Source organism: Archocentrus centrarchus, chromosome 5 (genome assembly GCF_007364275.1).
Source record: "Archocentrus centrarchus isolate MPI-CPG fArcCen1 chromosome 5, fArcCen1, whole genome shotgun sequence".
NCBI lineage: Eukaryota > Metazoa > Chordata > Actinopteri > Cichliformes > Cichlidae > Archocentrus > Archocentrus centrarchus.
In genome coordinates, this window is record NC_044350.1 from 16,315,211 (window position 1) to 16,602,523 (window position 287,313).

At 40.4% G+C, this 287,313-nt stretch overlaps 14 protein-coding genes and 1 long non-coding RNA gene across 37 annotated transcripts; 4 read left to right on the forward strand and 11 right to left on the reverse strand.

Annotated features, from left to right (window-relative positions):
• Window positions 1-7,001: 7,001 nt before the first annotated feature.
• On the reverse strand, window positions 7,002-50,497 carry scn8ab (sodium channel, voltage gated, type VIII, alpha subunit b). Of its 11 annotated transcripts, none has more exons than XM_030728546.1 (27): window positions 50,207-50,497; window positions 40,888-41,006; window positions 40,558-40,647; window positions 40,339-40,467; window positions 38,182-38,273; window positions 32,518-32,745; window positions 32,250-32,313; window positions 31,254-31,395; window positions 30,377-30,583; window positions 30,011-30,292; window positions 26,569-26,892; window positions 25,170-25,302; window positions 24,476-24,714; window positions 23,365-23,538; window positions 22,793-23,149; window positions 20,739-20,912; window positions 20,302-20,598; window positions 18,826-18,943; window positions 18,526-18,680; window positions 17,697-17,870; window positions 12,697-12,819; window positions 10,571-10,855; window positions 10,433-10,486; window positions 10,204-10,341; window positions 9,764-9,868; window positions 9,402-9,675; window positions 7,002-8,247 (listed from the first exon to the last, which is right to left on the reverse strand). In XM_030728546.1, the coding sequence occupies exons 1-27, from the start codon at window positions 50,486-50,488 to the stop codon at window positions 7,082-7,084; spliced, it is 5,925 nt and encodes a 1,974-aa protein (XP_030584406.1). In that variant the 5' UTR covers window positions 50,489-50,497; the 3' UTR covers window positions 7,002-7,081. The 11 variants fall into 11 exon arrangements, with proteins under 11 accessions (XP_030584406.1, XP_030584405.1, XP_030584402.1 ...); XM_030728545.1 differs by having other exon boundaries at window positions 25,170-25,307; window positions 26,538-26,892; XM_030728542.1 differs by lacking the exon at window positions 38,182-38,273 and adding an exon at window positions 37,815-37,906 and having other exon boundaries at window positions 25,170-25,307; window positions 26,601-26,892; window positions 32,524-32,745; window positions 50,207-50,488.
• Window positions 50,498-63,861: 13,364 nt separating this feature from the next.
• On the forward strand, window positions 63,862-67,164 carry LOC115780403 (methyltransferase-like protein 7A). Its single transcript, XM_030729573.1, has 2 exons — window positions 63,862-64,413; window positions 66,542-67,164. The coding sequence occupies exons 1-2, from the start codon at window positions 63,919-63,921 to the stop codon at window positions 66,773-66,775; spliced, it is 729 nt and encodes a 242-aa protein (XP_030585433.1). The 5' UTR covers window positions 63,862-63,918; the 3' UTR covers window positions 66,776-67,164.
• Window positions 67,165-67,412: 248 nt separating this feature from the next.
• Window positions 67,413-69,507, forward strand: LOC115780571 (methyltransferase-like protein 7A). Its single transcript, XM_030729837.1, has 2 exons — window positions 67,413-67,938; window positions 68,870-69,507. The coding sequence occupies exons 1-2, from the start codon at window positions 67,441-67,443 to the stop codon at window positions 69,104-69,106; spliced, it is 735 nt and encodes a 244-aa protein (XP_030585697.1). The 5' UTR covers window positions 67,413-67,440; the 3' UTR covers window positions 69,107-69,507.
• A 375-nt stretch (window positions 69,508-69,882) lies between these two features.
• Window positions 69,883-79,310, reverse strand: atf1 (activating transcription factor 1). Of its 2 annotated transcripts, XM_030729835.1 has the most exons (8): window positions 79,133-79,310; window positions 77,077-77,180; window positions 72,526-72,648; window positions 72,326-72,423; window positions 72,107-72,240; window positions 71,663-71,845; window positions 70,714-70,867; window positions 69,883-70,260 (listed from the first exon to the last, which is right to left on the reverse strand). In XM_030729835.1, exons 2-8 carry the CDS (start codon window positions 77,173-77,175, stop codon window positions 70,116-70,118), a joined length of 936 nt encoding a protein of 311 aa, XP_030585695.1. In that variant the 5' UTR covers window positions 77,176-77,180; window positions 79,133-79,310; the 3' UTR covers window positions 69,883-70,115. The 2 variants fall into 2 exon arrangements, with proteins under 2 accessions (XP_030585695.1, XP_030585696.1); XM_030729836.1 differs by lacking the exon at window positions 77,077-77,180.
• A 3,672-nt stretch (window positions 79,311-82,982) lies between these two features.
• dip2bb (disco-interacting protein 2 homolog Bb) lies at window positions 82,983-129,529 on the reverse strand. 3 transcript variants are annotated; one of them, XM_030728823.1, is made up of 40 exons: window positions 129,235-129,529; window positions 110,876-110,947; window positions 109,168-109,320; window positions 104,737-104,862; window positions 104,331-104,657; window positions 103,661-103,810; window positions 103,469-103,474; window positions 102,902-103,021; window positions 101,780-101,977; window positions 101,464-101,555; window positions 100,670-100,780; window positions 100,450-100,573; window positions 99,438-99,547; window positions 99,211-99,313; window positions 99,015-99,079; window positions 98,608-98,701; window positions 98,403-98,522; window positions 98,191-98,305; window positions 97,734-97,873; window positions 96,208-96,344; window positions 96,007-96,087; window positions 95,776-95,903; window positions 95,417-95,531; window positions 95,041-95,242; window positions 93,457-93,569; window positions 92,989-93,012; window positions 90,893-90,973; window positions 90,670-90,793; window positions 90,457-90,578; window positions 89,984-90,095; window positions 88,982-89,091; window positions 88,458-88,588; window positions 88,174-88,342; window positions 87,904-88,074; window positions 87,714-87,775; window positions 86,317-86,374; window positions 86,143-86,217; window positions 85,883-86,057; window positions 85,531-85,654; window positions 82,983-85,284 (listed from the first exon to the last, which is right to left on the reverse strand). In XM_030728823.1, exons 1-40 carry the CDS (start codon window positions 129,317-129,319, stop codon window positions 85,032-85,034), a joined length of 4,878 nt encoding a protein of 1,625 aa, XP_030584683.1. In that variant the 5' UTR covers window positions 129,320-129,529; the 3' UTR covers window positions 82,983-85,031. The 3 variants fall into 3 exon arrangements, with proteins under 3 accessions (XP_030584683.1, XP_030584682.1, XP_030584684.1); XM_030728822.1 differs by having other exon boundaries at window positions 103,457-103,474; XM_030728824.1 differs by lacking the exons at window positions 92,989-93,012; window positions 103,469-103,474.
• A 2,600-nt stretch (window positions 129,530-132,129) lies between these two features.
• Window positions 132,130-138,655, reverse strand: atf7b (activating transcription factor 7b). 3 transcript variants are annotated; one of them, XM_030730014.1, is made up of 12 exons: window positions 138,524-138,655; window positions 137,351-137,412; window positions 137,014-137,110; window positions 136,735-136,862; window positions 136,504-136,641; window positions 136,254-136,411; window positions 135,072-135,168; window positions 134,830-134,949; window positions 134,520-134,669; window positions 133,965-134,138; window positions 133,689-133,794; window positions 132,130-133,542 (listed from the first exon to the last, which is right to left on the reverse strand). In XM_030730014.1, the coding sequence occupies exons 2-12, from the start codon at window positions 137,396-137,398 to the stop codon at window positions 133,313-133,315; spliced, it is 1,446 nt and encodes a 481-aa protein (XP_030585874.1). In that variant the 5' UTR covers window positions 137,399-137,412; window positions 138,524-138,655; the 3' UTR covers window positions 132,130-133,312. The 3 variants fall into 3 exon arrangements, with proteins under 3 accessions (XP_030585874.1, XP_030585872.1, XP_030585873.1); XM_030730012.1 differs by having other exon boundaries at window positions 133,965-134,153; window positions 138,524-138,651; XM_030730013.1 differs by having other exon boundaries at window positions 133,965-134,153; window positions 136,516-136,641; window positions 138,524-138,647.
• Window positions 138,656-138,929: 274 nt separating this feature from the next.
• Window positions 138,930-151,553, reverse strand: larp4ab (La ribonucleoprotein 4Ab). Of its 5 annotated transcripts, none has more exons than XM_030729599.1 (15): window positions 151,413-151,553; window positions 148,849-148,987; window positions 146,708-146,948; window positions 146,028-146,164; window positions 145,361-145,464; window positions 145,157-145,267; window positions 144,759-144,812; window positions 144,069-144,284; window positions 143,742-143,845; window positions 142,997-143,191; window positions 142,834-142,885; window positions 142,493-142,654; window positions 142,281-142,399; window positions 141,990-142,179; window positions 138,930-141,458 (listed from the first exon to the last, which is right to left on the reverse strand). In XM_030729599.1, exons 2-15 carry the CDS (start codon window positions 148,901-148,903, stop codon window positions 141,087-141,089), a joined length of 2,112 nt encoding a protein of 703 aa, XP_030585459.1. In that variant the 5' UTR covers window positions 148,904-148,987; window positions 151,413-151,553; the 3' UTR covers window positions 138,930-141,086. The 5 variants fall into 5 exon arrangements, with proteins under 5 accessions (XP_030585459.1, XP_030585456.1, XP_030585457.1 ...); XM_030729596.1 differs by lacking the exon at window positions 151,413-151,553 and adding an exon at window positions 150,727-151,223; XM_030729597.1 differs by lacking the exon at window positions 151,413-151,553 and having other exon boundaries at window positions 142,997-143,188; window positions 148,849-148,993.
• Window positions 151,554-152,600: 1,047 nt separating this feature from the next.
• pfdn5 (prefoldin 5) lies at window positions 152,601-156,400 on the reverse strand. The gene is made up of 7 exons (XM_030729731.1): window positions 156,385-156,400; window positions 156,114-156,265; window positions 155,800-155,902; window positions 154,568-154,599; window positions 154,383-154,457; window positions 154,177-154,282; window positions 152,601-152,876 (listed from the first exon to the last, which is right to left on the reverse strand). The coding sequence occupies exons 2-7, from the start codon at window positions 156,243-156,245 to the stop codon at window positions 152,794-152,796; spliced, it is 531 nt and encodes a 176-aa protein (XP_030585591.1). The 5' UTR covers window positions 156,246-156,265; window positions 156,385-156,400; the 3' UTR covers window positions 152,601-152,793.
• Window positions 156,401-159,162: 2,762 nt separating this feature from the next.
• espl1 (extra spindle pole bodies like 1, separase) lies at window positions 159,163-174,228 on the reverse strand. The gene is made up of 32 exons (XM_030729514.1): window positions 174,048-174,228; window positions 173,817-173,905; window positions 173,415-173,717; window positions 172,561-173,307; window positions 172,378-172,479; window positions 171,886-171,997; window positions 171,597-171,724; window positions 171,145-171,338; window positions 170,768-171,010; window positions 170,392-170,536; window positions 170,026-170,185; window positions 169,722-169,861; window positions 169,092-169,226; window positions 168,870-168,983; window positions 168,594-168,768; window positions 168,361-168,492; window positions 168,119-168,275; window positions 167,723-167,832; window positions 165,004-166,148; window positions 164,493-164,895; window positions 164,034-164,165; window positions 163,474-163,687; window positions 163,185-163,378; window positions 162,851-162,978; window positions 162,399-162,521; window positions 162,072-162,221; window positions 161,801-161,968; window positions 161,540-161,644; window positions 161,209-161,324; window positions 161,041-161,124; window positions 159,974-160,138; window positions 159,163-159,509 (listed from the first exon to the last, which is right to left on the reverse strand). Exons 2-32 carry the CDS (start codon window positions 173,895-173,897, stop codon window positions 159,308-159,310), a joined length of 6,507 nt encoding a protein of 2,168 aa, XP_030585374.1. The 5' UTR covers window positions 173,898-173,905; window positions 174,048-174,228; the 3' UTR covers window positions 159,163-159,307.
• A 788-nt stretch (window positions 174,229-175,016) lies between these two features.
• Window positions 175,017-182,677, reverse strand: pfkmb (phosphofructokinase, muscle b). Its single transcript, XM_030729008.1, has 22 exons — window positions 182,486-182,677; window positions 180,775-180,848; window positions 180,359-180,436; window positions 179,902-180,091; window positions 179,472-179,637; window positions 179,339-179,383; window positions 178,930-179,038; window positions 178,717-178,812; window positions 178,541-178,633; window positions 178,327-178,452; window positions 178,083-178,147; window positions 177,923-177,986; window positions 177,675-177,821; window positions 177,483-177,553; window positions 177,255-177,342; window positions 176,492-176,644; window positions 176,230-176,394; window positions 176,083-176,144; window positions 175,882-175,993; window positions 175,684-175,783; window positions 175,475-175,580; window positions 175,017-175,333 (listed from the first exon to the last, which is right to left on the reverse strand). The coding sequence occupies exons 1-22, from the start codon at window positions 182,568-182,570 to the stop codon at window positions 175,192-175,194; spliced, it is 2,337 nt and encodes a 778-aa protein (XP_030584868.1). The 5' UTR covers window positions 182,571-182,677; the 3' UTR covers window positions 175,017-175,191.
• An 11,494-nt stretch (window positions 182,678-194,171) lies between these two features.
• LOC115780992 (uncharacterized) lies at window positions 194,172-204,215 on the reverse strand. The gene is made up of 3 exons (XR_004020007.1): window positions 204,142-204,215; window positions 203,855-203,952; window positions 194,172-194,419 (listed from the first exon to the last, which is right to left on the reverse strand). It is a non-coding gene; the product is annotated as an uncharacterized LOC115780992 (long non-coding RNA).
• Window positions 204,216-229,406: 25,191 nt separating this feature from the next.
• c1ql4b (complement component 1, q subcomponent-like 4b) lies at window positions 229,407-249,605 on the forward strand. The gene is made up of 3 exons (XM_030729854.1): window positions 229,407-229,444; window positions 230,244-231,382; window positions 249,355-249,605. The coding sequence occupies exons 2-3, from the start codon at window positions 230,843-230,845 to the stop codon at window positions 249,532-249,534; spliced, it is 720 nt and encodes a 239-aa protein (XP_030585714.1). The 5' UTR covers window positions 229,407-229,444; window positions 230,244-230,842; the 3' UTR covers window positions 249,535-249,605.
• An 8,516-nt stretch (window positions 249,606-258,121) lies between these two features.
• Window positions 258,122-268,241, forward strand: smarcc2 (SWI/SNF related BAF chromatin remodeling complex subunit C2). Of its 4 annotated transcripts, XM_030729186.1 has the most exons (27): window positions 258,198-258,308; window positions 258,918-259,037; window positions 259,139-259,224; window positions 259,346-259,427; window positions 259,939-260,031; window positions 260,178-260,247; window positions 260,334-260,403; window positions 260,566-260,641; window positions 260,813-261,057; window positions 261,187-261,311; window positions 261,426-261,479; window positions 261,684-261,721; window positions 261,812-261,942; window positions 262,106-262,177; window positions 262,290-262,403; window positions 262,492-262,645; window positions 262,735-262,851; window positions 262,968-263,030; window positions 263,173-263,431; window positions 263,883-264,044; window positions 264,171-264,232; window positions 264,338-264,458; window positions 264,544-264,707; window positions 264,813-264,947; window positions 265,069-265,077; window positions 265,156-265,437; window positions 266,185-268,241. In XM_030729186.1, exons 1-27 carry the CDS (start codon window positions 258,198-258,200, stop codon window positions 266,266-266,268), a joined length of 3,099 nt encoding a protein of 1,032 aa, XP_030585046.1. In that variant the 3' UTR covers window positions 266,269-268,241. The 4 variants fall into 4 exon arrangements, with proteins under 4 accessions (XP_030585044.1, XP_030585047.1, XP_030585046.1 ...); XM_030729184.1 differs by having other exon boundaries at window positions 258,122-258,308; window positions 259,352-259,427; window positions 265,069-265,437; XM_030729187.1 differs by having other exon boundaries at window positions 258,160-258,308; window positions 265,069-265,437.
• Window positions 268,242-277,267: 9,026 nt separating this feature from the next.
• On the reverse strand, window positions 277,268-281,917 carry myl6 (myosin, light chain 6, alkali, smooth muscle and non-muscle). Its single transcript, XM_030729183.1, has 6 exons — window positions 281,815-281,917; window positions 281,505-281,532; window positions 280,262-280,405; window positions 279,405-279,578; window positions 279,175-279,252; window positions 277,268-278,188 (listed from the first exon to the last, which is right to left on the reverse strand). Exons 1-6 carry the CDS (start codon window positions 281,815-281,817, stop codon window positions 278,160-278,162), a joined length of 456 nt encoding a protein of 151 aa, XP_030585043.1. The 5' UTR covers window positions 281,818-281,917; the 3' UTR covers window positions 277,268-278,159.
• Window positions 281,918-282,557: 640 nt separating this feature from the next.
• Window positions 282,558-285,728, reverse strand: tsfm (Ts translation elongation factor, mitochondrial). Its single transcript, XM_030729182.1, has 6 exons — window positions 285,598-285,728; window positions 285,168-285,320; window positions 284,930-285,058; window positions 284,698-284,820; window positions 283,721-283,802; window positions 282,558-283,136 (listed from the first exon to the last, which is right to left on the reverse strand). The coding sequence occupies exons 1-6, from the start codon at window positions 285,643-285,645 to the stop codon at window positions 282,745-282,747; spliced, it is 927 nt and encodes a 308-aa protein (XP_030585042.1). The 5' UTR covers window positions 285,646-285,728; the 3' UTR covers window positions 282,558-282,744.
• Between the last annotated feature and the right edge of the window lie 1,585 nt (window positions 285,729-287,313).

The following is a 287,313-nucleotide window of genomic DNA, read 5'->3' on the forward strand; positions in this document are numbered from 1 at the left end:
TCAACTCCAGGCCTCGAGAGCCCCTGTCCTGAAGGTTTTAGATGTGTCTCTGCTTCAACACATCTGAGTCAAATATAGAAGTCATTAGCAGGACTCTGGAGAACTTGACTGCATACTGAGGAGGTAATTCAGCCATTTGATTCAGGCGTGTTGGATCAGGGACAAATCTAAAACCTGAAGGACAGGGGCTCTCGAGGCCTGGAGTTGAAGAGCCCTGCTTTAAAAGAATAAACTCAACATAAAAATAGGAAAGTTATCAGTCCTGCAAGTTCAGTTTTTTTTTCTTCTTTTGAGTTACTGTCAAAGTATTTTCATTATCCAAAATTCTGGTTCTCTAATGGTAGGTGCAGACTGAAATGAAAAATTTAGCACAAAAAAAAAAAAAAGAAAAGAAGAGAAAAATATATAATTGTGAATATACTGTGTCCACCCACTTCATTGCCGCTTCTATTCACTCCCCTGGGCCACCCTGGTTGTGCAAAGGAAAGTGTTCCTTTCCAATCACATGTGGACAAAGTTATTGTGAAATTCAGACACTGGGTTGAATATGTTAGTGGTGAATTAATGAAATAAGTAGTTCTCCTATTAAGTAGAAGGAATACTAACATTTCTCCATAAAGCAACTGAACAGTAAATCGCTAATGTTTGTAAAGCCCCAATAAAAGCAAAAGAGACAAAAAACTCAAAAACAAGTTTCAACTGAGACTTTTTTTATTTGACTGTTACAAAAACAAACGAACAAACATGTCTCAGCGGCTGCCATACTTTAAGAATTAATTCAACTATAGAAGTGAATCCTGACAGGTGTTTTCAAGAAGGCTTTTCCTGCCAGGACTGACAAACCTTTCACCTGTGACCATTCTGAGACACTGGTAGCGTGATGTAGTGTTAATTATATTCCTGATCTCATACTCCTTCCTAGTGAGTCTACAGGAACAAGGCAGAGAGTTTCTCTGCTTGAAAAATAACCTAATGTTCCACCTTAAAATAAAAAAATAATTTGTCTGTGAAGCCATTGCTGTCAGATCTCCCTTTACTCTTTTTTTGTCTGGCAAGGTCCTGTCCTGATGGGGAACTGTTGAACACAGGATTAACAGACTGAGAACAAACGTCTTGCCATAAACCATAAGTGTGCTAGAAAGTAACTTATAGTACCTTTTATTAAATATTAATATTTTTGACCCATCCCTTTAATCTGTGGAAGTGCTATTTCTTCAAAGACCACTAGAGGGTGTTAGATATCTGTAAGAAGTCATTTAAGGAACACCAAAGTCAAAACTAGAGATTTTACAGACATAAATACAGTAGTTAACGCCTTTGATATTTGCAGAAAGGGGTACGGACGGAAAACAAAACCCATCTATTAATAAATCAGAGAGTTGAGAGTAAAGATGGCCAAACCAAGATTTTTAATATCAGTCAGTCGTTCTTCAGTGAGTTATAACATCAGAAGGGCAAAGAAAGTTTAAAGTTGACATAAATGAACAAACACAAACAGATCTCCTGTTTGAAAAATACTCTTGTCCCCATTTGGTGATGGCAATATTGCAGATTACAGCTGATTCTTTTTCTTTGTAACCCCTTACAGACACTCACAGTCTCCCTCTCCCCTTCACAAACCTGTCCCCACAACCTGACAGATCAGACCAACGTCCTACTTAATCCACATCCTACCTCTGCAGCTATGTACTTCTATCCAGAAGGACGCAAGGAGGACAGAAGGCTAAAAAGAAGAAATGAAACAAAGCTTCTGTGCTGTACAGTACAATAAAGCACTGGGGCAATTTTACATCTATAGAGGAAATCAACACATTTAGAGAAATTGTGCGGAAATTATCTATTCTTACACATACTGTTATTAAAATTAGAGTAGCAGGTGTCTGTAAGATACACTATTAAACAATTCAAACAGCTGCAGCACGTGTGGTAGAAGGTGAAGGTTACATCCTTGGTAACCGACTTGCTTTTCGTTTTGTGTGTCTTTGTTCTCATGTGCTTCTCATCTTCTTCAAGTAGATCCCTCTGCTCTGCTTGCTGTGGGTAAGGAGGTGCTATGCAGTGCACTGTACAGTCTGAGCCCATTGGGAACATGCTGCTGACTCAGCCCAGGCCACTGCATTCATCTATCTGCACTGCAGTGCTGTCTCTCTCCTCCCCACCCCGCCACCCGCCTGCCTCACTCAGTGCACCACCTTACGCACACATGGAGGAAGGGGGTGGGGGGAGGTGGTCACATGCAAGCACACACTTCCATCTTACTACTGTTTCACCATGACACACCCAAACACATCAAATCAAAGAGTCACATTAAGGTTACACAAATAGATAGAATGTCACATGCAGGCTGTGTTCTCCTTTCCAAACCTATACAAACTACAGAAACGTCATTTCTGTCTGTCTACAGCCCCTTGCAGGCATTTCCTTCTTGCAACTTCTTAACATTTTTGTGATCATCAGCAACAAATAAAATTGCCTTCTTTAAAGTGTCAGTGTGTTACTTCTCCCTTGAAAGTGCTAATCATTTAATTTATTTTATAGATACCACAGAGAATGATGCAGCTAAGCATTGCCAGACTTTGCATGATGAAGACACAACCATGCACTGTGTAGCCAAAAAAAGACACCAGCCAGAGGAATAACTGGAAGGCTGCTTTATTGTTTGGAAATAGATTCGTGCTCAAATGAAGACATTCTTTCACTGATTCTCATTTAACTCCCAACGTGGTTGTGCGACACGTGTTATCGTTCTGACTGTATTAGTGGCAAGAGATAATGACAGTCAAAAGGGTTTTTCAGTTAAACTATTTTCAAAGAAAAGAAATGTATCTCAGTCATGCTACAAAAGAATGGCCTCATATACCATTTGGTAAACCAACATTAGGAAATGAACAGTAGTGTAAAACAAAAGGCAAGCTGTTCTTTTTGCCAGCCCAAGAGCCAGTAAACAGAACACACAGAGAGCACTTCTACTACGTGACTCTACAAGATGTTAGTCCAGACAGTCTAATCTAGGTGGTGAGTTTCCAGTTCAGGTTATTTTCAAACTCAATACATTGCTTCTATCGTGCTCCATTTTGATTCACTTCGACGGGTGTTGAGATTCTTGTTGCTGATTTATTGACAGACTAAATAGAAAGCTAAAAGGCACGTGCCGTTAAGAGATATTGCACCATAAACAAACACACAGACAGTTAAGACAACTAACCCTTAAATCATTATTATTATATCATATTGAAAGTGACAGTGAAAATTAAAGGTGAACTCCAAAACTACAGCAGTTTGTTAACGGGAAACGTGGAGGGTTAGAGCTGCAACAAGCAAAAGAATAAAATAAAATTGTCACACAAAATGAGCTGTGGCTCATAGTTGGGGCACACGAGTTAACCAGCAGTTGCCTGCAAAAAAGGCTGTGTATGTGTATGTGTGTGTGTGTGTGTGTGTGTGCACACGTGCGCGCTCGCATCAATTTAACTTTGTGTGTACAGTATAGGAAAGTAGGGGCAAGACATCTTCACACATGTACAAAAGGGTATGCTGGTAGTGCAATCCTCTAACCAAGGCAGGCTCCACATTTCTCAGCAAGCAGCCAGTACAACACCATGCATTGTACGCTGGTACCCAGTATGCACAAGCCCTGGGCAGGCCAGAGTTTTGGTTATTCTCTGAACATACCACACAAAGAAAGAAGCATGATCAGTTACACTCTGGGGCTCTGGTTTCACCTCAATGCAAGGAGTGGACAGGAGAGTTGAGTTACAGACACTGTTCTAATGTATATATACTATATATATATAATGGTTGAATATATATATAATATATATGTAATATAGCTCTGTATATGCACATATTTATACAGTTTTTAATACTTTTTTTTAAATATAGATTAGCTTACTCCCCTCTTTTTTTTGTGAAATGTGACTCAAAAACAAAATAAAGTAAATAAAATCTATTCCATCTAACAAGTGCGTCACAGCCTAACAAGTGTGACAAGGGGTGTCTGCTGGAAGCCATTCTATTTACGGTTATTAATATTTAGTGTTAGATTAATAGCTGTAGTTTTTTTTTAAGTAATCCTGTATTTACAAAAAAACTACACATGCTGTTAAAATAATATAATACATTATTTATAGTCTCTTAAAAAGTCCAGTCTTAGCTCTTGCAGTTTGTGCCCTATAGAACATAGCCTGAATTGTATTTCTTTTTCCCCCAAATGGATCTATGTGTATCAATTTAAAATTTTTTTTTTTTTAATGCTTACTTTCTGTCAATCTCATATTCATGAAGATCTCGGAGAAAATGGACGGCAGTAGCTTTTGTGTTTATCATTCAGCATTTTATTTGGTTCAAGGTAACACCCACACTGATTTTGGAAATCTCATGCAGCAACTGGACCACGGAACTTGAAAACGGATGAAGGCGCGATTCATAAACGGGAAGTGACATCACTGGACAACAGGAAGTGCAAAAGCTCTGGTGTGGTGCCTAGGCTCACAGTACCATAAGGATGCATCCAGTGCTCTGTCTGATTATTTGGTATTTGTTATGCAGTAGAGCAGTATGAAGAAAAATGGCAAATGAGATGCTTAGAGCACTTGTTGTCGGTGAATACTGAAATCTGGGCCGATCCACTGAGCAATCAACTTCTGCTTCAGAAAGAATTAAGAGTGCTGCTCAAACAAAATATGTCCCAATTCACTTTCATGACATCTCCTCACAGCGTTTCCCAAATCTGGTTGCTATCGGCGTGAACATTAGTTTGTTTACTGAAATTAACCGAGACCAGACTACAGTCCATAACAACTTAGATGTAATCTGCTACTGATATAAACGTCACCATTAAAAGCGAGCGCAATGATGCTGTTTCATTGAGATGCTTCTAGCCCTATAGTTCTAAGCGTCATAAGCAGGAAGCACTAAACTGGGCCCTGACCAGGCAGCTGTCAGTACCACGACAACCAGCTCAGATCACTCTTCATCAACATGGCATAAAACAAAAGGCTAAAACATGATTTCATAAATACTCCCATCACATTCACTTGCATTTTGTTGCAGAGCTCATATTAATACATTTATAATATCTCCTGAGAAAAAGGGATGAATTTTTCAAGCATTGCATACATTTCTAGGGTCTCTGTCTAATAACGACAGCAAAAGAAACAGACTGGGCAGGGCATACTTCACCCAATCCCACTCCATGGACAAAGGGCAACAAGGGATAACAAGGCAGGTCTCTTTGGCTTCTCCACACACAATGTTCTCATCACCCATTCATAATTTCCCATTTCTCAATAAAATAGGATACTACTAACGTGTCCCATCACAAGACCTTTTCTCTAAACATAAATGAATAAAATAAAGACCCCCCCCCCAAAAAAAAGACATGGAAATGACATCCAGAAAGAAAACAAGAACAAGAAAAGTAAAATATTTACATTTACACAAGTGTAAATAAGCTAGATTAAATCAAATTATGTAAAATTAACAAGGATCAAAACTCTTGTCAGCCCTTTCAGAAAGGTCCAACCACCCACAGAGAAACATTAGAAACAGAAAGGAGTTTGCCATACCTGTAAAATCCCCACACACCACTGACAGCAGGACACCCACAATGCCCGAAAAATAAAGGCAGATGGCATGGATCATTACATAGGTGCATACAAATTATAAATATAAGCTTTTTTTTACATTTCAAAGTGCTGTGCCCTTGAACATATTTCTGTCCAAATCTACAAACCTTTCAGTCCCATGATATACACAGACATCCCTCTCTAAATATTACACATTCAAAATCTTCAGAGCAGCAACTTTATTTATTTATTTTTTTTTTTTTTTTTTTGGGGGGGGGGGGGGTGTCACTCATTGACCCCGCTGATGGTGCTATTATTATATACCAACGTGTTTCATTCTTCTGTCTATAGAGGCAACAGTTTAAACACAGTAATTTGAAATGCGTTGAGTAATGAGATCAAAATTTGGATCCATTTTAAGATGATCAACCCCCGATTTCACTTATCTTTGTGGAACAAATGACTCCAAACTTTCAAATTTTGAACATGTCTTGATCGTACAGTCGAGCCACCCTTGTGGTCTGAGTATTAGTGTCTTGTGGACTATGATAATTCATGCAAAGATTTCTGATCAAAACATGCCATCATGCAAGTCATTTCTATGCATTGAACAAGCACACGTATTATTTGTTTGGAAATCTTTCTGAGTAAATGTAAGCCCTTGGCCCAAGTTGACCCCATAATAAACAGACACTTATTCAATTTGGTGTGAAAGCCCATGTAAAAAAAAAACAAGGATTTGATGTCAGTTATAACAAAGATAAAATGAGTAGAAGAGTTGATTGACATGGGCAAACTGTTGGATTTTTTTTTTTTTTTTCTGTTTGCATTTTTGCTGCTCAAAAAAAATTCTAGCTCAATAAAACAAAAAAGAAAAGTAGTTCACACTATTATTTGTGTCTTTCACTCAACTTCTGTTTGCTCAAAGAGTGAGTGCATCATTTGTTCCTTTATACATTTCTGTATTAACACAGAAACACTCAGGGGCTGCTGCGAGAAGGCAATTCTTCAGCAGAAAGCAGCATCCTCGTTTTCTTTCAGAGTACTGTCTTCCGTAAGAAAACCATTCCTTGCATCCAGGCGCATGATTCCTGTTTTTTGTTTTGTTTTTTTGAGGGGGGGGGGGGGTGTTGTTGTTGTTGTTTTTTTTCATTTAACCTCTTGGTGTAGAGTTTACCCCACTCATCCGTAGACCTGTAGATCTGTAAATGAGCAGTGAGGGACCGAGTCCGTTCTCATTTCGTTTTTGTTAAGTAGTCCAGGTACGTCACACAGTATGCTGATTATGTTTGGTTTGACTAAAGTTCAAGTCTTCAAGCTGTAACAGACCGAGATGCTTCTTTCTGCATCAATATAAGAATGAAGTCTGTAAACAAAATTATTGAAGACTTTTTTTTTTCTGACTTGCAAATGAAAGAATCTGTACATCTGTGTTGGTGAGTTTCCTCTCGCTTTGCTTGAAGTTACATTATTATCACCTCTATTGTTATTACTGTGAATATACATCCAGCGCCCTAACATTTGGATTCCCTGATGTCTTTTTGGTTTCTTCCCTTCTCTTTCCTTCCTCCCTTGCCCTCATTGTTGTCTTCCTGTTTCTCCTTGTCAGGTTTGGTTACACTGTCATAAGAAGGCAGGGAGGCGGTTGAGGGAGTGCCCTCCTTCCTTTCTTGTTCCTGATTGTTATCATCATTCTCCTCTTTGTTATTGGCTGGTTTACGCTTATAAACAAAACCCCGCCTGGCCAAATAGGAGCGGTAGGCCCTTTGAATGATTCTGGCCGACACATCCTCCTGCTTGCGCCTCAGTGTGGTGGTGATAGGCTCGTAAGAGACCTTGGAGGGATTGGCTGCCACAAAACGCTCCTCCATTTGTTGCCTCAACATGTCCAACTCACCACTGTCACCCAGCACACGCTTGGTGAAGGCAAACAGGATGTCCAGACAGTGTATGCGGTCTCCACTCACCATAGGCATGTCCATTGCAATCAGTTCAATGGTGTTAGGCTTGGGCACGCGGAGTGGGTGTTCAAGTGCATCAGCAAAGTCAGAAAGCTTGGCATAGGTGATGAACTGGGAGGCATCTGGGTCAAACTTCTCCCAAATTTCATAAAAGGTCTCAAAGTCATCTTCACTGAGTGGATCTGCACTCTCCTCCGTGGCCACGCTGAAATTCTCCAGGATGATGGCAATGTACATGTTGACTACAATCAGGAAAGAAATGATGATGTACATAACAAAGAAGAAGATGCCCACCGATGGGTTGCCACAGTCTCCTGTAACAGGAGTCCCCGGGTTCTCCAAAAGAGGGTCACAGTCGGGAGGGTAGTTAAGAATAGGCAGCAGAAGGCCGTCCCAGCCAGCAGATGTGGTGATCATAAACAGGATGATCATGCTGTTGCCAAAGGTCTCAAAATTGTACAGGTCATCGATTCCAGCCCCGTATTTAACATAGCCAAAGTTGGACATTCCAAAGATAGAGAAAATGAACATAACCAGGAAAAGCAGTAGGCCAATATTAAACAAGGCAGGAAGTGACATCATAAGGGCAAACAGAAGAGTTCTGATTCCTTTGGCCCCCTTGATGAGACGCAGGATCCTGCCAATACGAGCCAGACGGATCACCCTGAAGAGCGTTGGTGACACAAAGTATTTCTCGATCAGGTCAGCCAGAAACATTCCTGAAGTTCAAGGGAAGCAAGAACAGACACAACATATGTTCAGTTAACGTTGAGATAAAAACCCACTCAATGCTTCAAACCAGTAGGATAAAACATTCATTCTTCAGGATCTGCTGGTTTTATTATCGAGTTAATAATTTATCTGTTTTTATACAGACTGAGGAACCCAACAGAAAGTCAGAATCAACAATTAAAACTGGCTTCATTTGAACTGAAGAAACTATGTTTGGTTTTATGCAGTTAGGTTTTTGTCTTTGGGAATCACTTTGTTGGTGGAAAAATCCTATTTTATGCCTGTCAAACTGTGTTATCATTGTCATTTTTCATAGATTCAACTAAAGAAATGGGAGCAAATTATGTTTGTTTTTTTTACAGGTTACTAGAAACAAAGTGTGCAAAGATATAATTTAAAATGGGTTCTTTGCTAGGTTGTCTTTTAAGTGTAGACACAACACTGGTTCATCCCTTGAGTTAGGTGCCTTTTTTATGCTTGAATGATTCATAGGTTAAGAGGCTTAACAAACAAAAAAACCTTCTGAAAATGGTCAGGGAGAATGACTGGATTGAAAATGAGAGTAAAAGCTGTCCAGTGTACAAAGTAAACCTGTAGAAGTCCTTCAGAAAGCCTGGAGAACTATTACTCAAGACCACTGAAAAAAATTACAAGTCAGTCTGGCTCCTTGGAAGCAAAATATAAAGAAATGATGGGTAGCTCAAGACTACACACTACTGAACCTCTTTACCATGTCAGTGTTCTGTGTTCCTCAAGCTTGTCTTCATGGACATATACATGTTTTCACACAAGAACTTCAGACAAGGTCAGGAGAATCTGGTCACATAGTCTTAAGCCTCACTTTCTAACATGTTGCATGTGTTCATTAGAGCCATAGATATTCTAATTCATATGTGTTATCACTGCTAGAAACACTAAATCTGGTCCAGACAATGGAGGCGCTAGTAGGGATCTGGAAGGGTAAAGACTGTTTTATATTTAATCCATCTGCATCAGTCATTTACCATCAGACATGCATCTCCATCAGATAATGTCTAAAAAAGGTTAGGGTTGCGGCGCACGTGTGAAATTGGCTAATTTGAGCTATTTCCAATTAATCTGCTCCAGGCTTTCCCCCCATAGATAAACACATTTTAAATACTTGCCCACAATTGAAGGATGACCACAACCACATCGAAAATGTTCCAGCCATTGGTGAAGTAATAGTGACGCAGTGCGAAGAGCTTCAGTAAAAACTCGCCAGTGAAGACAACAATGAAGACAAAGTTGACCCAGTAAAGCACATTCTCCGTCTCCGCTGACTGATCATCCGTCTCCACCATCATAGTGACCATGTTGAGGCAGATGAGCATCATGATGGAGATGTCAAACACCTGCTGCGTCACAAAATCAAACACCATGCCCTGGATTTTGTTCTGAGGAGAAAGCAAGAGAGGAGGGATGTTGTAGTTATTTTCTTAATTGATTTTAGAAATTTAAATTGTCTGGGGGTTGAATATTTACCTGAGGCCTTGGTATTGGCTTCTGTGGTTTCTTTGACCCTAGTTTCTTCATGGCATTGTAATACTTCTTCTGCTCTTCTGTCATGAAGATATCCTGACCTCCAAAGTAAAGGGACAAAAACAATTTGGTTACAATCTGCAGGAACTTAGACAACATATTCCAGTGCCAGATATACTTTTAAAAAAGTGACTTAGAAACAAAGCACCCTGTATTTAACATTCTTCAAAGGAATAATTTTATATTTGGTAAATATACTTGTTTTCATGTTTGTAGTAGACCACTAACACATCCCCCTTGTTTCCACTGCTTAAAGTGAAGCTAACCCACTGCTGGCTTTTATCATAAACTGTATCATGGATCATTTCATCTAACTCTGGGTAAGAAAGTGAATCTGTGTATGTGTTTTTTGAGAGGGTGAAAGTGAGGAAAAGCAATCTTATCTTTTTCTTTTGTTGATTGAAGTTATCAATGATGACACCAATGAAGAGGTTTAGGGTGAAGAACGAGCCGAAGATGATGAATATGACAAAATAGATGTACATGTACAAGTTGTCCTCATAGAGGGGCTGATCCTCCACCTGTAAAGTGTCATAAACAAAAAAAAAAATTAAAGAACTGTAGGCACCATTGATCTGGAAGTTAAACTATCTGTCAAAAGAAAGAGCGTACCTTTCTAGAGTCTATTGCTGCATACATAATGTCCATCCAGCCTTTGAATGTTGCCTGCAATGTTGGCAGTCACAGCGTGTGAGAAAACAGGCTCAACACAAATGACACAAATAAGAAGTAGCAATTAAAGTTCCTTACCACTTGCAGGAGAGCCAGGTATCCTGCGCCCACATTGTCAAAATTGATCTTGACATTTTTCCACCTGACTTCAGTGTAATTTGCATTGATGAGCGCAAAGCACTCTGTTTTGTTGTTCACCTCATGCGGTTCAAAGTACTCCTCAGATGTCTCGTTGAAACAATAGTAATACTTTCCAGCAAACAGATTGACACCCATGATGCTGAAGATGAGCCAGAAGATGAGACACACCAGCAACACGTTCATGATCGAGGGAATTGCGCCCACCAAGGCGTTCACTACAACCTAAAAAGAACAGGGTGGGGGGAGGGAAACAGACAAAAGGGTAAATTAGCAATCAAACACCACCTGCTTTCAGATGTTCAAACATTTGGACAGCCGCACACACTTACACAGAAATGCACATTCTCTTCCCCCCCCTTAGAGACTTGTGTTATCTGATTTCTTGGCAAAAATTGATGCCGGTGACACTAAATTACAAACGAGTGTAACAATAGGACACAATACAATACACAGCAGAAGTTGTATGTGTGACTCAGATTCTTTCATTTCTCACAGGAATATAATAGTTTGTCTTATTGGTTTGGTAATAAAGGGCATATAACAAATTATAAAGCATGTTAATTTGATTTCTGGCAGGTCACTGTTAATAAAGTTATATTTAACTGCACCCTCTGGCAATTAGTTATAATGTAATCCATTTTTAGCACCTCATCCACATTGTCAGATTTTTCTGTTGAAATGTATTGTGCCCCCCAACGTATTGTTACTTCCTTAAAAAGTAATTGTTGCTAACCAGTAAGATTTTTACAAACATATTCATACACCCTCATATAGTTTGTGTCCCATCATGACAGTAGAAAATTTGTGTTAGATATGCCAAGTCAATGCAAAAAATTAATGCAGTTTTCATAAACTGTTAACGGAAAATATAATAAACTACAGTATACTACCCTGAATGACGTAAAATCTCAGCCTTAGGAGGACAACATATGAATGTGCATTTCCAAACACCAAGCCATGGAAACAGAAAGCCAAATAAACCAAAACTATAGGCAAACATCAAATGTTAAAATTCTCTGTGCTTCTTTTCCACTCTAGTGTTCTGTCTAACATCACAATATAGAGACAATGCATCTATGTGATAACTTAATATAATTGCAAAACAGTGATCATGAAAATCATGGTGATGAAATTCACTGAGTGATGAGCAAGGATGTCAGGGGAGGGGGGTTATGCAACCAGAAGTTTGTTGATCTTCCAGTGTGACAATGCCAAAGCCAAACTGTGATAAGATCAAATAACAGGACACTTGAGGCAGAGCAAAAGTCAGAAGATGCTGAGCCTAGCCACGAAGGCTTTTTTTTTTTTTTTTTTTTGCCCAGCAACAACCAGAGGCTGATCCAATCCATCACATGAAACAACCAGATGAAAATCATTTCTCAGGATTTTAGGAAAAACGCAGGAGTTACATCACAACTACTGATGCAGAAACTGTACACACATTTAAGGACAGACTTCACTGTGTGCACCCTGTAAATCAAGTATTCACAAAGATTTGAACTGACCACGTGCACAGATTTTGATTTCAGTTCATTTGCGCTGGGATGGGGGCGGGGCGCTGTAACTTAACAGCAGGTACTGATTTTCTTATACAGATTACATTTTGGGTCTGCATCACTACCCTGTCCTGTGGTTCAGGTTGAATTTATTTTGTGTGACAGTTCATACCAACCTCTAGTTGTTCCCGCAGCTGGTACTAAACAGAGCTTTTATTGTAATGCGCTGCATCATTCAAGCAAAAATTGGCGTATAGTCTATTTTTTTTTTATAAAGCATTGGACAGAGTTTAGTTTGGTTAATATTTGGAATCACTGTTAAATGCCTTAAAATAATGCTAAATTTATTATATATGAAATGAAATATGATAAATCAAATCAGATGTATGATGACCATCTGAGATGATCTGCGTCCATGCAAAAAGCTTCTCACTAATCAAAGGGGTCAGCTTAAAAAAATTCCTCTCAGAGACACTTTAAAATCTATTTTGCCATCTCTAGCATGCGCTGATACTTTTATATATTCGGCATGCAAAAGGACCAGCTGCCTGGTATCTTGGGTCTTACCCTCATCCCTTCAAAACGTGACAGGGCCCTGAGGGGTCTCAAGGCCCTCAGTGTCCTGAGTGATTTAATCGGGCCTAGATCGGAGTAGCCCAACGCATTAGCTATAAGGGTGACTATAGACACCTACACAGATAGGGACAGAAGAAGAGGGAAAGACAGAGGCAAAGGAAGAGAGGACCCACACAGTTAGAGGGGATATAGAGAGAAAGGTGGACGCTACATAAAGTGTAAGGATGGCTGAATGGTTATATACAGATATATATAAGTACATATATAGGTTATATATGTGTAAGTATATGTATCTATATAACATAACGGTTAAACAAGAGTTATTACAATATACAAAGGTCAATAAAGTGCAGCCGGACTTCTTTTTTTTTTCTTTTTTTTTTTAGAAGTGTTTGCTTATGTTTGAGTTTGGTTTAGTTTGGCAAGCCAGTCTAGCGTGATAACCAGCTTAACAGCACAGTGAGCACACCTGGAAAGAAACTTGTGGTTGACACAGTGAGAGGAAGAGAAGAGAGTCAAACAAAGGGAAAAATTAGAGGAGAGATGAGTTCACAAACACTAAATCAATGTGACACAATAATATACACACAGTACACGGTACAACAACAGTACAGTTTCCACACCAGAGGGCATTGTAATTAAAGAAGGGAGAGAAAACGCAGAAGGCTGATGACAACTTTCAGGGTTAGAAGAGAGGAAAACCTGTGAAAGTAGGAGTCCCACAACAACACATCAACCTTACCCTGGACCCCCAAACACCGACCCCTCAGTCCCTCTCGACAGCTGCACAATGTCTCTCTTAACTTAAAGGGAGACACAGTTATAGGAACCTGCTGTGAGAGAGAGGACAGGTCAGTATTAGGGTAGAGGGTTGCATAAAAAAAGTCATGATTTAGTCATCTTCACAATATGTTGAGATTCCTTCATATTTTAGGATTTAGCAAAAAAGGGAAAAAAAGACACAATATAACTTGAAGAAGTTAACCCTTTTGTCTTCCATCATGATCTGTAGGACAGACTCTTTACCATGAACGTTTGGGAAGAGAGAATCCAAATCATAAATTTAGAAAATCTCAACTTAACATTACTAAAAAGGGAACGTGTCAAATGTTTAAACTGAGAAACATTGTGAGAATTATTCAATTCAATTCAATTTTATTTATAAAGTGCCAATTCGCAACAACAGTTGCCTCAAGGCTCTTTATATTGTAAGGTATTACAATACCCTACAGTGTTCAAAAGTATACATAGCTATCCAGCAGGATAACCTATATATTATATACAGGTTTCAGAAGAACATATGCCGCATCCAGATATCTTATACTTACTTAGAAAGACAATACCAAACCACAGTCTGCACATATTGCTCTATAGAAAGAGAGACTGAGTGTTCAACTGGCCTGCTTGAAGTTCAGATCTGACACACACACTCACACTATTTGAAGCACTATAAACCACAAAATTCAACAAAGAGGTTCTAACTGTGGAGCATCTAAAATCTCAGATCAAGTTTTGATTCTGAAACTACAGCAGTTGGTCATCTCAGTTCTTAAATGCATACAGAGAAAAAAAGAGAGATGGTACACACTACCTCTCTGAACCTTTTTAAAAGGATATGCTGACAGATCATTTAAAGCGACCAGATCATTTCTCAGTTTTAACATTTGACATGTGGATGTTCTGTTTTCAATTAAAACGCGGTTTGTATGCATCCAAAGTAACTGCATTCAGTTTTTATTTACATTTAAAGGAGCGTTTCAACTGTTTTGGAAATGAACATGTATAGCTGTCCAGTAACAATGTTACTTCTACCTACAATACAATATAATACACAAATATTGTTATATTAGCATCTTGTATACAACAAAGCATTAAAAGACTTAAAAATGTATTATATACACTCACTAGCCACTTCATTAAGTTCACCTGTTCAAATGTTTGTTAACGGAAATATCTAATCAGCCAATCACATGGCAGAAACTCAGTGTATTTAGTCGTAGCAGACAGTAGACACACCGAGGTTCAAAACTAACATCAGACTGGGGAAAAAAGGTGATTAAACTGACTTTGAATGTGGCATGATCCTTGATGTCAGATGGTCTGGTCTGAATATTTCAGAACCTGCTGCTCTACTGGGATTTTCCCACACACAGTCATCTCTAGGGTTTACAGAGAATGGTCCAAAAATGAGAGAATATCCAGCAAGCAGCATTTCTCTGGGTGACGCGAGAGGTCAGAGGAGAACGGCCACACTGCTTCAAGCAGTCGATGCAACTAACCACTCATTAAAAGCAAGAAGAAAAAGTGAAGAAGAACTAATTTATTGATCCCAGAGGGAAATCCATATGTCATATGACATAACTCATCTGCTATTAGTATGAGAACTGAAAAGCCTGATGGCTGTGGGTGTGCAGATGAGCATTTCTGAATGTACAACATGTCAAACATGGGCTCCAGCAGAACATGTCAAACATGGGCTCCAGCAGCAGAAGATCACACCAGGTGCCACACCTGTCAGCTCAGAACAGGGCAGGACAATAGAAGATTGAAAAAATTTTGCCTAGTCTGATGTGTCTCGATTTCTGCTGCAACGTTTGGATGGTAGGGTCAAATATTGGTATCAAAACATGAGTCCATCCTCCTTTGTATCAATGGTTCAGGCTGCTGCTGGTGGTGCTGTAATGGTGTGGGAGACATTTTCTTGGCACCCTTTGGGCCCATGCTGACCATGTTTATCCATTTATGAACACAGTGTACCCATCTTCTGATGGCTCCTCACAGCCGGATAATGCGCCATTGTCACAAAGCTCAAATCATCTCAAATCTTCTCAAACTGGTTTCTTGAACTGGTTGCTTGTGTTTTGACAGTGAGTTCACTACACTCAAATGGCCTCCACAGTCACCAGATCTCAATCCAATACAGCACCTTTGGGATGTGGTGGAACAGGAGATTCACATCATGGATGTGCAGTCAATCAATGTGCAGCAACTGTGTGACGCTATCATGTCAATATGGACCAAAATCTCTGAGGAAGGTTTCCAGCACCTTGTTGAATCCGTGCCATGAAGAATTAAAGCAGTTTTGAAGGCAAAAGGGGGTCCAATAGGGTGCTAGCAAGGTGTAACTAATGAAGTGACTGGTAAGTGTATTTTATGTCTATTTCACTGAACTCCAGAACTTTTCATGTTCAGCCCAAACCTTATATATCACCAACATGCATTTCTTTCTGTTATTATTTTTTCTGTGAAGACTCATATATTTTATTGTCCTTCATAAGGTAGTGGCAGCAATATTTTGTCAGGTCCTCCACACCATAACAACTTCTACTGTTAAAACTGGTCAAAAAATTAGTATGTAATAATATTCAGTCTTCACAGAAAAAAAAAAAAAAAAATCAAATTCTTTTTGATCACCTGATTTTTTTGTGCACCACCACTGAAAATAATGGCCAGATTTCTATCTGAATAATTGAGGTTATCTGAGGATATTTGTTAAAAACAAAGACAGATGTTTGTGAAGCAATCTAACTGGTCCTCTGTTTTTTTTTTTTTTGTTCTCAACAAACTATGTGTCCCAGCTGATGACACTCTGGAAGTAAGTGAAAATATACAATCCAAATAAATAATCATATAAATAAATGCATACACATAGCATGTGCTGGGGCAAACACACAATTTCTGACACCCATCAGGAATACAAAATATATTATTGCATTGCTATTACACATAACTGAATGGTATGTTCATATGATTAACTTGGACTCAGACTGACCGGCACCTCACAATTAAGAGTGACAATAAATTGGTGGAAAAAGGATAATTAAGGGATGACATAACAATATATGAATAATTTGAAGCACAACATAGAACATATAATAAGAGACAAATATATGAAGAACGTAAAGAATAAATATTATGACAAAATAAAAAAAATTAAGAATTTACTGTTAAATATTTAAAATTTAATCAAATTACAAACTGAGGGAAAAATTATTTGGATTTGGAAAGATCAGGGGCAGGGACTGAAACTGTCAATTAATCAAGTTAACTTTCAAAAAAGGCAAAAAAAAAAAAAAAAATCAGACCATGTTCAGGCCATTAATTAGAGGTCGTGACTTATCCAGAGATATTAAAAAAAATTGTACTTTAGGTACAATTTTTTTTTTCACTTTCACAATTCAGTCATTACTATAAAATAACAGACACAAAATAGTATGTATGCCTTTATATTCTGTAATCACTTTAATGTTCAATTAAAAAAAAAACTTGCAAGTCACCATAAAGTAAAATAAAAAGTGCCATAAAAAGTGAGACTTCCTGAAAACCACTGGATATTTCACTGTGACCTTATATTTCACTAATGTGTCGCCATAACATCCCTTTTAAAATACAAGTGCAGGAAGGAATTCAAGTGAGAAACCTATCCTTCATAAATGGCACAAAAGAACAAACCACAGCTGAACCACAATAACTGTCAAATGGGGAAAACACTGAATGCTTCAGCAGGCCCAATTTAGCATTCAGGATTTATTTACTGTGACCGAGAGGCCACTGTGCTACTGTCACAGACAGCAAAATCTCTAGGCTTCATGACAGTGACACAGACATAGCCGTTGTATCAATTTACCTGTAATTTCACATAATATGTACACTCTCACTGTGATCCCTGGTATAAAATTTCTGTGATCCCTGGTGTTTCTACATTATGGTGAATAGATAAATAAAAATCTTTCAGGCTGTGACCCAGCAGTGCAGGAACTGTTCATATCTCTAGTTTTTGCTAAAGGAATAAACCATGTCTTTGAGACATTTGCCATAAAAAAGCATTTGTTTCCCCAGTAAAGCATCTTTTCTATAGTCTTGTGTGACAAATGTCTCAATGACTCAGACTCAGTCTCTCAAATCCATGGATGCCAAACTATCATCATGTGGAGTTACACAAGATCCTTACACAGCTACTATATAACCAAGCAGTATGCAAGTGTACTTACATCGACAATGAAGAAGTCCAACCAGCACCAGGCGTTAGTAAAGTACTTGACAAAGCCATAAGCCACCCATTTCAGCAACATCTCCAGGATGAAGATGTAGGTGAAAACCCGATCAGCATACTCCAGAATGATGCGGACTGTCTTCCTCTGTTCTATGTAAACATCCTCAAAGGCCTAAAGAGCAGCAGAGAAACATCCCACAGCTCAGTATTTCAGCATTTATCACCGAGTATGCTGTGAGTTTCCTTACATCTTATCTAATACGCATGGCACGAAATGACCAAGATTATTATCCATGATTTTTTTTTTTAATGTTACTGATGAACGGCACACACTTGAAGGGCTTTTCACTCTTTTAACTCACCCTTACCTGGGTTATATTTTTTAAGGCAAATAATATGCTTTGTTTACTTGTTTGTTGTTGACAACGAGGTGTTTACACAACACAAAAGAAAGCTGATAGATATAAAAGTAACCATATCAAACTAAAGTGATGACTCCCTCCATTGCCTGTATTCGTTCTTCAGCATATCAGTGTTCGTGCCCCCCCCCCAGAAAGCTGCAAACCTGAGCTAGATTCTCCTGGCTGAAAAGTTGGTGCATTTCAGCACTTTGCTGTCCATTATCAACAATAATATTACGTGCAGTTGCAGAAGAAAAGCAGAAGATGATGCTTGCTCATACCCTCAGTAGTAAATGTATGCTGATTTTGTTCAGCATTTTATTCTTGTTTTTCTTTTTCTAATTTATTGGTTGCATCTTTTACTTTGGTATGTGCTTTATTACAGTGTGTGTGTGTGTGTGTGTGTGTGTGTGTCTGCACTCTTACCAACGCTCCACTGCTGAGCAGGATCATGAAGATGATCAGGGTTTCAAACCAGTTGTGTTCCACTATCAAGTAGCAGGTCTTCCTCAGGAACCACCAGTATTTCCCCCAGCCGTGAGTGATGGGAACATCACAGCACTTGTATTTGGCCACACATTCTGTATGCCAAATGAAAACATAACTGTTGATTTACATCAGAGAATGAAGTGTAAATGAATGATCATTAACACAGTACATTGATAACAATTCATGATTACTCACTGTTATTACTAACCACAGGGTCAGATACTAAATATCACCTACCATCTGTCCAGCAGGGCTCTGGGTCAAGATATTCCTCCACAACCTCCACCACTGCTACCTCCTCCACATCAAGCTTGATGTCTATGGTGCTGCCTTCAGATGAGCTAGTGTCATCCAGCTAGGACAAAGAGATCAGTTCAACTTGTCAATTTCTCTGGATGTTATAGATTCAGCAGTAAGATGCTGAAAGAATATAATATGTATAAGGCACAGTGCCAATGAAGACATTACATTAATGCACTCTTTGGGTTTATATGCATGACATGATTCATTACTGGAGGCATATATGTTACAGACATGTAGCGTATCCAATTTTCCCATTGCCACAGTTATTAAGAGTCATGTTAAAGATAACCACCGATTTATTGCACTGCTAATAATGGTCATTGTATGCTTGTATCATAAAGACTCCTAATTGATGAAGGCATATTTATTTGTAATAAAGAATTAAGAAATATACATTGTATTATGCATGTGCATTCAAACAAGTCAGTTCAATGCAGCCAAAAATGCAAACAGATACTGTAAATGTCTGGATCAGTTTCATACAATGTTACAGTAAAACATTCAAAACAGGAATTACAGATTGGTAAAATATTATTGAAGAAAATCTCCTATTCGCACAAATTAAAACTGTAGCTTGGTGAAGATCACCTCCATCAACAAATCTTGTCATTTCTTAATTAAAGGTTATGTAGAGCAAACTGGTGAAACACCAACATAACAGCACCTATATTTTAATAAAGTAAGCACACTCTTATGAACATGCAGGCACTAACAGACTTTCACCCTTTCTTCTCCTCTTCTCTCACTCTTTTTTTTTTTTCTTTGATTCTCTTTACTAAAAACCCAGATCCTTTTCTGATTGGCTGTTAGCAGCTTCTGTCCTGCAGTGTTGCCTCTGGCTGGCTGCAGTGCTGGGTAGATTTTTGTGGTTGAGGCAGCCCAGTGGAATATAAACCTGGTGCAAGTACAGTAGTGATACAGCTGCATTATCTCCTTTTTTCCCTACAACAAACTAGGTCAAGGTGACCCATCAGGCTTCTCCACACACTCTGGGTCTGGCTTATCCTTCTCCTACATTTCTACTATACAGCAGACTGCGACTCTGCTGCTCTGTCATCTCACCAGGCCAGTCTGTTGTCTGCTGTTCCTGGCTGTCTGCAGGGTCAGCACTTAAGCTCAGCGTTACAGTGCTCCTGTCTGAACGGATGTTCTTTAATGTCAGTTAAACTTAGTCTCTTCAGTGTGGCAACTCGGATGAGTTCTACTTACCAAATATTGCATGATAAACTCAACTTTATTCTGTTTACAAGCACTACTGCATTGCTTCCTACCACGTTGAGTTGAGCAAGCAACCTCATTACCTCTGATATCAAATAATAATTCACCTTAACAATCGGCAAGGACTTAAATAAGGGCAATATCTCTGTCATCTCTTCTCCATTCTCACCACCATACTCCCTTGATACTCACATCTTTGCTATTTTCCACGTCTGATTCACTGCTGAAATCTTCCGTATTAAGGTTTTCAAAGTCAGACTCGCCAACAGCGATTGGAACACAGACAGTGAGGTTTGGGTTGTGGATGAAGGACATGTAGTCTTCATCAATCATGTACTTTCCCACACTGCTCCCAATGCCACTGGTGGTGCCATTGCCATTTTTTGCATAGTCCAGTCCTCGATTAATGTCCACTGTGTGGTTTGCAATGCAGTTGAGTTTCTTCTCATACATCTCATCCAGAGGCTTCTGTTCATCTTCAATAGGCTGCTTGTCATAGTGATAAAAAAAAAACAAATGCAAAAATGCTATTAGAAAACAAGATTGCCATCAAATAGGTGTCTGACAAAAACAATTCATTTAAACAAGGAAGAATTGCTGAGGTATATAAATGTTTAATTATGTGGTACCTTCTTTAGCATTGTGGCTACAAAAATCCTCATGTTTGCCTTGAACCAGGCAATCCCTGTCTTAATGCGGGCAACCGCAAGCTGGAGGTTGTTGGGCTCACCATCGTCATCGGTGGCAGCAAGGTTGTCTGCACTGAATGAGCTCAGCAGCAGGGCCAGAAACAGGTTCAGGACCTCAAGAAAAAAAAGATAAAAACTTAAACTTTTGAACTCACAGTATACAGTGCAGTGAAAAAGTATTTTTTATTGTAAATACTGCATCATACTACCTCTGTTCACTGTAAATACCAGATCCTTATTCATTTAATTTTAATAGTTCTTATTTCTATCTTGTATTATTAATTATTTCAGCACCTGGAGGATGGCTCCAACAAAATTTCATTATATTGTGCAATGGCAATAAAAATATTTTTATTTTATCTTAGCTTATGTCTTACTGATTTTTTTTTTTGCATATTTGTCACACTGTTTCACATCATCAAACAAATTTTAATATTAGACAAAGATAAACTGAGCAAATACAAAATGATAATTTGAGTGATTAAGGAAAAAAAAAAGCTATCCGAGCCTAACTGGCCCTTTGTGAAAAAGTAATTGCACCCTAAACCTAATAACAGTGTAGTTTCTCAGTCATCCAGGTCATGTTAGTCTCTGGAGCTTGAAAAAAGGCGATTGGATTTCAAGTTTTTTGAAGACGTTTCACCTCTCATCCAAAAGGCTTCTTCAGTTCTCAAACCAGAAGGTGGAGACCCAGGTATTAAACCCCAGTGGGGGTTTCCAGCATGAATGGTCTGTTTATGGTCATACCAAAACATCTCAATCTGAGTTACATCCAGACTTTGACAAGGCCACTCTTAAACCTTTCATATTTTAACCATTCAAAGTTAGTCTTTCTTTTGTGTTTGGATCATTGTCCAGCTGCATAACCCAAGTGCTCTTGAGCTTCAGGGCATGAACTGATGGCCAGATGTTGTCCTTCGGGATTTTCTAGTAGAGAAAATGTTTCATCAATTACAGCAAATCATCCAGGTCCTGAAGCAGCAAAGCAACCCCAGACCACCACACTACCACCATGTTTGGCATGATTCTTTTTTATGAAATGCTGTGTTATTTTTACGCCATATTAACGGGACTCAAACCTTCCAAAAAGTTCTGCTTTTGTCTCATGAGTCCACAGAATATTTTCCCAAAAGATTTGGGGATTATCAAGGCAAATATGAGACAAGACTTTGTGTTCTTTTTGGTTAGCAGTGGTTTTGACCTTGGAACTCTTCCATGGATGCCATTTTTGCCCAGTTGCTTTCTTATTGTTGAATCATAAACTCTGACCTTAACTGAGGCAAGTGAGTCCTGCAGTTCTGTGCTGTTGTTCTGGGTTCCTTTTTGACCTCCTGGAAGAGTTGTAAATAACCTCTTGGAGTAATTTTGGTAGGCCAGCAATCCTGGGAAGGTTCACTGCTGTTCCAAGTTTTCTCCAGTTCTCGCTGCAGTTCGCTGGAGTCCCAAAGCCTTAGAAATGGCTATGTAACCCTTTCCAGACTGATAGAGGTCAAGGACTTTCTTTCCCATCTGTTCTTCAGTTTCTTTAGATTGTGGCATGATGTGTTACTTTCTTTTAGCCTGCTTCACTTTGTCAGACAGGTTCTATTTAAGTGATTTCTTGACTTAACAGATCTGGCAGTAATCAGGCCTGAGTGTGGCTAGTCCACAAGAGCGGCGAAAACGCCTGACACTCCCCGTACACGTGCTAAACAGAAAGGTCGGCCAATTTAATCAGACAGGAAACACCTCAATGCTAGTGAAACTGAACTGAGGTTTCCAAAAAAATTTGGTTAACCACAGTCAATTTATGATTTAACAAAAGGAGTTAATTACTTTTTCACACAGGGCCAGGTAGTCCCTAAATAAATGAAACGGGGAAGCATGGCAAATATGCAAAAAATAAGAAATCAGGCAGAGGGCAAATACTTTTTCACAGCACTATATCCGTTAAACTGCATTGCATTATTATCATTCAGGAGCATACACACTGTATAATCTCTGTCTTTTCTTACCACCAGGTTACCAATCACCATGACCATCATGAAGACAGTTAGGCACATGGTCTGTCCGGCCACCTCCATACAGTCCCACATGGTCTCGATCCACTCCCCACACAACACTCTGAACACAATTAGGAAGGAGTGGAAGAAGTCGTGCATGTGCCATCGCGGCAACTCGCAGTCCTGTGCAATCTTGCACACACAGTCCTTGTAGCTTTTACCAAACAGCTGCATTCCCACAACAGCAAAGATAAAGACAATGATGGCCAACACCAGGGTCAGATTACCCAGGGCTCCCACTGAGTTGCCGATGATCTTGATCAGCATGTTGAGTGTTGGCCATGATTTGGCCAGCTTAAACACTCTTAACTAGAAGAGAAATGCAAAACAGGATTATTTCATAAGTTTTAAAATTTGTAAAACACAGTCTTTTACAGAATTTACATTTGCAAAAGTCACAATTAACTTCAGCTTTGATTTGCTGATTATTAAAGAAGAGATATGCACAAAATATGACTGAAATTGTGACAGGATTTTTACGTGGCAGTAAATGCTGACTCGCATGTCTCTTTTTTTACACTTACCAATCGGAAAGACCTGAGCACTGACAGACCTTCCACATCAGCCAGTCCCAGTTCAACTAAACTTAGAGTCACAATAAAGCCATCAAAGCAGTTCCAGCCTTCCTGGAAGTAGTAGTAGGGATCCATGGCAATTAGCTTGGCAAACATCTCCCCAGCAAAGATACCGGTAAAAACCTGAAGACCCACACAGTGAAATACATTACGTTCAAACTGGTTACAGAATATGTTATTCTGTCTTTTTTTTTTTTTAAATCTAAAATATTTTAAATACATTTAATATATTTCCTTGTGAAAGAGGATAATGAGGCATGTTTAGATTGCATCTGAAGTACTTCTGATTAAAAATGAACTAGGATATGTTAAGAGCGAGAACACCAGCGATAGGTCAAGGTCAAAGAGCAATGGCGCTGTGTTTCAGCAGAATTTGTATTCAAATGTAGTGCTATTAGACTTTCCCATATTGTCCTTCCACTAATCATGTGTCCAGTTAATGCCGCAGAGAACACCCAGTGATTCACACTGCACCATCCATCATACTGCGCAGATTTCTCTGAGTTCAGTTCCAATTTCAGTGCCAATGCCTATGACCTCATTTCCTGTCTTAATTCTGACACTGCGCCAGTATTAGACAGCTGTGCTACAGTGATATTTCATAGCATGGGTAGAGCAAAGACAAATCAAAATGTCTGCTACAGGTATGTACACTGTCAAATCAGTGTTGAAGAGCCTCACATCTGTATGCAAGGAGCCAAGAGCAAATTTAGAGTTCAGCAGACTTGAAGGAATCAAGATGCAATGTATGAAGAGTGAGTGGATGTGATAAGAGCTTGGCAGGGAAGGCTAGCTGGTTACATTAAAATAGTACTAAATCTTTAATGAGACCCCATCAGATTCCTGTACACGCTATGTGTATATATTCTTAAGTGCACATATCAAATGAAGCTTTGATGAGTTGGTTTGAGGTAATTGAGGCAGCACAAACTACATCTGCAATGTTTCTGTACCTCCTCAAAGAGATAATGAGCTTCATGCAGTCATAAAAAAAAACTACAAAAACAAATGGAAATTGTAAAAAAAAAAACAGGACTAAATAAGAACTGTAGTTTCTCACCAGGTTGCCAACAGCCAGTACTTCCTCAAAATGTTGCGTCATGGGGTAGTGCTCCATGGCCATGAAAAGGGTGTTGAGAACAATACAAATGGTGATGGCCAGGTCAACAAATGGGTCCATGACAATCAAGTAGACTATGTGCTTGAGTTTTAGCCAGAAAGGACAGCATTCCCAGATGAGAAAGATGTTAGAAAACTTGTACCAGCAGGGAGGACACTTTCTTTGCGACTCCTCTAACTCTGCAGGAAGAGACAAAGTAAAAAAAAAGGACAAGAAACATTTAATATTAAGTCCTTTTAAGTCACACAAACAAAATAACACTTCCAGTTAATGTCTACCACAAACGTCCTGGTGATTAACCACCATTAAACAGTGCACCTGATTTTCTTAATCTCCATATATAAAATATCAGTATGATGTTTAATTGCAAACATTATGTATTTCAACATCTAGACTCCTGAACTGTGGTCACATCTCACTCGAGGAAAATTATACTCAACTTATGGGCCTCTACCCACAAGTTGCAACAACAGCTGTCATTTGGTTGATATCGAACAACAACAAAAATGTTGTTTCTACCAGTGCATTTTTATATCCAGCTCAAATGCTCAAAGTATTTTAGCGCCAAGATAAAATCTGATGATTACTGGCACGGCATTAGAGAGAAAAAGAGAAATGTGTAAAATCTCTGTACCCTCTATCAGAGTGTTGGTGACTACACTCATCTGACTGTTGGCACGGTCCTTCCCTTTGAAAGAGGAGTTGAGCTGATCCACAGACACCATGAGAGACCCAGAGTGCTTCTTCTTAATTTCAACGTCTGTAGTCTGTGCTCAGAGAAAGACATGATGTCACAGTGATTACATGAATACAAACACACACTGAAACTCATGCTTCACAGATATCTAAACTGTGAATGAGGCCAGCAGTCTGCTCACAAGACAAAAGAAGTGGCTCATTGCATAAAATATATACTTCCCAAAAATTAACTCATTTGCTGACTTTGAGAATTTTCTGGAAAATATCATCTAATACATTTTAAGTTTATACTGTAAATTCTCAAATAGGTACCTTAACTTAGCACAGCCAGGTAGAAAACCAGGCCTTTATTTAAAACCTTTTTGAAAGAGGCCTTAATTTTCTAATTCCTCTGTTTTCCCCAACATGATAGATTTTAACGAGAAGCCATTATAGCCCCTTTTATTTGAGAATTTAAGGTACACTTACTAATCCCTTCATCATGTACTGGCATGAGAAAAATACAATCCCTAAACAACATTAAAATGCATTCAGTGGCATGCATGTCAACAACAGAGAGGAATTCAAGACATCATTTGGTGATATGTCATGCTAAATTTTAAGAGAAGGTAAAAAGCAGGTAGATTGGTTGACAGTAAAAGGGGGGTCTACCATGCTAGCTCGAATGGGGAGAGCCATTGTTATAGGAAAAAAAAAAAGTTTCATATATTGTGTTGCACCATCCAGTGGTTCAGGAGCAGAGAATAAATGAGAGCAAGGAAGAAAGAGACAGCAGCAGCAGCAGAGAGAGTGAAACTGACAGGAAGAGAAAGAAAAAGAAATCTAGATAAAAAACAGAGAGGCAAAGCCCTCAGAAATAAAGAAACAGAAGTAAGAAGAGAGAAAATTTTATATGATAAAGTTTTTTATAAATGACAGTAAGCTCAGTTATAGAACTGTTAGGGAGACTAAAACAGGCTGATCTTACTATGCATTACTGTTAGATATTATTTCAGTGAGGCAATGGTGATGATGCTGGCAAGGCAGTGAGTTTGTGCATGTTGTTTCAACTGGTTAGTGACTTTTAGTGCTGTTAAATAAAGAGGTGAAAAGGCATCAGGTTAGGCTGGAAGTCTAAGTGTCAGTGTATGGTGAAATAATAAAACAGACTGGATACTCAGGGAGTGGGAAAAAAGTAGATACTGAGTTTAGGGAAAAGAGGAACAAGAAGCAAGGGTAGAGGTTGTGAAGGAGAAGCTGCAGAGACCCGGGCCACCACCATCATGCCTAGACTGTATTTAGTGTCACATGGACGTCCTTACACTGTCATCAGTGGCTGCCTTATCTATTTTCACCTCAGGCAGAAGCCGTCTGCCAGGCCCAGGGCCGATGAGAGACACCACGCCATTGCAGTCCACTGTGCTGTTTCTCTTCCCTCCAGAGTGGGGTGCCAGCGGATGGATGCGCGATGAGCCTTGGCTGTAGCCACTGTAGCTGTTGCGACGGTAAGGTATAAACAGGGAGCCTCGACGGTCTTCGCTCTCCTCTACTGTACTGTGCTCATCGTCTGCAAATTCATTCTCTGAGCCCATGTCCTTGGAACGGCCTTTAAAGCTGAAGATGCTGCTGCGGCTGTTGTGGCGTGACATGAAGGGTGAGCCTGGGATGCTGAGTAGTGACTGAAGGAGGAGAAATAAATGAGGAGAGGGAGAATTAAGGAGTTGTTTAAAACAGCAGAAGTTAGTTGATGTGTAGGCGTGGGGTATATAAACCAAGAATAAATCAGAGGAAAGGGATTAAAAAGAAATAGAGCAATTTAAAAGCAAACAAGAAAGTAGTTTATATGTAGGCACAAAATATAGCCATAAACTATTTGATCCATGTAATATTGCCTTTCTAGAACACATTGCTCAGAAAAAATTAAAGATACAGTATGTAAATGCTAGATGTCAGTAGATTGCACATTGCAGTCAAATGAATTTTCTTACCCTTCTAAACTGCATTAAATAATCCTATCTGTGGTGGGGGCAAACACATTTTAGTCAGCCAAGAGAGATCAAAAACATTAAATTTAGACTGCACCCCATAATGGCTGTAGCTATGGCGTGTATCCACTACTGTTACTGTTAAGAAATTTTTGTAGCTACTGTATTTTAACATGAGTAGTTTCAACCCTTACTAAATCAGTAATAAAAAAACTCTGGCCACCATTCATCTGTAGTGAGTTTACCCAAATGGTAAAGTGACTCTGGATTGGATGGGCCCTGGAGCCTCGTACTATCTGGGTAGGGAGTCAGTCCACTATTTACCTCTGGAGGAGGTTGTAAAACTTTGTGCAAGGAGTCAGATGAGTCAGTGAAGCTCACTGATGAAAGCAATACTGAGGTGAGTTGATGAGGATATCCTGAACTTTTCTGTCAGTAGGCACTGCCGTTTTTGCCACTGTTAGCCTGCATTAGTGAAATTGTCTTTGAAGGAGATCTAACATTTTTGGACTCTCCCACTTAGTGAATAAAGTCTCATACAATGGACTCAAACCTAACATTAGCTGGAATGTTAGCTTATAACCAGCTGTTGTTCAGCTAACTCGTTGTAAGCTGTCTGGCAACAATATCGGGACTAAATAAGCATGTTCATGCACGTTTTTGTGTGTTAGAGCCTTGACTTCAGTTCAGGAGATGAGACTTGACGTGAGGAGGAAGAGAATGAGGTAGAAATGAGGGAGGAGAGAGAACAGTGGTTGAGGAGGAGAAAGACAATGAGAAAAAGATGATGAAAATATACATTTACAAATGTTAAATGGTCAAATATAGTTTGAACGAGCTATTTGTGATCTTTAAATTAAAAGTAACTTAATAAGTCATACTATGTATGTGGCCAGTCTCTAGCCACATACATAAAATGCAATTAAGTAAAATGGCAATGACCATCTCTGTCACTGTAGTCAAGATAGTGGGACCTGCTCCTATGTATTTTTAATGAATAAATTGTAAGTTTATAAGAACACATCAATTTGTTGGAAGATGTAATTATAGACTTTTTTCTATAAAATTAATTCAATAAACAACTTACTGTACCTTTAAGGATATGTCACACATTGGATCTTGATGAATGAAATATTCAAACTGAAAAATCTTTAGTGTTACACACTGTGTAGTTCATTGAGGGAAAAATTATCTAACAACAGTCAATGGAAGAACATTACAATTACAGTGCATTTTACATACAAATCACCTTGCTGGAGCTCAAAGTCATCAGGGCTAAAGCCTTTTGAGAGGAAATAAACTACAAAGGACTGGCCAATGAATGCAAACAAGGTAGTTAGGAAGTAAAGTATCAAAAGGTCTCGCAAGGAAAAAGTAAAGGAAAAAGTAGGAAAATTGTCTATATGACAACTAAAGTGGCAGAAAGAGTCCCAAGAGGGATGTGGCTCAAGAGAGGCTGATACAGCTGATACCGTGACCAGATCACTGCCTAAACCACCGAGTACAGGAACAGACTGGAAAAAAAGCTGCCCTCTTCCACGCATATCCGCACATCCACCAGAGCTTTGGAACAACCCACATCTGCTCAGAAAAATTCCCATAGAAATCCCGGCCTTTGCAATTCCTCAAATGACCACTGGAGGCTGGCTGCAAAAGGAACTCAATCCTCGTATATCTCCATGTTAAAATGTCCAATTTTAACATCATTATGGGAATAGCCACTTTGAATGACAGGTAGATGCTGCTTGCTGTCTGAGAACTGGACTTTAAGGTGCTCTGTTTGTGCCTTTTGCATCTGGGCAACTGTGGTTCAGGAGGTAGAGCAGGTAGAGAAAGTCATACACCCATCTAAAGATTGGTGATCCTGTCTCTTCCAGTCTTCATGTCAAAGTGTCCTTAGGCATGATACTGTACCCCTAACTGCCCCTGATGCATCCATTGGAGTGTGAGTGTGTGAATGACAGTTAAAAAACACTTAAAGGCACAGAATAAAGCTCTATATGAAAGTGTGTGAATGGATGAATGTTAAGTAAAAAGTGCATTGAGTGCTCAGCTAGAGTAGAAAATTGCTGTACCAGTCCATTTGTCCCTTTAAATTAAATTAACTGTGAAATAATATGGCCTTCTGTATTAATTCTACTAAAATTATTTCTTTGTGCGCAGTTTTTTTCACAGAGTGAAAGTATAAGTATCTATGCTAGCACAATACATCCAAACAGTCTATAGATGCAGCTTTGATTCAGTTAGCTAGCTTTAGGTGATACCTTAGTAATCTGTCCTCTCATCCATATATGGTCACTTCTGGCTCTAAGAAATAAGATGGTGATGGCCAATGTGCTCAGCTTGAGGCTTCAGTCCACTAAACAACTGGTGACATCACAATATCTACAGCCATACATTCTTCCATTTTCTTCCGCTTTTCTGGGGCAGGGTCTGCCTGAGCAGAGAAACCCAGACCTCCCTTCGCCAGCCAAGAGATATAATCTCTCTAGCATGTCCTGGGTCTTGCCCCTGCGGGCTCCTCCCAGTAGGACATGCCCGAACCACCTCAACTGGCTCATTTCAATGTGGAGGAGTAGCAGCTCTACTCTGAGCTTCTCTTGACTGACTGAACTCTTCACCCTACTTCTAATAGAGAGGCCAGCCACCCTTTAGAGGAAGGTCATTGTATCTGCGATCTCGTTCTTTCGGCCACTACCCAAAGTTTGTGACCATAGGTGAGGGTAGGATAATATCTACAGTAATCTTTTATATACAGTCTATGGGCTATTGCTGAAGCTCCCAAGTTTACAACCTTTCTTGCTAACTTTACCTGGTTCATGATGGATGTCTTCCTCCCCAGTCGACTTCCTGGAAACCGAATGGTGCTTTTCTTGCTGCCATCATCTGACTCGGACTTAACCACCTTTTCAGTGTCTCCCTTCTCTTTCTCCTGCTCTTTCTGTCGCCATTTCTTCTTGCGATTGCGACGCTCTTTTGCACTCTTGGAGCTCAGCTTAGAGACCTCGGAGGAACTGCGGGACAAGTGCCCCCCTCCTTCATCTTCTAACGCAGCCTCTGATACAGTACCAGCAGATGTCGCCATGGCAGCAGCCTTAGAGAAAAAAAAAATATATGATAACTAAAAGCTATAAACAGTGGGTAAAGGTATATGTGTGTGAGAGAGCGTATGACTTACCTGAGTCTCTTCCTGCTGCTTTTTGAGCTGTTCCAGCATGGCCTTGAATTCCGCCTCTTTCTGCTGTGCCTCCTCAATTGTGGCTTGGTTCTGCTCCTCATAAGCCATGGCCACCACAGCCAAGATCAGATTTACCAGGTAGAATGAGCCCACAAAGATGACCAGCACAAAGAAGATCATGTAGGTCTTCCCCGCAGCTCGTAGAGTCTCACAGGAAACACAGAAATACCATAAATGAGAAGGAATCAGCAATTTACCATGCAAGATAAAGAATAAAATGAAATACCTAATGACAAAAATACAACTGAAATGCACCTTGGTGCACAGTTATTTAAAGTTTATGGATTTTTTTTTTTCTGTAGTGCTTTATTCTTTCAAAGGTATAGTATGTACTGGATATTGTGTGCTGGTGCTTCTACAATCAGCCGAAGACCTTCTCCAGGAAAACCTCCAAAGTGAAACAATGTCTTAGTCTGTACTCACATACACACGTGTGCGCGTGCACGCACGCACGCACGCACACACACACACACACACACACACACACACTACAGCACCATCTGGCCTATTTTGCCAAATAAGGTGAATCTGTCATGGCTGTAGCGGTGAAGGCCTACAGAGGCCTACAGAATACCAGTGCACAGTCATGGTAGTGTAATTTACCCTAACTGATCTTGGTGCACATACTGAATTTGCACATGCATTTGTGTCCCTAAAAGCATTAAAAAAAAAAATGCTGATTCATTCAGGCAGCCTGCTAATCTGATGACTAATATTTTTTTTATGATGGAGGAAAATTCCTCAGTGCTGCTTGTGGGAGAGGTAGTTACTGAGGACTGAAAGGCTTTAATAAATATAAGTCTGTTTAAGTCTTTACCAGCATGTAGAGATTTTCCCAGAAGTCTTGGGTCATGAGACGAAAGAGGGTGAGGAAAGCCCATCCGAAGCTGTCAAAGCTGGTGTAACCATAGTTGGGGTTCCTTCCAGCTTTCATACATGTAAAGCCCTCTGGACATCGTCTGAAAGAGGAACACACAGCGATACAAAAAAACATAATCTACAAAGTGAATGAAATGTGCCTCTCTGGCATCAACACAGGTGGGATAATATGCATCACTGGGATCCTGATTAACATCCTTATCTAAGATGCGACAGGATGAAAATAACCTTGAAAAACATCTTGTGTGCTTTTGTTGGTCTTGCTTTCATTTACGGTGTTAGAAGTATGACACTTTAATATTTTATGTGTTTCATATTCTAAGCATAGAATATGCATGCATATTAAACATATATATTCTAAGATTTTTTTTGAATGAGTCCACATGGCCTAAAGATCTATCAGATCAGAATAAGATGAGGGCTCATATGAAAATCACCTGGTGGTATCAAACTTCCAAATACCACATTAAGCCATATCTAAGCATCAAAGGTTCAATTGGCTGGAGCCTGACAAAAAGCTGATTTCACTGAGAATATGGGCATGAAACCACAGCCCAGTATATGTCAGTCAGCAGTATTCAGGAAGAGGTTCATCACCCTCCACAGTGTAGAGCACTACCGCAAAGAGAGAGCAAGAAAGCAACAGTCAAAATATACTGCAGAATTGTTGCCCAATGGAGCACCTATTGAAAAACACAAGGATACACCAACTTCTCAAAGAGGCATTTTTGAAGAGGTATACACAAAACTGACTGGGTCATCCAGGCAACAGGATCTGATGCTGAAATACCCTCAAACACCCACTGACCCCTTTTTAAATCTCTAATAATGCATTAAGATGTGTGAAGAAACAACAGCGATACGCGAGCTAGCTGCTGAAAACATAGCATAAATATAATATGGCATGGATATAGTAAGTGAAGTACTGGCTTACCCTGAGTCAGAACTATTTCCACATAGCAGAGCATCAAGCTGGCCAGGCAGGAAGTAGAAATTAGCTATTAAAAAAAGAGAGAGAGGAGTCACTTGCATTGGCCACTGGGGGGGCAAAATGTCTGTGTTACCCGATTAAGTCAGCGTTTCTGTTAATATTTCATCCCTTAGACATCACGACTAAGTCATAGAGTTTCTAATGCTGCAGACACATTCTCTAATATCCCAAACTATTCTAGCCATGCTCCAAAGTTTAATCAAATGTAAACACTCACAGGTATTCATGGAGTATTCAGTCCAGTCAAAAACCCTGCTGCCATTTGGCGGGTAAAGATCCGTCAGGTTGACCGGCCAGATCACACATTTATTCCGCAGGTTCCCCATGAACAGCTGCAGTCCAATCAGAGCGAAGACGCTGAGACAGAAGACGGTCAGAATCATCACATCCGACAGCTTCTTCACAGACTGGATCAGAGCACCCACAATGGTCTTCAGGCCTGTCAATTAACACACACACACACACACACACACACACACACACACACACACACACACACACACACACACACACACACGCACACACACATGCACAAATTCACATACATAAAGACAGGCAAACAAATGCACACCAGCATACACATTCAAATGCACACATACACACATATACAAAATAATACACCAATAAAAGGTCTGGCTTGTAGCACTTTTAAAGCACATAAGTTGGGTTTGGTGTTATAGCTGCAATTCTGAGCTTACTCAAATCATGCATAAAAAAAGTTAAATTCAGTAATGTATGAGCTAATTCTCTATTTAACCCTATGCTGTTCTTACATAAATCTAAACTTGGCAGCCATCAGAATGATTTCTTAAGTGTCTATAGCCAGCTCTGCCAAGCCTCAATACCAGAAATTGAAATTCAGTGTGTTGTGCCGTCCTTTACAGAAAAAAAACACAGTGCACAAGCATTGCTTCTTGTTGTCATTTCTGCATCAATGAAAGTGTAAGCCCAAACTCTGATTAATTATCCAGATAAATGCTAACCATGCAGTACGTTTCATTTAGTAACTGACCTATCACTTAATTTTGTATTAACAAATTTTAATTACATTTTATTATAGAGTGGAATAACAGTGACACAATTTAAAATTCAATTCAATTCAATTTCATTTATATAAAAAAAAAACATGCACAATAAATTCACATTTATTTTACTTTACTGAGCTTTTAAATGTTTGTTGTTTTTTTGTTTTTGTTTTTTTCAGGTATGTCTGAAAGGTTTTGCACATTGAAGCAAAAATACCAGAAAAATTTAAATTCCATAAAAATGTAATAACTTTTTGCAGCATTATCAAATTCCTAACTGATCCTGAACAGAACTCCAGATGTGATATATTTAGTGTAGAAACTGGAATTCTCTATTATCCAAAAATAAATAATGTAAGACCAATGCAATAATGGTACATGTAGTCCCATAAGGTAATAAAGAAGTGTAGACAGTGTGTCATGTAGGAATGTGTGGGCTTAATATCTCCAGTCACTGTCTGCAGGTACGGCTCTGCAGCTCAGGTGCAGAAGAACACATTGTCCTGCTTCTCCACTTCTCCTGTGAGGAGAAACCTTTTCTGTGTGCTAATTTTCCACCTCTTGACTTCCTCCTCTTCCTTTTTACATTTATTTTGATTATGCTATAGGCTACTGATACTTGATTTAAAATAATAAATGCTTTAATAAGAGGAAAAAATATAACATTAATGCAGGTTTTTGCATTTAAAATATTTAATAATTGATGAAATATGATTTAAAACACATGGCTGTGAAGGTATGGCCAAATTGACAGTATTATCTCACCACGGGTTAATTAAAGTTTACTGTATTAAAGTGGACCTTTTAAGATTGAAAACTGCATAAAAAAAGTCCCCAAAAACCTATTTTCTCAATCAGCTATTTTCTATGACTGATGACGTTTACATAAACACATTACATGTTGCAAATTTTTTTTCATTTGTCTGTATTAATCTCACTGGTGAAGCTCAGTTGCATCCATTAGGATTATCAACATTTGAATCTTGTTACAATTAGCAGGTAGTTTGCTCACGTTGCCAGACCAACCAAGTCTGACAAAACATCAACCACACAGGCCAGAGGAACCAGAGATGAAGTTCAGCAGAGCTTTGACTGCTAATGAATAATAACTAATGATGTTATTATTTATTATTCAGTGACATTAGTCAGTTATACCTAAAAAAGCAGAGCTCAATAAATGCTCAAGCTGCTTGATATCACCTAGCAGAAATAGAGTCAATCTTTTACTCAAAGTCTGTAATATTTGTATTGATATATCTGATGTTTTTTTTTAAATATAAAAACAGATATACCTAGAAACAGGCAACACAATAAAAGACATGATTCTGTACTTAATATAGTGAATAGTAACACCACACTTATTTTTCTGTAATAGACCATTAAAAGTAAACAGATAAAGACACGTTCAATTTTTACAGGCAAACACTACCCTCATATGGGATGTTTCCATTCGAAAGACACGTTTCTGTTTTTATAGATTCACATTACTTAAAGTCATGGTAAAAAGAAAGTACACCATCTTTCAATTCTAACATTTTAAGCATCAGGACATAAAAATAATCTGGTCCTTAGCAGGTCTTAATATAAACCTCAGATCACCGACAGCACATGACATATTACCCTGTGTCATTATTTATTTAACAAAAATTAAGCTAGGACGCAGAAGCAGTCTGTCAAAAACTAAGTACACCCTTAATGCTTCCACAGTAATTAAGCAGCAGCCAGGTGCTGCTCATCAAATGTACTTGTTTAATTGATCACTAGCAATTGTGAGCACCTCTATAAAAGTAGGAGTTTTGGCAGTTTTCAGGTCTGGAGCATTGCGGTGTCACACACAGCACAGTGCAAAGGAGACAAGATATCAACAATGATCTTTTGAGGACCAGCAATTGTTGCTGCCCATCAATCGGGGAAGGGTTACAAGGTCATTTCCAAGCAATGGGAAGTCCATAATTCTACAGTGCGAAAGATTATCCACAAGTGGAAAACATTCAAGACAACTACCAGTCTTCCCAGGGGTGGACATCCCAGTAAATTCACCTCAAGGTCAGACTGTGCAATGCTCAGGCCTCAGTTAGCATGTTAAATGTTAAAGTTAATGACTGTACAGTTAGAAAAAGTACAGATTGTTTGGAAGGGTTGCCTGGAGAAAGCTTATTCTCTCTAAAAAGAACATGGCAGCACAGCTTGGTTTGGCAAAGTTGTATCTGAACAACTCACAAGACTTGTGGAACAATGTCCTTCCGGCATGTGAGACCAAAGTGGAGATGTCTAGCCCTAATGCACAGGGCCACATTTGGCAAAAACCAAATACAGCATATCAGCACAAACACCTTATTCCAATTATGAAGCACGGTGGTGGATGGGTGATGATTTCACCTTGTTTTACAGCCACAGGACCTGGGCACTGTATACCAAAGTATTCTAGAGTCAAGCACATTTGTAAAGAAAAGCAGGCCAAAAATCCTCCACAACGAGGAAAGGATTACTTCAAGTTATCGTTGCTAAAAGTGGTTCAACAAGCTAATGAATCATAGGGTGTATTTTTGACACACTGCTTCTGCACTTTGGCTCAGTTTTTGTTAAATAAATAATGAACAAAAGTGAAATATGTCATGTGTTGTTGTTGATCTGATCTTGTATTTAAATAATTTTAAGACCTCTGAGGACCAGATTATTTTTTATTATGTCCTGATGTGTAAAACCTTAGAATTGAAAGACAGTCTACTTTCTAATAATAACTGTATACAATGTACATAATCAGAGCTAAAGAAATAAAAAGCTGATTCATTTGAACTATTTACTACTGTGGCACTAAAATGTAAATTATGATCAATCTGACAAAGGCAAACTGCCCCATGGAATTACTATTTCCTTTAACTTCATGTGCTCATCTATGGGAACATCCCTGAGTAACTTCCATTTATAATTAAACTGCATCCGACAAATCAAGTGAACACAGCAGCACAACAGATAACAGCACACATAATCAGGCTCAATCAAGGAAGCAGGAAGTGAAAAGGAGAAAGATAGGACAGGCGAGGAAGAGTACGTGCCTGTGAGGGGTGAAGTATGGTTGGAGGGGGTGGCAATGAGAGGTGTCATGCAGGTCATTTAAACGCCAAGGCTGAAGGAACTGACTATGTCAGCATCACTTGTCTAAAACGTGATGATGACCTTGCATTAGTTGAAGAACCTTTCCCATCCTGGGCATCTGTTTGCATCTCTCTCACAGTACTGAACCTTCAAGCTGGTTTAGCACAGCTAAGCGCTCATTTGAGGTTAAAATTATTGTAGTGTGTCTGTATATATGTGTGTTAAACACATATGCGCTTCGATGGAACCTATATAGTTGTCATAGAAGGAGTGCATGTAATGTACATGAAAATACAGAAATGTCATCTATTATTTGTTGCCAAGAAAAAAATTGTATGTGAAATATCCAGAATACAGTGCAAAAGTTTTAGGCACTACATAGAGCGCTCATGGAAAGTTTCTCGAGGTACTTGGAAGCTTGTTCTGAGTACCTTGGAGAACTTGTCACAGTTCTGTGGATTTAAGCTGTCTCACTAGCTTATGTCTGTTTATGCTTTTGAAATCAGGACTCCGTGCTGACCACACCATCTGCTGCAGGACTCTTTTGCCTTATTATCACAAAGGTTATTTGTAATGATTGGTTTTATATTTGGCATGACATTTCTTTGTCATGCCAAAGAATGGAAATGAAACCGAATGATATTGTGCTCCCTGATGGTGTTAGAATCAAAATATCTAAAGTGCCAGAAAATGTTTACGCATTATAACATTTACTGATATTTTCTCTTTCACTCCCAGGATGGATGAAGATCTTCAAATAAGAAAAAAAAAAAAAAAAACATATCCAGATCCTGAATAAAGTAACTGCGTTAATTTTTTAAAAAATTAAATTACATAAGAATTAAACTAAATTTAAAAAAAGAATAGCCCTTTAAAACCAAACTTGTAATAGCATGTGTTTCAAAGCTTCATGCAGTTATCAAATTAGGCTTGGCAGTCTTAGAGAGCGAAATAGTTAAAAAATAAATAAATAACAGGGCGGCAACATCACTGACAGAGAGAATTTAGATCAAAGAATGAAATAAAACTGAACCTCATTGATATGACAGTTGATGATGAGCAAATTATCAATATTTAGTTTGTTAATTTAACCACTTACAGCAACATACAGATTTCATTTGGAAGTAATATTAAACACAAAGTTTGGGACATTCATTTCTGCTTGCACATGTTAATGCACTGATGCACGTGGGAGTGCGGGTAGACTGCTAAGCCTATCAAAAATGTATTGCTACCATTTTTGATTATAATAAAATAAAAGTTAAACAAGGAAAGGAAATAATTCAGTATCATTATCTTATTTAAAAGTAAAGAAAATGACTCAAGTTAAAGAAACAAAGAGAGCTAAGTGATAAGCTCAGCCTTAGTGTTTAAATGGGAGTCTCACCTGGAATGACAGAAATTGTTTTCAGTGCTCGGAGAACCCTGAACGTTCTCAGCGCCGAGACATTCCCAAGGTCCACAAACTCTGTTATATATCTGTAACAAGGTAGGATGACACACAGAACAGAACCCCATGACACACAACACACACGATAACTACACGCACGCACGTATGCGCAAGAACACGACACCAGCACCACCACCGAAGACCAGGAGGGACACCAAGGTGAGAGCAAGAACACCTGTTCAACCAGGGGGAAGAGAACGAAGAAGGAAGAGGAGAGGAGAGGAGAGGGACTGAAACAAAACCACACCTAACATCAACCCCGTGGCTCGCCCACCCGCAGACACAAACACCTGGACTCTCTTACCTGGGATAACTGAAATTGTTTTCAAAGCCCTCAAAACCCTGAAGGTACGGAGAGCTGACACATTGCCTAGGTTTACAAACTCTGTTATATACCTGCAAGGTGGATCAGATACAGTTACTCAGCAGCCATGCCGACCAGGGGAAAGAAAGAAGAGGTTAATACAAAATATGTGAATAAGCATTATCAACACGGTGTGATAGACTGATGTGTACTGGCAGAGTGTTTCATTAAAAAAAAAAAAATCAACATAAATTCCACCACAAATCATTAAAATCAAGTTCCTATGAATAAACTGATAAACAGCTTTCATCCTCTCAAAATAACTAACCCCTGCTGCCCTTAAATCGCACATGCACGAGTCAGCGTACTCTTAATCCAGCAAACAAGGAAAAGGGAAACAAATCCACAATCTATATCCACAGCAGAGATTCCATGAAACAAAATACTGGCACTGGAATACGTTTTGATGAGAAACATGGCAGTGTGTAAAATGTGACTAAAAATACAGTGCAATGAAGCTCAAATCATTCCAAGTTTTTAAGTGTATTTAACTGAAAGTACTACAAAGAAAACATATCATACAGTGAATAAACGGTTAGTGTGAAACGATGCCAGACATACATATCCAAAAAAGTTGGGACAGGAGCAAGAAAGAAAAAAGTTTTCTAATGGTTACAAAAATACTACATCTATTTAGATTAACTGATGACATGACTGGATCTTTAAAAAACATTTTTATCTAAAGCAAAACATATAAACACTATCAGAATTTAGGAAATTTAGCACTGATGCCTTGTCTTCCAGGCTCAAGAACAGAGAGGACATCCAGTTTGTTGTCAAAAGCCAGCATTTGTGATGGTATGGGGGATTAATGTGCTTGGCCTAGATGAATTCTGATGCTGGTCTGTGATGCTATCATTAATGCTGAACCATGCATACAAGCTTTAGAGCAACATATGGTGCCATACAGACAATACTAAACTATGTTCTAAACATACTGTATTACAACAGCATAACTCCATAGTAAAAAAAAAAATGCAAAATTTGCTTCACTTAATAAAATAAATAGAATATCACATAAAGAAGGATCTTAGTTAAATAGAAAATGCAAACAAGTTCAATAAATGAAAATCTAAATATGATAAAATACGGAGCTTATTTCTAAACTGAATGCAGGTGTTGTGATATGAGGTATGAGAAGCACAACATGCTCAGTTCCAAGAAACTTACATACTGTAAAAAAATAAAAAATGATTCAACACACTAGTAAACATGCTAATGTCCCAACTTTTTAGAAGTGTGTTGCTGGCATCAACAGGGTGTCAACACTGTAAGCAAGTTTAATTTAAGACGTTTTAGGTCCTTTACAATCCTGCTTTAAATTCCATTTTGAGACCAAACTTGTGATGGAAATACAAATCAAAAGAGAAAAAAAACTCTTTACAAGTAAATGCATTAATGTTAGTTGAAAATGAAAAGTAAGGTAAAAATTAAGGTAACTGGTTGGCTTAAAGAAAAGACCACTGCCCTACTATGCTGATTAATATCTCATCAATAACAGATTGTCCCAGGTTTCAAACACATTCAAACACTGCCCAGGTTATTTTATAAGTATTTCAAGTCTCCAATGTTAACCAAAATGAGTGGTTGTTATTAACCAAAGGGTTAGTTGAACTATTAAACATAGCCACTGTTTTATTTAGAACCCATCCCAACTGAATTTAAGACAACTGAATCTTTTAAAAGGCCTTATAATAGATAATGTGCTTTTAAGAACTTTCAGTTCGATATGAGTCACAGTTGTTGACCTGCATAAACATGGAGAGAACATGCAAACTACACACAGAAGTGCTCTTACCGGGTTTTAACCCAGGACCCTCTTGCTGTGAGAACACTGTGTTTACCACTGATCCACCGTGCTGCCTTGTTGTTGTCTTACAATTACTATCTCGAGATGAATGAACCTCTTCTGAAAGCTTCTTTCTCTTTAATTACTATGATGGTATGTTTGCTGATCATGTTGAAATCTTTATGGTTTCTTGCTTTACAGTAAGTGTGGCGTATTTGAACACAGTCATTCCGAGTGCAAGTGATCCATTTATTATCCATTTATATTCATTTCTTTTATTACAAACAGCAAATAATTTATGTACTTACGCCATTGAAATGACCATGAAGTCCAGCCAGTTCCAAGGGTCTCTGAGAAAGGTGAACCCATCAATAACAAAACCTCGGGCAACAATTTTTGTGAGTGACTCAAATGTATAGATACCGGTGAAGGTATACCTTTCAAAAAAAGAGGAGAGGACAAAAAAAGGTGAGAAGAATATCAAATAAGAATATGATTGCTGAGGAGAAGTGTGGAGGTGGACTTACTCTACTTGTTTGGACCACTCCGGGGGATCACTGAATGTCATGAATATGCAGTTGGTCAAAATCGTACACATGATGATCATGCTGAATAGCGTGAGAACAGAGAAGTTAAGGAAAGATTCTTTATATATTTAGTCTACAGCACCTCAGACACTGAAATACTGAAATACAACTTTAATATTAAAGACAAATTTAAAGAAGAGGAAACACTAGGAAGATTTAGTGCTTATAGCTTAGTAGATTAACTTACATTTAACTGGCCACTTCAGCAATAGGCAGAAACAATTTTTCATTCACTATAAGATAAACAAATAAAATCACTTGAAAGGATATGAATGTATCAAAATTTTTATAGCTATTCGCCTAAGTAGATTAAAAGGGCTTAAGATGTACAAGGAGGGCGTGGCACTGAAGCGGAAGAGTGTTTTCCCCTTGTTTAGGACTATAAACGTCTGGAAAAGAGAGAGACAGAGATAGCAGACAGACAAAAGGTACAATTACCTGTATGTCACATATCATTCAGTAAACAGTCTGAAAACCTTCATGTAATTAGAACATGAATACACCTACTGAGCTAACCTCTGACCACATTGGTTTCTTCTGTACCTACCAGGCTGAGTGTAACAATCGAGTTTATACTGTACTTTTTACAGGGTATTTTGATCAGACTGAGATCAGACTGTTCACTGGGTTGTAACTTTACCCATTTTGAAATAATTACCCTGCAGTGAGTTAAGCAGAAAGGATAAATACTGTGTAGTAAAAAGAGAAAGACAGTGATAGTGAGCAGCAGCAAGAGTCTCAACTGACATTGGTGACCAGTCACCCAAGACTCAGCGTTACAGTTCTGTCCTTCTTGCATCAGACTGGGACTTTGTCCTGGCCAGCTTCTCCCCATGATAAAAGCTGTAAGCTGCCTCAGAATCAGCAGACAGGCGCATGGGAAACTCTCCCCTTTTCGTGGCCAAATGACTGTCTTCGTCCCAAGTTTAAAGCTCTTACTGGAAGGGAACCGCAAATGCTGTCATCGATCAGGGTATATCTGCTGACTCTAGGCTCTCAACAACCACTCTGATCCCCACCCATAAGCAGCACTGGGCCAAGTGGGGCTGGGCACTGGGGTGAGACAGCATTGTGTGTTTGTTTGTGGAGGTTTGTGGACAATTGAGCCCAATACTGGGCAAAACTATGTGGGGTCAGAGTGAGAAGAATGATTTACAAACACTGGGATACTGTGCATTCATAACCACTGCTGCTGCCAGCACGGTATCTACACGCAGTGCAGTTTAGAGATGGTTCACTGACAATTTACAAATGTGTTGTTTGGATGTGAGGGAGTTATGAATGTGTGCAGTGCTTGGATATTTTTCCTTGTTCACGACAACCCCTTCTGTGTATTTGTGACACCGCTAACAATATCAGCTGCCACTACATCGAGAAAACAGATCATGTTCTTTGTTAAACCCTCACTGAAGAACAGTGATGGCATTTGCTTATATCAAAAACTAATCATTTCTATCACAGTGAGCTTGCATCCATAAAATGATATGGATGCATAGGAAGAAGAAGAAGGAGGAGAATCACTGCGCTTGTATAGCGAAAACATTAATGATAGATGCATTTGATCTCATATGACAAATACACATGCCATGCGTCTGTGATTTACACCATGGGAATAGAAACGAGTAGGCGACCCAAAGCCTCCTGAGTCAAGTGGTGTCCAGAAATCTAATTAAATCAAAAATAGCTTCCTTAGTCTGGCTAAAGACAAAATGTATCCTCTGGATCAGACAACTCCTTTCTCTCCCCCTCCCTTCCCCTTTCCTGCTCCTTTTTGCCCATAAATCATACCCACAACTTAAAATATCCTCTCACAGTTTTTTTTTCTGGAGAAACAAAGAATTATCTACTTAATGAGCACAATAAAAACAGGAAAACAAAGGCTCCAAAGTCTTGTCCAAAGGGTAAATCTCTCCCAGAGGTCAAGTGAAGGTTTTTGCTGACCAGGCAGATACAGCATTGAGATGGAAGGACAGGAATATCTTGTTAGCAGTTTACATATGCCCAGTGTGCATAACTATGATAGGTTAATCAATGCGAAGGATATTGGCATAGATAAGTCATGTGGCTTTTAAAAAACCTCTGAGTCATAGATTGTATATTATAGAGAACACTTCTTCTTTGTCCTTAGTGAGTTTGAGTTCAGTGTACAGTACACTGTGCAAAAGTCTTCAGCCATCCTTTTTGCTAGGAAAATGGTAAATAGGTGCAGCAGTTTACTGAAACATGTGCAAACATGAATGGAAACACAGGATACAAGGCAGAGTTTGCACAATTAGCCAAGCTTTCTTGTCATTTCTTTAAGTGGTCTTCAGGAATAGTTCTCCAGGCTTCTTGAAGAACATTCAAAGCTCTTCTTTGGATGTTGGCTGCCTTTTGTTCTGTTCTCTGTCAAAATGATGCCACACTGCATCAATAATGGTGAGATCCAGGCTCTGGGGTGGCCAATCCATGACTGATAGTGTTTCACTGTGGTTTTTTTACTATCCAGGTATGCTTTTACTGCATGCGCAACGTGTTTGGGATCATTTTCATGCAGTTAAATGTAGCATGAATGAGTAAAACCAAAAAAATCTTTTCTGTGTTTATCACTCCATCAGTTTTGATAAGATGCCCCAAACCACTGGCTGAAATGCAGCCCAAATCATGACAGAGCCTTCACTATGATTTACAGATGGCTGTAGGCACTCACTGTTGTACCCCTCTCCTGACCTCCTCTGTACATATTGACGATTTGAACGAAAACTGTCTAATAATTTGGAATACCTCAGCCTTTTCTCCCTGTTTCCCTCGATTAAGAACAACCTCTTGACAAGTCACCTTTCCACTGAGGCCATTTCTGATGAGGCTTCGTGAACTGATTAACAGATGAATCCACTGAAGGGTCAGACACATCTCTCAGGTCCTGTGTTAGGTTTTTGCAGGATTTTTTTTTCCCCCTCTTTCTTAAGGATATGACTTTCAGACACTGTTAAATTGTAAACGGACTGGTTGTATAGCGCTTTTCTACTCCACATGAGAACTCAAAGCAGTTTATACTGCATGTCTCATTCACACACACATTCATAGAAGAAATTCCTACATCTAAGTGCTTTCTATCTAACATTCACACGTCGATGAATGCAATGGGAGCAACTGGGGGTTCAGTATCGTGCCCAAGGATGCTTTGGCATGCAGACTGGAGCAGCCAGGGATCGACACATCAACCTTCCATTTAGTAGATGACCTGCTCTCCTGAGCCACAACCACCCCAAATCTCTTCATCTGCTGTGGATAGTTTTTAGGCCTGATACGTCTTCTTCTGCCCAGTTTCCTCAAAAATAATTTTTTTTTTCCTCAAAAGTTTTTAAGGATATGCTGCACATCAGGCTGAGATATGCAAAGTTTTTGGCTAATACCTCTTTGGGAATCAACTTGGTGGTGCAAAAAAGAAACTATTTTCTCTCTGTCAAATTGTGTTATCTTTGGCATTTTTCAAATTTTGCATTCAACTGAAGAAATGGGAACAAATTATGTGGGGTTTTTTGGCAGCCTGCTAGTAGCAAAGTGCCTAAAGATACAATTTAAAATTCATCCTTTAAGTGGCTTAACAGACAAAAAATATTCCTCTGTAAATGGTCAGGTACAAGGACTGGACAGAAAATGAGTGAAAAACTTTGACAGACATTCAGAAAGCTGGAGAACTATTGCTCAAGACCACTTTAAAGAAATTAAAAGAAGGTCGGGCTCCTTGGAAGCAACATATGAAGAAATGAGGGATGACTTAAGACTTTTGTACAGTACTCTAGGTCATCCTACATCTGGAAATGCAGAAATTTTCATATAGACTCAGTTGTAAAGAGTTTTCAATTACTTGATGAACTGCTGATCAGCCTGGAGACAGAAAAATCTGTTGACACAAACTTGGCATGATTACTACAAGGTATGCAAATGTCAGGCAATTTCCTTAATTGATCATATAATCAATGGATCACTGAACCTTAAAAATACTGAATGAATATATTTTATTTACTGAAAATGTCATTGTTATGGGCTATTTTTGCACATCCTAACTCATAATCTAAATATAGAAATAAATGTCTTGAATTTTAACTTTAAAAAGATGAAACAGAATATTTATCATTTAGAATATCTACAGCTTTACTAGACGACACATGATGAGAAACAATGAGCACAAAAACAAGACCGAACAACTTTTGTGTCAAAAAAAGGCCGTTCTTGATAGTGTGCTTAATCTAATTCCATTCGAGAATGCAAGCAAACGTTTGTGGTCAGACATAAATTATAGGAATATTTTGTTAACTAGAATTCACTGTAGATAAAACAAGTCAGTTTTTAAAGGAATTACACTAAATGGAAGGGACAGCATGAGAGAAAGGAACTGCAGTAAACTAGACAAGAGACGTACATGTAAAGCATGTCATTTCTGTAAGCAGTAATTATCCTAAATTCAACTAATGAAATCACCAGCTCACTGCCCGATGTAAACAGCATACCTTTGACTGTTTAAATTCTTCAAAGTGCTTAACTCACATATTAATTTTCCCTGGTTTAATTAATTTCCTGAGCAAACTCTGTAAAGTAGGACCACAGCCGGTGAACCAGTTCATCATTATGAAATTAATGTTTCGGACTTCACAAGACATTCCAGGGGGATGAAAATATTTAACATGTAGTGAATGAGTGGTTGAACTGCATCTCTTCAAATGGATAAACATACAATCAAATAGAGTGGCTACAGTAGATAAGCACCAAACAAATGACTGTGCGGCACATAATGAATACTGCAGTCATTCACACAAAGTGCACGAAGGTATAGTACATACACTTATCACAATAGCACTGATCTATATTGCTAACAACAAATGAATATTCACATGTTTAAATGCACGACTCCGCAGATCAGGGTTCATTCTACAAAGCTGTGGAAATGATCATAACAATCATATGATGATGTATGAAATGATCATAACAATAAAGCACATGCAGGGATCAAGAGACAGAATGCAGCTACAAGGACAGTCTATGTGCAGATGTGTTTGCGTCTGCGTGGAGCAGAGACATGGTGGGGACTTGCAGAGGTACAGGACAGAAGCAAAGGGAGCCAAAGAGAGACAGATAAGAGGACGGAGGTGGAGTGATGCAGAACAGAAAGCCAAAGAGCTGCAGAGATGAGAGAGCCAAACCTGAGATGGATGGGTAGATGGAGGGAGGAGGAGGAGGTGGAGGAGGAATGGGTAGGCATGCAGCAGAGAGACAAAACTTAGAGATGAGAAGAGGAGGACAGAGAAAAAGAGAAAGCTCAATGAAATCTAAACAGGGAAATAATAGTAAGTCACAGGAAAGAGGTGGTGTATTTCTCTTAATTATCCCAGGGCTCCACTCTGACACAGACTAGTCTACTTATTCTTGAAAGTGACAGTAATTAAGCCTTTGTAATCAGCACACATATTTTATATTTTTGAGTATCTTAACTGTACTGTAAAGTGCTATGAGATTATTTATGTTATGATTTGGTCCAGCTTCCCAGCTGAGAACAGTCAAAAGTAATATCTGTCATAATAAAGGCACGCCCTCACTTGAACTTGAGTCCAATCTGTGGAGAGTACGTGGTGTGGGCTGAGTCTATCTTAAAAAGTGAAAATATTTTTTTATTTTGTGAGACGTTGATGCTTTATAGTAAAACAGCGCTGATCTCATGAGAAATTTCAATTAATTACTAAGTGTCAGCAAATATAGCTTATTTGCGTCTGTTTAAACTCAGTGACTAAATATAAATATGAATAAATCTGAATGACTCAAAGCTTATTTACCTGCACATAATAGCGTATCAAAAAACTGCGTCATCACACTTCCTTACCCGTATGCTGTGCTGCAAAAAAACAAACACTTTCCACCCCTTACCCTACCTTCCTGCTTAATACCAACCTGGCTAGCAGTGAAAGCACACACACACACACACACACACACACACACACACACACACACACACACACACACACACACACACACACACACACACACACCCCACTCCATCCTTTCCTCACTCAGCTCAGAACAGGAGGATGCTGTGTCATCAGAGACTGAGGACTCAGACAGAGCACTAAAGCCTGGGCTTCGTTCTAATTTACTACACCCTGAAAGAAAAAAAAGAAGAAAAAAAAACGCCAGAGAGAGGAGGCAGTGGAAGGGAGAGGAGAACAGAGAGTAACAGAGATAGACAAACACACTGACAGAAAGGATGGGATAGGGATATAATGTAATGGTGTGTACAGTGCTACATGCTGAGTTTCAGAAGCCACTGCTGGTTTAGCTGTGAGCTCCCCTTGTGCACACACTAGCAGTTGCTGCCCTGCACAAGCCTGTGCAGAAGTGACTAGTCAAGTGGATGCTGCTAGAAAAAGACAGTCACAAAAATGTAACATTCAAGAAGCACATCAAGCTTTTGAACAAAACTAGCACTTCTTTTTGTCCATGCAGTACTGTCTAAAAGCTCATCTAATCAACTGTATATCCATTTGTGATGAAATTCGCCAACTATAAGTAAAAACACATGCGTGCATGTGCACAGGACCAGCTAAAGCACTCGCATGCCCGCCATCCATCCCATCCTGCTTTTCCTGTGTGACTCCAGCAGCTTTAACATAACCTAATCTCATCAGACATTTGAAAAGCCCAGGCAGTCCTTCCCTCATCACAGGGGAAAATAAGAACTGCAACACTGCATTTCTCTTCCTCGCCACTGCCGCCCTCTTCCTCTCTTTTATGCATGAGTGCTGTGATCAGGTTTCCTGCAGCTGATGGTAACACACACAAACACACACAAACACACATATATGCGCTCAGACACACTCATTGACATACAGTGCGATTGGATGACTGTGGGTCGAGTAGAGGAGACGAGCGGCCTACAGTAGGTGAGGACACAAACAGAGGGAGAGGAGGAATGGATGTTAACTAACTAGAGTAACTTCCTTGGTTATGACTAAAGATAAATACATGAGTGGGTTATGAAAATCGTTGATACGAAAGCTAGAAAGATGGTGTGGGGTTGCTGATTTGCCACATAAATAGCTGCGGTGAGGGAAGCACATCATGACTGAGCAAAACAAAGAGAAATCAGAACCTCTATTGATATGTTCAAAAACACACATGGTATTAGTGAACACAAAGATGGATGGTAGTGTAAAAGCTCAGCGCTCACACCTTTTTCTTTTGTAATTTAATGTAAATGCGTTCTTCAGCCATGCAGCATAGTCACAGCTGCACCAACAGAGCTGCTCAGAGGACAGCAAACTAAGGACTGTGGCTGTAAGTTTCCAGTGAAGCATTTTTAAATTTCTAAGAGATCTAACTTAGCATAAGCATGCTGACACAACATGAAAGTGCATGTGCAGCCAGTATATATTATTATTATGTTGGCTTTTGTACCAACTGAAGAAGCATTAGACTATAAAACTGTGACCTCTGGCATGAAATTCTGATCAAAAACCATGTGGAAATGCCGTGCGTTTTGTGAATGGATATATAACCCTGTATACAGATAACGTAGATGTTATCATATTTCACACCTTTTGCCAGTAAAAAGAATCCTTTCAATATACACTGTCAAGATTCTGACTAGGGTTGATCATTATTAAACTAAACTGTTTAAAGAAAAATCTGCAGTAAGATTGTTTCATTATTTAGAAAGCTGAATATTCCAACTGATTTTTTGTTTTGTTTTGTTTTGTTTTTAGCAAACAGCAGACTGAACTTATAAGTCAACACAAGCTTATAAATTGTAGGGCCACGGAAATAATGTGTGTACCAAAATTTTAATCATATGCTTAAGAAAACAAATAGCATCATTTCTTTTCCCTGTACTGCAAATTCAGCAAAATCTGGGGAATCTACTCACTATGTCATGTCCACAACAACATCTTTAGTAAAAAAAAAAAACCCACTTAAATTGCCAAATCCCCACGCTTTAATTGAACCCTAACTCCTCGTTTTATATATATATAAAACTTAAAAAACATGAAAATATGTATATAAATTACCCTAAATGTTGTTTTATTGTTATACCATGTCTTTTTTATGTATCATTTTGTCATAGACGTAGGCAGCCCCTGTACACACACCATCACATGACAGTAGACCTGATAATGAAAATTTTACTTTCCAGAAGAAAGTGAGGGGGTGTAAAGAAGAATGCAATGGACAATAAGCAAAATTGGGAAGGATAATAAGACAAGAGTGGAAACCCCTCCTGTGGCCACCACTGAACCAGAGCTTTGGATCAATAGATCACAAAAGGCACATGTACTTGATAGTTCCATCCACCCTACGAGGCAGTGCTGCTCGCTGAGATTGCAAGTCTTGCTGACTGGGCTTCTGGCTTCTACAGAGGCCACAGATTCTCTTACACATTATCCCTGCTACCACACTGGAGACTGGCTACTCCACACCTATACACAGCTGAAAGTACTACAGCACACTCCTGCCTATTTCACTCCACTTCCTGTCCTCTTCTGCCATCTTCTGCCTTCCACTACTCATTCCTCATTTGGTAGTGCGGAGCTACAGGGATTGCAGAGACTTGACTCTAATTGATAAGAAATACATCATTTGGAGTGGAAATATTAGCTTGTTTTTTTCTGTCACCTGCACTTACATCACAATAATTCTGTCCTTGGGTATGGAAATTATTTGATTATGTGGTTTTGAGGGGGGAAATTACCATAACAGTGCTTTTGAAGGAACACTGATACAACTTTCGACTTTTTTTGGCTTATCTGTTTTTAATTCCATAAATGTCCAGTCAAAAACAAAATTCATAAATGGAGAGAAAGGAATTCACATGTTGCTAGAAACCGCACACATAGGGTGCAATTATAGCAAAATGTGTGCGCAGCTGCACTGATAAACGCTATCCAGTTAGACAATTTGTTCTCCTCTGCCATCTCAACAGAGCACTTGTTATATAGGAGTTTGCGTTGCCGTAAGAGAATTCACAGTAGCACTGAAACATGAAGGCAAATTTGTCATCCCCTCCAGCTGTTACATCATCTTTATTATGCATTAACACACATTATTAATCAATGCTGCAGAAACCTTAGATTAACCACTGCCCAAGAACTGCATTCCACAGCAGCCCTGCAGTGTTGCACGAGTTGAGCTGGTCCTCAGCTATGCTTTCATTGTACAAGTGTAATAATAATTTTAAAGAAAAACTCATAGGCTTTTTATAATCTCAATATGCACCCAAATAATGCTGAAACTGCCTCTAAGCCACAGTACCATGACTAAAAGTACTCAAAAAAGCTTTTGATTGCCTCAAGGTCATTTTTTCCTATCATGTTATCACTACATGTTAAGTTCATTTCTGCTTGAACTGATATGAAAAATTACCTAGTTGTATCATGTGTTACGTTTACAGTAACAGCAGTTTGACTTGAGAGAATGCCAATCAGGGCAGGAAAACAGTTAAATACTATTCAGGGAATTCAAGGAAATCTGAATCTTTAAACTAGATTTATCAAATGTAGTGTTTACCTGGTAAGTAAGGGACATTTGTTTAGTGGAGTAAGACAACTGTGTAACAACTCACTTTCTTATTCATATAGAATGGGTCCAAATCCTCCAGTGGTGTGGCCGCCATTCCATCAGGAATGTCGCCATAGATGAAGGGCAGGCTCTTCCCAGCCTCCAGGTCACTGTTGGGCTTGGGTTCATTGTCGTCAGATGTGTCGCGGTGACTGCTGTCTGATCTTGGCTTGGGTGGCTTCTTGTTCTTCTCTTCTTTGATGCGTTTCTCAATATTTTCGAGTGTCTCCGGGGTGAATTTCTTGAAGCTGTCAGGTCCTGGGGGTGCAAGAAGGGGTGCAGCCATGTTTTCATCCTGCAGCTATTTCCTCTTTATTTGTTTTCCATCCCAGACATCCAGCTCTGATAGGGAGAGAGCAACAGAGAGCGATAAAGGGTGGAACAGTGAGGATAGATACTCAACAAAGAGAGAAAGAGGGTTAAAAGAAATAAAAGTGAAATAAAAAAGTGCAAGCATCTAACCATCAGCTGTAATGACTGAAGCACACAGCCTCTGTACCCAGCACAGAGACAGCATTGAATTCCCTTTTGCTCTCACCTCTGTGACCCCAGCTTCACATAACAAGGAGATGTGTCAAGTTTTCTCTTCTTGTGTTAGCCTCTCTCTTCAAAATATCCAACATGAAATTTTGCATTTATTTTATGTTTTATTTGTATCTATATGCCATGCAGCATTTAGAGTGACAGTTTCCCATGAAGTCCCACAGTGTTTAAAGTGGCAAAGAATAAAATGACACCCCATAAAGTGAATGTGGGAGCTCTCACTAGAACAGACATCCAAGTCTGCAGCACTGTATAATGCAGCTTTCAGCTATGGAAATTATATGGCTAGATATGGAAACACTGAGCTGTAGTGGAGTTCAAATAGCTCCTGCTGCTGATAGAAATGGTAAGTGCACTCAGGCTAATACAACCCTATTCAGTACAAAACAGACAAGCCAGAGAGCCCCAGACATTTCTCATTTGAGTAAAGTCCGGTAAGAGAACACGCTAACCAAGGGAACTTAATAAACTTAATGTGACTGAGATCTGTTGGGATGGGTGGGGTTTATCACATGCTAATAATTCAAATGTTTACTGTGAGTAAACAGCATACTGAGTTGGCTTTAAAATATGTTTGCTTTGGCCATAAATGATTGTTTTGCTGTTTTTGTTTTTCTGTGTGATAAATCCACCTTCCCCTTATAGCACTTAAGAAAAAAGCTTTACAAATGGCACACTGCCTGGTATCTGACATCCTACAATACTGATTACAATAATGACTCTATACAGGATAATTTATTAATAAACTCCTGAACTGTTTCACACAATAATTTATAAATTATTATAGGACTTGGTCAAAATTATTCAGCCTCTGAGGTAAGATTGTAATACCATTATCAACTGTCTTCATGCTCCTTGAATAGATTTCAGTCCCCAGATGGCTGTGCATGCTGTTTGACACACCATATTAAACAATCAAGTCAAAGTTCAGGTGACCAAAAATTTAGACAGTGTGCAAAACATTCAATGAAACAACGGCAAGGTTACAGACCTGGATATAAAAAAAAACACACACACACACTCAAAAACAATCCACAGGCAAAAAGAGATCCAGCAGCCCAGTATCTCAGAATCTTGGAGAAAAAATGAGGGGAAAGTCCGATTCAAGTAACCCAGCCACGGTACAACCTCCAAGTCTCCTTCCGCCAATGCTACATCAATTGATCAGTCAAGGTGATTGAAACCAGGATGCAATAGCATGACCAGCAGTCCACGTGTACTTTGCAGGTAACGCTGGGACAATTTAAAAAAGAAAAAAAGAAAATCAGGCAGTAAAACTGCTCGAAATTTTTTACAGATGTCGTTTTATGCTTTCCACAAATAACTGAGTCATATAAAAAGAAAAAAAAATGTTTAAGTGCGAAAATGTGGCCCTTTTTTTTTTTCTTTAATTAAAAGCACCGCTCAGGTCACTGTTACATGATTTACAGTGAATGCTGCCGCATACAGCCGGCACGAAAGCCTGCAGCGCCAACCTGCTCTCGGTTTGGTTAAAATCCGCTGAAACTGAAAATAAGACAGAGAAGACTAAAAACTCCGGCAGCCTCAATTGCCTCTCAATGTAAAGTGCTGTGACGCTGCGCCCTCTGCGCAGTGGAAAGGCACCCAGAAGCACCGCGGCCGCACTCCCGAAAAATACAAGGAAAGAAAAGCAAAAACTTTGATTGCTCACTCTGATGATAACCATCCGATGAAGCTACCAGGACACCGCGGAGACAAGTGTGCTCGCGAGCTGGAGGTGTACAGGGAGCTTGCATCAGAGTCACGTGGGTCGGACAGAACTTCATCCTTCATTACCTGCGGTGATGTCTCTAAATGCCATCTCAGTTCAAATCCACAGCGTCAGTGAGAATAGGTGGGCAAAGGGAAACATTGCTGAGAAAATATATGGGCTGGCAAATATTAAAGGGGCCTCAACCCCCCCCCACCCCCAAACATATACGGGGAGGTGCCACATTCTACATAACAGAGCTGAGTCTATTTCAGGTAGGCCCAAAGTTATGACTTCCTGAGTGGAAATTTGATGAGTTGATAATTCATTTTAACCCGTTTTTCCTCGGGGAACAGACAAGAAATGAGAAACAGAAATTCTAGAGCTCTTCCCTTTAGGCTGTTGTGCGGTAAAGCTGAACACTGATCAACCACACATCTTCCTATTTCTTTATTTCTTCTTATTTTCCCAATTATATCGTATCCCTTATCATATGTCACTTGCTGACACTCATATGTAGGCTGTGCGGTCCAGAGTAAAGTCCACTGTTGTATACTGAGGCGCGCCGTTGTTCTATAGGGCCATAGCCTAAAATACTGCAGTGTGGTTTACTGCTGCTATATGGGCTCTAACTCCTAGTAGGTCAGTTAAATGCACAAGCTATATCCTGACGACTCATCCCTGGCATACGAAGTCAGCACAACCCAGTTTCACCCCACAGAAAGTGAAATTGGGCTATTTACAGATAATAAGAGAAACTAAACTGGCCTTGATGTTACAGCTTGGCTACCGCACCCGTATGCCCAGACCACAGAGATCTATAGACTCCTTATGATGCAGGTTTACAGAGTAACAACACCATGGGAAATACTGCACGAAAAGACCAGAAAAGGGTGCCGCGGTCCCTTTAGAGGACTGCCAAACTAAAGACGCACCTACCTCTTCGTGCAATACAGTCTCCAAAGAGATTGCAAGGGAGGGAGGTGGGGAGTGCACAGAGGTGGAGTGTGGGGGCGGCGGGGGGGTAAAACTATCAGTTAGCCTACAAAATAATGGTAGAAAGCCAGAAATACCGGGGGAAACGATTTTGCCAGGGGCTCATTATTCGTGTAGCCATTGGGAGCGTACACGATAGTTACTGTCGCCACTGACAGAAGTTTTACATGATCTCACTTACATGCGTACACTATGTTTCACATCCCGACACATTGAAATGTCATAGCCTATCATCCAGCGGCGAGCCAACTCCCTTAATAACGTCCCGGTTTCCCCTTTTTCCATCACGTCGTATTTCCAATGGCTGTTTTTTCTTTTTAGAAATCACATCTTTCCTACTTCTGACTGCCGCTTCGCATACATATTAGTCCATGTACTGGCAAGGAGCCCTCCACAGACGCTGGGAAAAGATGCTGAGAGAGGGACCGCTCTGCGGCACTGGGATGCAGTCAGTCGACAAAGTAAGACTGTGATCCATCCCATGACGTGAAATACCAGACAAAGCAGAAAACATATTGTCTACTTACTTTTTCTCGCATTAACAGGAATCCAGACAGCTGTCACTGAACTGCAGATGTAGGAAAGAGCCGGGAGTAAATGCGGCTGTCGCCATATTGTTGCTGCTATCTTCCTTCCCAGTGCGTGCGGCTACCCTGCATAATTGATGACTCTCAGCAAATTGTTGGGGAGTGTCGGTAAATGCCTTTAGTTTCAATAACGGACAAGAGACCGCAGCATTGTAAGGATTTATAAAAAAAAAAAAAAAAACTGTACACTGTTTATGTAACAGCAGTCATTCATGTTCTGGTTGGGAATGATAAGCAGTTGGGAATATTTATGTTCATTTTTAATTCTTACAAAAAACAAATCAGATCAATGACAAATAATTTGTTTTATATTATTTTTAAAATTAGACCTGGAAGTGTACAATATACATTTAACACAATTGGTCTAGAGAAATAAGTTTAACATAAAATTTGTGACACCTTCTGTCATAACTATCCAGATAACAAACCAGAAAAGCAATTTTGTATGTTCATTTCTGGAAAAAGGACAGTGTTGCTGTAAATGCAGTCCTGTGAAAAAGAGCATTTTCACAGGACTTGATGCAATCTGTGGAAAACCGAGCACATCTCATGGTTCAGTAGCTCATAGAACCACCGTTAGCAGCAATAACTTGAAGTAATTCTTTTCTGTGTGTGTCTCTCACATCTTTTCGGTCAAGTTGACGTTTGGACTTTGAGCAACTGCAACACTTTGTTTCTTTTCTTTTTCAGCCATTCTGTTGTAGATTTGCTGCTGTGCTTGGGATCACTGACCTGTTGCATGACTCAATTTGTGCCAAGCTTTAGCTGTTGAACTGATGGCCTCACATTAGACTTTAGAACACTTTGGTATGGATGTCCTAGGATGTCCTCTCGACTCAGTGCAGGTGGTGGGAGACAGAAGGACTCTGACCAAAATAACATCACTGATGGACAAGGTCTCCCATCCCATGCATGAAACTGTTGCTGAGCTGGAGAGCTCCTTCAGTGACAGACTGCTGCATCCTAAATGCACAAAGGAGCGTTACCGCAGATCCTTCCTCCCAGCAGCTGTAAGACTTTATAACCATCACTGCTCCCAACAAAAACCACAATAGCCTACACAATGTAGGATAATATATAATATACTGTAAATAGTCCGGCACATCATGCACATTGTATATAGTGTTATTATTATTAGTAGTATTAAGGTTAATATTGTTTGTTGATTTTATATATATTCTTTTCTTAATAGTGTGAATTATTATATCTTTATTTATATTTATAATAACTGCGGCTGCTGTTACACCCAAATTTCCCCTCTGTGGGACAATAAAGGCTGTTTCTTCTTCTTCTTCTTCTATACCAAGGAGTTTGTGGTCAAATCTATGACAGCAAAGGGCCAAGGTCCTATGGCTGCAGAACAAATCCAAATCTTCACATCTCCACCACTGTGCTGGACAGTTGCTCTGAGGTGTTTTTGTTGGTATACTGTGTTTGTTTTTTGCCAAATATGGCACTGTGCTTTAGGGCCAAACATCTAAACTGTGTCTCATCTGTCCAAAGGGCATCGTTCCAGAAGTCTTGTACTTTGTTCAGATGTAACTTTGCAAACCTAAGCTGTGCTGTCATATTCTCTTTAGAGAGAAGAGGCTTTCACTTATCAACCTTCCAAACAAGCCATACTTTGACTGGCATGAACCTTAACATTTAACATGCTAACTGAGGCCTGGAGAGTCTGAGATGTAATTACTGTTTTGTTTTGTTTTTTTGGGGGGGGTGGGGGTGGCAGTTTCTCTGCGAGCATTGCACAGTCTGACCTTGAAGTGAATTTGCTGGGTTGTTCACTCCTGGGAAGTCTGTGGCATTGTGTTAACACACACCTGACTGCTCCATTCAAGCGTGTGTTAAACTCCCGAAAACTTCTGCTTTCATAGAAAGTGAAAACTTTCTTTTTCACGTGACTGCAACAGCTATCTTTTATTAATATTTCATGAAAGTTTACTATATTTCACAAAACACTACCCTTAGACCAAAGCAGCAGAATAAAATCTAGCCATCATTATTTATAATGTAGGCACCTCTGCTTTTCATACCAGAAAAATGGTGTAATACTTTAAGTGCAATCTATGTTCCATACACCCAGCAGCCAAAGTTTTAATTTTGAGATGTGAAAAAAATATATATAAATAAATAAAATTTAAAAAATGTAAAAAATAAATAAATCAATAAAAATAAATCAATAAAGTTCTCATGGAACTTGTCAGCTAAAACCCTATAATAATAAAGGGAAAACATCAACAATCCAATGATCCTCTGTGAGGAAGCACTTATTGACACAATGTTCACAATACAAGAAAACATATCAAATATTTAAACTGAAACATTTTACTATTTCATGAAAAATATTAGCTTATTTTGAATTTAATGGCAATAACACATCTCAAAAAAGTTAGGATGGGGTAACAAAAGGTTGGAAAAGTAAGCGTTACTAAAAAGAAACATGTGGAGGAACATTTTGTAAGGTATTAGTTTAAATGGCAACAGGTCAGGTTATGACTGGATATAAACAGAGCATCTTAGAGAGGCAGAGTTTCACTAATCTGCAAAAAAAAAAAAAAAATTAGAACAACTTCAGAATAAAATTCCTTGATATAAAATTGTGACAACTTTGTATATTTCATCATTTACAGCAGGAAATAAATGATTCAGAGAATGTGGAGGAATCTCTGTGCGTAAGGGACAAGGCTGAAAATCAGGTAAAAACAGGCATGATTGGAAATCACTGCACAGGCTCAGGAACACTTCCAGAAATCACTGTCTGTGAATACAGTTCACTGTACCATCCACAAATGCAGGTTAAAGCTCTATCATGCAAAGAAGAAGCCATAAGTGAATATGATGCACAAATGCCACCAAGGCTCATTTAAAATGGACTGATGCAAAGTTGAACACTGTTCTGTGGTTGGATAATTCAAAATTTGTCTTGTTTTCCACCTTTTTGGAAAACATTGGCACCACATCCTCTGGACTAAAGAGGAAAGGGACCACCCAGCTTGTTGTCAGTGCTCACTTCAAAAGCCTGCATCTCTGATTGTATGGAGTTCCTTTGGAACTGGCAGCTTGCACATGTGGAATGGTACCAGCAATGCTGAAAAGTATATACAGGTTTTAGAGCAACATATGCTCCCATCCAGATGACATCTTTTTCAGAGAAGGCCTTGCATATTTCAGCAAGATATGCTAAACCACATATTGCAGCTATTACAACAGTATGGCTTTGTGGTACTGAACTGACCTGCCTGTAGTCCTGACCTTTCACAAAATGAAAGGTATGGAGCATCATGAAATGAAAAATACAACAAAGAAGACCCAGGACTTTTGAGTAGCCAAAATCCTATATCACACATTTCTCTCTCAAAAGTCAAGTAGCTGGTCTCCTCAGTTCCCCATATCATTGTCCTGTTTCTTGGACACAGAGTTTCTGGAATTCCTCTTTATTTAGTATTCTCTGCTTGGTTCTTGGTTTGTTTTTTGATTACATGACAGACTGTTAATAAAAGAAGAGAAAATCCAACACAGTGGTAGTCATGGCCCTGTCCCAACTTTTTTGTGATGTGTTACCGTCATCAAATTCAAAATGAGCTAATACTTTTTTTTAAATGGAAGATTTTCTGAGTTTACGTTCTTTATGTTCTATTGTGAATAAAATAGATTTATGAGATTTTCAAATCATTGCATTCTGTTTTTATTGACATTTTTTGGTTTTGGAATTGGGGTTGTAAATGTATTGGGAGTGAAATGAAAGGAGTGAAGAAGAAGTCCCTCCCTAAACTGGGAGCTGATGCCACAGGAGACAGGCCTGATAGCCAGAGGCTCTGGAACCAAAAGTAAGCCCGCAGTCTGAGAGCAAATATCTGGGGTGATATGGTACTATGAGGTCTTTAAGATAAGATGGGACCTGATTATTCAAATATCTTGTAAGTGAGAAGAAGGATTTGAAATTTAATTTTGGATTTAACAGGGAGCCAATAAAGACAAGCTAATATGGGATGAATATTGTCTCTCTTTCAAGTCCCTGTTAGCACTCTTGCTCCAGCATTTTGGATCAACTGGAAGCTTTTCAGGGGTCTTTTACAACAGCCTGATAATAAGCAATTACAATAGTCCAGTTTGTGACTAGTTGTTCAGCATCACCCTGAGACAGACTGTTTTTAATTTTGTACAGATGAGAAAAAGCAGCCCTACGTGTTTAATGTGCATGTTAAAGGACATATCCTGGTGAAAAATGACTCTGTTTGTCAGAGACCTTACCACCAGTACCAGATATACTGAAGATTTTCTTATAAGACACTTAATCCAATAAAGCATGAGCATAAGATCTTCTATGTGTGCAAGAAATAGTGCATATAAACATTGTGAGACATGTTTAATTATGTCCTGCACCAATCAAAGACTTGGATAATACAATATAATAATATTCTAATTAGAACTCGATCGATATATTGGCCAATATTAGATATTTGCCAATACATTGGCATCGGCTTTTCTAATGGCCGTTAAATTAAATTTTCCAAAATTAAAGAAAATATGGTAAAAACACTCTTCAACCATGAAATGATGCTAATGATGCAGAGGGCAGTCTGCAGATTCCCTGTTGGCAGCACATGTTTTGGAACACCACAAAAACAACAACCAGCTGATCCTAAAAGAGTCTAGCAGAGTGTTAAAAAAAAAAGTTTATTTTAAAACCATATTGTCACATTATCTTAGTAAGGACTCATAAATAACTACACATAACAAATGTTAGGGAAATCTGTTTATGTATTGTGCGTCTGAAAGAAAAAAAAAATCGGCCGATATACTGGATTTTAAAATCACCAAATGTTAATAGCACTAAAGATTCTATGTGCATGTTTCACTGGGAAGCAAATGAATCTCAGTCACAAATGATTTGCAGTACTTCACTCTTCAAATTACAAGGTTAGAGGATTTTATAAAACAAGTGTGATGATCTAACAATGTCTCTATCTGGTGGAGTATGGATGAACTGCAGCTTAATGTCTCCTGGAAATACCTGAGCCATTTTTATGTTTAAAAGATTTAAAAGTTGTAAGCATGGGAAATAGGCTTGGTGATTAAATTCTTTGTATATTGTGCTGGAGAAGAGACAGAAACACCAGCCAGACTGCCTTAGAGGATCTACTCAAGTAAGGTGTCTCATTTGACCAGCAGTACATTCTGCTACTGGCCACATGCATGTCTTCATTGCTGAAAAGTTGATGAATTATATGTATAAAAACATGTTCACCAAAATAAGCACACTATTAATAATAAATTAAAATATAGTCGCATGATAGGCCCTTGCCGGCTTCCGCCCCATGCTGGTGCTGGACCCTGCTGGACAATCTTCTGGCCAAGATTCCAGTTGTTGCCCTTTACAGTCTTGCCAAATGAGAAATACTGCAGTTTTTCTATTGCCTGCATTGTAAGGAATCCCCATAGTAATAAAATTGTAGAGTTTGGTCATCGCCACAGCAACAGTGTGTGAAATATTACGTGGGTATGATTGACTTTTTTGATCAGGGTGATGTACTGAATGTTGGTTTTAAAAATTTGTACATTTCTGAAAAAGCTAGAGAGGAATATTTGGTACATAGAGTGTGCAGGTTGGGAGCAAAATTCCTGGAGGAGTTCTAAGGTTTTACACATCAGGACATAATTAAAAAAAAAAAAACATTTGGTCCTTAGGAGGTTCTAAAATTGTTTAAATACGACCTTGGATGAACAACAACAACACATGATGTATTTTACAGTGTCATTCTCAGAAGCACTGTGTGAAAAACTACACTTCATGATTCAATAGCTTGTAGAACCACCTTTAGCAGCAATAACTTGAAGTAACTGTTTTCTGTGTGACTTTATCTGTCACTCACATCGTGGTGGAGGAATTTTGGCCCACTTTTCTTTATAATGTTATTTTAGAGGTTTGTGGGTGTTCATTTATGCATAGCTCTCTCAAGGTCCTGCTACAGCATTTCAAGGTCATTTCTGGACTTTGACATGGCCACTGCAACACCTTGATTCTTTTCTTTTTCTGCTATTCTGGCCTCACATTTGACTCTGGTACACACAGGAGTTCGTGGTTGTTTCAGCGACTGCAAGGTGCCCAAGACATGTGGCTGCTAAACAAGCCCAAATCATCACCCCTCCACCACCGTGGAGTATGGTATGGACTGCGTTGTAGAAAACGGAAATAAATTGAGGTGCACACAGCCAAATTGTTTTTATGAGTTGCAAAGGGGTCAAACAACAGTGCTAAGAGCATGCCAGCAGTCTGCATGCTTTTTGACAAGGAAGAATTACAAGCATAGAATCACTTATAGAGACAAATTGTCATCATGGGCATGAATCTCATGGTACCTTTATGATTTCTTTGAACTGATCTTTTCCCAGGGTGGAATGATTGAGCCAGTATGTATCCTGTTGTCCCTGGATTACAGAAAATTTGAAATAGTTTCAAACTTCTGCGTCCAATTCTCGTTTTTTTAATTCATTAAAGCTGTATGTTCCATGGGCCTATACAGTCTGACATGTAGCTCTTGTTTGTTTTTGTTTTTCTCAGTTTCTGAGCATTGCACAGTCTGACAGTGGACATTCATTCTTGGGAAGATTTTTTTTAGTTCCTAAAATTAATATCAACATATATCCCTCAAAGTCTAGTGTGGTCGGGCATATTAACATATGTTAATTTCTTGTATTCTTGCAGCAGCTGTTTGATAACCTGTTAGCTGTCAAAGCTGTGGTTTTATTCATGTGTTATTTTACTACTAAAGGTCAGGCCTCACCTTAGGCATAAACTTTTATTTTGAAAATTTGCATCACACTTCTCATCTGACCTCGTATGCCATAATAGTGGTGTGTGATACTGGGAAATTTGGTATCAAGCTGATATCAAGTAAATTATAGTATAGTATAGTGAATTATATTCAAACATTTTCATACTTCATGTTTGAGAGATATTCTTTTTAGTTCCAATAAAATAATTACTTTAACAAGTTTCACTGAGCTGAATACATAATTTGAATGTCTGAATACAGTCTATGGGTAATCAGCCTGCTAAAGTAAGAACAATGAACATTAACTAATGCTGAAGATTTAACATGAGTCATGACTAAACATCACATTCACCACTACATGAGCTAACAGTGGCTAATCTGCCAGTTTCACATGGTTGTCCACAGAGACTCCTGCCTGACCTCATCTGTCAACCTGTCCATCACCACTGCAAACAAGAAGGCACTTAGGACGATCCCTGATGTAATTAATGAAACAGTCCATAGCTGTGAGGATATAGAGGTTTCCCCTTATAGTGTTGGGGAAAGGACCAAGGATGTCAGTGCCCACTCTCTCCAAGGGGTACCCAGCAGAAAACTGTTGAAGCTGGCTCACTGTTCCAATACTCCTGTAGCCTGTGGCTGGCTCTGTCCATCCTCTTTGCAGGACTCGATTGCACTGACATAAAGAATCAAACACAGGCTGGAGTCTCTCTGGAGTTTGAGACAACATGTCAGTCTCCTCCCACTGGGTCCAACGTTGCTCCGCCATTCACATAAGCACCTGTTCGCATTTGAATGGGCCGTGCATCTCCAGTGTCAAGATCATGAATGAAGTCAGTTCTTAAAATCCAGCAGAAGCCACTTGTTAACTAGCAGTCAGTCCATCACAGTTCTTCCAAACCTCCCTCACAGCCGACAGCCTCGCTTCCTGGTCAGGTGGCTTGGTGTGTTCCCGGTCTGCAGTGGTCCCACAGTATCTATAAAAAGAGGTCCATGTTTTCTTTTACATCACGTGGATGGCCAGGTATGTGTGAGTCACTTACCTGGGGAGCACCTGGCACCAGGAGGCACTATGAGAAGAAGGGAAGACGGCAGAGGCAGTGTAATGTTTTGAGAAATGTTCTGCTGGGAAACCCTGGGTCCTGCCGTCCATGTGGCTGTTACTTTGACACCACCTACCTAAGCATTGTCGCAGACCATGCACACCCTTTCACAGAAACAGTATTCCCTGATGGCTGTGGCCTCTTTCAGCAGGATAATGGCCTCCATATTCCCCAGATCTCAATCCAATCAAGCATCTGTGGGATGTGCTGGACAAACAAGTCTGATCCATGGAGGTCTCACCTCAGAACCTACAGGACTCAAAGGATTTATTGCTAACATCTTGGTACCAGATACCACAGCACACCTTCAGGGTTCTAGTGGAGTCCATGCCTCGATGGGTCAGAACTGTTTTGGCAGCAAAAGTAGGCCCAACAGTTATGTACTGTTGTTCATCTGAGGCTACACTCCTCTCCAAAAGTATTGAAACAGTGAGGCCAATCCCATTATTTTTGCTGAAGATGCCGGCGCCCACATACATATCCCACGTAGCGGTGCGGTCCCAGCCCGTCTTCCCCTGTATCTTTCCCTCATTTCCTGTCTCTCTCCACTGCCAATAAAAGCCGCTGTGGCCAAAAATGCTTTAAAAAAAAAAAAAAGATGAATATGAGACAAAAGATCAACTTCCAGGCATTTGCATCTGGATCTGATACACAGTTCAGAACATAGCACCTTTTGTCTGAAGCCGCCCATTTTTTTCCTGACAAACCCAAGGAACATTAATTTGTAGTTAATTGTATTCCTAGTGGATCAATTGAATTAATGAAAGGATACAATAAACAGCATGAGACCTCAATATGCACTTTATATAAATGGAACTCATGCGTGGCTTGTCCCCTTTAAATTCCTATTATCTAACAAAATTAGAGAACTACATCTTATATTGTTGCACATCTATCCAACAAATATATACATGTCTACATTCTCAGATGCTGATGACAAATACACTTTTTGTAAAACAAAAACCAAAGGTATCATCCGTTTGTTTTGTAGATGTTCATTTTGTGTTATGAAAGAGCTGGGGAAATTTTTGTTTAACAAAACTACAGTTAATTTTTGATTTGAGGAGAAAAATTTTTTTTTTTTCCTTTTTTTTTGTGTTCTCTCAAAATAACAAATATAATATTGTCAGCCGTTTTGTCTTATTGGGTAAATTTCACATTCATAAAGCAAAGATGTCAAACATGACCCATCGTTCATGTTACTTTTTAATTGAAACTTTACTTTGACTCTCCAAAATATGCAGAAAATAACAAGAAATGTTTATCAGCCCTTCAGTTTTACCCGAATACCTTGAATGAGATCGTCTGCCTCTTTATGTTTATGTTTTCTTTCTATTTCTTTTTGTTTTTTCATTATTTATTTATTTACTTATACATTATCATCATTATCTCACTTTTTTTTTTCCATACTTAATTTATCCATCAGTTGTCAGTAGGCAATGTCTGAATGTTTATTATGTTCCTGTTGGTCTTGTCATATTGTTGCAAAATAAATAATAAATAAATAAACGGATGCAACCCCTGAATTTGGACACAAAGCCATAAAATCAGGGGCTGGATCTGTTTATTTATTTATTATTTTGCAACAATATCACAAGAACAACAGGAACTTAATATATAACAGTGTTGTTATATAAGTTGGCAACACTGGAAGCGCCGTGAAGGTACGTCATTTCCTTGTTACCTTGAAACGGAAGACGGAAGGCAGCAGCTGTTCAACTAATATGACTTTATTAACTAACTAACTAATTTTGTTTATCGATCTGTACAAACAACAAGAGATTTGAAATATTAACTTCAACGTGTAAGCATGAATTTGAAGGCACTGGAGCAGTAAACAAATAAAATCACAAGCATCATAACTAAAATTAACAGTAAAATAAAATAGGGGCATAAACTTTTATTTTGAAAATTTGCACCTAACTTCCTATCTGACCCCGGATCGCGCAGTCGCTGACAGTTGTCACACCTGAGCTGCACGACGATCAGGCTCTGCAAAAATGACTTTTCTAATGAGATTTTGGAGCTCAGTGGTGAATATATTATGCATTCCACTTCACTTGATCCACGCCGTCGGCCTGTTCGGAGTATACAAGCGTGTCTTCCCGATTTGTCTATATCGGATTTCAAAAAAGTACAATGAGAAAATGCGCGAGAAAAAGAAGGATCTGTTTCGCAGTTTGCCGGAGTTTAAGAAACCTGGCGGGCTACTCACAATTTTAGAGATTGGCTGCGGCACAGGTGCGAATTTTGAGTTTTATCCGCCTGGTAGCAAAGTGATCTGCACCGACCCGAACCCTCACTTTCAGAAATATCTGACCAAATGTATGGGCGAGAACGACCACCTCACCTATGACAGATTCGTGGTGGCGTCGGGGGAGGACCTGAGGGCAGTGGAGGATGAATCGGTGGACGCTGTCGTCTGCACCCTGGTGCTCTGCTCGGTCGACGACGTTTCCCAAACCCTGCGAGAGGCACACCGCATACTGCGACGAGTAAGTGGTCGTGACGGCCATTACTTCACACTGAATTTAGTCCATATTAAACACTGATTGGCAGCCATGCCCTACATACTGTTGGTGGTACTGTTGTAATATATTGAGAGTATCCCCCACCAAAAAAATAAAATAAAAAATTACTTGATATCCTTAGAATCTCACATTTTCTAGAGTGTATCCCTTTATAGGGCAAGTGACTTTTTTGTGGTAATTTCTGCACACTTTATGACGCCTCAGTGAGGTTACAAGCATGTGATCTTGAAGCATGCGGTCATGCAGAAAGAAAGCAAGTCATAATGTGTATGTTGTAATGTTCTGAAAAGTGATGTTGCAATGAATCTGTTTTGCTCTAAAATACATGTTCCTTTCACCATATATGTGTTTTATTGGGATATTTTTTTAACCACTTCCAGCCAAGGAACCAACTGTGATAATTTCATTTACCTTAATTTTTCTACATGAAAATGAAACATTTTGAAAAATGTTACAAAAGTAACTGAAGAAGAAGAAACAGCCTTTATTGTCCCGCAAAGGGGAAATTCAGGTGTAGCAGCAGCCACAGATATAAAATTCAAATTGAGTCTTGTTGCAGCCGCTGCTAACACTCCAAGTTAGAAATTTTGATTTCAATGAGTGCGCTATGAAGGGTTATGTATTTTCATGTATGTCATAATGGTCCAAGTGTTATCTAGCACTGAAACAAATGTTAGCTTTAGGACACGTGATAGTGACAAGTGGCTAATCTGCCAGTTTCAAATGGTGGACTTTACTGTCTTGCAGCTGTGGTTCTGTATTAACCATGAGAAATTGATAAGTCACTAAGAAAACATAAAAAAAAAAAACTAGTGTTATTTGTAAGCTTTTGATCATTTTGTATTTGATTCATTAGAAGTTCTTAAATGATAGGCCAAAACTCCTCTTCATTAAAAGCCTGCATAAGCATTTCAGAAGGCTCAGTACCAGTGTTGTGCCAAAAAGTGATCGCCTGCCAAAAAGTGATTTCTGGTATTTGCCAAAAAAAAAATGACTGGCTGTATTTAAACTGTTGTAAATGACCTTTTGACCTTTAAACATGTCAAACATATCTGTCATGAATGATATCAAGTCATTTTGAGCAAGAAACCACGTTCATGTCACAAGGTAGAAGCTGCAATAACTCTTTGGCAAACTGACTTTTATGTTGTTTATTTATCAGGGTAAAAATGGTCATTGACAATAAAAATATCTTTTTTCAGAGAGATCCGGCCAAAAGGGGAACAGAAATTGCCACACACATCACAGTTCTATAAAGATATTTTAAGTGGCAAAAACAGGGGCATGGGGGTGTACAAGATTTGTTTCCTGGCTGTAGAAACATTAGTTTGCTAATTTAAATTCATATAAATAAAACATACTAATTTATGTAAATTGTATTAATATTTAAAAAAACAAAAATGAAAGCTTTTTTTCACAGGCCAGGGCTGTGACGTTGGACACTGAATTATAACATTATTTATTAACAATTACACAATCAGAACATCTGTTTTCTGCAGCAGGAACCTCAAAGCAAAGGACAAACCCCAGCTCTGAGAATGCTGATATCCTCACTTTGCTTTATTGCAGCCACCAAATGCTCCTTTAAAGACTTACAACCACACAATTATTCACTAGCACACTTAAACACGCAGACACACACACATGCACACATTGAAGCTAAACCAAACAAACATATTGGCCTAAACCAATTTAGTATGATAAGCTAGAATACAAGTGATTATGGTTATTGGATGACCACTGTGTGTTTTTTCCTGTTTGATTAACTTGTCAGCTTTTTATTAGACCTTAAACAATCAGTGCTAAATCATGAGATTCAATCTGAATCTGGAATTTCAAAATGAAGAGGAAAGATCCACACACACACACACAACACACACACACACACACACACACACGCTCCAGTTACATTATGAATGATTTTAGAATTGAAATGACCACTCGTGAACCATTATTAATCAGCACTGTGAGTAGTAGTAAATGTGTAATGAAAATACATACATTATAAAATATGAAAGCTTTCACAGAGAAAACTAACCAATTTGGAATTGATACATTTTTGTAGTTGAAATGGTAAATCTTTGTCTCGCAGGGTGGAGCCTTCTTCTTCTTAGAGCACGTCGCTGCTGACCCCACGACTTGGGCGCACTTCTTTCAGCACGTTATCCAGCCTCTCTGGTACTACTTCGGTGATGGATGCAAAGTCATCCGGGAAACATGGAAATATGTGGAGGCAGCCGGATTCTCTGATCTCAAACTAAGACACATTGAGGCGCCACTCAACTTCATAATCAAACCGCACATCGTAGGCTATGCTGTAAAATAAATTCACTGGCTTTGTAGGAAGCTCCCACCACCCCCAGCAAACCGTTATGTGAACACGTGGAGCATTAACTGCCTTTTTTCTCTCTCTCTCTCTCTCTCTCGTAATGTGACCATCAGTGATAGAAAGCACCAGTTACCTTAATACTATTTTTATTTTTGTATTAGAGTGAGCCTTTAAGTGTTTTGTAAATACATGGTAAACACTGAAAGACAACCTTACATAGATGGCACACAATACTAATTTTGTATCCAGCTAAAGAGAAAAACATATTTCGGTGTTTGTTCCTCAATTCCTCATCTTCAACCTGGATGTTGAACAAAACAACTTGTCTGAGTGTTTGTGACTTTAAAAAAAAAATTACTTTTTTTTTTTTTTTTAATGATTTAGGTAATTGTGTCAAAATGGCTGTGATTAAAGATCTTTATTACACTGTGTTTGTGTGTGTGTGTGTGTGTGTGTGTGTTTTCCCTTTTACGATGAAAGTCACAAAATATGGGGAACTTGGTCCCTTTATCCCCCTCATGTAGGCTGCACTGTATTTCTGCCACCTTGTGGTGACAGTGAGGCATCATTGGTCAGGTGTTAAAAGAGAATAATCTCTTTGATCTTCTTAAGTCGTTCATTTTGAGGTGCCCCAGCAAGGTTTCAGGTAAGCTCAGTGAGAAATGAAGTTTTGTCTAATGAAATTATGCAGACTACTCTGTTTGGCGCTGAGTTTGCCCTTGCATATTATGCAGCTCATAGGGTTGTGTGGTGTGTACAAACGCCTGTTTCCCTTGCTCGCCTACAAAATAACATTTTCATACAACGACAAAATGCACAAAGTGAAGAGAGAGCTCTTCCGCAACGTGGCCAAATTTGCAGACACCGATGGCACGCTTCGCCTGTTGGAGATCGGCTGCGGCAGCGGAGCAAACTTCAGGTTTTACCCCTACGGATGCACGGTGATCTCCACTGACCCCAACCCGCACTTTCAGAAGTACCTGCGGATGAGCATGGCCGCAAACCAGCATCTGACTTACGACAAGTTTATATGCGTCTCCGGGGAGGACATGCGGGGAGTGCGGGACGAGTCTGTGGACGTCGTTGTCTGCACCTTGGTTCTGTGCTCTGTCAGTGATGTGCAGCAGGTCCTGCAGGAGACCCGGCGCATCCTCAAAACAGTAAGTCTCAACGTACTGCCTTCAGGCACAGTAGGATTTTTTATTCGCTACTAACGCGCATGGATGGCACTAGTTGGTTACATGAGGACGGCTGGATTAATCTATTAGGGGGCATTAAGTAGTTAATGAGTTATTACCACCATTTTCCGGCTTCTTGTGGAGCAGTCACAATTACAAAATACTACGAATGTGATGTTAATTTTCACCAACCAGTGCTCCGCATTGTCTACGTAATAAATTTGATTACGTTTTTTTTTTTTTTTTAAGGAAAACTTACCTTGTGAGAACATCACCAGTTAATTAATGTAACACCACACACACACACACACACGTAATATTACAAGTCAGGGCTACAATGAGCAAAAATGTAGGATCTATTTTTGTTCTTTTGGACTTAAGTAGCTCAAACCTCTTAACCAATTTCCAAAACCACTAAACATGTAGTAAATCCGGGGCATTTGGTGTTTTCTAATGAGGTGGCATGTCAAGTTACATTTAAGGTTATTCCTTAACCCACTCAGTTATTCCTACTGCGTGGGTTGTCTGAAAAACGGGCCATTCTCCTAAACTAGTTCTGCAACAAGGTGTTTACTTATGTAAATTCTGCATAATATCTGTGGTCGATCCACTGAAGGTGATATTTTACCTGAACCTCACACTTGTTGCCACAGCTTGTAGTGCATTTGTACAAAGTTGGTAAACTATGCAAAAGGCCACTGGTCAAAAAGGGTTTACTGTTAACAAATTCGTAGCTATCAGAACCTAAATGATCACCTCAGGCTTCAGTGCAGGAGTCCAGTGGTTATATGGGGATCACCACACCCTTCCTCTGCCACAGTTCATGTAGTCCCAACCAGTATCATCCAGGAAGCCAACCTCTATGAGCAGCAATACACATGAACATGATGTGTTTTTGCTGGTTGTGTTTCAGGGCGGAGCCTTCTACTTTTTGGAGCATGTTGTCTCTGACTCCTCATCCTGGACATACTTTTTGCAGTATGTGTTTGAGCCTCTGTGGTGCTATCTCGGGGATGGATGCATGGTTACAAGAGCAACGTGGAAAGACATAGAGGAAGCTGGTTTTTCTGAGGTTAACTTAAGACATGTTGAGGCTCCATGCCTCCATTTGATGATCAGGCCACACATCATGGGATACTGCATTAAATGACTGCATGGTGGAATGTAGAGTTTAAATTAAAATATTCAGGTTATACAATTACAGACATCCTGGTGCAACAATTTATAATAGCCTACTAATAGTTTACACATGAATTTCAAACCACTGGGTTAGAGGATGGAGGTTTATTATCAAAGGAAGCACATCTGTGTGCACAAACGTCTGAAATTCACTGTATTTTTAAGAATTTTTCATTCTCCCTCTGTAATTGTTACAGATCTTCTTACATTTTTATTACAATACATTAGCCACACTACATAGAGTGAGTGAAAATATATTTATTTACACAATCAGCAACATTTCATTTATTGTTTGTTCTTCTTTCCCACCCCTCCCAAGATGTACATAATAAATATTACCTGGACACTGTGCTTTTTTTCCCTGATTGTCTAAGGAACGGTCACAAAACACCCAAACAAACCACATTTAATGTCACTTTTGCTTTCTTTCTTACCCTTTATATTGCATTGCACAAATATAAGGAATGACAATTGTAACATCTCCTTATAGGGAAATGAGGGAAATTGCTGGCTTATAATATAAACAGAAAATGTCTGCTTAGTAATTATATTGTCAAATTTCTGAAAATGCTGTTTTAAAAAAAAAAAAAATCCAACAGCAAAGTTTTTAAAAACAAAAGAAAAAAAAGGAAGGGGATACATTTAGAAACTCAGACTCAACGTTAAAGCTCACGATTTCAAATTTCCCAGTATTAAAAATGTACACAACTATAAATGTTATAGCGTTAGCATTTTTTTTAAAAAACAGCAGGTGGAAAAATGGCCAATTTATTTGTAATTTTTGAGTAAATATCACTGCTATAAGTCACTTTATCAAACAGAGTAAAAAAACAAACAAAAAAAAAACAAAAACAAAAAACAAACCCTGTAGAATCTCAGCCTGAAAAAATGAAGTGTTCCCAGAAACCCCATCATGTCCAAATGGCTGAGCTGTGCCACTGTCACACTACGTCCCAATCCATGAACATTATTCACACAGGTTACCCTGTTTTAACACAATAAAGATCCTTTAATGTTTTGAGTTCTTCAATCAGAGTCTTGTTTTGGTTCTCAAGAACAGCTACACGATTTTCCAGGCATTTAACATATTCCTTTTTCTTCCGTCGACATTCACGTGCTGCCTCTCTGAGAGAAAAAAAAAAGGGGGGGGGGGGGTACAGTTAGCTCAACAGAAAGATTTTGGATTGAACACACCCAAACTATTTCACAACATGTAGTATGTGCAATATAAGCTTACTGATACTGTCATAGAGGATTTTGTCCAACCCCTTCCCTGCCCAGGGCTACAACAATATTAGTAAAGTTAAATACATACAAGTAATAAAAACACTTTTTTTAACTTTTAATTAATGTCTGGTTTATTTCTCCTGTAAAGCTGTGCTGTGCATCCTTTAGCAATACAGGGAGGAAGGAAGTCTTTAAAATCCAATAAAGTAATAAATGACGTGTCAGCTAAAAATGCTAAAAGCAACGCCTAGTGTGCTACTTGCTGCCATTTACATGACTCGAGAAAGTGTCACCATCCAGACTGAGTACGGCACCTTGCTTTTACTCACAAATACTACATTGTACATTTACCTGTTTTTTGCAAGCCTGATTTCTCTCTTCAGTGTTGGATCATCAGTCTTAGTCTGGGATAGTCCCACAGGAGAGGCCATAACTACAGTCTGAGGCAGGGAGGTGGATGTGGGTGCTGTGCGGATCTGGTACGTTTGCACTTCTCCTCCTGCACCTGCATTAAACAATAGTCAAAGAATGACAACCAGAACCACATGAGCTTTGCATGCATGCATTAGCTGTTTAGTCTGTAATTACTTATTCACTGACTGTAACTATGTAAAGTGGTTAAACCCACCAAAACAAATGTTATTTAACTTGGCAAACAAGGAATTCTTCAGTGCATCAGAAACTTTGTATTATTACTGGATTTTTTTTGTTAATGCCTTATTTCTACCCTGCTTTTCTCAAATAGAGGGATGTTTTCACACCTTTGTGAATTAACTAGCAATCAATCGGGATTTGTTTCTCAAATAAATATCCTTAATATTAATTAGACCGTAATTCAGTCATGTCATTGGAATTAAGGAAACTAGCATTGTGGAAAATTCAGCAAGCTATGTTTCGCAAGTTACTACACACGTGTCACCGAACAGGTAAAGTCCAAGATGCAGTGTAAAGTTTTTCAGGCACAAGGGCACTACACAGTAGTCCTTGCTCAGGAAAGTAGACAATATGTTGCATGGTAGGAAGTGTTCAGTGTAGTATGTACATTTTCCCATATTCTACTCCTCAGTGGTATATATTACAGGATGGTGGATTTGATTGCCAATCCTGTATTTTTTTTTTTTAAGTCAGAACCCTTTAAAAAAGGCAGCCTCCTCTGACTGGAAACCATTATGAGAGAGCATAATTTAGCTGAACACATTTTAATATGGCTCCAATTAATCTACTGTCCACATAACCTTACAAAAGAGCACTTTATTATCAGATAAAACTGGTTCAAAACTGGTAAATTTTACTGACTCACCTTGTACAACAACCTGATTGCTAGGCACCAGTATCTGCTGTCCATCAGGTGTCTGGGCATACTGAAGAATGGTGGTGCTTGGCTGGGCTCCACCAGAGTTGGCCATGGTAACAGTCTGCAGTCCCTGAATGGCTTCGGACCCTGGAGTTGCCAGCTGGATCGTGCCATTTGCACTTATAGTAACTAAAAAAATAAATAAATGAATCACAGATAGCATTAGCAGAAGATAAGGCACAAGTAAAAGTTACATTTAATGTGAGTACTTCAACAATACTGGCTTTCAGTATAGAGCATAATCACATTTCCCTTTGCAGAAACTCCAAACAGCGTACCTTAAAAGTAATACATTACATTTAAAGGAATTACTCATTTCAAAAGTCAGTGGACCACATTTTGGTGGCTGCTCCTTTCTATTAAAGTACAACTGAAGGGAGGAGTTCTTACTGTACTGGCCGCTGCTGGTCTGGTAGATCGGTGTAGTTGGTACCGTAACACCTGTCACTCCCGTGGATGTCGGACTGCTATCCTTTCCCTCAATGTGTGCCACTTCCTCAGATGAAAGGTCATTTAGAATCTTTCTACAATGTGAGAAAAGAACAGTTCCTGAATTGCTGTTCATCAAACAATAACTGGGTTTTCAGCTTTTTTATGCATTTGTTTTACCGATACGATGGCCGTCTTGCCAGTATTTCCCTGGTTTTTTGAGTTGCTGCTCCACTGTCTGATGAGTCCTGTGAGTCTTCACTATCTGTACCCTGGGCCTTGAAAGTGGACAGCCAATTAGGATATAAAAGACAAGAATTAACACAAGAGTTTTATTTGGAATAACTAAATATAGAGCCAAGAAAACCAGCTAGTCTCACCTGAGTAGTCTGCCCCTGAGGGGACTGAATGACTGACGACTGTGCAGACTGGATCACTCCCTGAACTTGAAACTGACCCCCAGGCAGCTGAACAACAGCTACAGAAGAACCACCCAGTGACATCTGGAAAAATCCCCCCCCCAAAAAAGTTCAAATTGTCAAAAAAACTGTATGTTTGATATAGCAGTTTGGTGTTAGTGTATGTGTACACAAAGGTGCACTCAGCGCCACATAGAAACTTAAATATGATTAAAGGAAATTTTCACCCAACGCACAACATACTTTTTATTTTCAAGATATTTACCACTGAAGCTTCTTGTGCAACTCTGGTGCAGGCAAAATTAATTAAATTTTTTTGTAGAAAAAGCTTTTTTCCCCCACTTTTCTTTGGAGACACTCATTTTCCACTAGATCTGTACCTTCTACTGCAGCATTATAGTAACTGAGTGACTGGATATTACTTCTGCAAAAACAGGTTTGTTCTTAATTTAATGTAGTTTTTAATATTTCAAGAACCACAAACACACACTACTTGTCCATTTTTCTAGTGCTGTGAACTACTGGCTGTAATCTTTAAGGGCAATATCCAATATCCATATGTATGACTAAAAGTAAAAAAACAATAAGTGGAAATCTTAAATGTGATGACCTTACAATTTTTTTTTAAAACATGACCCTGAAAAGGATAAGTGGAAGAGAATGGATGGATGGATGACAACTATATAATTTCATATAGCTGGCTCTGTCACACTCCTCCGTGAATCGCCACCTTATCGTGGTGGAGGGGTTTGTGTGCCCCAGTGATCCCAGGAGCTATGTTGTCCGGGGGCTTGTCCCCCTGGTAGGATCTCCCATGGCAAACTGGTCCTGGGTGAGGGTCCAGACAAAGAGCGGTTCAGAAGACCCTTATGAGTGAAAAAACAAGGGAACAGTTTACCCTGCCCGGGATAGGGTTACCGGGGCCCCACCCTGGAGCCAGGCCTGGGGAGGGAGCTCGAGGGAGAGCGTCTGGTGGCCAGGCATTAGCCCGTGGTGCTTGGCCGGGCGCAGCCCGAAGAGGTTACATGGGCCCGCCCTCCTGCAGGCCCACCACCCGCAGGAGGTGTCGTAGGGGTCGGGTGCAGTGTGTGTCGGGCGGTGGCCGAGGGCGGAGGCCCTGGCGGACCGATCCCCGGCTATCGAAACTGGCTATTGGGACATGGAATGTCACCTCTCTGGTGGGGAAGGAGCCTGAGCTAGTGCGTGAGGTTGAGAGATACCAGCTAGATATAGTTGGGCTCACCTCAACGCATGGCCTGGGCTCTGGAACCAGTCTCCTGGAGAAGGGCTGGACTCTGTTCCAGTCTGGAGTTGCCCTCGGTGAGAGGCGGCGAGCTGGGGTGGGTATTCTTGTATCCCCCCGGCTTGCTGCCTGTACGTCGGAGTTTTCACCGGTGGACGAGAGGGTAGTTTCCCTGCGCCTTCGGGCTGGGGAACGGGTCCTGACTGTTGTTTGCGCTTATGCGCCGAATGACAGTTCAGGGTACCCACCGTTTTTGGAGTTGCTGGGTGGGGTGCTGGAGAGTGCTCCATCTGGTGACTCCATAGTCTTGCTGGGAGACTTCAACGCTCACGTGGGCAATGACAGTGAGACCTGGAGGGGCGTGATTGGGAGGAACGGCCTACCCGATCTGAACTCGAATGGTGTTTTGTTATTGGACTTCTGTGCAAACCACAGTTTATCCATAACAAACACCGTGTTCGAACACAAGGATGTCCATAAGTGCACATGGCACCAGGACACCCTAGGTCGCAGGTCGATGATCGATTTTGTAATCGTATCATCAGATCTGCGGCCATATGTTCTGGACACTCGGGTGAAGAGAGGAGCTGAGCTGTCAACTGATCACCACCTGGTGGTGAGTTGGATCAGGTGGCGGGGGAAGATGCTGGACAGACCTGGCACACCTAAACGTATTGTGAGGGTGCGCTGGGAACGCCTGGCAGAAGCCCCAGTCCGGGAGATCTTCAACTCCCACCTCCGGCAGAACTTCGACAGCATTCCGAGGGAGGCTGAGGACATTGAGTCCGAATGGACCATGTTCCGCACCTCCATTGTTGAGGCTGCTGCTCAGAGCTGTGGCTGCAAGGTGGTTGGTGCCTGTCGGGGTGGTAACCCCCGAACCAGATGGTGGTCACCGGAGGTGAAGGGAGCCATCAAGCTGAAGAAAGAGTCTTATCGGGCTTGGTTAGCCTGTGGGACTCCGGAGGCAGCTGACAGGTATCGACAGGCCAAGCAGAATGCAGCTCGGGTAGTGGCCAAAGCAAAAACTCGAGTGTGGGAGGAGTTCGGTGAGGCTATGGAAATAGACTTTCGGACGGCATCGCAGCGATTCTGGCAAACCGTCAGGCGACTCAGGAGGGGAAAGCAGTGCTTCACTCACACTGTTTATAGTGCGGGGGGGGTGCTGCTGACTTCAACTGAGGCTATAGTCGGACGGTGGAAGGAATACTTCGAGGACCTTCTGAATCCCACTGACACGCCTTCTGTAGTGGAAGCAGAGTCTGGGGATGAGGGGGATGACTTGACCATCACTGGGGGTGAGGTCACTGAGGTAGTTAAACAACTCCTTGGTGGCAGAGCCCCTGGGGTGGACGAGATTCGCCCTGAGTTCCTGAAGGCTCTGGATGTTGTAGGACTGTCTTGGTTGACACGCCTCTGCAACATCGCGTGGAGATCTGGGGCAGTGCCATTGGATTGGCAGACCGGGGTGGTGGTCCCCATCTTTAAGAAGGGAGACCGGAGGGTGTGCTCCAACTTTCGGGGTATCACACTACTCAGCCTCCCCGGTAAGGTCTATGCCAGGGTGCTGGAAAGGAGGGTGCGTCCGTTAGTCGAACCTCGGATTCAGGAGGAACAATGCGGTTTTCGTCCTGGTCGTGGAACGCTGGACCAGCTCTTTATCCTCTCAAGGATATTCGAGTGTGCGTGGGAGTTTGCCCAACCAGTCTACATGTGCTTTGTGGACTTGGAGAAGGCATTCGACCGTGTTCCTCGGGGTGTTCTTTGGGAGGTTCTGCGGGAGTATGGGGTGTCTGGCCCATTGTTGCGGGCCATTCAGTCCTTGTACAACCACAGTGAGAGCTTGGTCCGTATAGCCGGTAATAAGTCGGATTTGTTTCCTGTGGGTGTTGGACTCCGTCAGGGCTGCCCTTTGTCACCGATTCTGTTCATAATTTTTATGGACAGAATTTCTAGGCGTAGCCAGGTGGCGGAAGGCTTCTTCCTTGGTGGCCTCAGAGTCTCATCTCTGCTTTTTGCAGATGATGCGGTTCTGTTGGCTTCATCGGGGGGGGGCCTCCAGCTCGCAGTGGAACGGTTCGCAGCCGAGTGTGAAGCGGCTGGCATGAGAATCAGCCCCTCTAAGTCTGAGGCCATGGTCCTCAGCCGGAAAAGGGTGGAGTGCCATCTCCGGCTCAGGAACGAGTTCTTGCCTCAAGTGGAGGAGTTTAAGTATCTCGGGGTCTTGTTCACGAGTGATGGGAGAAGGGAACGGGAGATCGACAGGCGGATCGGGGCTGCTTCTGCAGTGATGCGGACGCTGCACCGGTCCGTCGTGGTGAAGAGGGAGCTTAGCGTAAAAGCGAAGCTCTCGATTTACCGGTCGATCTACGTTCCTACCCTCACCTATGGTCACGAGCTTTGGGTAGTGACCGAAAGAATAAGATCGCGAATACAAGCGGCAGAAATGAGTTTCCTTCGAAGGGTGGCTGGCCTTTCCCTTAGAGATAAGGTGAGGAGTGCGGCCATCCGGGAGGGGCTCAGAGTAGAGCCGCTGCTCCTCCACATCGAAAGGAGCCAGTTGAGGTGGCTTGGGCATCTGATTAGGATGCCTCCTGGCCGCCTCCTGGGTGAGGTGTTCCGGGCATGTCCCACCGGGAAGAGGCCCCGTGGTAGACCCAGGACACGCTGGAGAGATTATGTATCTCGGCTGGCCTGGGAACGCCTTGGGGTCCCTCCGGATGAGCTGGAGGAGGTGGCTGGGGAGAGGGAAGCCTGGGCTTCTCTGCTTAGGCTTCTGCCCCCACGACCCGGCCCCGGATAAGCGGAAGAAAATGGATGGATGGATGGATGGGCTCTGTCACATTCACTTCTTCATTTATCCTCATTTAAGTACATAGTTCGCAGATGCACTTGCTGTTTTCTACTGTTCAGATATGACTTTAAACAGCTTCTGCTCTACTACTTCATCAAAGTTACAAAGTTAAGATACTAAAAGAGCAGCAAGACTATACCAAGCAGAGTTATCACACTACACCCCAGAACGTGTTTGGTTGAAAATTGCCTTTCATTTTTTCTTTAATCCATCAAACATCATAAAATTAATTTTGAGTTTCAAAAAAAAAAAACTACTTGATAAATTAACCTAAACATGACGCTGTAATAAAATGTCAGATTTGTGCTTTAAGCATGGCATTTCGTAGGCGGACTTGTATTATTAGCAGCGTAAGAGAACCTATAGTATGGCAGTAATACTTCTTAATGCATACTGAAAGGGATCTATTAGTTACCTGTTGGCCTATCTGTGAGAACTGAGAGGTTGTGATGGTAGTAGGAATGGTTGCAGCCTGTGATTCTGTGCCATTGCTGACCTGCTGTACTTCTTCCATAGTAACTGGGAAGAAATAAGTCAGTATTACCGTTTTAGAGTTTTAGCGTCAACAACAACTCTGTGTAGCGGTGTTGTGCCAAAAAGTGATCGACTGCCAAAAAAACATTTTCCGGTACTTGGCAAAAAATGATTGCCTGTATTTAAACTGTTATAAATTATGTGTTGGCCTATAATCTGTCAAACATGTCTCTCATGAATGATATCAAGTCATTTTGAGCCAGAAAGGACATTCCTGTCACAAGAACCTGTGATCAGTTTTTGTCAAAGTGACTTTTAGAAATTCTTTATTTGGTTAAAAAGTGCCATTGACATTAAAAATGTCAAGAAAGATCTGGCCAAGAGGGCAGCAGAAATTGCAACAAATATAAAATCAGTTCTATAAAGATATTTTAAGTGGCCAAAAAGGACTGGATTGATTATAATATAGGTAACACAAATACATAAAGATACTTGCAAAATAGGTACAGTGTATCACAAAAGTGAGTACACCCCTCACATTTCTGCAGATATTTAAGTATATCTTTTCATGGGACAACACTGACAAAATGACACTTTGACACAATGAAAAGTCGTCCGTGTGCAGCTTATATAACAGTGTAAATTTATTCTTCCCTCAAAATAACTCAATATACAGCCATTAATGTCTAAACCAGCGGCAACAAAAGTGAGTATACCCCTAAGAGACTACACCCGTAAATGTCCAAATTGAGCACTGCTTGTCATTTCCCCTCCAAAATGTCATGTGACTTGTTAGTGTTACTAGGTCTCAGGTGTGCATAGGGAGCAGGTGTGTTCAAATCTGTAGTACAGCTCTCACACTCTCATACTGGTCATTGAAAGTTCTAACATGGCACCTAATGGCAAAGAACTCTCTGAGGATCTTAAAAGTCGAATTGTTGTGCTACATGAAGACTGTTATATAAGCTGCACACAGACTATTTTTCATTGTGTCAAAGTGTCATTTTGTCAGTGTTGTCCCATGAAAAGATATACTTAAATATATGCAGACATGTGAGGGGTGGACTCACTTTTTTGATACACTGTAATTTCTTAATTTTATATATAACCCCTTCATAAATCCTGATGACTACAGTCTATTTACCAATATAAGCAAAGACATTACACATAAAAGCACACACAAACACACACATGCAAACATCGGAAATCACTTTTGGGCAATCTATCACTTTTTGGCACAACACTGGGAGTGTACGCCTGTGACATGCTGTAACCACTCCGCTGTGGCCTTCTCGCTACTTCTCTTCTAGTACTTAACACCATTTAAAAAAAAATAAATAAATTAAAAAAAAAATCAGCGTGGCAACATTTACAAGCGGTCAAATCAGTTTAATTCGTCTGCAGTTTAGAAAGCGCGAATCAAAACCCAGTAAAACCCGACTTCCTCTTTGGTTAGATAGCGTTAGCCAAATGCAACTAACGTTACAAAGGAGTTACGAAACATACCCAGGCCCGACAGTTAACACTGTTAACTTTTTTCTTTATTAATTAATTGATTATTAATTTTACAGAGTGTGCAACTTCCATCCCATGCAAACGTTTACAGGTGGAATAAAAAGCTCCTCGTTGCTAGAATGTTCTAGATCTCTAACGTTACAGCTGCTAGTTAACGGTAGCTAACGTACAGTAAAACGGATGTTGACCAGTTTAAGTCTTAAAAATCCGTTTCATAGCAATACCCGAGGCAAGTTTCTCTCCTCTGATTCAAAGGATGGACAAGCTTTTGTCTCAATGAGCAAATATGTGTAACTCTGTCACTGGCACGCAAGTTACCGCGTCAACAGACGTCAGCGATACGGGGAGCCATTAAGCTAACTACACCTTCCCTTTTCGTAAAACGGCGAGGAGTTGACGAAGTAGCAGCCGCCATTACCGCCACAGCCGAGCAAACAGCCATACACGAGCACAAAATTACCGCTCAGGCAGCTGAAATTTACCTTTTCAAAGGCCGAGAAGCTGCTCTCGCTCACAGCGTGGACTTCGTGAGATTTGCGTATAGACCTTTAATGAAAAAGTAACCCTAAAAGTTACTTAGCACCGAAGGCTAACAGCTAAAAACATAAAGATGTCAGCTAAAAAAAAATAGCTGACCACTTTTTTCCCAAAGGAAATGGGCGGTGCTGCTAAGCAAAGACGCATTACGTAACAGTTTCTTTAGGGTCTGTGATTGGTGGAGAGAGTTTGAGCAACTAATAAACAGAGGAACGGAAAAGTTTGTTTCCCTATGTTTTAAGGGAAAAAAAAGATTATTGTCTGTTCGAGCTGCAGCATTTTATTGGATAAACTTTGTAAATGATGTTGACGGGAAGAAATTTGGGTTTCATTTAAGTTGATCCAAGAATGACGTGTAAACTGCTTTTTCTGTGGACAGCCTTGTTCTCATTTACCTTGGTCTTCTTTTACACATGGCCTCTTTAAAGATTTAACGTTATAGTTTACAATATTTCTCAGATTTTGTTATTATAGAAATATTTTTTATGCTATTACATTTCTATAATGAACAAACTAAGATTTTTTCTTGTTTTAATAAAAGAAATGGAACAATGTGTCTATGATTTTTTTTCCTTACAAAGCAAAGCAAAAAAAAAAAAAAAAAATCCTAACCAAAAAACAAACATTCAAGACTTTAAATGTTTACAACTTTTAAAAAGTCTTTATTTATTGTCGTCCTCCTGGTCTTTTGGTTTCTTTTTTAATCCTTTTCTGTTTAACTCTGTGTCTTGTTTCTGTGATGCAGCAACAGTTTGATGTTAGTACCTTTAGTACTTCTGTTTGTTGTTTCAAAGTTGTAATAAAAATCTTTTAATATAGCTACATGATTTAAATTTGACATAAAATCTTACATATTTCTGAAGATCAAACTAATCAACACAACTGAAAATTAGCTTTATACCAGTGCCCACAACATTACAGTACTTCATACATAATGCATTAGCAATCCACCTTGATGGGGGCAATTCTATGGGAATGCTTTTGACATTTCATATCAAATATATATGTGTAAAGTGCATTTTATTGCTATTAATTCTAATCCACTTGCCATTTTAATTCAGGTAAAAGATCTCAGTACTCCTTTAGTCATGCTAATGGTTTGGCCCATGTGCTAAAAGTTATGTTCATATTCACTGCATATCTGACTTTGATATAATGTTTTTCAGCACAGTGTCAATGACAGTGCAAATGCAAATCTCAAGCTCCGTGAGGCAATTCGACACAGGCATGAACTGATTATGGTGGTCAAAGGAGAGATCACTGTGACCTCACAAAACACATGCAAACTTACTGGTAAAAGTGCAGAGCCTGTTAGTAGAGAGGGTAACCCAGGTTATTCTGTTACAGCGTCAACAGATGTCGGCTTAACGCATCACATGCGTGCGATTATAAAGTTGCTGTTTTGCAAAGAGGACAGGTATAAGGATACACTGACTGAAAGTCTGTGTGCAATTGTGCTTGCTGAAAATGTGGCAGTGTGGAAAGACAGACTGTAGGCTGCAGTTTTGTAAACCTCTAATCCAAACAACATAAGTGAGTGATTCCTGAAATTTGTCACAGAAAAAATAAACAAGAAATAAATTAAATAAATCATGTCAGCTATCTTTATAAGAAAAATCGGAGTTTTACGCCAATAAGGGGATTAAATTTAGAACATTTAGCCCACTTTCATGTATTATTACATACTTTCAAAGACCTGTATTAGGGTTAAGACTTGGTTTTAGAATTAAAGTGGGAATTAAGTTTAGGTCAGGGTTAGAGTAAGTGTTTGACATTTATTATAATTAAACTCAGGGGAAAGAGCCTTGAGAATCCATTAATGTCAGTGAATGTGCTCACAAAGATTGCCAAGCAAACATGTCTGTGTGTCTATGTGTGTGTGTCCCTTCTGCTACATATAGTGTGCAGCAGGTAGCACTCACTGTAAAGAAAACACTGGTAACATACACCTTGATATGTACATTGGTTCAACTGCTAGTTAACACAAATATCTAATCAACCAATCATGACAGCATTTAGGCATGTAGACATGGGCCGTGCTGAAGTTCAACTGAGCATCAGCACGGAGAAGAAAGGTGATTTAAGTGACTTTGAACATGGCATGGTTGCTGGTGCCAGACAGGCACATTTCAGAAACTGCTAATCTCCTGGGATTTTCCCACTCAGCCATCTGCAGGGTTTACAGAGAATACTCAGAAAAAGAGAACTGTCCAGGCAATAATGCCTTGTTGCAGTCGGAAGAGGATGGGCCAGTAATTCAAATTACCACTCATTACAGCCAAGGTATGCAGGTGAGCACTTCTGAATGCACCTTGAAGCAGATGGGCTACAACAGCAGAAGACCGCACTGGGTGCCACTCCTGTCAGCTAAGATCAAGAAAATGAGAGTGGGTACAAGTCAAACAGGCTCACTAAAATTGGACAACCGAAGATTGGAAAAATGTTGCCTGGTCTGCTGAGTCTCAATTTCTGCTGCAACATTCAGATGGTAGGATCAGAATTTGGCCTAAACAACATGAAAGCAGGGACCCATCCAGCCTTATATTAGCGGTTCAGACTACTGGTGGTAGTGTAATGGTGTGGAAGATATTTTCTTGGCACACCTTGACCCCCTTAATACAAAATGAGCATTGTTTAAACACCAATACCTACCCAACTATTGTTATTGACCATGTCTACTCTTTTATGACCACAGTGTGTCCATCTTCTGATGGCTGTTTCCAGGAAGATGAAGAGTCATGTTACAAAGCTCAAATGATCCTAGACTCATATGCGGTTACTGTGGGGATGTAAAGTAATAATAATCCAGAGGCTGAGATATTTTGGATTTTAATCCCCGTTTATTATTATTCATTAGTAAGCTAAAGAATACCCAGACATTTGAAATGATTAAATGCTTCTGTTTATTCTGCATTACTTATACATAAAGTATAAAACAAAATACAACAAACCAAAATAGAAAATAAGTGAGAAAATGGGAAAGTGTGCCACCTTATTATTTTTTTACTATATGAGTTAAAACACCTCTGTAGCATTAAAGATTAATCAGTGGATCACACCTTCTTGGAGCAAGTTTAGATTTCACCAAATAATTAAAATACAACATACTAAGTGTGCATACACAAAACATTGACAGAACAACTCAAGAGATGAATACAGTCTTAAGTAAACTACTGGTTAAATTTAATCAGTCCTCCGTTCTTAGTAATTACAAAATGTATAAGCATCATGTTTATTTCACCAGACTGTGCAAGCTTTGAAAAGAAATTGCACCATCTTTGGGATTGCATAGTGTGTAAGAAGTCTGATGGAGAAAAAGAGTGGAAACCAGAAGAAGCCCTTGTAGACTTCCCAGTGAAGCAGGGTGATGGTAGATGGACACTGGTTGTCAGTTACCCCTCTGTATGCTTATAAGGTTCGCAACGTTTCATTGTGACAAATGTCTACATTTTATGAGTACTCTTCACAGACTGCACCACGGGACCACCTGGTCCATCCCTGTCCTAGGAGTTTTGTTCCCTGAATATACAGTTTCAAACATATTTAAATCCCCTCCATCATTTGTGCCTCAAGACAATTCCTTCTTGTGCTTGGCTGAGTCATGCAAACATTCTGCTGCAAATGTAGGATGCAGTGTTAAAGCGAAGATGAAGTGCTATTAGAATTTTTTTTATACACACACATATTATATATATATATATATATATATATATATATATATATATATATATATATATATATATATATATATATATATATATATATATATATATATATATATATATATATATATATATATACTTAAAACTGGGCAAAACCAAGTGTCAAGCAGTAAAATTATTCACATACTTAATGTAACATCTAATGGAGATAAAGTCCATACAATAGAAACCTGCTGTAAGTACCAACAGTGCAAAGTGCAGTCATTAGATGATTAAATCATCCCCGGTTATGTTAAATGATTAAAGTTGTTTCTAAAAGTATGTTTGGCATGACTGAATGTTATAATAAAACTACAGCAAAATTCTAAACAGAACAAAAAAAAATATTTACATATTGATATTAAAGGTTCATCACTGAAACAGTAGAATCCAATACAAACGACCTTTGACTTATGGCGAGGAGCACAAGGAAAGCACAAGATTGCAGGAAACCAAATACAGTTAGCAAATATATCTCGCTGCTGTGTTTTTTTTTAACTCATTTTTCTACATTATGTTTATTTGCCAATCAAGGATGTTTCAAATCTGGTTTGCAGATGGATTCACAGCTGCTTCTAAATCCAGTGACTGAATACAGAAAATAATCCAGATCCATGACGACGGTACTGACAGCAATATTTTTGCCATTCAGAGTAACTATTTACAAAGTTGCACAAAGACAAAACACAGTTTGAATGAACTTCTGAGCGCTGAGGGGGAGAAAAGGGCCAAACTTTTACACACCTGTTCTGTTATGTAAAACAAAACTGAGAAGGGCTGTTTTGCAAGTACAATGGTAATGGATTGTATATGAACACTTGTGGGGCCTGCTTTTTTCTTACAAAATAACCTGGTAGCCTGAAAACAGTCATAATATTGGGTTTAAGCCTTCTCCACACACACTCTCCCCCCAGTGGCTGACAGCAAAGTTTTCAGGCATTAACAGTGATGCGCTCCCACCGAAGCCTCAAAACTCCTCAGCCAAGATTCTTCACACACATGCTCCTGAACCATTTATAATGCCACATTGTTATAATAAAATAGACTTTTCTTTTGTGAAAGTGCAATGTTAAATTCATCCTGACTAATAATGCTTTAAAGTTATTTATCTTTATCCTCCGTTCCACAGCTAGGGTACCACTTCAAAAGTACTTTCAAAACTGTTAAATCGTATTTACAATCTTCTTTCTGCTACTATTATAATCTCCCTGCTGGGTTGTTTATCTACAAACCATCAACCGAGAGAGCTGAGTGAGCATCTATACATTTATACAATTAAAAATATCTATACAGTAACGTACAGTATCTAAAATAAAAGGAGGCCCTCGTAAGTACAGTACAGAATATGGCCTCTTTCATCTTTTACTTTGATCCCTTTGGATATCTACCAGGATTTCAACTATTAGACCCAAAAGGGAATAAACAGCCATTGAGGGTAAATTCTTAAAAATTAAGTTAGGAATGTATGGCTGTTTTAACGTTTTATAAGGCAGGAAATATATTAGGGCAAGAAAATCTATTTGGCTTCATTATTAAGGGAAAAAGCATTCTAAATAATGCACACAGACTCGCTGTTATTTTCACAGTTTGCCCTCTTATTCATCTATATTAGTGATAAATGATAAGGGCTCAGCACATGCATTTGTGTGCGTTTGAAATGTAAAAATATTTCAAGTTGCAGATTGAAGTGTGGTAGCTCCATGTGGACACAAAAAAGGAAGGGATTTGTGGTAACGGCAGAATAAGAGGATGGATTTTCACAAAGATTCATTAAAAAGTGGTCCTGTTGTATGTGTTGTTCCACCCCTTCTCCAAAAAAAAAACCCAAAAAAACAAGAGCAGCAGGGACTTTAGTTTCTTTGCAATATGTCGTGTATGTTACCTCTGCCACATTTTCAAAATTCTATCTATATATATAAAAAAAAAACAAAAAAAAAAACAGTGAACAACTCCAAGCATCACAGATCCAATCACAGACATGCATGTGGCCAAGATATGCTGGTGTCACACAGGGCTAGGTGTCAGTACATGTGGTTCATGCTTTTGCTTTACACCTCTGCCAAGCCAGTAGTCAGATGTCAGGATGACGGTGCAGAGGACTGTGGGTGATGGCTGAAAAAACCCAGAACACCACCACGAGCACTCACATGTTGTAAGCAACATAGATGGGATCCAGCTGGTCAGCAAGGAAAGAGTCACGAAGGTGCATGCGTTGCTTTTCTCCCCTGGAGTTGATCGGTATGACGCCAGGGTCAACGATAACCACCACACCCACGATGAGGTGATGCTCCTCCAGCACCACGTTGGTTATCAGCGGCACCAGGTCCAGCGCATCCTGCTCTGAGCCGCACAGCTCCGACACCACCACCAGCAGGTTGGTCCACGTAAACACAGCACTGTGAGGAACAAAGACAAGGCACTTAACAGCAGTGTTAAGATGAGGAAGAAAAACTAATAGGATATTATGTTGGGATGATGTAATCTGGATGATGCTGTCATTCATGACTGCAAACTGAAATAAAATTTATTAAAAGGGGTGACAAATTTATACACAAATTTTCTGCTTTCACCTTTATGTTTTCTACTTTTGACAACAACAGGGAACGTGTGTGCGCGTGTGTGTGTATGACGAGCATTTGCACCTCTCAGCAATACTTCGGTGAGCCCGTGACACCGATGTTTCAATGTCAATAGGATGGTAGCGCAAGCCTCGTAGCTCCAATGTCTCATCCAGTGATCCCACCACAAATAGAGCATCATGCCGATCTGAGTGCAGAACCAGAAAAAAAAAATGTTCAAAGTAGAGAAAAATGTGTAATCAGCTACTGTAGGACTGTGCTTACTTTAGTTTCATAAATTCAGTTTATTTGGGTTTTGCTGATTATTATGTTTTATCTGGATTAAAGTGTTAATAATCTGCAATCTATGTTACATTGAACTTATCAGTACTGTCCCATTACAATCCATGTTTTAGCTCAGTTGGGGTCCATTTACCCCCACTTGCATCCAGCAGCTCTGTCCTCTTCACAAAACCCAGGTATCCAGTTCTGGCCCATAAGGTGTGTGGGTCTCCGAAGCTGAGCTTGGTGTTGAAGTGATCGGCCTGAAGACTCTCCTCTCCGTAGATGGTGTAGTAGCCACTCGCACTGTGAGGGCTGTTCACCCAGATCTAAGAGAAACAAACATATGCCAACATCAACTCTACCCGCAGGTTTGGTCATGATATGGGTGCGCTGTTGTCACGGCTCTCTCACCTCTCCTAGATGAGAATCACCAAGTGGGCCTCGGGTTTCTGGATTTACTATGATCACCCGAACACCTGGCAGGATCTAAAAATGACAGAGAAACAGAGACACTAAATACATCGCCTACATGCTTTTCATTAGACTTCTCATAAATCAAAATAACACCACAGGAATGCGTTTCACCTTGCCAGACTCCATTAGAGGAAGACTCTGTGGTGCTCCTCTCTCCACCAGCCTCACTCTGCCAACAACACAGACATCATTTATAAATAATCAAAGCTCACTGAATATGTCAGGGGTTTTTGCTGCACAGAGAAGTTTATGGTGCTCGGTGTTAATGGCTTTTTTTTTTTGTATGTGTGCGCGTTTTAATTAATGAAAGCATAGAAGAGATTTTGCTATATGAATTTTTTTTAGAAATAACTGTAAAAAGCATATAATTTTGTCAGTTAACCTACTGAAACCCTGCATCCTCATATGGGAACATTTGGGTGCTTTTCTGGACCTTATACTTAATTTGTTTTAGACTTTGTTACAAAATGGTAACATTCTTGTCTTATGCTGTTAAAAAAAAATCCATTGTCTACATAAGTCAAGTCAAGTCACGTTTATTTATATATATAGCACATTTAACACAACAACAGTTGACCAAAGTGCTGCACATAAATCTAGAATTTAGAATTTAGGACCAAATTATTGTTGTTACGTGTCAAACATGTAACGAGCGTTTCAGATCACCAAAGACAGAGACAAAAGAGATAAATGTTCCGCGGCCTTGCTGCCGTCAGAGGCGGCACACAGTTTGTTTGTTTTAAATTACTCTGTGTTCAGAGGGGATGATTAGATTTTATACTTATCAGGTTTTTGACCACTGACTGGTTAAGTGGATAACACTGATTCTCTCTTTATCACGGCACCTGTTAATGGGTGGGATACATTATGGAGCAAAGTTGATGTGTTACAAGCAGGAAAAATGGTCAAGCGTTAGGATTTGAGCAAGTTCAGAAGTTCAGACAAGGGCCAAATTGTGATGGCTTAGACGACTGCAGCTCTTGTGAGGTGTTCCCGGTCTGCAGTGGTCAGTATCTACCAAAAGTGGTGGAAGGAACAGTGGTGAACCAGAGACAGGGTCATGGGCAACCAAGGCTCACTGATGCATGTGAGGGGCGAACGCTGGCCTGTGTGGTCCAACCCAACAGATGAGCTACTGTAGCTCAAATTGGCGAAAAAGTTCATGCTGCTTCCTACAGAAAGGTGTCAGAATTCACAGTGGGTCACAGTTTGTTGTGTATGGGGCTGCATAGCCGGACAAACAAGTCCAATCGATGGAGGTCCCACCTCGCACCTTATAGGACTTAGAAGATCTGTTGCTAACATATTGGCGCCAGAAACTAGTGGAGTCCATACTTTGAACAGGTCAGGGCTGTTTTATCAGCAAAAGGAGGACCAACATAATATTAGGCAGGTGGTCATAATGTTATGCTTTTTATTATAGGATCAACTAATTTTTGATTTTTCGTTTTTGAGCTTAGAAACCTCAACTGATAAAAGTTTATTCTAGCTACCTTGGTTGTTCTCACCTGTCATGGCGGAGGGACTTCATGTCCACATACACTGTACAGGGATCAGGACCAGTGGTGCCCTGAAACAAACACACACACAAACAACAACAACAACAAAAAAAAAAAACAGGTTTAAAGAGGTCCCACTTCTTCCTCCCTTTAGCTATGATTACATCTATGTGATGCCATGTCCTGCTGGTCGGTGTACCTGCAGGCAGATGGCCAGGTTAACTCTGGAACCAAAAGCAGTGCTGACAGCTCTGGACGACAGCCCGACATCCTTAAACAGCTTGGAGAACGAGTGTGTGAGGGCAAGACGAGGGCGTTCCTCTGCTATCACCACGCAGCTCCGCACACACGACAGGTTCACACCACGGGCCTCACACACACACACACACACACATATATAAAACCCTTGACTCTTTGTTTAAAAAAAAAAATCTGTATTTTTTTCTCTGAGTGCATGTTGAGCCCTAACCTTGAGTAACTCTGTCTGAGTACCCAGTCCCTTAGTGCAGAGCTCCATAACAGAGTAGGAGCAGAAGGTGTCTCTGATACGGTACTGACTGAGCGTGCTCAGCCACAGAGACAAGCTGGTCTCCAGCTCGAACGGAGGAATCAGGATTGACTGGTGACCTGAGTAAACACTGTGATACAAAATGTGCAGGTGAAAAAGTGATGGAGGAAGATGAGAGAGGAAGATGAGAGAAACTGTTACCTCGGTGGATAGCCGTGTATACTGTAGATGATGTTTTACTGTACCTTGCGAGGCACCACAAGACAAAGCCCAGACCGCAATAAGGATCCAGGCAGATGGCTATTTGGCGAGAAGAGTACAGTTCACACTGAAGCTTTATAGAACGACAAAGTGCGCTGACTGCTGCATGAGAGATCTGACAATGAAAAGAAAAGATAAAGAATTCATTTTCTCTGAGGTTTCTAAAGCAAAGTAAAACCCTCCATAGATATCTGCCACTCCAGGATGTGTTCCTGTGATTCTGTTGGATTGGAAGAACAAAACTAGACTATCCCTGCTAGTGTTTTAATATGACTCTACTACTGCTTTACTGTGAGACATCTATGTTCACAATTATTAACAAGTTTAAGACAGAGCCAATAAGAATTCAAACAAACAAACAAACAAAAAAAAAAACAGGCTCATGAATACAGAACTGATACCAACATTTGGTTGAAAATAACACTGTGACAGAACACAGTATTTATACTCAAGTCTGTGGACCCAGTCAGTGGGGAAAAGGTGACATGTAAAAAGTCATGTGTCTCACCTTGACCCCAGTAAGCATGCCTGTGGTGGACACGCTGAAATCCAGATAAGCTATCATCTCTGCTGTGGGCGGCTTATAGATCTGTGGAGGTCGACGCCGAGGAAGGTCATCTGCAAACGGGAACAGTGCAGGTTTTACAACGCACGAACTTAAGATTACATTGGGCAATAATGACATGAGAAAAATTAATCATTACCAGCTATGTTTTGTACTTCTCTTTATCACACTGATAATGTGTACCATGGTGTGCAAAGTGGTGCCAATAGAATTGCTTTAGTTTCTCAGTTTGGATATTTATTGGTTTTGCAATTGATTTATTAAAAATCCTGTTGATAAACCATTTAAAACCAGAGCATGGATATCTGACTTGCTCTGCCTGAGGGCAGTTATTGACAGGAGGCCAGGAGCCAGTTAATAAAGAAACCATTATAAAAGCTACTTTCAGCTGCTCCCTTATTCATATGGGGTCACCACAGTGAGCAGCTCCACATGTTTGATTTGGCACATTTTTACACCGGATGCTCTTTCTGATGCAGCCCCAAAGGGTTTTGTGTAACCTCCCATGATCAAAATATAACGGTTTCTAATAAACAAATCATTATATTTATAATAAACAAACCTTTATGTTTACCAGAATATTTACCAAAATGAATCAACAGTGAGAGGTCACTGAATCATCTTTCTTTGAAATGCCTGATTTTCACATTACTGACTTATTATTCATAATACCTTGATACGGTGTATTAATTCTAGGCCTGTATGACAGAAAAATAACATGCTTCACTGGATTTAATAGCTGCAATTACATATGAGCTGCAAATGCCTTGGCCAGATTTGACAGTGTTTATAAAACATTAAAAATAGCTGGAACATCTCCTTCACACCAGCTGGCACCCCAGCGAGGGCCTGATTCGGCTCCTGGCTTGTAACCCGGCTATAACATCTGCTGTTTTCATGATACACAGGGTAAGGCTTGGTTAACTCATTAAGAATGTTTATTACCTGTGTCGATTATTGTTGGCCAAGTTTTAACATTTACAGAGGCAGCCGCCTCTTTGGAGCGCAGAGTCCTCATGAGGTTTTGTGTCGTAAGGATGCATGCAGCTTTACTGACCTGGAAACAAAATACATTTTAATGGGAGCAGGAATAACGCAACAGTCACACACAATTTATCTCCCTGATACTCAGGTTTCGTTTTGTTGTTTTGCAGCTTTATTCTATAGGTTACAGTGGAGAGAGAGATGGGGGAAGACACGCAGTAAATGGCATTAAGTGCATTAAGTGATTTTAGGTGAAGCATAAGCAAAATTATTTCAATATCTGCAAGTTTGTTTTTAATTATAATACCCGCCCAAACAAGACCCTGCTTAGGATTAAATGAAAGAACAGACATGCATCTTCTAACCTAAGAAGATGCATTTAGAGATTAATGTAAAAAACAAACAAACAAACAAAAACAACCACATGCACTTACATCAATGATCATACGGACAGTAGGCAGCGTGGCTGTCAGGTTCTGAGGGTGTGGAGGCCTGACGTTTACAGGAACACATCCAGCATAGAGACAGCCGTAGAAGGCAGCAATCAAATCAATCCCTGACAAAACGAAATATGGAGGAAAATCATTTGAGAACAATTAATAATTATAGGAGAGGTACTGAGACATGATGCTGAAGACAGAACCCACCAGGAGGATAGAGCAGCACTACATTCTCGCCAGTGTTGATGCTGCCTTTCTCAGTGAGTGCTGCAGCGATCTTCTCCGCTCGCTTGTGAAGCTGGACGCAGGTCGCCGTGCCCACTGTTACACCCTGAAGGGTAGGTGAGAGCAATGGTCCCACACATGATTTTTGTGAATTACATTGATGATATACTGTATTTCTCAGTGTATGAACAGATCTGTTTGGTACCTTGGCATTAAGAAGAATGTAGAGGACATGGTCTGGGTCTGTCTGTGCCCTCCACTGTAGAGCCTCTGTCAAATACTGATGCTGTTATTAAATAAGAAACATAATTACACACTGTAAACTGAGGGGTTTTATTTAAAAAAAGTGTATAAAATACACTGCTCAAAAAAAGTTAAAGGAACACTTTTTAATCAGAGGACAGCTTCAAGTCAGTTAAACGTCTGGGATATTGATCTGGTCAGTTAAGTATCAGAGGGGGTTGTTAATCAGTTTCAGCTGCTTTGGTGTTATGAAATTAACAACAGGTGCACTAGAGTGGCAACAACGAAACAATCCCCAAAACAGGAATGGTTTTACAGGTGGAGGTCACTGACATTTTTCCCTCTTAATCTTTTCTGACTGTTTTTTTTTCACTAGTTTTGCATTTGGCTGGAGTCAGTGTCACTACTGCGAACATGAAGAAATATCTGAACCCTACAGAGGTTGCCCAGGTAGCCCAACTCCTCCAGGGTGGCACATCAATACTCGCCATTGACAGAAGGTTTGCTGTGTCTCCCAGCACAGTCTCAAGAGCATGGAGGAAATTCCAGGAGACAGGCAGTTACTCTAGGAGAGCTGGATATGGCCGGAGAAGGTCTTTAACCCATCAGCAGGACTGGTATCTGCTCCTGTGTGTAAGGAGGAACACGATGAGCACTGCCAGAGCCAGCAGCCACTGTTGTGAATGTTTCTGGCCAAACAATCAGAAATAGACTTCATGAGGGTGGCCTGAGGATCTGATGTCATCTAGTGAGCCCTGTGCTCACTGCCTGGCACCATGGAGCCTGGTTGGCATTTGCCATAGAATACCAGAATTGGCAGGTCCACCGCTGGTGCCCTGTGCTTTTCACAGATGAGAGCAGGTTCACCCTGAGCACATTTGACAGAAGCAAAAGGGTCTGAAGAAGCCGTGGAGAATGTTATGCTGCCTGTAACATTGTTCAACATGACCCGTTTGGTCCGTGATGGTCTGGGGAGGCATATCCATAGAGGGACACACAGAAATCTACAGGCTAGGTAACGGCACCCTGATTGCCATTAGCTATCGGGATGAAATCCTCTGACCCATTGTCAGACCCTACGCTGGTGCAGTGTGTCCTGGGTTCCTCCTGGTGTACGACAATGCCTGGCCTCATGTACAGAGAGTATGCAGGCAGTTCCTGGAGGATGAACTGAACCGATACAACTGACTGGCCCTCACGCTCGCCTGACCTAAAGCCAATAGAACACCTGTAGGACTTTATGTTTCAGTCCATTTGATGCTACCAGGTTGCACCTCAGACTGTCCAGGAGCTCAGTGGTGCCTTAATCCAGATCTGAGAGGAGATCCCCCAGGACACCAAGTATGGTCTCATTAGGAGCATGCCCAAACATTGTCAGGCATGCATACAAGCACATGGGGGCCATACAAACTACTGAGTACCATTTTTGAGTTGCTGCAATTAAATTTTGAAAAAAATGGACTAACCTACCGCATAATTTTTCTACTTTGATTTTCAGGGTGTCTTTGAATTCAGCCCTCTGTAGGTTGATCATTTTCATTTCCATCAAATGATGTGGCATCCTAACACTTTATCCACTCCATATCAGTATAGATATCCAGAATGATGTTTTTCCCTCATTGTGATCTGATTTATTTTCAGTGTGTTCCTTTAATTTTTTTTAAGCAGTGTATTGCGAACCCAGCCAGTGAGGGAAAATCAAGGGAGGGTTTTGTGGTCTTGAAAGAGACTAATTTATTAGAATTAAATTTAAAAATAAATAAAGTGGTGCTCACACAGTGAGTACCGTCTGACAGCAGTCTGACATAAATGATCTGAACATGAATTTATACCACATACGCTGAGCCAATCTAGCTCTTAAAATAATGAACAATAACTAGGGATATTTATGGAAGGTGCTTATCTTGTAAAAAAAAAAAACAAAAACATGCAAATTCTTGCTTATGTCAGAATTGAACAAAAGCACACAAACTAAAAACCACAATACAATACAGATTAGAGCATGACCAGAATAAAACAAGGGTGGGGGAACATGCCAGAGAGGGTCATGATTCTTACCATCACAGTGGGCCACATACAGAGCTACATCCAGAGAGTGACGAGAGAAGAGAGAGAAAAGAGCCCAGATTTTTCTATAAAACTTAGCTCTGGCTGAGGTAGAGCCATTGTTACAGTGCTAGCGGAAACTCTTCAAACCTCAGTATTTACTATTTTAGCACACTTGGAGCACTGCTGTTAATCACATGCACAGGTTTCCCGCAGCTCTTTTGATAACAGGAATGCAGTTAAAAAGACTACGGTCACACTGCACGCATCAGAGCCGAATTCTGATTTAGTGCTCACATTGATTCATCCATTCACATTTTCCTTTATTACAGTTTCCATCTAAAGTGCAGTAGGTGCTAAAAGATTTTGGCCCAGTGACAAAGGGAATGAAGAGAGGCAAATAATATGGCCACTTCTGCCAGCAGTGTGAATGCAGCCTAAGTTATCAGATTTAGAGTTCAATGCTCAAAGTTATACTACCTTTCGGACCAGATCCTGGTCTTCGATCAGGCCGAGGTCTCTCCCTGCAGCCTGGGCAATCCTCTTCCCTGCCACCAGGTTTCCCACCATGACAGATGCAGGACCTACACCAACTACAAGACAAAACAGTCCGAAAGGAAAAAAAAAGGACGAGAAGAATTGAGAGAAAAAAAGTAGAAGGAAAAGGTAAAGACAGGGAGGAAGACATAACAAGGACAATTCACAATAAAACAACCTTTCACACATTTCACTTTATCAGCTTTAATTTTACACCAAATAACAAAAATGTGACCAGGTGAGAAGTCCCACTCGGTTAGATGTAGCTCTGTTAAAGCACATAGATTGCCAAACTTTTCCATACCCAGGACAAAAAAGGAAAGGATTATTCATTTTCCAAATTCAGAAATTCATTTGTGCGTGTTACATAACACACACACACACACACACACAAAACAACTACATTGCACTACTATGCAAAAGTCTTCTTTCTATATGTTTTACTTCCAAGATGCCAGACTTGTAACTAAGACCACTTTTTTAAAGTGTTCTTGAGCAATAGTTCTCCAGCTTTCTGAAGGTCTTTCAAAGTTGTTCACTGAAGCCTCATCAGAAACGGTCTCAGTGGAAGGGCAGCTGTCAAGTAGCCATTCTTAAAGTGTCAATGTCAAATTACACAAAAAATGGAATGAAAATCAGTGGCGGCAGATCTTACGAAGCGATGAATCCAAATTTGAAATTTTTGGTTCAAATTGTCGTCAATATGTACAACGGTGGTCAGGAGAGAGGTACAACAGTGAGTGTCTACAGCCATCTGTAAAACACAGTGGAGGCTCTGTCATGGTTTGGGGTTGTATTTCAGCCAGTGATGTTGGAGATCTTGTCAAAATTGATGAAATTATGCAAGTAGATTTTAGATTTTGAGTCACCAAAAGAATACCATCTGGAAAGCATGACAGTGATCTCAAACATGCTGCCAATGCAGTAAAAGCATACTTAGATAGAAAAACACAATGGAACACTATCAGTCAACGACTGGCCTCAAAACAGCCCGGACCTCAACATTATTGAAGCAGTGTGGGATCATCTTTATAGAGAATGCAACAAAAGGCAGTAACATCCAAAGAAGAGCTTTAAATGTCCTTCAAGAAGCCCGGAGAACTCTTCCTGCAGACTACTTGAAACCTGCCTCAGAGAGTTCAGGCTGTGCTGAAGAATAAAGGTGGTCACACCAAATATAGAAGTTCAAGCTGGTTAGAATTGTACAAACTCTGTTTTTGCCTTATATAGTTATGTTTGCATGTTTCAATAAATTTCTGCACCTATTTCCCATTTTCCTAGCAAAATATAAAGCAATGAGGGGTGACTTAAGACTTTTGGAGAGTACTGTATGTATGTATATATATATATATATATATATATGACTGCACAACAAAGCCAGAAGTTTCTTTCAACTACATCAATACACTTACTGCACTGGACTGCATTTAATAATGTCTGCAAAAATCGTGCATCACATTGATGGGCATTGTTCTCAAAATAAATTTTTAGTAATTTTATACATTAGTTTGCATCAGACAGATGTACCTGGCTGCTTCTGGCGGGGCTTGGGCAGGTTGGTGACACAGGTATGGGGACACATCAGGATGTTGCAGGGGTGCAGACTGCCATCTAAGAAAAACTGCTTCGTGTCAGAAATGTGGATGCCACCCAGGGGTGTTTTAGGTAAGGTGTTTGCCGGGACCAGAGCCAGGCAGTAGAGCCCCACTTGGTGGATGCTATCAATAGCCTACAGATGAAAGCAAACACTGAGATCAGCTTTGCTGGGTAATACTGGCACACTGTGAATATACTCTACATGACAAATTATTTTTATTAAAGAATCTCCAAACCCTTCTTAAGACCTTTCTATATCGCAGACACACTGAATGGCGTGTTATTCAAACGCTGTGTCTGAATTTACCTGAAGCACCCGGCTCATCCACTGGAAGCTGTCCTCCTCGCTGGCATCGGGCCTCTGCTCTGCTACAATTACAACCCTCTCATCATAGAACACTGTGACTGAAAATACAGCGATCCTGACACACACACGGACACACAAACATACTGACGATTATCTAGAACATATGGAAGTCAAACACAAAATAAACCGTTCAAAAGGAGACCAAAGATGGAAACACTATTTCAATAATACCTTCAGTTGTCAGTGTGGGGCCTGCTGTGTTTCCTCTAAACCACTAGATGTCAGTAGTGATAAATAACACTTGACCCACCTAAGATTTATTTTTTTTTTTTAAACCAGGAAGAAGAATTTCTCCTCACCTGCCACGATACACAGTCTTGACTGGCTCCACAGCAAGAGCTGTGGCCACCAGGTCATCAGCGTTGTGTCTCCGCCCACTCACCATCAGCAGACCTTCGATCTTCCCCACCACAAAGATGAGACTGCCCTGTACGGAGCAGGTGAGGCACAGCAGGGTCGTTATACTGTTAGTGAAAGACAAATGGTTTCAGGTTACCACTGAAGCACTCTGATAAAAGAGTCCTACTTACTGGGCCAACAAACCCCAGGAGTCCTGACCGCACAAATGGAATCTCTCCAATGGGAACTCCATTAGCATTAACCGGTATCACCTGGGCGCGATGACACAAAGAACGACAAAATACACAAAAACAGAGTCAGTTTTAACTGTTTCGCTTATAGCAGATTGCAGCAGCACGCGCAGTCTGAGGATTCATGTTCTGTTTTCGCACCTCAAAGGTGTTTTTAGTGAGTCCAGGCAGGCCGTAGTACATGGTGCCTCCTGCACGGGAGTTGATAATTATCTCTCCAATCTCATCTGTTTTACACAACTGAGGCGGTCCATCTGGCCTGACAATACACATCAGAGCTGTAAAGACAGACAGACAACATTAAGAAAATATGGACTTCTTAATTTAAAATAATTCACTTGACATTTCAGGTAGGTTTACATGTACCTGCCTGCAACTTCTTCCTTCTGGAAAATGAAGTTTATATCAAAAATACCCAGGAGGTGAACTTTGTCTTGGAAACATAATTTTAGAAGTCCCATTTTCATTCTGTGTTGCATACATTTTTTTCTCATATACACATTTTCTGTTATTTTAGCTGTTCAAAACATATTCACGTTACAGTTATAGACTGAATATAGGCATAAAGTTCACACTTTCATCTTAAATTTGAAGGGGTTTAAAAATAAGAGAGAATTAACTGTTGAAGAATTACAACAATCTGAAAGTCCCCTATCTGAGGCTCACAAATATAAATGGACAAATTAACACAGTAATATAAGTGTTCATTTTAAATACTTTGTTAAGGATCCTTTGCAGGAAATTGGCTGGCATGATATCAGGAAGCACATGGATAACACCAAAGAATGGATTTCCTTCTTTGCGGTTTCTTTGCCAGGCCTTTACTGCAGTTGTTGTTATATTTTGTGGGTCTTTTTGCCTTCAGTTATGCCTTTCTTTACCTCCAAAATCTCCTGAATTGCTTTATTCTATTTTATTAATCTGAGCTCAAAGTACGGCTTCATATATCTACTTAAACAGTAGTGATCCAGCGCCAGTGGAAACCACACGTTCATGCATCATACTGCCTCCAGTGTCTAATCTGTGGTTTCTACTGCTTATGAGCACCTTGTAATCAAACCTCTGTATTTGCTTTTGTCTTCTTTTTATTACAGACTTGGATAATGATATGTTTGCCTCCTGGAGAACTGATAAGGGTTTTTTTTCTTTATGATGGAAAGGCTCTCGTGATCACTGACATTGGTAATCCAGGCCTTTTTATGCTGACAAGTTTAACAGTGAATTATTTTTTTCCGCTCATAATGTAACAAAGTGATTTTGCCACTGCTAACGTTCCTGCTATCTCTTTGGTGAATATTCACCTGCACTGAGAGCTCCTTTATTATAATGAAAAGGCCCAGGTAATGTCCATGAAACTGCTTTTATGTGAATTGTCTAATTTCATATATGAACAGGGTACTGTTTATTAAAATGGCTACAATTTCTCAATTGTTGTTAATATTTTAGTTTGACTCCTAAGTGAAAACAACCTTACTACACATTTCTCAGTGTTTTCGCTAACGTTTGTTTATAGAGCTTAATTTCCAGCCACATACTTGTAGGTCATACATGCTGTTTAAGCAGCCAACTCTCCTCCTCTTGTATGTGAGATTTGCCCAAAAGCACCTTCCAGTCATGTGTTTTTCACGTTTTTGTTTTGAGTCACGCAGCTTTCATTCTACCCTCACCTCCGGGCATGACATGCCCCACATCTTGTACAGTCAGAGCGGAGTTCTTGTCTTCCGTGTTTACCCTGATGACACCGTGGCTCAAACCGCCCATGGAAAGGATGGCACGGGCAGGGAGAGGTGCACCAGGGACTCCGGGTCTACACAAGTAGACAGTTCAATCAAACACGGATGTTTCCATGCTGTCTGTTAGCCATCTGCCCTCCCACTTATGAACAACATCACATAAAATAGTGTAAATCTTCAAATATCTGGCTGGATCTGTAAATAGTGACAGTGTGTCATGCCTTTATCTTTAGCTGCTTTTGTTAATCATGATCCTGTCTTATGGACTTATTGGAGTGAAATAGAGATTGTGAAGGTGACTTTTGTGAGACATGAATGAAAGAGTTGGCTTTCATCTACTTGTGGTTTTGTTGTTATGATTAAGCACAGTGAACACGGGTCAGGGAGATACCTTCGTATAGCTACTGTCATGGCCTCAGGAGATGTGGCACAGGGGCAGATCACCTCAGGCTTCAGCCCGTGGGACTGAAACTTGCTCAGGAAGGCATCGCAGGAAGACACTGACCCTGGACAGCAAAAGTGAGGCAATTCAATATGTGACATCTAATTTGGGTTGTTGGAAAAGACTTAATTTTACAAAGCTGTGGCTCAGGACCTACTCACAGGGATTAGCACCATCAGCAACAATGAGCATTCGTAATGAAGCCAGGCTGGTGTCTCTCTGCTCCCGATGAGCCATCATGGCCCAGTGCAGATCGCGGCACTTCACCAAAGCTACGCGAGCTGCACAACAGCAAGAATTACATGGAGTATTATAAACTAAATCCTAATACACTTTATCTCAAGGTAAAAGAAAAAGATAATTTACCTTTATGGATGTGGACCCTCTGCACCCAGGAGAGAGGACAGGCTTTCATCACTGCATAGGGAACGCTGATAGTGTGTATCCTGTTCATTACAGCCTGGAACCAAACAACCTGATTACTTGAGGTAGCAAATACAAAAATTGTAAGGGGATTTTTTTCCCATCTTGACAAACAACCCACACAGTAAGAGACCATTTTTGTGGTGATTTTGTAAAAATAACATGATTCTTTTAATTTATCATTTTCCCTTTATTGGAGAACTTACAGTTCAGATATACCACAGGCAGGAATTAAGAAAATTGTATAAGAACATAATACCTTAAGCACTCATTCACATCCAGTGTGCTATTTATTACCATCACCTAATTGTATCTGCAGCATTGAATCAGGGGTACACAATAACACTCACTGTGAGAACTCCATGCCATAAGCCCATGTCCTTTTTGAAGTCCAAGACATTTACTAAAGTTTCCCCTAAAGAAGGAAATGCAAAGACACAAGTGAGTTTAGCTAAGTGTAAACAATGTACACTGCAAAGTGGCCTGAGGCACGACTTAAAGAAACCTTTGTGTAATGGATGATGAAAATACTACAATACTACTCACCCTCACAATAGTTGCAGGCCTGGGTCAGTGCTTGGCAGTGGGTTAACATGGCCACTTTAGACACAGCCACGCCCACCACTGTACCCTCCTTATTCGCTTTATACTACACAGAGATGAAGCAAGAGATGAGCCACAACACCGCAACTAAAATGACGCCTTTAAATATTTTTTGTTATCGTGGCAGGAAACAAAAAAGGCAGGAAAAAAAAAAAGTCCCACTGTGTTACCTCTATATATGCAGGGTCAGTGTTAGCAGTGGGAATGTGTGGCTGCCAGTCTTTGGATGGTTTGGTGAGATACTTTGAGTCTGTTATCACCCACTTCATTCGAGGCCAGCCTGTCAGAGACAGGGAAGTCATACATCACACAACAAGAAACATTTAATTTCTTAAATAAAACTCAACAACAATTTTTAAACACAGGTGTTCTAAATGTGTCCTAAACTGAAACACTATGTGTTTCACTTTAACAGTATTTCATTAAAGAGCAAGATATTTTTCTCATCGTATCTAACTAAAACCACAATTCCAGAAAAATTGGGATGCCGTGAAAAATGTAAATAAAAATTCACAATAGTACATAAAAATCACATGAAAAGGCTGGAAGAGTAAGTGGTACTACAAACAAACAGCAGGTTAAAGCTCTATCATACAAAGAAGATGCCATATTTGAACATGATCCAGAATCACTGTCCTCTTCTTTGGGCCAAAGCTCTTCTGGAATGCGCTGAGGTAAAGTGGAAAACTGTTCTGTAGTCAGATGAATCAAAATTTGGAAAATCTTTTTTTTTTTTTTTTTGAAAACATGGATGCCACATCCTCTGGAACAAAGAGGAACAGAACCATCTGGATTGTTTTCAAAAAGCCTGCATCTCTGATGGTATGGGGATGCATTTAGTGTATTTGAAATTGGCAACTTATACATCTGGAAAGGCACCATCAATGCTGAAAGGTATATACAGGTTTTAGAGCAACATATGCTCCCATCCAGACGGTGTCTTTTTTCAGGGAAGGCCTCGCATATTTCAGCAGGACAATGCTACACCACATGCTGCATCTATTACAACAGCAATGTTCTACAGTGAATAAAATATGGTTTAATGAGATTTGCAAGTCATTGCATTCTGTTTTTATTGACATTTTACACAGCGTCGCAACTTTTAGACAATTAGACAAAGCATTGTTTTGTTTTGCTTTTAACAACAGAAGAATATCCACATTCAGGACAGAGCTTGCTGACCTTTAAATTGTAGTATTTCACCAGTGGGGGTCTTGGGTAGGCCTTTCAAGCAGATCTCACTGGTCAGAGCCAGGCCAACACCACAGCTACCGAGCAGAAAGCCCACCTGGCTGATACCTGCATCCTAAACACAGCACATACAGGACAACAACAAAAAAAGCACTCAGAGGTTTGAACATGAAAAAAAAAAATCTACATTTTCCTTTGATGGTTTTCATACCTTGCGAGACAGCGGCACCTCAATAGGTACAGGTATAACTTCAGCCAGGAGGCAACCATAAAAGGCCACCCAGAACATCCCAGGGTCACTGTTGGGGTACACCAGCGCCACCTACCAAGGCAATTAGTTGGACATGAACAGCAAGGCATTTTCTGAGGCTTATGGAGATGTCATGTAGTAATGTGGCAGTGAGGTATTTTCTGCAGTGGATTTGATTAGCACCTGGCTGCTACTTACCCTCTCACTTCCTATGGAAGCAGGAAGGTTGTACTTAGTTTTTCCACACACTGCTTCGGCATCTGTTTAATATTTATTCTTTATTTATTATTTCTTTGGTCATTTTGGGGGGAAATTTAGTTAGAAAGATGTTGACATTTAGAAAAGGCCATGTAAAATGGGTAGGTGTAATAAGCTAAAGCTTCAGCTTGTACCTTTTCGGTCAGTAATTTGTGTTCTTCCCATTTAATTCAGTTCTTTGTCATCAACATTTATTTTTATGGGCATTTCTTATTTTTTTTTTATTTTGTTAAAAAATTGTTAATAATGAGTGAAATAAAAACATTATCATTATCATTCCTGCTTTCCACAGAGGCAGCAGCTATTAATCATGTTGTAATCAGTATTCATTGCAAATATACAGGTTAAAATGAACTATTTGCTGTAAACACTCAAGAATGTATCTATAATTTTTGTCTTTCCCTGTACAAAACAAATTTGCTAGGGTGACACAACCTTTGTTGTACATTTTCTGTATGTGTGTGTATAAGTGTTTTTTTCTGTCTGTGTGCTCTTACTCTGTCTCCTGGTTTGAGGATTTGCTCGTTTTTAGTGCCCAGTTTGTTCAGAAGGGTATACGCCAGCTTCACACTGCGACTCCACAGCTTCCCTAACAGACAGATGGTGGATTGGGGGGAAGGAAGTTAGCACCTTCAAAAAAAAAATCATGTCACAGAGTTCACCCCTTTTTTTTTTTTTACTATCACCAGGTCTCAAAATAATATAAATACTATTACTGTTCAGTCATCACTTTCAGTATTTTATGACATTAAATAACATATCAGTTTACTGACTTGATGCCATACACATTCTTCTTTGACTCTTGTGTCTCACCATAAGTCAGTGTATAGAGTGGTTTGCCTGTGATATCAAGAGCAGTGAGGGCAGGGCTCTTCCCCTGAGTGGCCCCCCAGCGAGCCAGTGCTGCTTGCAGTGCTGGGGGCCAGTTACTGACCACTCCCAAAGGCTCCCCTTTCACTGGGATGATCTGACGGCCCTCTGGCTTGGGTGTGTTGGGGTCTGGCTGGGGCACTGTGAAAGGGAGACAGCAGGATGCTTTTGGGTATGTTAGAGACTAATGAGCTCTAATCTTACCTGCTATTTTAATTTACAAAATATATATAAATATTAAAGAAGCGACACCCCTATTTTCTTATTTTAAAATATAATTTTATCAGCTTTACAGCAAACAAATTCATGGAATCCAAATGATCTCATATACAAATATTTTTTTTTTTTTTACTTTGCTCCCAAGACTCCAAATTTCTAACCAAATATTAGTAACACTCATAGCTTTTCACCTTTTGTAAGTGAGTTGTGATTTATTGCTGATTTATTGATCTGCAAGGTTGTGAAAAATGGTTCATTTGCACAGCTCTCACCACATACGGTTCAGTTCCCGGTAGTTATGTCAAAGCAAGAAAATAACACAGAGCAGATTGCCACTTACCAGCAGCAGTTCCCTCAATAAGCATTAGCTTTGATTCCTGGGTACACAGAGTGTTTACGAGCAGCAACATACAGGCATTCAGTGAGTGCCTCCTTGGAGCTTTCCTCTTTATAAAACTGTGCCGTTAGATTTGTTTGTTTCACAACAACCAGCTTCCTGGGTGTGAGGCATTTAGGAGGCATCTGTGATATGTAACACTAAAATAACCTGCATCACACTCTCCGTACATGGGAACTACACTAGTTAATTACAACTTATAAACCGTTTACAAAGTGAGACTTATTAGAAGTACCTAAATGTGCTTTTCTAAAACAGGGAAGTGTTCACAAATAATCAAGAATGTATTTTTTGGAATCCTACATCTGACTATTTATCTTATTATTATTAAATGCTGGAGCAAGAATTGGGCAGAAATGTTTTTATGTGTATTTTGTGACAGTCAAACAGTCTACCTTTAAATCTACTTCACTGCATTGGAGGTTTCCATGTTTCATGCATCAACGTACCTTCTACGATCTCCTCCGAGTCATCGGTGAAGAACTCACTGAGCGGGGGCCTCTTAGGTCTCTTTAGGGTGTTCAGCAGCTGCTGGATCTTAGTGGAAACCCTGCTGCTCACAGGAACTCCTACAGGCAGGGCGAAGGTGGAGAGGGACAGCAGCAGGGATAAATACACAGTCACAGACCCCATGGCTCTAACAAACAGTGACAGAACATTAGAACATTGTTTATACTTCTTACCATCACATAGTCTGCTGTTTTTCATTCCATAACTTGTTTTTTAGTAAAAATGTAATTAACTGTAAATGCACTATCTTAAATCAGTTGGACTGAAAAGCAGCAGCACGGGCAGGTGGCATCCACACAAGGAAAACAGAGTGAGAACCGGGATAAAGTTTTTTTTTTTGGTTTGGATCACACATGAGGATTCATTTTGTGCGTGTAGACATTGGTTTTGTTTCATTTCCTTCTAAAATAACTCATTACAGACAGCAGGGAGAGTACGAGCACATCGGCAAACACAGAAGGCCGGGGACATTATAGATTAAGGAGTTTCCTTACTCTGGATATTACCTCTTCCTATCAGCCGGTCAAAAAACATTCGAGAGAATGAAAAAAAAAAAAAAAAATCAGGAAGAAAAAAAACAACTTTGATTAATAAAAGGTCACAGCTGGCAGTCAACACTTATTTGAAGAAAGAGAAATCAGACTCTTGCAAAGGCACGTCAAATTTTTAAAAAATTAATTATGTGGAGCATCCATTACCGTCCGCAGTCTCCATCATGCTCGAGCGGCTCTGTCCTCGGCTCATCCCCCGGACGACAGCGTTGGAGGGCAGGTCCACCCGCGGGCCTCTGGCCGGAGGGGCCACAGCTGTCACATCTGGAGGAGGTGCACTATTCTCTGAGGGGGCTGCTGCAGGGAAAGCAGTGGGATGTCCTCAAGTTTTAATAGGATTATTGTACCATAGCTGTAATTTTCAGTAGTCTTTTAAACACGAGCCAGAGGTACTGCTTATTCAAAACACTGAGAAATTTGAAAAACACACATGCATTAGCAAATACAAATGCAAAAGACCCAGCAGAAATTACAGAGAAGTTCAGACTATTATTACCTATACACATGAAATATATTTGTAAGTGAAACACTGCTCACTACTGAAATATAGTTATCAAATCTATGCTGGATTTATGTACTCTACCATACAATATTAGACTACATTAAAGCTACTTCTACAGCCTTATGTAAATTGGCCAATCATATGATCTAAACCTTTTACCTGTGTTTGGAGGCCTCACAATATTAAAGCTGCTTTTCCTCTGGTTAAATAATTGATAAGTCTACTAGCCCAAGCTTTAACGTACTTGATGATCCACAACATTTGCACAGAAAAATCTCCGCAGCCACTGTAACATCAGGATACTGCATGCCTCACCAATGCGACTATGAGCCAGCATGTCTGTCACAGCTGCAGTGCGGGTCTGCTCATGCGGCTGGTGATGAGGTTGGTACTGTGGTTGGTGGTGAGGCTGATAAAGAGGCTGGTACTGCGGTTTGTACTGAGGCAGAGGTTGGCTCTGAGGCTGTGGCTTGGCCTCCTGGGAGAGGGTGGAAGAGGCCGAGGAGGAGGTGGAGGAGCCCTGGATGGAGTGGTTGACCCAAGACTCTGGGCTCTGCAGGTTGGGGCTGACCTGAGGCTGAGGAGCAACCACTGATGACTGTCTGCGCACGGACGTCTCATCTTCAGAGCCAGACGAGGAGTCTTGAGTGCAAGAAAACAAAATATAAATATCTGTAATTGTTAAGTAAAAGCCCAACGTTAATGCTTTCACGCATCCTACCTGGTGGAGTGCGAGTTTCAATGGGTGACTGCACGTATGTGGACCGCCGTTTGGTAGGCATGGGGAGTGCCATTTTCTCTTCCTTATGTTTAGCCAAGGCAGCTTGTACTGCCTCAGTATGGATATCTGCATAGACAGAAACACATTTGGTTCAGGTAGACATTAGTCCCAGTAATTCAGAGCAGCAAAACAAAGAAGGGCACAAAGAAAAAAGCTGTTAACATTCTTTCAAAATGACTCGACAATGTAGATTGTGCTTCCTATCCCCATTTATGGTCTTTTTTCCATTAACGAGAGATTTTTGCTGTCCAAAGCTGTTTATTTTTCTTTATATAAAGGTTTATTCAACAACTTCAAAGAGTCACTGCTGCCTGAATAATATTTTCATATGTTACTATTTCCATAGGGGATCCCAACTGAGAAGCCTAGTCCTCTAAATGAGATTTTGGGGCACAGTAACTAACTTTAGGCCCTGGTACCTCCGGAGAGGGGGGGAAGGGGGGGGGGGGGTCTCAGGATAAAGAAAAAGTGAGAAGGAGAAGAATAACAAATATCTAACCAAGCACATTTTTGCTTGCAAAATAATGATGAAAAACATTACTCTGTTTTAACTGATGACGGTATTTTTTGAAAGCAGCAGTGCACTGTTATTTCTGTGAGTAATATTTTAAACTTGAAGAAAGGATGCAGGTGAGACGCCCGAAGAAATCCTTACAGGAAGACAGCAATTTCTCATTGAAACGGGGAACAGAGAGGAGAGAACAAAGCTGCATATTAGCCCACTCACATGCCTACACGCGCAAATGCACACCGTAATAAATGCAGAGATACTTTCGCTTGATGACACCCACAGGCGCATTAAAAAGGCACCGCGTAAACAGACACACATTTAGACCACGTAACGGAACGTGCGCGACAAAAGATGACTTGGTGAATTTTCTCTTCTCATCAACTCTGGGGCATCATTTTATGCTGAAACATCAACAAGATTTAAATAAATCATAAAGTACAGCTCATTTCACAGCAACAGTGGGGACCATAATTACATAACTGCCATTCTGTTTAACAGATTGTTCTCGGCTAAATCATCCTCTCTCATAATGTGCATCCCCTCACCGCAGCGTCAGGAGAGATGACTCCTTACACATGTCCGGGAGGATGAAGGAGGTTTCCACGGTGATGGGCACAGCGGGGTAAGTGGCAGCTTGCAGTGTGTGGAGTTTTACTCCAGCTCCAATCAACACTGACATGTGGGCAGCTGACCTTTACTTAGTTTTATCTTTGATACATGCCGGTTTGACTTATCTTCTTCATCTGAATGAGTGTACAAAACATAAAGTGTAATCATAGAGAGAGCAGCTCCAGAAAGGAATCAGCAGTGTGCTTAAGTGATCTCAGTAGTGGCAGGCTGTTTAAGAGGTGTAATAACTGGAGGAAGCCAGAGGCAATTAAATTGCTCTGCAGTCTTTGACATGATAACCACGTTACTATTATTTTTTTTTCCTGTTCCTCACCACTGCACTTTTATATTATTCTTACAGTATTTTTAACTCTTCTAATTAGAAATCTCTGGCTTGCCGTTTTCCAACACCATTACTCTGAGGATGACAAGATCATTTTCTCTGGCAAGTCAGGTCATAACTTTGGTCTGGATAGAAATCCTTCATCGGTTTTTGGATGAACTGACATTATAACACCTACTGAATTTAGTGATCTCCTACTTTTCCTCTCAAGCCACGATTAGAAACTTATTGCCTTTTTTTTTAAAGCCAGCAGCATTATTATGAAATATCCATGTACCTCAGGATGAAATGCAGTAATTTTGGTGATACCCTGGTTTTCATTAGGTCAAAATTTCAATGGGATACCCCGCAAAACCGGTGGCCTCAGCTTTACTTTGTGTTTTGCACATCAGCAAATGTTATCCTTGTGAAAGATAATTAACATGCTAGCCTAAGTGATGAGCATTGTCAATACAAGCATGCTAGCCTGCTACAATTAGCATTCTGCTAAACAGACACCATAAACTCACTACAATTTGCAAAAGTCAGGAATAGAAACATTTTGTATACATTCTGTGTTGAAATGTATTCCCAATAATCAGTATATTTACCTTCAACCTTTTTTATTGATTTTCCCAAAACTCGGGGTTAAGCAAATACTATATGGACAAAGTATTGGGCCACACAAGCTTTGAATTCAGGTGTTTTTAGTTCCACGGCCACAGGTGTTTAAAATCAAACACCTAGCCATGCAGTCTGCCTTTGTAAGCATTTGCGAAAGAATGGGTCACTCTAAAGAGCTCACTGAATTTGAGTGTGGGACTCCAGGACGCCACCATTACAACAATTTCTTTCCTCCTAGATATTCCACCATCAACTTTAAGTGGAATTACTGCAAAGCAGAAGAGTGTTTAGTAATCACAGCAACTTAGCGGCAAAGTGGTAGACCATGTAAAGTTACAAAACTGGATCACCCAGTGAGGTTCACGGTGCACAAAGGTTTCCGATGCTCTGCTGACTTAACTACAGAATTCCAAACTTCTGCTGGCACTGACATCAGCACAAAAACTGTGCACTGGGAGCTTCATGGCATGGGTTTTCATAGCTTCCACAGCTGAGGAGCTGCTGTAGGTATAATGTATTGGTGGCCCACAACTTCATGTAAAAGGAACCCCTGTCCACTGTGACACTTTGTTTTAATCTGATCCTGCAATATAAAATTAGTTCAGGAGTACCATCTGCCATTCAGCTCGGTTATATTTTACACATTTTCCCCACAATATCTCTCAATTTAACCACTTTGCCAGTGAACATTTTTATACAAGAAATCATTTCATATGTGGGCGACTTTAGAGAGTATGAAAAACGTTGTAGAGCAAAGCACAACGATTCTGGGAGCCTGTTCGATGCACTAAATATGGTATCCAAATTGAAGGTTTTGAACCATAGAAGCAAAAAGTGGCTGTGAAACAGGAAGTAAGAGCTGTCTTATAAATAATACAGACAAATGTATGGGTGTCTCAAATCTAAATTTAAAGCCCAATTTAAACTACTGAATGTCTTATAAAAAAGCAACAGCTGAATTCATAAGGGAGAAGTGCTGCCAAATTTGACTGTCAGTAAGTATAATGATCATAGCCTGACTAAATCTGACCACACAACATAACAATGCCATATTTTTAAGTTAGTACACAAATATGAACACAAACTTTTGGCTCTTCCAATAGTTGGATTCGTATCTCTCATGCAATACCATCAAGTAAACATTGAGACAAAGCTTTATTTCTTAACATAGAGCTTTTGTCGCAATTTCAATTTAGCCTCTACTGTGCCTTTTCTGTTTTTATTTTTTTTTAGCTCTAAACCTTCTGAATCCTCTGACTAGATTAAACAAAAATAATGTATGTTGCTACTGCTAGTCAGATTTTTCTATAAAGCTGAAATGTTTTTAGACAGTCCTCCACCAGACTCCAGTCTGATAGACAGACTTTAGATTAGTCAGCCTGGCATTTAGCATGCTGCAGAGGCTGAGAAGCTTTTTGAGAAAAGAACCAGCAGGGTGTGGGTCAGCCCACAGGGAGATGCTTTTAGAGTCCAGTCAGTGAACAAACACTAGTTATACCCTCCGCACGTGCTTCAGGCTTTTTTGCCTCGTCTTTACGTGAAAAGGGAACGACTATCTCTGAACAGGCGAGGGGGGCCTACGGGTACATCTTTCACCATCTTACAGTGCTGTGATTGCAGCCGTTCCCCAACTCTCTGTGAATGACACTCGTGCCCATTGATCAATGGTCATGACAATTTGCATATTAATGATCATGAAGCTGACCTCTCGGCCCATTCTCAGGCAGTGGTGGTAGTTTCGGTCATTATGCAAATGTACTGTTTATAAGGTTTGGGAAACCTGCAGTCAGCTGACACTGAGGAAGTCACCTGGATGAGTGACAAATCGTTTTTCCCACTGAAAGCACTACGTCCAGATAAACAGAACCAACTTTCTGGGATATTTACTCCTTTTTGCAAGCATCGTGATTTCTTAGTTTTTTTTTTGTTTTTTTTTAACCCCCCCACATCAGTACTCCCCTGCTCTTCTCACACATAGCCAGTCACTAATGTCACTCTGCTGTCTGAGAAGGGGTCCTCACTGAGGGGGGTTTCCAGCTGCAGCACTGCACTGCTGTCTGTCTCTCTCAAACATGTGCACACATACACATGGACAGACACACACATTCCCCACACACATCTCTTTAATTGGTCCCTTTGAAACAGCCCAGTCACCAAGCTTAAAAACAGTAGGATCGTTTCAGCTCTTAAAACTTGTTAGATTAAGCTGTATTGCTGCTGTGACTGGTGCATCAGAGGGGCTTTACATTTGAGGAACAACTGAAGTGGGATGAAGAACGTTTTCGGCGTTGGATTTCTCGCTCACCTGATCTGTAGCGGTCATCCCTGGTTCCTCCACTACGATGCGTTCTGCGGGAGCGACGCTCACGATACCGGGATGAACTGGAGGGTGGAGGGGGATGGCCAGAGGAACTAGGAGGAGGAGGAGGAGGCTGTACATCATTTTTAGGGGGTGGTGCTGTAAAAGAAACACAAAAAATGTGCGTTATTACAAAAACAACAACAACAACAAAAAATCCCAAAGCTTTTCTACAAACACTGTTTCAATATGCAGAAGACTTCAGCAAGAACAGCCCTTGAATATCTACTGACCTTCACTGGTTTAACATCTTACCAGGCTGCAAACACTGCGGCACCCTGTTGGCATCAAAGGTAAACTAAGCTTGGAATTTATCTAGACTTTATAACTTTTAAGAAGCAAAAAGATGGATGCTGTTGATAAACAAATTACTTTAACACTGCTTTTGCAATTTCTTTATACTTTAACATTCTACCTGTTATAATAATAACATTTTTAATAGTTCTATCGAGGTTCTACTTTTTTCATTGTTTTTAATTTAACAACTTTTTAATATTCTAACTTAGAATATGTGTCCCTGAGCCCAGTGGGACATATGGCTGTAAGTTTTCTCCACTTGCCACAGTGCCCCACATGTCCCATCTCTTCCAGGTCTGCCATTGCTGCCCTCTGCCAGGTGATCTTAGGCCTGACCCTCTTTCACCAACCTGGAGTTCTCTCACTGGGCATTTTAGCCGCCTCATCTTTATTTTGAGAGACAAGTTCTTACAGCCTGTTGTCTTGTACAAGTCCTTACTAGAGATCAGTAGATGTTGCAGATCCTTGTTGTAAAAGGTGTTGATTTTGTTCATGTTGCTCTGCACTACACTCCAAGACTCAGAGCCATATATCAGTACTAACTTAACATTGTTATTGTAGAGCTTGAGCTTGGTTTAGATACTGTATTGCTTTGACTTCCAGATGTTATTGAGTCGTCTAAAAGCACAAACGGCTTTAAGTCTGGTCTTGATGTCTTTGAATGAATTCTTTAATATTCTTCTGAACCTCAACGATGAATGTACTGGATAGATCAACTGGCATATTAATGAACATCAAAACAAAGACGATCATATCTTATAAATCATCTGGAATATTTGTAAACCTACATTTATACTCAGTTCATGTGGGAGCCACAGCATACTTATGTATAGTATTCTCTATTTTGGCAAAATCAAATGCCAGTTCAGCACTTTTAATATAGAGCCACACTGCTGTAATATGTCCACAGTGTTGTTGTGCATTACCCATGTCATATATATACTTACAGATGATTCCCAGAGTTGCCATGTAAACTGCTCTCTTCTCCCTCCCCTCACCCCCCAACCGGTCACAGCAGCTGGCTGCCCCTCCCTGATCCTGGTTCTGCTGGAGGTTTCTTCCTGTTTACGGGGAGCTTTTCCTTCCCACTGTTGTCAAGTGCTTGCTCATAACGGGCCGTGTGATTTACACATGTTAGGGTTTCTTTCTAACATTGCAGGGTCTTTACAATATCAAGTGCCTTGGGGTGATAGTTGTTGTGATTTGGTTCATATTGAATTGAACTGAATTGTATTGAATGTACATTTGAACTGGCACAAAAAAACGCAAAAGTTAAATATTTTTGTTGCATGTACTTGCATTTATTTTCTTAGGATTATGCTAAAACAGATCCAAAAAAGGGGTTATGAATACTTACCTGGAGTGTGGATTATGTAAGGAGCCAGAAGTTTTGCCCTTTTCTTCTCATAGCCCTTCTGCGTGATGTCACCTGTAGAAAAAAATAAAATGAAATAAAATACTGTACTGTTTTTGAAAAACGGAGTGTAAGAAAAACCACCATAAAATAACAAGACAAATCTAACTTTGATGGTTTAATTTGTTGCCATTAAAATAAACACCAGTTAATCACGTTGTCAACAGCGCTAATCTGGAGGAAATGTTTTGAACACTCAACATTAACAAGAAATGTTATGATGGTAGGTTTTTATTCACATTAGAAAAATATAAACATTATTAATATAACTTTTTCTCTCATTAAATCTGCTTTAACAGACCAGATCATGGTTAAGATCCTGGCAAGGACTGAGTAACAGTTACTCAAGTACTAAACAATTCATAGAAAATAACACAATAAATAATTTGATCATTTGATCAGCTTTCACCTATGTGTCTGAATGGAGTCAGTCAACAGAGAAAGGAGGAAACAGCAGGGATAAAAAAAGAAAAAATGATAAGGAAGATGATGAAAACACAGTTGGACGCACACAGTGTTGCAGTAATCTCAAGAGATGGCTGCAGGCACCAACCATGTGGCTCGATTCCAGCCTCAAAGAAGGGAAAAACAAAACAGGACTAAATCTGGAAACATACGGAAGCGTGGGCAAGCGATGGGATGATTCAGAGACACAGGGAGAATAGGGAGAAGTGTGAAAGCTGAGGACAAGAAAGGAAAAAACGGAAATGCTGAGAAGAGAAGGAGATGAAAACGGGGAGAATTTATGAAGATGAGAATGATGTTGCATTCAGAGGAGGAATCCTGAGTCACAGGTTTGACTTGATCAGATTCAAGTGACAGGCAAGCAGTGTCCCTTTGACACCTCCTTCCATCCCTCCTGCTAACAGCCCATCTGCATCTTCCTCCACCCCACCAGACCCAACACGCTGACTGAGCTCTCGGCTGGCCCTGAAGCGATGCAGGGAGACTGCCAAACTCCTCTGTGGGCAAAGCTGTCAGATTTTGAGATACTAAAAATCCATCTGGAGAGCCCGCACTCACTCTTTCAGTAATTGTGTTGATCAGCAATGATTCATTCAGTATGTTCATTAGTAGCTGCCCTGGCTGCTTTTTAAACTTCATCTCCACATGTCTCAGAGACAACCTGTTATCCTGTTACAGTGACTAAAAATGTTTATGAGGAATGGGAGATAACTTTACATTAAGTACAAGCATTGACTGGTCTGATGGGGGATCCCAATGTATGTGAATCAGTCGCTCTTCTTCAGTGGCATCGTGTCCTGAGCCAGTGAGTTTTAATCCTGGATTATAATTTGGGTTGCTGAGATGTACAGCAACCAAAGCCAGAAAGCTTTCTCACACCCATTTTTTTATCTTCCCAATTACAACACAGAAACGAGATGAGGCTTTTCTGATGTGGTTCCAATAAATCACAATGTTAAACCCACGAACAGGTGAAGGGAATAAAATTAATTATCTTGTTTCAAGGTCACTCGTCAAAGGGTGGGACATAAGGCAGCAACTGAGATGCCAGTTCTTGAAACTGACGTGTTAGTAGTAGGAAGAACTGGGAAACTCAGTGGCTTGGACAAAAATGATATGACGATTACATGAATGGGTTGGAGTATACCTGCTTTCAGTGGTTAGTACCTACCAGAACAGAAAGAGGTTCAAGTTTACAGTTTTTTGTGAATTTCTTACAGGAGAGTGTATAGAAACACATACGATTTACAACACATCATCCAAACTGGCTCTGAGTGACCTTAAATCTGCTTGGAAAATCTTAACTGCTTAGAGAAATAAGTGAAGATTTGCATCTTCAATTACATGCAAACTTCACCTTTAGATGAAGACCATGGGATATGACTAAACACTCCAAAGAAAAACCACTAATACCTTTGAAACTGCAGTTTGCCTACAGCAGTAGTTAAGTAAAGGGAGAATGTGTGAGCTCACAGTTACAGAAGGTATGATAAGTCAAGGTTGAACAAGTATTAAACCAGTGGATATTCCAAATGGAGAGTTTGGGAGAATTATCTTTGACCTTTGCTTTCTCAACCTTTATAATTATCTGAAATTTTTGTATTTATCTCTATGAAAAGATGAGAAAAACAATAAAAATGGCATTTTTGGGCAACAGAGTGCAAAATCATAACATGATGTAGCCCCTTAACTGGCAAGGGCCCGGTGACGGGCCGTTTGTAGTCTCTTTTATATGGCAGGCTAGACCCTCCCATTTTTATTGACACGTCATTCGGCCAATCATGTAACTGGCTGCACCAAATCACCTGACAAAGCTACGTGACGCCCTCTGAGTATTATTGGCTCTGGGAAACCCATTTCTTAACATTATTGGCCGAATGAGGTGTCAGTCAAAATGGGCGGGTCTAGCCTGCCATATAAATGCACTTCATTCGGCCCGCGGACCAGACGCAGCCGATTAATAGGCTATGAAATGGGTTGTTCAGAGCCAATAATAACCAGAGGGTGTTATGTAGTTGTTTCAGGTGATTTTATTTGCTGCCAGTTAAGGGGTTAACCATTTCACCCTGACAGGGCTCCACTGAAGGATGATACACAGATCCACCTCCTACATTTAAAGACTAATCTCCTTGGCTTTAAACAAAGCATCGAACACAATTCTTAAGCAGAAAAGACAGCAAAGCTTAGGCAACTCACAGACATAGCCAGATAAACTGTAACACTGCTGACACAACTATGGACAAGACGGACGCAGTGAAAGTGCTCCTGTTTGGAGGATATCGCCTGAAAGCCCACTCTGACACAATATCTGCTCAGGGACTGAGGCCATTTTTTTCTGGAAATGGAAGAAAAGCAAACACTTCCATAAGTAATGCATGAACAGTGCAGTTGGCCTCGCTCAGTCACATAATTTATTTTTAGCTTATGTGAACAGGCAGTTTCACTGCAGATAGACACACACACACACACACACACACACACACACACACACACACACACACACACACACACACACACACACACACACAGAGATGGCGGCAGTGAAGGGGGAGGGGTTTGCGTGGCATTAAATGGATCTCAAAGTAATCACTCTTCCATCTGGATGATTTGAAAGTCATCTGCTTTTTATGCCTGCGTCATCACATTTGGACTCCAGCAGTTGGAGCTGAAGGGTTAAACCTCTGTGACGGGAATGCATCCTATCAGTGACCTACAGGTGATGAGAGGGCTACATGAAAATATGCATGTGTCTGCTCCCTTGTAACCATTTCTGCATTAACTATTCCTAAAATTTGCTCCGATTTTTTTTTTTTTTTTTTTTATTGTCACAATTACCGATGTCTTTTTTTGACTTTTCCAAAAAGCTACTTGGATTAAGGTTTTCCATGGAACTGGAAACCCTTGGAACACTTCCAGGTTGTACAGGTGCCTCGCCCTGTTAATAAAGGGCATACAAAAAAAAAAAACTGATAAAGCAAGTTCTTCTGAAGAAAGATCGGTTAGTGTGACACACCTCAATCACATCATTTTTTTCACATCACCACAGAAGAAAACAGAGATCCGATATGTTAGAAACGGCTTCAGAGCATAAATAACAGTGCCGGGCATCCTACAAAGATCACGCCATGAGTTCAATCCAGAAAGAGGTGGAAAAAAAAAAATCCACGGAAACAGCAAAACACCTGCAGTAGTCTCCACATCTCACTAAAATCTTTGTGTACACACGTACACAAAGGAAATTGTTCAATAACACTTCTGGGACACAGACATGTGAGACAAAAGTTAAACTTTCTGCTAAAATTGTAAATGCCGTGTTTGGAGGAGAAAACAATACCAAGGAACGCATCGTAAATGTCGAGCAATGCGGAAGGACTGCATTGATTTGGGGCCTGCATAGCTAAAGTCAGAATTTCACAGAGAAATTGTGCAGAAGAGTGTAAGGGCAGCAGTCCATGGCCTTGGACCTTGGTCATCTTGTGAAAGCAGAATGAGTCAAAGCACACAGGTACACTCACAACAATATTTTGGGGGAAAAAAGGAGAAGATTCATGTCTTGGAACGGTCAATGTAAAAACCTGATTTTTTGAGATTCTGTGACCTAGTGAAGGATGTTCATCTCACCACCACTGTGCAAGTATCATAAGTGACTTGTGACTGCATTCCAAAGGGTTCACAAAGAGAGCTTCTTTCCTTGTAATGCAGCTTCAACATTTACTTGAAAGGGTTAAACAGATGTGTTATTCAATCCGTTTAACTTATTATGAAGACAAAAGTGTCTAAACATAATATAGACACAAACAGTCAAAGAAATCTGCTTGAGGCAAATCGCAGCTCTGCTGAAGAGATGAGGGCCTCACTCGTTAACCCACTTTCTCAGAGCGGCCCAGTCACGTCTGTCCTAATGGTGGAGGTCACCATCAAACTATTTCAGCGTTACAGTCTGGCTTCACATGAAGCCGCCACCGCTCTGCTCTTTTTGTCTTCGACAGTTGCACTGGTGAAGAAAACCTTTGCATCCACTTTGGAGTGCGTGTTTCCATTTTCAACAATGTAAAGGGGAGAGACATCAAAGCAGTGCCTTCTCTAAGCCCTCTACACTCTCACACGTTCCAGCTCCAGATTATTTGAATTGCAGCAGGCCTGCGCTCTCCTTCCTCCCCACAGGCACTCAGTCTGAATAGTAATTAGCTGTTGCCCTCTATTTTCTTTCCCTGTTTCTTTCTCTCCCTCATGCCATTATGATTCAACTGCTTTCTCAAAAACCAAAAACAGAAAAGAAACAATTTAAAGTCATGTTAACACCTGCTTTGTGAAAATTACATAAACACTTGTTAAACTATTACAGAGGAAACATGGATTTCCTGCTGTTGTCTCTTATCTTAAAGAAAACAGACAACGAGGTCTGGTGATAACATGCCTCCTGTAATCACACAAAAATAAACTCCAGGGAAGATCTCCCAAACAGAATAAAACAAGTTTGCCACTGCAGTATCCGGACATACCTAGAATAAATGACACATGGTCCCTCCTCTTTGGCACCTGTGCCTTCTCTGCCTTTGCTGACTGAGCTCTAGTGAGTTTTTTCATGGAGAGGTTATTTATCTACCAATCCAAATACTTAAAGAGCCAGAGGATTTTTATCTATATTATCTATAAAATAAACATACTGAAACCTCCTAGTGACATGTGTCACTATTTTGTTAACCCATTAAAATATATTAATGGGACAAAATTTGATGCAGTGCTTTCAACTTGAGCAGAATTATCAGTTTTTAGACATCAAAACTGAATGTGTATACTAGAAGCCACAGCAAAAAGGTCCTGGGTTCAAATCCACCAGCCAGCTGGGGCCTTTCTGTGTGGAGTTTGCATGTTCTTCCTGAGCTTGAATGTGCAAGTGAATGTTGTCTGTCTCTGTGTTAATCCTGTAACAGACTAGTGACCTGACCGGGATGCACCCTGCCTTTTGGCCTATTAAAGCTGGGATTGCCCCCTGCAATCCTGAACTGAATAAATGGAAGAAAACAGATTTAGGATTAAATTTAAGTACAAAAAAGAAAAATGATAGTAGCTACATTTGTGGAATCTATGCCAGTGATTTCATATGGTACTCCTGTTGTTCTGCATTAACTGGCCATAAAATGTAATCCAAAGACATGCACATCAGGCTTAATAATAATTCTAATGTGGATGCAAATTAGATAAAGCACTTAGTGCTATGTGGAAAAAGCTGAAGGTGAAAGTATGGAGAGTTTTTTTTAACTTAGTAAGGCATGGTTCACATTAGCATATCCTTCTTCTGAACAGCAAATTTACAATGAGTATTTTTTTATAGATCAAAAATAACTTTGACACCTTTAACAATTAACTCCGGTTGAGTTTTGTTGATGTTAGGACCCCACACACTTTTCCAACCTACATTTGTGACAGCTGCATGTGTATGAACTCCATATGAACAAAGCAGCTGTAACTGTTTATTATTGTAACTTAGAAAAAGATTAGGTCATATTTTAAGACATATGCACACATTTGTGTATACACCAATCAGGCAAATTATTATGACCACTGACAGGTGATGTGGATAACAATGATCATCATGGCACCTGTTAGTGGGTGGGATATATTAGGGAGCAAGTGAACACTTTGTCCTAAAAGTTGATGTGTTCTTGCTGTGTTCAGCTCTTGTGGGGTGTTCCTGGTCTGCAGTGGTCAGTACATATCAAGAGTGGTCCAAGGAACGATCAGTGGTGAACCAGCGACAGGGTCATTGGCGACCAAGGCTCGTTGATGCACGTGTGGCTCAAATGGGAAGAAGGCAAGCCGGCGGGCAGTGTGATGCTTTGAGCAATGTTCTGCTGGGAAACCTTGGGTGTTGCCATCTATATAGATGCTGCTTTGACATATACCACCTACCTAAGCATTGCTGCAGACCATGCACACCTTTTCATGGAAACAGTATTCCCTGATGGCTGTGGCCTCTTTCAGAGGGGGTAATGTGCCCTGCCACAAAGCAAAAATGGTTCAGGAATGGTTTGAGGAGCATAACAACGGGATTGAGGTGTTGACTTGGCCTCCATATTTCTCCACATCTCAATCCAATCAAACATCTGTGGGATTTGCTGGACAAATAAGTCCAATCTATGGAGGCTCTGCCTTAAAGGATCTGTTGCAAACATCTTGGTGCAGATACCACAGCACACTTTCAGGGGTCTAGTGGAGTCCATGTCTCAAACGAGCCAAGGCTGTTTTGGCAGGAAAAGGAGGACCGACATAATATTAGGCAGGTGGTCATAATGTTATACCTGATCTTTGTATACTGTACATGAATGCAGATCCTTCCAAATGGTTCACTTACTTTGTATGGTACATGCTTTCTGTACTGAACAATCAGCCCAGGCTGCATGCTAATACAAGACCACGCAAGTGCATCAACAAGACCATACAAGTGTAACTCACAATTAGGGTGCTGCTCACAAATTTTGTTTTCCATATTGTACTCCATTCTTCTACCTTGATGGTCTTATTCAACATTCTCTGAGATTTTACAGTTGTCCACTTTTTTAAATATCCCTTCATCAATTCAAAGTGTCAAATGCAACATTTTATTTCCCCAAAATAGCTCTTTCTTTTCAGAGATTTGTAATGATGGTTGTAGTCATGCGTTACTGCCGTTTGAGAAAACACAAAAAAACAACAAAGGCTCAGTGGAAAAAAAGCAGTAGAGAAGTTTACTCACTCAGACAATAAAGCTGGAATTACAGGCACTGATGAGTGAAAGAAATGCTTTCAAAAAGCCTAAAGCCCTAATACACACACACACACACACACACACACGCACACACACACACACACACATGCACAGTTTCTATGTATGAGGTCTCTCAGGTGATTTGTTTTCTCTGAAATGGTAGGCAGGGTGTGGCCAACTCTGGTACTAGAGCTAATCATGTTTCCATGTTTCCCTCCACACACACACTACACTCAACTCAAGCAGACAAGTAATGACAAGGGTCACAATGCAGAAGAGGAAATAAGTCCACTGAGGTAACTGGAATGAAACTGTGACTCAGCCGGTAGCCCCCTTCAGGCTCCTGTTGTCAGCTCTTTCTTTGGTTTCTCTCTCTGCTCCAACAAGAGTGAAAGAAAAGGGCGTGGAGACACACCTGACACCTCATTTCAACATTCAGTAGAAAATGCCGTTATTATCGTTGGACACCATCAAGCACATATTTACACAAACTTTTTACACTGGGGTCTGCTTATAACACGTATGAAAAATTATGATATAAACCTAAAAACAGAAATGTGTGAGGAGCAGGGTTTCCATTATCACAATGCCCACCATACCCTCCAGGTGCTGGTAAGAGTATACAGGTCCACACATGCACGCTGTTAACCTCTGTACCAGTTTTTAATTTTCTTATACCATGTTAATTTAGTAAATTATATATTTTTGTGCTGTCTTTTACTGCATTACAGTGACAATAAGATATCTTGTGTCTTACAAAGCATGCTCTAAACCCAGGGAATAATTGTATTAACTAAAAGCACTCTGGTTTTAATTGTGTGTGGGGGAGACATGTGTGAAATACTGATTGTAAAGCTGAACACACTTTTACACTTTTAGTTCGCTGTCACAGAACTGCCTGGCGAGCAGATGCCACAGTCAGATCCCTTCCAGTCAACTCAAATTACGTCAATTTTATTTGTACAGTTTATTATAACATATAACTTCTCCCAAAAAGGGTTCATGACCAAGCCTATACACTCTATAGAAAAGCAAAGGAAAACATAAAAAGAAAAACAGGAGATCAACCTCTCAAAAGTCTGGTAAGACTGAAAAATGGTGTTAGAGTAAGAGGAAAGGATCAGTGAATTGAGCAGCTAAGTGGATATGTGGTTTAGCTGATGAGGTCAGAACTATCAGCCTGGTGGAGCAGAAAACAGGCTACCTCTGCTTAACTGATTCTTACAGTCAATTTGCAATTCCCATGAAAACTCTTCACTACTCAGTTTTCTTGCTGAGACCTGTACCAGTGGCAGATATCCAAGTCTCGAGGTAGCAACTACAAAAATTTGAGAAAACAAGAGGATTTGTGAATAAGTGATGTGGCCTTCATGAGCAAAATTTTAAAATAACTGAATAAAATACTTTTTTTTTTTTTAATTTAGAGACTTTGTGTAAGTTAAAATAAAAATGTTATTCATGTTACTTTTTGCATGTAAGAACAATAAGCCCCCCCCCAAAAAAAACCAAAAAAAAAACCAAAACAAAAAAACCTAACTTTTTCCCACAGTTATGATACAATAGAAAGTCACTGTTTTGGTCTTAAATGACACACATATGAGATACTTAAGTCCACGGGGACTCAATAGTCATGTTTAATGCAAGTGCATGACACTTTGAAAGATGCATTCCATGAAGCTACTTTATTTGGAGGATGGCTTAACCTGAACCTCATCCCCGTACAGAGAAGTGTAGCCCCAGACACCAAAACTGTGATGGGCACTCCTCATTATTCACTGTGAGGTTTCCCTCAGAAGGATGAAACTTGCAAAAACTACAAAACAAAAACTCACACATATTTCAGGCCATGAATGAAGTGGTGAAGCGGGAATGAACAATAAGACTAGACAAAATTTAAACAAACAACTTCCAACACGCTCATATTTAATATCACTTGTTATTTGATTTGCTTACACTCCCTTCTATTAAAATGTGCAACTAAGCATTTACAAACTGACTTGTAAATAATTAAGTATGCACTAAAATGTTATTAGGCTTCACAGAAATATTATATTTGCTGGAAATTGCTTTAATTGTGAATAGTTGCACTTAAGGACCGCTGCTCTGATGCACTTTTTTGCCTCTTTGCTCACAAGATTTATAAAAGAAGACCCAAAACTTGGTAGATATAAACAGCTATATGATTTATGCTTCCTTTAAAAATGTGGAATATATACACCCGCGAGTGGCTTTTATTTGTATAGTTAAACTATAACCAGCTGAGCTCAGATATCTAAAACATAATACATTTCCTGACTTTATGGGTTGACAAGAATCGGTTAATTGCACTCAACGGAATAATATGATTTCTCCCCACAATTTGCAGTAGCTTCTCAGCACATTATCATCAGATGGCAGAAGCCTCATATTTCCAGTATAATGGTCTTAACAGCTTAACACAGTGTTAAATTGTGTTCGTGTATGTGCTTCAACATATGGCTGTTTTAATCTGAAAAAGGCTTTGTGGAAACATTCAAAAGGAAAAGCGCGCACGTGCGTGTGTGTGTGTGTAAGCGGGGTTTTGGGGGCAGGATGTGGGTGGCTACATATGAGCTGTGTCCCTATCACCGTGTGGTGCTGCATAGGGAGAGCATGAGATATGAATCCACAGCGATGATGCAGGCTCGCACCATTTGACGAGGGTGGCTGATGACACATTAAATAAGCAAGACAGCATCAGAGAACAAGATGAAATACATTTACAGAAGTTACAGAAGAACAGCTACAGTGTCCTCTATAATTATTGGAACAAATACACAATTTTTGTAGTTTTGCCTTCGTCCATCACCACAGTGGACTGTAAATAGAACAACCAATATGTGACTGAAGTGCAGACTTTCAGCTGTATTTTTATATATGTATGTATATGCATTATATGTGTATTTTTATACACAGTCTCCCATTTTCAGAGGCTCAAAAATAACGGAAGAAACTAATATGAATTTGAATGTAAAGAGTGATTTTAATATTTGGATGAAAAAAATTATGCAAGCCAATATCTGCCTGAAGTCTAGAACCCGTGGACATCACCAAATGTTGTGTTTCCTCTCTTGAGTTGCTCTACTAGGACTTTACTGCAGCCGCCTTAGCTGCTGTTTGTTTGTGGGTCTCTCTGCATTCAGTTTTGCATCTAATAACTTAAAAGCATGCTCTGTTGAGATCAGGTGTCTGACTTGGGCATTGAAGAATATCATATTTCTTGACCTTGAGAAACTCTTGGGTTAATGTTATGGCATACCCGTGCCATAACAGTGTCTCCACCATGTTAGACAGCTAATGTAGTATGCTTTGGCTCACCAGCTGTTTCTCTCTTTCTCCATACTTTTCTCTTCCCATCATTCTGGTACAACTTAACCTTAATTTCATCTCTCCATCTGACCTTTGCCAAGGTTTGTTTTTTAAAACCTTGGCAAAGGCTTTAAAAAAAAAAAAAAAGAAATGCACAGAATATAAACAAGCAAAGAGGCAAAAAAAAAGTGCATCAGCAGTGGTCCTTAACACAACCATTTACAATTACAGCAATTTATGAGAAATATAATATTTATGTGAAACCTAATAACATTTTAGTGTGCAGTATCTTTTTTTTTTCTTTTTACAGAACTGTGCTGGCTTTTAGATATTTTCTGTCAAAGTCTAATCTGACCTTCCTGCTCTTAAGGGTAATCAGTGGTTTGCACCTTGTTGTAAACCCTCTGTATTTCCATTCATGATTGTAGACTTTGACAAATGATACAGCTGCCTCCTCAAGACTCTTCGGTACTTGTTTAGATGTTGTGAAGTTGTTTTGTTAACCATGGAAATGATTGTGTCATTGTGTACTTTAGTAGTCTCCTGTGGTTTTCGGGCCTTTTGGTGAGCTTGAGCTGCTCAGTGCATTCCTTCTTTTTTCACCAGATTTTTGAGTTGGCCTAAAGTCTTTGCTGTGTCTCTGACAGATTTATTTGGGGGTTTGAGCTTAATGATGACCTGTGTCGCTTGCACTAACATCTCTTTGGACCTCATATTTAAAATTACATTAGAATTACATAAAATACAAATTCAACACTTTGGATATTATATCTGCTTCATTTGTCATGAAATAAGAAGGGAGCTGGCCTCACCTGGCCATGAAACTACTTGTCAGTCAATTGTCCGAGTACTTTTGGATCTCAGAAAATGGGAGACTGTCATGATCCTGGGTCCTTTGACCCAGCATTTTGGTTTATGATTTGTTTTTTTGAATCATGTTTTCCTTTGAGCTTCTTTTGTTTCTGTTCATGGTTGTGTTTTAATTTCTAGTTTCCCAGAGTTCCCTAATGATTACTGTTCAGTCTGTGTCTTGGATTCTTATGTCTTAGATTCTTGCCTTGTGTCTCATGGAAGGTCAGGTTTTGGTTCCCTGGGTGTGTACCACCTCTTATGTCAAGTCTGCGCTTTTGTCTTGTTTTTACTTCCTGTTTTATTGTGACAGTTTTCTGGTCCCTGTGTGTTATGGTCAGTTTTGCTTCCCCTTGGTCATTAGTGTAATTTGGTTCACCTGTGTTCCCAGCTGTTTCCACTCCCCTCATCAGCCCTCTTGTGTATTTAAGTCTTGTGTTTCCCCCTGCTGGTTGTCGCATCGTTGTTTGGTCATGATGGTGTGTCATGTGCTTAGTTTCATCTCATGGTCCATGCCTTGCTTCCAAGAGGATTTTGGTATTCTTGTTTTATGATTTCACAATAAAGAATTGACCTACGCCTACGGAGTCCTGCATTTGGGTCCAACTCTGCCCATTCACACTGCCCGTTATGACAGAGACATAAAAATAAAAAAAATGCATAAAAATGGCTGTAATTCTTAAACAGTTGATGCTCAATTTTTATAAAACCCCTTGAATTAAATCTGAATATCTGCACTTCAGTCACACATCAATTATTCGGTTTACAGTCCACTGTGGGGGGTACAGAGGCAAAACTACAAAAATTGTGCATTTGTTCCAATAATTATGGATAATTGGTTGTTTTTGTTTACTGTATAAAAATGAAAACAACCAACCTGAAAACAGGCTAAATGTGCAAAATGAAATAACGTGCATAAAATCAGCTGCAAAATAAACACCAGTGTATTTAAGTACTTATTTACTGGAATACTGAACTTATTTACTTCACTAAACCAGGTCACTGCCTGGAGTGAAGCCAATGACTCGGTTCAGCTGAACGACCTGGGTGCGTGGGGTTTCCAGTAAGTCCCCTACTCTGCTGTCCGCTCTCACTCACTTGACTTTTGGACTGCAGCAGCTAGTCAGAGGACTCATATGATCCAGGTTATCAGAGACCTCGAATATGTGATTCATGATTCAATAGGAAGATTCGACCCATTAACCTGGGTGAGCACTAAACATAACGTAAACTAGAAAGAAACTCAGATTGAGTGGCAGTGCACTCACTGCTCTGAAGCATGTGCGCAGCCAGTCAGACTGCTACTTCTATTTGCCACTTTTTAATAATTCAGTGAACAGAATATCAACTTAACACTGTCACCCTCACCATGGCATTTCTTTGAGTTGTGCTATTTTTAGAGGAAAGATAAATGAGAAGGAAAACCAACAGATCAGAGGAAGTTTTTCTTTAATGACCTGAAGGTGTTGCAAAGCACAACTTTAAAGCCAAAGGAGGTTGAGAGCCCACCTGTGGTTTACTGTGGACTTGGAAGTGAGCCGATTCGGTTACCCAGCTGGAGGGGTGCGCTCGAGTGTCATCTAAATAATTCAGTGTCTTTTGCACACAAAGCAGCAATGAGTTCTTAGTAGTGTGTTTATATGTTCATGGGTCTGTGTTCATGGTGAAAGTGGACATGGAAGGTTTGCCATAATAATCATAATTCACAAATTAAAACAAACGAACAAACAAAACTGAATCATGCTGTTACACAAGTGGCAGAAGATTCTTTTTATGGTGTCAGATTAAGTCTGTGGCCCGGGGCACTGAAGATCAGAGGGCAGCTCCTCTGCAACAGTTAATGAGCTTTTAAAGAGATAGGCTAAATCAGCTTCCTTCCTGTCCCAGTTAATGCTGTGCGTACATGAGGCACACACAAATGCAGCTGTGAGCTCTGCAACACAAATACACACATATACAGTGTTTTGAACCCAGGAGTCCCATGATACATGATGTCAGAGTGGGAAAGTCCAGTGGACATTTGCTGCATTTCACTGCTAACATGCACACACTGACACTGAGGAATTAAGCCAATACAGGAAAAACTGAAGTTCCTCAAACGGCCTGCTAAAAGACTCCAAAAATGGCTCAGAGACCAAAGATTCCTGTGTTAAAAAACATAACTCTATAGTAAAAATAAACATGTTTACAACCTGGTACAAAAAAGGGTTTTGGTAGAGGTAATTTCCCCAATTTTACAAAGGGTACAAAGGGTGAACTTTGCCCATTTATATTGTAAGGTGTAAAGTTATGAAATATTAAAGGTGTGGGTGGTTTGAGACGGGTGCTGTCTGGTCTTGTTTAGTGTTTGGTTGCACTAAAAGACACTCTAAGAAGTGAAGATTGGATGGTGCTACCCAAAGTTAGCATCCCATTAAAAATCAGAGCAAATTAGCCTAGTTAGTGCTAGCACAAGGTGACAACGCCACAGGTCTACCCTAATTCAGACATGGTCGTATCCACTTTTAAAATAAACACACAAACAATACAACAGCCAAGCGGGCTTAAAGACAACAAACCACTGGTTGACTGTCCATCTTTTATATACAGTCAGTGGTTATTCCCCTGCTGTCATCATATTTCCTGGCACTGTTAGAATGGCCAAAATATAACTGTACTGGGCAGCATGGTCCTTTCTTATTATGAAAAACAGCCCACTGAGTCCCTCTAACATACATCCTACTACTTAAACACTGTGTGTGAACAAATGTGTATGAATCCACAGCTCAAAATAGTCCCAAATAAATTCACTATGTCAGTGGAACTACTACATTATTTTTTTAAGGTCTGACACAGACAGGACAGCATCTCATTTATCTTTGTGGAGGGTAATACTAAAATAATAAAGCAATGGGGGGGACAGAGGAAGACTGAGAGAAGTCAGTAGTAGTGAGTGGGTGGGTGGGAAAAGGAGGAGAGATCCCCCGCAGCAGTACTGGCCCATTGCGACTCACAGGCTAAATGAGCCAGGCTTGTTGCCCCCTGATGCTCTGTGACCTAGATTGAGAGACGCAGGCAAGGCTATAATCTCTCATTTCTCTCCCTCTCTCTCAGTATGGAACAGTCTGCCGACATGAAAACCTGCATCTCCTCTGCAGCAGCATCGCAGACAGACGGCAGGGTGGATGCTGTTCACTAGAAAATCCACTCATCAGCCTGGCCTTTGCAACAGGGACTGGGGCACACATAAAATCATGAGGGGGGAAAAAAATGCTTCATGAAATACCACATGTAACTGCAGTCTTTGCAGAATCTGTGCTTACCGGTCATGTGATGCACTTATATTTAAACACATCCATAAAGAAAAGAACAATGCTGATGGCATTTATCACCAGTCATGAAATTATCATTACAAGCACCAAAATCACATCTACATTTCAACACTAAGCATAACTCTGGAGTCAGTAAATTTAGTCTGACAGTCCACTCAAATATCTCATCTACTGTTAAATAGATTGTCATAAAAATGCAGATGTAAATTCATGATCTTCAAAGAATACACCATGGCAAAATGTGCAAACTACTACAAAGGTGGTTTTTAAGTCTATCTGTGGTCAACAGTGTTGGAGGTACACCAAATGGAGATACATCATATACTGTAAACAGGCCCATAGGTCCCAAGTGGTCAGATTTTGTCAACACAATAGTGCCACAACTGCACAAACTTTGCTAGTGCTGAGTTGAACTCAAAATAAAGCATGAGTTCGAAGATGGATGTGTGTCAATCCATGAATGCTGAATAAAGTGCCAAAAGTAGGGCAGCCGAGGGGCCTATGGGCCCTTCCTACAGTATGCAGTCCTTATACCAATGTTTTTTCATATATGATGTATCTCCATTTGATATACAAAAATAAAACACAAGCCACGATAGCATAACTGGTGTTGCTTTCAACATTGGATAGCACAGAGTGAAAAATGGGACAGGTGTGTGAAAGTCAGCTTAACAGGATACAAACTAACATACTTAATATGAAGAGAGAAGCTGCTGATACTATGAAGCCCAAAAGCTTTTAGGCTGACTGGCTTTAACAGTTATGGTTCAGAGCTCCAAATTCCAGTCCGGTTCAATCAGCAAGTCTTTGGCCCCCCTCAAAGGTTTTCTTTGTGTCCATACAGTCACGGAGGTTAAAGTAGGCGGAGTTGCTCTCTCTCTCTCTCTCTCTCAGACACACACATGCACGCACGAACTCACACACAAATACAGATGAATAAACACCCACACTGCAGCCCACAACTATTTCTGTGAAAAAAATGCTGATACACATTTTCCTCTGTTTGTTGCTAGGGGAGTCCCATCTATGTGGACAACAATGGGGGGATTGTTGCCATGTATAAGATATCCATGAGAAAGCTTCAGACTCACTGGGGGTCCAGCTGCTGCTCGCCTTGTACCATTTGACTTTTACATGCCGAGTATATGCTGAGCAGACGGCAAGGGCACTTTATCTCACTAGAAGTTGTGCATACAGAAAAAGGACATCTGGACAGCAGCGAGCCTTTTCATTAGCAAAAGAATCATGTCTGAGCTAAAGTTACAAATGATGCTCTCACCCTCTGAGGCTCAGTCTCCAGAAGAGGGACAAGCGGTGTCAACTTACCTCACAATCTCACTAAAAGACTGTCACAGGTAACTCGGACTGTGCTCAAAGACACCTGCTTGTTGAGCCAAAAAGACCAACAACAGCTGCTCCAGGCGGACCATTTGATCGGAACGAAGCAGCGGCCATATGCAAGGTTATAACAAAGCAAAAACACCTACGACTGTAAACAGAAAACGAGGGGACTGAGATCAGATGACTTCAAATCAATTCTGACTCAAGCGAATGTGGAGTACTTTGAAACGTGCTGGATATATTAATGGCTAGCCAACTGTATTGAGCAACAGCTGCTGTGGGTTGCAGAAGAACTTTCTTAAAATCCTCTAAAACTCCTCTGTTTTCTTCTTCTCAGAAAAGAACACTATTCCATGCTGAAGACAACGGTGTCCTTCACAAACCAGCACAATCTGCCTCTTAGTGCCACTGAGGACCTGAGAGGCGCCTGTTTCTCAAACTAAAGACTCTGAAGACTCTGAAGAACTTGTGTTCTTGCTCTCCACTTTTCTTTCTATTCTAAAGCATGTTTGAAGTGGTGGTTTATACTTGGATCTGGCATTGAATAGGCTTCATTTAGTTAAAGAAAAAAAACTCCCAAAAGTTTCTGAATTAAGTTTTTTCCTTTTGGCCATTTTAGAACTAGAATAAGACCTACAAAAACCAGTGCTCCAGACACTCTGACTCCATTTATAGCTCATTTCATCAGTATAACAATTCTTGCATTAATGGGTGAGTGTGTCCAAATGTTTGACTGGTACTGTGTGTGTATGTGTTTGTGCGTGTATATATATTTGATTGAAATTCAATGTGATAGGTTTATGTCTTTTGCGGGAAAAGTAGTCAGAATTTAACTGATCACCAGAAAATTAATCACCCACTGATTTTGCCAAGTCTCTTATTGAAGATTTGAATAATAACTTGCCTAAATTTCACAATCAAAGGACTACTCAGTGGCACTTAAATTATGCAATCAACACATAGTCCTAGACCACCAATCCACACCGGGTAAATTGATCTGATTCATTCACAAGCAAGCTTTTTTGAAAGTTCATCAGGAGAAGCGCTGATAATAACAATAACAGTTACGAATGTGCAATTACTGCATCCCAGTACATGGTGTACACATCATTATAGTTATTTTTCATTTGCTGCCTCTCACCCGTGTTAAATGAGATGAACATACAGTGAGCATTCTCACTTATTCTCCCTCATTATCACGCTGCTGATTGGAGCCTATAATTAACCGCACAGCTCTTCCCAACTCAGGTCTGAACAGGCCACAGCCGCACTCTGAGTCTAGAGCAGTGTTGTTGCTTTTGTTTGTCTTACACGTTCTACAACTTGCGGTTCATGAACTAAAATCTAAAACAAACAGAAAAAAATTGATCAGTCCAAATCTTCAGATTTGACAGAGGTGCTGCCTTTTTAATGAATGAAAAAAGAAAATCGTGACACCTTCTCTTACTAAGCAGAAATGCTGGGTGAACATGTGTACCGAGGCTCTCTCGTGCCATGTGAAGTTTCACCTGTCTTTCCACATGGGCTGGGTCTCTCCAGGCTCTGCGCTGCAATCGGGACTGAGGCATCATTAGTGGCCCATGCTTCCTACCGCTTGGCTCTCTATGTGAAACACAACATTACTCATCCACCCCCAGGCACCTGAGAACTGCACAGCACCAATCAAGTTGCTGCAGTGATTCACAGTGTGAGGAGGAGACTTGCATAACAGTCAGCTCCATATTCCCTTTTCTTACAGTCATTCTTATAAATAAATAAATAAATAAATAAAAATGTTATCCTATATCTGTAGCAGTTCAGGGTTCAGAGTGTTGGGAGGGCCCAAAGCATCATTTGGTGTCCAGAGATGTCTCATGCAGCTCACACACAGGGCTTTGACCCATTTCATTAGACTGGAGCCTGTGTTCTGTAAACAGTGTATGGTATAGATGTACTGGGTTCAGAACTCAGAATAATGGGGGGGGGGAGCTAAAAACATCCCCAAATCCTAACACGAACGGATTCCTGGTAAAAGCACGAATCGCATGCTATAAATATAAAAAGGATGGGATGGAGAAATAACAGCTTGAAAAGGAGGTCAGTTTGTTTTTATAAATTCTTGTAGTCGTGCCCCGATGCACTGCAGCAGCACCGACTCTCATCCAGCTGACACGGGAAAGCTGTCTGTGGATGACTGCACATAAACACGCTCAAGCTCCCCGCTATTAACTTCAGTGGGAGCTTCCCACCCCACACTCAACGCCGCTGTATGCGAACCCTACCTTCGGATAGCTCCAGATCCAACTCCGCCAGCTGGTCCCTGACCTCTTTAGGCAGAGCCGACAGATCAACGCCGCGGTCGGCCATCGTTGGAAGCACAGCAGCCTGCGGGATGTTTGTGAAATCTCAAATGACAGCAGGTAAGATCCAGCATGAAGCTAAGAGGGGTGGGGGTAAGAAGAAAAAAAATCAAGATGTAGTAGTCGTGTTGTTTACTCCATCTCCGCGACTCCCCGACACCGCCATGACTGTGGGAGATGGGAACAACTCGCCAGCGGAGTCCGTCAGTCACATGACCGGGTTTGATGGTAATTGTTGTGACAGGATAGCGGGATAAAACGGACTCTCTGCTCCCTCTGCTGTCGTGTTTTTACAGCTGGGAGGGAAAAGAGCATTCCTGCTACCTCAGCTCACCTGCCACCCTCCCCTCAGGTGAGAACTAGCTCTACCCTGTACACGTATTTTCCTACACTGATCGTGGAAGGGGCGCCAGATTTTACTGAATATATTTGAAGTGATCAAGAAATTGTTTAATAACATTTCTTAATTTCCATATATATATATATATATATATATATATATATATATATATATATATATATATATATATATATACAACGTGATGTTCTCTGCGCACATAACATTTTGAATTTATTAGCCTGCGCCGCTTTTTATCGCTTTATAAACAAAGATGGCACCCGGAAGTGACTCAACTTAGTCAACAAGAAACAAAGTAAAATGTTTTTTGTATCAAATGTATAATATCCACCCCCATATTGACATGACCGTTACTGCACCACATCCCAAACGTGCTCCAATGGATCGAGATCCAGTGACTGTGAAGGCCATTAGAGTTCAGTGGCATGTTCAAGAAAGCAGTTTAAGATCATCAGAGTTTTGTGACTAAGACATGGTGCATTATCCTGCTGGAGGGAGCCATAAGAAGATGGCTACACTGTGGTCATAAAGGGATGGACATGGTCATCAACAGTGGAGTTTAAACAATGCTCAGCTGGTACTAAGGGTCCCAAAGTGTGCCAAGAAAATATCCCTCACACAATTACAGTTGTGGCTATAAGTTTTGAGAATGACACGAGTATTGGTGTTCACAAAGTGTACTGCTTCAGTTTTTATGATGGCAATTTCCATCTACTATAGAATGTTATGAAGATGCATTGCAAAGTCCCTCTTTGCCATGAAAATGACCCCCCCCCCCCCCACCCCATTTCATTTCAGCCCTGCCACAAAGGGGCAAATGGGGACAAGGCTAGAGATTACTGTCATGCTGATTGAGTTTGAATAGCAGATTGGATGCTTTAAAGGGAGGGTGGTACATGAAATCATTGTTCTTGCTCTTTTTACCACAGTTACCTGCAAGGAAACATGCAGTCATCATTGCTTTGCATACAGTGGGCTTCACAAGCATGGGTAGTGCTGCTACATAGTAAGACTACACCTAAATCAGCCACTTATCAGATCAACTTCAGGGAGAGAGGTTCAGTTGTTGTGAAAGAGGCTTCAGGGTGCCCAAGAAAGTCCAGCAAGTGCCAGGACCATCTCCTAAAGGTGATTGAGCTGCAGGATTGATGCACCACAAAGGCAGTGTTTGCTCACGAATGGCAGCATGCAGGTGTGAATGCATCTGCACATGCAGTGCACATTCAGAGATGCTCTTTATTTCATTTCAGTTGTAATGAGTGATTGAGTTACCGTTGCCTTCCTATCAGCTTAAAGCAGTCTGACTGTTCTCCTGACCTCTGGCATCAAGGTTTTTTCCTCACAGAGAACTGCTGCTCACTGTATATTTTCTCTTTTTCAGACTGTTCTCTGGAAACCCTGGAGATGGTTGTGAAAGAAACAGCAAGTTCAAAGTCACTTAAATCACCCTTTTTCTCCATTCTGATGCTCAGTTTGAACTTAGCCATGTCTACGTGCAGGTGTACCTAATGAAGTGGCCAGTGAGTGTACAGAAAACCATACTTAGCTGTTTGTTTTCACACAAAATTATGTGTTTTTGTACCAAAAAGCAAACTACTAGTTACTTGGATGGATGTGGTTATATATATTTTTTCTAATCTCCATTGCTGGGAACTAATTTCTGGGGAAAATTTGGTGGAAGTAGAAATGAGTCACTTTTCAAATGAATGTGGTGAGACTGTTAGCTAACCTATTTTGACAACCAGCAGTAAAGTCAACACCATATTTAGAGTTGTGTTTCTATCAATGTTCCAAGCCCAATATTTATTCTCCTTTAGCTTACTATTACAGAGGCACAAAGACCAATGAACTTTCAGATTCATTAATTTATTTTATTATTTGCCCAAGACAACTTATTCATTAGTTGAGACTGTACACAAGTAATGTATCCCATCTTGAGGCCTGAGTAAACTCTTTCCATCATACAGATTCCTCCAAGACATTTTTCCCATGTGGTTCCACTGCTGATAAACGCTTAAAGACTATCCTCTTTACAAATTAAGGGGATGTACAATCACGTGATTGGGGCAGGGGGTCCAACATTCCCACAGGGCAAAATAAAAATCTTAAAACAAAAAAAACATGGTATAAAAGAGTAACAAGGGGGGAAAAAATATGATAGTCTTGGAAGTACAATGTCATATAAAATAAGCTGCATTTTAAAACTTGCAATTAAAAAGAAGCACCGTGCACAAGTACTGGGGCTACTTCATGATACGAGACGGCTCGTCAAAAGTTGGAACGCACACAAGACCAGGACATCTGTAACTGTACTAAAAATATGCACTAGATTACAGAGCTCATTCACTCAAGAATACTTATCTTCACATTTACTTTGGTCACCTCATAACTTTAGCTTTCAAATCGACCAACCCCCCCCCACCCCCCACCCTCACCCTCACCCCACCCTCCCCACCCCCAGCAGCTGGGCTACACGTGTCAGCCAAACGCAAGAACATCCATGTTCAATAGAAAAATATATTGCACTAGTCTTTCCTGAACAGAAATGCGTGGGTGTGGAGTTTAAAAATCTATGTTTGATTATCATTTAAAGGCCGTCAGAGAGATGAACCTTTTCAAGTGTGTTACATTAGGACCGAGGATGGAATCCTTACACAACAAGGACAATTTTTGCATCGATAATGTTACAGAACAGAAGAAAAACTGAGGAAAACAGTAAATAGGATTAATCATAAACAGTGGTAATCTTTAGCCTTAAATAATCCATGCAGTCAATAGGGTTTGATACACAGGACTAACATGTCATCCATTCTAAATGGGTTGAAATACATGGTTTACACACACACACACACACAAAAAAAAAAAATAGTCAGGCACACAATCACGGGGTAAACAGTGTACACATCTACAAGTTGGTTTGCTAAGAACTCAGCTGACTAAAGCAACAAGTGTAAGAACTCAAATGAGAACAAAAAAAAAACAAATGACCAGGGTGAAAAAAGCTAAAACAAGAAAGTAAAAGACACTTTCCAAGCTACCGTGTACTGCATTCAGCTAGCCAATCTCTCCCCAGTCTTTCACTGCATTAGCAAAACATTATGTCAACAACATGTATCAGGCATAAAAATATTTCCTTACGCATGAAAAATACAAAATATCTTACAGAAAATTTGCCAGCCTGGGAAAGCCAAAAAAAAAAAAACTAAACAAAACTCATCACAGCCAGTGTGTGGGAAGAAGGTGACCTGAATTGCCTTTGTGAAGGGAAATTAAAATAACTGGTGATTTTGATGTGAAGACTTTCCATTCATATTTTTCTTTCCCAAACGTTAAAACCTTTTCCAAGTGTCATAACTGAACAAGAACTTACCCCAAACCCTGCAGAGTGAGTGTTTGTCGTGTGATTCATATTTACATACAGAGAGTGACAAAGCTTCAGTGAAAAGGGAGACTGCTGGGAGTGGCGGGCTGACGGAGGCACTGTGCCATCTCTTTGTGTGATTATCGTCAGCTGCGTGTGGGTGCGGGGGATCTTAGATCGGGATGGAGGATTTAAGGGCAGCTCCCTCTTTTCAGAAATCTTTGCACGAGTCCGACCTCCGAATGCCACTCGAGTTCGTTCTGGCTATCAGTGTCTGCACATCATCTCGGGGCTGATTGTGGCTGCGTTGCCATGACAACCCCGCCAGGCTGGCCCGAGCCCATGCCGGCCAAGACCGACATGGCCACCGCCTCCGCAGCGCGGACGCTCAACCCGTTGATGGTGGCCCCTGGACTTGTTGCCGAGGGTGACGGCGCGTGTTGAATAACTGCCGCTGGGGAGCTGATGGGCTCAGTGGAAGTATCCCTGGAGGTTTCCTCTCCTCCTGCAGCTACAGACAGACAGAGCAACATTCACCCTTAGAGAGGTGAGCGAGTAAAAATAATACATTAGATGGGATGAGGTGACAGATGAATCCTGGCACAAGTGACACAGTACAAGAAACCTGATGGTCAGTTCATTATCTTAACTGGTTACCTAATAAAGCTGCCTTCTTCTGCATAATAGTGACAGGGCAGTCCTTGTGAGCCAGGAGAAGCTGCTTCAGCTGTGCCACCTCATTCCTCAGGTGGGTTACTTCATTCTAATGGCAGCACAAAAAGAAATACAGCACATAAATCATGCCCCATTCTTACCATATCACCACGGAGACCAATTTATGACTGTGAGGATGCTTAAATGCTTGACACACACACACACACACACACACACACACACACACACACACACACACACACCCTGGAGATGACTCACCGTGAGGGAGACATTCATGTTGGCCAGATCTTCTGCCTTTTTCTCCAGAGAGTTAACCCACAGCTTTCGCTTTTGCCTGCAGCGGGAAGCAGCCGCCCGATTCCTTTCCAGAAAACGCTGCCTCCTCTCGTCAGGGTCCATCTCTGCTGCTCGCCGCCGCCTGCCCCCTGTTGGCTGAGCAGGGGACACCTGGAGAATGAGGAGGGGGTAAAAGTTGGCTACTTGCAAACCCAAATGTGATCAATCAGTAGAGGAAAATAAAACAACTGCAAGAGACACTTCTGACATTTTACACAATGGTAAAAATTCACAAGTAGCAGACCGTTTTGTGCACTTAAGTGTCAAATTAATGCATCCAAACCTAAAACATTTAATCCTATGCTCATGCTTGAGCACAAATTTTGACAATCCTGATTTTTTTTTTTTTTTTTTAACTTCTTCTGTTTAATGTCATTAAAAATTTTGTCTGTGATAACTACAGCTGTTAGTACTGAATTTAATATGGCTTATGGTCCTAGCTATAGGATTAGATAGCTTGGTATGTGTACTAATTACCTGTGGTTGGGCAGGTGATGGCGCATCAGAGTTTTGAGTGGGCTGCTGGCTCTGTTCCTGTCGCTGGGGAACAGCAGGGATGGATCCTGACCCCCCACTGGCGCCATCTTGTGCTCCTGGGCCCTGATGAGTTAGAGCTGCCTTCAAACGCTAAAAGGACATGGAGACAACAGCCCACGCAGGTCATATAATGTTAATCACACAAAAATTGCTTTGTGTACATTTTATTAAATGTAGCATAAGTTTACATAAATATGAAGTGTTTAGCCTGCAGCCTACAAAACGATGACAGTACGACTGATGCGCTCACCATCTTTGTCTCAGAGTGAAGACTATACCCAGATGGGGAGGATGAACCACTGCTAGCCCCTCCAACAGGCGGTCCTGGAATCCCAGGGATGTTAGGCACTGTGTTCACTGGCCTCGCAAGCTCCAGATAGCAACAAATATCCATAAAGTGGAAGGGAGGGAAAACCCAAAAGGATATGGTAAAATACCATCCAAGTACAATTTGTTGAATCTTTTTTTTTATGTTTCTGGAAAATAGCTTACAGATATAACTGAGGTCATCTGCACAGGACTGGGCAGGAGAGGAACTGTCTGTCCATTCGGGAGGTGCCTCACCAGTGGATATGAACCTGTGGGCGAACTGTTGACGAGAGAAGACACTCATAAAGGGACGTTTCTTCACTGTGTTCCCACTGACTGAGCAGAAATCGAGGACCGGGTTGAAACAGTGTTTTACTTTTCCAATGAACACTTGTTTATGAGATAACTGTACACAGCTTCTCAAGTTCCATAAGCAGCAAGAACATGGCACCAAGATTATATTTCTCAAAAGTAAGTCTGACTTGAGGAACAGGGGTGTCTGGAGAATTGGGGAGGTACAGACCTGCAGGACTGTTACCCTTCTTTAACGCCTACTTCACTTGTCTTAATAGACCAGGAGACATGCACTGATAGAAATCATACCTCAACCTCTTTAGGAAGTAGAAAAACAAAAAGATGCATTCAATTATCCTTTTTGGACACATCGCTGCAGTGTTTTCCACACACAGACTTTAGGTGGGCTTGACTCATTAGCAATTTTATTCAATGTTTAATCTGTTCCAGAGTAGGATTGATTTAGTGAAAGATATCTGCCTCCCTCTCTAATTAAAACTTCAGTTATTATGTCCCCTACCTGCAGGAGTACCATGTCTGTGTTGTGGCAACTGTTGATGCCATTAAACTGCCTCTCTAAGGAGTCTCAATCCCATGACAGGAAGGAGCCCAACTCCACTGTGTTGGTCTGTGACTGTCAGTAGTCCTTTTTCTGCTCAGTAGATCGACTGCAAGCTGCAAGACCACTCTAACTAGAACCTGCAGCAGGTTGCAAACTCATTCATGTGCTACTACACCAAACTGCAGAGCAAAGCAAGGACTACAGCTGCTAACTGTAGTCAAAGTCTACAGATAAAGAGACTCACTGGAGAGGCAGCTATTTATAAAGTTTTAGTTTTGTGTGTCACAAAATATTTGGCAGTTGAAATACTGGTAGAGAAACAGATAATTTGTTAAAGAAAGCAATGGTAGGCTCTCTATTGCATGAAAAAACACAGCAGCCCCTGTGATGGATGTAATTATATATTTTTTTTAAATCCAGGTGTGGAGTGTGAAAGGTACTTTATGGCTCAATAAAAGCCAGACTGATAAAGGCAGACTTTCTACTTAACAGGAGCAAATTAGTTTTACCCAAGCTGTCTGTTGGAGGGCGGCGCTTGTGTGATGACAGAAGTTGGAGATGGCAGCGTGGGGTGTAGTTGGTCATTACTCAGGTGAAGGGGAAGAGAACCCGGACGTACAATAGTTGGAGTGGGAGCAGAGCTCACTACGGGCTTTGTGTGGATCTCCTGTTAATAAATTAAACAAAACGACCATTTATTTTGTGCTCATTAACAATTTTTACCTGCATGAATGAACAGCAAATTGCAACACATTGTACCTTGTCACTCACCCGTGAGTCTCCGCTGTTTTCTGACATGCTGGATGAGGAATCAGGAGTTCCAGGAGGAGAAGAGTCAACTTGTAAAGGACCTTCGTCCTCATCTTTTACTTCAGATGGTGTTTGTAGAGGTGCAGCCTTAAAGACCAAAAGCAAAAATGAGAGGATGAAGGCTTTCAGATTTTAACTTATAAACAGTACACCACTCCATCAACAGTAATCCTTTCTCACCGGGTTTTTTGTCCTCTGCTCATCTTCCTGTGCTTTGCAAAACTCTTGTTCAAAGGAGGTGGCCAGCTCATTGAAGAGACCAACCTCCTCACAGTTCTTCAGAAAACGTGTGGGGGTGGGGGTCTGGTCTGTGGGATGGGGGATGTGTCAGCATTAAGGGACAGAAATATCTCCATCAGACACACACTATTATAAACTATTCATCTATTAAGAGAGCTGAAAACATTCTATTTCCTCAGTTCAGCTTAATTTAACAAAAACAAACAGCGATGCCATTACCTGCAATGATAACAGAGTCTGTCCTGGCAGGACCAAATTTTAATGTCATTTCATGCTTGTGTTTGTGGACTGACAGATGGTCTTCATTTGTGAATCTCTGCAAAAGATGCCACACGTAATATGTAAAGAATTTAAAGAACAACTCCAGTCTTTTCACTATGCTGCTGATCCATGACAGTTTTAACCCTGATGTGAGATGAATAACCCCTTGTTTCTACTGCTAAAGCAACGCTTGATCATAGTCTGAGCTAAGCAGGGCTCACTGAATGATAACAAAAAGTAGGCATTCAGCTTTCTATGCTTGTTTTAAAAACAGATATGCCTTGAGGAATCATACCTGCCCACATCCAGGGGCAGTGCATACGAAGGGTCGGTCATCCGCCATCTCAGACAAATGTTCTGTTAAAAGACAGTAACAAACAGAGTAATGTCATCTAATTTATCAGGCAATTAACCAGCTGATGCTTATGTTGCCAAGACACAAATTATATTAAGGCCATAGGTATGGTACTACCAGATGTTATTACAGTGATCTACATATTGATCTGTAACTAGATTTAGACTACTGAGTGATTTTCCATTGAAAAAAACAGCTGACCAGAAAACACTCAGCTGTTAATATGGATTATTCAGATGTTAATTTTTTTTTTTTTTTTTTTTTTTTTTTTAAAATCAACCTACAGCATTAGTTTCCCTATCATGAATGCCATGCACCTGTTAAGAATTACAATCTAAATCGCCATTAATTACATGTGCTTGCTCATCTGTCACCAAAAACGCGTATACCCCCCGGAAAACCTAATCATACTAACGTCTGAATAGGAGGGACACAGGCCGAAGACTGTGGGCCTGTTTGGAGCATTTCTTTAGACTCGGTTGGGTACGATGGGGGACTAGTGTTCAGCGATGAGGCAGCAGAGCCAAAGAACCTCACCATGCAACCTCCACAAGATATCATCGAGTCACTGGCGTTGGCTACAAGCACTGTCGAGGTCGTCCGGCTATGTAGCTAGCTATGAGATTTAGGTTACATACTGTAGACATGACACAAAGGTTACCAATCCATTGTTGGTTAGCTATAATGACTTTATAAGAAATGGGCCGCAAGGTAGCATATCCATATCGCTAAGCACACCAAACACTGTTTTCCAAAGCCTGACATACGTGACATTATAACGAACATGGAAGCTAACACTAAAGAAACTCACTCAAATTATCAGACGTCACGGCACGTCTAGCAAAAAGATGTTTAGTGCAAGTAACATCATCTAGCTGAGATCGTGCTAAGTGCTAGTAGAAGCTTCGTTAGCTTGCCTTCTAAGTTACACTAACACGGCCGCCAAGTTAGTAGCTAGCCCTGCATGTTAGCACGCTAATGCTAAATAGAACTCTGTCCACAACCCAAGCCACGATTGCACACTGCGCCGCATGCTTTAAGAATATTCACACATATACATTTATAATATATCACATTTAACAACGGATTTTCTTAAACATACCCAAAACCTACCCCACGTTTAAACTGCCTCTTCAATCCCCCCCTCCCTGCTCCGGACAGCGCTGCTGTGCTGCTGCTTGGCCGTTGTTGACACTCTTGACACTTCCATTGCCCAAATACCGCGAGAGAACTTGGCAGAGTATTACGTAACAGGATTGATCTGGGGTAGGGTGAGTATAGATGTAATGCCAAACGGATATCATTGAATCTTTACATATGCCCCGACTTTAATCTGAATATGCCGTTATGTCAGCCTTATACATTATATTCCGCTTTGTTCGCGTCAAATACCAGCCAAAGCGCACCCACTAAAGACTGCAAGCCAAATGCGCCTACAGCAGTTATATAATGTTTCCGGATGTTTACTTGGCAGATGGCATGCTAAAAACCTTGAAAAGATATTTTCAAAAGAAAACCATTTAAAAAATAAACTTTTATTTTTTAATACTTCAAGCTAGTAAAATGTTCAGCATACAAACAAAAAATTTAAAAATTCAAGCCCAGAAAAATCATGATTCTCATCCAAGGTTAAGTTACCAAAAACATTTTTTATGTTGGGGGGGGGGGGGCACAGTGACATAATGGACAGTCAAACCAGCCATAGGCCATCTGCTGTGATTATAACTAAGTTACACATTAAACTGGAATTTTTGTTGCCACAAAATAAGGTTTCCAAACCTAAACTTGTTCAATACAATTTTATGCCTTTATTGCCTTTTTACAATGAAATTAAAGGGAGTTTGGTTTGATAACTCCTTGTAGTCTGATTCACAAGAAGCATCTCATTCAGCTGCACACACTAAACTGTTTCACCAAGAAAAAACAAAAAACAAACTGATTACAAGACAGAATCTACTGCAGTGTTCAGCCTGTTAACTTCTGAATTGTAGTTATATCTTAAATTATACACATTTCTATTTGTAACACCTTAAACTAACCATATCAGAAACGAAATCCCAGCACAAGTTGAGAAATTGATCTTAATACCCTTGTGTCATCTGTAATAACTCAAACATTATTGAGGCATGAGCTGCATTACCATAATCTAACTCCTTATAAACAGATCAGTCTGCACACCAAAAATACTACAAACATGAATATCATGAAGAAAAACAGCTGAGAATATAATGCAAAAACTGAATTTGCATACGCAAAGAAAACAAATACATATGTCAAAAGAATTAAAAAGTGGTTTTAGATACACAAGCTACATCATCTGTTTTGATGGGACGTGTGACTCGAGCAATAAAATGCTACTTTTAAAATCAACATTGAGGAGGAAATGTCTGCTCCCCATCCCTCAAACCATCCATAACATTTTATCCATAAAGACACAGGTGTTCACTGAGGAAAACCTGACTCAGCATAAACTCTTCCACTCCAAAAAAAAAAAACCCTACATGAAACAATAAATGCAGGAACCACAACCAAAGTTAGCAGACCAGCCCCTTTAAGTCACTTTACAAATCAGATGCCAGTGTTACTAAGATCTGATCAATCGAGTTTTTCATGCCTATGGCCACTAACCCTTAGCATTAGTAGGTTATTTGGCCAGCAAAGCCTATGGATATTTATGCTTGATTAAAAAACAAAAACAGTTTAGATAAAATCCAATAAAAATGACATGAGACTATACTACTTATTCCAATGTTAGCAGTACTAATTTTGCACAACAGAAAATGATTGCAAAATACAAAACTCAATAAGGATTACAAGCCCAAGGCAATATTTCACCAAGATTCACCATTTGCAGAGCAAGACTTTACAAACATTTCTACAAATATTGCTACTCCAACCTCCCAAGAGTTCATAAACCCGCTCTGAAGTTGAACATGTCAAGTCCATCCATCTCCGCTTATCTGGGGCCGGGTTGCAAGAGCCTACGCCTTGTGACGATAGGTGAGGGTAGGAACGTAGATCGACCGGTAAATCAACAGCTTCGCTTTTACACTAAGCTCCCTCTTCACCACGATAGACCGGTGCAGCGTCCGCATCACTGCAGAAACAGCCCCGATCCGTCTGTTGATCTCCTGCCCCCTTCTCCCATCACTTGTGAACAAGACCCCGAGATACTTTAACTCCTCCACTTTGGGGAGGAACTTGTCCCTGAGCCAGAGAGGGCACTCCACCCTATGTCAAGTCCATGGCAAAAATAATTATATTCTTGATTTCAATGCAAAATAACTGAAATGCTGAGAATGATATCAAATGTACCTTTGTCCTTTCTGTTGATGAAAGGTTACTAGTTTATCAGATTACTTGCATGTAAAAAGATAGACCTCATTTTTTTCTAAACCACAAATGTAGATGCCACAAATTCAGCACACGTATGGGGCATCTCTTAATATGATGGTGACATCACTTTTAGCAAAGCATGTTTTATCACCAGAAACACTGAAATCCATCCATGACCACATTTTCCTAAAAAGAAAATCTATTTACAATCTTTAAAATAATTTCAGCACTGCAGTAATCTAAAGAGATTTGACAAAGTCATGAAATATAGGGATCTGTCTTTATATATTACACATATATACACATATTTTCTGTTTTGAGTTCATTTTCCTCCCTTTAATTACTTTGGCGAACTTGGAGGGATATTCTGTTCTTTGCCACTGCGTCTGGCTCCTCGCTGTGGGGAAAACAGTTTGCCAGTATTCAGGCCCTTCTGATGCTCCCGAATCTTCTGCCCCGTCTCTCTGACTCTGATTTGGCCAGTTCCCCCTCTGAAGGAGCGCGATGGTTGCCGAAAAGGCCGTTTATCTCCACGTTTCTCTGTAGTCTGTCTGCAGTTGGAACGAGGCTCCTCAACCCTGTTGACCTTGAGCTCCTGCAGGGGTTGGCTGGCTGAAGAAGCAGGAGAAGGAGAGGGAGAGGGCACCTGTGTTGGCAGTGGATCTTTGGCCCGCTTCTGGCACACCTCTGCATAGCTGAGCTTTCTAAGACCCTGGTGAAAGAAGAGTGAAAATTAAAAAAAATCAAGATAGCAAAATACTCAATTTCACTAAATTTGACCAGAAACATCAATGGCATATAAGTAAACAGCAGTGCAGGGTTCTGAGAAGTTTTTATTCAATATTTATGAGTTTGGTCAGGTTTTAGGCTCTTGTTGCTACAAGCAAGATGCAGTGTCCACAGAAGGAAGGGTTCTCTGTGTGTTATTCTAAAACAAAACTTTCTAGATGTGGAGTGGAAATATCCTTGATCACAACCTTTTTCGATGAAAGGTATAACTGATGCCTCTGCCTGGTTTCTGTATTTGATTTGACATGTAAAGAAATACCTAACAAACCAGAGGGGTTAAACCTACTGGCAACATATGTTTGACAATTAGATTTTCTTTCAATTTCCACATAATACATTTTAATATGTTTCCAATGTAATTGGCTACAACTCAAAGCCAAATGCACCAGTCCAGGATGTAAGCTGATGCTGCAATGCGGTATAATGTGGTACTCAACAGGAAACGAGTCCTTACCGGTTCTGATGTTGGAGTTGTGGGAGATGACAAGAGTGTTTCTGTAGAAAGGGTCTGGCTGCAGTTGGAGGGAGCATGTTCTGAAGGTGACGGAGGGTGATCTTGTGTGGATGAGGAGATTTTTCCCTTCGATTCAGGAGCGTCTTCCTTTACTACAGGAGTATCCTCTTCTTTCACTACAGGAGAAGCACTAAATAAAAAAAAAAGAAAAAAAGAGAAGTGATTAGTCAGTTTTTCCATGAATGGATACCTCTGTAATTCACTGATGTATTAGCTTGAAGCAAAGGTTACCTTAAGACTGGTGGGGTTGTTGTCTGGGGAGACCCAACAGCAGGTTTAGTTGGGGTTACAGGATCGGGTTTGCTTACAGGACCCTCTGAGATGTTTGTGTGAATGTCTTTGCCTCCAGACTGTAATGAGAATTAAAGATGTGCATTTGTACTTTTAAAGTTTTTCTGTAGAGTCTTAAATGTAGGAAGCACAAGAAGAGGCAAAATTTTCACCTTGTTCGTCACCTTCAGGCCACGCACAATATCAGAAAGGCGCATCTCAGGCACACTTTCCTCCTGCATGCTGACCACAGATCCCGGCAGAGGAGGGAAATTGGAAGCTGCCAGGTCAAACTTTGGATGTGAAGACTTGGTCTCTGTTACAGGGACAGGCTTCTGCATTGGATTAAGAAATAAAACTTTATTAAAAAAACAAAACAAACAAACAAAACAAAAAAAAAAACACACAAAAAAACAGCACACTAAAAAACCCATACAGTAGAATGCAGTCCTGACAGACAACTTTTTCAATAAAGAGACTGAAAAAAAGAAAGAAAAAAAAAAGGCAGACTGACCGTGGTATGCTCATCTTCCCTTTTCCTCCTCATGTTTCTATGGGTGCCTCTTCTGCAAAAAAGCAATACTGAAGTTATTATTTTTAAAAAAAAAAAAAAAAAGGAGGATCACTACTAACTGCATACCATCTCTATAATGTTAAACAGGATTATGCTAACTGACCTGCCACGTCCAGCTCCGCTCATATCTTTAAGGTTGAAGGAGGCTAGAGAGATTGGCTGTGGTGTGATGCCAGTTAGGGTCCCTGATGTTTGCAGGGCCTGTAGATGAGCTGGACCACGCACACCATCCATCTGGGTCCTTGGAGCAAAAGAAGGGTGCATATCTCCAGGCCTGGGGTGATCTTTTAAACGACTTCTAGGTTCACACAAAGGATACAAGTTTTACTACATAAAGTTAGCTGTACCACAAAAGCACAGTTTTGTAGGATTGTGCACATTTTATTAACCAAGACAGCGAAAAACAAAAAAAAAAAAAAAAAACAATGGCAAGAAAGCATGTATTCATTAGTTTGTGCCTCTAAAATATTTTAAAGACAGGTTGACAATACTTATTTAAAAAAAAATGTTAAGGATCAAAAGTGGTTAGGACACTGCTGAAAAAAGGAAAACAAACAAACAAACAAAACACAAATCATCAAAACATCCAATGAACCCTGGAAGGACCAGTACCAACAGCAGTCCCAGTGAAATGAATGTTAACATTACCATCCTCAGACAGAGGATTTAACCACCTTCAAAGGGACCATTTTCCAATTACTGTTGGAATCCTAAACAGATTCTCTATGCATTAAAGGGTCTCACACAGTATATAATAGCAGGTCTAGACCGTATCTAATGAAATGAAGTTTAATTGAAAGTGGACATTATGCCTAAGAATGTGGGGTTTGGATCATTATTGCACCTACCCATTCCTGTTGATAGCAGTATGTGTGTTGACTGAGCTTGAATTAGCTTTGTAGTTCCCAGGATTGCTGTAACCATTCATGAATCCACTGCTGGGGAAAGGTGCCTACATATCAAACAGAAAGAAATGTAATGAACTCCAGGGAAAATAAATAAAAACAAAAAAAACACTTTGACACTTTGAACAACTGCTTAGCTTCTGTCAGCTGTAAGTTGATAGAAGCTAAAAATATTAATTACAATGGAGACTTATTAACAGCATTTAAAAAAAAAAAGTTTAATGTAGCAGCTTTAAAGAGATATTCTGAACAGTATATTAAGGTTCTCACCAATGGCGTTTCAAAATAAGGCATGCCTGAAGGATTCCAGGAGGGAGATACTAAAGGATAAACAGGGTACTGCTGCTGAGGGCTGTACATCTGCTGCATATAGACGGGCGAGTCATACGGGGCCTGCAGCGGGGCACGCTGACTGTACACGCCTGAATCCTGAATGCTGCAGAAGCCATTCTTTCCAAAGAATGTGTTAATGGCCTTAATGCGAGCCTGCAGTGAAAATGATAGAGACAATTGATATTGGTAGCATAATTTCCAAAGTACCCATGTAGCTCTACTGTCTTTAGTCCCCTCAGATCTCATAATCTCACGGTCATTAGGCCATAAAACACTGCACTGACTAGGAGGAAAGAAATGGATTGAGGAGGTGGGGAGGGAGAGGAGAGTAAAGAAGAATAAGGGGGAGGAGAGGTACAGCATAGAAACAGAGATACAGATTTAAAGAAAGCTAGTGAAAAATTCCACCCAGTTAGCCACAGTGCATATGGGTCCTTCCAAGCGCGATACTGATCATCACTGGGGTAATACGGCTAAACATATCTATGGGTTTTCTGATAGTTTGGACAAACACCATGAGCTGGCAGCATATCTAATATAAAGGTTTGCTGAACTCCATACTTCTGCCTACTTTATAACCAATAAGCAGCAGCAATTCAGCTAGAGATAAAAATGTGGGTTACTTACCATGATTGGTTTCCCCTTGAATGTTTTAACTTCCTCTCTTAGGTACCTGTAAGCCTGAGGGCAAAAAAAGAACACCAAATCTCAAGACTGTTAAAAATGTGGCAGAAACTTTCTGCCCTTTCACACAGAACCTTAATGAAATATCCAGTACTTTAGAACTGCTGCATCTTATAACAGATCATAATGATAGAGTTTGCAATTCAAACATCTTACAAGACAGTTATGAATGTTAACTTCCATAAAAACAAAACTTTATAAAAAAACTGAAAATAGCAACCAGTATGAGTAATTAGAGTAAATATGCCATGTAATAATACAATCTTTAACTGGTTGTATAACCCTAAAATTATACAACCAGTTAAAAAAACAAAAACCCTCTGGTTATTAAGGGGACATACCTGTAGTGCATCCATATCTGATTGAAATGTTATGTACCAGTTGCTGTTGTGTGCAAACTCAGCACTTAACAGTTTTGGGCAGTGTTCACTCTTAAAAAGAGCCTCAATTTCCTGTGAGAGGAATCCAAGAAACATGTTAAACACTTCTAACTGGAAACACAAAGCTTACATTGCTCCCCTAAAGTCAGCATGAACACTATTTACCTCAACTGGGGTAGTCTCTGGCACTTCTCTCAGAATAATGATGCAGCGACTGTGGTTTGGTCGAACCTTCTTGCCAGTTTCATCAACTTGCACCATGGGGGAGGCTGCGAGGAGGAGAAAAAAAAAAAAAAATCATTCTGCAAAAATGGGTTTAAAATGTGTTTTTCCAAGTCCATACAATATAACTGAAAATATAACTAAAATATATATAATATACATAAATATAAATATAATATATATGTAATATCTGTGCAAAAACATGTTGCCACTAGAGAAGAACCCCATGAACTATTTTAAAACTGGCAGACGCTGCAATGCAATTATCTTATGATGGGTAAATCCACCACAAACTAATCAGCAGAGTTAGACAAAAGTAATGTAACAAGAACTGTAATAAAGTTTTTACTTCAAGAATAAGTAAAGTATTATTTGTAAAATATAAACAATGGGCATGTTCCTTTTTATTTTTAGTAGTGGAGCAGGTAATTCTCAAAACAGTCCTACATTAAGACTACTTTAGTTTGAAAAAGCAGGGACAGAGATTCCAAGTTTTAAGAACTATTCCAGTTCAAAACTTTGTTTTGTTTTTTTAAATAGATGCTGACTAAAGTAAAGTATCAGCCAATTTATCTGAAGTAAGTACAAGGAAAAACAGCAGTATTTGTACCTCGCAGTACATCCAGAATGAGGTCCATGTCAGTGGTAAGAGCTTTGATGTTCTCCATACAAGCAAGTGTCCAGATAGGAACAAACTGATCACCGTCCATCTGGGATATTAGGTACAGGTCCTTGGAGAGGTTCTCTCTGCAACACCCAAAACATTGGACTCTGGTCTATAACTTTTTCTGCTGTAAACAAACCCCTCTATGCTTTATACATCAATTGTCTTGGATCTTGGTCCTCCCACAATGTTAAATTCATTTACATTAGTAGTATAGAAAAAGTCATTTATTAACCACTTTTGTGGTTGATATTGTCAATTTAATGCATCGCACTATAAATGATTTATTTAAGTTTTTTTGTCTAAGATGCATAGAGTTTGAAAATACTAAGATATTTCAGGACACTGATCACTCCTGACCTGAAACACAGTTTGCACAACTGAAACAAGATGAAACACTGCAGTGAGGCCAAATTAGAGACTTCAGATACCAATGACTCAACATGAGAATATACTTCAATTAGAGGTTACATGGTTTCTTACAGTTATGAACCAAAGTAATTTCAGTTATTAATTACTGCTGTCCCATTAAGGCAATAATCCATTCAAGAGCAAATGTCTGTGTTCCACAAATACATCACACTTACTGACAAAATATATTTAAATTATGTTCCTACACCACTCACCTAGAAAAGAAGAACTCAAGACGTTCCTTTAGAGACTGTCTCAAACTCTCTTCAGACATCGGCTGTGCCTCAGGCACATTATCTATGGTGGAGTCGCACTGCGGGTCAGAGGCTAAATACTCCTGGTCAGACGGATTGATGTCATTCACAATGTCTGTGGCTACAGGAGTATAGTCAGCAGTGCTGTCCACATATTCACTGTAGTATCCTTTACCTCCTGAAGAGGGAACATCTGAGTATCCTAAGACATAAAAGGTAAACAACAGCAAAGCAATAAGTGTCACATTAAAAAGAAAATAAATAAATAAATAAAACAAAACAAAAAACTAGAGCACTGCCTAGCGGGCCAAATTATGCCCGTCACACTGGAATAACCCCGTTCGTTGTCACCCAGTTATTGAGTGGACACCATTTTTCTAATTTTAAGTAACAGTGGCCTTGATCTTGACCCCAGTAACCCCATATACAATCCCAACCTTGTTTTGGTCATAAGCTATCAGTGAAGTTTGGTAAGTGTAGGCCAAAAGGTTCGAGTTATTGAGTGGACACTTCAATGGATGTTGCCCAGATACCCACCCGCCTGCCATGGGTGATCACAAAAGACATCTTGTCTTTCAACAGCCGTATAATAATAAAAGGCTCTAAATCACAACCACAAAAACAACAAAAACATGAATACTCCAGTGATCCCTGACAGCCAAAATGTGGGAAAGCAAAATGTAGTACAAGTGTGATTTCAAATTAGCCCAGCTACATGGTTATGATATGGCATGTGAATACCAGTTAACGCAAGGGCCCATGTGCATTTAAATTCTGGATGATTCTGCATCTCGGCTCAACATGGAAGCAAACTGCCTTGGAAATTCAAAAATCTGATCGCAAGACTTGAAAAACAAATGATCACAAATGCTGCAGTAATCAGTAGGCATAGAACAAGCCATCGTATCAACAGCCATAATAGCGGTCTTCCCAAAAATGACATCACAGAGGGTGCTACTTACACAATCTAGCTGTTGAAATCAGATGTGCAAGTGCTTCAGACTTGGCACAGGGTTTAATAAAGGAAATAACAGTTTCTCTGTCAGTTTGAACAGTGTGAACAACAATGCAGAACTCAACCTCCATATATGGCTTCCAAAGGGGGAGGAGGAAGACAAAAAAAAAAACAAAAAACAAAAAACAAAAACTCACTTGCTCTTCAGCACAAAACTGCAAGACTGAACTTCACTGAACAATAAGAACCAGATGAATATGGGATCACAGCTTTATGGACAAGAAGAATGAAGCCAAGATGCATTTGCTGGGCTAAGATGGTGTCTAATCTGAATAGCATGAACTGAGCCAGTAAATGCATGGGCCCATTGTGCATTTACTGTCTTGTATGATTATATGGCACTGTGTGAGTGCAAAAGATGCCATTGACCCAAATGCCTTAGACTACCAAAATGAAACAAGACTTCTAAAGTCAGGGAAGAAAGTGGAGTGACAAAAATATCAAAAACACCAGATTATAACCGAGGCATTTTTAAGAGAAAGGTAGAGCAACACACACACACACACACACACACACACACACACAGTTAAAAATAAAGGAGGACAACAACAAAAAAAAAAGGGCAACAATGCTATCCTCCATGCAGAGGAAAATAATTCTCATTAAAAAAAAAATTAAATAAAGCTAAATATAATGTAGTGGATAACTAAAGCTCTGTCAGTAATGACTTTTGTTGCACTTATTTCCTACTACTGGGTCCATACAGTGAATATTTCATTTTCATCATATCCTACTGTGCAACATGTGTGCACTGTACGAGGGTGTAATTTTGATAATTTTACATTAGGTAACATTACACTGCGGTGTACTCACATCTGTTGACACTAATGCACAAAACAAGGTTTGGCCTGTTTGCATTTACTGGATACTCCCAAGGACAAGAGTAGCAACCTAGCAACTATTTCCTCATACAAGGTCTATCTATAATTACACTTTACACGTCTGTACTTGCCACAACTCAGCTCCCTATTCTTTAGCACTGCAACAGAGTGGGTGAGACAGACGTTTGGTCTGTACTGTATGACCATATAAGAAGAACTAACCCCCCCCCCCGCCCAAAAAAAAAAAAAAAAAAATTTCTTCTGACCTTCAGTCATTTCAGCAGAAGGAGGGCAGGTATGGAGCCATGGTGCATTGTCCATTTCCACTGGGCTCTCATTCTGTTGGGCAGGGATCTCCTGCCACACTTTGGCATTGGGGTTCAGACCTGCTCCCTTTGTGGTAACCTGCATGATTATCAGGACAGACAGAATATTCAGAATAAACAGCCTTTTCCTCAAACAATGCAGTTTCATGAGAAGAAATTGGGGTGTGTGTGTGTGTATAAATAAATAAAAAACATACACACACAGTCTTGTGTAGTGTGAAATGTAAAGTATTTTAGTGTATAAACTTAAAAAAATTACACCATAAAACTCTGGAACAAACTACCTTTCAACATAAAAGTTAAATCTAAGCAAATCTTTAAGTCAAAATGCATTTTTGTTAAACAAAATGAGAAGCATTGTAGAAAGTGGATTTACTATATAGTTTTTAATTGTCTCTCTTTTTTTTTTTTTTAGATAAAGTGTTAAGTTGATGTGATGGTTAAACAACTGTGTGTTGCCTAGCATGGGTTCTGTCACATAAACCTTTAAAAAGGTAAAGTACAGAATAATTCGATCCTTATGATTACTTTTAGTGCTCCTTATTCTGGTACTTACTGCACTCTGATATGTATTGGAGTGAAATATAATAAATCAACTCATTTAATAAATCGCAAGCTTCAACTGTCACAAAACACTTGTGCGCTTTCCGTATATTATCCTTCATACTATCAAGACAGTCACTCAAGTCCTAAATAGCTCCCAACTTCAAACCTAATTCAGCCAATCCAATGAATGAACGCAGTTCATTTGAGATCGTTTAATCCGGCTTTGCAAAGGCACCGACTCTTCACACACAGGAGAGCTCTGGGGTAGTACTACTACTCAAGCTTTCTGACACGCATACACACGTAAAAGCCTGCTGAATTTTTATTGGCTTCTTTATCACCCTTGTCCCGCCTCTCAGTAGCTCACATGCACCCGTACATGGCGCAGACCCGCCTCAAGGAAGGCATGACTCGAACAAGGTAGTTTGACCTGTCATCCATTGTAAAGCCACGAGTGTGCAACATTCAAAAGTAGATAAACACCAATAGAATCTTAATCTACTTACGATTCAATATACTATCCCAAATTATTACAAAAATCAGCAGCTCCCGGTTTACAGAGAAACACCAGCAGTACTTTAGAGGGTCGAGAGGAGCACATGGCACCGACGTACCCAAGCGCTTTCAAACACGCAACTAGTCACACTGCTCTTTAAGTTCGCTTAAACAATATCTTTCTGGATAAAAGATGTGTTGTGATCGATTAACAAGCCACCTCCTGTATGTTTTCTCTTCTTTTTACAATGAACGCCCGCGGCTCGCAGTGCCATGACCTTTATCACGGGCTATTCGGCTACAGTCGTGCTAACGTTTAACTCAAATCACGTGCCATATTTACTTCAGTTCACGTGTAATACAACTTTAAAAAGCCACGTTTAGTGGAATATGTGGTAAAGCAACATCACCAGTCCAACGTGTTCGTAACTACGTGTTAGCAGAATAAAGTCGTTGATGGGTGTCCTACCGTAATGCTGCCACATGTAACAAGTGACACCACCAACAGCCATGTTTCGCTAACTAGCGCGTGTTTACTCGCACGCCAGTTAAAACCGGTGACTGCTAACCTAAGCTAATCTGTTTGACAGGTTGACATAATGTAAGAAAAGTGCCCACATGGAATAAGAAACTTCGCGAAAACCAAGTGCAGGGTAACCAAAAACAGAAGCACACAGGCAATGGAGAAACTTCAGACAGCACGCGTGTGTGAAACCAGAGAAAGGACGCAAACAGGTTGCCGCTCGTTAGCTAGCGTAAGGCCTCCTCAAAACTCACCATGCTGATTTGATCCTCTCCGTATGTCCTCGTCGGCGTCGGAGCAACAATGGATCAATTTTCGTGTGAAAGTTTGCTATTAAGAACTACTGTTCTATTCAGAGTTCCAGACCTTGGGAGTCTACGTTTAATTAACGTCCCCAAACAAACGCGGCAGTAAACGACAGGTCACGCTCCAGATCCGACGGCACGTCCGCGCGCACGAGACTCCTTGGGATCTTTTATCTTTATGACACTCACGACCTTTTCGCTGAATCTATTTTTTTTTTTTTAACAAGCACTATCCATTTTACTAAATTTCTTCCATTCAGTTCCTCATCCCGCAGGTCAACTTCGCAGCGCTCCTCCAGCGTGTGACAGTTACGTCCCCTCGTCTTCGACCGACCGTCCCGACAGGCTGCACTCCGCCTCCACAGCAACAGCAGTGCATAACAACCATCTGCGACCTCAGGAGACCGCAACAGCCTTGAGTTGGCCTTCAGAGTGTCTTTATAATTAGTTTGACTTGTCACACTAGTAAAAGTAGAAGTGAGGCGAGTTTAAAAAAAAAAAAGAAGTCTGCAAGATATAACAGTACGCAGGTTGGACAAATGCGGGATACCGGGCGAAGTTCACCTACATAATTAGTGGGTGGAACTTGACCCGGTGCAGCTCCGGCACGACAGTACTGATAGAATCATGCTTACCGATAACAGATTGAATCAGCGCTACTACAGAAGTGATTTCACTTGTGGCTGATTAGATGTGCATTTCAATGGATATCAGTGACCTCATGTAATTTCACCGTTGCTCTGTCCACCTTCAGCTTACGTGTTGTTTGGGTCAAAGTCTCATGATCACTCGTGGCCGTTTCCTCGGAAACTACAATTTATTGAGTCCGTGTCCTGTAGAGGTCATTGTTTCTGAGATTTAACTCAAACCAGCCTCAGCGAGGAGGCCGATTTATTTTATGAAGTTCATTATGAGAACACACGAGTTCAGCCCAGTTTATATTAATGTTTTAGGTATTAAAAAAAAAAATCATTTACCATGCATAATCTTTCGAAAGCAGCACCGATTACACAATACGGTGTAATCAGAGGATTACTGATTATTGTGAATAGCTGGACGTGAATAACTTGAGCTTATTACACATTATACTGCAGTACACTTCTAACTAGGCAGCTCATTCTCTGTCTCTTGACAATACTTTCTTTAAAGATATAACTAAGATAGATATGTGATATGTAGAATCACCATATACAAGTATCATTAACTAAATGCTGCCAATACAAACAAAGGCAGCAGAATTTTAAGCATAGTTTTAAAGATAGAAGGCATTTTATGAAAGTTTGACCTTGAAGAAGAGGTCAGGTCAAATGTGATATTTTAAATCATTATATGGTACTTTCTATATGGCGACAATACACACTACACGTCAGAATCATGGTTTCTAAGTTATAAGGCTTTTTGTCAATTTCTGAACAATAAATCATTAAGTTGACTTTGAAAACTATGTAAGCCAAATTTTAATGGATTGTTACCACTACCCTCCTAAAAAGTTCTATCAGAATTCATTCAAAACTTTTTGAGCTATTGTGTTTACAGACAGAATGACACACATGCATACACACGCTACCAAAAACGCAAGCTCCTTGTTGGAGGCAGCAATGATCTGCCTTTTAAACCCCCGGAAGCTCCAGTTAAGCTGAACCCCTTCTAAACCCCAGCTAAGCAAGACAGAAAGGATGGAAAAACCCATATGAGTTCAACCAGAATAAATAAAAACATCTCTGTGGGAGTGCAGTGTCTTGGAAGTAGCACTGAAGGGGACTTGGCATCTTTTAAAAATCCTCACAGTCTCAATAACACACAATAACACAAACACTTCAGTGTTCAGTGAATCCACAGTGGCCTCTTTAATGATCAAACTAACTGGACACCCACTTTAAAATTGACCAAGTGCACATGAAAGCTTTACAACAGGCTACTTGTAATGTACTTGAAACGAGGTTTGTGCACTTCTGACGTTTTTTTGAACACAAACTTAAAAATGCTCCCGCTCATAAGATCAAACAGCTGTTCTCATTAGGCCTTGGTCGTCCCCGTTTGTGAGGCTTGTTGGCTCTGTTGTAACTGCTGGATCTTCATGTTCATTACTTCAATTACAGCTGCAAGACAGAACACAAGGAATAATGTAAATCTAACATTGCTGTTGATTACATTACAAAAACAAAAAAATAACCCAAAAAAAAAATCATATTTTCCGATACAGACTCGAGTACTGATCTCTAGATACCATATTTTATAATGGAACCTACATAAGAAAGGAACTTTATTCACACTTTTAATGTTAAATATTCAACACATGGATTCATTAAAGATCACAGTCATGATTCTTTAGCAGTGTTCAACATAACATTTTTTCCCCTCACTGGGCCAGTAGATCAAACTTTTACTGGCCTGCAAAAACCCAGTGACGCTACTTTATATACTGCTAGTTTACAAGAATACAGCAAAATATTATTAGTAGATTCATAGTTTCTATTATACATTCATATCAGAAAAAATAGTAACTAAAGCTTTGCAGCAATGGAGTGGAGTAAAAGTTTTTTATTTTTAAGACTCACTCTGCATGCATTGCAGCGGGCGGGAAAATTTAAATACTGAGCCGTTTATCTGGATACAGACAGCTTTCATTTGAACTGCTTCTTAATATTGTAGTGTTGTTCCTGTGTAAAACAAATTGGTCCATTTCAGCTAGTTTGTTTCAAAGGTGAATGGATTAGTGGAAACACCGTCACGCAGCTGGCTAATTAACTTTCCCAACACACTTTTATACTGGTCCTGGGTCATTGCGCCTTGGTTATGTGGGACACTACTTAAGTCTTTAGGGCATAAAACTGCTTAATTGAACTATGGAGACTAAATTAACTAGCTAAAATAAACAGACAGAAAAAGGACGAGTATAATGCCTGGTAAAGATGTGGGCGAGTGTTGTTGAATTGCAAACTGATTATCTGATGGATGATCAGCACACGAGTGGACATGGGTCACTAGCAGCCATGATAGTATCATGGTTTCATCTTCATTTCTGTGTCTGTTTGTGGGTGTGGGTGGATGAGAGATAATGATAAAATGCAGTCCTAAAGACACCTACTATACTGCGAACAGCCACAAAGGCAGTGGTAGTTGTTTGGCATGCTCTGTCAACAACAACATCACAAACTTGCACTCATGAAACCTCATAGTTGAGATCAAGATGAAGGCTGGGTTTAAAGAGTGTGGTTAAAGCCATGAGTACCACACATTCAAAAGAGGTTTTGAAACATTACATGGTAAGTTGAGCTGTGTTGCAAGACTGATTTTATTGTTAAAAAAATATGGAGGAATTACAGCATTACTGTGCTTAATGTGAGTATAATGTCACATGGTGTAGTCAAGAGAAGTGCACCAGGACCCGCGGGTTACCTTGTTTCATGGCATGTTTTTCCTGTAGGGCTGGCTGAATTTTCTCTATCTGCTTTGTGAGGAAATCTATTTTGCGCTTAAAGAATGCCTTCGAGTCTTCCACGTTCTGCAGAGACAAACGCAAAAGAAATTTCAACGTAACTCAAACACATTTAAGCAATTTCTTTATAATACATTTATGGGTTTTCAAATGCAATTCTTTTTACCTTTTCAACATAGTATCCTGTCCCCACATCCACTAAAACATGTTCCACATCATTTAATGTCCCAGGGACATACATCTGAGTAGCAGGAATGTTAAGGACAAGCATCCATGTAACTCAAGTCAAACATGACTTCATCTAAAGGACATCACATCACACATACTGTCCCACTGCATACAAAAGGATACAGAACTTGTAAGGGGCACGAGCAGTTCTTTTCCTACAAGAGAAAGGAGAAAGGAGGTGGGAACAATAAATCAAATTAAACTGCAGATTTCCAGAAAACATGACTGAAAAAGCAGAATTGTGTTTTTGGTCATAAATGCTCATGGGCCCATGTATTAATTTTAATACTAGTAACTAACGGTATGTGAAAATATTTGTGTTATTCTATATAGTTTTTTATAATATGTACTTAGTGTGTTAAAATTTAAAAAATATTTAGAAGAGGATCATCTTTTTTTTTAAAGCAACTGAAGAAAGACTCTTGTACAGAGTGAACACAATTAACAATGTGTATACATTTTTAAGCTATTAAATTTACCCAAAATATTTAAAATAAATTTAGGTAGCTATTTCTATTGTGAGCCTAGCATCCTTTTCAATGTTTAGCCCATGAAATGGTTTGAATGGCAGCTGCCTTATTTGCATAATGAAGCTGAAAAGCAGAATTAAACGTAAAGAGAAAACACAAAACAAAATGTTTATGGGGATAAATAAGAGGGGAAAAGACAGGACATAATTACACGCATAAATTTATCAATGAGTCATCATGTTTGTCTTCTTTTAACTTGTCCCTTTAGGGGTTGCAACAGCTGATCATCTGCCTCCATCTCACCCTGTCCCTCGCATCCTCCTCTGTCACACTAAGTCTCTGCATGTCCTCCTTCACTATATTCATAAATCTTCTCTGTGGTCTTCCTCTTTTCTGTCATAAATCACCCAACACTCATCTCCATCCACTCCACCTTGCCTGCACTCCTTTCTTCACCTCTCATGGGAAGTGTCTGCTCCTTTGGATGGCTGACCCCAGGTATTTAAACTTGACCACCATCACTACCTCTGCTCCTCGCACCTTCACTGATTACACCTGCCTGCCTCTCATTCACACTTGTGCTGACTTTCATTCCCCTACTCTCTGGAGGATGCCTCCACCTCTCCAGGCTCTCTTCCACCTGCTCCCTACTCGCACTACAGATCATTTATCAGTGAACTGGAAAGTTAAACGGGAAACAAGATAGGAGGGGAATTTATAAAAAGCTAATAAAAGAAAAATGTCACATTTTTGTAACTATTACCTGCATTTCATTTGAATACCAGTGCCGTTAATGGTATATAATAATAATCCCGGAGTTATCTGAGACATTGTCAGTTTCACTCCTCAGTATTGAGCTAAACATGTTTTAGACATTTTACGCACCTTTATTGTTTTTGTTCAGGACATTCAAGCTATCTTTCGCTTCAACATACTTGGTCTGGACAACTTTGAGCTGACCTATTGAAGACGTCAAGAACTCAACCTCCTGCAAAAAAAGACAGCAAAAAGTACAAAACACACCGGTTAACAAACGATAGCTTTACCCTTGATGTGTTAAAGTGCCGACAACATCAACAATGGGCGATTAGCCGGTAGCATCAGATGTGCTAGCCGTTCTCAGCAAGCCTGCTGCTTTGATTAGACCACTTTATAAGCACACGTTCGTCACAGAGACACAGTAAAACCGTACACACTACCTGGTCTAGCTGAGTTTTTAGTCCCTCTAATTGAGGCAGGGAGAGGTCTGTCAGATTCACCGCCATGTTGCAAGCGTGATGCCGAGTGACCTTTAGCGAGGCTGTTTCCGGGTTATGGAGCTGGACCGTCATTAGTCTGAAACATCGCCACACTGCGGAGAAAACATGAAGTGAACCTACTCCTTAAAAAGAACGGCTCGTCCTCTTCACAGAAAAGTATGTGAGGGTGGTGCAGTACATGTACACTCTATTGCCAAAATTATTCACTCACCCACCCAGGTGTTCCAGTCACTTCCACAGGTGCATAAAACCAAGCACCGAGGCATGCAGACTGCTTCTACAAGCATTTGTGAAAGAATGGGTTGCTCTCAGGAGCTCAGTGAATTCCACCGTGGTACCGTGATAGGATGCCACCTGTGCAGCAAGTCCAGTTGTGAAATTGCCTTGCTGCTAAATGTTCCAATCAACTGTTGGTGGTATTATAACAAAGTGGAAGCGATTGGGAATGACAGCAACTCAGCCACAAAATGGTAGGCCACATAAAATGAAGGAGCAGGGTCGGCGTATGCTGAGGTGCATAGGGCACAGAGGTCACCAACTTTCTGCAGAGTCAATCGCTACAGACCTCCAAACTTCATGTGGCCTTCAGATTATCTCAAAAACAGTGCAAAGAGACAAGGGCATCTCCTTTGTGCTGCCCCTGCATTGCAGCTCCTAAACATACAATTTCAGAGATGAGGCACAGCTCCTGAGCCTAAAGGTGGCTCATTTTATACTAAACAAGAAAAAAATCCACTTATTGGTCACTATGGAGAAGCATTTCACCAACTCTAGTGGGATGTTGTACTGCACCTGGTATCCTAAACATAACCTAACCCACACTCTTTTATAAGTGCTGTGGAAATAATGAAAACATTATTGAAAATTTATCTTGAAAAAAAAAAAAACCTGACATCAGTCCTCACCTGTTCTTTCTGGATCTATTATAATTAATATGGATTTTATAGCTGACTTCACACCCTGAAGCTCCATCTGGCTCTCTCTTCCCTGAACCAGTTCTTCTCATGATAAAATTGTTTAGGTTTATATTTAAAAATTAATAACAGGCTAATACACATTTCACTAAACTAATTTAAGACCTCGTCAGAGCTTCTTCAGCCTCTCCACCAAAGTAAGTCCTGCTGCTGTTTCAGCCTTTTCTTTGGTAGTGGCATTGTACTGAAACAAGATAACAAAACATTTTGGCTCATGTAGCTAACTTCTAGGCAAAGTTAGCAGTTAAATATTGGACGAGTGACCATCCCAGGATTAAGATGACTGAACCAAAAATATTTGGTTTCTATATATGAAAGTAATCTGACAACAAGACGTTATAAACAAGCCATATTCATGGCAACATTCCCGACAGACCATTTTACCTCATTCAAAAGTTCCTTAAAGATTTCAAAATCAAGTATTTTTTTTTTCCTCCGCAGTTATTTTTGGGTGGGACAATTGCGCCTGTCTCCAATATTGGGGGGGGGGGGGGGGGGGGGGGGGGGGGACATGCCCCCCCCATCTCCTACGCCTATGCACAGAGAACTTCATGGAATGGGTTTCCATGGCTGAGCAGCTGCATCCAAGCCTTACAACACCAAGCACAATGCAAAGCATCAGATGCAAAGGTGTAAAGCACGCCACCACTGGACTCTAGAGCAGTGGAGACATGTGGTCTGGAGGGATGAATCACACTTCTTCATCTGATGGATGAGTCTGGTTTTGGCAGTTGCCAGGAGAACAGTACTAATCTGATTGCATTGTGCAAAGTGTAAACTTTGGTGGAGAGGGGAACTCTTAATGCTTAAACATACTACAGCATTTTGGACAATTTCATGTTCCCAACTTTGTGGGAACAGTTTGGGGATGGTCCCTTCCTGTTCCAACATGATTGCAAATCAGTGCATGAAGCAAGGTCCACAAAGACATGGATGAATGAGTTTGGTGTGGAAGAACTTGACTGGCTTGCACAGAGTCCTGACCTCAACCTGACAGAGATCACCTTTGAGATGATGCGAGCCAGGCCTTCACACCATTACACCCCCCACCACATCAAATACCATCAGAATGTGGCAGTGGAAGTTGACTCATCAAATCACTTTCTTCCAATCACCTATTGTGCAATTTTGGTGAGCCTGTGGGAAATGTAGCTTCAGTTTCCTGTTCTTAGCTGACAGGAGTGGCACCCGGTTTGATCTTCGGTTGCTGTAGCCCATCTGCTTTAAGGACCAACATGTTGGGTGCTCAGAGATGCTCTTCTGCATACCTCGATTGTAATGAGTGGTTATTTGAGTTACTATTGCCTTTCTATCAGCTTGAAGCAGTCTGGCCATTCACCCCTAACCTCTGGCATTGCAAGAGAACTGCCACTCACAGGTTATTTTTTTTTTTACAGACCATTTTCTGTAAACCCTAGAGATGGTCGTGAAGGAAAATCCTGGTAGATCAGCAGTTTCTGAAATACTCCAACCAGCCTGTCTGGCAACAACCATGCCACATTCAGACATTTGGATTAAGCAGCTGATCAGGTGTACCTAATGATGTGTCAGGTGGCTGTATAATGGAGTGAGGCTCTCATTTTGCACTGCTGTCCAACAACTCTCAGCTTTTCCCCTTAATATCATTGATATTTAAAAAAAAAAAACACATTTAAACTAAGCTTCTTTTACAATCTATTAAATGAAGCTAGTTTGTAAATTTTTGCAGTTAAAAAAAATAAACTTAGGGCTCACTCAAATTTCAGCTGACACTTTGGTCAATATCCATTAAGCATCTCCACAAGTGAAAGATAGCTAACGATAGATAATTGCACGATTCCAAATGAACTTTTAAACCTTTTACAACATATTTCTTGTTCCCAGATAGATTTCCTTCCTGATCTGGGTTCTACCTCTACATAATTAACAAAGCACAAACAGATTTTGTGTGAGAACACATTTATTATATTAAAAAATAAAAAACAGGTTAATTCAATACATTAATGATGAATTTAACAATTTTAAAAATATATCCCAAGTAACTTAAAAACTTACTGACACAATTAAAACAAAATTTAACTGTGGTTTAGAGATAATGTTATACTCAAAATGCATAAAAACAAAACAAAACAAAAAAACCTTGGGAAAAAAAAAACCCAAGGATGTAACCTCAGCAGCTCACTACTTTAAATGAACCGGCAGGCCATATACCACAGGGGCAGCTCCTATCAGATATTTCAAGTGGGTGGCCTGCCGAGATGACCCCATGAAGTCGAGGAGCGGTGCCCCGGAGCCAGCAGAAAACCACGACTCTAACAAAGCCTTGGTGAAGCGATCAATATCACGATCTGTGACATCCCAGAGATTTCCCAAGATGAATGGGCTAAAAATAAAAACATACACAAACACAACAGGAGCCATGAGACTGGTCACAAAGGACAGTAAAATTATAGATATTCTGTATAATATTCCTAAATATTCTTAAAAAGAAAACCACAAAACAAAAAATATTCATTCCATTCATCTGTGGTTAATGTGCTTCATAAAATTTAAAATAAACTGGGAACAGTCTGAAAAGAAAAACAAAACAAAACCTGTGCTCAGATTTGAATTTTTTATTATTATTTTTAAAAGTTTGGTTTTTTGCCAGGTTCCTTTACTTGTAACCGGTAGGGAGACTTGGTTTGTAGTACACAAGTTAAAAATAAATATATAAAATGAAAATGTTCTAATCAGCTATAATATAAAAGTCAGGGTGATGACTGCTGGAACCGACAATTTCTTGTGTTCAAATTTTCCAGCTTTCATTCAGCTGCACATGGATGAAATTATAAAGCCATATCTTACCAGCCTGCTATGATGTAATTAAGCACAATGCCATTTCCCTCCTGCTGTCCCCGGACAGCAAGAGCACCACTGCTGCAGCCAAACAGCAGAGACGCTGCCCTCAGCGGCCGTTTGAGGACCGCCTGGCTGTCCAGGAACCGGGCTCCTGCTCCATGGCCCACATAACTAAATCATGATGAGATGAATAAAAAGTCAAATTCACAAAAAGATAAAATAAAAATACCAATTAAATTTGATGAACAAACTGAACGTTAAGGGAAAAAAAAAAAAAAACCCACCATATACAAACTGTGCATTGCAATATTTTTAATCAAAAAAACCTAATCATTTAAAGTAAAACAATTATTGTAGATTTGACATACAGAAAGCCTTTTTTTTTTTTTTTAATCCTTCACCCACTTGATTAAGAAATCTGTCAGTGTGTGAACAATGATCTACTGTAGAGTTCAGGGCCACCTTCACTTTCTGCACACTGACCCTTACTTATCTGTAGAAACCCCTCAGGTAGCACTTTTGAGTCTTTGTGTGCAAGTCTCTATAAGCAATACACACATGGATTTGGGCACCCCCCCACCCCCAATCTGTTCTTCCGGGCAGGTCCTGGCAAGCTTTGTTAGGCTGGATAAGCAGTGCCTGAACTATGATCTTCAGGTCTCTCCACAGAGAGTCTGGGCTTTGGTTGGGTCACTCAGACACAGGCAGACTTGTGTGAGATAGGAAGAGATAAACCCTCACCCCAAACTCAGGTTTTCCTGAAAAACCTCAGTGTTTTTCCAGCTCTATCCTTTCCTTAGCCCTGACAGCCACTCAAGATGCAAGATACAAGCAAGACGCTGCTACCACCCTGCTTCACTGAAGAGAGAGTATTACCCAAGTGATGAGACGTGTCTTGGTGTACACCATAGTGCTTAGTGGTCTAGTTACAGAGTTGATTTTTTTATGTTTATGCATTTAACATTTTAAAATAAATCTTCAACTAGAGAAACCTGTACAAACAATAAAGGGGGTTGAATACTGTAGTTCATTTTTTTTATTTTTTTATTTTAAGCTCAAAAACTGAAACTCACATGTAGACATCCTTGGTGGCCACAGCTTCTTCTAGTTGGCCTGAGTCAGGAGCAACACCACACACTCCCTCCCAGTCCGGTTTACTTTAAGGAGAATAGAAAGCTGAACTGACTGAAGACACGTATGCAGACAAATTATCGCAATTAACTTATATGTATTAGTCTCACCTGCAAAACCAGTCCTTGAAACGCTCCTGGGAGTTTCCTAAATTGTCATCAGGGTCGAGGACATAAAACACTTTCTTTGCATCCACACCACACCTCAAGATCGACTCGGTGTCAGTCTAAATGAATGATAATATATCAACTATTGAAATTAACTCTTAATAAGTCAATTTCATTAGCAACACACAGACACATTGCATTAACGCTCGATGGTGGGCACTCCCCAGGTTTGGAGGGGGTATCATTCTTGCCATAAATCAATTGAGAAGTGTCAATGTTGAAACCCTTAACACGCACATGAGTCCTGCCTGACAGATGTGGAGCTTAATCATACCTCCTTCTGAATGCTCAGTCCAAGCAGCGAGTGCAGAGAAGGCATCCGGCTTACAGAGCTAGATTTTAAGATGGAGATGCTCTCCCATGGCAACTTTTGAAGGTACTGCAGGAAAAACAACACAAAAGCTGATAAACAGCATATATTTTCTCTTCTCACAAGTGACATAATGGAATTTTCAGCTTGTTGTGACACACATGCCTGATTTAATAATAAGTCATAAAAAGAAATTCAGTATTTCACAGAGATGATAAAACAAACCTTGTCAAGAATTAGGACAACATGACTTTGAGGCTCATCTCTTTTTAAGAGCTGGGACACTGTGGTGTGGAGAAGCTGATCACACTCAGTATCCCACTGTGGAGAAACTCCTAGTGCAAATCTTTTTAGATCTTCTTCAGATAGCAGAGGAGATGCAGAAAGCAGAACCTAAGACAAGTCAGAGGCATTAGTGGAATAGATGATTAGAAGCTGATGTTAAAGATCCACCACGGGGTGGGGACAACCAATCAACTAAATAAATAACACACACCTTCAACATCTCCTCTTCAACTGTCACTCCCCTTGCAGATAAAGCCTTGCAAAGTTGTAGTGCCTGTTTGGAAAGCTCAGGATCCAATGAAACAGGTAGAAGAAAGCTTCTCCAGCATCCAAGCAATCTCTCCATCTCCTTCAAGAGTTGCTGGAGGAAAGATGGCAAAGTGGTTCAACTTTAAAGGAACTCTAAAACAGCAATTCATACTGCTCATGGAAATTTAGTTCCTGCGTTTTTTTTGGTCTAAATTACTGTATAACAAAGTGTAAATATGTGAATAAAGTAGGCATTATGAAACCCAGCAATGCCGTTCCTCTTACTTACCTCAACTCGTGAGTCGAGGGCCCTGCGGCCCTCCCACCACTTGGCTTTCTCGGACACACAGCTCACAACCTTCTGCTCGACCAGAATACTATCCATCTCCTGGACTAACCAGCTAATAGGATGCTGCGCAACACAAAGACAATCATAAAAATATGATTTAAAGGTCTTACAAATAAAGCTGGACAAAGAACTGGTTTTGCTGCTGTTGAGTATCAGGACTGATCGCATGAGGTACGAATGGTCACTGAAGAAAAGAAAATGCTTAAATTTAGGTGTCAGATCATTAGAGAATATTAAAATTCCCTTACTAGATTACATCTAGATTCAAGTAGAGAAAACTATGTTTGCAAAAATTTTGCATTCATTTTGAACTGCATTGCTTAAAAAGCACTTGCTTGAAAAGGAGAAATCTCAAAAACAAAATACATCAACAGTCTGCTGAACACCCCCACCTTTTGTTTAGATGTGTCAATGTAAACTGTGACAGGAGCAGAACTCTTCTCCAGACGTGTCAGCATGATGCTGTTGCCCATTTCCCCTGGTTTGACCCCCACCACAGACATCACACATGCAGTCACCCCTGAAGAGGAAAAGATGGAGAGAGACAGAGTTAAAGGATATGCTACTTAAGTCACATTCATAATGCAAATTCTGCTTTTACTCAACCCTTCAAATATTAAAGATTTTGATTTATATTTGAGGGAGGGACAAAAGTGATGCTAAAATAGACTACACTTACTGTTGTCACGGTAGCAAGAGGAATGACACAAATATTTGTTTTTCTACCTGCAGAAAGGTGCTGAGTTTGTTGGATAAACTCTTGTCCGTGGTTCTGTGGGAAAGTCGAGGGGTCAGCAGTTGGGAATGAAAAGATGTTCTCCATCTCAGTCAGCCTCTGTTCACACACAGTTTGAGTGAGCTCATTCAGACTCAGAGCATCCATCTTGTCCTCTAACTCACCAGAAGCCTTTTTCAGCTTTCTATTAGAATGACACAAAGCAAAGGAAGGTATAAAACACCATGGGATAAGTGAGAAATCATAAATTGTTACTATGCATATTACACATGGGCTTACTTGAACCAACTGGCTATATGCCTGATTGTTCGATGACGACTTGTGATGCCTACAGACAGGCTATGTAGCATTGCTGTAGTTATGGAGTCTTGCTGTCCCGTGGTCAAGGCCAAAAGAGCACACAGGGTTGGATAAATAGTGAGAGGAGGGAAGTGCTGAAGAGTCAGCCATGCTGAGCGGAGCAATGACTGAACATCCTCCAGTGTGAGATTGTCTGAAAGACAAAAAAATAATGTTATTGATAAAACGTAATTAGGAATCCACATCTGATATGTAACTTGGACATTTCTGTTTCTATTGTTCTGGCTCTTCTATGACACACCGGATCAGATTATTAAAATTTAAGACTTATAAGGTGTTAATGTATAGAGATCTGATTGAAAGTTAAGGCATCATAGCCCTCATTTTACTTTATAAGGCAATCCTATCTTCATAGCACTTTAAATAATTTTACTTTGTTTTCCTTATGCTGGCACAAAATGAGAAGATACAAGTATAAATCCAGTCTTGTAATGCCATTATTAATTTAACACATACGGCATTATCTGATTTTGGCTCACCTGGTCTGTTGTCTGGATGAGAGAGATGGATTTGTACATTTCCTCTCAGATGACCTCTGCTCCTCAGATCAAACAGCTCATCTCTGTCCAAATCACCGCACATATCCCTCCGCAGCACCTCCAAATCCACATCTAGAGAGAATCAAGATATTCTGTTAGAGACTGCAGTGGCTATTATTGATATTTGTATCATAATTTGTTACATTTTGGACATAACACATGCATGACCTAATCCATAATTTTTCCTCAAGCCCATCACTGATGTTGTAAAATAGAATTATGCACTCTGCTGATCAGAGAGTCAGGAAGAAACATTCAGGGACGCTTACTGAATCAAATCTTTTCTGTAATCAGACGTTGATGATGTCATTAAAAAAAAAAAAAAAAAAAAGACAGCAATATGTGTGAATGACTAACATGTAGATTTCACATGTTCCAAAATGTGCACAAAACACATACTGTTATCTTTGCTTGAAGCTGAATTGTCCTCAGCATCGGATGTCCTCAGCTGTTCAATGCTTATGTCCAGAACTTCATGAGTTTCCTCCTCAATGGTCCTCATTATGTCTGGCTCCTCCACACCTGCAGCAGCCATGGAAATCTGCTTTCTGGTTCTTCTTGTTGAGCCAGGCTGACAGACCAAAGTCTCGTCATCTTCAGAAGAAGCGGCACGAGGAACCACAGGGAGTTTTTTCCCTTTAACCTGCCTCTTGGGTGGGACCTTTACTGCAGGTGGATCTGGGGCTGTTTTAGCATTGTGGCCAGCTCTTCTAGCAGCTGTTCGGGTCTTAGAGGCTGCTGCTTTTACTTTGGGCTCTGCCTGTGCATTAGCCTCTGAATCACTTTCATCACTAAATTCCACCTATAATTAAAATTTGTAAGAAATGTTTGCTTTGCATAAAAATCACAAAGTACATATTCACATGATATTTGTTTAAAATGATATAAGCTCACATGATTAGATGCCTACCTTGAAACGTGATTTCTTTGTGCGTTTAGGAGCAGCAGGCACAGGCAGAGCTTTGTCTTGAACTGGTGACAACTCTTCATACACATGAAACTGTAGCTTAGGAGCAGTCCTTGATGGTTTCTGCACTGAAGGAGGGCATCTTACCTTCTGAACAGGAGTAAATGCCAAAGTAGGTACCACTGTGTTGAAGTCATAAGAGCTGAACTCTTTAACAGAAGGATGGGACTTTACAGTTACTGGAGTAATGGGAACCTGACTCTTTTCTTTGGCTGAGGAGCTTGTGACTCGAATCTTAGGTTTGACAGACCTGGTCTTCTTTGCTTCCTTTTTTTGGTCAGCAGTAACTGGGTTTTTAATGAGGTCTTTAGACTTCCCAAGTACAGATGCAGGAGGAACAGTTTTCTGTTCTGATTTCAGGTCATTGCCCTCTTTTGGCATTTTCCAAGTCCAAGCATTTGAGAAGAGCTCCTCGGGAGTGCATTCATTTTTGTCAGCCAGGGTCATCAAGCATGCAATGGCTTTGGCTGTCATTAGGCCTGCTCTCACAGGCCGTAGTACTGGAGAGGGTGTAGACTCAACAAAAGCTAAGCCAGCTTCCAGTATTTTCCATATAGCACAGACCTTGTTAAGCCTTGGATCTAGCCCGGACAGGGCCATGTGTAGATATACACTGCCAACTATATCCTGCATTAGGGAGGGTTTAGAGATATCCTTGGCAGTGTTGCACAGAGGGAAGAGTTTAGCCAATTTTACTCCAAGTTTGGCAGTTACAGTCTTACAGCGGGATAATGTTGCCCAGTGAAGTTTAGAGGTAACACCGGTGTCACTTGGATCCAGCTGAAGAAGCAGATCAGCTTGTGCAGCTGCCCAGCGAGCAGTGGCACGGCCCAGACAGGGTTCAGAGCAGCAAGGGCACTGACATTCAGGTTCATGGGTCAGTGAGGACAGCCAGCGGTGAGGCAGGGCTTTGAGAGGTGGGGAGCTGGATAAATCCTTCAGTACGGGTTCTTTGGAGCTCCACCTGGTGCTCAAGATGTCCTTGAGACCATCCTCTATGCTTGGAAGGGGAGATTGAGCTCTCTTAACTGGACGACCTTTCCTTGGCTTGATTTTCACTTCAGCTCTCTGCAACTGATCGGAAAAATCTTGGAGAAAACAAAAGAGAAAGCATATTTTAAAAAGTAACATAAAAAAACAGAGAGAGAGAAAAAGAAAAAAGATTCAAGCAAGATGATTAAAAAAATAAAATTTTCCTGAAAACTGTGACACTGCAAAAGTAATTTGTGTTGCAATATTATATTTATACAGGGAGACCACTTATTATATATTGTTATATCTTATTACATACACTTCTCAAAAACACTCAATCACACTGTAATACAAAGTCGGTTACACTTTAGACACTAGCAAAAACTACAGGGGGTGGGGTGGGGTAGTCAGGAGGGATAAGTAGAGAGCAATAGTCTGTGGACACAACCTGCAAAATCACTCCTTTCTTAGAGGCTCCCTTATTGCTCTCCAGTACACCTACTGTCACATTTATTTTCACAAAGCAAGTGAAATGGCTTCACAATGGTTACACAATGGTTTATGCTCCCCAACTGGACATCCTCAGATCAACATCCCTTAAGCTTAACTTGTTTTGTGTTATACTGTGATGATTGAATGTGCATTAAAATTTTTGGAGCAGTGTAAACTGTTTTTTAAGTGAATACTAAAATCAGTTGCTTTTTCAGTGCTGTGCTGTTGAGGTTTTTTTTCTAGAGCGGTCAGCCCGGGTGACGGTAAAACAACAATGGAGGGTTCTGAAAAATGAAATGAGAAAAGCAGCATCTGCATTTGGACTAATTTTGGATTTTTACCAAGGATGGAACAAAGGAGATGGATATGACACCTGGGATGGCCAAGGAATGTTGTACAAAATCGATCACATACTTTCTTGTTCAAAGATTTGTATCCATACAATGTGGTAAAAAATCAGGACACTGCAACCCAGGTATGTGACACTGTTACAACATTCTTTCACAGACACTGTACCCTGACAAGTAATGTCAAGGAAGCTACAGCAGAAAGGGTATGCGTGTCCCAGTGATCCCAGGAGCTATATTGTCTGGGGGTTTTTGCCCCCTGGTAGGGGCTCCCAAGGCAAACTGGCCCTTGGTGAGGGGCCAGAGAGAGCTATTCCAATGACCCTTATGGCAGAGACATCAAGGGAACCATTTACCCTGCCTGGGATAGGGTTACTGGGGTCCCACCCTGGAACCAGGCAGGCCAGGCTCCATGGTGGGGTTAGCCTTGTAGCATAATTGGCTAATTAATTTTTAGGCAGTAATGGTCAATCTACAGTGTTAGCAAAGTAGACTGAGCCAGATATCTCAATTTGGCAATAATGCTATGAGGCTAATGATATGATCCATGAAACGCCCCCTTTAGATTGGTCTGATGCTGCCAACACCATCCCTTTCATGTGAACGTACAAGTGAAACGCTGTGTTAAGTTAGTGAGTTGACAACCAGCTTTGGCAGTAGGGATAAGCCATCACACAAAGTCATGGTAAGTGAATTCAGATAACGGAGAGACACCCAGGGTATGCTGAACTCGGTTTGTAGTACAGGGCCCAGTTGTGATCAAATCATCACATTTCATTGAAAGTCAACAACATTAAACTAAAATAAACATCTGGCCTTATGTGAACTGATGGTGCTATACATGTACAGACCTGTGGAGCGCTCCAGAAGGTTTCTGACGATATCCAAATCAGTTCTACTTTCATCTTTTTCTCCCTGCATTAGCTCCAACTCTGCCTTCATCACCAGCAACTCGGAGCATCTAAAGCAATTCCAAAATAAACAAAACATTGATTTCTGTCATAATGTAAACAGGCGTTTGTAATGTAATCCCACAGTACTGTTTTCAAGCCAAAAATAAAAATGACATTTAAATCCATTACCACCTCCATGTAGACAAGCATATAGACAAACAGCTCTCATAAAACAACAACAACAACAAATGAGTTAAAACTTTAACAGAAAATAATATCAGTTATATCAAATCTATCTTTTGGACCCTGCTTTCCTGAATGCATTTTAACTCGATACCATGTATATGTACATACTGGCTTAGTGCTTGGAGTTTTATAGCCAGTTTCAAGGCTTCTAAACACTGGAGTCTGGCATCATTAATGGCCCCACAGCTGCTCCTGACAGACACCATCTTCTTAGAACAGTTTAGTAGTTCTGCAAGCAGCTGCCACTTAAGTACCAGGTTATCTCCTGCTCATAGACCAAAGGGGATAGGAAGACAATTACAAGACACAAAATAAGCACCAATAACTTTTAGAATGATGGACAAACATACCCTGGTTGATGAAGGTCAAGTTTGAGCTGTTGCTGGTGGTAGTCCCATATAGGCCCTTTCCTACCAGAGTGACCAGCAGGCTGCAGAGAAGCTTTAGGCTCTCATACAGGGCACCATCTGGAGTACTTATACCTAAGACATAAACAAAACTCCTTACCTGGTTATACTAAAAGGTGAAAACTTCATCAACTTGTTCTCATCTGGTTCAATAAAGAGTTGCAAGTGCATCTAACCTTGTTCTATTATAAGATTTTTCTGAACTTGTGGAAGCAGAGCAGTGTCTATGCTCAAAAAAGAGGAGCAAGTTTGCAGAGTCCTTGCGCGCAGCAAGTACCAGCTTTTTGACTGCTTCTGCTGCTTCTTTAGTTCCTTCAGCACTTCAACAAGGCAATGAAGTCCACAGTCAATCTGAAACAGGAGAAAACATGAGAAGGGCAATCTGAAAAAAACAAAAAAAGTTGTTTTAGGACAACCAAAATCAGTGGATTGATGTGAGGAGTTCTACATACCTGCCCACTGTTGTAATGATACTGAGCTTTTACCAGGATGGCCAGTATGGACAGGGATGAAGATCCCTCTGCAGTGTTACTGGAAAGAATTGATTCCACTTGGTCTAGCTGTGCCTAAGAACAATATGGTATCTTAGGATATTGCTTCTTGTTATTAGCGCACAAAATTTCTACCAATGCACGAAATCACATAAAGTAAGAGAAATTCCAAAAGTGCATTACCAGTGCCAGTTCTGTGGAACCCAAATCAAGAAGAATACTGGCTGAATGAATGAGCGAGCTGGCGCAACCCTCGTTATCAGCCAGTCGTCTAGAAAAGTCAGTCAAAATCTGAAGGGCTTTCAAAGCTTGTAGGGGCTAAACAAGAGAAAAAGCCAGTTAAAGGAAATCTGTTTGGTCATAGGTCTGCTCACTTATGGGGGGGGGGGGGGGGGGGGGGGGGGTGTGTGTGTGTGTGTATATATATATATATATATATTTATATAAAAAATGCTTATTTTTGGTCAGTATTGAGATCATGATTATTTAACACAATTACTCAGACAGAGTAAATAAAGGACTAAATTAATTTAAAATCAAAAACTTTTTTTTTTTAAATGGCTCTCTTTTAACCTTTAATAATCACTGGAAGTCAAAACTTTATAAGTCAAACCCTTATTTCAAAACAAAGTCAGAAGACTTTTTAAACACTTTAATCTGATTTGACGGGTGAATGTATGCAGTACTTTTGTCCAAGTGACATTGCTGATTTAGATAACTATTAAAACTAAGTGCCAATGAATGCATCAACATGACTATCAAGTGGGAAAAATATGCTTCTATAATGACCCATTACACATTCAGTGTTGTTACCTTTCCCATGAGTCTGAACAGTGCTGCAGTCACACCAATGGAGCGACACGTCTCTTTTGGCTCCCTGACAGAAGGCAGGGTTTCACTCTGAAAAATAGTGGTCCAAATATCCAGAGCGCTTTCCAAAGGCTGACACAACTCTTGAGAGAGAGAGAGAAAAAAAAGGAATTTCTGTAAATACCACAAATATAACACGTAATAATCAACAATAATCAATTTAGATTTGACTGATTTATGTTCAACAAATATAAAGTTTCAACAACTAATAATTAAAAAAAAAAAGAAAAAAAAAAAGTGTTCCTACTGTGCTCTGCAGTCAGATTGAAATGCAGCCCTTCATAGACCACAATACTGTCTTGGGTCTTCTGCTTGTCCTCATAATCAAAATCATTGTTTCCTATGGGGTTGGTCGCACATTGTGTCTGCTCTCGCAACTCTTTCCGTTTTCTATCACTCTCAATGGCCTGGTAACGAAAAAGCCCATCAATAATTAATCCAAACATAAAAACACCTGAAAAATACTAAACTAAACTGCTGAGTCCATACATGCTAGTCCCAGTGACCACTGAAATTAAAGTTTATGTCTCTCTCTTTTATTCATTCTCATACCTTTATACAAACAAACAGCAGTCTACAAAAGCATGCAGATGATTGATCACACGGTGCTCACCTCCTGAAGGTTCTTCTCCACAGTGCAAATGTAAAGCCAAAGCAAAGCATGAGCTTTGTCATCCTTCAGTTTGGCTGCATTCTCTGGCGTTTCCGGCTCTTCATCAAGAAGTCGTAGTGCTTCGTGGATAAAATCCACAGATGTGCTGTGTAGTCACGAATGTTGTGACATAATGAGTGCAGAGAAAACAGCTGCTTTCCATACTGGCCATCAGGAACACAGACCAACTTTTTTTTTTTTTTTTTTTTTTTTTTAAAGTTGCTGACAGTGGTAATGGTGATAATCTAGGTACACCGTTTGGTGGCACTCTAAAGAGTATGCTTTTGTCTCTTGAGGACTACAGTTCATTAGAAATGATGCAAATAAAAGGTCTTACCAGTCAGTCTGTTCACTGAAATCCTGGAAGCACACAACTTTAGCCATTTCACAAAGATAAACAGCCCGTAGATGTGTATGGGAGCTCTCCTCATGACAGATATCCAACAGATCACACAGTGTGTTGTAACGTTCCTGGGCTGTATCCCCAGGCACCTCCTTGTAAGCACTGAGCTCTTCCTCCAAAAGGTGCAGCATTACACTCTCATCAGGAACATCAGGACCAAAACCATCACGCAATGTCCTGCTCAAGAACAGAGAAGCACAAAAACAATCACCAGGTTAATCTTCATTAATATTTCACACATTTCTTACTGTTAGAAAAAACAAACATGTGAAGCATGCAATAAAACCCACTTCATTAATCAATGTATGCACCTGAGCCTAATGTCCTCCTCAGAGTTCCGTGCTGCATCGGTCTTTGTTTTCACCCACAGTGAGACAGGTTCAGCCATGTGAGCAGTGATTCTGTCCCCCAAAGCCTTAAGCCACAGGATCACCCAGTCCAGAGCTCGGTCATACTGTCCAGTCCTCCGTGAAGTTTGCACAGCCAGCATGAAGGGCCGGCTCAACTGATTGGCAACAATGTAAACAACATTACAAATTACAAACCTTTAAAAAATAATAATAATAAATAATCCAAATAATAAACAAATATAATTTCCCTTGATCCTTTTTTTTTAATGACTGATAACAAACCAACTGCGGCAGTCTGCACACTGGTGTTGCTACAGTTAGAAACCCAAATATCTCCCCTAATAGAAAGTTTGACCAGAGACATAAGATTATTATAAGACTCTACATCTATCATCCATCATTAAAGAACTTACCCTATCAACAGAGAGTGAGGGAGGACAATTTTTGCACAGATCCTTGCAGAGGATTTCAACTAGGATGAAGGCCTTGTCATAGAGACGTCGATTGTACAAACCACAAGCTAAGTTGCTCACAGCAATCACTATGAAACACACAATGAACACAAAATGGAAAAAAAGTCACAAAAAAGCAGACTAAATAAATTTAACTATTTATTTCATGATAGTATTTCTATAGCAAATTTGATATAATTAAGGAAGCATTTCATAAAGTGAACTGACAACATTAATAATATAAAATTACCTGCTTTGATAACAAGGTTTTCACTAGACAACTTGTGCAGTTCTGTCATCATCAGTCCAGCTGTGGCTTGACAGTAGAGCAGGACTCTGTCCAGTGTGTCACTGTCCTCCAGCTAAGTACAACAAATCACAAGCAGTACTTAAACTAAGTACAATCAGAACTGAAAAAAACACATCAAAACATCTGAATTTTCTGTTTTGTCAGTGCTTTCGCTATCATCACCATCAACTGAACTTTAAAGAAACACCTGTGATTGTAGGTGTCACAGACTGTATATGGTACCCAAACACAGTAATGCGCTCTGTCTTAAAAACATTTTTCTGTTCTCCTTTGAAATAAAAATACTGTCAAAAAAGAGAAAAGGGAGGAGGGTAAAAGATAGCTATTATCAATACAGGGAAAAAAACAAACAAACATTGGTTCTCATTTTGTTATTTTCCTTGAAAAACATCATTAAGAAAACCAATAAAAATGATATCAATCCCTACTTACCTCTGATGCAAGCATGCTCTCATAGGCAAACTCAAAGCCTTTGTAAACACTGAAGCAAAGAATCTTCTGTAGCCTGCTGCACTCAGCCTGGCATGACAAGTTCTGAAAAATAAGTTCATAATGAGGAAAAATTCTTATATTTCAAACAAATGGATATTTTTACTGGTCAGTGGCAATGCTAACCTTGTTAAGCATCTTCATTATGCACTCTTGGTGTTCCTCAAAAAAAGAAAACAAAGCCAGGAGCACTGGTCCACTTAATCCCTTGTCATACCCACTTTCGACAGCCCATACCACAAGGCTGCACCCTTCCAGAAGTGCATGACCTTCTTTGTCACCCAGGTTACCTGAGACGGATCTCAAGGCCCTAGCACACTCCGTCAAAGCCTGACGAGCCTCATCGCCTGCTTTAATCGTTGAATGGATTGCTACTCCCCATTTGGCAAGAACCAGTGCTGTACACCTACGGCTAACACAATCTTTTTTCTCAATTTCGCTCAGGAAGCTGGAGGCCAGACTGTGGTGGCCGGCCTTACAAAGCACTTTCACTATAGTCAGCACCATTTCAGAAAGCACATAAAAACGTGATGCTGCACGCTGCTTCGACCCGTCCCCTTCAACGTCTCGATCACCAGTCCAACATGTGTTAAAAAGTGTGTTCATTTCCTGAAGAAGAATGGAGGCATCATCTTTTGTCAACGCTCCACAGCTACTCTCAAATTCAGTAACAACATCTTCGGTGTATACTGTAGCTTTAGGCAGAGATGGAGCTGCATTTTCGGTGTCCAAAAGCAAAAGAAAGCTCAAAGCCTGAAACTGGCAGTGCAATTTGTCCCGAGGATTCAGAACTGTCTTCTCTTTGGCAGCAGATAGCCCATTCCATAGCACAGAAAAACAGCTCCTCACAAGGACACAGTAGTCTTCTTCAGCCTACAGAACATACAATCCTTGTTAAAGTGATAATTTTTTTCAGTGTGAATGATGAACATACCACACAACATATGCATATTAACTCTTGGGAAGACAGTGATACATACCTGCTGGGCTTTGGAAAGACGACTGCAGAGTAACCCAGCTATGTGGCTGCATGGAGTGTGAACTTCTAAGCTGCTTAGCTTTTTGACAATATGGAAAACAATCTTTTCCATGTACAGCGGGCTGCTCTGAGGAACGAGTGCTGCAGAGATGTCATAGCCACGAAGAGAAAGCTCCACCAGCTTCACCAGCTGACTGATGTGCTCCAAGTCAGAGGATCCAACTCCAAGTTGATGGTTACAAGCCCTGATAACCCGATCACACAGTGTGCGACCCTGAAGACCAGGCTTACCCTTTACATAATTCTGCAAAATGAAGACCATAAATAATTAAATCCAGCTTTCAAATCGAGAGGATAGAAGCAATTAATAGCGGATTCATCTAGGTGCGATAAGTGTCCTAACCTCTAGTTCTTGAAATAAAAGTTCCGTCTCTCTCACGGAAGCAGTCCGCTTTATGTATTCGTCCACCTTTAAGCACTTCATGACGATAGCTGTAGAAGACACGTTATCAAAAAGTAAATAGAAGAGAACTTCAACAAAGTGGGCTAGCTTGGGTAGCGTTAGCGACAACGTCAACACACCACGACGCTGTCACGGGCTGACTTTTAAACGAGAACAGTAATTGCGACTTACCCGAAGGTCAGCGTTTGTAGAAAAGCTTGTTTACGGTAGATAAACGAATTATTAGCTGCCCACAATAAACAACATTTCCACAATGCAGTAATGTTGTACTTAACACTGTAAGCTAAAAATAACTATCTGTATATGCCACTTTCCTCTCACGAAATCTGCTCCGCCCGCGCACTGTTTTTGAAAGACGTTGCAAACCAATCCGACAGCACATCCGTTTTGGCCGGAAACACAATGAATTATGGGTACCGTATTTTTATTACGTCCCAAACGTCGCACACTATATAATATATTGTAAATCGTCCACAACTTGGAAAAATGCAGTATTCATATTAAAAACTCATTGTCAAAATATTAAATTAACAAGATAAATATTCTACGCAGTAATGTCCTTCTTTCTTGTATATAGTTATACATGCATATTGTGTGATAAACATTATTAAACAGCACTGGGGAATTAAATGTTTAATTGAATTAAACTCCTTTTTGAGCATGTAAATTGTGTGGTATATAGAGTTTATCATGGCAACTTAATTTTTTCTTTTTACTTTATTTTCTGTTTACAATGTATTTTATTGTTACTTTATTATTAATATTTACATGTTCAAACTAAACTGTCACATTTACAGATACAATGAACTGTTAACTGTAATTTCCCCATTGTGGGACTAATAAAGGTATTCGTATTTGTATTTGTATGATGTTTCAGAGCCCAATTTGATTCTAAAATCAGCTTAAAAGGTTAAGAAGATATTTTGTGTAATATAGGATGGTCCTCTTAATGGATACATGCTTACCAGTGTAGAAAGCAACATCTATATTTAATATAACCTCTTAATAGAGGTTATATTAAATATAGAGTGGCAGGAAGTAGAGTTGGGTGCACACAATAGACAAAAAATACAGTTTTGTTGTGCAAAGAATACAATTTTGTTGTGCAGCAGCAGGAAGATAAAAGTAAGGACATGGGAATGGTTTTACAATGATCACTGTTATGATTTATTAGAGTTCAATGTGAGACTGTGTTTTTTAAAATTAATATTTTTATTTATATTGCACTCTCCTTTAACAGGGTTTACAAGGTGCTTTTAAAGAAGACAGTCAGATCATCAGGCCATGCCTGATCATAAATAATCACATAAATGAATTACTGATGAACTAAGCCTCTCTTCTTGATGACATGTTCCATTGCAGCCTTTTCAGAGGTGTCCAGGTTGACCTTATACTTGGCCAGGATTTTCATGATGGGCCTCAGCCTTAGCCACCACTGTATTTTTGGAATACGATGTCTGCAGAGAGAAACCAACATCAGTGAAAACAACAAAATCGGTAGATCAAGTTCTTGAGTAAATATGTAAAATATTGTATTTAATATTGCGTTTAGTTATTTCAGACCACTGGGAGCTGAAATAATAGAAATGAAGTCTCACTCGAAGTCAGTCTGTTCTGACAGTTCTGCCAGAGGCTGGAAAACCAAAGCCCTCTTCTTCATGCCCAACACGCAAGCTGAATCCTGAGAGTTGGCAAAGATGCGACCTTGAAGTTGGAGTTTTAAATGAAAGAACTGGCATCAGCATGGGGAGCACAGATGATAAGAAAGTCAATACATTTTATTTTCTGAGGAAAATTGAATTCTCACCATGTCTGTAGCATTCCTTCAGCTTGTCAGTCAACCAGAGGACAGACTTCATCCCCATCTTTGTGCCAAAATTTCTGTCAAAAGGACTGGGTGTTCCTCCCTGATAACATACAGTAGGTTTTCTTATATGTCCAAATGAGCTGGGTGGCAAATACGGAGTCTTGAAGCAAAAAAGAAGCTCTTCACTGAGTGGCATACCTGCTGCATATGTCCAAGGACGTTCTTTCTGCAGTCAAACACACCCTTGCCCTCCTCTGAGTACAGGTTGAAGATAAAGTCAGTGGTGTAGTTTGCACTGCATTTCTCATTTCTAAAACAAAAGTAGAATAACGGATAAAATATCAACCCTTAATAAACATTATAAATGTAATAATATTAATAATGGCAATTCCCTCAAACCTCAGAATGAGTCCTCTCTTCACTGTGGTCTTCATCTTCTCCACAAGATGTTCCACATTCAACTATCAAAAAAAAAAAAAAGTCAGAAACCTGGGTTTAAAAATATCCACCCATCTTTTACTAATTCTCTTAATGAGACAGACAAACCTCGAGGTCATGAATGCTGAAAGGCTCTTCATAAATGTAGGCCGCATCAGCTCCACCTGCTAATCCAGCCATGGTCGCCAGGTAGCCACAGTATCCTCCCATGGTCTCCACAATGAATACTCTTCTCTTGGTTCCAGCAGCAGATTGCTTGATCCTGTCACACGTCTGCAAGCGTAGTCACATGAGAGAACAATGCACTGTATAGGACATCATTGCCTTGTTATTATGTTGTGTTTGAGAGTATGTTCACTAAGAGCTTTACCATAGTTATGGTGTTGAGGGCGGTGTCAGCGCCAATACTGAAGTCAGATCCAGGAACATTGTTGGACACAGTAGCAGGAATAACAACAAGTGGAATACACAGCTCCTCATATTTCTCTCTAGCTTGTACCAACTGCAGACCTCCTATAAATGCCTATTAGGATAAAACAGTAAAGCAATGAGCGACTTTCACGCTTATTTACATGCGATCAGTGTAGCAGGAAGATACTGAAACAGAGTAAACTGGATTCATCTGCACAGTAACTCACCTCCACATTTGTTGTGGGTAATTGGCACTAATTGAGGAATGGTTTTGTGTGTGTGTTTCACAATTCCTGTTTAGGCCAGGGCCTACTACATGCTGCACCCTGAAGGGAGAGTTGCTCGGGTGGTTGCCAGCCTACTCTGTACAGGGTGTTGGATCTAGGAGGACAGTGGCCAAAGCTGAAACTAGAGAGGACAGCTGACGTGTGACACAGCTGGCCCTGGCCTTGGAGTGTGTGTTCTGTCCCATTGCAAGTGGGAATTGACCTCCCCCCTCCCCCATGTGTGCAAATGTAGACATGTTACACAATACCTTACTGTGTCTTATAGATATGTTAAATGCTGCATTAAATATAGTTTCCCTCTGATTGTACTGCTTGTATAACAAATTATGTTTCTGGATGTGGTCTTTTTCAATAGCTGAGACCTAAAATATGTGTGTTACACTGTAAATTCCAGTCTACCAGCAACATTATCAGAGTCTCAATAATGTTGCTCACCTCAAAGCCTCCAATAATGATTACAGCATGAATGTTGAACTTAGTGATGCTCAGACTGATCTCCTCGATGAACTCCTGTGGTAGGGATCTTCAGAACAGAATAAAAACACATCATAACAGATTATATCTCCTTAACTTAAAGTTAATTGTGTTAGTCTTTATGCAAGTCCTGAAACATACACTCTCATTACTGTACTTGTCAACAAGTGGTCTGCTGAAATGGCTCACCTTTTGGTGCCCAGTATGGAACCCCCTTTTCCAGTCCATCCCGCCACTCCAGACCAACCAATGGGCTCAATCTGTGCAGTCACAGAACACATGCTCTATTATATAGTAGGCTCTGTATTGTCATGTTAAAGTATTTGATTGATCAAACAGTAAAAGCTCCCTACTTTGCCTTTTTGCATGTAAATAAATTACCATTCCATGGGCCAAGCCATCGAAGCCATCATGCACTGCCAGCATTTGGTGGCCCTGGAGGAGTCCAGTCCTGACAGCTGAACGGACAGCAGCATTCATTCCAGCACACGGAGCTCCCACATTCAGTATGGCAATATTGATATTACTCTGGTAAAGGAATATTAACAGAGACATTTTGTTTTTCACTAAGGTGTAATGACTGAGAGACAATTAATTTGCAGCAGGATGGTAGAAATGCAGTTCCAGACCTTTGTTTCTGGGGGGCGCACATGAGCCAGCATTTTGTAAGTGTTCCAGTTGTTCTCAAAGCTCCTGTTGTCAGAAAATAGAAACAAAACATATACAGACATTGAAATATTATTGCAGCACGAGCATTTCGTGTTAACAACACAAAGGTGCATGCCTCACTTTCCCCTGAGCTTCACCGCATCATCATACCGCCCCTCAGCCATGGCTGTTGTGACATCTTTAGTCTGATATGGGAAAAAAAGGAAATTAAAAATATAATCCAAATATTATAAAATATTAAACACAGAGCCAATTAGAGCGTGCCTATAGTGACTGATACACTTCATATATTCTATATGGTATACTTAGAAAATACTGTGTGTTTAAGTGTGACTTTTTATGTGTGTTTAGGATTTTGACCCACCACTTGCACACACTCCATGAGTGGAAGTCTGACAGCCATGTTTCCAGACAAGCTGACCACACATGCGGGAGTGTCTGGTGTGGCCTCCAGTAGAGCCATAACTGATTCCACTCCCATTCTGCTTGCCTGAAACACAAAAGTTTTTTTAAATTTTTTTTTTATTGTTAACTTTATCAGCAGGTGATTCATTGTGAAGCTCTCACTGAGACGTTACCAGGATTCTATCAAAGGCGGAGGGGGTTCCTCCTCTCTGCACATGCCCCAAGATGGTGGTGCGGGTGTCAAAACCTAGCTTCTTTGATACTAGCTGCACAGACAGATGATTTATGAGCAATATTTCTAATTTGAGTTGAGCTTAATGTGGCATTTTGGAGTACTGCCATCACTGACCTCTTTGACATGGTCACAGCTGATTGGTTTACCTTGGCGGTCTATTGCTCCCTCTGCAATAATGATAATATTCAAACGGGAGCCACGGCCTCTTTGCTAAGAGGGACAGAGTAAAACTTTAGTATCAACATTCACTTTTCACTAAATGTACAGTATGAATTATAATGAAGCCAAACTAGATGTGAAAGTGATGATGCAGAGCAAGAAGTTCACCTCTGTCAGTCTTCTGCACAGATGCTCCTCCCATCCGTCATCTGGGGGCATCTCTGGGATGAACACCCAGTCAGCGCCACAGGACAGAGCTGTCACCAAAGCCAGGTAACTGAAAAAAAACCAATCACAGTCAAGAAAAAGTTGTTCACATAACTTTAAAATACATATCTAAAGCTAATATTGTGTGTATTAAAATTAGATTTTTGTTGTAAAACTAATTTCCAGCAGAATAATAATAAATACGATACAGTAATGTAACCCAGTAAACATAACATACAAGAACACATGTCACCGTTTTAGAGAAACTGGGGTCATGTAACCTGATATGAGGTTTTACACATTTTCAAAAACTCCGCTTTCATCTATTTTGGAGCACAAAACACAAAATACCCACACAAGCTGTACTTACCCGCAGTGCCTGCCCATTACCTCCAGGATGAAGGTCCTCTGGTGACTGCAGAATAACACATTTTTGGTCTGGAGTTCTGAAATCAGTTGTCTTCTTTGTTCACATTTCAAAATATAAATGCTTATGGGCAAACCTCTGTGCAGTGGTGGCGATAGCATCCACAATCTCTATGATGCGATGCAGGGCAGAGTCAGTGCCGATGGTCATGTCAGTTCCACAGAAGTCATTGTCAATGGAGCCCACCATGCCAACAATATTCAGGTGTGAGGAGCACTTGGCTTCATTTGCAGTGATCTTACCTGAGGACAAAATGACAGTCAGGTATGCCACTTGACCAACATGTTAATTGCAGTAAAAATGCACCACAGCATGATCCATAACTAGCCCTGTGATTGACTGGTGACCTCTTTATGTCAGCTGGGAATGGTTCCAGCCCCCATGTGACCCTGAACTAGATAAGTAGTGAAGAAAATGAACGAATGGATGGAAAATGGGTGGATGTTTCATAACAATTTTTATGTGTTTATTGAGTTGCTTAGAAGAGTGAACTTTATGTTTCTCACCAGCTTTCACAAGGTCTGCCAGGAGCTCACTCCATTCTGTTCTGAATTGGTTGGCACCTGTCAGGCTGCCATCACCTCCAATCACACACAGGTTGGTGATGCCCAGCTTGACCAAGTTACAGGCAGCCTTTGTGCGACCCTCCTTGGTTCGGAAATCCTGACAGCGGGCACTACCGATCACAGTCCCACCCTGATATCAGGATGTGAAGAAGGGTTTCAGACTCAGACAAGATTCACAAAGAGCCAAACAAGGAGAGTGGCTGCACTTATATAAAAACCTAAGCACTCTTGTTTAATGTCTAGTAAGTCTTGTAATTTACAAACTGTGGCATTTAACTGATCATTTGATCTATAGCTCCGGAGTGTAGCAAAATAAACTGTGATCCCTTTTTTTTAACAAGTAAAAATACAAAACAAAAAACAAAGCAGCAGGTTTGGCATCCGTGTGTGTTCTCACCAGCTGCAGCATCATTGATACACTCTCCCACGTAGCAGGGCGGATATGGTCTCCTCCATCCACTAGACCCTGGTAACCCTGTCAAACAAAAAGCAAGAACGATATCACCTCATTGAAAGGGGGTCATATTTTGGACAAAGCTTGGGGCTTTATGATACACAAATATTTTCACTTTGTACTTAATAAATATATAGTCAGCTCTTGTACTCCAGCAATTGTTTTTATTATTATGGTGTGAATATTATTATATGTTTGTTATATGTGATTACATAATTTTAAAATAATTTTCAAGCAGAAATGGTAAGCATACACTGTTTCCAGATCTCTACTTTTAATATTTCTATTTTTTTTTTTTTTAGTTTTAACAAAATAACAATATTACATATTGGAGTTTTGATTTGTTGCACAGTATTTACCTCATGCACAAAGAAGACCTTGGCTCCAGTGTAAAGTCCCACTCGAACTACGGCCCTCACAGCTGCATTCATACCTGCAGGAAACACATAGGTGTGTGCACATTAGTTATTCTAAATATATAAGAAACTTGTGACAATGCTTAGAAGCTTGTTTTACATTGTTATGACAACTGTGGCATTTTAACTTCTTATGTATCATATGTACATTTCATGATTTAAAATCTGAGCCAGGCAGGGGTTTAAAGTTTTGTACCATTGCCTCACAGCAGGAGGGTTCTGGGTTCAGACCTGGGCTAGAGCACTTTTGTGTAGTTTTGTTGATCTCCTATTGCTATCAAAAAACACACAGGGGTAATTCTCCTGGCATTGTGCCTTTGACTAAGGCACTGAGTTACACGTGGAGTTGCCCCCAGCTGCTGCATGCTGGCTGTCCACTGCTCCTAATCTTTGGGATGGGAATGAGTTTCGCTATGGGGATCAATAAAGGATATCCCACCCTTTCGTGCATTATTTTTAGTTTTACATCAAAGTCTGTCTGGCTGTCTCTCAAGTAGTGTGGTAACTTGAGCAGGCCATTTATTCCAAGGCACCATATTTCTTTGATAATAATCGGCACTGATGTAGTACACATAATCTCTTTAAGTATATTGAATGTTCTTTTTTTAGACTTCACATTAACTTGCTTTATCAGCTGCTAAACATCAAATGGGAGCATCAAAAACTACAAGAGACCTGATAGTGGTAAACTGCTGGGAAAGAAACTAAGCCTCTGCCTGCTCTTTTGACAGGGGTTGCTGAAAGGACAAGATATGGATAAACTAACCCTAAGGGTGTCAAGAGCATCTCCACTTACAGTGTAAAGGAGGAGAGGAGAGTAAGGAAGAATTGGACTGCCCTCCCACTCTATCTCACCACTTTACAAACACATGACAGAAAGGTCATGCCTCTAAAATTAGCCCCCATAACAGATATAGTTCTACAGAGAAAAGTGGAAGGAGAGGAGAAAGAAACTTTGACTAAATAATGTAAAAGTTCTAATGAGGCTTTTGTATTTTAGGAAAAAGAAGAAAGGTTAGGGATATCCAGTTCTGCACTCTGTCCAAAGATCTTATATATTCAAGACAGAAAAACAAAACTCCCCCCCAAAAAACATTTGGATAGCTCACTGTCTCACATACACTACAGGATTGTGTGGGGTCACTGACACGCCTCCCAAAGGTCACAGTGGAGATATTCCTCATCAAGTTAAAGGTCAGGGGAGCATCTATCTCTGTCTGTAGTTCTACCAAGTCTGGGTGAAGTCCTTCATGCTGCCCTTTTACATAAGTTATCTCTATGAGTGGATAGCTCAATATCATAACTCTTTAGAAGGAAAATCAGTGAATATGATTAGAGATTAAAAATTCATGAGTAGTCACATTTGATATTGAAACAGAGCTGCTGTCATGAATGCGGCTGTAATGTTTGTCTGGGTCACTCTTAGTGCTTTATCTAAAACTAAAGCAAAAAAAATGATCAAATAAAGTTTCAAAATTCTCAATACATTGTTATATGTGCACAGTTAGTATTTATTATTTGTCTTGACTCTTTATTATCACTGCTGATGAGTCACTATGCACTGACGTTCCACAATCAGATCCGCCACCTGCTGAAGCAGAACAACAGCTATACTGTCTTGGCACAACATGCTCCCTGGAGACCATCTACTTACCCTGGGCATCGCCTCCAGAGGTAAGCACAGCAATCGCCCGCCCCACTCCCATCTTGGTGGGGTCAGTAGGAGACGGTTGTGCCATGGTCCTGGAGCTGAAACTGACTGAGAGAAAGAGACCTTGAGTGCAGAAATCCCTGCCACCCTGCTGTACCGTGTACAGTATAAGGAGCCTCTAACTCAGCCTGCCTGTTATGGAAAGTTGCAAAAGTGCACAGCCCAACTACGCTGTTGGCTGACATTCAAGCCACACATAGCTGTGCTTACGCATTTAGACACAGGCACGCACGCACGCACGCACGCACGCACGCACGCACGCACGCACGCACACACACACACACACACACTCTACCAACCCCCTTTCCTCAAAATATGATTTGCCCCCATGCTGTCCTCTAAGGCCATTGGGCTAGAGTACTGCCAGTCTGACAATGCCCATCGCCATTGCATCAGAGCATGGCAAGATTGTCCTCTGAAGCTAAGTCTGAGAAATGCTCTATAGATCAATGCTGGTAGGGATAGTGTTTACTCTTACTGCAGTCTGGCTTACCAGCATCCTCTGTTGAGAAGTCATCACCACCTGAGGAGGAAGAATTATACAATATTATCCAAACGCTTATCCTTCCTCAGCTGTATGTAACTTAACTGTACAGCTGAATCATCAGTTATTAATACAAAAAGCACACCCATAAGTCACTCTAAAGTGCAAGCTGGCATTTCACTCACATGACAGACCCTCGCTACAAAAGATGAGCTGCTCCAGCATTATCCTTCAGCATTTTCTCTCCTTTTCATTTTGTAATTTAAAGGATTAGTGATCCCTCTGCAACATCCTCTATCTGTACATAGTAGTTTACGCCCACAGGCATTAGCTTTTTTTGTGTTTTGGTAGAGGCTGCAGTGGAATGAACACCAAGAAACAACAAAAAAATGTTTGTAATGAGAAAAAAAAAAAACTCCTCTCAGTTCATCCAGTCAATAAGACCAGTTCAATGCTGAACCAACAAGACCACTGGGTGTTCCATATAGATGGCTACCTCTCACAAAACCTGTAATTTGCACAACAATTTACACTTGCTTGTAAAGACTGTATCCAAAAAAATGGTAAATTTTCCTGCACCAAAAACAACCCAAAAACAAACAAATAAACTGTCAGCTACCTTCTTTTTTTAAGTGACTCCTCTTCTGCACACATTATATCTCGTTAGTTATATCCCTGTTCATGTGTGGAATTGTGAATCAGGTGAGTAATTACATAGAGCACAGTATTACATCTCCAGCAGATGTGGGTATGGGCTTGTTTGTGTATGTGTCCAGAGGGCTTCTGCAACTTTTAAAATGTTTATTAAATCACTGTAAAAGATGCTGAATTAATTGAAGCACCAGCAAAGCAGAACTAAATATATTATTTTTGGTCTCCTCAATTAATGGTGAATTAAGTATATCACTGTGAGTTAGATGAAAAATATGACAAAATAAAGGCAGCTGAAAATCAATATTTAAGACAGGAAAAATGATAGTTAAACAAAATCCCAATGTGTGAGATTTGATATTGATGCATGTGTAAATTGATCATACATGAAAAGAAAGGATCAGTATAACAACAGTAAGAGCCTGAGTATCATCTGTTGCAGTCAGCTCATTGAAGCTGACTCTAAATAGATGCAGGAGAAGCTATCTATAAATCTCACAGGAGCCCCTCCCCTTCGTTTCCCTATTATTGTGAAAATGCACAGTCATTCTAACTGAACATGTCAAACCATGTCATTTTTCTATATTTACTACCTGGTAAGGCATGACAATTTACCAAAATAAAAATAAAAATAACATGTCACGATTCCTGAAAACAATCCTGAGGCAAATTTAATGTGTCAACCTGTCCTATATTACCATAACACAGACTGAAATATAGACTGAATAGGTCCACCCCAAACACACAAAGGAACAAATATCCACACCATATGCATACCTTGATACTTTTTTCTAAGCCAGAGCAGCACACAGGCCAACAGCGTGACACAGAGAAGCCACAGGGCAGCGAGGAGCCCTGAGTACCACATCCTCCCAGTACCTCTGTTCCTTTGAAACCATTCTCATCTGTATTAATAGCTTTGATATCACTTCTACATTGTGGACTAATGACCTTCATCGTTAAAGCACGCTGGGTAATCAGATACAACTTGCCAGTGTCTGTGGCAGACTGCTGGGTGGATGTCTTAAGATCATGTTTTTGTTTGTGTTAATGAGTGAGACAGTGGGTTTAGACTTGAAAAAAAAAAAATCAAAGGTTTTTCAAAAAAGAAAGAAGAAAAAATACAGAACAAAACTGAATTGGTCTTAGTATGTGTGTCAAAATGCTAAAACAATGTTGGCTGTGTTTGGCTAAGTTTCCAATAGTTGAGCGAAATCAAGATAGGAGAAAATTATTCCAGGTCTACTCTACAGGAATTTAAGCTCTTTTAGGTCCCAGCCACTCAGGCCTAGAGACAAGTCAGTGACCGCGGGCAACCACTAACTGTGAGGGAAAAATGTTTATTCCCCAACCAGTTGGTGAATGGTTGCTGGAGGTTACTGGTTATTGCTAGGTGAAACTGGTTGCAAAGAGGAATGATTCTGTGGGGTACCAAAAATCTATTTGCGATTGCTTTGGTCCCTGGCAGATTGCCTGTTACCCACAGTTTGCACGCCAAGAGGGGTTACCACTGTATTGAGATTTAAGTAAACACTGCAGTCAAATAGCACAGTTACTAACAGTTCTATTAATTATATAAATATGTAGGAAATGGAAATTGCTTAATTAAAAACATCCACTGGACCTAATGAAGATTAAGTTAGGAAACACGAGGACAGACAGAGATTGTAACAGTGTAGAGAGCTATTAAAATTACCACTCACCTTAATAAGTGATCACACTCTAACACCACTACACACAGTTCCACTACAAAGCCATGTTCCACCATAAACCATACTGCTCCAAGCATGTAGACTGGCTGCCACAAGGAAATTCACTGGCAGAAAACACCAAGAGAACAAATCAGTACAAAATGTTAAAACAAAATTACAGAACAGTTAAAATACTAGTGGATAAATAATCACTGCTTGACAGAAAGTCAAGCCCACATAGCCCACGCAGCTACAGGTTTATGATTCTTGAAGAAGTGCTTTGACATTAGTCTCTCTGGGGAAACATCCAGCCCCATCAGCTATAGTAACTCATCCAGCCAAGGATACGTTTACTGCACACAAATAACTTGGAGGACCCCTTCATTAAGCAAGACAAAGAGACCTACTGGACCTGGTGCATGGCCTTTTGTTACCTAAGCTTCTCCCACTAACAAAACTGCTATTCTCAGTACTGCTGAATCTCCTAGGGACCTAAGAAATCCCATACACCACACAATTCAATTCAATTCAATTTTATTTATATAGCATCAAATCACAACAGTTGCCTCAATGCACTTTATATTGTGAGGTAAAGACCCCACAGTAATACAGAGAAAACCCCAACAAATTTACAACCTCCTCGTGCCCAGGTGGCACAGGGGTGGAGCAGGCGACCACATGCATGTGCCGCTTTGCGATGCAGGTGGCACGAGTCTCGGCTTGTTGCCAATTTGCCTGTGTGTCTTCCCCCGTATCTTCCCCCATTTCCTGTCTATCTATACTGCCAATAAAGCTGCTGTGGCCAAAAAAATAAATAAACAACCCCCTATGAACAAGCACTTGGCAACAGTGGGAAGGAAAAACTCCTTTTCAACAGTTTCAGGGAAGGGCAGCCATCTGCCTCGAATGGTTGGAGGTGAGAGGAAAGAGAAAAGCAGAGAGGGACAGGACAAAAGACATACTGTGGAAGAGAGACAGAGATTAACAATAACTAATGATTAAATACAAAGTGGCGTATAAACACAGAGTGAAAAGAGGTGAGTGAAGAAGAAAAAGCTCAGAGCATCATGGGAAGCCCCCAGCATGCTCGGCCCACTGCAACATAACAAAGGGAGAAATCAGGGTCACCTAATCCAGCCCTAACTATAAGAACACTCACCAACTAATCTCTAAGCTGTGCTGAAATTGTGAAAAGTGCGACACAAACCAGAACTGTGAAACATTCACTTAAAAGTAAAAGTAGAGCCTTTTGATTGGTTTCAGAGGTAAAGCACACGTTTAACTTTAAAGGCAAATGATCTCCATTTTTGGTTTGTTTGGCACGTTTTCAAGTTTTACTACTGCTTGACTAGTAGTTAGTGAGTGTTTGCAGACAAGTTGCCATCTTCCATGCAAACTACAGGCGGCAGTGGCAATCTACAAGCGACCAAAGAGATCACAAGGAGGATTTTGGTGCAGCACTCTCTTTGTTAACAGTTTCACCTACTGACTGACAGCAACCTCCAGCAACTAATCACCAACCAGTTGGAGACTTCCCTTCATGACCAGTGGTCACCAGATGGGCATCAACTTGTTTCTAGGCCCGTGCAACCAGGGCCTCTCTGATTTTAAAACTGAACAGCCTCAAGCACATGTGGTGCAATTTAATATATATTTTTTTTGTATTAAGTCTCAAATGTGCACACTACACAGTTGTGTAGGCTGCAGCTGGATTTTACTAAAACAAGCAGAAATGTTGCATTGTCTTGCCACATAAGGACAAGCCTTTCTGCCATCTTAAGTGCCCAGTGCACCCGTGTAGTACATGTACAGTTTTGGATGTTTTGTTTTACAGGTCCATAAAAATGGCTCCATCCTTTGGATATGACTAGAAATAGTGCACAATAGCTCATATGCAGTACTAATTTAAATACAGCTAAATTTGCATTTCACTGTCAGGAGAGAACTATCATTTTTTACCTACAGACTGTTTTTATCGAGCATGGTGCCTCAAACTGCTTAAGTGTACTTAAAAAACAAAACCCTTTATCACAGATATTTTAATTGGATTTTATTTTATTTTATTTACTGGGTTAGAAGTATGTGCTCTTTGCATAACAGATTTCATAAAACTGGAAAGGTGGAGCTAGAGGAAGAACCTATTATATTTTGGTGTGGGTTTGCATCATTTCTTTAAAACTAGAAGATGTGTTCCATAGTTCAGTTTGTTATAACTTTACAAACTTCAAATACTCATTTAATGGTTCTCTGTGGGTACAGTATGACAGTATAATAGTGGTGTCATGTAAAATGGGGTCAGTGTGTTTTTTTTTAAACCGATGGCTGACTTTGCAGCCAGCAGACAGCAAGCTATGCAGCCACGTGGTGATCGGACTGGAGTGGCTCTCATACTATATGAGGCTGAGATTACAATAGGGAAACACAGGCAGACTGACAATGTGAAACCACATGCACGCATATACACACAGCTACAGTATATTTTTGAGAACCCTCACTAATATAATAGTTGCATGTCCAAATGTAAGCTGTATCCTAATACTGAACCAAATCTTAACTGTATCTCCTCCCCTTAAAAAAAAAAAAAAAAAAATCTAACTTTCAAGGTCTAAAAGTCAAATTCTTTGTCATAGAAACATATTAAGACTTTGGGTGCACATACACACACAGACAAGCTCATGCATCATGATAGTTAAAAAAGGCTTTAAGTTAAATGGTTTTCTACTGTTGTGATTCATCAGCTCATGTCATCTGTGAAGGTCATGACTGCTCAGCTCCTCCTATAAGAAAACACCTTCCCTCCAGTCAAATGACCTCTAAAGCAGATACATCACCGTGGACAAAAGGCAGCTTGTCATAAACACACATCTCAGGGGCCGTTTGTGCTCCAGCTCTTTGCGTACTGTCTTTTGAAAAATTGTGTGCCCCTAGTGGGTTGAGTGACATGTAGCTCTCTCCCGAGGCAAACCCCAATCAATAGCACCATTTCCAGGTAATCCCTGCTCCTGTCTTCCTGACACTGTTAACACTCACACTGGCTGTAATAAACCATATGGATCAATATAAGACCAGTTCAACACAAAACACTTCCATCTCAGCTAATGCAGTGATATGTGGACTGGATATCGCTACAATCTGACCCCTCGCCATCTCCAATTATCCAGTTATCTAATATTCTGTAAAGTAATTCAATCATGCTGTGTTTAAGGGGATGTGATTGTTAGTTAATGGTGTGTAGTGTAGTAATGCAGTCACCAGAAATGGCAAAATGGTTTGAATGTAATTAAATTTGTATTCAGAAACAGCGCTGACATTTAGAGACACAAAACTATACATATATATTAACATTATATTATAAGCATTATAAACATTTTTTCCATTTCTGTCTTTGACTATTTTGTCTCTCTCTTTGTTGATGAATTCTTTCGTTATATCTTTTATTCCACATATTTCCACATTATTAAGTAGCGACTTTCCTAAAAGTAGAGGTTATTAAGAATCTTGGTTTCCAACAATAATACAGCACCGTGCAAAAGGTCTTGAGCCGCTCCTAATTTCTTCATATTTTGCTAGAAAAATGGGAAATAGGTGCAGTGATTTATTGAAATATGTGCCAGCATACGTGGAAATACAGTATGTATTCCGTTCTCTGTAAAGATGATCCCACACTGCTTCAATAATGTTGAGGTCCGGGCTCTGTGGAGGCCAATTTGTTGTCGATCAGGCACTTTCCAGATGGTATTACATGGTGGATCAAAATCTGATGGCAATTTTCTGTGTTCATAGTTGTATCAATTTTGACAAGATCCCCAACACCACTGGTTGCAATGGTGCAAACCTCTGCCATGTTTTACAGGTGTCTGTAGACACTTACTATTGTACCTCTCTTCTGGCCTCCTCCATACATACTGATGATGATTTCAACCTAAAGTTTTACATTTGGATTTGTCACTTCATCAGACCCGTTGATGCTTTTCAGTATAGCTCTTGTGTATTTTGGCATACCTCAGCCTTTTGTCCCTGTTTCCCTTCCTTAAGAACAAGAACCACCCTTTCACTGACACCATTTCTGATGAGGCTTCAGTGAATGGTAGACGGATCAAATAAAGTCCAGATGCTGTTCCTTGTTTCAAATTATTTTACATTCCCTGTATTCACTGAGGTAAGTCTGCATTGCTGTGTTTGATGTTTCATGCAGTTACTTCCTGTTTTATTTTGCTGGTCTCTTCTCTTATGTAAACTCTGTTTAGTTTTGCTTCCCTGTCTTGTTTTTCCCCAATTAGTTTCAGCTGTGTTCCCTGGTGTTTTCCATTTCCCTTATTACCATTACTTCAGTGTGTATTTAAGCCACTGTACTGTTTATTGTGCATTTGTTTATTGTTGTGTTGTATTGTTCATTTGCCTGCATATTTGCCCCAGTGGTTACTGTTTGGGTTACTGGACTTTGTTTTTGTCAGCCTTGTGGATTTGCTGCCTCAGCCTAAATAAAGGTCAGTTTTCAGTTTGTTCAAGCCGTCTTCGAGTCTGCGTATGGGTTCACATTCTAAACATGAATTTCAGATACTGTTCGTGTGCTGTAGATAGTTTTTAGGCCTTCCACTTGTTCTTTTGTCCTCTGCTTGTCCAATTTCCTCAAATTTGTGAGGGCACACTTCACACCATGCTGAGATATTCCTAGGTTTTTGGCTAATAGCTCTTTGGACAGTGCAAAAATACTACTTTTATGTTCCTTGGGTTAATTTTTTTTTTTATACCTGTCAAATTTTGTTCTGACATTTTTTCACAGATTCAACTAAAGAAATGAGAATAAATGATGCTGCTAGTAACAAAATACCTAAAATACTATACTGTAAGTACTGTATTTTGTCAAATACAGTAGAACAAACACTGGATTTGTTGTTTGTGAATGAACATGTTTAATGTTGTCAGACCTTTAAAGGCTGCTCATTCTGAACAAGGAAAAACCTCTGCTTACTGGTGTGTTTTAATACCTTAAGTCAATCTAGGACAGCTGAAACAATCTGCCTGTTAATGAGCTGTAATTTTGATTAGTAATATCAATTTGTAAAAAAAATGAAAAAGCCCAAAAGATATATCCATATTACAAAGATTGATAGTTTTAAGACAAGTACTTACTGACCTGGGATTGTATGAAGTTAAAACCACTGTGGTAAAAATTAATCAGGATGAAAAATAGTAAAGCAAAAGGCCATTTTGAGGTCAGTACTTTGCCCCTTTTCAACATAAATCCTGTGTTATTGCTCTCTCTGTTCTTTAAAAATAGGTAAAAAAAAACAAAAAACAAAAACAAACAAAAAAAAAAAACACAGGTTGTTGCTTAAGCTCACAGTCAGCCAAGAGATGGCGGCAGCATCAGACCTTTCACATCCCTGTGTTTATGGGTGCTGGGGAAGCACACGCAGAGCTTTAGCCTAATGAATCATGCACTGAAAGTGTCAGTGGAAATTTTGTTAGATTTTATTGCAGTTTAATCAGCTCAATGAATGTTTTAATAGGCTGATATTTCAGAGAGTGAAAAGCCATGCAGTGATAAATTTTGTGGGGTGATGTGCCCCCCCCACTCACACACACACACCTCCCCCCAACCCCCACCCTCCTTACCTCTCCCCTCTTCTCTCTCGCCTTTTCGCTGCAGAGAATTGCTAATGTAGACCTGCACAGCTATTTATGCACTTGTTGTTGCAGAGGAGTCTTATGTTATGTATGTAGATTTTTCATATTCTTTGTAAAACTGGCTAACCTGTAATTAACCAGCAAGGTAACAAGTGTGTATTTTGCTCTTGGTTAAACCGTCTCCAGCCTTTTCTCTGGATAGCATCTCACACTTTCCCTTTTTCTGCATTTAATCCTTTCCTCCTCCCTTTTTCCACAGGGGTTTTATGAATTCATCAGGTTGGGCCACCAGGTTCCACCTTACCCTCAGACCTCCAACACCATTTAACATGTCTTTACCCCTCCTCCTCTCTCTGAGGATTGCTCTATTTCTGCATTTGTTATCCCCAATTCCTCATTCTCATTATGTACATATCTTAATCACTTCATTTCCCCCTCGCCTCAATTTTATCCATTCCCCGTTTTTTTTTTTTTTTTCCAGTTTTGACCTTCAGTTCGGTTGTTTCATTACTCTCTCCCATTCCTGTATTTCTTCCCTGTTTTCCTGACCATAAGCTAGTAATAGAATGCAAACCCAACGGAGCAATGACATTTTGGACTTCAGCCTTCCTTCTTCAGGCTCTGTCTCATACATACTGTTGTCCTCTGCAAGCATGGATGTATGATGTGTGGTATGACTCTTCTAATAAAGACATGGATGAGAGAATGAAGGAAGCTGGGAGCTTTAATTAAAGACTGAAGGGTCTTCCTGAATAGGTGGGGGGTAAAATGGTGGCTATCTGCTGCAGGAACAATAAATCAACCTGCCCCTTTTAGCCGCCCTCAACACTGACTACACGGCATTCAGCCCCCCCTCTTTGCAAAAGCAATTCCGTCATGTCTTGTTAGCTCATTCGTCTTCATCAGCACCAGTGGGAGGTTCAAACCCCTTCCTCACCCCCCACTGCACCTTGAGGCACCCCCCCTCCTCCCTCTCAATGCCAGGCGCCATCGGTCAAAGAAAAACCAGCCTGCATCAACACGGCCATGGATGTCATATCATTCTCAGACACACTTAATACAAACGCACACACAGAGCACCATGCAACAGCCGAAGAGACAACAGTTAAACTTAGCTTTGCCCTGCAGATCCGTGTCCCACAGTAATGCTATTAATGAACGCATGGTTAACACACGCAGCACACTAATGGCATTCAAGGCCAATTAAGGGATGACTAATTAATGAGACATTTCCTATAAGGCTTATTGATATGTTAATTTGCAGTCATATAAATCACAGTCTTAATTGTACAGCCTTGGCTAATAAGATTTTCATTACGTATAATGATGAATTGTTAAGCCAGCTGAATTTGTTGATTTACCAAGGAATATTGTTTTTGAGAAATACAGCAAATTTACATAACAATAAAACATTAATTAAAACATTTTTAATTTTTAAAAAAATGGCGAAGCAGTCCCTTTGCATATATTAATGCCTGGGTAGTTCCCACTTAACATGGTTTTGGTTATCTCACTTCTCTGCATTACGACACATGACACATCCAAACAGCAATCTTAAATAAACTGAAAGAATTTTGCTGCATTATTGCACAATGATCGGTAATGCACTTCCCTCCAGTAGCTTTGCTGTGACAACTGAAGTTAGATTTAATGTAATTTGCTACCACTTAGAATGTTTTTAGATCCTATGAATGCTGATGAATGCTGGGGCCTTTCTGTGGAGTCTTTGTGGGTTCCCTCCAGGCACTCTGGCTTCCTTCCACAGTCCAAGACACGTATGATGGTGTGGGGTTGTTTTCGGCACCTGAGTTCCAGTGAAAAGAACTCTTAATGCTTCAGCATATCAAGATATTTTGGACAATTTCATGCTGCCACCTTTGTGGGAACAGTTTGGAGATGGCCCCTTCCTGTTCCAACATGACTGTGGACCATTGGACAGCAAGGTCTATAAATATATGGATGAGCGAGTTTGGTGTGGAAGAACTTGACTGGCCTGCACAGAGTCCTGACCTTAAGCCAATAGAACACCTTGTGGAGATTGCAAGCCAGGCCTTTTTGACCTCACAAATGTACTTCTGGAAGAATGGTCAAAAATTCACATAAAGACACCCCTAATCCTTGCGGAAAGCCTTCCTAAAAGAGTTTAAGCTGTTATAGCTGCAAAGGGTGGGCTGACATCATTCTAAACCCTATGGATTAAGAATGGGATGTCATTCAAGTTCACGTGTGTGAAGGCAGATGAATGAATACTTTTGGTAGCACAGTGCATTCATGTATATGTATGAGTATATATGTATGTGTGCATGTATGTATGTATGTATGTATGTGATACAACACCAAAAAAAAGTGTACATTTCATTAATGATGCATGAAATTTTAAATGTTTCGATTTTTATTAGTATGTTTTACATTTTATTTAAGTAAAAGATCTTAGTACTGTACTTCTTCATTTTACCTTCGGTCAGAGGTATCTGTATTTTACACCTGTATAATTTATAAAGATACATACAGTTTATGTCAAGTGCTAACTTTAAATCCAAACTACTAATTTTTGTAATCTTTGAAAGAGAAATGTTCTTTCATCCCCTTTGACACACACAACTGGTTGATGCAGTTCAAGCTTTATTTTATCTATTCTGTTACAGAGCATGACTAGAGATCTAACCTGGCTGCCATAAACAGAGGGGTTTGATCTGAATGTGATGTCATTAGTGGTTCTGGTGCCAGTGGAGAATAATAATGCAGATAAACAATGGAAATGTCTGTTGCTCCCACACAAGCACAAAGAGTCGAGATGAGAAATCTTCAGAGCTCCAACAAGCAGCTGCAAAACCTTTAAATGTCTGGAAATCTTTGTCTTACTCAGTAACACAACACAGGAGGCGCTTGTTAAATGAGCAGAGCTACTGAGCTTAATCCTACCCCACTAACTGTTAAGTCATTAGTATATTGATCAAATCCATCCAATTCAGTTAAGCAGTTCTTTGTCTTTTATCACTGTACACAGAAGAGTAATAAAAAGACAGGATAAAACTTTCATTTCAACAAAATTTTCCAAAATGTTAAATCAATATGAGCTCCAACAATTAACCCCACATCAGTGTTTTAATCAATGAGTTTGGACAACTGATATTAAAGAAGCACATTGTTGATGAGCACACACACACACACACACACACACACACACACACACTCACAAACATAGCCACTGTCTATCAATGCCTCTTCGTGTCACAACGCAGCCCAGACATTTGATTGACAGCTGTCAGTCTGGGTGATGAGAGTTGACTGAAGGGGTCAGCCACGGTACCAGGGGGCCGCCTGTGTCATCAGCAAGGGACCGGGTGAGAGGGGGATGGAAATAGACAAGGTCTGCTGTGGTCTTCCGGGCTCTCCTCTGCCTCACCCCAGGGGGACAGGCTGGTGAGATTTAAGGAGAGAAAGAAAATAACAAACCTCCAAAACATATAAAGCTGTTCAAAAAGATACAACCAAACTCAATAGTCACATCACGCACATACCCTAGATTAGACAGCATGGCAAGAGCAAATTTGCACTTAAATATGTCTAAAGTATTTGTCTATAGAGTTTGATCTATAGAAGATGGGTGAGGAAGATGATAGAAAGAGGCAAATAAATTAACTCCGGAGGAAAATGCACCTCACGTTCTCCTCCAGCCTGCTTGATACAAACGAGTAAAAGAAAGAAATGAAAGGAGACACGAGACGAGAGAAAAGCTCAATGGCTGGAGGGAAGCAAGAAGCATGCAAGTTAAATAAGACTGTATATTTTTGGTCACTGTCTCAGCGGTGGAGAGAGGGAGAGAGAAAGGGTTTATAAAGCACCAGAAGAGAGTGTCAAAAACAGACAGCTATATAGACAAAAGCAGGATGCTGAAAACATTCACCTTTTAGAGGTAAGGGGGGAAAAAAAGCAGGCAGACAGTCAGAGAAAAGCCTGCTAGTGTTGACAGAGGCTATTAACAGTCAGATGGTACACTGAAAGACTAAAAGGAGAAATGGAAGGATCAGGGTGTATTCACAATGAAGATGGAAAGCGACAAAAGAGAGCAAAGTGCAAAGAGAGGCAAGGAAATGTAATGGGGGAGAAGCTGTCAGCGGTCTGTGGTCCTTTGGTCCATGCTAACCTAAACCTTCTAACACCGCTGCTGGTCACACGCACACATTCACGCAAACACGCACACATGGATACACACAGAAGCACACAGAGATTCATTCCTCTTGCAGACTGTCTGATCCTCTCTCCTCAGGGAGGTGTTAGTTTGGAGGAATCCAAGGGGCTTCGTTTGGACACCAAAGTGAGGGGAGCAATAATTCTCTTTCTCTCTCCTTCTACTCAGCAAAGACACACCCATCCAGGCAAAGTGTGTGTGTGCACGCACACACACACACACACACACATACAGGCAGAATGGTCAGTACAGGTAAGTGTGTAACAGTGTGTGGTGGTCAGCTCTCATATAAGATAGAATTCCTGTGCTTTTCACAATAACCTGACAAAAACCACCAACATGAAGAAGAAAGCTATACACAGGTGATAAAATAAGACACAATTAGAGGTCAGACACAACCACAACCAGAATTTTCTTTTCTTTTTTAATTTTATAAAAAATAGTAATGAATTGCATTTATGAGCACATAAATGTATTCAAACCACAGGTGTAACAACTCTGTGATAGGTCCTGTGATAGGTACTGATATTTTTTGTGTCCCTATCTTCATGTTGTACCAGAGCAAACATACTGTCACATGCAAGGTTGGGAAGTACAAGTAATATATTTCCCAGCATGTCCCCTGCCATTAAAAACTTTTAGATTTTCAATCAATTTTCATTCAGTGGAGTGTAAAATAATCAAGCAAATATTTCCAGCTAAATCTCAATTCAGGAGGAAAATGCATACTGCACAAATAAAGTTAGGTTTTGGTTTACAAGACAGAACCATAATCTAAACATATAGTGGAACTTTTATAATCTGTCTACTTCGGAGGTGGCAAAAGTACAGGCATTCTTTACTTAAGTAAGTTTACATCAGTAATGAAGTATTTGTACTTCACTACTTCCCACCTCTGGTCCAACTTTTAGCTAAACACAACAAATGTATGCATGTCATGTAAAGTGGAGTGGCCACTTTTTAACAGTCATGTCGACTGGTTCCTTCCTACCATCTGGGTCCTGGTGCACTACACTGGCTGCACTGCTGGAAGTTGCAAGTAGGGCTACACAACCATGTAGGGGTACACAAGACCATTAAGAATACACAACATTGCCAAAAGTATTCACTCACCCATCCAAATCATTGAATTCAGGTGTTCAAATCACTTCCATGGCCACAGATATATAAAATCAAGCACCTAAACATGCAGACTGCTTCTACAAACTTTTGTGAAAGAATGGGTCGCTCTCAGGAGCTCAGTGAATTCCAGCGTGGTACTGTGATGGGATGCTACCTGTGCAACAAGTCCAGTTGTGAAATTTAAAGTTAACTGTTAGTGGTAATATGACAAAGTGGAAGCGATTGGAAATGATAGCAACTCAGCCACAAAGTGGTAGGCCGCGTAAAAATCACAGTGGGATCTGCAGATGCTGAGGCGTATAGTACGCAGAGATCACCAACTTTCTGCAGAGTCAATCACTACAGACCTCCAAACTTCACGTGGCCTTCAGATTAGCTCAACAACAGTGTGTAGAGAGGTTCATGGAATGGGTTTCCATGGCTACATCCAAGCCTTATAACACCAAACACAATGAAAAGAGTTGGCTGCAGTGGTGTAAAGCACGCTGCCGCTGGACTCGAGAGCAGTGGAGACTCTGGAGTGACGAATCATGCCTCTCTGTCTGAATATCTGATGGACAAGTCTGGGTTTGGTGGTTAACAGGAGAACGGTTGTCTGACTGCATTGTGCCAAGTGTAATGTTGGGTGTAGGGAGGATTATGGTGTGGGGTTATTTTTCAGGAGTTGGGCTCAGCCCCTTAGTTCCAGTGAAAAGAACTCTTATCGCTTCAGCATACCAAGACATTTTGGACAATTTCATGCTCCCAACTTTGTTGGAACAGTTTGGGGATTGCCCTTTCCTGTTCCAACATGACAAAGCAATGTTCATAAAGACATGGATGAGCGAATTTGGTGTGGAAGAACTTGCATAGAGTCCTGACCTCAACTCAATAGAACACCTTTGGGATGAATTAGAACCTGTGAGCCAGTAGAGACTGAGAGCCAGACGTTCTCATCCAACATCACTATCTAACTTTGCAAATGGAATTCTGGAAGAATATTAATATTAAACCCTATGGATTAAGAATGGTATGTTACTCAAGTTCACGTGTGTATGAAGGCAGATGAGCGAATACTTTTGGCAATATAGTGTATGTATAACAGTCAAAACACTGAATGTGGAATGCTGTACACTTCTCACCCTTAAAGGTCACCATTTTGGTGGGATGAGAGATATAACCACATAATTTTCAGACACTATGAACAGGATAAGTCAGCAGGGGCGTGTCCATGGGGGGGCGTGTCCATGACCAATAGTAATGTACTGATGTGCCTATTGTCCTTTGCACGTCATACAATTTACTTTAAAGCTTTAGTTACTTATTATTTTGCAGAAAAAAAATTGTATTACTACAGATCAAGCAACCCAGCAATAAATTCAATCAGTAGCTGTGGCATTAATTTATTGCCAATTGATTTCACATAATAAATATACAATAAGACAGAGGGCTGCACATGAGCCTGAAAAACGTGCCCAGTGTTTTCAACATAAATTTTCTGCAGTGATTTTATTTTATTTCTGACTGAATATTCTGAATTCTGTATTTTTGCACCAAAATATGAGTTTAGTACCGTTTGGTGTTTTTTTTTTTTTTTTACTAAATTGCCTCTTTAAAAATTTAGTAGCATATTTTGTGTGGTGAGTAGCTCAACAAGTTGCTAATGCAAATGTGGTACAGTGTGACAAAGGCAACTGTACAACTTGCTGTGTTCGATTTCAGACAAAATCCTCTTGCAGAAATTCGCATGTCAACATGAATTCAAATTAAGGGCACTGATTAACAACACTCGAGACACCACGCACAAAAACAGGTTAAACAATATTTGCTCTTCTAAAATGCACATTTTTGAAAAGTAAACCAACCAAAGTTGATGTGGATACATATAAAATAGCTAGAAGGGTGAGGTGGGAAAAGTGTGTGTGTGTGTGTGTGTGTGTGTGTGTGCGTGTGTGTGTGACCAGATCAATATCAAACAGTGCTGTGACACCATATTCATCCTGGGGGCCTATCACAGAGAATGTCAACACCCTCTGGTGAGATGACCTCACCACACACACACACACACACACACACACACACACACACACACACACACACACACAGTCCCTGTGTCACCTTTTTCCCCCAATTCATTATTAACAAGCTTGCTGGGCCTCATTAGCAGAACGCCACACAATGCTGCTTGCACAAACAAAACAAAACGCTCCACAACAGTAATTGCCTTCTTCCTCCATGTCTCCGCCTCCAAGTCTCCTTCTTCAGCTGACACCTGCTGTGGAGAACTTTAACAGGAAAGAAATCGACGGACGCACATTGGCTAGAGCTGCCTCTCTAGGACCACTCAGTCTTTCTTCACAGTTTAGTGATTTCTTTCTCAGGTTAATCTGGAATTTTAAAAAATGAGTACATCTTACAATGCTTGTGATTTGTTACACCTCGTTTGATTCTCTTATCTCAATATGCATAATACTATAAGCCTGGGAGATAATGTTTTTGTCTGTACGGCTATGCTGAAACATATATTTAAGAGAGGTGAAATCTAAAAACAAAATAAGAAAACACAGCAGAGGAGAAAACAGGAAAAGAGGAGCAAGAGAAAGACAGCAGGAGGAACAACAAAAATAGGTAAAATAGACAGAAGGGATGCTCCACTGCTTGGCTGACACACATGGGGTCTCTGCAGACTGAAAGGATGCTAGGAGAGGAAGGGAGATGGAGAAAGAGAGTTGTGTGGCGTGGTGAGCAGCATCCAGCCCTCCTCCCTCACTCCACCTCCCTCTACCCCCACAGAGAAACTGTATGCTTGGCTTCTCCTGGTTTCTTTAGCATTCCTCCCCATCCTCTCCCAAAGCCTGGGAGAGGACCGAAGCAGACAGCAGGGCTTGTCATAGTCGCAGGCCTGGGTCCAAGTGGTGTTTTTTTTCGTAGGTGTGTGTATGTGTGTGTGTGTCTGTGTGTTTTAATATGTGCATGTGCACTTTATTTACAATGGTTGGCCTCATTTTTCTCTGAATACTGGCACGCTGGTTCAACTAAACCATAACTAAACCTGAGTGACTAAATCTTACCTTGTAAAAGAAAAAAGAAGAAAAAACATGTAAATCACAATTTAAAATAAAAAATAAATTAAAAATATAAATCAGAATTTCCAAGTCTACAAATATTTTTAAAATGTGTTAATATTTAGATGTGTCTGTGTTGACATGCAGATTAAACTAGATAAATGTATATACATAAAGCCATTTTTAATTTTTAATTTTTTTTTTTTACATTTTCAGCAAATTTATGAGGAAATATTTAAATGAATTTGGGAAACTGATCTCCCTTAAATGATATCAAGGTGATATATTTGAACATCACCACAAGGAAACTTTATTTATTTATTTATTCATTTTTTTCAAAGGAAACTTTGATTCAACAAAAAAACTGAAAATCAATAACACCATTGGCCTTAAGAAGGTACTGTCATTCCCTTTGGCAGAAATAAGATCTTGTAGGTGTTTAGCATAATCATCCATCACTCTCTGAAACACACATCCTAAAACTTTTGACTTTAACTCCTTTGCATGTCTGTTCCCCCCATACATTTAATACATTGTCATTTTAAATTCAATTAAATTCACTTCAATTCAATTTTATTTGTATAGCACCAAAACTACCGCAAACAGTCGCCTCAAGGCACTTTGTATTGTAGGTAAAGACCCTACAATAATACAGAGAAAACCGAACAGTCAAACGACCCCCTATGAGGAAGCACTTGGTGACAGTGGGAAGGAAAAACTCCCTTTTAACAGGAAGAAACCTCCAGCAGAACCAGGCTCAGGGAGGGGCAGTCATCTGCCGTGACCGGTTGGGGCTGAGGGGAGAGAGACAGGACAAGAGACATGCTGTGGAAGAGAGATGGAGATTAATACTAATTAATGATTAGATACAGAGTGAAGTATAAACAGAGAAAAAAAAGGTGAATAAAAAGAAACAGTGCATTATGGGAACCCCCCAGCAGCCTGGGCCTATAGCAGCATAACTAAGGGGTGGTTCAGGGTCACCTGATCCAGCCCTAACTATAAGCTTTATCTTAAAGGAAAGTTTTAAACCTAATCTTAAAAATAGAGAGGGTGCCTGTTTCCCGAATCCAAATTGGGAGCTGGTTCCACAGAAAAGGGGCCTGAAAGCTGAAGGCTCTGCCTCCCATTCTACTCTTAAGTATCCTAGGAACCACAAGTAAGCCAGCAGTCTGAGAGTGAAGTGCTCTATTGGGGTGATATGGTACTATGAAGTCTTTGAGATAAGATGGAGCCTGATTATTCAAGACCTTGTGTGTGAGGAGAAGGATTTTAAATTTTACTCTGGATCTAACAGGGAGCCAATGAAGAGAAGCTAAATCATTCCACATTAATAGGATGCACCTTCCTGCTTTGCTTAGGTCATTGCTTAACCTTCCATCTTCCCTTTGTGAGCTATTCCTTTGTTTGCTTGCAACAATAACTGATCTGACTCTAACTTATGTTTTGTAATTTGTTTAAATTATTTAACCATTTTTAGGCTAAAAGCTTATGTTAGCCTGCTCTAACTCTTTAAACACATTCAATTCAGTTCACTTCAGTATAGTAATGTCTCATGAAGCCATCGAGAGCTTTGGGTTAAGGTGTATGGGAAAAATGCTGCACATGCAATACGTGCCTGAGCATCATATGTTTTTTAAATATATATTTTTATTTCTGTTTTAGTCAGAACCACAGACTTTAGAATACTACCAATAAAAAACAAACAAATATATGATAATAATAAGGGGCAGCATATTTCCCAGAGAATAACAAGAAAACAAGATGTAAATGGTAAGAAATATTATCTACAAGGACATTACTTCTTTTAAAATGACAAACTCCTGGCCTAAAAACTCCTGGTTTTTACAAACTGAATGCCAAGGTAACCACGTGTAAATAAATTAGGTGGCGAAGGAGGAGATTAACAACAACAAAAACAACAACAACTGTATTCTCACTGGCAAAGATTATTACAGGACACAACAGAACTGAAATTCTTAAAATAAAAACATAGCACATCATGGATGTTGGTGAGCCTTAAGCCAGCAGCAAAGTTCTTTCTAAACATGGATGGTTCCCAGTTGGAGTAGCTGTGGGAGAGCAAACAGCAGGTAAGCAGTAAACTGCATGGTGGGAAACTGAAGACAACCTGGAACTGCCAAAAATTGCACTGAGGCTTGCTTCAGAAGCAAATTAATCCCTGTAGACTCCCATGTTTAAATGGGAGTAGAAATATTCAGATTTATGGTCTGGTACAAAAAAATGGCTTTGGTTTCCAAAGATACTTTTCCTGCTCATGGTAAATAGGATGAATTTTCATTACCTCACAACTTTTAATTATGTTAAGGACTAGAAGCACTCAGAGAGCGCAAACCTCCGCCAAGGCCATAGGGTCACTGACGCTGTAATACGTGTATCTAAATACTGTGAAATAATCTTTCATCTTTCCCAGACAACAATAACCCCCTATTCTGCAATAGTGAAGAATCCTTAAAAAAATTCCTGGATCCAGATTGTGATCCGGATCACCGCCAAAATTTAATCACTTCTTCCTCTTGTCATTTCCAACCACTCCACAAAATGTCATCGAAATCCGTTCATAACTTTTGGAGTAATCCTGCTGACAAACAAGCAAACAGACAAACAAATCAACGCGACTGAAAACGTAACCTCCTTGGCGGAGATAATTAGAATCATTTTGATAGGTGATCACCATTTTGTATTGTCCCCAGTGTGCCTGTTCTAAAAGACACTCTAGCAAGTCAGCTTTTATTTTGTCAGGTATGTATGTTTTTGGATTAGGCCTTCTTTATTCTACTAGCAAAAATTAGCATCACATTTAATATCACAGTGAATCACAGATCCACCAGCTTGCCTGTGTTAGTGCTAGCTAAGGGCTGTGCCCCAGTCTCTTCTGTCTTTCCTAGCAGCCCACCTTTATTCAGGGTGCACCCTGGAGAGGTCGCCAATTTGTCGCAGGGCTAACGCATAGAAAACGACAAGCATTCGCACCTGTGTGGTTGGGGGCAGAATCAAGGCTTTAAAATGTGAGTTTTTTGACGTACAGTCTTAAAACCTGACCTTTGAATGAAACCAGTGAGTCCCACAAACTTACTTTTCCCAGTTGTACAGTACCAGTCAAAAGTTTGGATACACTCACCCATTGACATGAATGGGTGAGTGTGTCCAAACTTTTGACTGGTACTGTATGCACCAGATGTTCACTGTCACTGTGAACATTATTCTTTCAGTATGTGGATGTAGATAGTACTGAAAGAAAGACCCAATGTCTTGTGGAAGCTTAAAAACTGACGTCACTGACTTTGGGTGCGCGCACACACACACACACACACACACACGGACACACACACACACATGCACACATACGCACACACACGTAAACACACACACACACACACACACACACACACACACACACACACACACACACACACACACACACACACACACATCCCCCGTAAACTATCTTTTCTCCAGTGTCTATAAATTATTCACCAAGCCTCGATTGACAGGACAGAGATCCTAATGAGAAAAATGTTGCAGGGAGACACTCAGCCGTGTCATTGCATGCACATGAGCATGTGTAAAGTGTAAATAGGCACCATGTCTTTGCATATGTAGAGGGTGTGTGCTCAAATGTGTATGGAGAAACTAATTAGCACCGGCGCTGCTGGACAAGAGAAATGATTAAAACTCTGTCTGTGTAATCAAGTCAGGGCGGGAAAGAAGAAATTCACTCAGATCTTACTGATACATGACAGTGAGCAAACAAATATTCTACACTTTTATTTTACTTTATGCTAACTTGCATTTTTTTCACATCAAAAATGTGTGCAGATGCTTTAATAGTATATTCATGTGAAAAAATATGCATTTATCTATAACTTGCAGATATTAGATGTGTATAGTGACACTGTCATAAAAATACACCTGCTTTCTAAATCATTAAACTTTTTTGTATTCCAACCTCTCGGCTGCTAGCAGTCTTTCAGTGGGACATAGCAAAGCAAACAGACAGAAGAGCAGATGACACAGGTACCTTGAAGTTTCTGTCTCCCCCACCTGTCGACTTTCTCCTTCTCCTCCCAACAACCCCCACAACACCTCTCCCCGTCTCTCTCTCTCTGTTACCTTGGAGTCTGGCCGTCATGCTCCTGTGGCTCCACTCTAAAGGTTACGCTGTGTACCCACCGTCACTGCTTGTCACTCCCCCACCACCAGCAGCCACACACACACACACACACACACACACACACACACACACACACACACACACGCTCCATCAGTCCCAGGCCCTGTCAAAGAAATACTGTCCGTAGAATCACTAACGTATCTACAGTTTGCCTTTGCAGGGAGAACGTGGGGGCAAATAGAAATCTCCCCCTAACAGCTCCTAACAGCTCTGGTGATGAAGTGTTTGTTAATGTATGAAGAGAGCATGACAATCACACACAGAAAAACAGAAGGAAGATACACATAAAAAAGTGATCATACATGTTTGTCTGCAGTCAGTTCACCATGGCGTGTGGAATTGAAATGCTGCTCACTCAGAATTCAACAGGGTCTTTTGTCTCTTGGAAAGATCGAATCCTCTGTGAAATGAGAAGAGGAGCAGAGGAACATCACATTACAAGAGTCAGATCCACAGAGCATTCCACATTGTTGTAAGACTGATGACGAGACATATTTTTTTTAACACTCCTGGAAGTTAATGTAAATTTTGTATAACTTACAGTGGCCTTACACATAGAGTCATAATCATGGCATCAAATCTAGACTACCTGTATTTCTCTCTTCTGTACTGCACTGCAATCTCTCATTCAGCATCATCATCATCCACCGATGCTGATCTGTCTGAAGAAGAGTTACTTTTTCAGCAAAACAAAAACTTCCAACTTCCAAGAACATTTAAGTGTGGACTCAAAGAGATTTGTGATGGTGGCAGCTGGAATAGGCTCCAGCCCCCCCCCCCGTGACCCTGAATTGGATAAGCAGAAGAAAATGGATGGTTTTAGCAAGATTACTCAAAAAAATTAGGACTAAAGTGAAACCAAGTGTTAAAAACGGTGAAAAGTAATTATATAAAGTAAGTAAAAGTCTCCACCAAAGCCACCATCTGTGCCGCTCATGCTTTTTTTGTTTTTGTTTTAATCTTTGATGTTTCTTCACATTCCTTCCACTTTTCAACCAGTCAGCATTTGACTTATGCATAGCATCGTCTACAGCAGTGCTTCTCAATTATTTTCTGTTACGCCCCCCCTAGCAAGAAGAAAACTATTCGCGCCCCCCACTCCCCACTGTGACTATCCATCTCTGCATAACATTTTATCCTTATTAACATTAAAGAAAAAAAGAAAGACATATGGCCAAACTTACAAAGAATAACTTATTAAATCGTGTTTTAAGTCTGCAACAGAAAAGATTTTAAGTGCATCATTTGCCTGAAATTAAAATAAATAAATCCTTGTTTAAACTGTAAACATGTTTGACCAACTAGACACAGCAAACACACCGGTCTTTCCTCTTCTCCAACTGTAGTGACAGTGAAGCCAAGCGCTAATACGCTTCGTCGTATTTCCTCGTCTTAGCTTTCGGGTGACTTTCTTTTGTCTCATTATCTTGTCTCTCTCCGCTTTTCTTTTCATCCCTGTTAAAAACTTTTTCATGTCGGGGGTTGTTATGTTGAATAACGGAGGCTATAGGCAGAACGCAGTCGGAGCTTTCTGTTGACTCAACACTGCTAACCAAGGCAAACCTGTTGTCTTGAAGTCGTAAAATGTTGCACTGTCGCAAACGTGACAGAAGTAACAATGACAGCGCCACTGCCGCCTACTGTAGTGGATGCGCAATACACTTTATACTAGTACGGCCCCCCCAAAAAAAAGCCTGTTCCCCAGGGTCACACGCGCCCCCCCAGGTATCGCACCGCGCCCCCCAAAGGGGGCGCGCCCCACTATTTGAGAACCACTGGTCTACAGTAAGTCGAGCTATGTGCTGTTGGACTTTTGGAGGGCTGCACACAAGCAAAAAAAAAACCATGTCTGTAGTCTCTGTGTTTGCAAAAAGCTACGCAAATGTGCAATAAAAATGACTCCGACTGACTGCAACATGCTGTTAATTTATAAATTAGCTGGGAATTATTTGCAAACCTTCACCAATCTGTCTGTGAGTGAATACAGTCAGTGTCAAACCATCATTGTTTGGAGACAGGTTGAATCCTACCAGGTGATCTGTGCAATAGCCTTGCAATTAAAACTGGATGCCCAGACATTGAGGATGTTGCACACTATAGCTCTGGCAACCACTCGGTCACTGTAACTACTTGCAATCGGTCCCCAACAACAAAAAAAATCAGTTCAGTCACTGGGCAACCCTTGATTTTTCCTTGTCGCAAGGAAGTTGCCACCCTATTTTTACTCTAGTGTGACTGAGCCAGTACGCATAAATGTTTACACCATTTTCTCACAAATTCATACTGCTGTTATTATAAACATGACTGATCTGTCCAAGTCCTCTCAACTTACCCATGACTGTATATTTGTCTCAACTGTTGTATTCACGGCAAATAAGCATATATTTGTACAGTTTATATCTTGTGAAATCCCTTGGAACTGTTCACACTATCAAGTCTATAGAGGCCATGCAATTGATTGTTAATCAGTAAAAATGGAAAACATTTGTCTCCTCCTTATAAGAGAATGTCCCTTGAAGGTCCAAAGTAGGTATGTCATGACATCAGTTTGGATTGCATTTTTGATTCATTGCTGCAGAAAGAAATGCATTGACTGTTTTAAAGAACAGTATTATATAGATATAGTATAGTATATAATTTCTATATCTGCATGCATGTCATGCAAATGCACAGAAACACCATATGCACAGTGGAATGAAGCTGTTATAATTTTGTTATTAGCACTTTTGTGACACTTTAAGCTTTGAGTGTAATTATGCTGACCTCACACACCTGGCGCACACAGTTTGTAAAACTAAAATAGAGATCGCACACGCAGCTGCTTGCAGTGATGTCTCAGTGAAGTTCTCTGTTGTTTAAACAATACACATTGTTTATTCATATATATCTGTCTCTTCTAACTTTTCCTCTCATCATTCTACCCCCTTCTGTCTCTCCTCCATTCCTCCTCTCTGTGGGCCATCCGTGGAGCGTTCAAGCGCTCTGGCGACATGCATCGCTGAGTTCTCAACATCTTGTCTCGTCACGGCAATTACACACACACACACACACACACTCACACACGTACACACATTTAACATACTCAGTACACTCAAAACATATTTCAAAGAGTCTTTTATTTTGAACGCTACAATATATTCTTGAAAGTCATAACATCAAAAAATAACATTTTGGGGTGATTCATAATGTGTCTCAATTGTATCCACCGTTTTGATCCAAGAAACCGCACACTGCCTCACACACCAGCAGGACATTACAGACAAATTCAGGAGTGAAATATGGAGGGAGTGAGCAGGTGGTCTGAGAGGTCAGGGCAGGGATCAGTCACTGACCCTCTCCACACTACTGCAAAAGGATAAGGGTTAATTAACAGCAGACTTTAATCGCCTCTGATGAATGATTCATAGCTTCCTAGTCTATAACTAGTATTTAAAACACATGGATGGAGGCAGAGCCAACATGAATTATTCAGGTCCAATGGTAGCCTACCCAACCCCTCATTTCACTTGAGCTGAATTTCAGTCTGTGGGCATATAGCTAGCGTGTTAATAAAGAGTTTTCAATTAATGCATTGCACTTTTGCAGCGGATAATGTGACAAAAGCTGAGGGAAGGGTTAAAGTGATACACACAAGTGATACTTGAAAAGCTTCATAACTATTACAAGGGCAACACTGGGACCCGAGGACAGAATTTTGTTCCACTGCATGGAAATGTGATGCGAATGTCAATAAAGAATCCTTGAATCCTTGAAAAGTGATAATGATAAGGCAATTTCCTCAAGTGAAGCCATGCTTATGCACAGTCATTATTTTGCAAAAAAAAAGAAGACAAAGACAACACAAGAAACGAAGAGAAATCTTGCAAGATGGCTGCAGGAAAAAAAAAGACAGATGAATAGAAGGGGTGGGGGTGGGGGTTGGTTTGGTAAGCTCAGATTTACTGTCTCGGCTGTGAATGCAGCAAATAATAAGTCACCAGCTAAGCGGCTTTGATATATTCTTAAAATCCATGGCTGTGTTGTCTTTGCTTTTTCAATATGTTATTCAACCCCCTTGACTTCATCCCAGGCCATACTGTTTGTGCAAATGGATAATTTCGTAGGCTAATCCTATATGTTGATGTGGCACAGTGGTTCTCAAACTGTGCCACATCAACATATAGGATTAGAATGTTATGCATCTCTCTTTGAATAAAATTCTCAGCCTGCATTCCCAGCTTCTCAGACACGATGGAGTGAGGGGCACCCTCTTTAAATTCTAAGGTTTTACAGTATGTGTCAGGACATAATAAAAAAAAACAAAAAACTGGTCTTTACCAGATTGGTCTTTACCAAATTAAGTAAATGCAACCAAAATACAGAAGCAGTGTGTTAAATTCTAAGCAAACCCTTCATAGAATTAAGAGGGTAAGTAGCAGCCTGGTGCTGCTAATCAAATGCATTTGATCGACTGATCATCATCAACTGTGATCACCTTTATGAAAGCAGAGGTTTGGTGCATTCAGGTGTGTGTTAGCACAATGCCAAGGAGGAAAGACATCAGTAGTGATCTTTTAGAAGCAAAGATTATTCACAAGTGGAAACATTCAAGATAGTTGCCAATCTTTCCAGGAGTATTTTGGCTTAATTGTTGTTAAATAATGACACAGTGTAACATGTCATGTGTTGTTGTTGTTCATCTGAGGTGGGAGTAGATATTTTTTTTTATTGTGTGATGATATATAAAACCTTAGAAATGACAGAGGGTATATTTCCTTTTTACCTTGACTGTACATGAGGCCACAATAGCTATTCCAATTCAAAATTACCCCAGCATGAATAAAAACGATGTAGCTGAAACATATTATAACATCCACCAAATCCACCCTCGAAAATGATTGAGTTTTGAGTTTGTCAGTGAGGCTTTATTTCAAGCATGTTAAAATGATGCAACAATATAAGAAAAACATAAGGAAAACAATAATCCAAATAAATAACAGTTCAAAAAGGAGTAGGAAGAAGCATAAGCTTATTTAATCCCATTTCTACCCTTTCTCCATTATTTAGCAACTAATAATCCTCACTAATACTTCATCTTTATATCCTGCCATATCCTTATTTACAATTTGCTACATATATTTGGTTCTGTAATGCAGTAACAGTTTGTCACACAAACTAGAATAAGGTGCCAGATTACCACCAACAACTGCAAAATATCCAAAAGTATGAATTATTGTGAATACAGCTCTTTTAAAAATTTCTCATTTAAGGTTTTATGTTGTGAAATTTTTTTTTTTCCCATTAAGTAACTTGCTACAACTAAATCTTTCTTATTCATGTCAGTGTGATTTTAAGTTGAACCTAGAACTGCTTAGATTTAAGTCTAAGTGGTTCTTTAATTTAGACTGTGAAATAACGGCAGCACTAAACTTTTTATTCTGAATATGTTCCAACTGGTTTTTGTGAGTCCAAATTGACAAATCGACTGGAAAGGTTTAACTCTGAAATTTGAACACTCAAGTTTTGTTTGTTTTTTTGTTTGTTTTTAGCTTTATGAGTTGTTACTCCAATTTTACTATTCAGCCGAGCTCAATCAAACATATCTTTAAACAATCCAAAGCCTCATAACCACATGCTGCATTTTTCTTATTTAAAATGGGTAGAAAAAGAACATAAAACAAGACATTTTGATTTAACAAGCTGCCTGTGTATGCCCTGGAGGTACTTGCTAACAAAGTGTCTGGAAAGCTGGAGTCAAATAGCTGTGTATATAAAACTGAAGAAATGATGCTGCATCTGAACCACATGTATGCTAAAGTCAATGACTTATAGGGGGGCAGGTATACAAGGAGCTCCTTAATCAGGTGTCTGGAATGAGCAGAAAACACAGAGACATTGATTAGTAGAGAAGAAAAGCATAACAGAATATGGACACTTTTTCAACACACTTGTGGAGACAGAGGTTAATGCTGGAGAGGGCCGAAAACTTTTCTAGACATTGTACATCTGATTTAGAGCTAAGATTAGACCAGATAGGCTGGTTGCCTTTCTAGACATGATATGTGTTAATGGTGACACAAATGTACTCCTCTCTCTTTTTTCTTTTCTCACAATGATTTCTTTTTATGTCACATCTCATTTCTCCTTTTTCTCCTTTTGGTTTTATTCTCCTGTGCTCTCACATCCTTGTTTGTTAAGATTTGCAATGTCCTGGGGAGGGGGGGGGGGGTTCTTTCTCAAAAGCCAAGTGTGTATTCAGAAATGAAGCAGTGACATCTGTTTGTCCAGGCTCTTAATTCAGTGTGTCAATCAGTCCATTAAAAATGTCTCACTAAAGCCTTGTCTAGAGTAAAATGTACCATTATACAGCTAATAAAAATATGTGAAGACTCATTAGCATCAACTAAAAAAGATCAATAACCCATCGTGATCTCTCAGGAGGCATTCATTCCCAAAGTTTGGACATGAAAAAGCACAATTAGGCTCCTCTTCTTTACAAGAAAATCTGAACAGCTAAAGCTGCAGCAGTGGCCATTTGCTGCACAAGTTTTTCTCTCCATCTGACAGAGAAAAATGAAGAGTTTTGGTTTACCTACCCAGCCAAGCAGAGCCTAAATGAAATGTCATTATAGCCACAAGATAAAAACAAATGAGGCCAGCGCTATTGTGGTGTGAGGAGAGATCAAGAGCAAGAGAATGCTGGAGGTAAAGCTTGAAATGAGGGAGAACGGGTGAGACTGTGTGGGAGGAAAATAGAAATAGTGTAGTGTCGAGGGTGGTGGTGGTGGGGAGGTGGGGGGATTTGGTACAGTAATTGTGTCCAGAGCACTTGTTTACCCAGCAGTGAAAACAGGTAGAGGCATTAGATGAAGGACACAGATGGATACATCACTGTGAGAGAGACAGATTATGGGATGGATGGCTTTTCACAGTTAGACTGCACAATTGCGCCAAATGAAGGAAGATGGATGACTGTTTAGCCTTAGCATACAATACTGATTCTTATCTAGACTTATAATAGTCTACATAAAATCATGTCTAGCCTAATGAAGCGTACAGAATCAAAGATTTGTGGAATAAAGCCATGTAGTGTATTTTAATTGTTGCTGATTTATAATGTTCTTTTGTCTCATTTCCAAATATGTATTAGAAACTGTCCTCCAATTCATAACTTAAATAGATAACACTGATTCTGTTACACCAGTCTATACTGTATTTTTCCTAAGATGTGGAGTTAGACAACCGAAATGCAGGATGTAAAGACAGAGTTCAAAACTAAAGCAAGCCATTTATTTGGCTGATCAAAAGTTCCAAAATAAAGTTCAATTCAATTCAATTTTATTTATATAGCGCCAAATCACAACAAACTGTCGCCTCAAGGTGCTTTGTATTGTGGGTAAAGACCCTACAATAATACAGAGAAAACCCAACAGTCAAAACGACCCCCTATGAGCAAGCACTTGGTGACAGTGGAAAGGAAAAACTCCCTTTTAACAGGAAGAAACCTCCAGCAGAACCAGGCTCAGGGAGGGGCAGTCATCTGCCACGACCGGTTGGGCTGAGGGGAGAGAAAGACATGCTGTGGAAGAGAGCCAGAGATTAATATCAATTAATTATTAAATGCAGAGTGGAGTATAAACAAAGTAAATAAGGTGAATGAGAAACAGTGCATTATGTGAACCCCCCAGCAGACTAGGCCTATAGCAGCATAACTAAGGGATGGTTCAGGGTCACCTGATCCAGCCCTAACTATAAGCTTTATCATAAAGGAAAGTTTTAAGCCTAATCTTAAAAATAGAGAGGGTGTCTGTCTCCTGAATCTAAGCTGGAAGCTGGTTCCACAGAAGAGGCGCCTGAAAGCTGAAGGCTCTGCCTCCCATTCTACTCTTAAGTATCCTAGGAACCACAAGTAAGCCAGCAGTCTGAGAGCGAAGTGCTCTGTTGGGGTGATATGGTACTATGAGGTCTTTGAGATAAGATGGTGCCTGATTATTCAAGACCTTGTATGTGAGGAGAAGAATTTTAAATTCTATTCTAGATTTAACAGGGAGCCAATGAAGAGAAGCCAATATGGGAGAAATCTGCTCTCTCTTTCTAGTCCCTGCCAGTACTCTAGCTGCAGCATTTTGGATCAGCTGAAGGCTTTTCAGGGAGCTTTTAGGACAGCCTGATAATAATGAATTACAATAATCCAGCCTAGAAGTAATAAATGCATGAATGAGCTTTTCAGCATCACTCTGAGAAAGGATGTTTCTAATTTTAGAAATATTGCGCAAATGCAAAAAAGCGGTCCTACATATTTGTTTAATATGTGCATTGAAGGACATATCCTGGTCAAAAATGACTCCAAGATTTCTCACAGTGTTACTGGAGGCCAAAGTAATGCCATCCAGAGTAAGTATCTGGTTAGACACCATGTTTCTAAGATTTGTGGGGCCGAGAAAAAGAATTTCAGTTTTATCTGAATTTAGAAGCAGGAAATTAGAGGTCATCCAGGCCTTAATATCTTTAAGACATTCCTGCAGTTTAACTAATTGATGTGTGTCATCTGGCTTCATTGATAGGTAAAGCTGAGTATCATCTGCATAACAATGAAAATTGATGCAGTGCTTTCTAATAATACTGCCTAAGGGAAGCATGTATAATGTAAATAAAATTGGTCCTAGCACAGAACCCTGTGGAACTCCATAATTAACCTTAGTGTGTGAAGAAGACTCCCCATTTACATGAACAAATTGGAGTCTATGAGATAAATATGATTCAAACCACTGCAGTGCAGTACCTTTAATACCTATAGCAAGCTCTAATCTCTGTAATAAAATGTTATGGTCAACAGTATCAAAAGCTGCACTGAGGTCCAACAGGACAAGTACAGAGATGAGTCCACTGTCAGAGGCTCTAAGAAGATCATTTGTAACCTTCACTAATGCTGTTTCAGTACTGTGATGAATTCTGAAACCTGACTGAAACTCTTCAAATAAACCGTTCCTCTGCAGATGATCAGTTAGCTGTTTTACAACTACTCTTTCAAGAATCTTTGAGAGAAAAGGAAGGTTGGAGATTGGCCTATAATTAGCTAAGACAGCTGGGTCAAGTGATGGCTTTTTAAGTAGAGGTTTAATTACAGCCACCTTGAAGGTCTGTGGTACATAGCCAACTAATAAAGACTGATTGATCATTTTTAAGATTGAAGCATCAATAATTGGAAAGACTTCTTTGAACAGTCTAGTAGGAATGGGATCTAACAAACATGTTGCTGGTTTGGAGGAAGTAACTATTGAAGTTAACTCTGAAAGATCAACTGGAGCAAAAGAGTCTAAACAAATACCAGCAGTGCTGAAAGCAGCCGAACATGAAGAATAATCTTTGAGATGGTTATGAATAATTTTTTCTCTAATGTCTAAAATTTTATTTGTAAAGAAATCCATGAAGTCACTACTAGTTAACGTGAAAGGAATACTCGGCTCTACAGAGCTCTGACTCTTTGTCAGCCTGGCTACAGTGCTGAAAAGAAACCTGGGGTTGTTCTTATTTTCTTCAATTAATGATGAATAGTAAGATGTCCTAGCTTTACGGAGGGCTTTTTTATAGAGCAACAAACTCTTTTTCCAGGCTAAATGAGCATCTTCTAATTTAGTGAGACGCCATTCCCTCTCCAGCTTTCGGGTTATCTGCTTTAAGCTGTGCGTTTGTGAATTATACCACGGAGTCAGGCACTTCTGATTTGAAGCTTTCCTTTTCAGAGGAGCCACAGTATACAAAGTTATACGCAGTGAGGATGTAAAACTATTGACGAGATAATCAACCTCACTGGGAGCAGAGTTTAGGTAGCTGCTCTGCACTGTGTTGGCACTGAAGAGCATAACAATGAAGGAATTAGATCCTTAAACTTAGTTACAGCACTTTCAGAAAGTCTTCTACTGTAATAAAACTTATTCCCCACTGCTGTGTAATCCATTAAAGTAAATGTAAATGTTACTAAGAAATGATCAGACAGGAGGGGGCTTTCAGGGAATACTGTTAAGTCTTCAGTTTCTATGCCATATGTTAGGACAAGATCCAGAGTATGATTAAAGTGGTGGGTGGGCTCCTTTACATTTTGAGAGAAGCCAATTGAATCTACCAATAGATTAAATGCAGTGTTGAGGCTGTCATTCTCAGCATCTACATGGATGTTAAAATCACCCACTATAATTATTTTATCTGAACTGAGCACTAAATCAGATAAAAAGTCTGAGAAATCAGACAGAAACTCTGAGTAAGGACCAGGTGGACGATAGATAATAACAAATAAAACAGGTTTTTGATTTTCCCAATTAGGATGGACAAGACTAAGAGTCAGGCTTTCAAAAGAATGAAAACTTTGTCTGGGTCTTTGATTAATTAATAAGCTGGAATTGAAGATTGCAGCTAATCCTCCTCCTCGACCTGTGCTTCGAGCATTCTGACAGTTACTGTGACTCGGGGGTGTTGATTCATTTAAACTAACATATTCATCCTGCTGTAACCAGGTTTTTGTAAGGCAGAATAAATCAATACGTTGATCAATTATTAAATCATTTACTAATAGGGACTTGGAAGAGAGAGACCTAATGTTTAACAATCCACATTTAATTGTTTTATTATTTGGTGCAGTTGATGAAGCTGTATTATTTATTGTTTTTGAATTTTTATGCTTAAATAGCTTTTTGCTGATTTTAGCTTTGGTTTTTGGTGGTCTGGGAGCAGGCACCAACTCTATGGGGATGGGGTTTTGGGGGGATGGCAGGAGGAGAGAAGCTGCAGAGAGGCGTGTAAGACTGCAACTCTGCTTCCTGGTCTCAACCCTGGGTAGTCAGTTTTTAGGAGGGTTAATAAATTTGGCCAGATTTCTAGAAATGAGAGCTGCTCCATCCAAAGTGGGATGGATGCCGTCTCTCCTAACAAGACCAGGTTTTTCCCAGAAACTTTGCCAGTTATCTATGAAGCCCACGTCATTTTTTGGACACCACTCAGACAGCCAGCGATTCAAGGAGAACATGCGGCTAAACATGTCGCTCCTGGTCTGATTGGGGAGGGGCCCAGAGAAAACTACAGAGTCCGACATCGTTTTTGCAAAGTTACACACCGAGTCAATATTAATTTTAGTGACCTCCGATTGGCGTAACCGGGTGTCATTACTGCCGACGTGAATAACGATCTTACCAAATCTACGATTAGCCTTAGCCAGCAGTTTCAAATTTCCATGAATGTCGCCTGCTCTGGCCCCTGGAAGACATTTGACTATGGTCGCCGGTGTCTCTAGCTTCACGTTTCTCAAAACAGAGTCACCAATAACCAGAGTTTGTTCCTCGGCGGGTGTGTCGCCGAGTGGAGAAAAACGGTTAGAGACGTGAACAGGTTGGTGGTGTACCCGGGGCTTCTGCTTAGGACTACGCTTCCTCCTCACCGTCACCCAGCCGGCCTGTTTTCCCTGCTGCTCGGGATCTGTTGGGGGGGAGCTAACGGCGGCTAAGCTACCATGGTCCGCACCCGCTACAGGGGCCTGGCTAGATGCAGGATTTTCCAGGGTGCGGAGCCGAGTCTCCAGTTCAGAAAGCCTGGCCTCCAGAGCTACAAACAGACTACATTTATTACAAGTACCATTACTGCTAAACGAGGAGTAACTAAACATGTGACACCCAGAGCAGGAAAGTGCAGGAGAGACAGGAGAAGAAGCCATGCTGGTAGTCGGCTAAGGGCTAAGCTACTAGCTGAGCTAAGCTAGCGAATTTCTAAAAACAAATAAAGTGAGTAATGTGAATACAGGTGATTCAGCAAAGAGTATGCTATTTAAAGTAGGTGAAGATTACACTAAAATATGTTATTATCCAGATAAATCGAGTTATACAGATATAACAGCTAACAGACAGCAAAACACTGTGCTCCGAAACAGGAACAGGAAGTGATACAATACCGCAGTGAGAGCCAACACCAGGAAAGATCAGGGAAAACATGCAGGGAAACAAACAGGCAGGTAATCCTACAAAGCATCAAAGAAATGTGGGAAGAAAGAGGCTCTAAAGTAACATGGGAAGTGGAAACAGGAGGGAAACTAAATACCCCTGAAAACAATCAAGACAATGCGACAAGAGAAATAAAACTACACGAGACAGCAAACTAACAAAGTAAAACAAAGTGAATTAAAACCAAAACTGATGGAAGACATGAACAGGAGGGGAGCGAAAGAGTCTGTGCAGAGGCATGAAGGTGGGAAGAGTTCAGGGTCTGGAGGAGACGTTTCAGGTGGTAAGGAGCTGGGGAAAAGAGTTAAGGGACAGTTCAAGTGGCCAGCTAAAACACAGAAGCCAATGAATTTAAGGTTATTTAATAGAAAAAATTATATTGTTCTCATAAATACACATAATTTGGTCTGTAATTACGTCTTCCAGCAAACTCAATTCTCATCTCCTGAACTGAAATCAGGGCTCAAACGTTCCAAAACATGCCCATTTATTCCCAGAGACTGTTTATGTTTCACAGTCTGCACCCCCAGAGACTGTTACTCCACCCGGGGCCTCCTCAGAGACTGAGCACCTGCATCTGTCCTTGCTTCTATGGTGAGGGTGCCCAGGGCCGAGCCTTGCCCTTTATCCGTTTTCCCCAGCCTCATCTTCAGCTGCCAGAGTCAACCATGCCACTTGAGGGTCTCTGTCACTGTTGCTGGCCCCCAGCCAAGCCACCTGAAGGTCTCCATCACTGGCCCCTGGCTAAGGCTCTGAGGAATATCAGTTGCTGGCAACGTGGCCAACCAGAGGGTTCCCTCTCTGCTGTTGGCCGCCGAGCCCCCTGAGTTGCTTTGCCCCTGGGTTTGACCTCTCTTCCCAGCCCCATGGCCCCATGACCGACTCCCAGAACTGTCTGTTTTTTTGGACTCTTTATGCTCCTTGGTTTCCTATTCTCAGTCTCTACAAAACTCAAATGACAGAATAACATATACAGAGGACACAGGAGGAATCATAAATAAAACACAAGGAACCAAAAAATAACCAGGACTCAAAAGGAAACAAAGACCAAACTCACACATGAAAAATACCGAACCCAAAGAATGATCAACTCTACAGTACTGGCTGTAAGACCCAGTATTTACTTATTTACTAAGTTTGATTTGTTTCCCCTCTATTTTAGATCTGCTAGGAAATAAACAATCAGTTCAAATTTAAATTCATATCATAGATTCATGGGCGCCTGGGTGGCTTAGTGGTGAAGCCGGTGACCACATACATATGTTGATGTGTTGATGGGGACAAGGCTAGAGTTCACTGAGTTTGAAAATCAGATTGGATACTTTAAAAGGAGAGTGGTTCTTAAAATCACTGTTCTTCCTCTTTTTGCCACAGTTACCTGCAAGGAAACATGTACAGTCATCACTGCTTTGCTTAAAAAGGGCTTCACATGCATGGGTAGCGCTGCTACGTAGTAAGTTTAAACCTAAATCAACCATGTATCAGATCATCAAAAACTTCAGGGAGAGAGGTTCAGTTGCTGTGAAGGAGGCTTCATGGTGCCCAAGTAAGTCCAGTAAGTGCCAGGACCATCTCCTAAAGGTGATTCAGCTGCAGGATTGAGGCACCACCAGTGCAGAGCTTACTAAGGAATGGCAGCAGGCATGTGTGAATGTATCTGCACATGCAGTGAGGTGAAAACTTTTGGAGGATGGCCTGGTGTCTAGAAGGGCATCAAAGAAGTCACTTCTCCCCAGGAAAAATGTCAAGGATAGGCTGATATTCTGCAATAGGTGCAGGGATTGGACTGCTGAGTATTGCGGTAAAGTCATTATCTCTGATGAAGAGAATGCCTGAGAAATGATTGCCTGGAGAACAAAAGATGAGTGTTACCATCAGTCCAGTGTCATGCCAACATTAAAGCATCTTAAGACCATTCATGTGTGGGGTTGTTTCTCGTCCAAGGGATGCCTAAGAGCACAACCATGAATAAAGAATGGTACCAAAACATTCTCTGAGAGCAACTTCTCCCAACCATCTAAGTAACAGTTTGGTGAAGAACAATGCCTTTTCCAGCATGATGGCATCATGGTATAAGGCAAAGTGATAACTGAGTGGGTCGGGGAACAAAACATTGAAAATTTGGGTCCATGGCCAGGAAACTTCTCAGACCTTAATCCCATCAAGAACTTGTGGTCAATCCTGAAGAGGCGGACTGACAAACAAATCCCCACAAATTCTGACAAACTCCAAGCCCTCATTAAGCAAGAGTGGGCTGCTACCAGTCAGGATTTGGCCCAGAAGTTGATTGACAGGGCGAATTGCAGAGGTCTTGAAAAGAAAGGGCCAACACTGCAAATATTGACTCTTTACATAATCAATAAAAGCCTTTGAAACTCATGAAATGCTTGTCATTACACTTCAGTATACCATAGAAACATTTGAAACAGAGATCTAAAAACACTGAAGCAGCAAACTTTGTGAAAACCAACACTTCCTACTACTGTCATTCTCAAAACTTTTGGCCATGACTGTACTTGATGGGATGATTGTAATGTAAACTATAATAGCCACCATCCATCCATCCATCCATCAATCCATCTATATTCTTTCAAAATAATACAGAAAAATATAAATAAGTTCTTATGAGTAATTTAGCGCTCATAAAATCATTAAGGTTTCACTTTCTTTCTGTAGCTGCTGTAGTGGATGCTGTGATAGACCAGTGAGAGAAATGCTGAATGGGAAAATGATAAAAGCTAGTGCCAAGAGGGTACAACTCTGGGCACTCACGATGTGAGCAGGTGGCTGCGTGCCTTAGGGCTGAAAGTCAGTGGCCTGGATTCGAGTCCGACCCATGGCCCTTTGCTGCATGTCTTCACCTGCACTTTCTCCTTACTTTTCTGTCTACTTTTCACTGTCGCGCTATCCAATAAAGGCAGAAAAAAAAGGGTATGACTCTGAATCCTGGGAAAACCTTCAAAACCTGACTCTGCCATGGAAGTTAAAATCAAGCTCTTGTTCTATGAAACTTTAAAAAAGGAGAAAAACTAATCACAGAATGATGCTGAAGAGATGTTGGGTTCAATCATGGACTGATTCACTTTCATGTGACACAAGAAAAAAATGTAAAAGATAACATATTACAGTAATACATTTTGTTCTCATTTTCTCACTAATTTAGTTTTATTTCTGTATAAAACTCACTTGGATATACTGGATTAAAACAAATGCAGCTGATCCTGATAACAGTGAAAAATAGTGAGGTAGTCTTTATGCTTTATATTTTAATGTAGATTAATATGTTCCATCGAGGCAATTCAAATTAGAAATACAACATGAAAAATGAAATAACATGAAGATCTGATGTTTTACTGTACATGTAATCACACAAAACCTCAGGAGGGAAATTATGTGTGTTTTGTGCATGTGTGTGTGTGGTTGTGTCTATTAGAGAGCATTGTCCAGTATATCAGACAGCCCTGTCATGTTCATGTCGCAGCAGCAGGGTATAGGAGGTGTTCTTGTCTCTGAGTGATGCGATGGCATGAACAGCATGGTTTAAGAGCTAAAAGAAGGTCATCGATGTCTCGCTTCACTATCTCCCCCTCCTTTTCTCGCCTCTCTCTGTTGCCCCTGTCATCCCTACTGGATGATCCCTCGTGCTCTCTTCCAACCCGGCTGTCTTTCTGTCCTTCGTCACGGGTTGCTGTGTTCCATTTCTTTCTTTCTTTCTTTCTTTCTTTCTTTCTTTCTTTCTTTCTTTCTTTCTTTCTTTCTTTCTTTCTTTCTTTCTTTCTTTCTTTCTTTCTTTCTTTCTCTTTCTTTCTTTCTTTCTTTCTTTCTTTCTTTCTTTCTTTCTTTCTTTCTTTCTTTCTTTCTTTTTTTTGTGGTCTTGCATCCTGCTCTGTCTTTAACTCCACTGCTCTGAACTGATTTTATTTTTGCTTCATTCACGGTCCATAGAGGGAAGCATTTGTAAACTGAAAAAGTAAGAGCTGTGAGGTACCTACAGTGAAGCAAAAGACAAGGGCCCCAGACCAGACCGGACCAGGTTTATCACCATATCCCGAAGAATAAGACATGCGTGGAGCTACCAGATATGTTTCCCAGATCCATCTTCTCTCGTCACTAAGAGAGGCTGTGACCTGTTTACACAGTTGCTAAATTGTTTCAGCGTTTCTTGTGGTAGTGAGAGAGTGTTGCTCAGGGGGCAGTTTGGTTGGTTTAAACAAGCAGCTGACCATTTTCAGCTGCTCTGAGGCTGCATCTACTCACAGGTTCTCAAAAATAAATTCCCCCATATCACCTCTGGTCATCTTAGTACACGTATCTACATCTTTATACTGCAACTAGGTGTGATACAGCATGAGATTGGCTGTGCAGTTAGCTTATCTGAAATAACATGGGAAGCCAATGTACTGAAATGAATGTGACCTTACAAATGTTCATAAACTCAGGCACAACCAACTGTTCTCACTTTCACAGCGTGAAATACTTCTGTTTTGTCAGAGTTACTGAGAGAAACACACCAGTTGTCTTTTGTGTCTTTAATGTTGTGAGGTGCTTTCTGCCTTTTGGGGGAAGCAATAGTAACACTTGTGTCACCCCTGGTTTGTCCATTGTCCATAAACACTCACCAGCTACTTTGTTAGGCACACCTGCTCAGCTGCTCATTAACATCTATTATCTAATAATCAGCAAATCACATGGCAGTAACTCAATGCCTTTAGACAGTCAAGATGACCTAAATCACTTCTTATGCCTTCTGATACTCGGTTCAAACCGAGTATCAGAAGGCATAAGAAGTGATTTAAGCGACTTTAAGCATGGCATGGCTTTTGGCGTCAGGCTGTAATGAGTATTTCTAAAACTGCTGACCTACTGGGATTTTCCCGCACAAACATCTCTAAAGTTATCAGTCCAAAAATGAGAAAATATCCAATGAGTGACAGTTTGCTGTGAGAAAATGCCTTGTTAATATCAGAGTTCAAAATAAAACAGACAGACTGCTTTGACCTCATAGGAAGGCAAAAGTAGCTCAAATAACCCCTCATTACAACCAAAGTAGGCAGAATAGCATCTCTGAAATCACAACGTGCTGAACCTTGAAGCAGATGGGCTCCAGCAGCAGAAGACCACACAGGTGCTATTTCTGTCAGCTAAGAACACTAAATGGTCTACAGTTCACACAGGCTGATGAGTCTCGATTTCTGTTGCGACATTCAGATGGTAGGGTCAGAATTTTTCACAAACAACATGAAGGCAGGGATCCATCCTGCCTTGTATCAACCATTCAGACTGTGGTAGTATAATGGTGGTGGTGGGGTAGCCTGTCCTCCTTTAAAAAACAACCTCCTAGGTCCTAGGTATTGGCACATTTTACGACCAATATCTAGGTTTTAAAATAAAATAAAGCAAATATCTAGTGGTTTGTACACACAAGGGCCTGTGAATAACACGCTCAGTTTTCTCTGGAAAATCTTGAAGAAATATGTAAATATTGATTTTCTCATATTTTTGAAAGGTCTATGGGGACTAAATGGCATTAGATGCCCCAGGAAAAGCTTAAACATTAAAGAAATAGTCCGGTTCATATATAGTGCTTTTCTGCTGTGCTTGAGCACTCAAAGCTCTTTAAGCAACATGTTTCATTCACACCCATTTATACAAGCATTTCAGTATATGTCAATATGGACATAAAAATCTCTGAGGAATGTTTCCAGCACCTTGTTGAATCAGTGCCAAAGAAGTTCTGAAGGCAAAAGGAGTGCAATCTGGTAGTATTAATGTGTACCTAATAACCTGTCTGCAGAGTGTAAATATTGTATGTGTATTTAAAAAGAAGAAAAGAAAAAGAAATTTAAAAAATTTGAAACTAATAATAGAATTCTTAAGTTACCACATTATATTTTAAATGCCACTGAACTGTGTGGCTGTGTGAGCCTTCATGCAGCACTTCACATGCTGTCAGCTTAGTTTGTGAAGTGGCTATGGTTGAGTACTCTTTATCTTCAAGAATCTAGATTAAAATAATGCAAAACTATGGTGCCTTCATCTGTCATAGTTTTCACCGTCTTTTTTATAGCTTCTCATATTGGAGAGAGGTTGCAGCTAGTGGCAGGTAACAGCAAAACATCTCAGACCAAACAAATAACAGGCATTGCATACAGGTTGGAACAAACAGGTTGGAACAATACAGCTTCGGGCTACATGCTAACACTTCTTGGAAACATTTTTCCATTAACAATGTTATTGTGTTTAGTATGTTCTCAGTGTTAATTTAGTGTTAATTTGCATTTGCATGCAACAGTCAGACTTCATTGTTTCTATATAACTAACGTCTCTTTGCAGTAGTTTTTGTAGCTTTCTTTTGGTCATCATGATTCTAAATTCTTGTTTTTTACTTTGGGAATTATATAAAGAGATTCAAGAAAAAACTATGTTTAAACCAAGAGTTTATGGTTTTATGCATCACATACATAAATATAGACATACCTTCTTTTGGGTTGTGAAATCAGAAAACATCATTAAACTCAATGACTTACCATCTTCACTTTTGTTCATATGCCAAAGTTTTATATTTAGCAAACAGCATTTACAGTACTGCTTTACATCTGTTTCATATTTTTTTTTTTTTGTGTGTGTGTGTGTGTGTGTGTGTGTGTGTGTGTGTGTGTGTGTGTGTGTGTGTGTGTGTGTGTGTGTGTGTGTGTGTGTGTGTGTGTGTGTGTGTGTGTGTGTGTGTTTCTTTCACTTGGTGTAGTCTCACTATGTTTCTCATGTTTTAGAGATCTAGAACACAGATATCCTGGTGGGAGCAGCAGGTTGCTGGGACAGACAGGAGCGTTAATTAATGTTCAGCGTAGGGGGGAGGATTTGACACAGTTGCTCAGTAGGGATTCAGTAGTTACAGTCAATTCAAGTAATGAACTTGACTCTTGTAGTATTCCTATCACTTCTTTCTTTCCACAGAGAAAGTCACTGAACTCACTGTAAATGCACCAATCCACCACAGTATTTAAACCACTGAGGTGAAATGACCATCTAGTTAAAATGCAACAATCTGCTGGAAGACTTTGTGGCTATTAGTTTGGCATGTATCGAGCACACAGCACAAAATCCTCACAGTTACCCAGTGCCTATCCAAATGAATATCCATGGGATTCATCAGAACAAGATTGATCCACAGGACCCAAAGACACCCAAGGACACCCCCGCAGAAGATCCCAGTCCATGTCCATATGGGTTGTGACCAATCAGTGTGCAATCCAACAACTGTACAGTTACAGTGACAGAGTATAGCAGTTATATCATCTTATTAGTTGTGCTTTCAAATCTAAAATAATTTGGTAAAACAAAAACTTTTTGACACTTTTGACACTAATGCGTCTCAAAATGAGGAAAGTTAAAAGCCACCCCTTGACTAGGCTGATCATTAGTTTTATCAGATTTCCATAGTTCTGTTACAAAAATGTCTAATTACTGAGAAGCAATATAGGGATATGAATGGGAGTGATAAATCATTATTTACTGATGTAAGAGGGCTTACTTAACCTTGGAGTGCTGGTGGAATTAAAATGTGGATTTCAGGGGAAAACTCACTCTGTATGCTTGACCATGCTATTGAAGGAGAGCAAGACACAAGTGCAAGAGGGAAAAAAGGAGCACATGAGCTGAAGGTGGAGATGCAAGTAGAAATGTTAAGAAAGGGAGCAGGTGCCAAAAGCAGAAGAGGGAGGATGCATTGAAATATAATGGATTAAGCAACGAGTGTTGTGCTGATAATCTATGGAGAAGTAAGTCAGGAGGAGATAAAGGGATGAGATGTAATCAGGGGATAGCATGAAAAAGCTAAAAAGGGGGAACAAAATGTAGTTTGGACAGCAGGAGGAGAGGCAGAGAGGGGACAGGATAGAAGGGGAGGAGGGGGTAGGTTTGGAGACCAAGACAGATGACAAATTGTGATTAATAGATGGGGTCCGGGGCAGCAGTGTGGAGCGCAACTCATTAATAGAGCGAATTAGAAAGGCTGTGCAACTCAATCTGCACACTGTCACTCGCAATCAAGGACTATAATCAGATTTGCACACAGAGGTAGATGCACAGGAGTGTGGTTCGTGTACATGCACACATTTTTAAGATACTCATGGGGAATGTTCTCTGCTGGAGTCACTATCCTGACCATTTAGCTCTGACCAAAACCCCTTTTAACCTTATACTGGACTCCCACCACTAAACTTGGACTTTAAGGACATGAGGAAGCGGTGAGGACTGTCAAAACATTTTAATGTCGCAGAAATATCCTTAGAAGAACATGTAAAACAAAAACATCAATGGAACTGCAGAATACTGAAGACTGTGCAGAAATGTAAAGATTCATGTCCTGTGATACCTGCTAGATGCTGACATATTAATAAACTCCTAGATCATGTAACTTTTCAAACAGTGACAAAGGGCTCTGGAGGATTTGTGGTTCTTATGGCAAAGCAAAAGAGGGAGCCTTTTGTTTTCATTTATGGTTCAATTAAAAAAAAATACCAATTCACAACAACTGTTTATTCAATGTGCTTTACATAGTAAAGTAAAGACCCTAGAATATTTGAGAAAGAATCTCATTGATCTGATGATCTCCTCTGAGAACTTTGAGATGCACGAAAAGATCACCTACAGAACCAGGCCTTTGGAGGGGCAACAATCTGCCATGACTAGTTGGGGGCTTAAAGAGAAGGGAGAGAGAGAGAGAGAGAGGAGAGAGAGAGAGAGAGAGAGAGAGAGGAGAGAGAGAGAGAGAGAGAGAGAGAGAGAAGTACAGCACAACCAAGTTCATAATACGCTATATTGCCAAAAGTATTCACTCATCTGCCTTCACACGCATTTGAACTTGAGTGGCATCCCATTCTTAATCCATAGGGTTTAATATGATGTCGGCCCACCCTTTAAAATGACTTCAGTTCTTTTGGGAAGGCTTTCCACAAGGTTTAGGAGTGTGTTTATGGGAATTTTGGACCATTCTTCCAGAAGCACATTTATGAGGTCAGACACTGATGTTTGATGAGAAGGCCTGGTACGCAGTCTCTATTCTAATTCATCCTAAAGGTGTTCTGTCAGGTTGAAGTCAGGACTCTGTGCAGGCCAGTCAAGTTCTTCCACACCAAATTCGCTCATCCATGTCTTTATGAACATTGCTTTGTCATGTTGGAACAGGAAGGTTCCATCCCCAAACTGTTCCCACAAAGTCGGGAGCATGAAATTGTCCAAAACATTAAGAGTTCTGTTCACTGGAACTAAGGGGCCAAGCCCATCTCCTGAAGAACAACCACACACTATAATCCCCCCTTCTCCAAACTTTACACTTGGCACAATGCAGTCAGACAAGTACCATTCTCCTGGCAACCACCAAACCCAGACTCGTCCATTAGCTTGCCAGATGGAGAAGTGTGATTTGTCACTCCAGAGAACACGTCTCAACTGCTCTAGAATCTAGTGCTGGTGTGCTTTACACCACTGCATTCAACTCTTTGCATTGCACTTGGTGATGTAAGGCTTGGATGCAGCTGCTCCGTCATGGAAACCCATTCCTGTTCTTGAGCTAATCTGAAGGCCACATGAAGTTTGGAGGTCTGTAGCGATTGACTCTGCAGAAAGTTGATGACCTCTGCCCACTTCGCACCTCAGCATACACTGACCCGCTCTGTGATTTTACGTGGCCTACCATTTTGTGGCTGAGTTGGTGTCATTCCCAGTCACTTCCACTTGGTTATGATTCTACTAACAGTTGACTGTGCAATATTTAATGGTGAGGAAATTTCATAACTGGACTTGTTGCACAGGTGACATCCTATCACGGCACTACACTGGGATTCACTGAGCTCCTGAGAGCGACCCATTCTGTCACAAATGTTTGTAGAAGCAGTCTGCATGCCTCGGTACCTGGTTTTATACACCTGTGATTGGAACACATGATCTTCTGACTTGCTATCGGCACACAGCTCATTGTCTGTATTGATACAGTATAGTTGTTGGGGCAACATTAATGTTGTGCAAAATTTAAATAGGTTTTTAATTACATCTGGATTAATTTTTTTTCAGTGAAGGTCTTAATTATTTTAAGCAAGACAAATGCCAAACTACCTTCTACATGAATTACAACAGTATAAAAAGAGTCCAAAAAAAAGGATGGAAATCTTTCAGGACTGCAGCATTTTGGTCTCCTCAGCTCCCACACACAAAATGTTGTTAAAAGCGGAAGTGATCCAATAAGTGCCTGTGTTTTCAGTGTCAACTTTTGAAATGTCTTTAGTAGAATGCAATGATTTTGACAGTCATTTGCATTCTGCTTTCACACATTCACCATGTAACAGTTCTGTTGAAAACATGGTTGTAAAAATACAACAGAGATGGTCAACAACTGCCATGTTAGTGCCATTGTGATGCTTTGACCCTTACATTTCCATTAGCCCTGCTGCCTCTCCATTCTCCCTCCTTCTCAGGCTCTTACTCTTGCTCTCTTGCACACTGCCTGACCTGCAAGATTGTAGGTCAGGTTAAGCCCTTTCCATGGCTAGTTACTTGGCTTGTATGTGTGTCTCGCTGTGTTGATAGGACCTCCACCTCGAATGAGCCAGTTAATACCGTGGTAACCTCCCTGATCACATGCTGACTCTCTGCTCATGTCCTGATTGGTTTTACTGATTCTTCTAAACAGACAGAGTGACTGTCCCGTTGGTAAATTACCTCTGTCCAGCCTTATCTATCTCACTGTGCGACTTTCTGGAAGACCAGAGAGTATCACCTGGAATGAGTCATTCCAACACATGGAGCCTTTTTTTCTTCTTTTTTTTTCTAAATCCAGAGGAAGAGCCGATTGGCCTGCAGAGGCTTGGGTTCAAACTGTCATGATGGGAAGCTTTACAGAGACAAAGCTTTCCCACCACCTCCAGGAATGCTGATATCACAGTACTACAGTCTTCATAGTGTGTTCTGAGGTCTGGGTATTATAAATTAGTGTGTTCTAGAAATCTAGAAATCCACCCATATATGTACACAATATGCACACATGCATATACCTAATATATATACATAAATCATATGATTTTTTTTCTATCTTTCAACTGATAATACAAGGCTTGAAAAATCTTTCTTAAAATCATTAAATGTTTGTGTCTTTCTAAATGTGTCCTCTTGATATTGCTGGATTTTGCCTCTTGTATGCACAAAAGCGTAATTGAAAGTTGCTTGATGAATTCTCTGATTATAATCTTCATATGTTTGTGCAATTTATTTACTCAAATTGTATTAATTTAATTATTTCCCCCTCCCCTGCCCAGGGTGTCCCCTGCCTATGATAGCTGGGATAGGCTTGGGCTCCCCTATGACCACGAGCTGGATAAGTGGAAGAAAATAAATAGATTAATGGATCTGTCATAGAAAGAAATGTCCTGTGTTGCTTTGCCTAAGCTTACTTTTATTTTTTTTCTCTTGAAGCTGTGTTTTGCACATTGTTACAAAGATACATAGTTGAGCAACTACACTGTTTTTCTCATCAAATAATAAAAGACCTTTATTTCAAGAAGCTGCCATGTACTGCTTTCAGTTTTCCTCAGTTTGACTTATCAGTGGGTTTGAATCAGTGGAGCTATTAACAAAAAATATGTCCTACCTAAAACTAAATCCTTTTACCCGCTGGTCTTCCGGCCCTATATGTAGCCTATATCATTTTTGCGGGTCGGACGTTTGAAGATCAGAAACTAAAACTCGGATAACAGAGTCAAGGCCAAGACAGATATGATGCAGGACTGGGTTAAAAATAATGCTGAAGTGAGATTTTATGAGCCAGAATTCTGGACCACACAGTGTCTTTCAAGTTCTTCCTGTAAACTCTGTGCTTAATCAAACAGGATAGGATGATGCAGTGCAGAAAAGACAGTGAATTTATTTATCATAAGGAAACAGAGTCAGTGAGGAGACAGTATTGCTTCATAGAATACATTCTCTCTAAATTGTCTTTGCTTCTTTGTGTTATTAATTAAAATTCAGAGAGCCGTTTTAGTGTTTAATCTGCATGTCAGAGCCCACATTTAAATTACATGTGGATGTGTGCCTGCAGGTGTTCATACTCACCATAAAGGCCCATTAGAAGCCTAGCAAGGTCTGGATGTAGAAATAATCAGAGTGTAAAATTATCATCATCACAAATGCAAAAAGTTCTTCAGTCTCTGTACTTCTGATTTGCCAATTTTATAAAATGCAGAGACCACACAGTTTCCCACTTTCTGACAAGCAGTAGTTATTTTCTTTCTCCAAATGCAAATGTGACCAGAGGCTTGGCATCTGCCTGAGGGCTCAGTCGGCTGACAGTATGCATCCTGGGGAGTGATCTATTGATCCATATTCAATATCTGCTACACTCTCCAGCTCAGTAAAGTTGGGAGATGAATAAATAAGGAGCAGAACTGACAGCGCATACAAGTACACTAGGACTGGGAGTGCCTACATGGCTTTACTTGGCTGTGTTATGTGTAAATAACCCCAGACCAACATTTTTGATAAGCAAGAGTAGCAATAATGATGAGTTGCAAAACGGATGCCTTTCTGATGTCAGGCGTGTTTCTGATATGGCTGAGTGAGAGCTGACAGAAAGATACACCACATATAAAACATTGGGATTCCCCCAGATTGCAGCATAAAATCTCTGTACAATCTGATAATTAATTAACCGATTAATATCTTAATGTGAAATAAAGGAGAGAGGGAGGAAAGGAAAGCGACCAGGAGGAGATGGAGGAGGTGGGGAGTTGTCAGTGGTGATACATCTTTCATCTCTAACAAGCTCTGAAAGCTACAAAAACACAGACATTGACAACAGACCCCGAGAACACCACTCTCCTCCTTTCATTTTATCTTTTCACTTCGCCTGCCTGCATGACGTGTTTCAGTCTCACATCTGTAGCCCACGTTTTTGTACTTAGACTTTAGTCTTTTCACACCTGCTGTTCTCCATAAACACAGCTCTACAAGTGGCTACCTCATACCTGAAAATCTGTAAGGCTACAGTCAGAAAAAAATGACTTAAAACTATCACAAAAAGTCCAACAAGGAAGCTTTAAATAATACCAAGAAGCACCAGTCACACTAAAATTATTTCTGTAGTCACTTATTTATTTATTGGATAGTCTAATAAATGAATTGTAAATATTTGAACGGGAAACCTTTGATTAAACTGTTAAACATTTGTGAAAAGGTCACATGCTGGATGGGACGATGTTGTGTGCGTGTGTGTGTGTGTGTGTGTGTGTGTGTGTGTGTGTGTGTGTGTGTGTGTGTGTGTGTGTGTGTGTGTGTGAAAGAGAGAGAGAGAGAGCTAGAGATAATGGGGGGGGGGTGTTAAGGAGGGAGGGCGGGGGTGAGCAGTAGCGGGCAGATGCTGAAGAGAGAGAGAAGCAAGATAGAGAGAAAAAAACCAAAAAAAACAACAACAAGTGAGTGAACTGTTGCTCTGCAAATAAAGTCGCCGTGCGCCGGGATTTATGCACGGCGAAAGTCTGTAAAAGTAAGTCGTCAGAATATGCAGGTTTTTTTCTGAAGCGGCGCTTCACCAGTGAATCGCTTCCACTGCTCCCGCTGCCTTGAGCGTTGTTGGACGGTGCGGTCCTGCCAGCACGCAGGGCTCCTGGATGAGATGCTGTAAGTTTATAATATTAGTATGACTCTTTTTCCGCCGAGCAGAGTTTGGACCGCAGCGCAACTTCACCCGAAGCACCAGTGAACGCGCCTCGGTCTTTTAGGGAGGCTTTCACTCCGTCCTGGACCAGTTTTCTTGCGGCGTTTCTGTCTGAACCCGCAGGATGAAACCCCACTGAAGACCGTGTTTTTTTGTTGTTGTTGTTGTTGTTATTTTTTTTTTTTTTTTTTTTTTTTTTTAAGGGAGCAAAGGAAGAAGACATCTCGGTGAGCTGATTATTGCTGTGTACTTTTATTTTTGCACGAGTTTGACAAAAGTTTGCTTTTGAAATCGTTTTTCCTTCCGGTCGTATTAAACCTTCGTTATTCCTATTTTATTGGATATTTGAATTAAATTTCAGAAATACAAAAAAGGAGAATATTTTTCGTTACGATTCATTCATTCATGTAGTTAAGTAAGCTCAGAGTTTGTGAACAATGTAGGCCTAGGATAAAATCAGCATGTAGCTTTTGTGTCTGTTGTATTAAACTACTGATGTTGACCTGTTTGCATTTATGAATAATGCAAAAGCTTTTATAAATTCATTTTGAAGGCCTGACTACAGTTGATATAAATACAATCTGACTGTTATTCCGTTTTTTAAAAAACATGTCAAGTACACATTTAAATATGAAGTAACTGTAATATGAAATGTTTGTTAAATACCCTCCATTTTTCACGTTTAAATTAGAAATATATGTTATAAGGAGAGTACATTTTCTAGGCTATGTCTGTCTGTGTTCTTTTTCTTTTAGACTGCAAGGGATTCACTGATTTCCTGTGATAAAATGTTTCTGCTTCACCTTTACCTCTAAAAAAAAAAGAGTTTCCGTATTTAATGCCCCTTCCTCAGAATAGGCCTTTTTATGAGCTGTATCAAATCTGTTGTTTGAGTGGAGGAATAGGTTTTTAAGATAAATCTAATGAAGCTGTGAGCCAATCAGCCAAGCACCAATGGCAAGGAAGAAAAAAAAAAGACCAGAGATTTAGCAGTTTCCTTGTTCTTCTCTTTTCATTCCTGGACAGACAAGTAAAGCGCCCTTCCCTGTATGTGGTGGGTGAGATGAACTCCAGTGGGAATACTGTAGACCCCACCTGACAGCTCTCTGCCTGAGCAACTGAAGGATTTTCACTGGAGCTTCCACAACCACAGAATTGGATTTGTATAAAAAGCAGTTTGCCTAAAACCCAGCATCTCAACAGTTGTGCTCACTTTTAATGAGATAATTTAAAATACTTGTGTTATATGATGTATATCTTTACAGATGATAAAATCCTGAAGACATTATGAACTAGATGAAAGTGAAAAAAAAGGATACAAGTGTACTGAAAGCCAAGTAATGGAAACCCCTAATTTCAGTCTCCTCTTGACCTCTGATTTTTTCTCCTCCTGTGTGATGTGCACATCTTTCCCAGTCCTTGAATAGCGCCCCACTTCTTTTCTGCATCCCACACAATCACATATTTTCCTGCTCCACCTTGTCAATTCAGTGGTTGCTTTCTACCCAGAGTTCAGCCTGGCCGGCACAACCATTCCAGCTAAAGGGGAGGAGGACTTCCTCACGCTGGCAGCCTCACGGCTCAGCCGAAAGAAACGTGTCATCGGGGCTGGAGTCGGCGTGGCCATGGTTCTGGTCCTGCTAGTGGCCATTCCCCTATTGGTCCACACCACCAAGGGGGGAGGGTCCGGAGGAGGGGGCACGCATTATGAGATGCTGGGGAGCTGCAAGATGGTGTGTGACACTTTCACCCCCCCACAGGGAGAGCTGACAGCCGTCTCCCCGCAGCCACCAGACTTCCCAAACCGCAGGGGCAAACAGGGGTTCAGAGGAAGCCCTGGACTTCCTGGTCCTCCAGGTCCTAAAGGCCCCCCTGGAGAGCCCGGTAAACCTGGCCCACCTGGCCCACCAGGGCCTGGACCTGGTGGCTATGGCCCTTCCTTCTACAGCCCTAAAATCGCCTTCTATGCCGGCCTCCGGAAACAACACGAAGGGAATGAAATACTCAAGTTTGATGACGTGGTGACCAATGTAGGGAACTACTATGAGCCAAGTACCGGCAAGTTCACCTGTCCTCTGCCAGGTATCTACTACTTCACCTACCACGTCCTGATGAGAGGAGGTGATGGGACGAGCATGTGGGCAGACCTGAAGAAGAATGGACAGGTGAGAGTGGGTTTAGGTGGGTTTGTGCTGAAGTGTCTTTCTGAACTGGCCCTTTGACACAAAATCTCAGTGTGCAATCAAGGCAACACATAAGCATTGGTAAAAAATTTTTGTGTATGTGCAAGGTTTCCACAACATTATCATTAACTCAATTGCAAGAACAATTTTAATGTAGTGCAGCATAACTCAACAAGTTTTTCAAGTTATTAATTCAGAAAAATGACAGCTATTTTATAAAATAAAACAAAAAAAACATCTCTATGGTTAAGATGTCCTTAGGCTGAGGCACTACATAACATGCTTAGATTAGATTTGGTTAATACACCCAATTAATTGATGTCAGAAACAAATTTGTCATATATTTTCAATACTGAAATATGCTGTGTTATTTGCAGAACTATTGAAGTGGACTTCATTGTTATGTACAGGTGTTGACTGCCACTCAGCTTTTGAGCACAGTTAAAAAAAACAAAAAAAACAAAAAGCAAATGTCAGACAATAATTCATTGAAAAAAATCAAGGTGAAGTTTTAGACAAACTCTGAAGCAATGTGCCAAATACAGAGAGAAGTAATTAAAGTGAAATACCCTCTTCTTCAAAACAGTTCAAAATGAAAAACTTAAAATTTAGGGGATTTGAAGGACAAAAAGAAGACTGGATGAACATAGAAGCAGAGCTGCGTCTACGACATGATTTACACGGAAAGAAAAAACTAATTATTTGCACAACTTGCAAGTGAAGGAAGAGAGGGAGGGAGGGAGAGAGAGAGAGAGTGACAGCAGAGCGATCAAGAGGATAACAATCCTCTGCGTCTCGGTGGAGCAAAGCCAAAATGCAACAGCTGGCTACTGTCCTCTGAGAAACTCTAACTTTAACACTAATAAATAAACAAGTACGAAATGCCTGGAAAAAGCCTTGAATGCTTCCATCTGGAGAGCAGTGACAAGCTTGAAGTACTAAGCCCTCGCTCTGTTGAGGCACTCTGATTCTGACATGTGTGCTGCTGAACAGAAGAGTGATGTCCTGGGGATTACTAGAGAAGAAGAAGTGGAAAAAAAACATGCCTTGCATTGTTACAAGGGTTTAATGGTATCACAGTTTGTCCACACAGATTACATGGTACATGAACTGACAACAATATGCTACTGAGCAGAGCATCACTGTGCTGCTGTTCACTGGTACGCTTTATTGAATCTATATCTAAATAAGCAGGCTAAGCAGGATTTGCCAGAAGAACAGGGGCTAGTTTTTGATTTGATAATTGGCACTGTGGAGATAGACAGATGCAGATTTAACTAAAGTCCCCCTGCTTGACTCAAACATTGCACATGGGAGTTTGTGTGTTATGTGTCTTAACTATTAGGGCACCAGTTTCTAGTTTTCATCAATACTGGAATATCTACATCTCTGTAGGTCTTGTCAGTCGCCCTTGCCAGCTTTACTGTAGTTGCTCATATTGCAGCAGATTGCTGCTGCTATTTATGACCTGAAGCTACTCCCCAGGTCAACCACTGGGAGTCACTTGTCCAGCAGCAAAAACACGCATCTGTCCTTACTAGTTTTTCAGTTATTGGCTGCAATGCAACAGCACTGTCTATGACATCACTGACAACAACAGCAGTTTGGGGTTTTTGGATAGTGGAATGTCTCAAAAAGTTGTGGGACTTGGTGTAAAGTTTATGAGCAAAGAAAAAAAAATCAAAAATTGGTGCACAAAGAAGCTTTTGCTATTGCAGGGGTATTTTTCTTTAGTCTAAAATCTTCTTTTTCTTACTGATTTTGCATGAAATATGTGGCATTCCCTGATTTTCTTTTGCTAATACGCATTTTGTGCAGATCTGGGGTCAGGTGATTATTATTATAAATTTGTGCCACAACTAATGATTATTTTGATTATTTATCACTCTGCCTATATTTTTTATTTTCTTTTGACAAAGTGAACATCACATCACATCTCATTGTCTGTAAAAGACTGATGCACTTTGAAAGAAGATGGGTATACTAGCCCCAGCAATAGTACGATATATCTTACAAATGATTGTTTGCAGAAAAAATAGTAACTCATCTTTAAAGCTGAAATGTTTGAAACAATATTTGGCTCATTGCCTTGCATAATTATTGGTACCGTTAACCAATTATAATAATTTCCACTAAAGCTGCACAGTTCACCCAGTTAAAAAAAAAAAAAGTTCAATTTGTGTCTGAATCTGCCTCTATGGGTGCAGTACTAAAAAGCTTTTCCAATATATTTTTCCTGATGTGTTGACAAATTATCATCAACAAAGCAAAAATAATATTCCTTGGCACATGCTCTAAGTGGCTTCACTGTGCGACAAATGTTACTTGAATTTTCTGAGATGCTGTACAAACTTACATTTGAGCTAACCATTATTTTCAAATTCAGCCTATTCAGCCTGTTTTATACTGCTTCTATACTGTTTTAAAGGCTTTCCAGACATGTAATATATTGACTATATATTATGTGACTGATCGAGTCCATAAAGATAGCTTTTCTCCATTTTATTGATTTGACAGTATGTGCAGAAGGTGCAGAGTAAAAAGGACAGACAGCTTAATGCCAGATATAATTGGAGGGGACCTGGTTTGTTGCAGCGTGCCTTCACAGACATTGTCATTCCTGTCTTCTCCTGCTATTAAATCTTTCATAGCTTTTAGATGAGATCTTCTCCCCTTCACCTGTGCCCCTCCTTTACTCATGTACTCGTGCACATACACACACATGCACCACACACACATACACACATGGACCTTACACTCTTCTTGTCCACACTAGCTATTGACTCCTTCCCCATTAATTATCTTTTCCAACAACTAAATTATTTAACCCAATTCAGTGCTGATCTTGCCCTTTTCATTGCACCTGCCTTCCTTTTTTTCTTCTTCCGCGAACAGACAGGTGCTCATGAACCTTGGCGAAGCTGCTAGGTCAATGAGAAAACTTTAATACAGAAGCTGTCTCTTGAGAGACAGTCAAGACACTAAATAGCACTAGCTTTTTTTTTTTTTTTTTTATATTGTTATTGTCAATAATTGGTCTGGATTTGTTGTTTTTCAGGGAAGATTTGATTCTGTTTCTTATGAGACGTCAATTTCATAATGTAAGAAATCAATCTATTAGAATATGCGAAAAAAATTAAATTAAATTGAAAAAGAAATCCCTTAAAATTTTAGGAAATACCTTTGCTCCATTTAGATGAGAAGATAGATACTAATCTCATTTCTGTAAAGTAACACAGATTACCACAAATTAATGCTAATACACTGTCCAAAACCACAAATGTTAACAGCACATTTCAAGGTGCTGTTAACATTTACAATAATACTGGCACATTTACAATAACACTGATTATTGTAAATGTGCCAGTTTTAACCAAATGGCTCATTTTCAACAGCTGCTCATTGGCTGGATGTTCAATTAGCCCTTAAAACCAATAAAACATAAAAACAGTGATTTTGAGATAAAACAAGCAAAATCACGCATAGGAAAACACATATAATACAAACTATTAATATTAGACACTGATGGATAGCATGAAGTTGCTCTTTCATATACTGAACCAGTTATCTTTTATTGTGAATGTTTTCTGACAATGGATGTTTTCCCCCTTGGAACACAAATATCCCCTCATACTGTGGACCATCTTAATCTGTCCCCAGCATTTTTGTGAAATATAAATCAAATAAATTGAGGTAGTGACAGAGGTGGTCGTCCATCAAGAATTCTAGATATTTAACAATCATTGTGAAATGTAATTAGAGTTTCCCAGCTAAAAGAACTCCAAGTAGAAAGTGTATTAGTGGTGGCAATTTTTTGTTTAAATCAGAGTTTGGCTCTAAGCTCCTTCTTGTTTGTAATGTGATAGACAGTTTGACAGACGAAGTCAAGCAGGAGTCTCTGTGGACTATGATGTTCAAAGGCAACATTGTGATCTGTAGTGAGAATAAGGAGAAGGTGGAAGAGAGCCTGGAGAGGTGGAGGTATCCTCTAGTGAGAAGACAAATGAAAGTCAGTAGAAGCAAGACAGAATACATGTGTGTGAATGAGAGGGAGACAGAAAGGTGAACATGCAAGGAGTACCATACCATACCATACCACTTTATTTATAAAGCACTTTTAAAAACAACAGGGCTGACCAAAGTGCTGTACAATAACATCACACATAAAAGACCAAAAACAGGTCTAGAGGTAGAGGTAGTGAAGGTGGGTGAGTTTAATTACCTGGGGTCAACCATCCGAAACAATAGACAAGAGACGTGAAGAAGAGAGTGCAGGCAGGGTGGAGCAGATGGAGAGTGTCAGGGGTGATTTGTGACAGAAGGATAGTAGCAAGAGTGAAAGGGACGGTTTACAAGATGGTAGTGAGACCTGCTATGATGTATGGTTTGGAGACGATGGCACTGACAAAAAGACAGGAGGCCAGCTTGGCCTCCTGTTGAAGATGTTAAGATTTTCATTGGGAGCGACCAGGAGGGACAAGATTAAAAATGAGTATATCAGCGAGACACAAAGTTAGAGAGGCAAAGCTGGGATGGTTTGGATATGTGCAGAGAAGGGAGAGTGGATATATTAGACATGGGTGTTGAAGATTGAGCTGCCAGGCAGGAGGAAAAGAGGAAGACTACAGAGAAGGTTCATGGATGTAATGAAGGAGGACATGCAGAGGGTTGGTGTGACAGAGAAGGATGCCAGGGATAGGGTGAGATGATCTGATGTGGCAGCTGAAAGAAGAAGAAACTTGTTTATATACAGATTGTAAAGACTTAAGTGAAAAGTGTTGTGACATTTTCCATGATCTTTGTCGGTTTAAGAGAAGAAATAGGTAGGTGTCACACCCAGGGCATGTTGCACCAATTCATCTTCATAAAACCAGGTCCTAGTGGTTAAGTTGGTCTTTGTGAAGACCAGCATTTAGAATGGACTTTACTTTGGCTGCACCAACCAAACTAAGCTTAGCCTTAACTATGTCCTTTCCAGCTTTGCGTTTTTCTTGAGCACTTGAAAAGAACACAAATGGACTTCTATTTTTGGCTCATGAAGCCATTTCACCTCTTATCCAAGAGGCTTCCTCTTGGATAAGACACAATCTCCAGCTTTCTCAGCAATTTGGAATTTCTGATCTGCAGAAACTATAGGGGATCACATCAAAAGAAAAGTCTGATATTGAAATAATAATTAATAGAGCTGTACTGTAAGTCAGAAGATCTTTTATAATGCTTAGACTGTAATTTTCAAGTTACAATTTTGTGTGATGCTGAAGTTATTTATTGTGACTGAGCAAGAAAGACTCCAGTCTTTAGTTCAACTTATATGGGTCCAAACCCAGAATCAGTTCAATCCACGGAACTGACTCATTAGCTAATCGGTGGATTAACGCAGTTGTCATGCTGTGAGTCACCACCATAGTTTGTATGTAAAAGGTGGAAGCAGCCAATGTGATGTCAATCATGGGTTTGTAGACTCCCATTTTGAAGCGCTGGGCTGAGCCATCTTGGTTTCTCAAAGTGAGAATGTGTGGATCTGGCTAAGAAACCAGCGGACATTACACATCCACACGGTAGTAACTTGTCAGTCACTGCAAGGTGGCCAGTTTGTAAATCATGCACTGCTGTATCTCCTATTTTACTCCAAATGGGACCATAATTTACAAAATGACCATCATGATATAATTAAAAAGACTCAAAACTAACGATTATAATTAAACTCGTTCAGAAAATTTTTCCTGAGGTTATATGAATTAAGTAAGCAGTAGTGTACAGACTTCTATACGGTCTGATTTGTTTTGTTTCCTCTGGTCAGTTAGAAAGAACATGAGTTTGTCATTATTACTGTGTAATAAATAGAGAAAATCACTGAACCGTTTTTACTTTTCTCTGCTCCATTTTTAAAACCTGTCAAAACCCTTGTGTTGGTAAGGCTATGTATCACATACTTCTTAATTTTTATTAAAGGAAAAAACAAACATGTTTCAGCTATAAGCCATCACCAGTGAGTGCTGGTTTGCGGTTTGTTCTTATGCTTTATCAAGATCAGGTATCCTATACGTGTTTAAGACTAGGACTTGGGCACACTATACTTAGTGTTAAGGTTTGTGTGTTATTTTTGACCTTAAGATAATGCTGGATTCAGGTGGATGCATTGGTCTCTAGTCATTGTTTAGGGAAAATCAAATCCCCTTGCACACTGAAATTGGTTAAAATGGACATTTACTTCATTTTCTACATTAGTAGATTAGTAATATGATTTTTTTTTAAAACTCTGTGCTTATTGGACACTTAAAGAAAAGGTAATCAATAAAATAAGATCGCACTTGGCTGCTGGGTCCAACTAAAGAAGGAAAATAAGAATATTACCTGCACTGCTGCACTGTGAAATAATTCCTTTAAAGTCTGCCTTTAACATATTTTGCAGCATGAGGTGATGTGTGTGTGTGTGTGTGTGTGTGTGTGTGTGTGTGTGTGTGTGTGTGTGTGTGTGTGTGTGTGTGTGCCTATGACAATCGTCAGACTGACGGGCACAGTGTTGATCCACTTCTTGTCAAAGGGAGCAGAGAACAAGACACATCCTGGGGAGAGATCACTGCAGAGAGAGACAGAACACAGACGAGTGGGCTGACAGGGAGACAGAGATGGATGGATATTCACAGGAGAATGGACAGAGGTTCTCTAAATTAAGACATGAGCTGAAGACTAACCACAAAGCAATGTAGTCAGACAGACAGTATATGACAAAAAATATCAGACGTGGCTAGTTCTTCATGGCTAATGAATTATGTAGCTGATAAGTTTACACCACGTTTGCAGAGATTAAGCACTCAGCGCAAAGAATCTTCTTCCCTCGCTGTGTCCCATAACTCATCAAGAGATTGGTGTTGAGGTAGATGACCTTTTCAATGGATATATAATTCACCACCAATATGTTCTTTGCCCTTTACAGTGATGAGCATGGAGTGGGAGTATGAATATTTATAGTTGGTCCAATATGGGTGAATCAGGGCTGCCCAGTTGGTCAGTCTGTGGTTTTGAGCGCATCTGTGTGGTAGTTGCATTTCACCTTCTCAGGAAACCTTGCTTTAAGAGTGCCATTGGTTGCATCTATAAGACCGGTGGACCAACTGGACCCTTAAAAAAACTAAGGTCTAAGGGTTGGAAGAGATATTAATTAAAAGTTGCCCATAATCTTTGGATTGAAAGCAAGTTTAATTTCAGTTTCACGCTTTAAAATGAAAGTCTCGATTTAAAAAAAGAAAAAAAAAAGAAAAAAGAAAAAAGTGAGGCTGGTTTTAAAGTATAAATCACCAATGATATTTCTTTCAAATGCTTTTCATTTTGTCATAAACATCCCACACCCATAATGTTTTTTTAAATTATTTTTTAAATTTGCTTTTAATTGAAAAGCAATAATGAGCTCTGTGAGCTAACTTGTTAATTAAATTATTCTGTTAAAAATTGTGATTATGACAAACTTGGACTCAATTAGAAGAAAGAAGAGCTCGCCTCCAGTAGGTAGGTGTGATGCGTCCGCTGTGAGAGGAGGAAGCTGCTAATTACAGTAAGCCAGACAAGGTGTCAGTATGAGCCTCATGTAGGACTTCATTAGGCACTTTTAATTTTATTTGACTTGGGCACACTTGGAGCTGCCCCCCCCCCTCCCCCCCCAACACTTGTGCTTATCTTTGATAGAATCATAAGTAAACATTTTCTCCTGTGTTTGGAATTGCATTACTGTCACAATGGTCTAACATTTTAATGGGGAACAGTTTGTGATAAAGGATTAAAGGCCATCATTTCAGACGGATTTCTTATAGAGCAAACTTAAAGGATTTGTCCTGTATACCCTGCAGCGTTTCTTGCTTTTTTTCCCCTTCTTGTCTTTTCTTCTATGTATTTATGCACTTGTTCATGCACACAGCCATTATTTGACTGTACTATATGTTTCTGTTGTAATGGTCGAGGCCATTATATTCCAAAGACTAGAAAGACTTGGTGGTTGTTACTGTGTTTGGCCATGCCTTTGTTGTGCTTTCCTGTTGCCTTCCCATCATATCATTATTCCTCCTCATCAAGGAAACTGTAGTTTGTCTCTTTCATAAGCAGCAGTGTGCCACAGTGTATTGCGTTCATGCCTAACATGAACAATTCTAAAATGCACAGGTACCAGAGTTATTATCTTTTTAGAGTAGGTTTATCAGAATGGACTTCTAATCTGTGATACAGATTTTGCGTGATTAATTAGTGTTTAGCAATTTGCTTCTTTTGGGCATAAGAGAGTTTGTTCAGTTAATACAAGAACGTAAACATTTTTTTAAGAGCCTGAGGGAGCTGATGGGCTGCAGGTAGACCATCAAGAGAACACATTTATATCCAATTAAGCCATCCCTTCTACTGTCAAAGGTTTCAGTCTAGAGCCAATTAGAGACTTTCTAATCAACATCTTGACACCTTGGGTCCTGAGTGTCATGGCAAAATATTAGCATTTTGTATGCCAATTAGTGTCTGAGTCTGCAGTGCAGGAGAAGGGTTACATGTTGACCTGCATAATAGAAACAGGAAACCTCAGGCTGGTACACATGGGTGGAGGCTGAGAGAAAACAGGAGCTTTTACCAAAAAAAAAAGAAAAAAATGGGCCATTTCAATTGCCCTTCTTCTCTTTCCCTGTTCACCTTTAGCGGTCCCTCAGGTAAGTTTAAGAGACCCTGTCTCAATCGCTCGCTCCGCTCTGAGAGGTCTGTACATCACAGTGAATGAATCCTGTCAGTTTTATTACCAAAGGATCAAGGCACCACTGTGAAACAAAACAAAACTGAAAAAAAAAAACCACACTATATGAACAGCACACCTCCCAAACCTCATTTATCCCCCCCCCCCCCCCCCCCCCCCCCCCCCCAAAAAAAAAACAAAAAAAAAACAGGCATGCTTGATCAGTTTGTTATCCAACAGCCTCCCGCTCCATCACTCGAGGCCTCTCTCAACTTTGGCTACCTTTTCTCGTATCCTGTGCTTGGACTACTAAAGTGCATGCAGCTGCTTACTTGTCTGTGTGACCTAATCCAAATTTCTTCTCTCACGCCCACCTTTTCATTATGCATACTTCTTTTCTCCTTGCCCCATGCCCTCCTTACATCAATTTTTCTCAGACATTTTATGAACACATCTGTACAAATGGTGGATATCTTATGGTGTAAAATAAATGTGAAATACATGTGTCAGCCCTTAAAAATGTCACATGAATGACTGGCACACAGCTGAAAATGTAGATTTTATTGAGCATTTAGGAATGTTGGTGAATTATTTCCATGCTGTCAGTTTCTCCACCCCTCTCTGTCCCTCTTTCCCCATTTAATGTTGCCCCCAATGAAAAGTGTAGGCAGTGTAATCTTCTCTATTGTCCCTTGGGTCTCCCTTCTTCCCAACAGCAGCAGATCATGTCAGAACAGCGTTGGGCCAACAGACAGAAATTCACTCCCTTGTCGCTATCAATCTCCGCCGCTGTTGACAATAATCCTGATCTGCTTTTCCTTCTTGTTTTCACTCCCAAAGCCCCAGTGCCTCCTGCCCACTTTAAGAAAATAAGGTTTCACTGTGATTGTTACTGACAGTTGAACCTGCAGACTCATCTGTGCCAGTTTCAGTGTCACAACACAATGCGATCTTAGTAGGTCTGGTGGTGCTGGTGGTGGGGGGGTCCTTTAGTGGTGGAATAAAAATTCAATATACAGATAATTAAGAGGGAAAATAACAACTCAATCACAGCTGCAATCAAGCCTGCTGAGTATGTGCTTACACATTAAATGATTATCTACATTTTATATGGCATTTGTGTGATGTGTGTATCAGCTAGTTTTGAATTACTATTAGCAACACATACAAAGTTGGGACAGGGGCATGTAAGCATTTAGCTATGGAGTGTATGGAGACTGATGTCTTAAATTAAGTGTTTTTTTCATACTTGGTTGTTACAGGATGCCATGCAGAATGTGTTTTGGCATTGTTTGATTAAATACACCAGGGATTGAAAAAGACGTCATCTGGGTGGCAATGAAGGTTGCTCCAAAATCTGTTCAAAATGAATGGTTCCTTCACAGATGTGCAAATTACCCCTATACCACCACTGATGCTGGCTTTTAAACTATAACAAGCTGGTTGGTCAGGTGGGTGATATAGGGACTTAAGGAAATTTGCAATAATGATATTTATGGCCATATAGAAAAATATGGAATAACATTTGATTGGTGATCGCAGCTTGATGGCAGAAGCAGTTATTAGTGCAAACATGAGTGCAAATGAAACTTTCCAAATCATTTACTGACACTGATAGCAGATAACCTCCTTTGAAGTGTGACTCTATTGCCACAAGGTGCCAGCAGCAACATTAATGAAATAGTAGTGACGCAGCATAAGTCAAATAGAAGCACAAAAGTAGCTTAGGTAGTGTTTTCCCTGGAAAATCTAAGTAAAATTATAACATAACTGCTTAACACTTTAACAGTAATAATAATTAAACTAACTGAACTTTGTAACTCTTTAGAAGCCTGTACAGTATTGCCAGATAATAAAACTCAAACTGAAAAATATTTTCTATGGGATGTTGAGTTGGGTATATTGGGTTGAGCTCTTTAACCAGTTGCTTAAAGCCCTCATTTTCCACTATGTGACTGCATCAGTAATTTCCATCCACCATTTGCTCTTCCTGTCACAGCTAGCGAGTGCTCCAGCACTGTTCAGTTGAGTCATTTGTTTACTTTTGGGTCACACATCACCAGCTGCTCTTAGCTCCCTTTTTAGGTGCTTAATCGTCATCAGAGGCTGACACGCTGCTCTCGCTGTGCGACATGTTTGGGTTTGTGTCGTTGTGTGCGTGCTATATGGGATATGTATGGGATATATATCACTATATCATTCATATAGAGAAATCACACTTTTTTTTAAATCATGTAAATGATCATGAATGGTATGATATGGTACATCCCCATTTTTCCACTACACAGTCATATATTTTTAGTTTAGTGCCATTTAACCTTGTCCTTTGCATACAGAGATTTCTTTGAGTTCCCTGATTGATTTAATGATACAAGATACAGTAAGAAAAAAAAATCTCCAAATTATTTACAAACTAACGTGGTATTCTTTAATTATTCAGCCACAGTATTTGTCTATAAGGAGGTGAATTCCTTCTCATTTTTGCTTCTGAAAGTGTTCTTCTTAAACCCAATCATGTCTCCAGTAAACCTAATTAAGTTGTTGGATTTTCCACCAAGTGCTTTTCTGATTGTTTGTTGCTCCTGTTGGCATATGTGCAACTTTTGTGCCAGGAAAGTTACATTCCTGACATTTGTTATTCTTTTTGTAGTATTTTAAGTTAAATATATATTAAAAATTATTTGAAACTTATTGATTATGTTTTTTACACTTTACACAGAATGCAAACTTTTTTTGGAACCAGGCTTAGCGTTAAAATACTTAAGTGTGTACTTTAAATTTTTCCTTAAATAAAACAGTGAACAATTTCACAAATTGAAACACTCACATCATATATAATTTTTACATTTTTCAGCATATCAAAAATTTATTAATTTCAAGTCACATGTGAATATTTCTCTAGTTTTTTTCTCTGAAATATAGTGTTATTCATAAAGCAACTTATATTCTGTTGTCAGTAATATTAATGATAAGGTGATAATAAAAATGTCACACTTTTGTGCATAAAATGTATAAAGATACATCTTGTCCACTAGTTTACTGCATATAGGAGGGGAAGGGAGCCATGAATTAATCATAAACATAAGACATTAAATGTCAGCATCTCCACTGTCTGAATAAAGGCTAAGTAAACCTATGTGCCTCATAAAAAAGTCAACCATAAAAAGCCATAAATAACAGTGTGTCCTTTTGGCTGGCAAATATAATTAGCCAGCGTTCATTTAAAAGGCCATATCAGTGAGGTGGTGTGAATATCACTGCTGCAATTTCTATTGTGACCCTTAAATGCTGATTCAGGTAAATAATTTTATTTCAAGGATAGTTTAGGAGGGCTTACAATATTATTGTCTATGTATAATGTCAATGTGTCAATATCAATGTGGAGATAACCTAGTTTCATTATAATTTTACACGCTGAAGATACTCCAAAAACAAAGAGCAATTCAGACGACCCGATATAGATGGGCTCACCTCAACCCATGGCTTGGGCTCTGGAACCAGTATCCTGGAGAGGGGATGGACCCTGTTTCAGTCTGGAGTTGCCCTCTGTGAAAGGCTGGGGTGGCTATCCTTGTATCCCCCTGAGCTTGCTGCCTGTACATTGGAGTTTTTACCAGTGGACAAGAGGAATGGTTCCCTGTGCCTTCGGGCCATGGAATGGGCCCTGACTGTTGTTTGCGCTTAAGCGATGAATGACAATTCAGACTACCCAGCCTTCTTGAAGTTGCTGGGTGGTCTGCTTGAGGGTGCTCCACAGACCTGGCGCACCTACCTAAGCCTAGCCTGGGCTAGGCTACAGCTGATGTGTACCAGCAGGCTAAGTGAAATGCAGCAGTGGCTGAAGCAAAAACTCAGTGTGCTCGGTGATACCATGGACAAAGACTTTTGGATGGCCTCGAAGCAATTCTGGCTTCTGGGATGACTCATTCCTCAATGGACGCAAGGTCACTGAGTTAGTAAAACAACTCTTTGGTGGCAGGCCCCTTGGGGTGGGTAAAATTTGCCCTGAGTTCCTGAAGGCTCTGGATGTTGTAGGGCTATCTTGGTTGACACGCCTCTGCAACATTGAGTGGCAATATGGGGTAGTGCCTCTGGACTGGCAGACTGAGGTGGTGGTTCCCATCTTCAAGAAGGGGGACAGAGAGTGTGCTCCAACTGTCAGGGGCTCATACTCCTCAGACTTCCCAGGAAGATCTATGCCAAGGTACTGAAGAGGAGAGTTCATCTGTTAGTTGAACCTCAGATTTAGGAGGAACAATGCAGTTTTTGTCCTGGTCACTGAGTGCTGGACCAGCTTTTATCCTCTTGAGGATATTCAAGTGTATATGGGAGTTTGCCCATCCAGTCTACATGTGTTTTGTGGACTTGGAGAAGGCATTTGACTGCGTCCCTTGGGGTATCCTTTGGTGGGTGCTGGGGAAGAATGGGGTGTCTGGCCCATTGTTGTAGTCCATTCAGTCCCTGTACAACCACAGCACAAGCTTGGTCCACATTGCCAGCACAAAGTCGGACTAATTTCCACTGGGTGTTGGCTGGGCCTGGCCTTTGTTATTAATTTGTCATTTCTAGGCATAGCAAAGTGGTGGAAGCCTTTTGCATTCGTGGCCTCAGAATCTCATCTCTGCTTTTTGCAGATGATGTGGTCCTGTTGGCTTCATCAGGTGGTGGTCTCCAGCTTGCAATAGAGCAGTTCCCAGCTGAGTGTGAGAATTATCACCTCCAAGTCTGAGGCCATGGTTCTCAGACAGAAAACAGTGGAGTGCCCACTCTGGGTCAGGATCGAGTTGCTGCAATTTAAGTGGAGCAATTTAAGTATCTCCGAAGGGTGGCTGGCGTTTTGACTTAGAGATAAGGTGAAGAGTGCAGTCATTTGAGAGGGGCTCAGAGTCAAGCCACTACTCCTCCACATTTGCAAGGAACCTTGGTGTGATCTTTGATGTTGCTTTAAAATTTGATAAACAGATTAGCTCTGTTGTTAAGATGAGCTTCTTTTATTTAAGGCTCCTCAGTAAGGTGAAGGCCTACTTCCTCCCATATGACTTAAAATGTATTTATATTCACTTGCTTTCAGGTCGAGTTGAGCTGAGGATCCTGGTTTGTATTATGCAAACAAAGGTTTTGTTTACCTTGTTCCATATGATTTTTTAGTATATATTTATTGTTGATTAACTAACTGATGTATAGTATATATTTTGTATAACTTGTACAACACTTTGTTCAACTGAAGTTGTTTAAATGTGCTATAGAAAAAACTCTGACTTGACTCCTCCACATTGAAAGGAGCCAGTTGAAGTGGTTCGTGGCATCTGGCTGGGAGGAGGCCCCATGGTAGACCGAGGACAAGCTGGAGAGATTATATCTCTCAGCTGGCCTGGGAATGCCCCTGTGTTCCCTTGGATGAGCTAGAGGAGGTGGCTGGGGAGGGGGAGGTCTGGGTTTCTCTGCTTAGGCTTCTGCCCCTGGGACCTGGCCCTGGATAGGCAGAAGAAGATGGATGGATGATGCTCCAAACCAGTTTCACCAGTCTTTCTTAATATGCTACTGGTCCATCACAATCCTAAAAACTGCTTAGAGGACTAGCCTCTACTATTGTGCGGTACCTGGCACCAAGACTTGAGCAGCAGATCCTTTATACTCTGTAAGTTGTATAGTTTAGCCACTTCAGACTGCACCTGTTCCCAGCACATCCTCTGAATGTTCTGCCCTGCCTATGACTCACCATGTGGGTACATTTACATTTGCTCAGATGCTCACATCAGCACTCTGGCCATAACAAGTCAAAGTTGCTTCAATCTTTACTCATTTCTCCAATTGTCAAAAACCAAAAAAAAGTTGAGAATCACCTGCACAGTTGTTGTGAGATAATTGTTATTCCCTCCATCTTTGAGTGGCCATAATGTTTTGTGTTCATTGGTGTACTGTACTCACAGCAGCCTGCCAGCCTCTAACTCAGCTGACAGTATACTGTCAGGGGAATCTTGCTGTTCAACCATGTAGACAGATGTTGGCTGTACAAGATGTAAGAATCTCTCTACTGTAATATTTTTCTTAAACTCTACTAGCTCTCCTCAGGGGAGATGTTCAGTCCCTTCAGAGCAAAGCAGCCTAACACCATAAAATAACAAAATGTCTTATATTGTTCTTTTCTTGGGTGTTCACCTGAGATTCATAAAACAAAAAGGGGAAGAGATGTGATTTTATCAAGATATATAGAGAGGGCAGGGTGGTTTGTGTATGTGCCATATCTTATCCTGACCTCCTGCTACTGTTTCGTGGACCCATTTGACCACTCTAGCCTATCCTGTGCCCCCATTTATTGTGATTGTATGGAGTTATTGAGGAGTTGGGCCTATTAGGTGGGGAGCTGCCATAGCTGTCTGACTACCAATTACTAGCCAGCAGCTATGTACAGCCTGCCCTGAGGTAAGGAGGGGTAGGGGATGTTGTAAGGGGGTGGGGGAAGGATATAAGTGGGGTTGGGGATGTTGGGTTGGGGTTCTCAGGAGACCTGCCACAGCAGCACGTCATTAATCAATCCGATTTAGACCGGACAGGGACACACTTAGTCGCTGCTCCCGCCAACACTGCCATGGCAGGGGAGAGAAAGTGTGTGCGTGACCTGCATCTTATTCCTGTATGCGGACACAAAAAGATGGATAGATGGGACCAGAATGAAGAGAAAGGAATGGGGTGGCAAATGGGAGAGGGATGATGGAAGGGGCATGAGGTGTGGAGGGAGAGACAACAATTAATGGAGTGATGTGAGTTGAATTAAAACAAAGAAAATGTATTGATTCATTTCTGTTCTAAGGAGGGGAATAAAAATGTTCACCTCCTTGACATGAAAGAAAACCTGGCAGAGAGAAATGTATTTGATAAAACTGATGAAACAGGCAAAAAATAAATAAATAAAAAATATTCCATGGAGAAGGAGAAATGGAAAGTTTAGTCTCATTTGATTTGTCTTTGTGATCACAAAAGATCACAGAAGTTTGATGACTGGTGGAGATGATGGACCATATCCTTAGTCAGACCCAGAGAAGAAGACAAGGATGGAGTTAGGGCGTCCTATTTGCATTCATTAATATGTATGCACATGTGCACTTTATTTTCCACTATTAAATGGATTGTCTGCTTGAATAGTTTGTTACCCGCCCAGTGATAGTGCAATTTATTATAAGGAGATTTGCTTACCGAGTGCGAAAACAATTCAGATTTTACTGAGAGTGGATGAAAAAACAGACACGTTTAACAACATCATAAATAAAGATGCTTCGCTGTCACCAGAAAAGCTGTTTAACTAAATTCTGGCATACTGGACTGTCCTTCTAGAATTAGGTACACAACATTAAGTCTAGTAATTGTGTTGCCTTCTGCAATTGTATGGGATCATTGCCATCTCGAAATATGAGGACAATGTTAAGTGGTATGTAAACATGTGTCATTAGATATAATGACTTCTTCCTAAATAACTGGTCATATCATTACAGGCTGAGCATCATGTGGATTACATTCTCCAATCACAAAGCTGTCCAAATGGTGATAGACGGTTAAATAATGCTTCATCAGGCCAGATTTACTTTTTAAAATTGTGCATGGCTCCATGGGCCGTGGTCTTCACACAGGATAATGTGTTAGCACTTGGTGGGTGGCAGGATTTTGTGTTACAGGAGTGTTGATAGGATTGTTTAGTCATTCTGAGGCTGCTGTGTGGTGATGTTCAAATGTCCTTGTCTACACCTCTTATTCATATTTTATGCCAAAAAGGAACGACATTAGTTTTTGAATGTTTTCATGAACACGTGCAGATGCCGCTTTTCTTGAAACTTTGGTTTTATCATGTTTCCTTCAGTTTGTTTTTTAAAGCCAAGTGATAATTATAAATTAGTCACTTCCAATGTGAAGTTACTGTTCCTGTCACACCATCATGCAAAAGATGCAGTAAAATTCCTCAGCTAGAAGAAGACAAAAGCACAACTTTAAATGATAATGGTGCTCTATAGCCACCGGATGTGTAAATAGACAAGTTCACCACGTCGACTCGAAAGGTCACAATAAGCCAGTCTGGTGTTCGCAGCTTGTCTAACATCCTTTTCCTGTGATGGGAGCAACACTGTCCTCTGACAGACTGTTAATGCAATGTCCCAAAGCTGAATGTGGACCCCCCCCAAAAAAAACAAACAAACAAACAGAAAAACAGGAAGAGCAAAATATCAGGGAATGACATTAATAGGGATTAGCAGCAAAAAACGCATATACTGTAGTGGCGATTAAAATGTGTGAACCTCCATTGTGTTTTCTGTGTTTGTGTGAAAAGTGAACTGATGTGCTCCTTGTAATCCCCCCATCAAACTGTCCTCAGCAACAGGTGGATCAGGTGTGAGAGCTACAATCCTCTGAAAAAAAATTGATAGTGACTAAGAAAGCTGGTGGTCTGAGATGGAGGTGTGAGGCCAAAGATCACTGCACATCTCATTTATCTATCCAGTGGGCAGGAAGGCATCAGCACTGATAACATTACACCACAATCACAGATTGAAACAGGAAATAAAATGGCACCAGTGAACAAATTGGTTGTGGGTGGGATAATGTGGTGAAAAAGATAAACATGTTAAAGGGACACTGAAAAAAAAAAATTCAATTAATAATTAATAATTTCAGCAATTTCAATTATTAGAAATAACAAATGTATATAAATAAAAGTGAACGTATCCTTGACGTGTTGGATTAGATGGACTGCATAACACGTGCTTGGCTAATGTGAAGTCCATATTTCTGTCATGCTCACTGGTAATTAACATTTAGATGGCAGTGGTGAACATGTCTCCACTGCAGGTGATGATTAGTGTTTGGGTGCTATAAGAGCAAACCTCCAATTAAAAAGCACAGAGATCTGTAGAAACTTGTAGGTGAGACCAATCACTGAAATTTGGAAGATGAAATATTTAAAAACAGCCAGCAAAAATCACCTTTGGTATCTATAAATGATTGTGTGATCATATACATTTGAAAAACTGTAAACAGTAATTTTGTTACTCACACGAAGGTTAAAGGGATGGATGTGCAATACAGCTACTGTTATTCAGAGTGCATCCAGACCACTGTCACCCACGAAAACATGATTCAGCCTCACCACAGGCAACAAGATCTCTGCAAAATGCACTCATGACATCAAATGTCTGCTTTCCATGAGGCATTTCCTTCTCTGATTAATTTATTTCCATCTTGGGTGCCTTACTTGGCTTTTTCACAGGTGAGGGCCAGTGCAATCGCTCAAGATGCAGATCAGAACTACGACTACGCCTCCAACAGTGTTATCCTGCACCTGGACGTGGGGGATGAAGTGTGTGTCCAGCTGGATGGCGGCAAAGTTCATGGAGGAAACACCAACAAATACAGCACCTTCTCTGGCTTCCTCATCTACCCTGACTGACAATGTCCGCACATTCTTATACTCCCCCTCTGTAATCAAGCAAAAATTTCATCTCCTTTCTTCATCTAACACTGCCATAATGTAATTTGTCATTTAACTGCTCTTCAGTAAATGAAACATGTAATAATATGACCAGAGCTAATAGATAGAGCTTGAAGAGAATTTGTGTAAAAATGAGTATAATATTGTATATATATTACCAGATAACATTTACTTAATATATTACACTTGTGTGATCATTATTATGTGCCATGTGCGGTATGTGTAAGCATGGCTAAAACACAATTTACATCTTTTTCATATGCACACATTTGCCTGTACAAACACACACACACACACACACACACACACACACACACACACACACACACACACACACACACACACACACACACACGTGTCCATGCGTTAATTGAACTTTACTTGTTGTTCTGAGAGAGGATGATAATTTCGGTCACCGGTCTGAAGCCAACTGGAATGATATCTGAATGTAGACTGTCAATTGAAGTGTGCGTATTCGGCCGCAGCCTTTTGCGTTCACCATGAGATGGATTTTCAATACGGGCGTAGACACCAAACAAGAAAAGTCATGAATATATTGATCAGAGCTGATAATAGAGCCAGCTTCATGATCATAATCCGGTGTGTTGTATGTCTGTGTTGATGCCCGTGTGCAAGCATATACGTGCGTGTTTGCCCTTTTGTTTGTGCTGAGGTATAAAAGCATCATGTTACTAATGGTTTGACTTGCACAGTCTCTGACTCCCGCAAGAGGGAGGAGGAGGGATTTTGAGATGTTGATAACAGACCTTTAACAAACATAGTATGCCAGTATTGTGGCTTAGTTTTGAGGCTTATCCTAAGTGCGCCTCATCATATCCTGCTAATGAGCTGAGGCTTCTTCTACAGCCTCACCTGTTGGGTGACACACAAATTTTTCCTCTTTATTGAAATAGTAACCACCTAGAAAATATGTTGAACGTGGTTCCAAATGTTGAGATTGGTAGATGGTGTTAAAAGCTGGCTGTCATAGTGAGGTTTAAACTCAATATTGTATATTTTTAGAGAGTCACATTATGGAAGGCTTCCATAATGTTCCACTCGCCACTTCAGTCAGGAACACTAAATTCAAAAGATTGTTTTGTTCTATCTGCAGTAATGTTTTCATGGTATGGCTCTGCTCTGGGATGTCTCCACCCTTCCACTCACGTATGTGGAAAACATAAAGCAGAGAGAGCCGCAGGAAGACCCTCATACAGAACAGAGCAGGCATCAGTAACAACAGATGTGATCCTGACACATGACAAGAGGAGCAAGGGTGGGGGCGGGTTGCAAAGCAGCTTGCTGATGAGCAACAATCCCAGGCAGGCTAAAGCAGCTTAAATAACACCATCAGCTGATGTTCACTGGCACCGAGATCAGCTGATATGTCAGGCTTGCAGCTGAGCTTGACTTCATGCCCTGCCTGAGCTAATGTTATGCTGAAATTGTGCAATGGATTTTTTTTTTTAAAAAAAGAGAACCTCCCTACCTCCGCACAGCAGGCCAATCACAGAGTGAAACGGCTGTAAATGCGTGATTGCAAGAAAAACAGTTTCCCAGTCTTGTTCCCAAAATGTGAAACTTTTTTCTTTTTTAATTTTAATGTGAATGCATCCATGTGAAAATCTTGTGATGTTACTGCCATGTGCCATACCTATAGGTTCTCTGTGCCTTATACTATCAATTTATTTTTTATTTTTTATGCATGAGACAGTTTCCCTTGTTAAGTTAAATGAAGAAGATGATCCAAGTAATTCAAATAGCAAATAGAGAGATTTCCTATTTCCAAGATTGGCTGTCTTTACAAATGTTAGTGCATATCCACTTAAGGAAATGCACATGTTTATGTTGCCAATAGTGATGCAAATCTTTATGTGTAACTGGATGTAACTGACCCCTGTAAATAAAAGCCCCCAAAACTGAGACCAGGACTAATTCTGTATGGTGGGAATGAACAACAGAAGCATAACACAGTGTAATTCAAATTTTGCATCCATAAAAATGATCAATATGTTGATGGAACCAAATTATTGCATTTATTTTTTTCTTTTTTACTAATATGTTTAGATGGATAGAATATAAAATTATTTTAAAACATTTATTACAGTTTAGTGTCATGCAAGTAGAGGGCTTCATATAATAATATGTGAAAGAGACTTTATTGTTGAGGTAGCATGACTGTATCCAGATAATATTTGGATGTGGGTTATTCTTACACTTTTCATTCTTGTGGTGAAACTGAAAAAAAAAAAGCTATATATTGTACATAAGACATCACCCCCGAGTAGCTTTATTTAACCTCTGTGCCATGCCACATCCTACTGTGTATGTTTTCTGACGCTGCTACCTTTGTTCACGAGCAGTAAGGACCCATTGCTCTTACTGTTCTTTGTGAGCTGAGACCATGAAATACAATAAAAAAAAAGAAGATTCAGGATGATTTTACTGTCAAGTGGAACCAGTGCTTTCTTTATTCATTATTGCTTTTATTCTCTCTTCTTTCCTTGTGTGTTACAGAAAAATGAAGAAGCAGCCATTGAGGTCTGTTATGATAAAGTGTCTTTGAAGTTTTCAGGGTGTTTTTTTTTTTTTTTAATTTCAAAGAATCGAAGATTTTTTGCAGCACTGATGTCTAACTCATTTTTTCTCAGAGCCAGTTTCAGATATTCACTCACGTAAGGTTACAACAGTTACCTTGAAATGCACAAATATTTCCAAATGCTACACAACAATGGGCGATAACTCTGTGTGTGTGTGTGTGTGTGTGTGTTATCTTATATGCACTGCATTATATGCAGAGGGTTTTTTCTTTCCTTCATGTATATAAATGTGAAGAAGAAAAACATCAACAAAAAAATCTAAATGGAGTTGGACCATTTTATTAATAAAAATATACAACAACAAAAAAGTTGGAATGCTGTGTAAAATGTAAATAAAAACAGAATTCAATGATTTGCAAATTTTATAAACCCATAATTTACTATTTCATGAAAAATTTTTGCTTATCTTGAATTTGATGGCAGCAACACAAAAAGGTTGGGACGGGGGTGCCATAAGGCTGGAAAAATAATTGGTGCTAAAAAACAAAAAGCAAAAAAATAAAACAGCTGGAGGAACATTTTGCAATGAATTAGGTTAACTGGCAGCAGGTCAGTGACATGAGCATCTTACAGAGGCAGAGTTTCTCAGAAGTAAAGGTGGGCAGAGGTTCACCAATGACCAAAATAAAAGTTCACCAAAAGTCTACAAATTAGGGAACAATTTTAGAATAATGTTCTTCATTGTGAAATTGAGAAGATTTTGAATATCTCATCATCCACAGCACATAATATCAAAAGATTCAGAGAAACTGGAGAAATCTCTGAGCCACAGGGACAAAGCTGAAAATCAATATTCCATGCCAGTGATCTTCAGGCCCTCAGGCAGCACCGCATTAAAAACAGGCGTGATTCTCTCATGGAAATCAATGCATGGGTTCAGGAACTGTCCGTGAAAACAGTTCACTGTGCCATCCAAAAATACAGGTTGAAGCTCTATCATGCAGAGAAGAAACCATATGTGATCCAGAAATGCTTTTGTCTTCTCTGGGCTAAAGCTCATTTAAAATGGCCTGAGGCAAAGTGCAAATCAAAATTCTTTTAGGAAACGTAGATACCACACCCTCTAGACTAAAAAGGAGAGGGGCCAGCCTGTATCTCTGATGGTATGGAGGTGCATTAGTACTTTTGGAAATGACAGCTTACACATCTAGAAAGCCAACCATCAATGCTGAACAGTATATACAGGTTTTTGAGCAATATATGTTCCCATCCAGATGACATCTTTTCCAGGGAATGTTAAACTGCATACTGCATCTACTACAACAGCATGGCTTCATAGTAGAAGCATGTGAGCGCTGAACTGGTCTGCCTGCAGTCCAGACTGAAAACACAAAATGAAAAATACCACAAGAACGACCCAGGACTGTTAAGCAGCTAGAATCCTGGGACAACATTTTTCTCCTAGAAGTCCAGCAGCCGGTCTCCTCAGTTCCCAGACATTTAAAAACTGCTGCTACAAGAAGAGAGGATGCTTCATGGTGATGAACATGAAACTGTCCCAACTTTTTTGAGATGTGTTGCTGCCATCAAATTGAAAGTTAGCTAATTTATTTCATGAAATAGGAAAATGTCTCAATAAACACTGGACATGTTTCCTATGGTCTATTATGAATAAAATATGGGTTTATGAGATTTGCAAGTCATTGCATTCTAATTTTCATTTCACACAGTGTCCTCGCTTTTTTGGAATTGGGGTTGTAACAGAGTTTACATTTCTGGCAATGTCCAAATAAGTGAACATAATAAACACCGTAAAGGTTGAATTGCAATAGCTTATACATGTGCAAAGCCACGGAGCTTACTGTAAATTATGTGCATCTGTGGACACTTTTCTTCTTGGGAATTAATGGCAGTAAAAAGCAAAACAAAAAAGAAAACACAGAAGAGCCTTAAACTACTTCCCCTGCAAATCCCGTCAGGGTGCATAAACTGTATTGATAGGATCTGTTTAAAAGAAAGTGCTGAGGAAACATTTCGTTTCAGGATTTCTGGATTTTTCTTTTCCTTTGTGCTTTTATGTCGAGCTAGAGAACTACAACAAAATATGATATATAGTGAAATTAAACAGACTTTAAACACAGTATTCCAAATATAGTATGCAGGTTATTCAGGATTGTGTCAGTCACAGTCATATATAACCACACAATCTTGCCAAATGGGTGGAAATTTGGTGGCTTTAATGGAACATGCATCAACAGGCATTATTTCCTTTACTCACACAGCTATTAACTATTTCTGTTTGCAGTATTTAGATAATCTGTAGCTCCACTAGTGCCTTCTTTACAGTGGGGCTTTGACCTGAATGCTAACTTTAACATCCAAACAGGCACAGAATGCTAACATGTTGATGTTTTAAAGGTTTTTATGTTTCATTAATATAAGTATGCTAAAATGTTTTAGCACTAAGCACAAAGTTCAGCTATAATGAATAATGAGCTGTGGTTTAAAGAGTTTGTACAGGCTGCCTTTGCACTGCCTGCATATATCCCATATAGACGGTGGAGCCTGTGTCTACAATTAAATTGCATCACACAATGCCTTGTGAATCTCTTTGTTTCAGCTTTGTAATTAAAAAGTTTGTCACTCAAAATTCTTCATGAGTGAGCCGAACATAGTAGTGGCGCAAATAGTTACTGAAATGTCAGAGATTTGTCAGAATTGCAGCTGCAGCAACCTGTTTGAAGAGAGCTTTCCCATTAACAGACTTGTTTCTTCACCTGCTGCTGCTTCCGGCCCTCACCGAAGCCACCCAGTGAAAGTGGAACATTGAAACATGAAAGGGAGTCTCACCTCCTAGGAATAAGAACAAGGAAATGGATCTTTAATTAAAGGTGAGAGCTAATACTATTCAGATGAGGAGATTCTTGCTGAATATGGAGCAGACAGGGGGTAAGGGGAATGCTGCACGGGGGGGGTGGGGGTTGTTGGGCATGTATCTTGCCAGTGTCTCCCCCCCTCTGAGTCTCAGCACTCCCTCTTCGCAGATTCCAGCGTTAAGTTAATTGGACAGGGAGAGGAGAGGGCTGAGGAGGGAAGCGTTCAGCCCCATTAGCAATCCCCCTGTGGAAGGCTGAGCCGAGAGGATCACAGACTCACAAATAGGAGGATTAAAATAATCAATAGGCTTCACTCTCTCCTTCAGCACAGGCGGCCCTGTGTACAACACACACACACACACACACACACAGACACACACACACACAGACACACACACACACACACACACACACACACACACACACACACACACACACACACACACACACACACACACATTATTACAAAAGTATGCACACACACACACGCTCATGAGCAAATACAAACACACTGAGAGTCTGAGGAATACTAGTTCAAGCAGCACTCCTCTGCCCAGTGTTGAGGACTTTCAGAAATTAGTCTGGGTCATGCAAGATTCACTCACACACACACACACACACACACACACACACACACACACACACACACACACACACACACACACCTATTCTCTGCTAATAAAGGTTAATTTAGCCTCTGACTAAACAAAGACCAGTTAAAAGGTCAGAGACATGAAAACAGTCTGACATTCCTATATTTTATATTTTGCTCATTTATTTCTGCACTTTAACGGCTGCTGAATTTCCTCTGATGCAAAAGGCTTTTCCTGGATTAGCTTATTATGACAGAATGGGTTAAAAAAAAAAACAGCAGTCTTGTGATACTTCAGTTTGTAGAATAATGATGGCTGTGTCAGTGGCTGTTTATGTTTTGATTGCATTTCTTTTCTGCATATCTTGTCATATATATCTACTGTGATTTTTGCATTGATATCGGATATGTTGTATAATTAGAAGTCTTGTTAAAATGTCGACAGCATTAAACATGTGACGTGTATGCATGAATTAGGCCTTTTGCTGCAGTAATTAAACTAATACATATTTACACATATTTTTTTATTGAAAACAAAAACTTTATAAGAGGAAATCAGAGCAGAGGAAAATATCAAAGTATTTCACATAATAGGGAATAGTAGAAAAGAAATCTACACTTGCACTTAGCTGAACCAAATCTAGAATCTAATTTGAACTTTTGAATTCTGACAGTGCTCACCGCCTTTTTCCCACATGACCTTTTTAAATGAAGCACTGCACAGTATAGACTCCTCATGTGGTACATACAAAATACTGCTGAGTTTTTAACCAGAGAAGAATTTTTATATGAGATTGTTAATTTGAGTAATTTTTTTGGAGGCCTAAAAGAAAAATGTAAAAGTGCCTTTATTTCTCACCCGGCTGAGGTGGGGAATTGATTTAATTTTTCCAGAAACATATAACAGTTCATTAGACATGACACTTAAAACTAGAGCTTAAACTGAGATTTGACTCCTGCTGTCACACCCTGAGTTTCTTGATGCAAATGCTTTCACAATTTAAGTCAGACTCACTGACTGACAACACATATCTGATTCGTGGGAATTATTATCAAATTAATTATTAAAACTACATTTTTTGGTCAGCAGAATTTACTCACTTATTCTTCTATTTTTTTATTTTTTACAGTCTGACATTTAAGAAAAAAAAAAAACTACTTGCCTCAGGTGTCTCATGAGCACACTTACTTACCTCCTGTTGCAGGGGGTCATTTAATTGCTAAGGAGGTCATTCACTGCCTTTTTTCCCCCACACAAATTTACAAGTAAGTGCTATATTTTAGCTTCCCCCTGTAGCCCATTCAGGGCATTGGCATAATCAGTCTCCCTATCCTTTCTGGAGTGGATGCACAAGATTGGCATCAAAGTAACTGTTAATACTGAAAAATGTTTTGAGTGTCCAAGATGCCACTAACTCTGCAAACTGCTGTGCATCCCTTGTTAACATTTATTCATTACTGTGGTCCATGTTTGTTTGGCTTCTGTAGATTTTACTAGTAACATAGACTACCTTCAGTGTCCTTCAGCGTAACTCAAAGCTCTGCTAAAGTTTGCTTTTGGTCACTGAACTATCCACCTGACACAACTGAGCCTGACTCTTATGTAAGACTCCCATCAAAGATTAAGACAACCGCTAGTGAGAAATTAAATTGACATTAAATTAACAGGACGCATTTTTTAACCCACCTCATTGAGTGTTTTCAATACAATCCCTGACTGGTTGCGAAAAATAAGATTAAAATCATGAGTTTGGTTAAAAAAACAAAAAAGGAGTGCTTTAACTTTTAAATGTAGAAAGTAGGGAAGTTAATGATCTCTGGCAGAAGTTTGAGCCCTCTCTGTCATTTTTAGCCTATTTTATACTTCATTTTACTCAATTAATTATTTACTTTACAAATAAAACAGCAGTAAGTTAATAGCAAAGCAATAAAGATCAGCTCCATCTCACCAAACTGCAACATTAGAGCACTGATAAAACATCACTGATGATAACAGCTATAATAGAGTTACCCCAAGAAAACTTACATTTACCTTGAATTAAAGTTAAAGTAAATGAGATATTATTATATTATGAATGCTTAATATTGTAGGCAGCTGCTTTAAACCCAGTCTGTTGTTGCTGTGGTGTTTGGAGCACAAATACCTGCTACTGCTGGTAAGGAAGGCAGAGCAGAGACTTTACTTTCTGAAGATCTGCAGAAAGAACCACCTCACCCAAAAAACTGCTTGTGTCTTTCTATCTCAGCTCCAAGAGCATTTTAACATACTGTACCTGTGTGTGGTTTGCCAGATACACAGTAGTAGATAGGAAAGCACTCTAGAGGGTCATCACCTCTGGCCAGAAGATGATCAGATGCCCTCGCTAGAAGATCTTAACCCATTGCCTTAAAAAATAGGAGAATTCTTTAAATCTTTTTATCAAAGAGAGGATAGCATTATTATTATTATTATTTTATAATAATTATTATTGGAGGATAAAAACAATATCTACACCGCTGCGCACCCTGCTGTACTTTGGTTGTCAGTACAGTTCCTGAGCTGTCCAACAGCTGCAGTAGCGCGCTGCGGCCGCTGGGCGGCAGGCAACTTCGACTAGTTGTCTGCAGGCAAAGATGGCGGTGCGGAAGAAAGACGGCGGCCCGAATGTAAAATATTTCGAAGCGTCTGATACCGTTTCTCAGTTTGATAATGTCCGCGTCTGGCTGGGAAAGAATTACAAAAAGGTACCGACCGCATGTTTTGTTATCATACTGAGAGACCTTCCATTTTTCACCCCGAAATATGTGCACTTACCTATTGGGCAGAGGCAGTGACAAAGAGAGGAGGGAGGGTGCTGCTGAGCGTCCAGCTGTTTGATTCACTCGAGCCGGGATACAAAAGGATGCTGAGCCAATAGCTGCATCAGATGCAGCCGCTAATGGCAGCTTCTCTGAGCACTGTTGTAGTTAAACCGATCCAAAAGAAACACATAGTCTGACCTCAGAGGATGGATTTTTGCTCAAGGGTGACTTTAGCCAGTCAGCCTGCTAGCTAGCTAGTAAGCTAATCGGCTAACGGTGAGGCAGCTCAGATCCAGATGTTGGCTCTGTGGCGCGCCGCGTTCACTGAAGCCACGACCGGAGCTGAATAACACAGAGCATTGTACTGGTGTTTAGGCACATTGATCAAATAAAAATAATAAAAAAGATTGTTTCTTTCATAAACCCCAATTAAAAACTAATGGTTATCAATATCTGTGACTCCATCCCCTCCTCATATATCAATTTTCACTGAAATTTCCAGCACAATGGAGTTCATTTCTGTGTTTGGTCACGTGTGAATTTTCCTCACAGTACATTCAGGCCGAGCCCCCCACCAACAAGTCTCTGTCCAGTCTGGTGGTCCAGCTGCTCCAGTTCCAGGAGGAGGTGTTCGGACGACATGTCAGTAACCCTCCGCTCACCAAGCTGCCGGTGCGTGTCATAGATCTTTCTGTCTGTTACATTCACAAATATAAACATCATTTGAACCCCCAGTGCTGTCATTCTGAATGTGTTGTGTTTTATCCCTGCAGATGAAGTGTTTCCTGGACTTCAAGTCAGGAGGGGCTCTCTGTCACATCCTGGCTGCAGCCTACAAGTTCAAAAGTGACCAAGGATGGTAAGACTTTCTTTCTAGCTGACTTAAGGCTTCTGGGCTAGTGGCTGTTAAGTTACAGCGTTCCGTTAGATATTGGCTATGTTACCGTTTCGTGTGTAACTCCAGTCTAAATTCCTGGTAGGCGCAGGTTTGACTTCCAGAATCCATCGAGGATGGACCGAAATGTGGAGATGTTCATGACGATTGAGAAGTCCTTAGTGCAGGTGAGTTTTTATATATATATACACTAGAAGTTTATCAGGAGTAAGTTTTTGATGGTTTTTCCTGTTGCAGGCACCAGTTTTAAATATATCAAAGAAAACACTGTGCTCCAGAGGTCGCAGGTTTTCTTTGGTCACGCTGTATTTCTGAAGCATTTGGTAATCAGGCTGCCTGAGCTTTACAGATAGAAATAATAAAAGACACCCAGTCATGTGACCACAGTAATCCTGCTTAATCAGTCCTGCAGTTTCACAAGATCTCTTCATTTGCTGAGGCATTCACTTATTTTTAATTTAATCAAGATCATAGGACAGGGGTGAGCAATTAAAATTCCAAAGAGGCCACACGAGGAACCTGGAATGTTGTGGAGGGCCGGACCAATAAGCTTATAAAGAGATCAAATTAATTTTGAGCAGAATAGAGTTTAGCGTATTGTATTGTATTGTAATGTATATGCCCTTTTAATATTTAAATTGATTCTTGTAAATGATGTATCTGCTCCGTTTCTTCCAGAACAACTGTCTGACTAGACCCGTCATCTACCTGAGCCCTGACATAGAGCCAAAACTTCTGGGGAAACTGAAAGACATCATCAAAAGACATCAGGTGTGTTTTAAAGGTGCCTTTCAAGCAGAACATTTACTGCAAAGGCAGAAATGAACAGATTTAAGTTACATTAAAGTGTTTTTAGTCTTAACCCTTGTTTCCTTGTATTACACTCACTGATCAGTTATATGGGTTGTCTCTTGCAGGGCTCAGTAACTGAAGACAAGGCCTCCAGCTCCCATGTTGTTGTGCCTATTCCTGCCAGTCTGGAGGAAGGTGAGGTCTCGTCTCGGTAGGCATTGTTACGAATTTTAGTGCATGGGTCAGATTTGCGCTAACATCGTACAATCTCTTTGATCCAGAGGAGTGGGTTCGCCCTGTGATGAAGAGAGACAAGCAAGTGTTGCTTCACTGGGGGTATTTTCCTGACAGGTTTGTTCTGAACTGATGCACAAGTAGATATAAACACCATGCAGCTCACTTTATCTACTTCACTTGTTTTCTTAATATGTCTTTGGTTTTTGTAAGGTTAAGCTGATATAACTCCTCCTGCTGTGTAATCAGAGCTTCAACCCTATTCCTCTCAATGTTTAGTTATGACACCTGGATCTCAGCCAGTGAAATTGAGGCTGCAGTAGAAGATCCTCCCACCCCAGAAAAGCCCAGGAAGGTATTTGTTGTTGCTTTATTCTGTCTGTGTTAATCTGCCTTAAGTTAAACAGCCTGAATTTAATCAAATATTCAGCCGCTTTATTCCGGCTACATTACACTTGCAGTATTTAAATCCAAGGATTTCCTTTTGTCTGTGCAGAAATAGGATGTGGTTATTATTTGTTTACAGGTCCATGCGAAGTGGATTTTAGATCTGGACCAGTATAACGAGTGGATGAACGAAGAGGACTATGAGGTTGGCGAGGGCTGTCCTAAGAGGAAGAGGATCTCCGCCAAGACCCTGACAGATGAGGTGACCACACCAGATGAGCGGAGGGACAAGAAACCTGGCAGTGCCAAGAAGAGGAAGCGCTCGCCGTCACCCTCCCCCACCCCACCACCTCAGGAGAGCAAGAAAAAGAACACCAAAAAAGGGTGTGTGGAGAGACACGTCCCGATGCATGATGATGATCTTCCCAGATATTAAAGACTCCTTGTAAACAAAACTAGGGCTATTGGAGAGATGACTCAATATGCATTTATTTCTTTCGTGTTTGTCGACAGCCCAACCACCCCATACACCAAGTCTAAACGGGGCCAGAGGGAGGAGGAACAGGAGGATCTGTCCAAGGATTTGGATGAAGCCTCACCTGTTCCAGCATCTGAAGAGGGAAACCCAGCAAAGACAAGTATACAAGTTTGCATCCATACAAATATCAATAAACTATATATCAACATATATATATATTACACGTATATGTTATTAAGACATTGTGATTCAAGACAGTTCTGTCTGCCTGCAGATAATGCCAAGAAGGACTCTGATTCCACCCCAGTCAAAGGAGGGACAGATATGGGTGAGCTTCTAAAAATGTTTGCCTAGTTTTGTCTCACCTGCACAACCATTTTTAACCACTGCCAACCAGTTTCAAAAATGCTCTGCCAAACATCACAAAGGCTTGTTGTAATTCACTGTTATTTTCCAATAATATCCAGTAATAAAGCATTATTGATTAATCTACTGACACGTTCACCTATGACTATTTTGTGTGATTTAACAGATGAGCAAGAGGATGAGTCCATGGAAACAACAGGAAAGGTAATTAAACAATTAATAGTACACATAGCAAAGTCTTGGATGTAATTCTGTGTGTGAGCTCAAATGTTTGTGTGTGTGTGTGAAAAACAGGAAGAGGAGGAAGGCTCCCCAAGTGTGAAGGGTGAACCAGTGAAAGGCTCAGACCTCCATGAGGACAATGTGACAGAGCAAACCCATCACATCATCATACCGAGCTACGCAGCCTGGTTTGATTATAACAGGTAAGAATAAAAAAATTTTCTGCACTTCAGAGGAAAAGAAGAGAAAACTGGTTGATACTTTTTGTTGAAATGAAAAGCAGCACTACACAGAGTGTAATTAGAAAGTTGTATGGGTCATCCATTAGTGAGGGAGATTACATACTTATAGCTGTTTTCCCTCCAGTGTCCATGCCATCGAGCGTCGAGCCCTGCCAGAGTTTTTCAATGGGAAGAACAAATCCAAAACACCTGAGATGTAAGTGTTTGATCATTGCACAGCACAGTGTTAAATGATTTAATTCTATGTGTTTATCTGAAGATTTAGCTGTCAGATATTTAAAAAAATTCTGTGCACCTCTTTGTTTCAGTTATTTGGCATACAGGAACTTCATGATTGACACCTACAGACTGAATCCTCAGGAGTACCTGACCTCCACTGCCTGCCGTAGGAATCTGGCAGGAGATGTGTGTGCAATCATGAGGTAAGTGAAGGACAGGTATTTCTAATCAACATTTACAAATTCATTTGCTGCCAGTGATGAATACACCAGACTTCCTGTCCCCACACAGAGTCCATGCCTTTCTGGAGCAGTGGGGGTTGATTAACTACCAGGTGGACTCTGAGAGCCGGCCCACACCCATGGGTCCCCCGCCCACCTCGCACTTCCACGTCCTGGCAGACACTCCATCCAGCCTGGTGCCCCTGCAGCCCAAGACATCCCAGGTTTATATACACATGCACATCAACACAAATGGACATGTGCGCGCACATGTTTGAGGTTATTTTACATTTGTTTCTCTTTCACTCTGTAGACCCCTGCCACCCAGCAGATGATGTCATTCCCTGACAAAGTGAAGGACAAGCCAGCAGATTTGCAGAACTTTGGGCTGCGGACTGACATGTACAGCAAGAAGACAAGCTCTGCAAAGGTACAAGTCCAGGAGGGTGGATGACAGAATGATTGTTTCTCTGTAACGTCTAATTACTCACCATAATATCAGTGGTTTATCATGTTAACAAGGTGATGGCCATGTTTTGTGTGCAGAGCAAGAGTGCAGCAAGCTCCATGAGGGAATGGACAGAGCAAGAAACACTACTACTACTTGAGGTACAGTCAGTCAGTGTTTTAAATCAGCGTTGTGACAAAAAAAAACCAACATGAACATAATGTAAAATGAGCCACAGTGATGTCATAATAGAAAGTATTATCATGGAAAGATGGCATTAAATGAAGCTCTCACTTCCCTCAGGGTTTGGAAATGTATAAAGACGACTGGAACAAGGTGTCCGAACACGTGGGTAGCCGTACACAGGATGAGTGTATCCTGCACTTCCTGCGGTTGCCCATTGAAGACCCGTACTTGGAAGACAGCTCCTCATCCTTGGGCCCGCTGGCCTACCAGCCGATACCTTTCAGCCAAGCAGGAAACCCTGTCATGAGCACTGTGGCCTTCCTCGCCTCTGTAGTCGATCCACGTGTGGCCTCAGCTGCAGCCAAGTCTGCTCTGGGTGAGAAGGAACTTCATTTGAAATTTCCCAGCTCTATGGAAAGCAAAAACGGTATCTTTGTGTTGTTGCAGTTTTGCAGTTTGAGCTAAAAGGAAGTGCCTAATCGGGCACTGAAAACATCAACCAGTAATAGGCAAAAAATTAAGATATCAAAATACATTTGAATTTTCTGCAATGAAGGCATTGTAGGAAGAGTCTTCATGCATGTTAAACAACAGTTTTTCAACACTTTACGAAATCTTGTTTCATTAAATACGTGGGACCTACAAATGCCTCTATCTGTTTAACAAAAAAGAAGGCTGCACCGTTGTCTTCAAATACAAAGAATTTATAGAACCACTTTTCTTCAGCCAACAATTTTGTTCATTTTCAATCTACTAAAGGTCACAAATCAGTCAGTGTCCTTTATTTTGGTTCACATCTTTAACCGTGGTCTGTCTCTCCCAATCAGAGGAGTTTTCTCGTATGAAGGAGGAAGTTCCAGCGGCGCTTGTTGAGGCTCACGTGCGGCGGGTGGAGGAAGCAGCGAGGGTCAGTGGCAGACAGGACCCTTTGTATGGCCTGGAGGGCAGTGGCATCGCAGGGACTGGCCTGGAGGAGGGAGACAGGCCTGGTAGGATAAACGCACACAGCATACAATGTGGAAAATTGTATTGCAAAGAAAACTGAAAATGATGATAATAAAAGTTGAGTAGTCAGAAAAGGCTAAATAAAAGGTTGTGGCTTCCCTTCTTTCTAGATGAAAACAGTGATGAAAGCAAGAGTGACAGCCAATCAAGTGAGGAGAAGAGAGAGGCCAAGGTATGATGGGAGTTCACTATAGTATGTTGTTGTAGATATTTTTTTTTTAGTTCTACTGTAAAAGTGCTGTGGATCATATTGTGCTCTGTTTACTTTGCCACACAGGAGAGCAAAGATGGAGCGACTGAAGAAGAGGAGAAGCAGCCAGAGAATGGGAAGAAGGAAGAAGAAAGAGGAAGAGAACCTGAAGGAGAGAGAGAGGCAGACAAAACAGAGTCTGAAATGGGTACGAAAAGGGTTTTGTCTTTATAAGATGCTGGAAACAAAAAAGTTCTGGTCTAAGGTGAAAAAAAAACATTTGTTTCTCTTAGGTGATGGGGAGAAGGAGAAGGATGGAAAAGAGGGAGCAGAAGAGGGACAGCGAGAAGGGGAGAGCGAGGGAGAAAGGAAAGCGAAGGTGGAGCGTGATGTGGGAGAGGGGAACCTGGCCACTGCTGCTGCCTCCGCTCTAGCAGCCGCTGCCGTCAAAGCCAAGGTGAAGTTAATTAAATCAAGGTCTTAACTTGACAAATCTTGAATCATGTGGGTTTTTTTTTTCTTCTTTTGTGTAATCTGAGATTCTTCATCTTTCTCCTCACAGCATCTGGCTGCAGTGGAAGAGAGGAAGATCAAATCTCTGGTGGCTCTGCTGGTGGAGACTCAAATGAAGAAGCTTGAGATTAAACTGCGACACTTTGAAGAACTGGAAACTATCATGGACAGAGAGCGGGAGGCTGTGAGTGAGGAGTTTTGGGATATGTAGTATTAAAATACAGCAAATTCTTAATTATGTTATATGTAGGGTGGATAGTGTGCTGTTTCCCATAGTCTAGACATGTCTCTCTGTCTCTGAGCAGCTGGAGTACCAGCGTCAGCAGCTGCTGGCTGACCGTCAGTCCTTTCACATGGAGCAGCTGAAATACGCTGAGATGAGGGCTCGCCAGCAGCACTTCCAGCAGATTCAGCACCAGCAGCATAGCCAGGCAGGGGGTCCTCATTCCACCCAGGCCACCTCAGGTCCGCCACCCCAAGGCCTGGCTGCAAATCAGCAAGCTCCCAGCACACCAGCGCCACAGCCAGCCCCCAGCCCCGCACCACCAGCTTCTTCAGCCCCAGCTCCTGAGTCCCAACCACCTCCGGGCGCTCACACCTCGCCACCCTGTCCCCCGGGGCAGGCCCCAGCTGCTCACACCAGCTCCAACACTACATCTGTACTCCATGGTGAGGTAGCAGCTTTAATAGTAGTTAATACATCTACTTTTGCTGTCAGTTCCTCCTACAGCATAGTTGTAATATTACATTTTTTATACATATTACATTTATTAGTGATGGACATGTCACCAGACATGTGCAACAGTGCTAACCACCACGCCACCGTGCTGCCACGGTGCCAGTACTCATTAATCTATATGACTCATAAAATTCAACTAAAAATTGAACAGCTTACAATTTTCTACAAACTAGCTTGGCGAAAACAGATGTCTCTGTCAGTCATTGTGAGAAATCCTGAAACAGCTTAAATATTAGATTTGATTCTTTCTTTCTATTAGCTGAGGGTTATTTCTAAATTGATGATGACAATTCTCTGTGATGATGACACACAGAAGATTATTCATTCTTTTATTTCATCCTAATGACACCCTAATATAATATCTGATCTAGATAAGAACCTTCAGGGGCCTAAAATGTTCCTGTGTGCCAATATTGGTTGTTAAACTCCTGGTCAGTGTAATTATATTGGTCCATATTGGAAAATTATATGCCAATCCTTTTTTTTTTCACTTGTCTTAGCAAAGCCCCCTTGGATTGTTTACATTTGGTTCAGATTGTAGCTGTTAAGCTCTGCACAGGTCCTCTGTGTCATCAGCAAATCTTCTGATCAGGACTTGTTGGTTGATCGTCACTTGAGACTCAGAACCAAAGATATGTGTTAGCTCAGAATAGATTTGTAACATTTTTCTCCTCCCTCACAGAGCCCACCGCCCCTCTCCCCGGAGAGACGCTCCACCCCTCAGCTCCGGTCCCTCCTCCACAGTGAGAAAAAGCAAATTGCCTGAGAATCTGAATGACTCTGACCACTTTGAATCCTGCCTGTATCATCTGAAGCGAAGAAGTCATCAACCGAAGGAAAAGAACTCATTTTACATTTTCAACATTTTTTTTGTTTGTTTTCAACAGGACTGTTTATTTGAGAAAGAAAAAAAAAACATCAGTCAGTCCACCTTTGTGTTGACTCCGTTAGAAAAGAAGTCCTTTTTTAAATTGAACCGACTAATGAAGAAAATTGATTTTCATCCTGCGTGTTCGACTGTGTCTCACTTTGGAATTTTAAGCTTGGCAGCAGCGATCTGGTAAGCTTAGATGGTCTTACCAACATGCTGGCACTCAGAAGAAGAGAAAAGACTCATCTCGTGTTTTCAGTGTTTTGGAAATTGTTGCATTTATTTTCCTGCAACAGTTTGCCACAGCTAGTGAAGTCGTGTGCTTCCTGATCTCTCTAGCGTCCCCCCCCCCCCCCCCCCCCCCCGTACTGTAGGTACTGATTAAAATATATGTAAGACAAAAGCACTTTTAAAATGTTTCCATAGGTCGCATTGAAAGACTTGAAGCAACCGTGAAATTTAACTTTAGCACTTATAACTTTTCCTTGTCTTAAATACAGTTTTGGAAAGCTAATTGGGAAAATAAATTTTTCCTCTCTTTATTCAATTGTGTCACATGCACTAACAGGTCACGTCTGACACGAAGGTCGCATGTCTAAAAAATCTGGAAGGAGTGAAAATGATTTGAATCAAAAAATGCCACATTGAAATTACTTTAACTTAGTGTGGATGCAGTTTGGGAAAAATGTACTGTAAACTGGATTTTCTGTTACAAACACCTCTCTCGTTACCCTCTAACGATAATATGGGAACTATTTGAAAGTACTGACAGCCTGAGGTCCTGAAAAGACCTCTTTTTGTTATAGGAGGTTAATTTCTCCCTCATTTCAACAGCACTTAGAGAAAAACGCAACCATGGCGCTTTATGTTTTACAAGTGCAAATGAACTTGAAGCATCCTGTCTGTGGTTTTGTGAGGAATGTAATTTTGTCTGAAAAGAAAGTCTGGGAGTAATACTGTTAGCGACCACGCAAGCGTTTATTGGGATTTGGACTTTGTGTAAACTGCTAAGCCAAAATGTTTTGTTTTTTCCTAATCCTGTTATCTCACATTTATTCAGTGAGTTTTATTGTGGTTGCTTGGGAAGTGAAGAGGATTTTTTTAGCAGCTTAGTGCATTTCACATTAAAGATGGAAGAAATGCTAACGCTGTCAAATACAAGGGAGCACCTTAAACAGCTGACAATGGAGAATTGTGTCCTTAATATCTGCAACAATATCCTCACTTTGTATCCTATACATTTATATATTTTTTACTCTGCTTTTTGCCATCTTCTTTCTTTGATATGTCAACATTGTAACTGTATATTACCTTTGTAACTGGTATTTACCCTCTCCATAGTTGTGTGTGATTTGGACAGGACTGCTGGATCTGTCTGAGAAGTGACTGTGAGCATGTGTGTATGTGAACGCATGCCATTAGGATCTGTATGACATGTTACCTTTCAGTTTTTCTTTTTCAGTGCCATTTTTTTGAAGAATTTACAAGAAAAAAACATGCTTTGTTCTGCACATCATGTCAGTATCATGAAATATAATCCAGTCAGATGGTGAAACTTTACAGTCGATGTCCGTCAAGCCAGTATTGCAGTCCTCACCACAGTTGTGAGCATAAATGGACTTCTTTTATCTGTATTATTACATTGTGTGGATTTTGTGAAATGAAATAAGTGTCCGTTCAGTTTCTATATGTTTTTCACTATGCCGAAGGTAGCAGCAGTTCCATTGATTATTATACAGTAGAAAAGTTTCCTCTGTAAATCATCGCGTTTGTGCTGACAGTTACTCTGGCAGTTTGTATTAAAAAAAATGTCAAAACAGGTTTTAATTACAAAAATGTTTGGGGAAAAAATAAAGATGTGAAGAGGAGACATTGTTCAGAGTGGTTTGTTGACTTATACAAGAGATTTAAGAGGGGTCGTTTTCTCTGTAATCGTTGTACGGTCTTTACCTTACAATATAAAATGCCTTGAGGTGACTATTGTGATTTGGCACTATATAAGTAAAATTGAATTGAATTAAATATCGTCACCTTCTTAAAACAATGACCAGTGTCATTTTTTAATGAAAGTTTTATTTTTGCCTAAATCATATTTTAAATGTTTGGTTCATTTTTTTGTCTTTTCTGGAAAAAAAAATGACATAAGCCATTATTTTAAGAGGGTGAAGATATACAACTGGCAAACTAGCTAATTAATGTTAAAAAGTATCAACATAATTTTCCTGCTGGACATGCTGGGTTTCCTGTGGAGCCCACATTAATGGGTTCCACTCTGAGTTGTCCCAGCAGGAAAAGTTCAAGTGTAGCCATAGAAGAACAATCTGGCAACCTAAAGTGTAAAATTATTCATTTTCTCATGAGAAACAAAATGAACACACATGTACTCACTGGATGCTTTATTAAGTATTACCTTGCTAGTACCAGGTTGGACCTCCTTTTTCCTTCAGAACTGCATTAATTGTTCATGGCACAGATAGATGGTCATAAAGGGATGGACATGGTCAGCTACAATACTCAGTTTGGGGTCTTTAAACAATGCTCCTTTGGGCCTAAGGGGCCTGACATGTGCCAAGAAAATATCCCTCACACCATTACATCACCACCTCCAACCTGAACCATATAAGTCTGGATGGATCCAAGCTTTTAGGTTGGTTAGACTACGTTTGTACCCTACCACCTGACTGTGGCAGCGGGAATCAAGACTCACTGGACCAGCTTCTGTTGTTCAGTTGTGAGCCTGTGTGAACTGTAGCCTCAGTTTCCTGTTCTCAGCTGACAGGAGTGGCACCGGGTGTGCTGCTGTAGTCCGTCTGCTGGAAGGTTTGATGTGTTGTGCATTCAAAGATGCTCTTCTTCATGCCTTGGTTGTAATGAGTAGTTATTTGAATTACTGGCCTTTCTCCTCTGACCTCAACCAGACACTATTGCCTGGACCGTTCTCGTTTTGAGACCATTCTCTGTAAACCATAGAGATGGTTGTGTGGGTAAATCCCTGCAGAACAGCACTTTTTAAAATACTCAGATCAAACCAGCTGGTACCAACAGTCACGTGCTGAAGAAAAGGCTTTGTGTTACCTTGATGTGTCTCGGGGTAAATTAAACACCTGAACACAGATCATGGGAAGACAACATGAGGGAAACAGGAACTAACCACAAATAACTAAACAGAAAACCATGATAACTTAAATACTAATACATAACTAACAACACAACTCAAAGAAAGAATATAAGGCGCACTGGGCCACCGGCCCAGGATCATGACACATAGTTAGGTCTCAGTTTATGTTCATGCACTTGTATTTCAACTTTGTTCATCATAAATGTAAATGTATTTTTGTTCCTATTTCTAAATACTGGATATTTTGTTTTGCTATAATTAAGCAATAATTTATTAATTTTTATTAATTTCTTTAGATAGAAATAGAAATCCCTTTATTGGTCCCACAATGAGGAAATTTCAATGTAGCAACAGCAAGGTATTTTACAGGATACAATAAGATACGTATAAACACAATAACAAAATATAAAAAGATAAAAATAAATAAGAAAATATAAAATACAGGAGGAAGGGTATAAAGAATGATAAAAAAAATCTAATAATAACTGTATACACTATATACAGTATAGATAATATAGACATTTAAAGGTTAGTCATTACAAGTATTGACCATAATTTCTCTCATCAGTTTAAATTACTCAGCAGTTTATTCAATAATTCACTGCACCTGATCATCACATAAACTTGATTTCACAATAAAACCAAATATAGTGAAAGTAGATGGAGTGATGGTGAGCATCTTCTGTTATTGGTGCCTAAAGCAGGATCTTCTAATTCAATTCAATCACATAATATAATTCTAATGTAATTGAAACATTATGCTATTAGTAAGTGCTATTTTATTGCTCATTTTATTGTTCAAACAAAATATATTATGACTAAAAGGGGACAAAGTGAAATTTGATTAAATATCCATGAGATATTCAGAATTTGCATAGTTTTATTTTTGCATAGTTTAAATAAACACACACGCACAAGCACACACACACACACACACATGCACACACACACACAAAACAGCTGATATGTCAAACAGTCCGACAGCAACTGACTGAGCTCATTAAGGAACTTACTTCGGAAAGTCCCTTACTGTCTGGGGTTCACCCCAATGAAGAACCCCCTTCTGAACCCCTCCTGAAAGTCTGCCAGTGTCTGATGCAGTTGCGCCAGTCACCAGTCTTATGGAGAACTCTGAAGACTTTACAGCTAAGAAAAAGAAGGAATTGGCTTCTTCCAGAAACTCTTCAGAACTCTGTGCTTTTCCTGCATTAGTCCCACAGTAACTGACTGATTATCATTCTGACTCCTTTCACCCATTTTTCTGCCCTCTATACTTGAGGTGATTGATTGTTGATGTGGTGCTATACAAATGAAACTGAACTGGACTGAATTAAATGTAATATGATTGGACTGAATTGAACTGAATAAATGTTAACATTGCTTCACATCTGCTACATTGGAAATTCTTTGCTTTGTTAGTGATTATGATGGGGTCCGGATTGTGAGGTGGCGTGGGAGTGGCACTCTCTTGCACGTGTGTGGAGGGGGTCCGGATTGTGAGGTGGCGTGGGAGCGACCCTTTTTTGCACAGGTGCGGGAGGGCGTCCAGATTGTGTGGCAGTGTGGGAGTGACCCTCTCTTGCACACATGGGGGAGGGCGTCCGGATTGTGTGGTGGCATGGGAGACCACTCTCTTCCAGGCGTGTGGAGGGTGTCTGGATTGTGTGGTGGTGTGGGTGCGGCACTCTCTTGCATGAGTGGGGGAGGGGTTCCGCGGTGTGCGGCGACGTAGGAGAGGCACTCTCTTGCACATGTGTGGAGGAGGTCCAGATTGTGAGGCGGCGTGGGAGTGACCCTTTCATGCACGTGTGTGTAAGGGTGTCCGGATTTTGCAGTGGTGTGGGAGCGGCACATTCTTTTACGCATGTGGTGGGTGTCTGGATTGTGAGGTGGCCTAGGAGCGGCACTCTCTTGCACGCGTAGGTGAAGGTGTCCGGATTGTGCAGCAGTGTGGTAGGGGCACTCTCTTGCATGGGTGGGGGAGGGGTTCCGGATTGTGCGGCAACGTAGGAGTGGCACTCTCTTGCACGTGTGGAGGAGGTCCAGATTGTTAGGCGGTGTGGGAGTGACCCTTTCTTGCACGTGTGTGGAAGGGTGTCCGGTTTGTGCAGTGGCGTGGTAGCGGCACATTCTTGCACTTGTGTGGAGGGGGTCCGGATTGTGAGGTGGCCTGGGTGCAGCCGTCTCTTGTACGTGTAGGGGAAGGTGTCCAGATTGTGCAGTGGTGTGGTAGCGGAACTCTCTTGCATGTGTGCGAAGGGGATCCGGATTGCGAGGTGGCGTGGGAGCGACCATCTCTTGCAGGCTAGGGGGAGGGTGTCCAGATTGTGCGGTGGAGTAGGAGTGGAATTCTCTTGCATGCATGTGGAGGGTGTCCGGATTGTGAGGCAGCGTCCGAGTGACCCTCTCTTGTACGTGTGTGGAAGGGTGTCCGGATTGTGTGGCGGCGCAGGAGTGGCACTCTCTTGCACGCGTGTGGAGGGTGTCCAGATTGTGAGGTGGCGTGGGAGTGGCACTCTCTTGCACATGTGTGGAGGGGTTCCGGATTGTGATGTGGCCTGGGAGCGGCCCTCTCTTGCACCCATAGTGGAAGGTGTCTGGATTGTACAGCAGTGTGGTAGCGGCCCTCTCTTGCATGTGTGCAAAGGGGATCCGGATTGTGAGGTGGTGTGGGAGTGACCCTTTCTTACACGTGTGTGGAAGGGTGTCCGGTTTGTGCAGTGGCGTGGGAGCAGCACATTCTTGCAGGCGTGTGGAGGGGGTCCGGATTGTGAGGTGGCCTGGGAGCGGCCCTCTCTTGCACCCATAGTGGAAGGTGTCTGGATTGTACAGCAGTGTGGTAGCGGCCCTCTCTTGCATGTGTGCGAAGGGGATCCGGATTGTGAGGTGGTGTGGGAGTGACCCTTTCTTACACGTGTGTGGAAGGGTGTCCGGTTTGTGCAGTGGCGTGGGAGCAGCACATTCTTGCACGCGTGTTGAGGGGGTCCGGATTGTGAGGTGGTGTGGGAGTGGCACTCTCTTGCACAGATGTGGAGGGGGTCCAGATTGTGAGGTGGCGTGGGAGTGGCACTCTCTTGCACACGTGTCGAGGGGGTCCGGATTGTGAGGTGGCCTAGAAGCGGTCCTCTCTTGCACGTGTAGGGGAAGGTGTCCAGATTGTGCGGTGGCGTGGGAGCAGCACATTCTTGCACACGTGTGGAGGGTGTCCGGATTATGCCCTGGAGTAGGAGTGGCATTCTCTTGGACGCATGTGGAGGGTGTCCGGATTGTGAGGCAGCGTGTGAGTGACCCTCTCTTGCACGTGTGTGGAAGGGTGTCCGGATTGTGTGGCGGCGCAGGAGCAGCATTCTCTTGCACATGTGTGGAGGGGGTCCGGATTGTGAGGTGGTGTGGGAGTAGCACTCTCTTGCAGGCGTGTGGAAGGGGTCTGGATTGTGAGGTGGCCTGGGAGCGGCCCTCTCTTGCACGTGTAGGCGAAGGTGTCCGGATTGTGTAGCAGTGTGGTAGTGGCACTCTCTTGCACGTGTGCGAAGGGGGTCCGGATTGTGAGGGGACGTGGGAGTGACCCTTTCTTGCATGCATAGGGGAAGGTGTCCGGATTGTGCAGTGGGGTGGTAGTGGAACTCTCTTGCATGTGTGCGAAGGGGATCCGGATTGCGAGGTGACGTGGGAGCGAACATCTCTTGCAGGCGTGGAGGAGGGTGTCCGGATTATGCGGTGGAGTAGGAGTGGCATTCTCTTGCACGCATGTGGAGGGTGTCCAGATTGTGAGGCAGCGTGTGAGTGACCCTCTCTTGCACCTGTGTGGAAGGGTATCCAGATTGTGTGGCGGCGCAGGAGCAGCACTCTCTTGCACGCGTGTTGAGGGGGTCCGGATTGTGAGGTGGCGTGGGAGTGGCACTTTCTTGCACAGATGTGGAGGGGGTCCAGATTGTGAGGTGGCGTGGGAGTGGCACTCTCTTGCACATGTGTCGAGGGGGTCCGGATTGTGAGGTGGCCTGGGAGCGGTCCTCTCTTGCACGCATAGGGGAAGGTGTCCAGATTGTGCGGTGGCGTGGGAGCAGCACATTCTTGCACACGTGGGGAGGGTGTCCGGATTATGCGGTGGAGTAGGAGTGGCATTCTCTTGCACGCATGTGGAGGGTGTCCGGATTGTGAGGCAGCGTGTGAGTGACCCTCTCTTGCACATGTGTGGAAGGGTGTCCGGATTGTGTGGCGGCGCAGGAGCAGCACTCGCTTGCACATGTGTGGAGGGGGTCCGGATTGTGAGGTGGCGTGGGAGTAGCACTCTCTTGCACAGATGTGGAGGGGGTCCAGATTGTGAGGTGGCGTGGGAGTGGCACTCTCTTGCACGCGTAGGGGAAGGTGTCTGGATTGTGCAGCAGTGTGGTAGCGGCACACTGCATGTGTGCGAAGGGGATCCGGACTGTGAGTGGGCGTGGAATTGTCCCTTTCTTGCACGTGTGTGGAAAGGTGTCCAGTTTGTGAGGTGGCGTGGGAGCAGCACATTCTTGCACGCGTGTGGAGGGTGTCTGGATTGTGTGGTGGAGTAGGAGTGGCATTCGCTTGCACGCATGTGGAGGGTGTCTGGATTGTCAGGCAGTGTGTGAGTGACCCTCTCTTGCACGTGTGTGGAAGGGTGTCCGGATTGTGTGGCGGCGCAGGAGCAGCACTCTCTTGCAGCGTGTGGAGGGGGTCTGGATTGTGAGGTGGCGTGGGAGTGGCACTCTCTTGCACAGATGTGGAGGGGGTCCGGATTGTGATGTGGCCTGGGAGTAGTCCTCTCTTGCACGCGTAGGGGAAGGTGTCTGGATTGTGCAGGAGTGTGTTAGCGGCACACTGCATGTGTGCGAAGGGGATCCGGATTGTGAGTGGGCGTGGGATTGACCCTTTCTTGCACGTGTGTGGAAGGGTGTCCAGTTTGTGCGGTGGCGTGGGAGCAGCACATTCTTGCACGCGTGTGGAGGGGGTCCGGATTGTGAGGTGGCCTCTGAGCGGCCCTCTCTTGCACGCGTAGGGGAAGGTGTCCGGATTGTGCAGCGCCGTGGTAGTGGCACTCTCTTGCATGTGTGCGAAGGGGATCCGGATTGCGAGGTGGCGTGGGAGCGACCCTCTCTTGCACGCTTGCGGAAGGCTGTCCAGATTGTGCGGTGGCGTGGGAGCGACCCTTTCTTGGACTAGTTCTTATATAGCGTTTTTCTACTCTGTCTGAGCACTCAAAGCGCTTATACAACACGTTTACATTTACCCCATTCACACCCATTCATACAAGCACTTCCATGATTATCTAAGCTAAGTGCTTCTTTTATTGTCACACACATTCACACTCCAACACTTGCATCGGAGAGCAACTTGGGGTTAAGTATCTTGCCCAAGGATTCCTAGAGTAGCCAGGAATCAAACCGCTGACCTTCCAAGTAGGTAACCTGCTCTACCTCCTGAGCTACAGCCACCCCATACATGCACTTTTTCATGTCCATACCAAATTCTGATTCAAGATCCATGTTTCCATACATTAAAATGTTGTGTTTCCAAAAATATAGACACTTGGTATTATTATTTTAAATCCACCTTCTCCGACTCACCACCGACTCACCACAGCATGTAATGTGTATAAAGGAGTAAGCTATACAGACTGTTGTGTAATACACTCAGTCACTCACCAGTCCAGATCCTAAAGGAGGAGTAAAGATGAGATGAATTCAGACAACCACTTGTAGTAACATAAGTAAACAAAGCCAGCATTCTTTAAACAATTGAATGTAACACAATAAATAGTACTTTTTTCTTTTTCTATTTCTATAACCCTTTGTTCAGTTTAGCTGACAGTAGTTCAGTTCTTATACTTTTTATAGTCACAATGTTTTGTCTTTCAAATCCCTCCTTGTATTTGTTGTCAGTCTTCAACTTAAAAAAAAAAAAAAAAAAAAAAAAAAAAAAAAGAGATCCAAAGTGGGTTATAAAATGTTCCACAAACTAATTTCAAAAATAGCTCAGAGCTAAAAAACAAAATGTCTTTTCACGACTTGCAGGCTAGTTTGGTTTGTGCATTATTTGTTTGTGATAAGGGGCCTGAAGTATGAATTGGTCCACCAAGTGTTAGGGCATCCAGCATGTCACCTGTATATCACAGTAATGCATTTGTCTGGCATTAACAAGATGGCGGTAAGTACAGGGGTTTGACAATGAAACTGAAACACCTGTCATTTTAGTGTGGGAGGTTTCATGGCTAAATTGGACCAGCCTGGTGGCCAATCTTCATTAATTGCACATTGCACCAGTAAGAGCAGAGTGTGAAGGTTCAATTAGCAGAGTAAGAGCACAGTTTTGCTCAAAATATTGCAATGCACACAACATTATGGGTGACATACCAGAGTTCAAAAGAGGACAAATTGTTGGTGCACGTCTTGCTGGCGCATCTGTGACCATGACAGCAAGTCTTTGTGATGTATCAAGAGCCACGGTATCCAGGGTAATGTCAGCATACCACCAAGAAGGACGAACCACATCCAACAGGATTAACTGTGGATGCAAGAGGGAGCTGTCTGAAAGGGATGTTCGGGTGCTAACCCGGATTGTATCCAAAAAACATAAAACCACGGCTGCCCAAATCACGGCAGAATTAAATGTGCACCTCAACTCTCCTGTTTCCACCAAAACTGTCCGTCGGGAGCTCCACAGGGTCAATATACACGGCCAGGCTGCTATAGCCAAACCTTTGGTCACTCGTGCCAATGCCAAACGTCAGTTTCAATGGTGCAAGGAGTGCAAATCTTGGGCTGTGGACAATGTGAAACATGTATTGTTCTCTGATGAGTCCACCTTTACTGTTTTCCCCACATCCGGGAGAGTTACGGTGTGGAGAAACCCCAAAGAAGCATACCACCCAGACTGTTGCATGCCCAGAGTGAAGCATGGGGGTGGATCAGTGATGGTTTGGGCTGCCATATCATGGCATTCCCTTGGCCCAATACTTGTGCTAGATGGGCGCGTCACTGTCAAGGACTACCGAACCATTCTGGAGGACCATGTGCATCCAATGGTTCAAACATTGTATCCTGAAGGCGGTGCCGTATATATGGATGACAATGCACCAATACACACAGCAAGACTGGTGAAAGATTGGTTTGATGAACATGAAAGTGAAGTTGAACATCTCCCGTGGCCTGCACAGTCACCAGATCTAAATATTATTGAGCCACTTTGGGGTGTTTTGGAGGAGCGAGTCAGGAAATGTTTTCCTCCACCAGCATCACGTCGTGACCTGGCCACTATCCTGCAAGACGAATGGCTTAAAATCCCCCTGACCACTGTGCAGGACTTGTATGTGTCATTCCCAAGACGAATTGACGCTGTATTGGCCGTAAAAGGAGGCCCTACACCATACTAATAAATTATTGTGGTCTAAAACCAGGTGTTTCAGTTTCATTGTCCAACCCCTGTATATCAGCAGTACATAATCACCATCTACTGGTTAAACACAGACACAACACCATTAAAATCATTTGGACCTGCAGTGCATTAAACTAGGTGGGTTACAACAGGAAACATACTGACAACATACAGCTAGAGCTTTGGTAGATCAAAAACGTCCTCCTGTTGAAGCAGTAACTGCCTCACAGCTCAGTTTAACTGTAGCAAAGCAAAGGTGAATGAATACAGGCAGAAAACAGATTTTAGTTTTAACTCAACTTTTGGGTTGAACGTTCACTAAAGGGCATATTGGTTAAAAACATATTAGATTTATTATATTTATAAACACTCACTGACAAGAACTTGGATCAGAATGATTTTCATTTAGTGAAAGGACAATATTTACACTAAGTTTTATTCATGTAGCATTTAGTTCATATCCTGTATTGTTTTAACACAAGTGACACCATCATACAAAAGCATCTGGTCAATAACAGTGACAATGTAGGTAACAGATTCAAGCTGAGTACATTAGCATTTAGGTTGGAATAATGTTTGTATTGTTAGTTTATACAATTTTACTATTATAACAACATAGCTCATTTAGGTTTACACAAAAATAGCCTTCAGTGAGCTACTTTTACTTTCTTTGAGTACAATTCAGAGCCTGTACTTTTTCCACTTTTACTTTAACTGATTCAACTTTACTCAAGTTTTACCAGAGTATTTTTTTTTAAACACAAATATTTGTACTTCTACTTAAGTACAGAACGCCCGTACTTGTGCCACCTCTGGATGCTTGGTTTTAAACCGCAGCAGGTTGTCTTGTTGATGTCTACATGCCTAAATGCACTGCAATGCCATGTGATTGGTTGATTAAATATGTTCATTAATGAGCAGTGGAATTGGTTTTAAAGTAAAAAAAAGTTAAGTTTAACCAGACTCATAGCCTCGATGGCACTTTGTAAGACAGGATTTTTATTCCAAACTTTCAGAATTCCCATCATCATTTCCATTCAAAAGAAGAAAACTGTTGACAACAAAACTGACAAATGACAAAAGGAAAAAAAAAAAATAAATAAAAAATACCACTACTGATTGTGCCTGCAGGTGAATGTTTGGATATTGAGGTAAAAGTGTCTGACAGAAAAGGCACAAAAAAAATGTTACAGGGAAAAAAGAAGAAAAAAAACATTGGGCGGGGGGGGGGGCTCAATGGAAGGTCAACACATCTGGAAGTGGTGTTCGGAAGATCTCAACTGCTGAGCACCATGCGGACAAGTTCTGTAAGAAGAGTGAACACCAGCATTTCAGTCAAGTATAGAGACAAAGTTTAGAAAAAGCATCTGTCTGCAGGAATACAAGCTTTTTCCTAACCAGCCATAACAGCAAAGAGGAACAACAACCTAGATTTATTTAGGATCATTGGCTTTATCAAAATTAAAAAAAAGAAAAAAAGGAAAAAAAAAAGAAAAAAGAAAATATGTCAGGCAGCAGGAAAAAAGGGCAGGACATGATGTCTGAGATCTACACACAGAGGAAAATCAATCTATACTGTATATGATAGTGTAGCACAGAAATCTGAACATGGTTAAGACTTTAGAAAATTATCTGTTTTCAGGATTTTAGCTCATTATGTTTACACCTTGCGCACCCCGATATCCGTTTTATCTCAAGACCCTTGTTAGTGTGGATTGTGGGAGCAGACTTAAGGTGTGATGCTACGTGTAGGCTAGGAGTCAGGTGAGACAGAGGAGAACTGCAGAGGAGAAAGGTTAAAGGTCAGAGGGAAAACTACAGGTCAGGGAACACTAACATTGCTCGGAGCCAACAGATTGAACTACAGTTCATTATGAAGTTTCCCATTATTCCATTGTTGTTTTTATTTATAGTGGGGAGGTCTTTTAGAGGTTTATTCATACCCTCTGCTCAACCAGATATGTGATTGACAAAAGCTGTGAGACAGGAACACTGAGTCAGTGAGCATGTGGCAGACACACAACAGCTGGTTTCATACATCCACTGCACCCCTGAACTGATTGTAAGTAAGAACACAAACGTGCAACTCAGATGAAATGAAGATTACACGTTTTTTTACCCCGGCAGCCCCCTTCCGCAAATCTGTGGGATGCCTCATTGAGGCCATGTGGGAAGAAAGCAGGTAAATATCTCTACCTGGGCATCACACCACATCTATACCAAACAGATGTGGTGTGGTCTGATATAATCTGGTTCTATTGTTCAGAAGGTCTTTCTGCGTAATGATCTACCTTCATAGTTAATGCAGCCATTGGCATCTTCATGTCCTGCTAAAAGAGTCTCCACCTCTTCTTCTGTCATTTTTTCACCTAAAATATAAACAAAAATAAAGGCATTTGAGGCCAGAATAAAGAAACATGTTCTAACAAAGTAGAAAGCACGGTCTTGATAGGTACTTGAAAACAGGCCGGCTGGCATTTATACATAATGACAAATAGTTAATGTATTCTGCAGGTCTTGCCTAGCGTGGTGAGGACATGACGCAGCTCGGCTCCCATCACTGTGCCATTTCCCTCCTTGTCAAAGACACGCAAGCCTTCGACAATATCGTCAAAGGAGCACTGGTCCTTGTTCTTAGCAATGGCCTGGTACATGGGCAGGAACTGTTCAAAATCCAGCATCTTGGTGTTCATCTCTGCAGGAGAACAAACAGTTAGCCTGCAACAGTGTAGGTGCTATATATGAATTTAAGATAAAAGGGTTTTTTTGTAGCGATGTTAGTGGTGCATTTTATAATGGTTTGTGTGGATGCTTCTCAGTGATTCTTTGGTTTTTTGTGCATTTAAAATTCAGTCCCATGGATGTGGGCGCTGACATTCAATGCTGACACAAAGCACCTTTTCAGTTGTATGCAGAAGTGGTCGAGTTATTTTTTTCTTGCTGCCACTCTCTTTGGATTGCTTTGATTATTTAAATAATATTTTATGTAAATTGTCATTTTGATCATGTGTGAGGACATCTAGACATTTTCACAGTAGTTAGACCTTCTCTTTATTCCTAGCTCACTCACACACAGTGATGTGAGGGACATCAAAGCCCTTTTAATAAGTGTTATATTGTCCAGAACAGTTTGCACACAGCAGAAAAGTAAATAAAGCTTTTTTTTTTTGCAGATAAGGACACGTGCACTTCAGGTAAGATTCCTCAACAAGCACACAATTTAAATTAATAAAGCAAACCACTAATCAATGATTTAGATCTGTACTATTTTCCGGAGGTTGTAATGAGACCTTGCAGTTGTACAATTAAAAGCCCGGACCACACTGTTAATGTTGTTCCATTTGTCTGTTTTAGCTGTGAGTTATGAATCAGACTTGCCTTCTAGCTTGGGGTTTCCCAGGACTTTGAGTACTTCAGCATTGACTGGGTTCTGTCCCAGAGCTCGGATAACGTCGCCACACTGGCTGTAGGTGATCTTCCCCTCGCCCGTCCGGTCAAACAAAAGGAAGGCCTCCTTGAACTCTAGTAAGGATGACAGCAATGCAGAACTCCCATTCAGCTGCAGAGCACATTAGGTTCCCAAACCTTCATGTCATAAGTGAAGACTTATGCACCAAAGGGGTTTCAACTTTACAAATACCTTGTATATGCAGTAGAAAACCTCATTTGCCATAAGCTGTTTTGACCGTAAACACAAGCATGTGAATGGCCGGAGCAGCTTCTGATGCTACTGAAATGGTATGCTCTGTGTCACGCAACGTATCACAACCAAAAAAGCAGAACTCTTGCTGAAGTCACTCACTGTGCATGCAGTTTCATATAACGACTCACACAGGATGTGCTATTTTTTTAAAGCAAGGAGGAAGGGTGCAGATAACTAGTATCAATAATAGCAAATCATCCTTCTCACATGTGCTTGTGTTCTGATTGGATCAAATAAACACTAATTTGCAATCACTGTTGCTTTCACACCAAAAATAGCACATGGCCCTTCATTGCTTCAAAATACATGGTCCTTGTGTTGTTGGAACCAGAAACGGACACACTTCAGACAGCCTGAATTCGCTGAAGCTACTCTCCTCAGTGTCAGTGGATGAGGGTAGGGACACCAAAAACTCTTGTTATGCTTTTTTTTAAAAGTACCACAGCCAATCGTGTAAACTGTGTTTCAGAGCCTTTTGATACACCTATAACCGCACCACAAAAATAAAAGTCGTTATGTCTGCTGACATTTCACACATTTAAAACGCATACTTTGCCATCGACATGCAAACAAATCAACATGCCTTGCAGGTTAGTGCTGCAGCAATGTGGCACTCCTGATGAAAGTAGAGTAAAATATTTGTCTGGTTTGAGTCGTGAGGAGCCTTCAGTTATCACACACAGTGAGCGGCGTTGAGTTAGGTGAGTTAAATTTAGCTCAGTCTGTCACCGCAGTGCTCATTTACCTGCGGGGTTCCTGCAGTTTGCAGAGATAACTGTCGAGCTACAGAGTCAGAAATCACAATGCTATTTCAAATATGTGCTAGTTGTATTGCTGTGATGAATGGTTATGGGATAATAAACCTTTTTTTTTTTTAAAAAAAAAAAAAGACAATTTTTAATAACTAAAGAAACTCACCCATGATCTGGTCCTCCGTTAAGTCAGACTGGTCGCGGCAGAGTTCAGCAAGAGGGGAGACACAAGACAACACAGAGACTTTAGTGCGATTTACAAAAGCGTCAAGTTAATCCCACAATAGCATTAATTACAAGCAAGAAACTGCTTGGAGCTAAAGGCACGAGTGAGTGAAGCAGGCCAGCAGAATCGCATTCAGCATTGGCTGGCTTGGCGTTACCTGCGCTAGATTAGAAGATGGCACAATCATTTACCGTGAATCCGCCAAAGGCTGATATTTCGATAATGCTTTCTGGAAAGATCTTTGACTTACCATGTCTGTTTTGTGTGTGGTGCTCAGATGACAGATGGCTGAAGCTGCTGAACCTCCTCTGAGCTGCGAGGACTCAAACGGATCCTGCTCGATTACATCCCTGATGATGTCACCGTTGCTTTAGTAGCAACAGCCAATCACACACCTCCATTTGACAGCTGCATTTCTCGCATATTTGCAGAGCTGCAGCTCTTGTGATGCTGCAGAGCTGCAGCCTCAAGGCCTACAAACATGCGACACACCCCCTTACACCTGTTTTCTAATTAAATAAGACTGACCGTATTAACAAATATAGAATATCCAGCAATGCTGCTGCATGAATGCTGATATGCTGAAACGTTGGGTTACTTAACGTAATCCCTGGTTCTTTGATAACAGAGTGAGGTGTAGTTTTTTTGAGAACACTTTTGGATTTATCCACATGATAGACTTTAAAAATGCATGCATGTTTTTAATTAGGCATGTGATACACTGAGCACTTCTCCACTCCCCTCTTGTCTATATGCCCTGGTACATATTAAGTTTTGTCTCCTCTCTGCTTTGGTCTGTGTTTTGTTTTTCTCATCTTTACCCTCAACCAGTCATGGCAGATGGCTGCCCCTCCCTGAGCCTGGTTCTGCTGTAGGTTTCTTCCTGTTAAAACACGTTCTCATTAAAAATGCATATTTACCTGTCAAAAAGGGCAAATCTTGTCCTCTACAATACAGAATAATATAAAATTAAATACTAAGATGTTTCAGGAAAAACATTTTATTGTTGGATTGGTCAATTCATCAGGCACCAACATTGGCAGGTCCATATACTCCGCTTTCAAACTCATGACACTGTGTGACTGTGATGCCTCAGTCTACATAATAAACAAGAACCTAAATTTCATTCACATATGAAATAAACATGTCAAATTCATCTGGATAAATGATTTCTCGATCTTCATTCTGTGTTGTCAGGTGTTTCTCCGCACTGAAATCGCACAAAGTCCAGCACTCGAGCCTGCTGACCTCTGAGGAACTGTGCCACAGTCCTGCTGGTGTCTGCCAGAAAGGTCTGAGGTAGCAGGCGTGTCTCACTTTCACCACAGGGCAGATCATCCATGTTACCCAGAGACAAAGGAGCCTCTCCCACTATATGCTGTCCCAGTTTACGACCTAGTGTTTCCTGCTCTCCCTCCTTCCCACCTTGAAATATGACCAGAGCGCCATACCGGCCCATGGCCACCTCAGTCTGGCTGCTGACACCCCCGTGTACATATGAGCCAATTTCCCATTCAGCGGGGACGCCCACTGTCACTGCCCGCTTCAAAGACATGTTCTCACCAAGGCGACCTGAGGAGAAAGAGGAACCCATTTAATTGAAGTCTGCTGCAACAGCTCGACAGTAAAACCTGATTCATTTCTTAGATGGCAAAGAATTAATTTCAAGACTGAATGATGATTCATTTTAATTCCCTTTTATTTGTGTTTGAATTCAAAATTTGCAACAGTTATCTAAACCTTGATTTCCTTTTGTGTTTCAAACCAAAACAGCTGTATTTTATGCAACTTTCAGACAGAAAAACTTTGAAAACAATCTAATGAAACTGAGCCTAATGCATCAGTTTAAAAACAGCTCAAGCCTGGAAACATGCAGTTGCATTACATAGGAATGCACAAGATTATATTTTCTCATGAATCTGAGTAATTCAGCTCACTTAAAAAATATGGCTCTTTGAACACATTTCATACATCATGCATGTACCAGTTCTCTCCTTCATCTTCAGCTTATATTTCTATTAAGCTGTGAGCAACATCAAGGTAAAAGTGACCAATGACAGAATGCTGCTATTTTAACAGACTGATTAGACCCGCAATGTTATATGTCCCACATATGAGAAGTGCTTTACAGTAAGCAGTGGAAGGAAACTACTAACCTATTGTGAGAGCCACCTGGTCAGCTAATGAAGCTCCTTCACCCACACTGAGTTTGCTTAACTCATCACTTGACAGGACACTCTGAAAACAAAGATAGTATGTTAGTGAAAAGACAGTTAAATAGAGCTGATTCTGATTTAATAGTGTTGGTGTATTTGCTATTAACAACCATCACTTGCTGAACTTCAGGAGTATCAGAAAGCAACATTCCACTCTCCTAAAGAAACTAGTTTTCCCAGCATCTCTACAGCGGGTAGCTCCATTTAATGCTTTCCTAACGCAACCACAAAGGGATCGAACTTTCCCTTTGGGGTTGCAGATATTTTGCTTGTTAGGTGAACGTGAACCACTACACTGTGGAGCCACTACCATAACACTTTAATAATGCACACAGTAAACAACCAGTGAAAAAGTGTGTGACTTAATGCTGTTTTAGCCTGCCAAACCCAGTGTGTGAATAATACCACTCAAAAATCATGCATTGCCATAATTTCTGTAATCAGTGTGTTTCATCCCACCCTTGCTTTTCCTCCTACCAACTCATTCAGCAAAGAAAAACAACAAGATCACTAATACAAGAGTGAATTTGTGATACTTTTTCAGTCATTTTTAAATAACTTCTGTGGCTTGAAATAATCCTTGTCCATATGTCATATTCATCCATGTAGGTGCCCCATTAGTCAGTGTGCATGTTGACTGTTTTGCATTTTTCCTGGTTCATGCCTACTCTATTTAAAATATTGCTTCTATTATGTTTTGTATGAAGGCCACAAGCTAAAACACATTGGTTTACTTCTAAAGACTTCAAGTGTTCCTGGAGTTTTAACCTCTAGGCTTTTTCCCCCTCCTTCTCCGTGAACCTTGGAAGTAGGTGAAGTTCTACCAGGACCTACTACTCTGCTTCCATTTACATTTATAAAATAAAATAAAAAACAAACATTTATTTCTACCTCTGGCCCACAGTTTGCATCTTTACCTTCACATATCCTGGCTGACGTTGAGTTTTATTTCTGTGGTGAGCCAAGGTGGCAAATGTCACATCCCTAACCAGCTGCTGAAACTTCTCATTGCGTGCCACAAAGTCTGTCTCACAGTTCACCTGCATCAAAAAGACGAGGGAGTCAGAAGGCCAACATGTTTAGCAAAAAAAGTGAGTGATCCACAGAAACAATGACACTGCAAGTGAAGTCCTGTACCGGTGGTCTTACCTCCACCATTACTGCGGCTTTATCTCCTACAAACACACCAATGAGGCCCTCTTTGGCTTTGCGACCTTCGAGCTTGCTTGCTTTGCTCCAGCCCTCCTTCTGGGCCTGCTCATGCAGCCACGTCTCTGCCTGAACGTTTGGCAAATTACATTAAAAACAGTCACACAGCTCATTTGTTTCATAGTCAACAGTTAACAACGCTGAACAGCACCTGACAGAGATTAGAAGAGAACCTCACCTGAGCCATGTCATTATCAAACTTCTCCAGTGCTTTCTTACAGTTAATAAACGTGTAGCCTGTGCTTTTCCGCAGTTTCATCAGGAGGGCTTTCTCTGCTGCCAGCAGCTGACATCCTGTGTGTAAGGACTGTACAGGCTGGAAAATGCTGACCTGAGAGACACACATGATGACCAAACAAGAGTATAACTTCAACAAGTCACCCAGATTTCTATCTTTAGGAACCACTGAGGTCAGAGGTGCCAAATCTGCGTTACAATAAAAGCCATTTTTAAGTAAATTTTGCTGCTGTGGCATTAAGTGATCATGAAACAAGAATGAATTAGCAAGTTAACTCACTGAAAGTGTCCCACAAATACTGCATGCTAAATCATGGAAAACCAACTCGCGACAGCTCAAGTATTAAGCAAAATGTCAAACGTGCGCTTACCTTTGGGACATCTCTTGTTATTGTTCTGAACAAAAAGGTTAAAGACATCTTCACACCCAGCAGATGTGTACAGGCTTATGAAAGATACCAATGTCATTCACCTCCACGCTGCGGAAGGAAGCCGACCAGGGACAAAAATGTTTAAGTAGCAGTTCGGCGCCACCTAGCGTATAGGAGGACAACTCCACGGAATTACCAAAGCCGGTGATGTGCCAAAAAGTGATCGTCTGCCATATAGTAATTTCCGATATTTCTATGTGCTTTTATGTATAATGTCTTTGCTTATATTGGTGAATAGAGAGTAGTCAATAGGATTTATGAAGGGCTTATGTATAAAATGAAGAAATTATCTGTTTTTCAAGTATGTTTATGACTCTGCATTATTGCACCTACATTATAATAAATCCAGTCCTCTTTGGTCACTTAAAATATCTTTAGAATTTTTACCCTGATAAATAAAGAATATACAAAAGTCACTGCCAAAAACTCATTGCAGCTTCTACCTTGTGACAGAAATGTTGTTTCTTGCTCAAAATGACTTGATATCATTCACGAGAGCTATGTTTGACACATTTCCCACAGATTATAGAAATTACAAGTTTAATGTCTTGATGGGCAAGCAGTCCTCTTTGTAGCTGCTCAGCTATTTTTTATCCTGTCATCTCTCTCATTCTTCTCATAATGCAGTTGATTTTCAGTATAATGACGCTTGAGATTAAACTCCTTAAAAACGGCAAGTTTCTCCTTACATATAAGGCAGATCACATTTCCACCAAACTCAACAAAAAAATACTGCAATGTCCATCTTTCTTTAAATTGTCTGTGTTCGTCATTCACTTTTCTTTTACATTTGGAATGCGAAATCTTCTTCTTCTCTTGCTTTTTCTTCTGGCAAAATTGCACTTACTTCACTCCACTTTTTTTTTTTTTACCAATGCAGAACGTGCCATCTGTGACAAAACATACTTCAAAAGTGCTGCAGTTGGACTTCTGGCAACAATTACGTCATAACCCTATGTTGGTTGTGAAGTGCAACTTGTCAGCTTTTAGAAACTGTCCTATCGTAAAACCCAAACAAACGGTCGCATAATTACGGTAATTCAAAGTTCCTTTGGTAAGCCGCATCAGAGGCCATGTGCTTTTCATGACTAGTAGGGCCAGGTAACGGGTCCATACCCCGTTATAAGGTTAAAGTAAATTTTAAAAATTTCGTCCGGTCCCCAAATAAGGACTACACTTTTTGTCTATCTGAAATGATTAAAAAACAATTGTGTAAAAAACATGTATTTTTTAAGGGCAAAATTGCCAAATGGCCAGGTGTTTGAGACCACTGTGATAGATAGATAGATAGATAGATAGATAGATAGATAGATAGATAGATAGATAGATAGATAGATAGATAGATAGATAGATAGATAGATAGATAGATAGATAGATAGATAGATAGATAGATAGATAGATCGATAGATAGATAGATAGATAGATAGATAGATAGATAGATAGATAGATAGATAGATAGATAGATGACAGATGACCAAGTTTGATCCTTTTTCATAATAACGTCATGTTGAAATGTCTATCACATACAGAAGCAGTCAAAACTTTTGACTCCTGTATGACTCCTGTATGATACTGCAGGTTTCTAAGATAAAGTTTTATGTAAATCATTCACTTGGCATTAGGATCAATCATTTAATTAAACTATATAAAAAAAAA

Excerpts from the sequence above, each read along its gene's own strand:
- atf7b (XM_030730012.1), bottom strand. The coding sequence starts at position 137,398 with ATGGCGGATGACCGACCCTTCGTATGCACTGCCCCTGGATGTGGGCAG. Across the intron at positions 136,642-136,734 it reads AGCAGAGGACAAAAAACCCG|GCTGCACCTCTACAAACACC; the intron begins GTGAGAAAGGAT and ends TTGGTCTTTAAG. Across the intron at positions 134,950-135,071 it reads AGATGACCTCAGTTATATCT|CTTGCGAGGCCAGTGAACAC; the intron begins GTAAGCTATTTT and ends TGCTATCTGGAG.
- LOC115780571 (XM_030729837.1), top strand. The coding sequence starts at position 67,441 with ATGAAGTTTTGTCTAATGAAATTATGCAGACTACTCTGTTTGGCGCTG. Across the intron at positions 67,939-68,869 it reads CCCGGCGCATCCTCAAAACA|GGCGGAGCCTTCTACTTTTT; the intron begins GTAAGTCTCAAC and ends GTTGTGTTTCAG.
- LOC115780403 (XM_030729573.1), top strand. The coding sequence starts at position 63,919 with ATGACTTTTCTAATGAGATTTTGGAGCTCAGTGGTGAATATATTATGC. Across the intron at positions 64,414-66,541 it reads CACACCGCATACTGCGACGA|GGTGGAGCCTTCTTCTTCTT; the intron begins GTAAGTGGTCGT and ends TTTGTCTCGCAG.
- pfkmb (XM_030729008.1), bottom strand. The coding sequence starts at position 182,570 with ATGGCACAACCGTCTCCTACTGACCCCACCAAGATGGGAGTGGGGCGG. Across the intron at positions 180,849-182,485 it reads CTCTGGAGGCGATGCCCAGG|GTATGAATGCAGCTGTGAGG; the intron begins GTAAGTAGATGG and ends TGTTTCCTGCAG. Across the intron at positions 175,994-176,082 it reads AAGAGAGGACTCATTCTGAG|AAATGAGAAATGCAGTGCAA; the intron begins GTTTGAGGGAAT and ends CTTTTGTTTTAG.
- smarcc2 (XM_030729187.1), top strand. The coding sequence starts at position 258,198 with ATGGCGGTGCGGAAGAAAGACGGCGGCCCGAATGTAAAATATTTCGAA. Across the intron at positions 259,428-259,938 it reads TTGAGAAGTCCTTAGTGCAG|AACAACTGTCTGACTAGACC; the intron begins GTGAGTTTTTAT and ends CGTTTCTTCCAG. Across the intron at positions 265,438-266,184 it reads CATCTGTACTCCATGGTGAG|AGCCCACCGCCCCTCTCCCC; the intron begins GTAGCAGCTTTA and ends CCTCCCTCACAG.
- c1ql4b (XM_030729854.1), top strand. The coding sequence starts at position 230,843 with ATGGTTCTGGTCCTGCTAGTGGCCATTCCCCTATTGGTCCACACCACC. Across the intron at positions 231,383-249,354 it reads ACCTGAAGAAGAATGGACAG|GTGAGGGCCAGTGCAATCGC; the intron begins GTGAGAGTGGGT and ends GCTTTTTCACAG.
- atf1 (XM_030729835.1), bottom strand. The coding sequence starts at position 77,175 with ATGGAAGAAGTACAGCAGGTCAGCAATGGCACAGAATCACAGGCTGCA. Across the intron at positions 72,649-77,076 it reads TCTCACAGATAGGCCAACAG|ATGTCACTGGGTGGTTCTTC; the intron begins GTAACTAATAGA and ends GGATTTTTCCAG. Across the intron at positions 70,868-71,662 it reads CAATCAGGTTGTTGTACAAG|GTGCAGGAGGAGAAGTGCAA; the intron begins GTGAGTCAGTAA and ends TGTTTAATGCAG.
- dip2bb (XM_030728822.1), bottom strand. The coding sequence starts at position 129,319 with ATGGCCGACCGCGGCGTTGATCTGTCGGCTCTGCCTAAAGAGGTCAGG. Across the intron at positions 99,548-100,449 it reads TGAAATACTACAATTTAAAG|GCTGGCCTCGAATGAAGTGG; the intron begins GTCAGCAAGCTC and ends TGTCTCTGACAG. Across the intron at positions 95,243-95,416 it reads GGATGAGCCGGGTGCTTCAG|GCTATTGATAGCATCCACCA; the intron begins GTAAATTCAGAC and ends TTTCATCTGTAG.
- pfdn5 (XM_030729731.1), bottom strand. The coding sequence starts at position 156,245 with ATGACGGTCCAGCTCCATAACCCGGAAACAGCCTCGCTAAAGGTCACT. Across the intron at positions 155,903-156,113 it reads TAAAAACTCAGCTAGACCAG|GAGGTTGAGTTCTTGACGTC; the intron begins GTAGTGTGTACG and ends CTTTTTTTGCAG. Across the intron at positions 154,283-154,382 it reads CAGGATACTATGTTGAAAAG|AACGTGGAAGACTCGAAGGC; the intron begins GTAAAAAGAATT and ends TTGTCTCTGCAG.
- espl1 (XM_030729514.1), bottom strand. The coding sequence starts at position 173,897 with ATGAAGTGCTTAAAGGTGGACGAATACATAAAGCGGACTGCTTCCGTG. Across the intron at positions 162,222-162,398 it reads CCCTCGACTCACGAGTTGAG|CAACTCTTGAAGGAGATGGA; the intron begins GTAAGTAAGAGG and ends TCTTTCCTCCAG. Across the intron at positions 160,139-161,040 it reads GCCACCAAGGATGTCTACAT|TTATGTGGGCCATGGAGCAG; the intron begins GTGAGTTTCAGT and ends ATCATGATTTAG.
- myl6 (XM_030729183.1), bottom strand. Across the intron at positions 279,579-280,261 it reads GGGAAACCCCAAGCTAGAAG|AGATGAACACCAAGATGCTG; the intron begins GCAAGTCTGATT and ends GTTCTCCTGCAG. Across the intron at positions 279,253-279,404 it reads TCATGTCCTCACCACGCTAG|GTGAAAAAATGACAGAAGAA; the intron begins GCAAGACCTGCA and ends TTTATATTTTAG.
- tsfm (XM_030729182.1), bottom strand. The coding sequence starts at position 285,645 with ATGTCTTTAACCTTTTTGTTCAGAACAATAACAAGAGATGTCCCAAAG. Across the intron at positions 285,321-285,597 it reads TAACAAGAGATGTCCCAAAG|GTCAGCATTTTCCAGCCTGT; the intron begins GTAAGCGCACGT and ends TGTGTCTCTCAG. Across the intron at positions 285,059-285,167 it reads TTGATAATGACATGGCTCAG|GCAGAGACGTGGCTGCATGA; the intron begins GTGAGGTTCTCT and ends CCAAACGTTCAG.
- scn8ab (XM_030728545.1), bottom strand. The coding sequence starts at position 50,488 with ATGGCTGCACCCCTTCTTGCACCCCCAGGACCTGACAGCTTCAAGAAA. Across the intron at positions 41,007-50,206 it reads CATTCTATATGAATAAGAAA|ACGTTTATAGTCCTAAACAA; the intron begins GTGAGTTGTTAC and ends TCTCTTTTCCAG. Across the intron at positions 24,715-25,169 it reads CACCAACACTCTGATAGAGG|AGTTAGAGGAGTCGCAAAGA; the intron begins GTACAGAGATTT and ends CTCTTCCTGCAG.
- larp4ab (XM_030729595.1), bottom strand. The coding sequence starts at position 148,993 with ATGCAGGTTACCACAAAGGGAGCAGGTCTGAACCCCAATGCCAAAGTG. Across the intron at positions 145,465-146,027 it reads CATTCTGGATGTACTGCGAG|CCTCCCCCATGGTGCAAGTT; the intron begins GTACAAATACTG and ends TCCTCCTCGCAG. Across the intron at positions 145,268-145,360 it reads CAGAGACTACCCCAGTTGAG|GAAATTGAGGCTCTTTTTAA; the intron begins GTAAATAGTGTT and ends TTCCTCTCACAG.